General features: G+C 43.6%; 5 protein-coding genes across 38 annotated transcripts in view; 2 read left to right on the top strand and 3 right to left on the bottom strand.

The window, feature by feature from the left end:
* Positions 1-12,636, bottom strand: part of NEU3 (neuraminidase 3) — a 15,741-nt gene extending 3,105 nt beyond the window's left edge. The window contains exons 1-4 of one of the 5 annotated variants that reach the window (XM_082749649.1): positions 12,311-12,624; positions 7,691-7,902; positions 1,787-1,999; positions 1-993 (exon numbers count right to left, since the gene is read on the bottom strand). The exon at positions 1-993 is cut by the window's left edge and continues 3,105 nt beyond it. In XM_082749649.1, the coding sequence (XP_082605775.1) occupies positions 979-993; positions 1,787-1,999; positions 7,691-7,902; positions 12,311-12,335 (465 nt within the window). In that variant the 5' untranslated portion in view covers positions 12,336-12,624 and the 3' untranslated portion in view covers positions 1-978. Of the gene's footprint in view, positions 2,000-7,308; positions 7,903-12,310 lie in introns of all 5 variants that reach the window. The other 4 variants (XM_082749646.1, XM_082749645.1, XM_082749647.1 and 1 more) reach the window with 4 other exon arrangements.
* Positions 12,637-21,809: 9,173 nt separating this feature from the next.
* Positions 21,810-43,523, bottom strand: SPCS2 (signal peptidase complex subunit 2). Its single transcript, XM_082749682.1, has 5 exons — positions 43,330-43,523; positions 30,935-31,018; positions 28,887-29,047; positions 27,161-27,295; positions 21,810-22,689 (listed from the first exon to the last, which is right to left on the bottom strand). The coding sequence occupies exons 1-5, from the start codon at positions 43,441-43,443 to the stop codon at positions 22,503-22,505; spliced, it is 681 nt and encodes a 226-aa protein (XP_082605808.1). The 5' UTR covers positions 43,444-43,523; the 3' UTR covers positions 21,810-22,502.
* Positions 43,524-43,568: 45 nt separating this feature from the next.
* XRRA1 (X-ray radiation resistance associated 1) lies at positions 43,569-113,783 on the top strand. 28 transcript variants are annotated; one of them, XM_082749651.1, is made up of 20 exons: positions 43,610-43,803; positions 46,107-46,162; positions 48,975-49,072; positions 53,843-54,027; positions 57,808-57,879; positions 59,007-59,079; positions 62,323-62,420; positions 66,657-66,731; positions 69,630-69,763; positions 82,383-82,511; positions 83,204-83,421; positions 87,640-87,680; positions 91,204-91,329; positions 99,457-99,550; positions 100,342-100,457; positions 102,096-102,440; positions 105,103-105,301; positions 106,035-106,150; positions 106,320-106,425; positions 106,841-107,324. In XM_082749651.1, exons 3-20 carry the CDS (start codon positions 48,979-48,981, stop codon positions 107,092-107,094), a joined length of 2,475 nt encoding a protein of 824 aa, XP_082605777.1. In that variant the 5' UTR covers positions 43,610-43,803; positions 46,107-46,162; positions 48,975-48,978; the 3' UTR covers positions 107,095-107,324. The 28 variants fall into 28 exon arrangements, with proteins under 28 accessions (XP_082605798.1, XP_082605779.1, XP_082605799.1 ...); XM_082749671.1 differs by lacking the exon at positions 106,841-107,324 and adding an exon at positions 113,534-113,783 and having other exon boundaries at positions 43,644-43,803; XM_082749672.1 differs by lacking the exon at positions 66,657-66,731 and having other exon boundaries at positions 43,569-43,803.
* Positions 111,213-196,888, bottom strand: RNF169 (ring finger protein 169). Of its 2 annotated transcripts, none has more exons than XM_082749679.1 (6): positions 196,357-196,888; positions 164,565-164,638; positions 139,773-139,919; positions 135,516-135,634; positions 117,913-118,012; positions 111,213-117,309 (listed from the first exon to the last, which is right to left on the bottom strand). In XM_082749679.1, the coding sequence occupies exons 1-6, from the start codon at positions 196,856-196,858 to the stop codon at positions 116,140-116,142; spliced, it is 2,112 nt and encodes a 703-aa protein (XP_082605805.1). In that variant the 5' UTR covers positions 196,859-196,888; the 3' UTR covers positions 111,213-116,139. The 2 variants fall into 2 exon arrangements, with proteins under 2 accessions (XP_082605805.1, XP_082605804.1); XM_082749678.1 differs by lacking the exon at positions 196,357-196,888 and adding an exon at positions 195,931-196,249.
* A 13,458-nt stretch (positions 196,889-210,346) lies between these two features.
* Positions 210,347-240,580, top strand: CHRDL2 (chordin like 2). Of its 2 annotated transcripts, none has more exons than XM_082749680.1 (11): positions 210,347-211,295; positions 222,803-223,011; positions 226,667-226,760; positions 228,710-228,852; positions 230,768-230,861; positions 231,816-231,871; positions 233,790-233,958; positions 234,832-235,026; positions 235,369-235,542; positions 239,668-239,760; positions 240,418-240,580. In XM_082749680.1, the coding sequence occupies exons 1-11, from the start codon at positions 211,214-211,216 to the stop codon at positions 240,495-240,497; spliced, it is 1,389 nt and encodes a 462-aa protein (XP_082605806.1). In that variant the 5' UTR covers positions 210,347-211,213; the 3' UTR covers positions 240,498-240,580. The 2 variants fall into 2 exon arrangements, with proteins under 2 accessions (XP_082605806.1, XP_082605807.1); XM_082749681.1 differs by having other exon boundaries at positions 210,349-211,295; positions 222,899-223,011.
* Positions 240,581-288,358: the final 47,778 nt, after the last annotated feature.

Consider the following 288,358-nt stretch of genomic DNA (forward strand, 5'->3'; position numbering starts at 1 on the left):
GCTGACTCTAAGCACAATGAAGATGTGACTAAGACAATGGCGTCAGGAGCTACCATAACCCCAACTTAAGGCCCAACGTCTATAAACCAGCTCCATCGGTTTTCTTGAATTCTCTCCACTTCTAGCCCCGTGAACTGTGAGTTCTTTGAGGGCAGAGACCATGGGAAGTTCTAGCCAATGCTTTAGAGTCCTAATCTACAACCTTTTCTCCTCAGGAACCTTTCTAGTACATAAACTTCGGGTTCATCTTTCATAAGATTAACACCCTCAGAAACAATAAGTACCATTATCAAGGGCCACTGGCCTTGTGCTTCCTATTTTCTCCCCAGGAAATAAAAGTTCTGGAGGAGGAAGGGAAGATTGAGCAGAGCTGCAAAGCTGGAGAAGGCAGGTGACCTCATGATTCTACTGTTCTGCCCAATTCCTCACACCTGCCCAAGCCTCACACCTGGATGAGGGGTAAGTCACTGGAAAAGCTGAGTCCTCTGACTTCTACTTCAAGATTAGAGTCCTAGCAGAGACCCATGCAGCCAGGACCTGTTGATCGTAGAGCCTACTGGCATTTTGCCTTTCCTAAGAATGGAAAGAAGAAAAATCACAGCACCAATCCTCTCATTTTACAGATGGGAACCTGAGGCCCGGAGAGTTCAGGGGACATGTCCAAGGTCCCAAAGCAAGCCAGGGGCACAACCAGGACCACATTATTGTTCCCCAACTCATAGTTCTCCCCACTACAGTAGCTATGGCATAATTTTCCTTTTGCTCTTTGGAGGAGAAGAGAAAAAAAGTGGAGTGCAGAATATGAATTTTAGATTTTTCTGTAGACTTCAACCACCTCTGTTAATCTGGCCTCCATTATCCTGGCTGTGGTTGCCTTCTGTGGTTTCCTTTCTATGGAAATTTGGGTCCTAAGCCAATTTTAGCTTTCAGTTGGCTCAGAGCTCCTACCAGGGCTGCAGCAGTCCTCATACATGTGGCTCAGGATTTCTCGGTCTGTAAACAGGCGGAAGACAATCTGCTCACACTCTCGTTTGGTCCCACACTCAAACAAACATCCAAATAAGCCCTCCTTTTCCAAAGCAGCCAAATCGGAGTAGCCACAGGGCCCACAGTGCAAGATCCAAGGGCGGGACCAGCAGGCAGCCCCCAAGGGGGTCTGGTTGAGGTAAATGCCTAAGTTGACCCTCCGCTTCTTACTGGTTGGGTGTGAGTACAAGAGCCAAGACTCAGAGAGTGGGCCGGCTTCCTGCTCTAGCCTCGGTGAGCTGTCCAGCAGAGGGCTCTGCTGACCGGTAGGAGCATCTTTGCCATTAGGGTCCTGGCACCCTTGAAGGATCTCCATGGGTCGGAAACTCACCACACTGCCTTGGCAGCCATGTGGGGGCTCACAGAGCTGAGGGCTCAGGGCTGGTCTCTGAAAGCATTCACCATGGTTAATGCTGAAAGCCTCTGCCCGGCACCTGTTTGGTGTCCGGGCGCTGCAATACAGCACGGGGTCGCCCGCCCTCCCGGTCACTTCTGCCACTTCACATTCCACGGTTGCCATGGGTTTTATGAGGCTGCCATGGTGCCAGGTGGCCCCCAGGTCATCACTGTAGATCATCAGGGAATGAGGCTTGGCTTTACATGGTAGCCGGAAGCAAAAGAACCAGTAAGGGATGTAGTAGGCATATGCAGGGATGACCAGCCTCCCCGACTGCAGCTGGATCCCATGACCCGGGCCCACAGCAAATGTGGCCCAGCGCTTCACCTCGGTGCCAATAACCTCTTCAGTCAGGTCCCTCACCTCGCTCCACGAACAGCCAGCATCCCGACTGCAGATGAAGCAGAGGCGGGCCGCATTCCTGCCTGACACGACCTGCTGACGCTCAGTGACGTGGCCCCGCACACAGATGAAGAATAGGTACACGCAGCCACTCTTCTGCTCCCACACAGGACAGGGGTTCATGGTCCGATGCCCGGGTAGTGTGGCTTCCATCAACGGCAGCAGGGGTCCCCACTAGACAAGGCGAAGGGAGAGGAGGAGTGAGACTAAGAGGAAGACATGAGGCTCACTGAAAGCATCATTTTTCAGTGATAAAAAGTAACTGGTATTAGAACCTATGAAATCATGTCATATTCGCTAATAGTCACTAATTCTCAAATATTACAGGACAATTTATAAAGCTGGGAAGAGGCAACACCAGATAATGTATATGCTGTCCTCTGTCTAGAACACTCTTCCACACTTTGTCTAGATGCCCAATTCACCCTCCAAACTCAAAAGTCACCACCTTCGTAAAGCAGTCTATGAAACTTCCTCCCCCCGTCCCCTCCCAAAAGCAATTGGTAGCTTCCTCTTTGTACATACAGAAGAGTTATAGTACTTATTATATAATAATCATAATTTTTTATGTGACTGACTGACTTCCTTCCTTCCTTCTTATGAGTCTTTTGAGGACAGAAATCAAATTATTCTAATTTTGTATTTCTTGTACCTAGCACATGATAGGAGCCAAATAAATATTTTTTAAAAGTAAGACAAAAGGAAGGAAGAGGGGGCAAGAATAAAAAGAAAAGAAAATGAAGAAAAGCAAGCAAGGTGGACAAATATAGAATTTAGGCAAATAAAGGGAAATTTAAAACAAAGATTTTTTTCCTTCTACTATCCTGGGAAGGCAATTCATAACACTGTCATTAAAAACTCAAGCAAGGAGTCAGAGATGACTAGGTCGAAGCAGACTTTATCACTTTTTGTGAGACGCTGGGCAATTTACTTAAACTTACTTTACCTCAATTTCTTCCTCAGTTAAATGGAAAATGTAGTAACATGCTCACATAGTAATAACATGCTCACAAAGGAGTTGGTGTAAGGCTAAAATGAGATAATGCCTAACGAGACGTATCACAAAGAAAGGCCTGATTTCCTTAATATATTTTTAAAACTTTATTAGAAATTGGTAAGAGGGGCTCCTGGGTGGCTCAGTCAGTTAAGCCTCTGCCTTCAGCTCAGGTCATGATCCCAGGGTCCTGGGATTGAGCCCCACATTGGGCTCCCCTGCTTCTCGGGAAGCCTGCTCTCCCTCTCCCACTCCCTTGCTTATGTTCCTGCTCTGTCTCTCTCTCTCTGTCAAATAAATAAATAAAAATCTTAAAAAAAAAAAAAGAAATTGGTAAGAAAATTTCCAGAAACCCAACTAAAATGGGCAAAGAGCAAGATCAGGCAACTCACAGAAAGAGGAAAAAACAATGAAAATATGTTTAACCTCACAGATAAAAGAGAAAAGCAAATTAAAATGATGTCATATTTTTCATCTAATAAACTGGCATATCATGAACACATCATGAACGTTGACACGATTCTGTTGGCAAAAATGTGAAGAAACAGGCACTTACATGGACCGAAGTACAAAATGGTTCATTATTTATGTAGGGTATATCAAAATTCCAGACGGATTTATCCTTTTCCAGCATGCCCAATTCTGGGAATTTATTCTAAAATATCTCTGCTCATCTAATTAAGTATATACAAGATTACTCACTGTGGCATTGCTTGGAACATCAAGATATTCTGCATCCAAATAACCATTAACAGGGGACTGGTTAAATGAACATCCAATGCAAGAGATGAAAAAAGAATAAGGAAGGCCTCTACATATTGAGATAGAAAGATCTCCATAATATATTGTTAAATGAACACAGTACAGGCCAATGTATGTAGTATGCTACTTTTTGCATAAGAAATAAGAAGAAAAATCCATTAACAGCAAACTAGGTAATTTGAACCAAGCTTTCCACTGAGACTAGTGAGGAAAGATAAAACCTTAAAGAAAAACATCTGGTTAAAAGCACCAGAGAGGACATAAGACAATGAAAAGTTATAGGCCAAGAACAGAGAGAAGTTCATTCAGACATATTGGCCTGATATTTCAAGTCCCTTTTCCTTTCAGCGTGTCTCTGCTGATTCTCAAAGAGAGAATTGAAAAGCTGAGAAGCTGAACAATTTGTTTGACAGCCATATGGTGCTAGGAGAACAAAAATTTGGGGACCCTGGTAAACCCCCATGCTTTATGACAGAACTTTAAAGAGCTAAATGCACAGAGTAAGGGTGAAACTGATGTAGACCAGTGCTCACGACCACCACTCTAGAAAACTAGATGGCATTATCTACTGAAGTGGAACATACACCTACCCTATGATCCAGTAACATCATTTCTAGACAGAAACCCAAAAAAAATGCACATATGCCATAGCAAAAACACGTACAAGAATATTCAGAGCAGCCTGTACGCAACAGTTCAGATAAATCTCAAAAATACTGAACAAAAGAAGACAACCATAAAGAATATAGATTAAAAACAGGCAAAACTGGGGGACCCGGCTGGCTCAGTCAGTAGAGCAAGTGACTATTGATAGGGTCATGAGTTCAAGCCCCACGTTGAGTGTAACGTCTACTTTAAAAAGCAACAACGACAATCAAAACTAAGCTCTAGAGCTATAAATCAGGATAGTAATTACCTTTGAGAAAGAGAGGGAGGATAAGAAAAGTTTCTGAGGCGCTGGTAATATTCTATGTCTTGAGCTTAAGTGATGAGTCCACAAGTGTTGGCTTTCTCAATTCACAGGGATAACATTCATGTATTGTGCATGGACAATTATGTTTTATGTTTTCTATCTATGTGTTATCACTTCATGTTAAAAAGTTTCAAAGGGGAGCATTAAGAATATATACTCGTATTTATTTGTTTCTGTAAGAAGCAGCACTAGAAGGGTAGATAAGAAACAATCGTTGACAACCTATAGGAAGTAGGGCAGCAAGAATGGGATATATACCTTTTTATAGCATTTTATATCATATATGCCACATGAATGTATGTGAAATAAAACATTTAATTTGTGCATAAGTAAATTAAATCTTAAAAAAAATGAACAGCAAACATAATGGCCAACAAGCATAATGAAAAGATAGATACTCAGTATCACTAATAATTAGGGAAATGGAAATCAAAACCACGATGAGATATCACCTCATATCTACTAGGATGACTACTATCAAAAATAAATAGTGGGGAACCTAGGTAGCTCAGTGGGCTAAGCCTCTGCCTTTGGCTCAGGTCATGATCCCAGAGTCCTGGGTTCGAGCCCTGCATCAGGCTCTCTGCTCAGCACAGGAGCCTGTTTCCTCCTCTCTCTCTGCCTCCTGCTCTGCCTACTTGTGATCCCACTCTCTCTCTGTCAAGTAAATGAATAAAATTTTAAATAGAATAAAAAATAAATAATAATAAGTACTGGCAAGGATATGGAGAAATTGGCACCCTGTACAGCCTTGGTGGGAATATAATGTGGTCAAGTCATTGTGGCAAACAGCATGGAGGGTCCTCAAAATATTAAAAATGGAATCACCACACGACCCAATAATTCCACTTCTAGATATCTACCCAAAAGAATTAAAAGCAGGAGATATGTGTATTCCCACGTTCATAGCAGCATTACTCACAATAACTAAAAGGTGGGGAACACAAATGTCCATCAACAGATGAGTGGGTAAACAAAATTCAGTATACACACACAATGGAATATTATTCGCCTTAAAAAAGAAAAAAATCCTGTCACATGCTACCACACAGATGAACTTTCAGGACATTATGCTAAGTGAAATAAACTGATCACTGGATGAGTCTACTTAAATGTGTTATCTAAAAACTCATAATAGCAAAGAAGAAAGGTGGTCATTAGGGGCTGGGGGAAGGGGAAATGAGGAGTTGTCCAAAGTGTATAAAGTAGCGGTCATGCATGATGGAAAAGCTCTAGAGATCTGGTGCACGACAGCATGCCTCTAGTTAGCAATACTGCAACGAACACTTAAAATGGTTAAGATAGAAAATTTTATGTTAGGTGTATTTTACTATAATTAAAAATTGTTTTTAAAAAACAGCAAATGTGAAAAGGATTCAGAGGTTTTAGCTGACCAACTACTTGATGTTAGTCACCCTGTGTTGACTAAAGCAGATGCTTCTTTATATTAAAATTGCTTTAAAGAAAGGATACAAAATGGGATAGCAGCCTCACTGCTGAGCTGGTCAGGCTATCCTTGGAGCCCTAAATTCAGAGTACCATTCTTTGAAAAAGGACACCGACATCCCAGATCAAATCCCAAAGTCAATAATCATGGCTTTCATGGGACAAGAAACCAAATCAAGACTGTGGCCCAACAAGCCACTAAAATGACTAAAGCTGGTGAGCCCCCAAATCAGAAGACCCAGAGGGTATGAACATCAAAGAGCATTCTCTGGAAAAGAGACCTCAGGTTATATATAGATGAGATGTCCCAGAAGACCAATGGGTGATTTGAGAGAAGTATAGTTTGTCTCTCTCCCAAAACAAAAGTTAACAGTTGCCAAAGGATCAAGTTCCTCACTTGAGGAGTTGTGTAAGCAGATCCTTTATAGAAGATGACTAATATTGAGTTCCAACTATGTAACTGCTATTATTAATTACATTTTACAGATGATGAAACAGAGAAGAGTCAAATCCAAGGTCAAACGGCCATTAAATGGTTAGGTCTTGTCTGACTTCAAAGCCAGGGGCTTAACCCCTAACTAAGCTCTTAGTAGCCATCAAGGGAATACAGAAGATCTCTGCACTGGGCAAGAAGTTAGGCTGATCTTTCTTCTAACTTCAAGATTCTACAATCAGGCAAGTCAGAGAATGAAAGTGATAAAATACAGAGAAGGGAGAAGGAGCTAAAATGTACAGGTCTGTGAATGCGAGACAGCTGGGCAGTGAGGTGATGGGACAGGCATGGTCTGGTAAGAAGTGCTCATATTTCTGTGGGTAGAAAATCAGGGCAGGTTAGGGGGATGAGAGGGCCTATTACAAAGACATCTATGTCTGTTTGTTTGTTTACAAAAGACTCTCAAATTCATTGTCTCATTGATCCACACTTGAGCCAGCTCTGCAGGAGAAAAGACAAATGGGAGTGCTAGAGTCCCAGAGGCAGCAATCACTCTCCTCTAAAAAATTCAGTGAAGATGAGCCCCTTAGAGGTGAGAACTCCAACACCAGCTCTGTTGCTTGGGATGCCTGTGCCTGAGGCAAACCACTTTAATCCCATTTCCGCCTGTACTATGAGGCTGCTGTGAGCCTCACATAGAACACGCAGGAAGATGATCATTTTTTTCCTTACCCCGACCATCTTGCTAGCTGTGGTCTTGAACAAGCTACCTACCTCCTGGAGGACCAGGATCCCTCCCCAGAAAACTGGACTAACAGTGCTTACTTCCCCGGGTGACTTATAAGAACAAAAGAGAATGTGAACGAAAAGCACACCGCGTGTCAGTTGAATCTGAATGAACCCTGGAGGCCTCTGGAATCTGAGATGGAGTTTAAAGCCTGCTTCTGCTGCTTCGTTATAGTTGTGTGACCTTGAACATGTGGGAATGTCTCTGTGCCTCAGTTTCCTTATTTGTAAAATGTGACTGACAACCGTTCCTATGTCACAGAGTAGCTACTGAGGATCCAAAATGCGTCTGGCACACAGATGTACTCAGCAAGTGAGAGCCATTGCTTTTATTGTTTTGGGGGGTTTGTTTTTCCTTCCTTCCACACAGGGCTTTTCCAGAGTGGACAGGAAAGGGCAGAGACCCTCAAGCAGTCTAAGCAATGTGGAGAGAGACTGAGGCTCGGAGCCAGATCTGGGATGAGGAGTCACCTGTACTGAGTGCCCAGTCCTCAACCCTCGCCTCAGCACCAGGTGGAGAGCATCCTCGTCCCTGCTCGTGGAGCGCTTCTCTGCAAAGGCCAGGAAGGTGTGGGTGGGGGGGATGTAGAGCAGGGCTGGGATCCGGTAGGTGACCCCTCTCTTGTCTTCCTGCTGGAACAGAGGGCTGTTGGAGGAGCACGATGTCACTTCTTCCATGACCTCTGTAAGGATAGGAGGCAGCTAAATGTGTGTCCGTCCCCCAAATGCTGCCCTGCATACAAGTTCCGCTCCATCACCCATTTCTGGAGATCACATACAGGGAGGGAGAGACTTACTCAGATGTTTATTTTTGAATCCAAAGTCACATTCATGGTCTCAAAAGCATACAGCATGGAACAAATCTCCATGGAACATGCTCATGGAACAAATCTATCCTCCAGACTCTACGGAAATCCTACACAGCCTGTGCCCAGTATGTTTCTCCAGAGATTCATGCATATACTTCTGCCAGGCATCCAGGGGTAACACGGGCCTTGACCGTTTCTAATGTCAATTTCTTTGGAGTTCTTAGGCCATTTGGGTAATGTAAATATAAATCCAAATCCACATGTGGAAATGGCCGTGGTTAAGGATTCTCTGGGGAAACTTCCTCCCTCTACTAGAGCCTAGGACATGAGGCAATCTTCTTTATCATCTCTCCATGTCAGCAGTAAGAATCCTTTTTGCCTAGTCCACCCCATCAAAGGATGTGGACTTGCAAAGGACCTAGCCTCATGCAGGGATCTCAGTTCCTGAGAGCCTAACCCATGTCGGCTCATCGTAGCAATCACTGCAACAGCAGGTCTGTTCAAGCCCAAACTACTAGGTAGGGGAGACTAGCAAACATCCAGGGCAGCTGAGCTCAGGTTAAAGAGCTAATTACTCTGGTTTTCAGTTCACTCTTGGTTTCTAACCCCTGGGAATTTCTCTTTCCTTGCAATTTCAGCTGTAAGGGACTTTGTTATATTTTATCCACCATTGTACAGGTTAGCTAGCCATTAATGCTGAAATGGAAGTCTCCACACACACTTCTCAAAGAAAATCAGGTACTCTACTTCTCAGAGGCCCAGAACAGGAGTTAAGCCAGACAAAACCAGGCTTAGAATTCTTTTTTCTTTTTCCCCCTCTCTCATCATCTGTCATCCCAGCCTTCTTTTTACAAATCAATTGTAAAAATGGTCAGGCTATAAAAACAAGGCTTTATTCATTTATTTAATAAATATTTTTGGGTGCCCACTCCAAGTCAGGCCATAAGGTAGGTGCTGAGGCGACAGAAAGAAATCAGAAGTCCCTGCTTTCAAGAAATCTGCATCCAAGTGAGGGAAAGAGACATAAATGACAATTACAACGTCATGCGGTGTGTGCCACATGAGAGGTAAACATGAGAGTATGCAAGAAAACGGAAAAAGAGCATCTGTCCATATCAGGGCAGCCAAGTGAGCTCCCGTCTCATATCCTACACTCTGTGCCTTTCTGGTACATTCTCCTTTCAGATAACCTAGAGCTCACTCCCTCAACTCCTTCAGCTTTGTTCAAATGTCATCTAATGGAGGTGGCTTTCCCTGACAACTGCCATGCTCCTCCCTCTCCCCTCTCTCTGCTCTCTTGGCCATGCCACTAAACCTCCAGATCATACCTGTTTAATACAAACTACAGAAGCCCCATGATGGGCAGGGATTGGTCTGTTCTATTCTCCGCTACATCTTTATACCCAGGACCATACCTGGTAATTGAGAGGCACTTGATGAATATCTGTTGAATGACTGAATGAATGGGCAAGCTGGCTCCTAAAGGGTGGTCAGCCAGTTGGAGGGGGTGAAAGGGCAGAGGGAGTGGATGTAAAAAGCCTATAAAGGACAGAAAACAGAGTGAACTGTGGGGACTATCGGTCATGCGGTAGGACTATAGTGGAGTGCAAAGGTGGGACTGATCAGGAGAGGCTGGATATCTTATTAAGGTGTTTATCCCACAGAGAGGGGGTCACTCGAGAGTTTTTGGCAGAGGAATGGCATGATCAATTATGCATTTTAGACCAATCTCCCATATATCCTGTAGGTAATAAACGGAAAGAAAAAGTTGTACTGCTTTTGGCTACAGCTGCCTAGTGTCAATCAAGACAAAACTTACCCACAGCATAGGAATGATTCATGTGTTCACTTGTTCCTAACTTAAAAGAAAGAAGAACCATGGCTCATTATCATGAGGGGGACTGGTCTGGGGGCTGGCCTCCAAGGTCCAGAAGAAAAGCCTTTCCTCACTCCAATTCTAGGCACTCAGTAGCAGAATTGAAAAGCAAGTGAAAACTGTCTTCTTCCCACGGTGCTAGAGCACACCCCTTTCTCCTCAATTCAGGCTCTCCTCCACAGAGGATCCGGCTTTTTCTGAGTAAACATCGATCCTGGAGCCAAGCTGTTTTAATGATTAAGAACACAGGATTTGGGGGCACCTGGGTGGCTCAGTGGGTTGAGCCTCTGCCTTCAGCTTGGGTCATGATCCCATGGGATCCCTGGGATGGAGCCCCGAATTGGGCTCTCTGCTCAGAGGGGATCCTGCCTCCCCCTCCCTCTCTGCCTGCCTCTCTGCCTACTTGTGATCTCTGTCTGTCAAATAAATAAATAAATAATCTTTTTAAAAATCATATTAAGAACACAGGATTTGGGCAACACTAGGGACTACATGACCTTGGATCTGTTATTTAACTTTCCTAAGGCTTCAGGATCTTCATGTATAAAATTCAGTAAAGTTGCTGAGAGAATTAAATTAATAAGTTAAAGTGGCTGTTACAGAGCCCATGACATAGTATGAACTCAATATATGGTGGTTATTATTTTCAGACTGTCAAGCAATACACATTCTACACTTGACCTTTCAACAACACAGCGACCAGGGGTGTTGACCACCCCCACCCTGGCAGTCATAAATTCATGTATAACTTTTGACTCCCCCAAAACTTAACTATGAATATACTACGCTTGACTGGAAGCCTTACCAATAACATAAAGTCAATTAATACATAATTTATATGTTATATGTAATATATACTGTATTCTTATCATGTTAGAGGAAAAAAGTCTTAAAATCACAAGTCAGAGAAAATGCATTTATAGTACTCTACTATATCTATGAAAAGAAATGCTTATATAAGTGAGACCATGAAGTTCAAACCTGTGTTGTTCAAGGGTCAACTGCAGTTTTATTCCTTGAAATCTGTGGGTGATGATGATGATAATAGTTAACAACTCTCCTTCTTAAAATCATTGAAATCCCTCTATGTCTCTGGGAAAGATCATATTTTGAATTCTCATGAGCCAACTCTCTAATTATGAGTTACTACCAACACTGTTAATCGTCAATCAACACATGATTATTAGTTAACATGGAAAGAGAAATTCTCTGGGCGATAAGCATGGAGTGAGGAGATGGGACTAGGATAAAGGAAAGGGAGAGGAAGGGGGAGAGCACCAAAGCAGAAGCACAGCTTGTCAAAGAGGACCTCATTGGCATCCCAGCTACACTTCTGTGTGACCTTGCTTGAGTCACTTAATCTCTCCTGGTCCTGGACTCCTTGTTTGTAAAATGCGGGTAATAGCTACCTAAGATGACCAATATGAAGAACCACTCAAAAGTGCCTTATAAACTTTAAAGCACTACATAAGTAAAAGTATTATAAATTTTGAGGTCTTCACAATTTCACTTATGGCTTTGCTATCCCTATAACAACTGGAATCACTATCATTACTTATTATTTATTAATTTTTATGAATTATGATTATGCTGAACATGATGATAGTGGCTCACACAAACTATATGCTGGAAACGAAGGATAGAGAAGAATCAGATAGAGTTCTGCTTTGGAGTTGGTCATTTTAGCCAAGAACACAAATTATTAATTGCTGCTCCATATGATCACCTATCAATCAAGTCTGCCCTGCTCTCTTAATGGGAAAGAGTACAGTGGGGCCAGGACTTTGAAGTCTGACTTACTTCTGTACCTCTGTTTCCTCACTTGTAAAGGGGACAATGCCACCTATTTCTCGGCACTATAATGAACGATGTAATTCCAAAGACTCCAGTTAATTCAGTGCACCAGGCAGCTTCCAGTGAACCCCAGGAGGAGGACTTCCTAACTCATTTATTTACTCTTCATAGCTCATATTTAAACAGCACCCATCCTTTGTCAGGCCTTTGGAGATCTAGTACTCCAAACCCCTCTCACTGTACACATGGGAAAACTCAGGCCTGCAGTGGGGAACAGCAAACCTGGACCAAGATTCAGGTCCCTTAAGTTCCAGCTGGGGACTCTCCATGATCCCCACACCCCTCTCTAGAAAGAAGGGTTGCCCTCAGTTCCCTTTCATCTCTAAATGGTAACTCTAAGGTTTAGGTCTGGCTTCACTGGAAGGAAAACAAAAATAGACCAACGAAGAATACTCTCTGGCTACGTCTGAGATCCTAGTCGACTGCGTGGCTCTGACTCAATATTCTCCCCCAGACTGGATTTCCTAAGCCCAGACGGTGCTGCCGAACCTGTCCCCACACTCACAGTGCCCCACTTTTGGGGAATCTCTGCAGTGTCGCCGCCCCGCTCACCTTCGCGGGACCCCGGCTCCTCCATCTCTCCGGGCAGAGCTGGGCGCCGGGCAGCCCTCAGGTCTCGGACACCGAAGCACGGGAGAATGACCCAGGCTAGGGAGACGGAGGTGGGGGGTGGGAGAGGAGAGAGCGAGACTGCGGAGGACTCGGAAGCAAGCCACGAAAACTAAAGAAACAGGGCGACAAAACCCACGGGGAGGCGGGGAGACCGACAGACCCCAGACGCCCCGAAGAGCAGGCCGGGAAGCGGGGGCGGGAACGCGCGGAGGCCGCTGACAGCCGGCCGTTGGACCTGCCGTTGGCTCCTCCCCAGACTCAGCCCCGCCCCGTAGGACGGACGCCTCCTCGAGGTCCCGCCCCTTCCCCGCCCCCTCTCTGACCATCCGCGGCCGCGCTTTCCGTCTCTCGCCTCTAGCTGAAGCTAGAGGAACCTGCCCCTATCTCTCCGGCCACCACCCGCTCCGGCATAGCCCTGAGTTGGTCCAGGCCCTGGGCCTATCGCGGGTCCCACAGGCCGCGGAGCTCCCTGGCTCCGCCCCGCACCCTTCTATTTCCTCCCCCTCCTTCCCTCCCTCCCATCAATCCCCTAGCCCCACGCTCTTATCTATTGGGTCGCCTGTCAGTTGATAGGTATCACCGCCTAAAATTTCCCCGGACAGCCTGTGAGCCAAAAAAAGGTTCCGGCCGCCAAGCGAGGACTCCGCAAAAAGGACGGGAGATCTAGAGCAATGGACACCCGCCCTTAAAAAAATAAAAATTATATAATTTTAAATGTGTGTGCATGATTATATATTGAGTGCGAAAAAAGTATTACAAGCCACTGAATAAAAACCCATGAGTTCATATTGATGTAATTGAATAAATGGAGGAGAGAGGACAGCCCTTTCTACACTAGAATTCCAATTAATCAGTGTAGACTGTGCACAGACTGAATACGATTTATTGTCTGTGCACAGACAATACGATTTATTCTGAACACCTGTTTTTCTTCTGGGAGTCTGGAATTTTGGTACATGCTAGGAGAGGGTGTCCACACACCAGCCCTCAATAAATCTGTGAGTACTGAGTCTCTAACAGATTCCCTAGACAAAAACAAGGTACACAAGCTGCATTTTCCTTGCTGGGGGGAAAGTGCGCTTAGTGCAACCCCTCAATAAGAGGGAGAAGCATAAGAAATACTACACATGGATTCTTTCAGACTCCGCTTGTGTATTTTTCTCTTATGATCCCATGTGTCCTTACTACATTGCTGTAATAAATCTTAGCTGTGAGTCCAACAATAATGCTGAGTCCTGTGAGTCCTTCTAGCAGGTCTGTGAACCTAGGGCTACTCCTGGGAATCCTTAACCAAATACCATGTATAGTTTTAAAACATATAAAACAATAACATATATTAATGGATGGGCATGAAGAAATTGCATAGGAATAATAAATAGCAAATTCAGGGTAGTAGTTACTTCTGGGAGTGCAGGGAGTAGGACCTCATGAAGGATAAGGACCTGATAAGGATAAGAAGTCCTGATTAAGGACTTCAATTGTATTGGTAATTTATCTTAAGGTGGTTCGCTTTATTCTTCTTTAAATCTTATTGTTGAAAATATTTAAGTTTTATTTAAAAAAATTTTTTCTAAATATCTTTGTTTTCAAAGATTGGCTCATAGAAAGTCCTAGGGTTCTTCACCCAGACTTCATTTTTTTTTTTTTAAAAGATTTTATTTATTTATTTGACAGAGAGAGAGATCACAAATAGGCAGAGAGACAGACAGAGAGAGAGATGAGGAGAAGCAGGCTCCCTGCTGAGCAGAGAGCCCAATATGGGACTCGATCCCAGGCCCCTGGGATCATGACCTGAGCCGAAGGCAGAGGCTTAACCCACTGAGCCACCCAGGTGCCCCTTCACCCAGACTTCAAACTCACAATCACTAACTCTGTAGATCACTCAACTAGTCAATTTAAGAAAAATAGCTAAAGCTAATGCCAAATTTTTCTCAATTCTTCTTTGACTGGTGGTCTCAGTCTTATGCCAGAAACAGTGAGTAGCAATCGCTATATCTGGAGGGGAAGAGATTTAAACCTTGACTTCCCACTCCTAAACTCAGTAACATTGGCAACTTATTTAACTTCTGTGCCTTAGGTTCCACATCTGTAAAATGGACACATGTGGCACTAGTTCTCATTCATGGCTCAGATCAAACAGGTTTCATTTCCTATATGAGAACCTCTCAGGCTTCCATTTAAGTTAACTCCTCTTCCAGCCCCCACAGCAACTTGTACAGATGACTTCTGATGAAATTTCTACTGGCCGCTGATTAATCTGACAGAAATGGGACCAAATCCCTTCTAATGGTTTCATACAGAATTTATTTAGCATTCTATCAACAGAACTTCAAGCAACAGGATGAGACCAATTCTGCAGAATTGGTCAGAACTCGATCAAGGGCCAGAACTCAAATAGCTAGAAAAACGACATCCAAAAAAACCCCAACCATAAGCCATCAAGGTCTGCCTTAGAAATCCGGTGGCATTCTCTAATTCCTGTATTGGCTCTATACCGAGCCTGAGGGATTAATTCAGGTACAGCAGGATATACTTGTGATGGAGACCTACCTTGGCCCACAGAGAAGTTGAGGCCCATTCTATCATCCATAACCACATTGGCCAATGAGCTGAGGTTCCCCTGAATGTCTTCCAGGGCTGAGATGGTATCATTGATGGCTTCAGCTAAAGTCAGGGGCAAATTTCGTATCAACATTTCAGATAAGATGACTCTCAAGATAGGGATAACTTCTTGCAGAATGTGTATATATATAAGCCACCCATCCAGAAAGCTCTTCCACATAACCAAAGGTAGCCTAATTTTGGCGCAATCTCCACAGTCATCTCAGGGATACGTGATCCAATGGTGGTGCTTCCTTAACATTTAAAAGTTGCTAATGGTCCTCCCTATGGTGCAAGGCACCATGTTTTCAGGGAGGGGGGCAAGCTAATGCCTGGCTTCCACACAGAAGGTATAGTCCTGAGGGCATATGTGCTACCTATTTACAGCTGTTGGGGCCCCCCAAGGAGGACTTATATTATTCAGGGAACAGGTTGACAGTGTCACTAATGAGGCCACCGGGGCACCTGGAAGGCTTCAGAGTTCCCCTTAACTTAGAATAATTGAAACCAGTCCTTATTTTTGGAAAGACTGCCTGATGGCAGTTGGCCCAAACTCTCCCACAGGTCCACAGCACCAGCTGTGTTGGCATTAGTCCACCCCACAGGAAAACAGAGGAACTACCAGAATGGGGATTAGGGAGACATCTACGGGTTGTGACGTGTTTTGCAGGAGAGGTATGGGAGCGGAAACGGCACCTGAAGCTTCTGATAGACTTCTCAGTAGGTTAAATACTAAATTATGGTGAGAGCCATCTAGGAGCAGATGTCAAAGCCAGCAGTCACTCAAGTTTAAGGAGTCTGTGATAGTTTGTGAGAGTTGTACTTGCCCATTTTCCTTTGAGACAAAGGCTCCAAGGGTGACTCTTTTTCCAAATGTCATGATATAGGATCATGTCAAACCAACATGAGAATCCAGGTGCCTGAACCAGAACTGAATGAGAATATTCTAGCCTCCTTTGGCCAGACTGCCACCTGGAAGTCACAGCAACAAGGCAGGCCTGTGAATGTTGTTACGGCAAAGATAACATCACACCTAGCAATAGTCGGGGCAGAATACTGAATTTTCGGAATACATCTACACAATACTCTCCAGCCCTTCTCATTCTGATCACTGCACCATTGGCAGCTATGATAGTTAATTTTACATGTCAATATGACTGGGGCACAAGGTCCCCAGATACTTGGTTAAACATCATTTTGGGTCCATCAGAGGGTGTTCCTTGATGAGATTACTATTTGACTGAGTAGACTAAGTAAACTGTCCAATGTTGGGAGACCCGAATAGAACAAAAGTTGGGTTAAGGGAGAATTCATTCTGTCTGCCTGTCTTCAAGCTAGAACATGAGTCCTTGTTTCTGGACTGGAACTTATACCATCAGTTCCCTTGGTTCTTGGGACTTCGGATTTAGACTGGAATTATACCACTGGCTCTCCTGGGTCTCCACCTTGCAAATGGCAGATTAGGGGACCTTCCAGCCTCCATATTCATGTGAGTCATTTTCTTATAATACATCTGTTTATATACACAGAAACTATTGGTTCTTCTTTTCTGGAGAATTCTAGTATGCAACGAGGAAGTGACTGCTTTCTGGGGACAGCCATATTCAGTGGCCAAACTGTCTCACAAAGGTTTATTGATCAGGATGAGATAGTAGAAATCTTTTAAGTACATTTTTTGAGTAGGCAGTCCCAACATACAACGACAGTCGCTTCTTGTGGATGGAGAAGTATAGGGTCCATCAAATACCTTAATCTGCCCTCTTTTGAGTGATTTTTGCAGTAAAAGATTCACCATTGTCAGGTTGTATGTAGTCAGGAAAAACATAAACATGAGGCAGATTAGGTTCAAAATCAAAACAGTGTGGTTGGAGTTGGCTGATTGACTAGAACAGCAACACTGTAAACTCTAACCTGAAAAAGTGTCAAATAACTCCAAGAGGGAACCAAATGTCTGACAGAGCAGTCAGTCAGGAGTGGGCGAAGGCCATGCCTGTGCTATGTGGTTTCACTCATGGTCAGACAAAGACTTTTAATAGGAGTCGCAAGCCTGATCTGTAGTGGTGACCTCTGCATCAGAAGCATAAATATTTTACTCTGTGCCCAGACTATGATGGTACATGTAAGGGCGTATCTGGTATGATGATGAATCCAGGCACTGATGGTGGCAATCAGGCTCCATCAGCAGCTTGATTCCCAGTTGGTCTCATCAAGAATGAACCCCCATGATGGGTATCTACATGTGACCCACACAGTTCAATGACTGCAATTCATTTTTAGTTTGTGGCCCCCAAGAAGAGTGTCTTGATTTAATCTGACAGTCTTCCAAGTGAGAGACCAGAAGATAGGCCATTGGCAATAGCCCGAGTTAGTAAAAATGTAACATGTCTGGTCCCTAGGGATTGTCTAGGACATGGTAAATTTTCAATTCAGCCCATTGTGCTCATCAGCCTTCACTGCAGTTTCCAGAATGATCACTCGACACCATCAGCTCTTAACTTAGCTGGACCATCAGTGAACTGGGCCCAGGCATTTGATTAGGGAAGTCTCTGTGAATCCAGTGTCCTATTGAGCCAGTGGCTTTGCTTCAGGCAGCTGAGTGGGAAAAGAGTTCTTCCAAAGGAGTGACTATCACTTCTTCATGTGAAATTAAGATGGACAGCTGACTGTATCCCCAGAACACATAATTTCCATTTGACAAGGGAAGGCTCTTGCACTTTTTGTTAGTTTCACATCTAAGTTCACATAACCCCAAATCGGGGTGTAGGCCACTTACCAGGCTTCCATGGGTCGGATATTATTTCAGCAATAGCTCAGTAGTAGTCTTCTCCCGGCTGTCCAACTTTTGTTTTTGTTTTTTGAGAGGGAATCTTAAGCAGGCTTCACGCCCAGTGCAGAGCCTGATGTGAGGCTCAATCTCATGAGCCCGAGATCATGATCTGAGCAGAAACCAAGAGTTGGACGCTCAGCCACCCAGGTGTCCCTGGCTGTCCAACTTTTTAAAGGGGTAATCTATGAAAGGTCCGGAATCTTAGCCTACTTGCAAGTGAGTAAGTCATGGATACTGGCGAAAGACACGAGACTCCAAGATCACAAAAAACTTTATGCTTACAAGAAGCAACGTGAGCATGTTTGTCCCAGTTCTCCATGCTCTCCCAACAAAAGTTGACTTGGGGTAGCCCTACACAGATGCCTACACATGTAGGGGGATATGTCACAGGAAAGGAACCCTGAGTTTGGGGGATTCAACATTTTTATAATGCACAGTAGGGAAACCTGCTCCTTGGGAAGAGACATTATTTCATCTCTCAAGATTGCCCACTGTTAACAGACACTGAGCTATGCCCCTGGAAGGGGTCAGGGTCTTACATCCATACAAAGCAGAACAAGCAGGGGTGCTCAGGGCTCACGGCAGACTGCCTCTTCTAACAGTTTCTTATTTTCCAGTGGGTCACCTTCTAAAGCATTACAAACTAAACCCAGAGAATACTATTCAATACTCATCAATGGTTTCCCATTGTCACAGGGTTTGTTCATCACAGGGAAATCTCCCCTAAAGGGCCAAAGCTCCCACAGAGGAGACAAGACCCATGGCAAAAAGTTTTGAGTTCTTTACTGTGGTCTCTGAACAGATCTAAGGTTGGCCTGATAGACTGTAGGAGAGATCTGGCTGCAAGACAAAAAACAGTTGCCATTCTTCTTTAACAGCATTTTGTACCCAAATCTCTTCTCTCCCAAGCAAACCAGCTTAAGTTCTAACAATTCACCTGGTTTCTGCCCACAAAAATAGGGAATTTACCTCTTTTCATGTTCATGTAGGTGTATGTCTCCATAGCTGCTGTCTGAAATGAGAAACCTGCCGCCCACTCACGATGAGTATTAGTGAATAATATTAGCGTCAGTAGTTACAATAGGGCGGAGACAAGGCTGCCAGATTAGTGAGGAAGTCCTCCCGCCCAGAGGAAAGTAAGCAACAACCAAGGCACCTTCTGAGCAACTGTCCTTGAACCTACTTCCCCAGTACTCCCCAATCCTCATTATAACAGGCAGTAACATATTTATGTATTTAAAACACCACCCTGAGTAGAGGGCCTTAGACAACACCAAACTGTCAAAATATCCAGGGCACAAAAAAAAGGCTGTGAATCCTTGACATCATTCTCATAGTTGTGGATATCAGAAGTCATCTGAGCATGTGTACTTGCAGGCTGAGTTGTTCAGAATATTCTACTTAAGGGGTACCTGGGTGGCTCAGTGGGTTAAAGCCTCTGCCTTCAGCTCAGGTCATGATCTCAGGGTCCTGGGATTGAGTCCCAAGTCAGGATCTTTGCTCAGCAGGGCGCCTGCTTCCTCCTCTGTCTCTGCCTGCCTCTCTGCCTACTTGTGATCTTTCTCTGTGTATCAAATAAATAAATAAATTCTTAAAAAAAAAAAAAGAATATTCTACTAAATAAGAGGCTTCCAGTGGGGACACCGATACATTCTAGAAAATATATTGTGATTTAGCAGTTTTCTCAGATGATTTCCATCGGGGAGACAAAGTTTGGGGTAGGGAGAGGGGTGTCTAGCCAGGGGTGGACAAGAAGTAAACAGAGAGAGGGTTCTCAATGAAGGAGGAACCTAGGAAAAATAAAACTGGTGTGTGTTCAAAGGAACTTTGCATTTTCGGCCATTCCCTTTGGCTGTTTTGAAGCAAAAAGACAGTTTCTAAAAATATATAAAAGCACCAAACATCAATACACATTAGCAACTGAAATTTGCAAATAGTGAACATTAGACATCTTTTCCCAGTTTCCTCTTAGTCTTAACTATTTTGGAAGACCCAAATCCATTCTAGGCAGGTGTGAAGAGCTGAGAGCCAGGAGGAGAATGTGCTGGATGTCAGGGTGTGCTAGTGGAGGGGTGCTGCAGACCTAACAGAGGGAAAGGAGCAGCCCAGGGGCACTAAAAGGGGCTGGAATGACCACTGACCAATGGAGGTGCTGAGACCCAGCAGCGGTGCTCTGCAGCTCCACAAGCCCACAAACCGATGCTGAGGCTTGAGCCTGCTCAAGTGAAAGGAGTCCTAAAATAACACAAATGTGGCAGTGAGGTGGGTGACCAAGTGCAACACATGGCTGGGCTGCTAACCCAATTCTTTATTTAGAATATCATATTGCCTCAAATGGTTTCTGGAGTCACGGAAAAACCTTAAGAGATCCATGCAGCCTAGGAAATCTCGAAGCAGAGTTTATGGGCAGACTAAAGGGATTACAGCACTCTTATCTTTATGCTCCTAAGAAGTATTTTCCATGTGGGCATTTCTGGGAGGTAAAGAGCTTTAATCATCTCAAAACATACATGATCTAAAACCTCTTGACAGGTTCAGACACATTCCTGAGAAGGAATGAGATTTACCAGAGGTCTCTAGAATAAAGATGGAAACAACCCAGGTTTCTTGTCTCTGTCACCCTGAGGAGCTATTTTTTTTTCCCTCTCTCTCCCAAAGCCACACCTCCCTTGGGATAGTGAAAAACTAGAAAGTAAATGTTATCTTTCAATAGGGAAATAGTTAAATTTAAAACGTTTATACTGATATGGTATATTATGCAGCTATTAAAAATGAGTTTGCTATATATACACTGACAGGGAAAGTACCTAAGAATATTAAGTTAGGGGCACCTGGGTGGCTCAGCTATGCCTTCAGCTCAGGGTCCTGGAATTGAGTCCTACACTGGAGTTCCTAGTCGGTAGGGAGCTACTTCTCCTTCCCCCTGCTCTTGTGTTCTCACTCACTCACTCTCTCCCTCTCAAATAAATAAAATCTCACACAAACACACACAAAAGATAGAAACATTAAGTTTAAAATACAAATTACAGATGGCGGAAAGGAGCAAGAAAAAACAAGAACTACAAGACATATTTCAACATACCTGAGTTTTTGTAAACAAAACCAAAACCAAAAAACGGACTTGTATTTGTGATGTAAAGAAAAAGGAACACCTGGTATGACAGAACTCAAAACAATCATCATGGAGAGGGTTAGTCCCTACACCCACAAGCCCTGGGACTCCCCTGCCTAACAGTAAATCCTTCATTATAAAAATAGGATTATCCAACTATATACTTTCGAAAGCTCCAAGCAGCTGACAGAACAGGATTATCACCTTAAAAAAAAAGGAAACCAGGAGCTCAACGAATTACGTGACTTACCCAAGGTTTTTAAGAGTAAAGAGTATATGGACTCCAAGGCTTCGACTCCCCATCCAGAGATGTTTCATAATCCCCCACTGTGTGGTACTAGATAGGGCAACATTCCCACAGGAAAATGTGATAAGCATTTATTTCTTATAAACTGAATATAGTTCTAGGTACTGGGCTCAGCTGGAATTGTACTTCTGTAAGCTAGAGGGCCAATATTTCCGAAGATTAGAGGATTTAGGCAAGTGCCCAGTCCTCCTCTGCTACAGTGGGAAAGTACTAAAAAAGATACCAACTCACAACTCTGGAGCCAGACAAACCAAGGTTAAATCCAAATTCCAACACCAGCTGTGTGACAAATTATTCAATTTTTGTGCCTCTCTTTCCTCATCTATAAAATGGGGATAATAACAGCACCTGCTTCTTGGGCTGTTATGAGCATCAGTGAGTTAAAATACCACAAACACATCAAGCACTCGGCACACTGGCTGGCACCAAGTGCTGAGTGTCATAATTATTATCCCTGGAAAGCTAGCGGTTCCTCACCTACAGGTATGCACAGGTTTCTGACCAGTAAAACAGCCTAAAAACAAAAGGAACCTATCATAGTAAGACTGTTAACACTTGCTGCTCTGTTTCTTCCATCAAGACTATGACTCCATTTTTTCACATCTTCTTTCCTTTTATTGAAAAAAATTTTAGAAAATGGCAGTTAATAAAGGGCACAAACAAATCAACAGGGATATACTAGTGGAAAACATAGACGATATAAAATTAAAAATGCCATTGGCTTCTTTAATTGGTTAAGAGCACAAAATGTAACAGAAGGTCTGTTTTAAACAAATTAAAAAGCTGTGTTTTTTTCCCAATTCCCCCCAAGTCAGATATATACACACCCACAAAAATGGTGTGTGAAGGAAAACTGTCATACACAAGAAGTTGTATCCTGAATTATGGGAAATAGCTGTTGAAATAGGAATTAACACAATAAAGTCAGCAACAGGTTAACAATTTTAAAAACTGAGTCTTTAAATGCTGCATGGCACAAAGCTATACAATATAAAGGACTACTAGGTATGAAGGACAAAGTCTGTATGGCTGCTAGCAAAAGTGCTTTTCCAGAAAAGCAAATCAAAACAATGCAATTAGCAGACCAAGGCTAAAGGCAGATATCAGAGCTACAACTTCTCATATCTGGACTAGAAAATCCCATTTATCCGGAATGGACTAAAATTTCAGGACAAAATAGGGACATTTTAAACATATCTTACTTTATCCATTTTAAGTTCTGTTTCCTTCTCCCTCACCATGAAATTCAGCACGATCCAGCAAAGATGGTTGCTTTTAGACCTGGCTATTTTATTTTTCTTTCTGTTGCAAGGCTGTCATGAAGCCTGGATATTTCCGGCTCGTATGCATCCATGACCAGTGTCCCACTGTGGTCAAAAAACTTAGCAATGGACTTGGTGAACTCGGCCTCTCGCTGCTGCTTTGTTCTTCCACTGATAAAGGTCAACTTCAAAGTGTATTTGTCATCGAACCTAAGCAAAGATAATAAATCAAAAACCAAACATAGAGATTCAACAAGTAACACTAGAGCATCAAGTGTTTTTGAAGAACAGAGCTGAGGTGGCTACTGGTGATAGAGGTAACATGCAGATTGATCCTTTAAAAAAAAAAATCCAGGGTTCCTAATTGCCTTCAAGATATTAGTTCTGGGGGCACCTGGGTGGCTCAGTGGGTTAAAGCCTGTCTTCAGCTCAGCTGCAGCCTAGGACCCTAGGATCGAGCCCCACATTGTGCTCAGGAGGGAGCCTGCTCCCCCCCCCCCACCTGCCTCTCTGCCTACTTGTGATCTCTGTCAAATAAGTAAGTAAAATCTTAAAAAAAAAAAAAAAAAAGACATGAGTTCTGATTCATAGGTATTGCCATGTCTGCCTTACTTACTGTGTACCTCCTTTACCTTGTCATAAACCGTTAAATTATATGGCCCACCTCCTACCTCTGAACCTTAAACTTGTTATGCTAGAAGGGTCTTCCTAGTAGACACTTCTCTCTAATCTCACCTGACTAGTTCCCATTTGTTAATATTAAGGCATAAACTTTTCTGGGATACCTTTCCAAAAATGGGTCAGATGTCTCTCCTTTGTCATACACCATCAATTGTCACCATACCATCAACTGTCAACTCAGATACTGAACACCTAGCATATGCCAGGTCTAATGCTAGGCTCCCATGCTGTCAATCAAATTATCTACTGGAAGATGTTTAAGCATCTGTGTTCTTCATTAAACTCAGAGATTCTTAAGGATAAGAATTCCGTCTTATTTATTTTTCTATTCCTAGCTTGGCACTTGGCACCAAATCTTATGAAAAAATGAAGAACCTTTGTTTTCCAGAGATGTTCACCAATTCCAGGATGCTCAGTCCATGTTCCCTGTAATCAATTGAGTTTCAGGTTCTACCCATATTTCAGGCCGGAAATATCTTTTACTACATGAATTCCCGAGATTCCTTACCTATACCTTAAGGTATTTTCAAAGCCTTCGCTATCTCCACACATTCAAAAGGGTTTATAAAAATCAACCTCTGGCAGGATGACGTTCCTCCCCCTGACTGTGACCTGTTTGTTTCTGTCTCCATTTAATTAGGGCACATTCAGTGGACTGTCAAGCTGTTACTACCTTTAGAGAAAGCAACTGCTGAAGCCTGTTTCTGCATGTTTAAAACAGGAAAACTACCACCCAGTTTTCAGTATCACCGTCAATGTTAAAACAGTGCCCATTATTAACCAGCACTCAAAAAATCATAGCTCAATAAATTATTGTCTAAGAAATAAAAAGTGTTGGTAAGGATGTGGAGAAAAAGAACACTTTGGACTGTTGGTAGGAATGTAAATTGGTGCAGCTAATTATAATGGAAAACAATATGGACGGTCCTCAAAAAATTAAAAATAGAAATATCATATGATCTAATAATTCCACTACTTGGTATTTACCCAAAGAAAATGAAAACACTAATTTGAAGATACATACACCCCTGTATTTACTGCAGCATTATTTACAACAGCCAAGATATGGAAGCGGTGTCAACTCAGATACTGTGTCCATCAATAAATGCATAAAGAAGGTGCGGTGTATATACACAATGGAATATTACACAGTCCCAAAGGACAAGATCTTGTCATTTGTGACAGAGAACATGGATGGACCTAGAAAGTATTATGCTAAATTAAATAAGCCAGAGAAAGAGAAATATAACATCATTTCACTTATATGTGGAATCAAAAAAAAAAAAATGAATTAACAAACAAAAAGCAGAATCAGACCTGTAAATACATAGAACAAACTGACTGTTGCCTGAGGGAGGGTGGCTGGGGAGACGGGCAAAGTGGGTAAAGGGGAGTGGGAGATACAGGCTTCCAGGTATGGAATGAGTAAGTCACTCAGTGATAAAAAGTGATAAAAAGCACTGCATGGGGAGTATAGTCACTGTACTGTAACAGCACTACATTGCATAGTGTAGACAGGAGCTACACTAACGGTGAGCTAACTACAGAGCTGCTAAATCACTATGTTGTACAACTGAAATTACTGTAACATTGTGTGAACCATACTAAAAAACAACAACAACAACAACAAAACTGTTATCTAGCCAGTTATTCCCAACCTGGAAAGCTATGAGTGGAAGTCCTTAAACTATTTTCAACACCTCAAAATTTTTCTCAAACTCCAGCCAGCAGCTATTAATTGATTTTACAGTAATCTCAGAACTTTTAGGCCAAGTTCCACTGGCCATTCCATGGCTTTGATGGTAGGACATGATCTGATGAGTTGTGATCTGATGCACTTTAGTTAGTATTTATTTTATATTATGTAGTACACAACTTACTATACAATTACACAACATATAATTACATCTAAAATATTCTCAGAAAAATCTAACAATATATTATAGAATAATTATAAGAATAATTATATATTCATTCAGTCCTAACTTTACATGTCAGGTAGTTTCATATGCTAAGGCTATACAGCAGTGAACAAAGAGGCAAGACTCTGCCTTTTGGGACTTTTACTTTAGTGTATATGAAAGAATCAGCAATAAAATAAAAAATATGATATTTTAAATATAGTAGGCAGGAAAGGCTTCACTAAGCAGTTATTTGAGCAGAGCCCTAAAGCAGAGAAGAACAAGCTATCTGAAAAAAGAATAATCCAAGTAGAGTTCACAGCAAATGCAATGGCCTAGGGCAAGAACATGCTTGGAACGTCTAAAGAACAGAGTGAAATTAGAGAGGAGGAAGCCACGGAGATAAGGAAGGTATGTGCACTATGTGTGGGGGTTGCAGAAGAAAAGATGAGTATGGACTTCTAAGATAGGCTTAGGATTTAGATTTTTCTGAGTGACATGGTTTGGAGCAGAGGATATGCCTTCCATTCTAAAAAGATCACTCTGGCTGCTGTACTGGAAATAGACTATGAGCAGGGAGAGCAGCTGTGGAGGTCCATGAAGACATTGTTATAGTAACCTAATTGAGAGATGAGGTAGCAGAAGAAATGGAAGTGGTCAGACTGATACATTTAGAAAGCAGAGCTGATGGGATTTGCTGAAAGACTACTGGAAAGACTGAGAGAGAGAGAGCAGTCAAAATGACTGAGTTCTGGCCTGAGTAACTAGATGGATGGAAGTACCATTTATTGAGATGGGGAAACCTGGGGGGAATGCAGGTTTGGATGAGGGATAGCAGAGTTACATTTTTGAATGTGTGGATTTTGAAATGCTTATTAGGATCCGACATCAAACAGGAAACTGGAATGTAGCTGGGAGTTGAGGACAGAGGTCTAGGATGAAAATACAAATTCAGAGATCTTCATCATATAGATGGTATTTTAAAATCTTGAAATTCTTGAACTTCTAGATAAGATTACACCTAGCGAGTGTAATAGAGAAGAGGCACTAGTAACAAGCACTAGTGGCATTTCAAATTTAGAGGCGTCACAAAGAAGACTAAAAAGCAGACATTAAAAAGAAAATTAGAAGATTATGGTATCCTAGAAACCTAGTTTTAAAAAAAGACAAGTATAACAAGGAGAAAGTAATCCACTATCAAATGCTTGTTGAATATGTGCTAGGACCTATCCCATGTGTTTTCAGGATAGGAACGAAGACTATGACGTCTGAACTCAGATGTGGGCTGGGACACCTACTAGATTTCCCTTTTGGGGTCTAGGACCCTGGAAGAATTAAGTAAACCTTTTGGGTCTGTGTTCTTAGCTACAAAATGGGGTGTTCTAACGTTGAATGAGATAATGCACTTGGCATAATACCCAGTATATGGTTAATGCTCCACAGACATTTGCTATTTTTACACTTGGTATATATAAAAAGCTGGCATCTTCCCAAAAACCCTCGGAGTCATTCTTGACCCAGTTTTGACTGAAGCTCAAACAGTTTCCATGATATACAGGAAGTCATACAGCTAGAGATAAGCTGAAAGATAAACCCAGCTCTGGATACCTAAAAAGACCTCAGGTGTCACCTGCATGAAGTTATACTCACAGCTGGTCAGAAACACTGAAATGTGCTCCTCTGAGTTGCCAAGTGCATTGCTGCAAATATTCCTGATTGCAGAGACTGCAGTCAAGATCACAGAAGACATAGAAGCAATAGGGTTCTTCAATGACAACTCACTTCACAACTTTGGCCTTCATAGTTCTGTATTCTAATTGGGTCTGTTTATTGGCCAGAGGGAAAGAGACCTATTCTTCTTCCTTCCACCAAAGTTCTTTCTCCCACAGTTTATCTTGAGGGCACTTCCGTGATAATACAATCTCAGAAGTATAATGCTAGGAAAAACATTCTGGACCATTCATACCCCTTAGTTAGTTTGACATGACTGGCACTATGATCTGCATGGAGTAAGCATAAAATTGTCTGTTGCTGAAAATGACTCGACTCTGAAAGAAAATCCAACAGTAGGATTTAAGGATCTATGAAGATAGTCATACCTCTTGAGACTGGAGGACAGTTGCCAAATATCATCAGGATCCATTCCTGTAGGATCTTTCCTGTGGGCCACAAGAAAGATGCTCTTCTCCTTATATGAGGTATAAATCGTCAGGATCCCCATCATCACAAAATAGGTTCAGATAAAGTTAAGGAGAAAACACATACACACACAAAAGAAATAACACAAACTGACAAGGGCTATGAAAACTTACATAATGATAATCCTGGAGAAGACAGTTTCATCTTGCTATAAAAACACTGAAAATTTAGCTATTTCATTTTTCATCCTTAAGTGTGGGTGTGTATCTTTAGTGTCTAGCACAGAAGAGTCATTACCATTATATGTAAAACTAAGATGATTATAAAAATAGCAAGATCATGCATGTTTTGCTTTAAACACCAAACAAATGAAGTTTCATCATGGTAGTTCTCTTAGAAGCCATATATTTGTAATAATGTTGCCCTCACAGTTTAAACTTTTTGGAACTCCTTTGGTAACTGCCTCTAGAACCTACAGCATAGTCTTTGGAACTGCCTTAATGGTGAAAAAATTCATACTGGGATGATTTATCTGATTATCAAAGGGAGTGAAGGTGCCAATTCTGGGGCTATGATTTGGGATCAATTTGGATAATACCATTTTTAATCAGGACCTGCTTTATTAAATGGCTTGATAGAAGAAAAATCCCCAAAGCACATTTCTTAGAAATATTTCAGGTAGTGGCAGCATTGTTAAGAAAAGTAAACTGCCTACCAAAATGATTTGTTTTAAATTAGTACAGTGCTGGCACATAGCAGACACTCAAAAATACTGTGTGGATATTAGTAAGGCAGCCCTATATATTCAACATGAAAAGACATCCAATATATTTTAAGTTACAAAGAAAAATTCAGTATGTCCAGATTGACTCAGGGAGGAGGTGGTAGGCACCACAAGAAAACTGTTACTATGAACAAGTGGAATTTTTATAATTACGGTGACAGTGTAAGAAGTTCTTTGCATTTAGCTTTTTGAGAAATAATCAAGGTGGATAGGTAACAAACATGATTCTACTAATATTGTAAAAGGAGAGGGGAAAGGAAAGAATCTGACAGATTACAAAACCAAACATTATGAAATGTCTCATTTAATATTTTTAATTCTGAATGTGCATTGCCCCTATTTGTAACAGAGCAGCATTCAGTCTCCAGTAAGTTAAGTTCTTATTATCATAAGATCACAAAAACAGCTTGGATTTCAAACCCAGAGCTCCAGAATAGGATTTAATTCCATGTTACACAAACCACACCTCTATCTCATACTCAGTAATTCTCAGTCTAGCCCTTCAGCTTCAGGGAACCCTGAATCTCCAAAATCTGATCCTTCCCTACTATCCTGCAATGAGTTTCTTGAAGCAGTAGGTCTAATGGGAATGTGGTAGGCTAGAAATGAGAACTGGGTCTCACTATAATGGGTGTTTTGCTCTTAGGCACTCACACTTGGATTATAATCATCTCTACAATAACTAAACAGAATTAAAGATAAAATAACCACATTAAATCTCAAATATCAATGATAATCACTAACTAAAGTTACAGAGGCTCATAGCTCATAATGTTAAATTCTAACACTAGCGGGCCCTAGAATCAAAATTTATTTTTTTTTGTAGGGAGTGGGGAGAATTATCAGTAGAGATTTTAGTAAACAGTCACTAGAAAACAAACCTGAGCATAAATAAAGGATATGATATGACACACAAAGCCAAAACAGGCTTAGATTCTGGAAAGGGGTGCATATAATCCCAAATCAAAGCCACTATGGCAAAGAAACAGGAGATGGTACAGATGGTGAGGCGACCGTCAATCAGACCAAAATTCTCCACATACTTGTACTTTTCCAGAAGTACCTAGTAAAAAGAACAAGGAATCAAGCTCACAGGACTTCTTCCTTCCTAGTATGTGCTTTTATTCTTAACTTCCATGATAAAAGTTGTATTATCATATAATTACCAACAGCTCTCTCCAATCAGGATTTTACCACTTCAAGCAAAAGAAGACTCAAGCTATTCTCAGTGACCCCAGAGAAAAAGTTCATCAACTTCTCATCATTTTTTTAATCCTCAACTTTTTCCCTGGGAGGAAGCTAAAAGATCCCCCTGCATTTTTCTTTTAAAGAGAGAAGGGGGGACGCCTGAGTGGCTCAGTGGTTAAGTGTCTGCCTTCAGCTCAGTTCATGATCCCAGGTCCTAGGATCAAGTCCCGGGCTCCCTGCTTCTCCCTCTCCTTCCGCTTGTGCACTCTTTCTGTGAAATAAATAAAATTTAAAAAATAAATAGGTTATCTCAATGTGGTTTTAATTTGAATCTCCCTGATGGCTACTGATGATGAACATTTTTTTCATGTGTCTAAGAGCCATTTGTATGCCTTCATTGGAGAAGTGTCTGTTCATATCTTCGGCCCATTTTTTTATATGATTGTCTGTTTTGTGTGTGTTGAGTTTGAGGAGTTCATCATCACTAGCCATCAGGGAGATTCAAATTAAAACCACATAGAGATACCACCTTACACAAGTCAGAATGGCCAAAATTAGCAAGACAGGAAACAACATGTGTTGGAGGGGATGTGGAGAAAGGGGAACCCTCTTACACTGTTGGTGGGAATGCAAGTTGGTGCAGCCACTTTGGAGAACAGTGTGGAGATTCCTCAAGAAATTAAAAATAGAGCTTCCCTATGACCCTGCAATTGCACTACTGGGTATTTACCCCAAAGATACAGATGTCGTGAAAAGATGGGCCATCTGTACCCCAATGTTTATAGCAGCAATGGCCACAGTCGCCAAACTGTGGAAAGAACCAAGATGCCCTTCAACGGACGAATGGATAAGGAAGATGTGGTCCATATACACTATGGAGTATTATGCCTCCATCAGAAAGGATGAATACCCAACTTTTGTAGCAACATGGACGGGACTGGAAGAGATTATGCTGAGTGAAATATGTCAAGCAGAGAGAGTCAATTATCATATGGTTTCACTTATTTGTGAAGCATAACAAATAGCATGGAGGACAAGGGGAGATGGAGAGGAGAAAGGAGTTGAGGGAAATTGGAAGGGGAGGTGAACCATGAGAGACTATGGACTCTGATAACAATCTAAGGGTTTTGAAGGGGTAGGGGGTGGGAGGTTGGGGGAACCAGGTGGTGGGTATTGGAGAGGGCGCGGATTGCATGGAGCACTGGGTGTGGTGCAAAAACAATGAATACTGTTACGCTGAAAATAAATTTTAAAAATTTTAAATAAATAAAATAGAGAGAGAAAGGGGATGGGGCGGAGAGAAAGAGAGAATCTTAAGTAGGCTCAATGCCCAGTGTAGAGCCTGACCTGAGGCTCAATCTCACAATCCTGAGATCACAACCTAAGCCAAAATGAAGAGTCAGATGTTTAACAGAGTAGGCCACCCAGGTTCCCCTCTTCCCTTTTTAAATAGAGAGATGTCCAATCATGAATGAATTTCCTATATTCCCTCAACCCTCTTAGCTCTAGGCCAAGTAACCTTAAAAAACAATTTATTACCAGCTTTCTGGAATTCAAAAATTAAATTTGACAGAAGCTTGAGGTAGCTAATATTTTAACACATGTTCCTCACATTTACTGACTGTAAGGATTTCAGAAACTGCTTTATGGCTCAATTCCTTAAACTAACAACTACAGCCATTCCAAGTCTCAGAAAAAAAGATCTTGCAGACATGTCATAAGCTATATATACGCTAACAGACTCCCAACCTCAATAAAATACCTTTTTGGCAGAATCATCCAAAGAATTCTTCACAGCTGATCCATCCCACTTGTCAATTTTTACAGGTTTATCATCAATCTTCCACTGTAAAATAGAAAAGTTGTGAATCAAGAGGCATAGGAGCTTACTGAAAGTAAAACAAACTACTTCCTTAAGAGTGTTTAAATGCTTCCCCCCCATCCCAGGCACAAAATGGTGTCACTTAGGTTAAGACCTCACGTCAGTAAACTACGACCTAGTACCTAACCTAAGGGCAGTTTTAACCCCCAAGAAATATGCCTTTTAACCAGTCAACAGAAGAAATTCCTGGTCAGCACTAAGAAACCAATAGGCTCCTTCACCTTAAAACAATGGCTTCTTCACTAATAATTTCCTTTTTTCCACTCCCTCTCCAGCTTTAAAAATCTTTCCATTTCTGTAGCCTTTTGGAGCATCCCTCTACCTGCTAGATGGGATGCTGCCCGATTCAGGAATCTATTATTAAAGCCAATTAGATTTTTTTTTTTTAGATTTTATTTATTTATTTGACAGAGATCACAAGTAGGCAGAGAGGCAGGCAGAGAGACAGAGGAAGCAGGCTCCCCGCAGAGCAGAGAGCCCGATGCGGGGCTCGATCCCAGGACCCTGGGATCATGACCTGAGCCAAAGGCAGAGGCTTTAACCACTGAGCCACCCAGGCGCCCCAAGCCAATTAGATCTTTAAAAACTACTTAGTTGGGGCACCTGGGTGGCTCAGTGGGTTAAAGCCTTCTGCCTTCAACTCAGGTCATGGTCCCAGGGTCCTGGGATCGAGCCCTGCATGGGGCTCTCTGCTCAGCGGGGGGCCTGCTTCCTCCTCTCTCTGCCTGCCTCTCTGCCTACTTGTGATCTCTTTCTCTGTCAAATAAATAAATAAAATCTTTAAAAAAAACCTACTTGGTTGAATTTTTACTTAACAGAGTATCTTCAAGTATATGTACATTTACTCCTTGTCCTCTGATGCTAGACAGCTAAAAGACAAACACTTAAAAATGAAGTTGAAGGAGACTAAGTCACTAGAATCAGGTGGTACTCATAGGATTTTGCCAGTATCCATGCCGGAAAGTTAAATCTACAAGCTCCAAACCAAACATTTACCTAGGCTACAGAGACGACAGTGTGAACTCACATATTCCATTCTCATCTTACCCAAATGTGGGAACAAGGAAAAAAGCTCCACTTGTTCATCCTTTCATTCTATGACCACAAAACTTAAGACAATTTACATGCATGAACTTTCAGACACTAACAAAATGTCAGCTAACAACTTTTGTATTTCACCAGCATGTCTTAACCATAGGAAAACAGCAAATCCAGTGTAGTCTGTTGGAAAGAATATTCTGAATTAAAAATCAAGCCCCAGTCAGTTATATGACTTTGGACAAATCCCTTTCCAATTTCCATCATCTACAGAGGTACAGAATCAAGTGATTGTCTCACATGTTGTTGGTAGAAATTCAAAATGGTACAACACATACGAAGACAATTCAGCACCTTGGATTCCACTTCTGGGAATTTTTCCGTATCTGCATGCACACTGACTAATATACAAGCCTACTCACTGCAGCAGTGCTTTTAATAGTAAAAAAGTAACTCAAATACTCAACTACAGAGGAATGGTTAAACAAACTGGTGCACCCAGGTATCCTGAGATGGTCCAGGTACATGGGTGGGACTGACTTATCAATGTATGGCTTTTTGGATTTTTATTTTCTTCAAACCACTTTCAAATTTATTTGATTAAAAAGAATGCCTTTTAAATTTTTAAACACGTGAATATTTTATACAGTAAAAATGTTCTCAAATGCAAATTACATGAACATAGTTTAAGTGACAGGGTACTACAAATACTCTAATAAACCTATCTTTTATAGATCATAATGCTCAACTCTTAATTTTTTATATCAAGTAAACAAATACCATATTTGATAAAAATTTCAAACCAGTAGGCAATCCATTTTGGGTGCATGAAAAAACCTTTAGCCTATTTTAGAGGAAACAGCATCTCTGCTGTAGTATAGAGACTTCCGGAAAAGAGCAGGAGGGTGGACATCAGGCACTTATTTTTCTGATTTACTTTCTGTAATTCTTAAAACTGCTCATCAACTAAAATGTATGCTACTCTTCTATTTTCTCTCTACTGCTATTTGGGGCATTTCAGAAACTTTCTTCTCCCACTCTTAACTTCTTCAACCATAAGTGCAAATTGCTTTCCCTTAGTAATAAAAAGGCACAGCCAAGGTTGGCTTCTTTCATGTGGGACCTCACAGGATAAATTACGAAGAAAGGTTCTGTGCAAAAAAGAGGTAATTTAGGCATGAGACTACCATCCCTCCCGAGAGTTAGAAAGGCTGGTGAACAGTCTCCTACGCTGATAAAAAAAAAACTTTCCCTAAGTGATCTAAACCGTTTGTATAAATAAAGTGGTTTATGCTAAACACCAGTTTTTTTTTCTCTCTAGGAGTCTGGCATTTGGGCACAGGTTAGGCAGAAGGTGCGTACTAAACCAGCTCCCAGTAAAAAAATCTGGGCACTGGGTTTCTAATGAGCTTCTTTGGCAGACAACACTCCACATGTACTGTCAGAGCACTGCTGCCAGAGGAATTAAGCACAACTTATGGGACTCCACTGGGAGAAGACTCTTGGAATCTTGCACTTGGTTTCTTCCAGACTTCCATCCTATACATCTTTTTCCTTTGCTGAAATAAACCTTGTCCATGAGTACAACTATGCACTGAGTCCTGTTGAGTCCTTCTAGTGAATCACTGAACATAGTCTTGGGGATCCCTGATACAGGCATATTGCCAATTAAGACAGAGCAGATGCTGTAACTTCACACAGTTCCTCTTTCCCACATTCCCGCCTGCATATTACAGATACGTGTATACTGGGCCTAATTAACAATCACAGATACTAACTTTAAGACCATTGCTATTGTCAATCCCATTCCCCAAAAGAGACACTACTTTTATCTCCTTCTGATTTTTTAAAATATATTCATCTCTATTAAAAAATGTTTACATTGCTATTTCTTAATTTTTCAGTTTTTGACATTAAATCTATGGACTTCTCACCATAAAAAAGGAAATGTATCCATTTCATCCCTGCCACACTCACATTAATTTTTCCTGTTCCTCCTCCACCACATTTTTAATACAGTCATAGCAGATCACTGGTGATTGTGTCTTCTATAATAGCTTAATTTTGGCTAGATCATTATTCAAACGGTACATTGTGATTATAAATGCTATTCACAAGTGAATCATGTAGTATACTTGGATTACTTTTTCTTTCCTGATAGCTTTTGTTTTCCTTGAAGCTACTGTTGTTTTGGTGGTTGTTTTTAATCAATGTATTTGTCACCAGTATAGTTTTGAATTCTCTTGCAATTGTTTAATTGCAATTAATTGAATTCTCTTGCAATTATTTGTTTAATCTCCTCTTAATATGTGCAAAAGTATTCAGCATTCTGTGATTTTCATCTTTTTAGAGAGATTGGTCTTGGAGCCTCCTGACCTGCTCTGACCTGCGTGGACTGCTTTCCAGGCTTGCTATACAGTTGTCACCCTGGAATTTCCCTTTACTATTAACTATTTACTATTTCCCTTTACCTTCTCGTGGGCTGAACCTACTTTTCTTAGACGCCATGTTTTACTCTTTTCTTGGTTTATTATTTCCTTGATCTTGTGAGCACATCCTCTAGGAGGTTCCTTGAAGAATGAACATGGGAAATAAATTTTGGGACTGCACATCTGAGAATGTCTTTTTATTCTACCCTCACACTTAAATAAGAGAAGTAAGTTCTCTTCAAAAATTTTAAAGTTGTATTCCATTGTCTCAACAGTTTGTGGGATTCCTAAAGCCATTCTGATTCCTGATCCTTCATTCAATGCTTTTTCCCTTCTGGAAGAACTCACACGAAGTTCTTTATGTCATGTATCTAAAATTTCAAGATGCTGTCCCTTCTGCAGGTCAATTCTCATTCACTATTAAACTGCCACTATTACTGCTAGGCTGTAAGCAGATCCTCAATCTGGAAACCAATGTCTTTCAAATTAGAAAACTAGCATTCAGGGATATTAAGTGTCACACAGCCAGTTAGAGAAAGCAACAAAATTACTTAGGGCTAAGTTACAAATACAGGGCTCACCATAAAACTGTCCCTTCTTCAATGATAGAAATTTATTTTTAACTTGTCTTCATTTCTGAACTCAATCCCAAAGAAGATGGCTGACCAATTCATAGAACATACACATTTGATAGCTTTGACAGAACATGACAAAGACTCATTTCAGTTAAAGACTCATTTCAGTTACAAGTCTCTGCTGCAGATATGAATAGTAAGTTCTACAAAGACATTTCACTGCAGATGTGGTAGTAAGAACTCTACCTTCTAAGGACTTTGGAAGAATATTAAACACAATTCAGGTCTTGAGCTTATGTAAATAGTGCAGGAAGACATTTTGAGTTAAATGATTTGAAGATTACAGGCTTTTCCTGTTCCCCATGCATCTTCTGACCTTAACGGCAAAAAAGGACAAAATACTTGGTCATTAAAGGCATGTCCAGTAATACAAAACTGCCCTGGGTATGAAATAACAGGATGAACACTTCTATTTTGTTATTTTTTTTAAAGATTTTATTTATTAATTTGACAGAGAGAAATCACAAGTAGACAGAGAGGCAGCCAGAGAGAGAGAGGGAAGCAGGCTCCCTGCTGTGCAGAGAGCCCGATGCGGGACTCGATCCCAGGACCCTGAGATCATGACCTGAGCCGAAGGCAGTGGCTTAACCCACTGAGCCACCCAGGCGCCCCTATTTTGTTATTTTAATGAATGTGAAAACAGAAGTTATGCAGTGATAAAGACTTCAATGAATTGCTTCATAAAGTTTCTTTGCTGACAAAGGGCAGTAAGACTCAAAAGATTCAATTTGAAACTGAAGAGATGAGCAGTGCCACCGGGACCCTGCTCTGACTCAGAAAGAGCCTTAAGTATAGCTCTAAGAAAAACTAACACACTTTCTCTCTCCCTTCTTTGAAAGGTCTCTCCTAGTTTAGAAAGGGGATATAAGCTGCAAAGAGGAAAAGTAATAAGAGATGAGGCACTTGACAGAGGAATATATCCTAGATAATCTTACTATGTTAAGGGGCTTGGACTTTATTCTGAGACAAGCAATAGAGAATATTTTAAGCTGACAGAAAAACAACACAATCAAATTTATGTTTTGTTTTTTAAAGTCATTTTTAGTGGCAACTTGGTAGATGGTCTAGAGGGGAGTAATGATGGAGAGAAATACATCGGATAGGGACCGATTTAGATGCACGGGCTGAATAAGAGCAGCAGCAAAGGGATAAAAAAAAATTCAGGCTTAGACAGCTGAGCCATCATGTCATTTTCCAAGAAAAGCCACATAGATGCACAAAGGAGAAATACACATTTGTATATGCTGAGTCTGAGACGTTTAAACTCTGTAGTTTTGAGATATTTCAGAATTTTCTAAACCAAAATAAGAATATAAAAACTGATGTTAGGGGCGCCTGGGTGGCTCAGTGGGTTAAGCCACTGCCTTCGGCTCAGGTCATGATCTCAGGGTGCTGGGATCGAGTCCCACATCGGGCTCTCTGCTCAGCAGGGAGCCTGCTTCCTCCTCTCTCTCTCTGTCTGCCTCTCTGCCTACTTGTGATCTCTCTCTGTCAAATAAATAAATAAAATCTTTAAAAAAAAATAAAATAAAAAAATAAAAAATAAAAAATAAAAACTGATGTTAGACTCAAAAGGTAAGATTACTATTTGAGTTGGAAATATGGATCCCTAAAGCCATATGCACACATTCAAAATAAGAAAAAAATGTTCGACCTGGGGAGAAAATAGTATCTGTCTTAAGAATGGACACTATCACCAAATTTAGATCCCAACTCAGAAATACCACAATATCTCAAAAAGAGATTATAGCTCTTGGTAACATACTTCATTTTCAATCTTTTTTTAAATTTATTTTTATTTTTTTAAAGATTTTATTTAATTGGGGGAGAGAGAGTGAGAGAGAGCATGAGAGCAGAAAAGGTCAGGAGAAGCAGACTCCCCACAGAGTTGGGAGCCTGATGCAGGACTCGATCCCGGGATTCCGGGATCATGACCTGAGCTAAAGGAAGTCACCCAACCAACTGAGCCACCCAGGTGCCCCTCAACCTATTTTTTTTAATAAAAATGACCAAGAAATACTGCAAAGAAAATTACTTACTAGTGGCTTATTAACAGCTTCATTTATCACTGGAGTTAAGCTGGAGGTTAATAATTACCATGTGTTAATTATAAGCATGAACATTAGTGGCAACACCAGAGAAACGAGGTTGAGTAGACTGGTTCTGGCTATTTAAGTCTAATATACCTACTATTAGATATCCATGTGGACATGGCAAGTAGGTGGTTGGACATATAAGTCTGAGGTTCAAAGGACAGAACCAGGTTGAAAGTTCAAGTATGGAAATCATCAATTTACAGATGATATTTAAGCCAGGACACTGGTATTTCCTAGGGATGAGTATAGAGGAAAGGGGCTTACCAGTATTTACAGGTCGTGAGAAAACAAAATAGTGACAGTAAAGGCAGAGGCCAATGAAGGAGGAAGAAAACCAGAAGCAAATGATCTTCTTAGAAGACACACACACACACAAATTCAAGAAAGAAGTGATCAATGAGTCAAATACTACTGAAAGTTCAAGTAATACAAAAAACTATTACTGAAATTTGACAAAACAGAGATCAGAGCAGAGAAATGGAGCAGGAAACAGCTAAAAAGAGATGTGGCAGATGGAGACTGTTAACATCTGTGATATCACTGTTACATAATTGTGAATGACTGGTTAAGAAAATAGTAATAATAATTTGAAACTTTAGAGGTTACTCCATAAACATAAGGAGTATGTTTAACTCATAAAGGAATGAGTTAAAACTGAGATGTAATTCACACACCATAAAATTTACCATTTAAAAATGTGTAACTCAGTGGTTTTTATTATGCTCACAAGGTTGTAAAACCATCACCATTAATTCTAGAATATTTTCATCACCCTAAAAACAAACCCCATAACCATAAGCAGTCATTCCCAATCCCCCTGGTTGCCCCAGCAACCACTAATTTACTTTGTGGGCACCTGGGCTGCTTCTACCTTTTGGTTATTGTGAATGATGTTGCTATGATCATTTGTGTACAAGTTTTTATGTATAGACATACACTTTCAATTCTCTTATGTTTATATCCAAGAGTGAAATATACTAAGTCATATGGTAATTCTATGTTTAACCTTCCGAGGAACTAATAAACTATTTTTCCAAGGGGGCTGCATCATTTTACATTCCCACCAGAAATGCAGGAGGGTTCCAACTTCTCTACTTCCTCACCAACAATGGTTATTTCTCTTTTCTTTTTAAAATTATTATTATAGCCATCCCAGCGGTATCTCACTGTGGTTTTGATTTACATTTTTCCAATGACAAATGATGCTGATCATCTTTTCATGGGTCTATTGGTCATTTGTTTATCTTCATATGGAAAAATGTCATTCAAATCCTTTATTCTTTTAAAAATTAGTTTGTCTTGGGGTACCTGGGTGACTCAATCGATTAAGCATCTGACTCTTGATCTCAACTCAGGTCTTGATCTTAGGGTTCTGAATTCAAGCCCCTGCACTAAGAGCTTTATGCTAAGCATAAAGCCTATTTAAAAAAAATTTTTTTTTTTAGTTAGTCTTTTTATTATGGTTGTTAAGATTCTCTATATAGTCTAGAAATTAGACATTGATCAGAAATATGTTTTCAAATATTTTCTCAGTCTATGGACTATCTTTTCACTTTCTTAATAGTGTCCTTTGACATAAGAGTTTTTAATTTTGATGTAGCAAAACATGAGTTTTGAGATGTTATTAAAGTTTCATTTGCAAAACAATGTTTAAAAGCAAGCACCTTGTTTCCTTAAACATGTACACACACACAAACCACAGCAATGCCATAAAACTGTTCATCTTTGGTCAAGGGTGGGTAAGGGTTCAGGCATATCATATCAGAAATCTGGCAAGCTAAACTACCACTGAAGAAGCCAAAAGGAGATACATGACTTGTCTAAGGACACATGGTTGATGGGTGATAAACCCAAGACTTGAATCTAGGTTTTCCAACCTCTAAACAGATGGTCTTTCCACTACTGCAGTATTTAGCACAGGGCCTGCTCCAGTATGAGAGGCAAGAGCACTGGATTAAAAACTGGGAAACCAGGTTCTGGAACTGCAACTAACTCAATGTCTCATCTTGAACAAGTTGCTTCGTCTTCCCCTCTTCAACTGTGCCATGTCTATAAAATGAGGAGGCTGGAACAGATCAATTTCAAAATCTCATTATAAACATTTTAGAGAAACCACTATTGATTAAGCAGAACAGTTATAAACCAAGTAAAAATAAACAAAAAACTCTTACTGTATTAGAACCAGAAGGGAGTGCTCGCTTCGGCAGCACATATACTAGAAGCAGAAGGAATTTAAAAAGTAATCTAAGATAATTCTCAACCTGGAAGTAACTGTCAAAATGTAGAGGAAAGAAATAAATAGCTATGTGTAAAAACATACACCTGTCCATGTCCCACCTCCAGAGAATCTGATTCAGGTCTGGGATGAGGTCCAGAAATCTGCATTTTTAACTAAAACCCCAACAGAGTCTGATATCTTTAAATGATGTCAGGAAAAAATATGTATCTAAGGAAGCTGAAGACCAGAGTAACCGGCTAGTTAGTAGTAGCTACATATATTTTTTGTTAAGTGCTTACTATGTGCTACTCATAGTGCTAGACACATTTTAAGGTAAATAATATATTCCCACTTATAGATGAGGAAATCGAGACACAAAAAATTTATTAAATTGTCTAAGAATACATATCTGCTAAGTGGCACAGCCAGGATTCAAAGCCAAGCAGATAGGCTGGCTCCAGAGCCTGTGTCCTCAACTATTAAAATAAAAAACCTGTTTTACCATCAGGATGACAGTCCAGCCAGGAGACAGAAATGAAGTTAAACAGGTATGAAGTTAAAAGGGTCTGAATACAGCTTCTAAAAACACAGTTTAACACTGCATTTTCATAGCCAAACAATTTTAGTAGCCTAAACTAATCCAGCCAGGGGACAGAAATCCATGTACAAGGTTAAAAAGACTTGGATATAGTTCTGGAAAGATGGTTTAATACCACCTGTCAATTATAATAGCTAAAACAATTAAGCAAGCAATTTTCTTTATAGCCTGTTAGGTAAAAGAAAATGCTTTGATGTATTCTGGGCAGAATAACTTACTGCAATGATCTAAGTTATTCTGTGACGGAGGTTGGAAGATTGCATTTGCATACCTATTTTTAAGATCAGGAAACTAAAACTGCTTTGTTCTCAAAGTCAGTTTCATAGGAGCAGAAATTCACATCTGCTTAGGGAAAGCTAGAAGCACAGTGAAGCACATTTACATCTTGTTATTACATTTCTTATGGCAAGTGAAATTACAGCTGCAGGAAACAAAGACCCTCCAAAAAATCAAGACAAATAAAATTAAAGAGATTATAAGGTAACAGGCTCTCAGTCCTGCAAAGCAAAAAAGCTTCTCTATTCATTCAGATCCTGCTCCCCTGAGAATAATATTTTCTCCATCTTCTCTTCCACCGTACCTTCCTTCAGTTTTCAGACAATTAAAAGCATCATTCTCTAAGGCAATTTCTGAAGACTGAGGAGGCAGATCTGAGGGGTTTTTTGTCTGCTAAATTTAATGAAGCAAGTACTTATTCTGTGTTGTTTGTCTCAGAGAACTATAAGGACCTTTCAGGGGAAACTGGACATATACAAATTGGTAGGAAAATATAAGACAGTATGTCATATTAAGTGACAGCTTAATTCCCACGTGCAATAAATGCTAGAGAATTCAGAGGAGGAACAACTTTATGTAAAGCTGAAATGAAATTTCCTGAGAAAAATCACCTAACAAGATCTTATTTTCTATCCTCTATGACCCTCACTTCTTGGTTAACTCTGTCAAGTGCTCTTTTTTAAGGCCTTTTATCTATTGCTGCTACTCAAATTAGGGTTCTCATGGCCTGGCCATTCTATTTTTATAGCAAAGAATGCTTACCCGATACTGTACAATGTTTACAACAAGTCCACAATACATACGGGAACCTACATTATTTACATAAGGAAATTTAAGTTCAGTAGTATCATGTAACCTATCCAAGGCCATGTGGATTTTAACAAGCTATATTAGAATTCAAACTTGTCTTTTTTTTTTATAATAAATGCTACACACTAGTACAGTATAAGGTCTTATTCGAAAGCTTTTAATTTCTAGCTCTCCAAACTAATTTTCTGAAAACCACTTCATATAGCCTCAACAGCTTCCTACTCCAAGCAATCCATGCCCTCTTCAATCTGATTCCACTGTCATGTCACTACAGGTCTCTTACAGAGCAATCCAGTCAACTCACTACCTGAAACATCAAGCACCATCTGCTCAAGGACATTCTCAGCTAGTATACCATCCTTCTCTCCCAAAATAAGGTCCCAGGTGCACCCTCAGATGTGAGGTCTTCCCCTGGGCCCTCACCTCCTTATCAATTAGTTCTGAGGAATCACTCTCTTTCTCCTTTTTGTAAAAAGCACACATCTGAATACACCAAATACTTTTAATATTTGGGGTTCCTCTTCCTAGTCAGCTATACTGAGTACTTTCGAACAGTAGGATTCTTGACTTTTTTCCTCTGCCACTGCGCATGTGTATGCAACATGTGTTACAGAGATCATTCTTGTATATAACCCCATTTGGTTCTCCCCAAAACCATACGATTTCAGATGGAAGGTAAGCTTAACTGACTTGCCAGTCTTCATACAGTTTGAAAGTAGCAAACCCTGCATCTTATGATCCTCAAATCCAAGTTCTTTCAATAATGTAATGATACCATATACTCTTCAGTAAAAAATGCCCCCGATAAATGTTTGCTGGCAATGATCCAAACTGAGAGAACAGCAAGAAGAGCCAATGGGACAGGATGAGCAAAGGCTGTGAGATGCTCACCAGCAGAAAGGCAGGGTTTATGTATGAAAATAAACATCAGTTCCCAAAACTCTCACATGTCTTGGAGCAACTTAACCATTCCAATCCCCAGAACTCGTTCCTCTTAAAAATGGTTAGAGTGTGAGAACCATATGATTCAAAACCAGTGACACCTGAAAACAGAAGCACAAAGACCTGGATCTGAACCCCCTCAATATGATCACATATTTGTTTCTTAGACCCTATCATGCGTTAGGCACAGGGTGTCTGAAAGCTGCTTTCCATTACAGCAAAAAATCCTACTTACTATATTAATGGTCCCATGCTTAACATTTCTCATGAAACTGGCCCAGAACCCTACAATGAGAGAAGTGGAAGGGACTAAGTGTACTTTAGGCTAAGCCCCTCATTGACAGAAGAGCCCATAGACACAGGGAGAACAAGCATATTTCAAGGTCACACAGCTAATTAGAGGAAGAACCAGTACTAGGACCTACATCTCCATGCAACTGTTTCTTCCAAGATCCTCTGCAAAGGACAAGAAGGGCCAACCGAGGAGCACGGTTCCCCTTTTTGCCCTGTTACTAGGGTCACAATTTAAAAAAAAAAAAAAAAAAATGAATGGGCAGAGAGGGAAACAGGGTACCCAGAGCAGGCAGCAAGCTCAGAATCCGAGTCACTTACTGCACTTGGTTGCAGGCAGAGAAGTAAAATGGGGGCGGGGGGGGTGAAGAAGGAGAAAGAAATAAAGAAATCTTAAGAGGGTTCCTGTCAGCTCAGTAAGGTAAGTAAATACTCAGTAAACTTAGTATTCGGACTCTCGTGATAAAACGCCTAGAAACTTCCATAAGCAAAAGGTCAAGGAACACTTAGAATCTGTAGCAGCACCCACTGTGGTGGTCGTGGTGGAGAGTTTGGGGACTTTTTGACTTCGAATAGCTGCGTTCATGGCTTCGGGCTTGGGCTTGTTTTCCCCGTGGGTGAAATGGGCACATTCACTGTGGCCCTAATCACCTCCGAGGAAGTGTCGGCTGCATTGAAATTGGGGATAAATTATCCTAAGTGTGGTGGCTAGCGTTAAGGACCATACACACTACCAAGGAAAAAAGAAGGTCTGAAGAGGAGAGCTGGGTGCGAGGTATGGAGACACCCGCCTACAAGCGCCGGTAGGGTTCCGAGGGTGGGCCAGATGAGGACTACCCGCTGAGAAGCCAAAGAAGAAAAGGGGGGCGGGGATGGGAAGGTGGGCTGGCCGCCTCCCGGGCCTCCCAAGTTCTCGTCCGTACCCAAGAACCGGCTCCTCACCTTGTCCAACAAGCCGCTGCGGCCACTGCCTGTCCCGCAGTTGGGACCACCGCCGGCCCCACTACTGCCTCCGCCACCACCACTCCTCCCGCCCTGTGCAGACGCCGCGGCCATCTTGTCTGCCTCTGTGTCTCCCTCCTTCCTACTTGTCCGAAGCCAATTGGCTGAAGCTGACGGCGTGACGCGCCGCCCGGAGTCCGTCGGGATCCGTAGTCCGGAGCTGGATGACGCGAGGCGGCCAGCGGAAGTGGCCGCGGGGCTTGCCGGGACTTATAGTAGTTAGAAGCTGCGTTCACCGGTTGCCGCCTACACGGTCAGCTGCCGCGTCGCGGTTACCAAGGGGTACAGAAGGTTGTGGTAGGCGCCACCGTGGAGCGGCTCCGAGGTCCCCGGGAGTCTCGCAGGCGTGCCTCCCGCGTTGCCGGGACGCAGCCCCTGCAGACGCCTCGGAGGCGGAAGCGACGACGGAGGCAGGTGAGGCTGGAAACTTAGTTTGCGTGAGGGATTAGAGTCTCCTTTGCCCTAGAAGAGTTTCCAAAGGGGCGACAAGAGCTCGTTCCTCATCCTTTTACAGCACTTACCGGTTATTCTCTCTGGTGACTGTCAACTAAGGTCTTAGTAGTGTTTTCGTGTTCTAGAGAACTCACATTTGCTGAGTGTCTTCCTCTGGAAGCTGTGTACCATGGGCGTTTATAGTCATCCTTTCAGGAGTCCCTTAACACCCCAGTCAGATGAGGAAACTAAGAAACTTACCCAAGGCCGAACAGCATGTCTGGGGACCTCGTTTAGAAGCCAGTGGGGTTTAGCCCCCTGGTATGTTCCCTTTGCCACTCTGCTTTTAATCGTTTTAGAATGTAATAGTATTCTAGATTCTTATTAATTCATTTTTCCACTTTTTTTTTTTTTTTTTTTTTGAGAGAGAGAGAGAGAGTACCCTGGGGAGCGGGGTGAGGGGCAGAGAAGAGGGAAAGGGAGAGAAATCTTGAAAAGGCTCCACACCCAGAGCCGAACCCAACTGGGGCCTCCCTCTCACGCGGGACTTGAACTTGGGGGCGTGATCTCACCACCCTGAGATCATGACCTGAGCTAAAATCAAGAGTCAACTGCTCAACCAACTGAGCCACTCAGGCACCCCTTTTCCATAGTATTTATTGAGCACCAACCAACATTGCTCCGAAGTGTACGTACAAGGGATACTGAAAGATCAAAGCAGACCTGTTCACTACTCTTTTGGAACATCTACTTTCGTGACCTAGAGTTACCACATAACGGGATTATATTATACTATGATTGTATTATACTATGATTTCTTACATTGCATCACTTGTTGGTGGTTTTTTTTTTTTTTTAATCACCTCCTAAGTGTCAAAATGTTGAACAAATACTTATTGAGTGCTACTATGTAGCAGTCGCTGTTCTGGTCACTGGGGATACATTCCTAAATAACGTAAAATATAGGCAAAATACGTCTTGGTGAAGCTACCATTCATGGGATAATAATTATCAGTAACTACTGTTCGTTGGGATTTCTTCACTTCTGTGAAGCAATCCAGTCAGATGCTCCTATAGCTTTTTGCTGTTTATCTTCTGTACTATCCTTCTCATTTTTCAAGACCCAGCTCTAATGTCACCTGCTCTGTGAAACCTTTCCTGATCCTTATTTTTTCCTTCTTTGCAGACAGACTGAAGAACTCCATAGCATTGTGTTTATGGTTCAGTTTAGTTCAGTAAACACTCATTGAACCTCTTCAATGGGCCAGACCCTGTATTGAAGTGCTGGGGATAAAGATATAGGTAGGCCTGGCCTTTGAGGGGCTCACAGCCTGCGATTGGGGGTGTGGGGAGTGGGGAACAGACAGGTAAATAGACCATTGTACTACAGCGTGTGGTGGAGTGTTTCCATTAAGAGGTGGGCTGAGATGGTAGCACAAAGAAAGGTCAACCTGAGGAGGGGAAGATATAGAAAAGCTGTCTGTATAAGCCAGGTAAAGAAATGGAGCAGCACTTATATGCAAATGAGCACCATTACTGTGTGTGTATGTGTGTGTGTGTGTGTGTGGGTGTGTTTTACAGCTGGGAGACATTACAATTAGACTGAGATTAGCTGCTTCAAGTTTGAGACAGAGACCTGAGATAGCTGACGTTAACTAGGCAGGCAGCCTCTGAGTCCGGAACTTGGACTTTCTCTTTTCCACCATCCAGGTAAAGTTCATATTTTCCTTAGGGTTACTTTCTAGACAATGTAACATCAGGATTATGTGCCCTTCCTAGCCCATTAGTTGTATAGCCACACTTTCTCATCTGGTGTTCTTTGGGAACTGGAGGTTACCAGTGGATTAGTTGTGTCCAGATCTGTATGCCCTCCCCAAGTCTGAGTCTGATTGAGCCTTATATATGTATAGCAAATATCTTTTCCCAGATTGTGTCTTATCTTTCAACTCTGTCTTTGCTGTTTTTATTATTACATATTTATTTTGTATTAATGATTATATAAAATATTCTTCCTTCCTGATTTGTGATTTGTACATCATATTTAAGCACTCTAGCCCCAACCCATCATCACAAAATTACCCCCTTGTTTTACCTTCCTCCCATCCATGTTTCTGTCTCTATCTCTACATCTCTAGTTATCTGTTTCTGGGAGCTTTAGTTTTGTGGGGTTTTTTTAGGCCCCAGCTGAGACAAATTTTAGAGGCAAGGGTCACAATAGGATGCAATAAGAAAGTTCAAGAGCTCTGAATGACAGGCTAAGAAGGAGTATAATATCTGTTTTACAGGTGAAGAAACACAAAAAAAAGCAAGTCAAGGGGTCTTTCCCAAGGTCAAAGATCAAGTAAGTACTATGCAGATCAGAAGCAAGGTCCTCATAGTCTGTAAGTTATTTCTCCCAACAGCCACCATCTCTAACATTTCCCAGCCAGCAATTTACTCATTCATTCATTCACCTGTGTAGCAGATAGGTGTGGTTGGTCACAAAGATAGGTTTCCTGAAAGACAGATTAACTGAGTGACTGTTGATCTTTCCCCATCCATCCATCCTTCTGTTCATTCATCTTCTTTACACATTTTTAGTGAATTCTAGGTTCAATGCTAGGCTCTGGAATTACATACATGAACAAGGTATCATAGGACCTATGGCAGGTGAGAAGTTGATGAAGGGGAACAATTACCATAAAGTGATAAGCAACTAGGAGAAGTACACTGTATTGTGGGAACACACCAGAAGGGCATTAACCCTTCTTGGGATGATAACAGATTAGGAAATTCATAGTGCCCTGTGTTGAACCAAAGGAGATACCAACATCACTCATTTATTCCACGGATAATTGTGCATCTGTTATGTGCTAGGTGCTGTGTTAGGTACTGTGAATAAAGAAATGAACACCATAGCGTAGCATAGCATAGCGTAGCATAGGTGCTCTCCCTCCTTTAAAGGAGTTTAGAGTTTCATTAGGGAGATCAGAAATATATCCTTGGGCCCTGGGAATACATCATATCCTTCATTTGGCTCACACATGTTTAAGGGTTATTTCCTGTGAGCATTCCAGAGGTGGGAGAGAGATGGTGAATTGGATATGTTTCCAGACTTGGAGGTTCACAGACCATTGAAAGAGCCCCTTCACGATTATTAGTAATCTTATGAAGTAGAAAGGACTGCAGCCATGAAAGAGAGAAGAAATACTCTGGTATTTAGCCAAAGTAGCACTTATTTCCTTCTGGAAGTTTCAGTGAAAGCATTGAAGAGAGCGTGACATCTGGATTTTTTTTTTAATAGTTTATTTATTTATTGGGGGGGTAGAGCGCAGCGGGGGAGTGCAGCAGGGTGGTGGTGGGACAGGCAGAGGGAGAAGGAGAAGCAGACTCTTGAACCCAGGACTCCAGGATCATGACCTAAGTTGAAGGCAGATACTTAACTGACTGAGCCAACCGGGCACCTCCTGGCTGGATCTCTTTATTTTATTTTTTTAATTTATTTTTATTTATTTGACAGATAAAGATCACAAGTAGGCAGAGACAAGCAGAGAGAGAGGAGGAAGCAGGCTCCTGTTGAGCAGAGAGCCTGATGTGGGGCTCGATTCCAGGATCCTGGGATCATGACCTGAGCTGAAGACAGAGGCTTTAACCCACTGAGACACCCAGGCACCCCTAGCTGGATCTCTTTAAAGAAAAATCTCAAATCCTTAAGAGCTCAAGTTTTAAGAAATTTAGATCTTTGATTTATTCCTAACAACAGTAACATTTGAATTGAAAAAAAAAAAAATTTTTTTTTAAAGAGAGGGAGAAGGTGGGGGGAGGGGCAGAGGGAGAGGGAAAGAAAGAGTCTTAAGTAGGCTCCATGCCCACATGGAGCCCAATGCAGGGCTCTGTCTCACAGCCTGAGATCATGACCTGAGCCAAAATCAAAGAGTTGGTTGCTTAACCAACTGACCTACCCAGATGCCCCTGAACTGAATCTTAAAGCATGAAATTAACCAGGTAGTGGTGGAGAAAACTATTTTAGGCCAAAGGAACAAAGGCAGGGAAGACTGAATATGTTTGGAGACTAGAAAATGATTGTGTGCGACTGATGGGCAGGGCTGACTAGAGCTAGAAAAGTTAGAACATGGGACTCCAAGAGCTTCAAGAGTAATCTCAGGTTTGCTCAGTGGGAAATCTGATCAGAAGGCCGTTGCAGTATTCTAGGTGAGAGATGGTAAAAGATTTAATGAAAACAGAGAGAGACAGAGAAAATTACATTGGAACAGTTTTCCTGAGCAGGAATTTTCTTGACTCAGTGACCAGTTGATGAAATCCCATTTCACCTAGCATTATTTTTGTCAGAGCTCTCTTTATAAAGCACAGCTGGGGTCATGGCTCTCACCAACTCAGATATAGTTCGTGGCTCTCAGTTACCTACAAGGGGAAGACTGAGCTCCTAGCCTGGCACTGAAAGCCTTCAGGAGCAGGCACCATCCTTTCTGTCCCGAATTAATTGTCCCAAACACAGATCCTTCTTCCTGGATCTGGTTGTTTCTTTACTACGCCAGATGTGCCCCCTACTATGCCCTTAGTCCTGTGGCCCTTTTTGTTTAGAATGCTTATCCTTTTCTCTATTAGCAAACTCAGTTCATCTCTCAAATTCTATTTATGCAGTTCTAATATTATTTTCACAACATCTTGCTTAAAATGTGAGCCCCCTCTTCCCTGAAGTCTGTTAAAACAATGAACATTTCTAGTGAGCACTTAATATGTACTAGGCACTACCTTTCTAACTTGATCCTCTCATCTGTCTATTAAGGTAGGTGTTATTAATCCTGATTTGCAGATGAAGAAACTGAGGTTCAGAGGGGTAGAGGAACACTACCAGTCATAGAGTGAGGAGAGACAATCAAAATTCAAATCAGGTCTTTCTGGATCCAAAGGTATTCTGTATAGTGTTCCACTGAGTTAGGGTTGATTTGAACCAAAAAACCCAGGGTCTTGATCTCCCTCTTCATTCAAAGGGCCAGCCCATTTCTGAAACAGGGGAGGGCCTCCTAGGCCCCAGAGACAGGGTGGATTTAGGGTATGGTGGTACTGGTGGGCTCACAAGCCACATTGTGTGAGAGACTATGCTGCCCCTTCTCAGTGCTTCTACTTCCTCACTTTCCTTGCTTGACTCTCAGGGAGATGGCCTCTTCAGGAATATACAAGCTGGATAATGGGAAGTCTTACCTGAACAACTGCTTTCCAGCCAAAAATCTCCTTCGGATGCCAGACGAAGGTCAGCTGACTTCTCAAATTGATACCTTTGCTTCACACTCAGCTCCTACATCCATTTTTTCCCTTTCCAGCCCATTTATTACGGGTCCCTGCACTACCCAACCCCATCCCTTCCCATCCATCTTCCCTCAGCAGTCTCAGGGAGCTTTCAAAAGTGCATGTTGAACCACAGTGTTCCATTCTGTTCTGTGACTTCTCATTGCTGACTTCCTTACATGATATTTTGTGTCCACAGTCTGACCTCCATTTGTCCTTTGCTACACCCCCATTCCTTTACGTATGCCTTGTTCCATTGTACTCTCTTTTCACATAGCTTGTTTTATTTGCCAGAATATTACAGCTGTCATTCCAGTTATCCAAACTCTTTCCATCCCACAAAGCCCAGCTCTTTTTCCAATAAGCCCTGTCTAGCTACTCCAGCCCTTAGTGACCATACTCTTGTGAGCTGTCTTCCTCTCTGTGTTTATTAGTTGTTGAAGAATCATATTCTGCCAGGCTCCTAAATAAAATGACTCTGCTAAGTAGTTTTTCAAACATTCATCTAGTTAAAAGCTCCCATGGGGCAGGGACTCCTCATAACTCTGAGCAGAGCCATACAGATAGAACACTGCTGAGAAGTATGAGTTCACTGGATTGGATTTGTTGATTTGAAAGGGTAGAACAAGAGGGAAGTACCCCTTGTTTACTCTATATGAAAAGGCTTGCTGGTTACTCTGTATGTGGAATATTGAAAGAACTTTCTCTTCCAGTCCATTCTCCCCATTTCTCTAGAGCAATTTCTTTTTTTTTCATGCAGAGACCTCTGGCCACCTACCTATTTTAAACCCTCCCATGGAGCTCTCAGTATGAACTCATGATTTCATCCCTACACCCCATTACACATATACATGGACAATAGAGAAATAAATGCAGCCAGGTGCATCTGCATGTGTTAGTACAGATATGTATCTTTCCTAGTCCACTGAGAGCAATGACACCTCACTCACAAAGAGCATTCTTGGGCCCTAGATCTCGGTTTCTGGATACGATTCTCCAATAAAAAGAGCCAGGACTTCTCAGAGAAAAAGTTGTTTCCAGGGCTGGGGCCAGAAAAATAAAAATTGCACCTAGAATGTCGTATAGTGATAGGAAGTACAAAAGTGCTCAGAAAAATGATGAGTGCATATCAGAAGGACATAAGGGCTAACCTGAAGGAGCTCCCAAAGGTCAAAGCTGGGACCTAAACAACAAAAAAATTAAAGTAGAATTGGGTTGTAAACTATACAGTAAATATCCATGAGCCCATACTGATACAAATAAATATTTGAATATATAAAAAAGTGTAGGCTAAGGAGCAGCTCTTCCTACAGTAGAAGTTCAGTTAATAAATGTAGAAGGAATGAAGGAAATAGAAAATCACTGCTAAAGCATCACAATAATAATTTTTACAGGTAAGAAGTTTCTATAGATGTTGTATCAGGATTCTCCAGCAAAATAAAACCAATAGGATATGTATTTATATTCTACTTGTTCTGTTTCCATAGTCATATGTGTGAATTATCTGTTTTAAGGAATTGGCCTATGGAATGATGGGAGCTGGCAAGACTGAAATCTGTAGGACAAGCAGGCTAAAAATTCAGGAGAGAAGAGCTGATATTGTGGTCTTATAGCAAAATTTTTCCTCCTTTGGGAAGCATCAGTTTTTGCTTTTTTATCAGCTGATTGTGAGGCCCATACACATTATAGGGGATAGTCTCCTTTACCTAAAATCAACTGATTACAGATGTTAGCCACATCCATAAAATACCTGCACAGCAACACCTAGATTAGTATCTGAGTAACTCCTTACCACAGCCTAGCCAAGTTGACACCTAAAATTAACCATCACAGATGCTAGAATTAGTGCGTCAAAGTATGATGAAAATCAGATTGTTAGCATAGTCTCAAGGTATCTTTATCAATTACAAAGAGAAAAATCATGACTTCTCTGTAGGGAAAGTAGGCTGACACCACCTTAACCAGGTGATCAAAGTTAGCCTCACCAGTCATCAGACATACTGACATCACCTACCATCTGATTGGATGCACCGAGAAGGGCACCACAGACTTTTGTGGTAGTTTTGGCAAAGCACAGAGCCTTGTTTTAATTATGGGAAAGCATCAAACAAATTCAAATTGAGGGACTTTCAATAAAGTAATTGACCAGTACTCTTCAAAAGTGCTAAGATCACACAAGAAAAAAGAAAGACTGAAGAGCTGTCACAGATTGGGGGATTCTAAGAAGACATGATAACTAAAATGTGAGATTCCCTTGGAATAGAAAGGAGACATTAGTGAAAAAACTAGCAAAATTTAAAGAAGGGCTATGGATTAGTTACTGATATTGTACCAGTGTTAACCTACTGCCTTCAATCATTCTATTATGATTCCATAAGATATTAATATTAGGAGAGGGAGGTAAGGGGATAAGGTAACTGGGTGATATACTATATGTTAATAAATAGAATTTAAATTTAACAAATTTTATAACAAAAATGTTAGCATTAGGGGAACTGGGTGAAAGCTGTACAGAAATTCAGTATTATTTTCATAACTTTTATGGAAGTCTTAACTTATCTCAAAATGAAAGTTATGGGGGCGGGGGAGAGGATGTTCCCATGGATACTTTTTGTGCTGAAAGCCTCCCCCAATAAACCCAGTACTGTTCTGTGTACTACCCAACCTCATCACTTCCCATCCATCTTCCCTCAGCAGCCTCACGGAGATTTCTTTCTTTTTTAAAGATTTTTTTTATTCATTTGACAGAGATCACAATCAGACAGAGAGGGAGAATCAGGCTTCCCGCTGAGCAGAGAGCCCAACATGGGGCTTGATCCCAGGACCCTGAGATCATGACCTGAGCCGAAAGCAGGGGCTTAACCCACTGAGCCACCCAGGTGCCCCCTCACAGAGCTTTCTAAAGGCCACATTGAACCACAGTGTTTCATTCTGTTCTGTGACTTCTCATTGCTGGCTTCTTTACATGATATTCTGTGTCCACAGTCTGACCTCCCTTTATCCTCTGCTATACCCCCATTCTTTTACCTGTGCCATATTCCATAGTACTCTCTTTTCATATAGCTTGTTTTATTTGCCAGAATATTCCAGCTATCATTCCAGTTACTCAAACTCTCTCCATCACACAAAGCCCAGCTCTTTTCCTTTTCTTGTTCTGGTCCTCTAGACTTTTTTTGATCTGACTCTGCTGACCTCCCCAGGCTCATCTCTTTTGTCTCTTATTCAACTCTGGACACAGTCTGGGCCTTCCTTGCTCACTTTGTTGGGAGTGTGGACACCAACGCACACTGGAATCTCTAGGAGTCAGAGCTTTTGGAATGACAAAGTTCCATGACCCAATTGGGGGCAACCCTGGAAAGTAGAATCCTGGCCACTCAGCCCCAGAGTGGGAATGGGAAATAACTCATGGCAGACATAGGATAGGAGTTGCATTTAGGAGTCAGGATTGGCAGCTGTAGTTAGGTGAGCCAGGGCAAGCCCCCAAAGCAGAGGCTGTGAGGGCAAGGAGCCAGTGATCAGAAGCACTGAGCTGGTTCCTGCAACTCTTTGCTGGTCTGTATTTTTCTGATCTTTTATGCTTCCAGATACTTTTGGGGCCCTTCCTCTGCCCAGGCTGCCTGTTTTCTCCATCTCCATCTAGTCAATCTTAAACTTACTAGATCTAGCTCATGAACCTAGACTGGTAGCTCCCCTTTCTGTGCTTTCATAGCACCTCTTCTACTAGGCTTCTTTGTGTCAGGACCTCCATCTTAATTCATCTCTACAGCCCTAGTTCCTAGCACAATGTAGATGCTTAGAAAAGCTCTGTTTGGGCGATTGTGGCTAGGGGCTGTGGCTCAGCATTCATTCAGCTGTTCATTCAGTCATGCTTACAATATGGTAAGCTCTGTGAATATTCTTGGGAATACTGAGCTGGATCAGTCAGACAAAATCTGTCTGGGGGACAAGGCAGACAATAAACAAGTGAACAACAACAACAACAAAAATTACAGATTGCAATGAATGCCTTGGAGTAAATAAACTGTTGTAAGAGCAAACAGATTCTAGAATGTTGTCATGATTTTTGTTAGGTGAGCTTACTAGTAAACCTCATATTCTTTTTTGCTTACATAAATTTTCAAGTTCTTTCTACAGTGAACATTATTGGATTTTTAAAAAAAGTTTCAACTGTCCTATCATTTTCGTATTGAGCTCCTAATATAATCTTTACACTATAGTGATGGTATCCAGGGTAAGGTTTCTCAAGATGGAGCCCATTGAGTTGATGCCACTCATTTATTTTTACCCAAGAGATGACAAATGGGAGAGTAACAAGCTGGCATAGGAAAGAATAATCAGTTCTGCTTAGGAGAGTCAGAAAAGGCTTTGGAGAATAGGAAATACTTGGTCAAGGGTCTTGAAGGAAAATTAACATTTGGAGACAAAAGCGTTGAGGAGAGAACTGGGCAAGTCATTCCACATCTTTGAGTCTTAGCCTTTTCATCTGTAAAATGGGGACAGTAATGTGTCCTTCATTGGGGTTTGGGACCAGTTAAATGAGATAGCTATGCAGACATCCCCATCACCAGCTACCATCACCATTCCCAGCAGCAGCAACAGCACAACAGTATCTGGTGCATATCAGGTCCTGAGGAGCTAGTTTTGGTTTTGGTATTATATGTAAATATTCTGTAAGCACACTAGTTGTGGCTTTAGAGGAGTTTGCTCCTCCTCACTGTTCTGATCTTCTCAACAGGCCGAGGACACTGGTTAGTGGCTCGGAAATGTAACCTCAAGAAGAAGCCCAAGAGTGTGCTTGAGGCACCCGCTGAAGTTCAGGAAAGCCAGAAGAAATTTTCTTCTGAGGTCAGGGGAAATAAAGGGTTTCAGCAGGAAAACCAAGCGGACATTCTTGGACATGTGCTGGACCGGGCTTTTCTGGTGAGAGTAAATGTATCCTGGAATGACTGGCAGCATTAGCTGACGACAGTCTTGGTGGGAGACAAGGATTTGCTCTGTTCCACTCTGGTACCATGACCCCCAACCCACCCCAAACTATTAAAGTGATCTTGACTAACTGAGCACAGTCAAATTGATGAAGGGACCCAAAGCTTTCTTTACATTCTTTACATGTTTAGCTTTCTTTACATCCACCTTGTGAGATAGGTATTATGGTCCCTATTATGTTGTGCCATTGTGAAGATGGGAGAACTGAGGTCCCAAAGAGGTAATTTGCCTTGGCCATGGTCTCACAGCTAATAATTAGAACTTTGTCTATTCAGGATTAGAACTACTCAGGATGAGAGCTCTGGTCTACTAACTCCAAAGCCTGTGCCTTTTAGTATATTAGGTAAAAAAACTTTCAATTGAGTTGAAGAGACAAAGGAGTATGGGAAGAGGAGTACAGGGAACAGTAAAGTGAAAATTCCATTCCTGCACCTGGTAGGGGTAGAGATTCCTGTTCTCTGGAGAGACTTTTCCAGGAATGGGGGAACTGGAGAGAGTCCACACTCCATAACTTTTGTCCTTTGGTTTTAGTATCTGGCTAAAGTCTGGGGGAGCCAATCAGATAGTACCCACTGTCTGGGGCAGGCTTTATGAAGAAGACTGGGGTGTCTGTATTGGAAACCAGCCAGTTAATTTCACATCTGCTCTTTGCAGTGCCTTAGTGGCTTGGCAAAGAGAGACATATTTTGTAAACCAATATTAATGTCCAGACCAGTTCTCACAGCTCCCTATGATGTATTCTCTGGCATCCTGCGTTGTTCCCAGATTCTGCTTATGGTTTCCAAGAGGTCACTTTCTACACAGGTCAGATGTTGAAAGAGAGCTTTGAGAAGATGGCTTTGAGGTTGCAACTTACCTCAAGTGGGTAGTGTAAGCTTTTTGCAGAGTCCCATGGTGTGTCCTTTGTTGTAATGTCCGCTTCTCACTGGGGATGCAGAGGACTGAAAGAGCAGTATTGAGGAAGGGCAGAAAACACGTACCATAGTAGTCTTCTTTTGTTTTGTTTTCTACAACATACATTCCCACTTTAATGGAGATAGCTATTTACCCATGCTACGGCTTTGTATAGCAGAAGCAATGTTGTTTCTTACAGTAATGGGATACCTACTTACCTGATGGATAGTTCCACTTGAATGTTTCATTGACTCCTCCTATTGAACTACTGCACCAATCCCCTTACTCCAAATCCCAAGACATACCTCTTTTCTAGTGTTTACTATACTGCCTCAGTGATGGTGCTATATCCAGTCACCAAACCAGTAATCTGGGGTTATCCTTAACACTTGCCTCTCCGTTACCACCCCACTACCACCACTAGTAAGTCTGACGCTTTTATTAAATAGTTGTCAAATCTGTATTCTTCTCATCTCAACTGCCTCTATCCTATCTGGACTACCATCACCTTGTATTAGAGTAATTAAATAACTTCCTGACTAGTCTGAACCAATTAGGATGCTTTTATTTCATATAAAAAGAAGCCAGAGGCATTGTTATTCCAGGCTAGGTTAATTTACTATTAAAGGCCCTAATGTGCTTAGCATGTTAACTTGTTCTCTTCGGCTAATTGCCTTCACAATCCCAAGATGGCTGTAGCAAGTCCAGTAATCGTATATAAAGAATAACATCCAGAGGTACAAAAGGGATTGTCATTATTTTATATCTGTATTTAAAATTAAGAAAGAGCTCCTCAGAACTGGCCTCCTACCCCCAGCATCCAGTGTCTGTCTGATTGGCCAGACCTATAACACAAGTCCTTACATTCATTAGTTAGGGGATTGTGACCTCCAAGATTGGTTTAGACAGTCAGGACTTAACACTTGGAGCTGGGGCCCAAGGACACATCTACTCAGAAAAATGGAATAATGTTGGGGTTCTCTTTCTCTCTTTTTTTTAAAGATTTATTTATTACTTGAGAGAGAGAGATTGAGAGAATGAATACGAGGAGGGGCAGAGGGAGAAGCAGACTCCCCTCAGAGCAGGGAGGCCAGCATGGGACTCCATTCCAGGACTCTGGATCATGACCTGAGCTGAAGGCAGACACTTAACCGACTGAGCCACTCAAGCACCCAACATTGGAGTTCTTTAATAAGGAAGTAGAGAGGTTGCCCTAGGGAAGGTAATTAACAATGCCTAGTGTATTGGTCTCATCCTATGAGTATCAGACAAAGCAATTTTTATAAAATTGCTATCAGCTCTTGCAATAAAAAAAAAGTCTGTTAGCTTTCCACTGACTATAGAACAAAATCCACACTTCCTTACATAGCCAGGGACCCAGTTGATTTAGTGGCTGCCTCCCTGGCCTTGTTCCTTTCCTTCCTCTCAGAAGCACCTGGCTTTTACCTGTCTTGATAGCTTTCATTTCCTGCCTCCCACTTTCTTGGGACCAACTCCTACTTAGCTTTTGGTTCTCACTTGAAATAGTACTTCCTCAACTAAATAGTTCCTCTCCTCCAGGCTGAGGTCAGGACCTCCTGTATTGTCTCCCATAGCTTCTTGAATTTCTCCTTTAAAATATTTATCACATTTAGGGGTGACTGGCTGGCTCATTTTGTAGAGCTTTTGACTCTTAATCTCGGGGTCATCAGTTCAAGCTCCACATTAGATGTAGAGATTACTTAAATAAAAAATAAATATGCAAAAAATATTTTTCACATTTATAAATGCTTGCTTGCCACTTGGCTTCCACGTTGTGAGTTCTGTGACTAGAATATTATTATTGGTTTTTTTTTTAGACAGATTGGACTCTGTGACTAGAATATTATAAACATTTAATTCCATGCCTAAACATGATACTATAGATAAATGATTAACAGAAAAAAAAAAAATGAGGTTTGGTTAAACAGAAATAGAAACTCCAACACTGAGATTTTCCTCTAACTTTTAACCTAAGGGGGCAACATATAGTAGTCAGAAAAGCAGAGGTTAGTGATTCCACATTTGGATTCAAATCATTTATCACTTACTAGCTGTGGGACCTTCAGCAAGGCATTTTATCTCTCTTAACCTTATTTTTCTTATTTAAAAAGGAAAATGGTCATACTTATGTTAAAGGGTTTAGTTGGGATTAGAAGAAAACGTATTGATGTGATTAGCACAATATATGGCCTAAAGCAATACTTAGTAAATATTTAGTGAATGAAAGAACGAACAAATGAATGAACAAGCAAATTATTATAAGCATGAAGAGATTGGTAAGGTCCCAGAAACAAATATTTTTTTTTCAAAGATTTTATTTATTTATTTGACAGACAGAGATCACAAGTAGGCAGAGAGGCAGGCAGAGAGAGAGGAAGGGAAGCAGACTCCCTGCTTTGCAGAGAGCCCGATGCAGAGCTGGATCCCAGGATCCTGGGATTATGATCTGAGCCGAAGGCAGAGGCTTTAACCCACTGAGCCACCCAGGTGCCCCGAAAGAAAGATTTTTTTTAAAGAGCCAGGTAGAAGTGGGGCTCAGAAAAGACAAAGAAGAAACAGAGAGGAAGGAATTCTCCTAAGAACCCTGTCAAGTCAGTGTTACTACGATCTCCATCTTGCAGATGGGAAGCTGAGAGGTGGAAGAGCTGAGGTGGCAGCTCTGGTCTAACAAACTCCCAAAGTCCATGTTCTTTGTGCTGTACGAGGCCCCCTTTCTCAACAGGGAGTCATTTGTTTTCTTGGCCAATGATATAAACTTTGTTGAGGCCTTGAGAGCTGACTCTCTGCACTGTGTTCCAGCTGAAGCACCATTGTGTGAGGAAGCCATCAGACCTGATCAACATCAATGTGAGCGGCCTGAAGTTCTCCAAGGTAGGGCCAGCCAGGAGAGATGTGATTAGGATGAGCCAGACCTGAGGTGGCTCCTGGCTGTTTGTCCATTGTACCTCCAGAGTCCGTAGGGACTAAGGGGTTGGGGTAGGGGACATCAGACAAAGCCTCACTGGGTAGAAACAACATTCAGACACAATATTTTGCTGTAAATTTGGTATTACCATTGGCTTATGTGCGGTGAATTAAAGGAAGTAGCATTATGGGAGTTGGTTTGAATTTGTTGTAGACCTCTGTTGGGGTGACACTGAGTTCCCGTTAGAAGAGCCTCTAGGAGAAATTTCTCTCAAGTCTCAGTGCCAGGATGCTGGCTTGTTCTTATATATACTGTGGCTCATGTAATGAGTCATATTTTTCCTATATTGGCTAATTGGCAGCTTGAGCCACATTTGTGCCACCGCCCCATTAGCCAATGTATATGCAGGATATTATGTCATATGTTTTTGGTTTATATGCCTACCATGGCATATGAAGAGAGATAAGTGGTATAAAATATACAGCAATTAAAATAGATATATCAGTACCATAAGTAACATAACCATAGTAAATCTCAAAAGATCTAGGTGTATCAACACAAATAAATCTCAGAAACATAGTGTTGAGTGAAAAAGGCGGGTTGCAGAATGACACAGTATCATTGCATCTAATATAGAGTTTTAGAACTTATAAATAATATTACATATAGTTCATAGATATACATATATAGAATACAAGTATAAAACAAGTATGAGAATGATAGTCACCAGTTCAAGATAGCTGTGAATAGTTGGGAAATGTGGGGATGGGGGGCGTGGTCAGCTCTTTAGTATTTTATTTCTTTAAGGAATTGAAGGGAAGCCAGCAAAATCTTCTTATTTATTAAAGGTGGATAGTGGTTACATGGGTCTTCAGAGTTATCATTCACTAAATTTTTCTGTACATTGGAACTATTTCATAATAGAGAAAAAGAAGCAGAAAAGCTGTTCTGGTCCTCAGCAAGTGGGTGTTCTTTGCTAAGAATATAGCTTATCCCTGTAGGTTGTTGTGCCTTCTGACGGCAGCTCTGGAGCTTTGGCATCGTCCCCTTTGCAGGGGCTAATCTTGTGTTCTTTTGAAATGCTTTCCCACAGGCTAAGGAAAAGGACTTCAAGCATTTTAATTCAGTGATTTACATCAATGCCTCAGAAAACCTGCTTCCTCTAGGTAAGCTTTTCTTCCTGAAAACTACCTTCTGCATCTTAGCGAGCACAATCAGTCACTCCTGTTAGAACTTGCCTAATCAGCCAGTCATTCATGACTGGCAGCTCATCCCTTTTTCGGAGTGCCGTAGGCTAGGTGCTGGAGATCACCCAGACCCGGATTTCAGCCCAGAGCTGGCACTACCTCCTTAGAGTGTTTCTGTCTGGGCTGCTGCTTCACTGTCTGTAAATGGAGACAGTTCCCTTCCTTTCTTCCTCCCCAAGGCAGGATGCCGTGTAGGCTGAGATGAGATAGGTACATCAAATTGTTTTTAAGCCTGTACGAGTTCCTACGGGAGCATAGAGACTTCTCATTTATTCAGCAAGTCTACAGCGACCCCTGCTGGGTGTCAGGACTATGTGAGTGCTTGGCTTTTGAAATGAATGCATCCAGTTTATAAGGTGAGCCTATAGTTTGGTGGGAAAGATGGGTTCAGATACAGATAATTATAGCAGAATATGGTAAGTGCAATGATAGAGGGAATCAGAAAATGCTGTGCAAGCATATAAGCGGAGCACCAATCCAGACCAGAGTGTCAGGAGAAATTTCTGAGGAAAGGGCAGCTAGCTGAGACCTAGAAAATGGACAGGGATGAGAAGGTATTTCAGTTCAGTGGAGCAGGTGTGGAACAGCAGTGCCTGATAAGGACACGGAAGAGGCTCTGTATGTTTGCATGGGATGTGAATAGGGGAAAATGGAGACCAGAAAGGCTGGCAGGGACTGGAGTATCAAGGGCCCTGAGTTGTCACTAATCCTGCAGGCAAAAGAAAGCCTTGGAAGGCTTTTAAATAAAGAATTTCAGTGGGGGCCGTGAGGAAGGTGAATAATGAAAGAAGAAGATGGGGACCAGGACACCTGGGAGGTGATTTCGTTTTTCTCAGGGGTAAGGTAGGGAAGCCTGAGCCAGGCAGTAGGGATAAGGGCAAGTGCAAGAGAGATTCAGCAGGAGGTAGAAATAACAGGATGTGATAGCTAATGGGCACATGGAAAGAAGAAAGAGCCAAGAGGGTTCACTGAGAATGGAGAGCACTAGAGGAGAGGCAAGTTTGGGGAGAAATAGGATGAGTTCGGTTTTTAGTGGTTGAGGTTGAGGGGCGTTTTTAAAGAAGCTTGTGACACAACCCCTGCCCTTAAGGGAACAGTGCAGTCTGTCAGGAAGGTGGGCTTGAAATACAAAGGCCAGTAGGCATATGAAAAGATGCTCAACCCCATTAATAATTAAAACAGCATCAAAATCCCATTTTTTGCCCATCAAATATTGGCTAATGTAAAAAGGACTGATTGATGACAGCCAGCATTGATGGGGAAATGGATACTCTCATTGAACCAGCAGAAGTATAATAAATTGAGGCAACATCTTTAGAAGACAGTTTGGCAATGACTCTTAAAATAGTCATTGCCTTTAATCTAGTAGTTTCCCTTCCAGGAATTTATTCTACAGAAACACACTCATACAAGGACGTTCATTGGAAACATCCTGAAATACCTACTAAGCAGTCTTTTCCATGGGATCTACTGAACATTCTGACTTGACACCAGGGAGCTCTAAGTCATTCCATATAGTATACCTGTAGCACAGCACCTGCAGTTCCCCTTCAGTGGGATCTCACAACAGTGCCTACTGTAGCAGTCCGTGCAGCCATCTGGGCCATTCTCTGCAGCCACCTGCTCAGGTCCAAGGCAGTAAGACTTGCATTTGGTGGATGTAGGAGCCATTCTGGCTTAGAAGCCTCATTACCCAAAGGAGCAAATAGCTATTGTAATGCTCCATAGACATAGCTCCTAGAGTTCCAGCAAAGGATGCGACTAATTATGGGATTCACCACACACAGGGAATCCAAATTTCTGGTGCCCCTTCAGATGTGTATAGTTACTTCTAGTCCAGATGTGAGATACCAGTCTGGCATCATTTTTACCATAATAATATTGTATAACTATGTTACCATATCATCTGTTTAGATTATCAGGGAAAAGGGCTAGAAAGTTAACCCAAAGACCAGTTCTCATGCAGAAGGGAAAAAGGGTTCTTGCTTTTTATCCAGATAACCCAAAGGCTATCAGTAGGTGAGTCGTTCATAGATGTGTACCCCTCAGGCTAATAATACATTATATGTTAATAAAAAATAAAAAATTTTTTAAAAATAGGGGAATGGTTAAGTAAATTAAGATACATCTATAATGTAGAACATAACTCAGACATTTTGCAGATCTATATGTTTTGACATGGAACAAGCTTTTTTTTATTTTTTAAGATATATTTATTAGAGAGAGACAGAAAATGCAGGGCAGAGGTGGGGAAGAACAGAGGGAGACAGAAACTAAAGCAAACTCTGCACTGAGTGTGGAGCCTGATGCAGGGCTTGGCACAGGGCTCAAAGTGGAGCTCAACATGGGTCTCAGTCTCACAACCCTAAGATCACAACCTGAGCTGAAAGCAAGAGTTGGACACTTTAACCAACTGTGCCACCCAGGCACTCTGGCATGGAACAATCTTTAAGTCATACTGTTAAGGGAAAAAGGCAAATCAGAGTACAATGTGTATGGTATGATTCCATTTGTGTAAAAAGGTGTGTGTGTGTGTGTTTCACTGTACACATGAGAAAAATTCTGGAGTATTATAAATGAAACTTTCAATGGTTATCTCTGGGCATTGAGATTAAAGGGAACTTTTTCTGTATTAACTTTTTTTGGTAGACATGTTTTTTATAATAAAAAATAACAGATAATTTTTTTAAATTTTTTTTTTTAATTTACTTATTTGACAGACAGAGATCACAAGTAGGCAGAGAGGCAGGCAGAGAGAAAGGAGGAGGCAGGCTCCCTGCTGAGCAGAGTGCCTGATGTGGGGCTTGATCCCAGAACCCTGGGATCAGGACCTGAGTCGAAGGCAGAGGCTTTAACCCACTGAGCCACTCAGGTGCCCCAAAGATAATTTTTAAATAGGCTTTGGAATTAGACATAGACTCAATTCTTGACCCTTTCACTTCCCAGCAATTCCATTTATAGCAAATCACTTAGCTTAGACAAGCTACAATTTCCTCAGCAGTAGAATGAGAGTAGTAACCCTTATTTCAGGGGTGTTAGAGATTTAGAGGCCGTGTGTATAAGACACCTGACCATAAGCTTAGTCAGTGGGAATCCAGTAAACAACCACTCTTAACAGCTTTCTCTTAAAAGTAGCTAATTCTCTTTCTCCTCTCCCTGTAGAGGCATTTCATACATTTCCAACCTTAAAGGAACTGGAGCTCGCATTTAATGGAATCAAAACAGTCTATGTGAAATACGGAGACTTTAAGTTCTTGGAAGTAAGTTGGAGGTAGGGAGTTTTTGGTGCCCACCTGTTTCTTTATAAAGAATGGGTATAAAGGTCCCTACTGATTATATCTGTTGGGAAGGAGCTCTCTGGGCCTTTATAGTCAGACTATTGCTTCACAGCAGTCTTCTGCAGAGAGTGGTGGGCTTGGTGGTGATCATGAGGGTTGTGGTAGTGGCAGCAGTGGCAAATAGGTGAGATTGTATCATATCTGTGGCCATTGTGTGTGGTCCTGAAAATAAATGCCAAATTTCATGCCAGAGGGGTCTGTGCAGAAAATTGAGTTTAAACAGAATAGGAAGGAGAGTTTGAGGGGATATCTGGATCCAGTGGGGGTTATGGAGCCTTAGAGGTTAAGTGCTTGGCACAGATCAGGCCAGCTGAACTAGAGGCATTATGGACTAATGCCAGAGACCCATCCTGGTCCAAATGAGCCAGAATGGCTCATGTGGGCTCAGATAAAGGAGGCTAAAGGCCTAGTCTGTAGGACAAGAGATGACTATGAGATTGAATGGGACTCCTATAAGTTCCGTAGCGCACACTTTTTTTTTTAATGTATTTATTTTTATTAATTATTTTTATTAACTATAATGTGTTATTTGTCCCAGGGGTACAGGTCTGTGAATCGTCAGGCTTACAGACTTCACAGCACTCACCATATCACATACCCTCCCCAGTGTGCATAACCCAACCACCCTCTCCCTACTCCCCTCCCCCTGGCAGCCCTCAGTCTGTTTTGTGATAATAAGAGTCTCTTATGGTTTGTCTCCCTCCCCATCCCATCTTGTTTCATTTTTTCCTTTCCTACACCCACACCCCCCACTCTGCCTCTCAAATTCCGTATATCAGGGAGATCATATGGTAATTGTCTTTCTCTGATTGACTTATTTCACTCAGCATAATACCCTCTAGTTCCATCCATGTCATTGCAAATGGCAAGATTTCATTTCTTTTGATGGCTGCATAGTATTCCATTGTGTATATATACCACATCTTCTTTATCCATTCATCTGTTGATGGACATCTAAGCTCTTTCTATAGTTTGGACATTGCTGCTATAAACATTCAGGTGCACGTGCCCCTTCAGATCACTACATTTGTATCTTTAGGGTAAACACCTAGTAGTGTGATTGCTGAGTTGTATAGTATCTCTGTTTTCAACTTTTTGAGGAACCGCCATGCTGTTTTCCAGAGTGGCTGCATCAGCTTGTATTCCTGCCAACAGTGTTTCCTGACTTGTTAATTTTAGCCATTTTGACTGGTGTGAGGTGGTATCTCATTATGGTTTTGATTTGTATTTCCCTGATGCCAAGTCATGTGGAGCACTTTTTCATGTGCCTGTTGGCCATCTGTATGTCTTCTTTGCAGAAATGTCTGTTCATGTCCTCTGCCCATTTCTTAATTGGTCTATTTGTTCTTTGGGTGTTGAGTTTGATAAGTTCTTTATAGATTTTGGATACTAGCCCTTTATCTGATATGTCATTTGCAAATATCTTCTCCCATTCTGTCAGTTGTCTTTGGTTTTGTTGTCTGTTTCCTTTGCCATGCAAAAGCTTTTGATCTTGATGAAGTCCTAGTAGTTCATTTTTGCCCTTGCTTCCCTTGCTTTTGGTGCTATTTCTAGGAAGAAGTGGCTGTGGCTAAGGTCAAAGAGGTTGCTGCCTATGTTCTCCTCAAGGATTTTGATGGATTCCTGTCTCACATTGAGGTCTTTCATCCATTTTGAGTTTATTTTTGTGTGTGATGTAAAGAAATGGTCCAGTTTCATTCTTCTGCATGTGGCTATCCAATTTTCCCAACAACATTTGCTGAAGAGACTGTCTTTTTTCCTTTGGGCATTCTTTCCTGCTTTGTCAAAGATTAGTTGGCCATAGAGTTGAGTTTCTATTTCTGGGCACTCTGTTCTGTTCCATTGATCTATGTGTCTGTTTTTGTGCCAGTACCATACTGTCTTGATGACGACAGCTTTGTAATAGAGCTTGAAGTCTAGAATTGTGATGCCACCAACTTTGGCTTTCTTTTTCAACATTCTTCTGGCTATTCGGGGTCTTTTCTGGTTCCATATAAATTTTAGTATTATTTATTCCATTTCTTTGAAAAAAATTGATGGCATTTTGATAGGGATTGCATTAAATGTGTTGATTGCTCTAGGTAGCATGGAACATTTTTCCATTTCTTTGTGTCTTCCTCAATTTCTTTCATGAGTACTCCAAAGTTTTCTGAGTACAGATTCTTTGCCTCTTTGGTTAGGTCTCTTCCTAGGTATCTTGTGGTTTTGGATACAATTGTAAATGGGATTGACTCTTTAATTTCTCTTTCTTCTGTCTTGCTGTTGGTGTATAGAAATGCATGCAACTGATTTCTCTGCATTGATTTTATAACCTGACACTTTACTGAATTCCTGTATGAGTTCCACCATTTTTTGGAGTGGAGTCTTTTGGGCTTTCTACATAAAGAATCATATCATCTGCAAGAGTGAGAGTTTGACTTCTTCTTTGCTGATTCGGATGCCTTTTATTTCTTTTTGTTGTCTGATTGCTGCGGCCAGGACTTCTAGTACTATGTTGAATAGCCATGGTGATAGTGGACATCCCTGCCGTGTTCCTGACCTTACAGAAAAAGCTCTCCGTTTTTCCCCATTGAGAATGATATTTTCTGTGGGTTTTTCATAGGTAGCTTTGATGATATTGAGGTATGTACCCTCTATCCCTATACTTAGAGGAGTTTTGATCAAGAAAGGATACTGTACTTTGTCAAATGCTTTTTCAGCATCTATTGAGAGTATCATATGGTTCTTGTTCTTTCTTTTATTAATGTATTGTATCACACTGATTGGCTTGCGGAAGTTGAACCAACCTTGCAGCCCAGGAATAAATCCCACTTGGTCGAGGTGAATAATCCTTTTAATGTACTGTTGGATCCTATTGGCTAGTATCTTGATGAGAATTTTTGCATCCGTGTTCATCAAGGATACTGGTCTGTAATTCTCCTTTTTGTTGGGATCTTTGTCTGGTTTTGGGATCAAGGTACTGCTGGCCTCATAAAATGAGTTTGGAAGTTTTCCTTCCATTTCTATTTTTTGGAACAGTTTCAGGAGAATAGAGATTAATTGTCCTTTAAATGTTTGGTAGAATTCCCCTGGGAAGCCATCTGGCCCTGGGCTTGTTTGTTGGGAGATTTTTGATGACTGCTTCAATTTCCTTATTGGTTATGGGTCTATTCAGGTTTTCTATTCCTTCCTGGTTCAGTTTAGGTACTTTATATGCTTTTAGGAATGCATCCATTTCTTCCAGATTGTCACATTTGCTGGTGTATAGTTGTGTAGCACACTCTTGACATTTGTACATCCATAGCTGCTCTTTCCTGCATGTTGGCCTTATAGTACAAGTGTTTTATATTCAGATCTCAGTAGAATGTCTGTGCATCATAAGCCTTGGCGTTGACCCCAAAGAGTTGATAACTTTAATTATTTAATCTGCCAGCATCAAGAGTCAACCACTCTTCACAAAAGCCTCACTTAACTTAGTCTTGCCAGAAGGAGAGAGAGAGTTCTTCCACAAGAGTGAATATTTCAGACTTGATGACCTTTGTATGCCAGAGTTTTTAAAAGCTTTAACTGCTTGGGACGGCAGTCTTCTTAAATGGGTTATTTGTCCTTTTGTTCTTAAAACATACTATACTAGATGTAATGGTACCTTTTCTCCATGGTTTCAAGCTATATTGAGGATGGGGTGATTTACTATGATTTGGAACAGGAGTTGTCCTCAGACTTGTCCAGGGAGCAGAGCTCTTGAAAGTCCAATGAAACAGAGAGTGTAAATTGATAACAACTGGTAATTTTTTGCTATGTTAAAAATAAAATTGAATACTAGAATTTAGTATAAACAGTGGGAAACAGATTCCAGATGCTAGAGAGAGAGGTAGCCATTTCCTTTATCGATAGGCTTGGGAGCTTCTTATGAACTTCCATTTTTTTTTTATTTTACTTTTTTAAAAAGTAGTCATTTTGTGTGTCATATATTGTCATGCATTGTGCCAGGCATCTTGTTTTCCTCTCCCCTACTATTTCAAATCCCTAATTCAAGTGCCTATGGGCCCTGGGGAGGGAACATGACTGTAGGCTCTGATCCCACAGCTGACTAGCTTGGATCTACTGATTGATCATGATTGACTTAGATGCCCTATTTCTTAGTTTGATAGCTTCTGATAAAGATTATTTATCTGGCAGATCCAGCCTTACCCAAAGGAATTTATTTACATAAGAGAGCAGACCAAAGTCAAGATGCCGAATGTAAATGAGAAGGTGAAATCTCTTGGCTAATCATTTATTTCTATCTCTGTGATTTATAAGGTCTCTCTAAGAAAAAACATAAAATTGTCAAAAGTCCTGAATTTGCAGTTCACAGTAATGAATACTTTGATGTATAATAAAACTTGATGTGACTCAGCAGGTATAGTAGGTTAGGAATCTTCTGTTCTTGTTTGCCAGAGAGGCTGCCACCCGAGGAGTAGAATTCTTCAGCAGTCAATTTAGAAAAACTTAACTTTGCCATGATTTGATTTTCTGCATACCAGTCTGAAAAAGTCTCAGCTGGAGCCTGGCCCTGAGAGTCAGGAGACTTTGTTTCTTGTTTTGGTTCTGCCACTATTTTGATACAGCTCCTTGGCCAAACCACTTCTTTTCTCTGAGACTTAAGTATCCCCCTCTGCAAATTCTGGGTCAGCTGTGAAGTTCTGTGACCTGTGATTCTAAAACTATTCGTTTCTTTGAGCTGCCCTTGATTCTGTGGAGAGCAGATTTGGCCCCAACATTAAGTAACCAAATCAGCTAGGACAGGGGTCAGTAAACTTATTCTATAAAGTGAATATTTTAAACTTTGTGGTCTATATGGTTATAACTAGTCACAACTGTGATAACTAGACAACTCTGCTGTTAGAGAAGGAAAGGAGCCATAGATACCACATAAAAAATGAGTGTGGCTGTGTTTCAACAAAACTTTATGATGCTGAAATTTGAATTTCACATAATTTTCACACAGTAGTCTTCATTTGATCTTTTTTCAACCATTTAAAGTGTAAAAATTATTCTTAGCCCACAGGCCTTACAAAAGAGGCAGCAGGATGGAAATGGCTGAGAGATGTTAGTTTACCCACTCCAGAGCTAGCACACTGATGAAACAGCTCAGTGTGATTGGAATGGAAAGTGAAACACAGTGGAGTAGTGATAGGTGAGCCTGGAGAGGTAGCAGAAGAGAGACTGTGGGAAGCTTTGGAAGCCTCACTAAGGAGTTTGAAATATCCAGTGGGTGTTAGGTATGGTTGCTGACGTGAAGCATGAGTTGGGGGGAACAGTATGAGAGGTATTGAGACAAAATCCATAGGTCTCATTGACTGCTATGAGAGAGAGGATTTTCCCACCTTTCCTATGATTATCTGAGTCCTCTTTCCAGGTCTTCCTCCTTAAAGGCTTCTATCTTTGCCCCTGCCAAATAGAATCACCCGTTAGTGTGAACTCTCAAAATTTGGAATTTGCTGATGGCAGCATGAACTCATCACTCCATTGGTGCTTGGCACCTTTCATAGTCTGCCCAGTCTTCTCAAACCCTCTTATACCATGGACTCTAGTCATACCCAAACTATTTGCAGTCCTTAGAACAAAGTACACTACCTCCTGTCTCCGGCTACAGTGCTTGTTTTTTTGCCTTTAACAATTTGGTGAATACTGACTAGTCTCTGAGGACAGCTCCAGCGACATGTGCTCTGTGAAGTCTCCTGGATCTTCTGGTAGAGCTGACTGTTCCTTTCTTTGTGCTTCCACTGGTCTGTGTTCAGACCTCTATCCCAGCATCATTTCTACTTAGTAGACATATATGTTTATCTACCTGAGCAGCTAGGTTGTGAGCTAGCAGAGGACAGGCTGGTACAGAGTAAGCCTTCAGCATATGGTCCTTATAATGATGACAGCCAACATTAACTATACTTACTATGTAGCAGAGTCATGCTAAGGGTTTTATCTACACAGTTTTTCATAAGAACTTATTATTATTTCTATTTTATAGAAGCTCAGGTTAGGTAATTTGCCCAAATCCCAAATTTGGCCAGTATTTAAACTCAGGTCTATGGAATCCATCAATTGATTACTACAGTGGAGTCAGACCAAATCCAGTCCTCCTCTGTTAGTGGCCTACAGCCACTTGTTTATATGTCTGTTCGACTGTGCAACACTGATGTGGTCAACCAGCTGGGTAAGAGGCTGAAATGCCTCCATTCAGTAGGCTTCAATGAGTATGTGTGGAGAAAGAGGGAGGAAAGAAAGCAGACTTACACATGAGAGTTTAAGTGAGTGTGTAGAGGCCCAAAAGAGAAAGAACAAAGATTGGGTTGATACCATTTATCACAATTGTCTTTGTCTTTGCAGACAGAAACTCAGTTTCCTCACTGGACCCTGACCTAGTCAACTATTTCATGAATCTAGGTGGCCAGTTAGAAAGTGGTTGATAGTGACAGTTTGGATTATTGCCCTCATAAACCTGTTCATTTCAGATGATTTTTTATATGCACCTACTATGTACCAGGTCCTATCTAAGTTACAAGGATATAGTGATACAGTAACATGGCTATTGACCAGGAAGTTTATGGTCTAGCCTACCATCATGTGCCAAGGTTATGCTAGGCACATCCATGTACCAACATCCCTGTTCCTCAGATGTGTGTCTCCTTATCAGGTACCTGGCTGACCATGAGAAGTATCCCTAGATAAAGCACCCAAATTCAGGGGAGAATTCCCTGAGAGATTCCAATTGGCTGGTAAATTAAGAGAAGTTTTATAAGGAGGCAGCTTTTGAGTTGGCCTTCTGGGGCTTAAATTCAGATACATGGAGAGTGAAAAGCTCTCCAAGTTGAGTGAAAAGCTCAAGCAAACACCTCTAGGTGGGGTGGTGCAGGAAATAGGGAAGGAGTCACTTTGGTCAGCACCACAGGATAAATCAGGATTTGTAGTCAGAGCTAAAGCTAGCAAATAGGCTGGGAACGGACTATAGTAGGCCTTGAATGTTAATCCAGAGAGTCAAGAAGGTTTGAGGCTTATGAGTGATGGGGTTGCCTAGAAGGTTAAAAAAAATGGTGAGCCCCCACCTCATGTATGAGCATCATTGTCATGTGTAGTACTTCTGGTCTCCCATCTTTTATCTTTGTACCATAGTTCCTGGACCTTTCCTTCAACAGCCTGACTGCAGAGGCCATTTGTGATCTGGGGATTCTCCCGCACCTCCGTGTCCTGCTCCTCACAGGCAATGGGCTCACCTCCCTGCCACCCAATTTGGCTGTCAAAGAACAGTAAGTTCTACATCCTAGGGTCCATCCCATGTGTTCCCTCATGAACCTTTGGGTGCAAATATGCAAGGTAATAGCCCAGAGCAGCTCAAAAGTGCTATGAAGACGGCTGTGAGTGCTCAGAGCAGGGAAAAATGCTGCCTACCGAAGCTCCTATGAAAGGAAGTCATGGGAATGGGGCCCCAAAGAATGATTAGGGCTCAGATGGGTGTCTTCACACTCTCCTATGCTGTTAGGAGACCCTCAGGTATCTAGCAAGTCACTTTCCCTGTCTCTGATTGGTCACTGGTAAATTGTGGATATTGCTCTTGCCAGACTTATCCCTTCACAGACCTACTGAGCTTTGTATGTTCCCATTCTGCACCTTGGTTCAGGCTGTGCCTTCTGACTATGATATAATAATGGTCAATGCAATATACATCATAATAATAATGCTAATGCAATATACATGTGCTTACTATGTGCCAGACACTGTTTTCAGCATGTTATACATGTTAACACATTTAATCCTCAAAACAGCCCTATGAAGCAGGTGTCCTGTTATCTGTGTTTTATAGATGAGGAATTTGAGGCCCAGCTATGTTAAGTAACTGCTGATAAGTGACTAAGCCAGAATTTAATGAAGTCTATCTGATCCAAAGACCATGCTTATGACCATTACGTTCTCTTCTCATATGGATTTTGCATATCTTCCAAGGGCCTATTCAGACCCTCCTCTCCCTATCAGAAGCCTTCCCTGATGGCTTTAGACCATACTTCTTCCCTTCTCTAACCATCTGTTGAATTTAATGTTTTCCCTCTTACTTTAGAAGTTTATATATTCTGTTGTGACTTATGTCTCACAAATAGGTATATATATGTAAATAATAGATAAATGGGTGAAATACATAGAGTCTCCCAAAAGTATTGTGAGCACTATGAGGGCAGAGGCTCTGTCTTAGTCATCTTTGATCTGAAGCAGCTGGTTGAGGAGTCAGTACTTTGGCACAAGTACCTATTCAATGGATGTTAACCAGTTTAGAGATGGTGTAGGCAAAAGTCATGGTGATAATATTTGTTGTGATGATGGCAGTTGCGATGGAGTTTATAGTGATGATAGTGGTTGGTTAGTTACCCAAGAAGTTTGGATAATAGTAGTGATCATTGTATTAGGGATTTCATTAGGCTCCTTTTGTTTGCAAGTGACAGAAGTCAACTCAAACTAGCTCAAGCAAAAAGGGAATTTATGGGGCGCCTGGGTGGCTTAGTTGGTTGAGCATCCAACTCTTGGTTTTGGCTCAGGTCATTGTCTTGGGGTCATGGGATCGAACCCACACTGGGGTCTGCACTCTCAGTTGGGAGTCTGCTTGAGGATTCGCTTTCTCTCCCTCTGCCTCTCCCCTGATTTGCATGTGTGCACTCTCTCTAAAATAAATAATTTTTTTCCCCCAAAACCCCAATAAAGCCAAAAGGGAATTTTTGGCACATTTACCTGTAAAGTCCTAAGGTGAATGCTGGATACAGGTGCACAGCATGTTGTCAGGACTTTGCATGCATCTCAGTGTCTTTCTTCATCATGTGCGTAACTTCTCTCTCATCTTTCTCTCACTTACTTTCTCAGGCACATGCACACATCTTTTTTTTTCCTTGGTGTTGGCAGGCTTTCTCTATGACCAGACACATATCAGTCAGGGTCAAGTCAAGAATATGAAAACTACTTGAGATATTGCAAATTGAGGGGACTTAAATGTTTGTCATGGGGAGAGATAATAGTTGGCATTTTATTATGAAAATTTCAGACACACATAGAAGTAGAGTCAATGGCAAAATGAACTTCCATGTACCCATCACCTAATGATTATTGCCTGACAGTTCTGAGGTCACAGACAATCCTGTTTAATCTATACCCCCACCACTTTTTTGAGCTTTTATTTATTTATTTGACACAGTGAGCAAGAGCATACAAGCAGGGGAGCACCCAAGGGAGAGGGAGAAGCAGGCTCCCCCCTGAGCAGGGAGCCCAACATGGGGCTCACTCCCAGGACCCTGGAATCCTGACCTGAGCCAAAGGCAGACGCTTACCCAACTGAGCCATTCAGGCACCCCACCTTAAATTAGTCTTAAGAAAAATCTCAGACGTATCTAGCTATCAATGAATACTGCAGATTCATGTAGTTTGACCTGTAATAATCCAGTGTATACCTCTAAAAGAGAAGGACTCTTGAAAAAAATCATAATCAGAGTACTTTTATTCCACCTAAATATTAGCAACAATAAATAGAGGGAATTGGTTTTATAGGTGGTGAAAGGGCTAGAAGAGCAAGAAGGAAAAAGATTGATGCCCAGAGATCAGATGCCTCCCAACTCCTGGACTTCAGGCCACAAGCCTGTCCCTGCTGCTGGGCTTTTAGAGAGGTTGTTGCCGCAGTTCTAGATCTGCTGCAGATGTGCTGCCCCAGTAAGGGCTAGAACCTCACCAGCAGGGATGCCGGTGCAGCACTGCTGCCGCCAGCAAGCTGTCAGAAACAAATGAGAGAGCTGCTTCTCCCCCTCTTCTGGCCTTCCAGTCTCACCAATCCCTCCCTTGGCAGTATCTCACTGGAAGCCAATTGGAAAGATGGTCTGGGAAGTGTAGGTTAGGGGTGACCGTGGCCCCTTAAAATACATAGCAGAACACAAAGGAAAGGAATAAAGTTCCAGAGCAAATAGGCAGATGACTGGTGCCTCCCAGCCCTTGGAAGCCCAACATCTACTCTCCTTCTCTCCATATTTAATCACAATATGCTTTCATCTTAAGTGAAGGATCTTTTCCTTTTCCATGAAGATACTTTCACCCTCTTCTATAAAGGGATATGAGACCGTTTCATAGGTCACTGTATCCATTTCTGAATGATATCATTTTCTCTTCTAAAGCAGTCACAGTGCCAAATAGATATTTTATAACCTAAAAACTAAGTTGCGAAGTCATTCACCATTAGTAATTTACACACAACAATCGGAGAAGAAAATATATGTATTTGCTACAATAATCTTTTCTTAACTGGTCCAGAGGCCATAGTACACATTTATGAATCCTTCCTTCATCACATATTTAATGTTTCCTTCTCCCTTATCTAGCACCTTGGCAGTTTGGGCTCTTTAACTGGCATGATATCCTAAATGATCATTCCTGAAGAATCAGAGTTATGAATCCTTTTTTAATAGGTTGTGGTAGTTTTCTACTAATGCTTTTTAAAATTGTGGTAACATAACATACAACATAAAATTTACTATCTTAACCATTAAAAAAAATTTTTAAATAATCTCTATACCCAACATGGGGCTCAAAATCATGACCCTGAGATCAGGAGTCAGGTGTTCTACTGACTGAGCCAGCTAGGCACCCCATCTTAACCATTTTTCAATGTACAGTGGCATTCACGTAAGTCCCTTCACATTGTTGTTATACCATCACCACCATCCATCTTCAGAACTCTTTTCATCTTGCAGAAATTCCATTAACTTTGATTAATGGACATGACACTTCTAAGAGGAATACCTTATAATTCCCTGGATTCCAGTCATATTTCTCTTTGTCCTCAAGGTATAACAGCAATCATACCTACTTTAGATAATCAGTATCAATCACCCAGTCAATATAATAAACTCCTTTTTTTTTGTCTAATGGTTTGGTGAATTGAGGAACCCAAGTGGCCAGTAGCAATCTCAGGTTCTAGTTAAGAGAAACTATTCTTTGTGTCCTCTGTAAAAGTATTCCTCCCTAGGCAACTAAGACCTCTACTTGTAGGAATGGAGGCAAAAATTCGTCAAGTGGATGATTGTAAGAGGATCTGTTCTTATTTCCTTTCATTAATTCCTAGATCCTATGTTCTGGTTATGAGGGAGACAGCATCAGTACTGGTTGCTGGTTTATGTGAAACCTTATCTTTTTAGTAGTCAGAGCCCTGTCTTCACAGGGGTTAGTCTCCTAACTGGTATGATAAATAAGTTGTTTAAAAACTGCTCTACCTTTCTATTAGATCAGCTGCTTCTGATGGGGAAAATGTGGTAAAAAAGTGAATTCCATTTTTATGGGCTCATCATTGCACTTATGTGCTATCAGAGGTGTTCCATGGTTAGAAGCAATGTTATGTGAGGTACCAGGATAAAGAATATGATATTCTGTAAGTCCCCTGATGCCGATGCTGGCAGAATATCAGGGAATGTAAATCTCTATCCAAAACACATGTTTATTCTGGTAAGCAACAAAACAAAACACTGTTCCTCTTATGAAGGAAGGTGCTTATTAAAGTCATCCTCCCACGAGGTGGTTGGCTAATCCTTGCAGAAATGGTGCCATGTTAGGGGCTCAACGTTGGCTTCTGCTCTTGGCAGTTTGGGTACTCAGCAGGGGGGTAGCCAGATCTCCTTGGTGACGGGATGTGTGTAGCCTCTATGCCTGTGCTAAAGGCCATTTTTCAAGCACTAGGGTATCTGAGGAGAGAGGCCATCTGACTTCCTGGAATGGGTCATCTTGTCCACCTAATCACTGAGAGTCTCCTCTAAAGTGGATAGCCTTTGGGAAGCATTCACATGGGATGCAAATAATCCTTGTACTCTATCCATTCTGAGAGGTCCACTCACATAATTTCCCCCTTAGACCTTGCTCTCAGCAGTTTTACTTTTTTTTTTTCCCAAGCTTGGACTATTCTGCTAAACTGTTAGCCACTGCCCGTGAATCAGCGAAAACCAAAAAAAATAGATAGACACATTGCTCTAAGTTTTACCTATTGGGAGGATTTTTCTTCCCTTGTCTTTCAGAGTCACCCCTGTATAAAGTTGTAATACTGTAATAGTCTTTTAGTGTCAGCATATCATGAACAATCATTTGTAAACCCAACTAGGGTGTTTTCTCCTACATCAACTGCTCACAGAACCTTAGTTGTGCTTTGATGGAGAGGTAACAGCGGGAGTAGGCATCATAGGAATCTGAGCCATATTCATTCACACATTTTTTCCAGACTTGCTTGAGCTGGATCTCACATACTGCTTTCACTTGCTGAGGGAATTCTGCCCATTTAGTTCATGTTGAGTCACTCAGGTCACATGGTCACTTCATGTTCCTGTGATCAGCTAGCTGTTCAGTCTTCACCAACATAGGGTAGTAAGCCAGAAACTATTTTTCAAAAGGAGAATAGTTATCCATAGAATAGGGCATATATAACTTTGGAGTGCCTGAGTGGCTGAGTTGGTTTAAGCATCTGACTTCAGTCCAAGTCATGATCTTGGGGTCCTGGGATGAAGCCCTGTGTCAGGCTTCCCACTTGGCTGGGGGTCTGCTTGTCCCTCCTCCTCTCTCTTTGCTTCTCCCCCTGCTCGTGCTCTCTCTCTCTCAAATGAAAAAAGAATAGGACATAACTTGGCTCAAAAATTATTCTGCGGGGTGTCTGTCTGGTTCAGTTGGAAGAGTGTTTGACTTTAAATCTTGGGGTCGTGAGTTCAAGTCCCCTGTGGGGTATAGAGATTACTTAGAAAAAGAAAACAACTTAAAAATAATTCTGCAATTGGGACCTATAAAAGGCTCTATTCTTAGAAATGATATAACCTATCCATCTAACCAGGACAAACTTGAGAGGGAAAAGGAACACTGTTAATTATTTTAGGGTAACAGGTGAAAACCCAGAGTGTCCTTGAAAACCAGGACGTTATGGTAACCCCCTACTATACAGCACACCCATTTGCCTTAGACATTTAGAACACTGTTGGACCTATTACAAAACTATCTTGCTCTGGGCCCGACATAAAACTGGCATCCCCTGGGATGCTCAGTAAATGAATTAGAATAGCACAAATGTTTTATGCATTGCTTCCCAAATCTAAAAAGACCAACAAAGCTTTGTGTCTTTTTCTTAAGTAAGAGGTGGTGCGAGGTGAAGGATTATGTCTTTCACATTGGAGGTATATCCCAGCATGCTCCCAGCTACCTGGACATCAAGAAAATCGATCAAGGTGGTAGTTTTTTGAATTTTTGTAGGGTTTCCCTCCATTCTCTGACATGCATGCATCTTACTAAATTGTCTAGAGTATTTGCAACCTCCTGCCCATCAGGTCCAGTCAACATGAGGTTCTGTGGAATACCAAAGTGGATTAGCAATAGATGTGTAATAGATTATGTAGGCTGAAAGAGTTGATGTTGATGTGGCCCTAAGAAAAGAGAGCAAAGATGTACTGTTGTCCCCATCAGGCAAAAGCAAACTGCTCCTGGCAGTTTCTATTCACCAGTAAAGAGAAAGAAACATTTGATGGGTCCTTAGCTGTATTGCAAGTGCCAGGGGCTGTGTTGATGTACTGTAGTAAGAAGAGTCCACATGTGGGGCAGCAAGCAGCTGAAATTGGAGTCACTACTTGATTAAGTCTGTGGTAATCTATAGTCATTCTTCATGACCTGTCTTCTACACAAGCCAAATAAAACAAGTTAAGCAGGAATATCATAAGACCCAGTATCCTTTTACCTTTCTTGTCTTTAGTGATGGCAGTAGTCCCTGTAGTTACCTCAGGGATGCAGAATAACTTTCAGCTTACTGTTCTAGAAACGGATAAACTGAGGCTTCAGTTTGTCCCTTCCTGCTGTAATAGTTCTCACTTTGTTGGTCAGTAAACATATGTGGTTATTCTGTCAGTTGCTTAGTATGTCTGTTCTAACTATCCATTCAGGAACTGGGGAGATAACCAAAAAGTAGGCTGATGACTTCACTGGGTTCATTCACAGGCTAAATTTCCATTCTTCTGTAATCCCCTGCTTTGAGTGATAGACCACCATACCTTTCATATCCCCCGACATTAGCACTGATTTGCAGATATTGTCTAGTAATCCTTGAAAGGCCTGGTTCAGGACTATCTGATAGAATTTTCCACAATGTTGGCAATGTTCTATATCTCCATTGTCCAATATGGTAGCCACTATTATTAAACACTTGAGATATGATCAGGGTGACTGAAGAACTGAATTTTTACTTTGATTTAAGCTTGTTTTTAATTAAATGGAAATAAGAAACTGAATAAGAGGCTGTGACTCTCCCTTTGGGCAACTCAAATCATTTTTATTCTCACCAGCTCTAGATTTTTTTTTTTTTTAATTGTATAGTTCACGCATAATTATTTGAAGCTAGTCTTCAGTCTCTGCAAGGACCACACTATTTCTAATTTACACCTTCCTATAGGATTTAGTCCTGCAAAGCCCTAACTTAAAGCAGGGGCAGTTTATCAGGAATCCCCTTCTCTGGTGCACCCTGGACTCTTGGCCCCTAGACTAGCAAGGTTGTCAGAATCTCTGCTTAGCATCTCAGCTTGTCTGCCACTTCTGGAGTCAGCAGGTGGCCCTAGGGGAAAAGAGACCCCAAATGTTGCAGAATCCCCTTTGATCTTAGCCCCCTAACTTCTCACAGCTTGTTAGTTCCCAGATACCTTAAAGAAAATTGTTTTTAATATATATATTTTATCTGGATTTGTTTATACTCAGAGAGGTGGCCCAATTATTTAGTCTGCAATACCATAAACCTTTCCATTTATTTTGGCCAGGTGCCTAGGGTCACTCAGTATGGAACCATTTTAAACTAAACCAAACTAGCTGGATATTCTCTGAGCCATTCCAATGATACAAATTTGGGCTACAGTTTTGCACAAGGGCAAATCTACTCTCCCCCTTCCCTTCTTTTCATTCCAAGGTAGTTTTACCCTAGCTGTGGGATGAGGAGTGTGGGTTTAGTGCTAGTTCTCGCTCTCCTGAGTGTGTATCTGTTTAGGATCCTACGTTCATGTAGGGGGTCTCCAATTACATGCTATTTCAGCAAGATCAGCAAGTGTCTAAAAAGGCTTCTTGTGCTTGGTTTCTGTCTCTGGATTTTTAGATTTTGGCATATGACTGCTTTATTGTCTTCACATCTCTTACATGTTTTAAAATGATGAATCTTTCTTCTTTTTAGGTTTTATTCATCATTGTAGTTGTTTTCAGTGGGAAGTCTTGTTGCATAATGCAAGGCAAGTCTTCACCACTAGGTATTTCTATTTCCTTATATATAAGATGGGGAGAATAAATGTACTCCTATTTACATCAGAGTATCAATTGAAATAATTGTGCTTTGAAAGCTATGAGGCTCCAAACAAACTGTTATTTTCTTCCTGGTTGTCTGTCCACACAAGAATGTTCTGTGGATTCGCCTTCTTCTGCCAACTTCTTAAATGTTGATGGTCCTCAGTTGTCCATTCTCAACCCACTGTTTTTCTTAATTTTTTTTTAAAGATTTTATTTATTTATTTGACAGAGATTACAAGTAGGCAGAGAGGCAGGCAGAGAGAGGTTCCCTGAGAGGCAGGTTCCCTGCTGATCAGAGAGCCCGATGTGGGGCTTGATCCCAGCAAGCTGGGATCATGATCTGAGCTGAAGGCAGAGGCCAAACCACTGAGCCACCCAGGCGCCCCTGTTTTTCTTAATTTTTATAATCTTTCTTTGTGGTTTCATCCTTTCCCAAGTCTTCTTTATATCTCTACCTCACATCTATCTTCTGAGCTATAAGCCCATATATTTTACTTAATCATACCAAAGTCATCACACACATGCCCGTGCTGAGATCTTCTCCTCCTATGTCCCTGACCTCAGTGATGGGAGCTGCTGTCCATCAGCTGTGCAGTTGTCCAAGTGAGAAACGTAGGCATCAGTCTGCATTCTTCCATCCCTCACCCTGCACATCCATTCAGTCACTGGAGGCAATGAGTTGTGTTTCCTAAATGTTTCTCAAACATGGCCCTTTCTGTAGCCCATCAACACAGCCTCTGCTACTTGGGATACAGCTAACGACCTGTCACATTTTTCTTTCTCCTTATCACCTCCTAACCAACCCTCTTCATCATCAGCTGGAGGGATGTTTCTAAAAGCACCTCTGATTCTATCAGTGCCCTGCTTGAAGTCCTTCGGCAGCTTCTCGGCATTCTAAAGATAAACACCATTAACATTGATCACAAGGCTTTTCGTGACCTGACTCTCTCTGCTTCTGCATTCTCCTTTCTCTTCACTTTTTTCCATTTCACCACATAGCTCATCTACTCTGAATTATTTGTGTCTCCATTTCCGGATCGATCATATGACTATGTCTGGGTAAGTTGGAATTGTATCGTTAGGGTCCGTGATCAAAGGAACGAGACTGATACAAAGTGAAGGTCAAGCAAAACTTTATTTCGTGCCAAGCATCAAGAATCAAACTGACCGGTCAGGGCTATCTCTTATGAAAAGGTGATGACGATGATCCCGACAAGGTCACTCCCAAGAAGGCCGCTCCGGACGAGGCTGCTCTAGATGAGGCTGCTCCGCAGATGAGGCCGCTCCATGATTGGAGCCGCTCCCAAGAAGAGGCCACTCCCAAGATGAGGCCGCTGCTCCATGAGGTTGCTCCCCAGACAAGGCCGCTCCCAAGAAGCCATTCTGGACAAGACCGCTTCCTGGACGAGGCTGCTCCCGACGACGAAGAGGCAACGATGACAGCGACGATGACAAGGAGGACAACCCGGATGACACAGACTCTGCTCCCCACGATGCCACTCTGACAAGGCTGCCACCCAGAGGAAGCCACCGCTGCGGACAAGGCCGCTCGTGGCTGGGGGTGGCGAGGCATTTTGCGGTGAGGCTGCTGGCGGCTAGGGGCCGTTGGCATCTCAGGGCCGCTGGCGTCTCGGGACCGCTGACCGCTGGACTGCTGGACCGCTGGTGTCTCAGCACCGCTGACGTCTGGGAGCTGCAGGCGTCGGGACCGCTGACCACTGGACCACTGGTATCTCAGGACCACTGGCGTCTAGGGGCTGCAGGAGTCGGGACTGCTGGCCTCTAGACACCTGGCATCTCAGGACCGCCATCAGTGCAACTGCCGGAGGCTGCAGCTCTGGGCTGCTGAAAGCAGGGCCGCTGGAAGCTGCAGGTGGCTGGAGGCTGCAGGCGGCTGGAGGCTGCAGGCGGCTGGAGGCTGCAGACGGCTGGAAGCTGCAGGCTGTGGCTCCGGGCCGCCGGAGCCGGGACCGCCAGAGGCTGGAGACTGCCGGCGCAGGGACCGCTGGCAGCGGTTATAGCTCTTACAAGAGCTGTTACAGCTCCTCCACTCCGCCGACTCTTCCGCTCCCGCCGACTCTTCCGCTCCCGTCGACTCTTCCACTCCCACCGACTCTTCCTTCTGCTCCCGTCACAGCTCTCCTCTTCCCCTGCTAGCCTCGCACAGCAACCTTTATGTGGTTGGTTGAGCCCACCTGTATACAGGTGGCCAGTCGGATCTCAATTCACCCTAGTGGATATACACATGCCGCACTGTTTGGACATCTCCACCTGGCCTGCCCCACCCCTACATCCGGGGTCCACAAGCAAGTTCCTCTGGGAGGGGAAGGCCCTTACAGTATTTGACCTACTCCATCATCAGCCTACCCATTACTTGTTTGGATAGGCATCTGAGACTTTGGGTCTCCCTTGTGGCCCATTCCCTCTCTCCCCTTGGACTGTACAAGTCTGCCACCCAGGCTTGACCAGCATGGAGTAGAGGGGGATGGTTACCTTCTGTTTTCTAACCACTGTTTTCCTCAAAATGCCTCCTAAAGGAGCGCCAGCTTTTTTAGCAGCCACATCATAAGTCCTCTTTTACACAAGTGAGTTGGGAAGCTACATCTCCCACATCCTGTGTTTGCATGGTGCATTTTCTATATCTCACCACAGAAGCTGACCTGACATTTTCATGGACATTACCACTTGCTCAGTTTCATCTGTTTTACTGCAGCTCTTTGTCCAGTTTGTTCAGCAATATTTTTAGCCTCATGCAAAGTCTTACAATGTGAAATAAAAGACATCCTCTTTCATCGTTTAGATAGAACTGACTGGGACCAGAGACGCTCAGCACCAGCTTGAAGTTACCCAGCAAGCCAAACAGCAGCAGCGCCAGAATGAGAGGCCAGGGCTGCTGACCCCATTCCTAAGTTTCTTCTAATCCAGCACACCAGTTCCCATTCCTGAATCCAGTCACCAGGGCATACTCTTAGCTTCTAAAAAAAATTAGTCAAATCTATCATATTTTAAATGCTATTAATTCCTTTTGCCAAGAGAAGGTATAATAAAAATAGCATCACTCTGAACAGCCAGAAACCTCAACCTCTCCACACTAATAGACTCCCGCCACTTCAGAGAGCTTTTCTTCCAAAACTGCCATGGGAAGGACCCAGTGGTAGAGCCTGATGCTGTCCTCTGAAGCCTTGCATCTTGTCCTCCTTACCCACTCATTGACTCCCCCCTATTTTAAAACATCTGTCTTGGAGACAAAATGAAGCTTTTATATGTTATAATTAGGGTGAAACTTGTAAAAGGCAAAACACTATAACTTGTCATAAGAGACAGGATAGAGCTTCTCCATTATGGGGTGTAAGGGGAATTTTTTTAAAGGCTTATTTTTTAAAGGCTTATTTTTTTTAGCTCTTTCACATCTGACTGGAATAAAAAAGAGATGGGTCAATTAATTATAAATAACAGAGCTATTACCCTCCTGTAATTGCTCTGTGGTAGAAATTAAAAATTTAGTGCATGAAAGTTGGTTCTTTCAGAAGAGGAAGAGAGTCATCTGTGTCCTTCAAATACCATCAACTAAAGGCTCCTTTCCTTCTTGGTTGAGTGTGTTCAGTGTTCATTTGGGTGTATGGAGGGGAGAGAGTTGGAGGGAGGAATGAAAACATGATTTGAGTCATCTGCTTTTGTATACTTAAAAAGAATTACATAGGGGCACATGACTGGCTCGCTTGGTAGAGCATGACTCTTGATCTTAGGGTTGTAGGTTCAAGCCCCGTGTTGGGTGTAGAGATTACTTAAAAAACCAAAATCTTTAAAAAAAAAAAAAAGTTGAAAAAAATAAAGTATTACCTATGTCTCATCCACATGGGGACATAAGTCAGGCCACATTAATGGTAGTATCTAAAATACCAGAACTTCCTGCCCCACCAGTGTGATTCAGGATCTCAGCCCATGGAATTCCACTCTCAGGTATTTCTGGGACTCCTCAGAGAGTTTGAGTTTTGAGAGACTTTGCAGCTCCTTACTGATGTATGCATTTTATTGGTCACTTTAGAGAAGAGCATCACTGTGGCCAGCCTGCCTTACCCACGTGAACCAAAGCTGTGGTCCATGCCAAGGGCTCTGTCTCCTGATGCTCCCATGGTTGCTGATACTTGGGGTGATGCAGCATACTCAGGAGATCGACCTGACCCAAAAGTGTTCAGTATTCTTTCTGTGGAATGTTTTCCCTCAACTTGGCCATGCCTTAGTCACTCTTACTTTCCATGAGCATTCCTAGTGGCCCCATCCTGCTCCAACCCAGTCTCACTGAGTCCATCTGTGAATAAGTGCAACCTTTCTCCATACAGAAGACTGATGTGTGAGTGGGATTTGGGGAAGAAGGTCAGTTGGAGAAGAAATTACACCTTCTGGTCCCTCTCTGCAGGGATGTCTCAGGGGCACTAGAGAAGTTCCCAACCTGGTTATGCCTCTTGATTGATTCCCTGTCCTCCATCTCTTCCTATCCCCACTCCTGCTTCCTGGGGATGGTAGAGTTTGTCCCCTGCCCTTGCTTATTACCCAGGATCCTTGCACTCACAGGGAAGCATCTGTAACATCACTGACAAGCAGGAGGTACATCCTGAGGTTCCCAGCATTGGAGACGCTGATGCTAGATGACAACAGGCTCACCAGCCCCAACTGCTTTGCCAGCCTGGCCGGGCTCAGAAGGTAAAGCCACAGTCCCCTCTCTGTAGGACCACCTGCACCCCCAGCCTGGCCCACACCCTGAGCTGCTCTGGAATCCGAAAGACCTGGTCTTAAATCCTGGCTCCACCACTTATCTCTCCTGTGTGGCCATGGGTGATTCACTTCTCCCCTCCGAGCTTTAGCTCAGTTATGAAAGTGGGGCATCAGTAGGACATTTCTGATCAAGTGCCTGGATTATAAGTGGCAAAGAGAAAGGAGGGTAAAAGGAGATATTGCCAGGGATAGGCTCCTGACCCTTGAGAGAGGGGACAGAAAAGAAAAGAAAAAAAAAAAGGAATCAGAAAGATAAGGTTACCTGCTGAATTCTATGTATTTGATTAGATTACGGAAAATGCTGACATTTAAATGGTTAAGCTTTAGATTCCTGGAAAATTTACTTTAGATGCAGGTACCCTTTACTGAATACTACTTTGTGCCTAGCCATTTACATTGCTTTATTCACCTTTACAGGAACCTTGAAAGATTAATGAATATTATCCCCATTTTAGAGATAGGGATATTGAGGCCCAGAGAGTGTAAGTCACTGGCTCAAGGTCACAACAGAGGAATAAGTGTCCAAGCCTGAATCCATGTTCTTTCCCTCCAGTTGCTTAGTAAATGCCCCTGAAGTATCATTATTGCTGTGATTCTGTATTCACTTTCCTTAATTGAAGACTGAAGAAATTAAGCCTGGACCAAAACAGGATTTTCCGGATCCCGTACCTACAGCAGTTTCAGCTCCGTGACGGGTCAGGGGACTGGGTTGGAGGCAGGGGGTGTCCCCAGAAAGAGCTCCATTCCATGCGACAATCCAAGTCATGGATGTTTGAGGCCTCTGATGAGCAACCAGATTATACTGTACTGCCCATGAAAAAGGATGTTGACCGGACAGGTGAGTGATGCCCCTTGTTCAGAGATTCAAGCCCTGTAGTGGGAATAATCTTCTAACAGCTTATTCTGAAAGTCTGTGACTCCCTGAGAAGCTGCTGCCTGGGAAGGTGGAGGTCTCCCATGAATTATTCCAATGACTTCCTGACTTATTCTCTGTTAAGATCCTTTTAAAATCCAGGGGCCTGTGGGTGGCTCAGAGGTTTAAGCTCAGGTCAAGATCTCAGGGTCCTGGGATCAAGTCCCAAATGGGCTCTCTGCTCGGCTGGGAGCCTGCTTCCCCCTCTCTCTCTGTCAAATAAATAAATAAAAATCTTTTTAAAAATTTTAAAAGATTCTTAAAAAAAAAAAAAAAAAAGATCCTTTTAAAATCCAGTTAAAAGTAGCTTTTTAAAAATCTCAAATAACCAGAAACTCAGAAGTGAGGCTTTCCAGAGATGGCTAATTCTGAGGTGCACTGATCTTCTCAAGGAATTCAGGTTCTTTCCGTCCTCTTCTGCCATCCTTGCCCTGCTTGCTTGTCTTTGTAGGCTGGTTCCCATTGAGGTCTCAAGATCACTACCATGGTGCCAAAAATTATATCCAAATGGCAACATTAGAGGCAGAAAAGGAAAGGAATGTCACCTTTATTATAAACCAAAATCTCTTTAATACATGAGTATTTCTGGATTATATACTCTGTTTTACTGATCTAGTTATCTGTTACTGTGCCAGTATCGCAGTGGGTTTTCTTAATATTTATTTTAAATTGAGAAATAACCATCTTAAACATATAAAAGTATTGTGTACAGCCTGAATTATTACAAACATGAATCCTTTTAACCACCACCTGTATTACAATATAGAACATTTCCAGCATCCCATGTGATATTCTCCTGATCAGTCCCTCCTCCAAGAATAATCACCATTCTGACTTCTGTCACCAGCGATAGCTTTTGCCTGATTTGAAATTTATGAATATGGAATTATACAGCATGTGCTCTTTTGTGTCTCATTTATTTCACTCAACATTATGTCTGTCCAATTCATTCATGTTGTTGCATATATTGGTAGTTCACTATTTTTCATTTCCCTTTGGTATTCCAAGTTATTTACCATTCTTACAGAGTAAGAAGGATAGACATTTTGGTTATTTTTATTTTTGAGGCTATTATGAATAAAGCTACTATGGATATTCTTTTACATCTTTTGGTGGACATAAGCACTTGTTTCTGTTGGGTATATACCCAGGAATGGAATTGCTGGGTCATAGAGTATAAAGTTATGTTTAACATTAGTAAAAACTGCCAAGTATTTTTCCAGTGCAGTTGTAGAATTTTGATCCCTATATTAATGTAAGAGATTTCATTTCGGGTGCTCCCCAGAGAGGGGGGGGTCCCCTTATGGGTGTCCCCAGATTATGGGATGTCCATAATCTCATTGTGGTTTTAATTTGCATTTCTTAAGTGACTAATGATCTTTTTTTTTTTTTTTTTAAGATTTTATTTATTTGTTTGACAGAGAGATCACAAGTAGGCAGGGAGGCAGGCAGAGAGAGAGGAAGGGAAGCAGGCTCCCTGCTGAGCAGAGAGCCCCATGTAGGGCTCTATGCAGGGCTCCATCCCAGGACCTGGAGAACAGGACCTGAGCCAAAGGCAGGGGCTCAACCCACTGAGCCATCCAGGTATCCCAGGTGACTAATGATCTTAAGTGTCTTTCATATGTTTATTCCTTACTTTGATAGGCTCTTTTGGAAGTACCTATTCAAATCTTTTGCCTCTATCTAAATTGAGTTATATGTCCTTTTCTTGTTGATTCGTTTGAGTTCTTTATATGTGCTAGGTACAAGTCCTTCGTAGATCTATATATTACAAAAATCTTTTCACAGTCTGTAGCTTGTTTTCTCATGTTCTTGATGAATTTTGGTGAATAGAAGTTCAGTTCAATCTTTTATGCTTAGTGCTTTTTATTTCCTGTTCAAGATTTTTTGTCTACTTCAAGCCATGCAGATATCTTCCTATATTTTCTTCTGGAAGCTTGATTATTTTAGTTTTTAAATTTTGATCTATGACCTGTCTAAAAGTTTCATATATGGGGGCGCCTGGGTGGCTCAGTGGGTTAAGCCGCTGCCTTCGGCTCGGGTCATGATCTCAAGGTCCTGGGATCAAGTCCCACATCGGGCTCTCTGCTCAGCAGGGAGCCTGCTTCCTTCTCTCTCTCTCTCTGCCTGCCTCTCAGTGTACTTGTAATTTCTCTCTGTCAAATAAATAAATAAATAAATCTTTAAAAAATAAAAAAAATAAAAGTTTCATATATGATGTGAAGTAGAGTCAAAGCTTACTTTTTTATACGGATATCTAATTGCCTCAGTACCACTTGTTGAAAAGACGATATCCTTTTCCCCACTGAGTTATAAGAGAGGTATTATGATAAGGTAGTGTCTATACGTGTCTACATTATTATAGCTTTAGGGGCTCTTGCGTGGTTCAGTTGTTGAGCATCTGACTTTTGATTTCTACTCAGGTTATGAGATCAGGGCCATGTGGGGCTCTGTGCTGGGCATAAGCCTGCCTGGGATTCTCTCTCTCCCTCTGCCCCTCCCACCACCCTGCTCCTGTGCATATGCTCACTGTCTCTTTAAAAAATAAAAATAAAAAATTAGTGTAGCTTTGTAACACATTTTGAGAACTGATAGTGAAGTTTTCTAGCTGCGTTGTTGTGTAAAAACTGCTATAGCTATTATAAAGCTTTTGCTTTTGTATATAAATTTCAGAATCAGCTTATCAATTTCCACACAAAATCCTGCTAGGATTTTGATTAGAATGGCATTGATCATGGCTCAGTCTGTTAGGCGTCCAATTCTTGATTTTGGCTCAGGTTATGACCTCAGGGTTGTGAGGTTTGGCCCCACACTGACTGTGGAATCTGCTTAAGATTGTCTCCCTTGTCCTCTGCCCCTCCTCCCTTCCTCTGCTCACTCTCACTCTCACAAAAAATAAAAAACAAAAGATAAAAGAATTATATTGATCCTATAGACCAATTTAGAGATAATTGACATCTTTACAATATTGAGTTTTCTAATTCATTAAAATAATATGTCCTACCATGTTTTAGGTCTTTTAAAATTGTTCTCATCAGTGCTTTGTAGTCTTTAGTGGTGAGTTCTTACATGTCTTTCATTAGATTTGTTCTTAAGTATTTGGTCTTTGTCAATGCTATTGTCAATGGGTACTGTTTTTTTTATATTACATTTCCACTTGTTTGTTATTGCTACATAGAAATTTTGTACTTGTATCCAATAACCTTTCTAACCCGAGATTATAGGGAGAAGATATGCATTCAGCAGAGTATCCCATGGCTCATCTTTCTAGATGTGGGGGCTGTCTCCTCAGGGGATCACTCTTTAGCAGCCATACTTCAACCATGGCCTATCCTTTTGCTGACTCCTACTTTGTTTCTTGTACAAACCCGTCTTCCAGTCCGTTACAGGCACTTGTCATAGGAGAAGTTATTTGGGCCATGTGATGTTCCACCCCTATTATTATTTACTTCATTTTCATGTAACTTTTAGCAGTATAATATCATTAACATATGCATGGGGTCCTGTTAGCCAGGGCAGTGGTGAGTAGTGCCTGCACAGGATCCAGTCCAAGAAGATGTTTTCATGTATGGTTTAACTCAGATGTTTATTGGCCCATCTCATTCCGATGATGCCGAGAACAAAAAATCACTCCACAGCCTCTTCCTTACTGCTGTGCTGCTAGTTATTCTTAGTATCTCTACTGAATTCACTGACTTAACATTCTGTTTCTACTAGCAAAACCAAGAGTACTTTCAAATCCTAAGACAGTTGGTCTGCCTTCTCTGATCAGTACTATCTGCCCGCCTAACAGTACTGATGCTAAAAGAGCTTGCATGTTGCAGAGTCAGAAGGAAGATCAGTGTGGCTGAAATGTAGTGAGTGAAGGACAGAGTGGCATGAGATAAGACTGGAGCAGTGGGTGGGAGCCAGATCAGGCAGGACCTCTGCCTGGCCAAGGAGTTTTGATTTTATTCTAAGTCTCACCACCTGACAAGTATCACAGCCAGCTCCTCTTCCCAGTTAGCGTTAGAGATGAGGACCAATGAGAACTCTGCTAGGGGTCACCCTCCTGTACACCAAGGTTGGGTGAGCCAGACCCCAGCCTCTCTGGGGGCAGTCAGTACACTCACCAACCTTCATTCTGTTCCTCTTTTGTTTCAGAGGTTGTATTCTCATCTTACCCTGGATTTTCAACGTCAGAGGTAGGAACTGCCTGTTTTATATTTGTGTCCTTAAGTTAGAACATTAATTTTAAAAAACAAAAGTAAGCTGATGAACCCATCCATGAGCGGCATCTATATATATCACACTGAGGAAGCCCGTTCATTGGTGTTTACCAAGTACCTACCATGTGCCTGGCACTGCTTTGGCCTATGCACATACAGTGGTGAGGTTACCACCAATATGGAGACTTGGGGGCTCCCTAGTAAATGCCCCCAAAAGCTAGACTCATCCTTGCCAAATACACCACCATCTAGGCTCTGATTCTTGGTTTGATTGGCTTAGATGCTTGATTTTTGTTTGGACAGAAAATTGGCTTTTCTCTCAGGGTTAGATGCTTACTAACCAAGCTCACGAGGACTGATCACTATTGATTTATTCATTTACAATAAGAAGTACAGTTTCATGTTCAGCCAACCCACATCCTTGAGAGGCACCTCAGTACACTCCCTCCCCATGGATAAAGCTGGGTGAGAAGTTATATCAATTAACTCTTGCCACATGACAAACCAACCCAATAATTGAGGACTTAAAAGAATAGCAATTTATTATTTCTCACAATCATTTGGGCTGGTTAGATGTTCCATTGGTTTTGCCAGGGCTTATTCATCCAGCTGGCTAGGTCACTGGGGCCTGGTTTCTTGGACAGCTGGTGTGGCTTGGCATCTATACGGAGTCCTTTTATTTAATTAATTTATTTATTTAAAAAAAGGTTTTATTTATTTATTTGACAGAGATCACAAGTAGGTAGAAAGGCAGGCAGAGAGAGAGAGGAGGAAGCAGGCTCCCTGCTGAGCAGAGAGCTCGTCCCAGGACCCCGAGACCATGACCTGAGCTGAAGGCAGAGGTCCAACGCACTGAGCCACCCAGTCGCCCCTATATGCAGTCCCTTTTATTACGGACTTCTTTACAGCATGGTGGCCTTAGGCTTCCAAGAGGGCAAGAGTGAATTGCAAGGCTCTGAAATTCAAATGGTGGCACTTCTGCCACATTCTATTGGTCAAAGAAGTCATAAGTATAATAGGTACAATTCTGCATGTACAATTCTGTATGCTAGCCACCTTGAGATAGCCCAGACCCCACAAGTGCAGGGCACACTGCACAAGACTGCCCTCACTTAAGACACTAGCTGCAAATTTGGGGGTCCCCAAGCTATCCACACTTAAGACAAACTGGCTATAAATTCTGGAGTTCACACAACCTTCTCAGGCTCAGTAATTTACTAGAACAACTCATAGAACTCAGGAAAGCACAGTCCTTATGATCACAGTTTTACTACAAAGGGTACAAATCAGGACCAACCAAATGAATAGATACATAATGTGAGGTCCAGGAGGGTCCCAAATGCAGAGCTTCTGTGCCCTCTCTCTGTGGAATCTGGGTTTGTCACCCTCCCACGTCTGCTGTTCTCCAGTCAGGAAGTTCACTCAAGCCTCAATGTCCAGAGATTTCTTTGGAGCTTCACTACATAAGCATGGATGATTGAACCACTGGCCACAGGACTGAGCTTAATCTCTAGCCCCTCCCCTTGCCAGAGGTGAAGCTGGCTCAAAAACCCCAACTCTTTAATTGAGAGGCTGTCTTTCAGGTACTCCGACCTCCATCCTGAGTCATTCATTAGCATAAGCTTAAGTGTGAACCCAGGGCTTACGAATAACAAAGGTATTCCTATCACTCAGGAAGTTTCAAAAGTTTTGAAAGCTCCCATGCTAAAAACCTGTGACAGAGACCAAGTTCTTTATTATACAATAGCCAGTCTAGTTTCAAGGGCATAGAGATACAGACTCCACCTCTGAATGAGAGGAGCACCAAGGTCACACTGCCCATGGGCATACATATGGCCTAGAGGGACTTGGGGCTGTTAAACAGTCTGCCACAAAAGTCAGAGATAATTGGTGGTTGTTCAGTGCTCAGATCCCAACTCCCTGGCATCTGAGTGTGTAGTCAAGTGTGTTAGATGGTTGAGACTCGTAGTGGCCCTTGTCTGTAAAAGTCAGGTTTGTATCCCTCATGCCCTCAGGTCAGGACACTCACGCCCCTGGATAGTGCAGTCTAACTGCAGGACCCACAGCCTTGCTTCGCATAGGGAATTGCAGGGTGGAGGAGTCTGCCTTACCACAGTGCCACCACTTTCCACTGTGGTGTCTGGCAGATTGCATTTGGATCGCCTGGAGGGGAGAATGCTAGACGTTCCCAAGCACCAACACTGGCTTTTGTTTACTCTCACCCATCACTCACCTGTCCCACTTGTGTGGGTGTACAAGTTGGATCCTAGGAGGGCACAAAATACTTCCTCCAAGTAGGTGCTCTGCTAATGTTCACTGAATGAACAATTGAAATTTAAGTGACTTGCTCAAGATTACACAGCAATTAATGTCGTTTAGAACAGAATCCAGTTCATTTGAACCCAGTGATTAGCCCAACATCTACCCTGTAATTTCCTGTGGTCCCATCTAACTCAAGGAATCAGTGAGTCAACTGAGCCAGGCACGGTTAATCCAGTAAGTTTTATTTTCTGTTTAATGAAACATGTTGATCCTGGCTGGGTTGTGCTGAAAAACCACGACTTGCAAGTGACCCGGGTGCACCAAGTCACATTCAGGCCCAGACTGCTTGAAGTCATCCAGGATTTAGCTATTGATTTATCCTGGAATGAAGAGCCTCCATGGTAGGGTGTGAGCTAACCCATCAGACCAGGTACTCAAGACTCAGATCCCTCATGCTCTCCTTCTCCCAACTAGGAAAAGTCCCCTTTAAAATGTAAGTAGCTGCTGAGTCAGGAAAGTGTGTAGCTCTTGATAAGGTGGTGAGTTCAAGCCCCATTGGGTGTGGAGATGACTTAGAAATAAAAAAATCTTTAAAAAGAGAAGTAAGGGGGTGCCTGGGTGCTCAGTGGGTTAAAGCATCTGCCTTCGGCTCAGGTCATGATTCCAGGGTCCTGGGATCGAGCCCCACATCGGGCTCTCTGCTCGGCAGGAGCCTGCTTCCCCCTCTTTCTCTCTGCCTGCCTCTCTGCCTCCTTGTGATCTCTATCTGTCAAATAAATAAATAAAATATTTTAAAAAATAAAATAAAATAAAATAAAAAGAGAAGTAAGATAAAATGCAAGCACTGTCCTTTTGACTTTTGGAGAAATTTTAGCCCAAATGTAGAGAAGAGCCATTTCATGATAAGCTGCTATAGGGCAGAAAGTGGGAGGTGGGGGCAAGGAACTTCTGATGTCTGCATCACTGCTCTGTTATCATTTGGTCTTAGAGCACTTGAAACCTGAACTTTGGATGCTGGAGAATTAGCTCACCATGTGACCTCAGAGAACTTGGAATCAGAACTCTGGGCCCTTGGTAACATCTCCCATTATGATCCTAGATGTCTCTTTTGGCCAAGACTCTCTAGAATGGTCATTCTTTCCATCACCTTCCATAGGAAGGTGCCACAATGGCCCTTGGCAGCATTCAGCCTCTTATCATCAGGACACTTTGACAATAGACCTTTTTTCCTTCTAAGGCAACCAAGGTATGTGCACTTCCTCCCATATTTGAGATTCTTCCCGTGAAGTCACTGAAGGCCAGGAACCAGACGCTGGCCCCACCCTTTCCAGAGCTGAGGTACCTTAGCCTGGCCTACAACAAGGTGACTCTTCTGCTTCTCTACCTGTTTCCTCAGGGGCACAGATGGGAGGGTGGGATGCAGTCTGCTCTGGCCTGAAGGCCAGCCCTATAATTCCCCATTACAGATATGTGGGCTCGGAATTCTCAGGGTAGGGGAAGTGGAGAAAGTGCAGACCAAGGCAGGAGTCCATCCATTCAGTTATAGATGTTTACTTACTACCAGGAGCCAGGCTCTATGCTGCATACTAGGCCCGCAACTGTGCAAAGAGAGATTGTGCTTCTTGCTTTTTGGAGCTTGTCACCCATAGGGAAGACTGATAGAGGACAAATGGTCTCAATATAATATATTTCTTGCTTAGTGTTAGCAAGAAATTCACGATGCTATGAACTGTATGATGGGGCAGTCTAACCTAATATTTGGGAACAAGGAAGGTTCTCCAGAGAGTGGTTTCATGAGTTTAGGTAAAGTGTGAGGGAAGAGTGAAGTGAGAAATGTTCTAGTATGTGGGAACAGCAGATGTAGTCCATGGGACAGATTTAATATGTTTCTCCTTCATGTTTTATGTTAACATATTTTTCCAGTAGCCATGTACTCTTTGACTTCTATAAACCCCACCAACTGAGCTCTACTCAAGTCTGAAATGTAGGCAACTTTTAATGTAAACTCCGTTTACATTCCTTGTAAGGCAAACAGTTGGAACAGCCACATTCCTCAAGTGTTTTCTTCCTAGGAGTTTTATCATTTTAGCTTTGACATTCAGATCATTGATCCATTGTGAGTTTATCTTTATATATGGTGTGAGATAGGAGTTCAACTTCATTCTTTTATGTGTGAATATGCAGTTTACTCAACACCATTGATCAAAAAGACTACTCTTTTCCCATTGAATGGTCTTATCACCTTGTCAATAATCAGTGGACCCATAGATGTATGATGGATCCCTCTTTGATTCTTGAAATTGGTAACTCGTGTCTTTTGTTTTTTTTTTTAAGATTTTATTTATTTATTTATTAGACAGAGAGAGAGTTATCACAAGTAGGCAGAGAGGCAGTCAGAGAGAGGGGGAAACAGGCTCCTTGCTAAGCAGAGAGCCCAATGTGGGGCTCTGTTCCAGGACCCTGAGATCATGATCTGAGCTGAAGGCAGAGGCTTAACCCACTGAGCCACCCAGGTGTCTCCACTTGGGTCTTATTTAAAAAAACTAAACTGCTGGTTTCACTGGATTTTTCTACTCATCTCTTTTCCCATTTCTTTTTTTTTTTTTTTTTAAGATTTTATTTATTTATTTGACAGAGAGAAATCACAAGTAGATGGAGAGGCAGGCAGAGAGAGAGAGAGAGAGGGAAGCAGGCTCCCTGCTGAGCAGAGAGCCCAATAGGGGACTCAATCCCAGGACCCCAAGATCATGACCTGAGCCAAAGGCAGCGGCTTAACCCACTGAGCCACCCAGGCGCCCCTCTTTTCCCATTTCATTGATTTCTGCTCCTAACTTGATTTCTGTCCTACTCACATGAGTTTAATTTGTTCCTCTCTTTCTAGTTTCCTAAATAATCTAAATAGTGTAGTTTTAGATTATTGATTTAGACCTTTTTCTTCTCTTTAATATAAATATGTAAAGCCATAAACTTTTTCTGTAGGCACTGTTTTAGCTGCATCCTACAAATGATTTGTGTTTTTATTTTCATTCTATTCAACTTTTTAAATTCTTGTTGTGATTTCTTCTTTTACCCATGGATTATTTAGATAAGTGAAATGCTTCATTTCCAAATATATGGAGATCTTCTAGATGTCTTATACTTACTATTTTACTTTAATCCTGTTGTGGTCAGATAACATAACCTGTAAGATTTCATTCTTCTGACATCTATTGAAACTTGTTTTATGTCCCATCCTATATTCTGTCTTGGTGAATGTTCTGTGTGCGCTTAGAAAAAAATGTGTCTTGTGCAGTTTTAAGTAATAGTGTTCTATAAATACCAATTAAGGTGGTTGGTAGTATAACTCAGATCATTTCTGTATTATTGTTTGTCTCTTTGTTCTACCAATTATCAAGAGCAGCATGTTAACATCCCCAATCATGACTGTGGATCTCTTTATTTCTCCCTTTAGTTCTGTCAGTTTTTGCTGCCTTTGTTTTGAAATTTTACCATCAGGCACATAAATATCTAGAATTTTTATATCTATCTGATGTGTTGATTCTTTTATTATTTTGGCTTGTTTCCCTGTGCCTTGAACAAAATTTCTTGTCTTGATATCTGTCTTGTCTGATTTTAATGGATTATTTGTTCTTTGGGTGTTGAGATTGATAAGTTCTTTATAGATTTTGGAAACTAGCCCTTTATCTGATATATCATTTGCAAATATCTTCTCCCATCCTGTCAGAAGTCTTTTGGTTTTGTTGACTGTTTCCTTTGCCATGCAAAAGCTTTTGATCTTGATGAAGTCCCAGTAGTTCATTTTTGCCCTTGCTTCCCTTGCTTTTGGCGATATTTCTAGGAAGAAGTGGCTGTGGCTAAGGTCAAAGAGGTTGCTGCCTGTGTTCTCCTCAGGGATTTTGATGGATTCCTGTCTCACATTGAGGTCTTTCATCCATTTTGAGTCTATTTTTGTGAGTGATGTAAGGAAATGGTCCAGTTTCATTCTCCTGCACGTGGCTATCCAATTTTCCCAACACCGTTTGTTGAAGAGACTGTCTTTTTTCCATTGGACATTCTTTCCTGCTTTGTCAAAGATAGTTGGCCATAGAGTTGAGTGGTGTCCATTTCTGGGCTCTCTATTCTGTTACACTGATCTGTTTGTCTGTTTTTGTGCCAGTACCACACTGTCTTGATGATGACAGCTTTGTAATAGAGCTTGAAGTCTAGAATTGTGATGCCGCCAACTTTGGCTTTCTTTTTCAACATTCTTCTGGCTATTCGGGGTCTTTTCTGGTTCCATATAAATTTTAGTATTATTTATTCCATTTCTTTGAAAAAAATTGATGGCATTTTGATAGGGATTGCATTAAATGTGTTGATTGCTCTAGGTAGCATAGACATTTTCACAGTATTTGTTCTTCACTCCATGAGCATGGAACATTTTTCCATTTCTTTGTGTCTTCCTCAATTTCTTTCATGAGTACTCCAAAGTTTTCTGAGTACAGATTCTTTGCCTCTTTGGTTAGGTCTCTTCCTAGGTATCTTGTGGTTTGGGGTGCAATTGTAAATGGGATTGACTCCTTAATTTCTTTCTTCTATCTTGCTGTTGGTGTATAGAAATGCATGCAACTGATTTCTCTGCATTGATTTTATAACCTGACATTTTACTGAATTCCTGTATGAGTTCCACCATTTTTTGGAGTGGAGTCTTTGGGGTTTTCCACAGAAAGAATCATATCATCTGCAAAAGAGTGAGAGTTTGACTTCTTCTTTGCTGATTCGGATGCCTTTTATTTCTTTTTGTTGTCTGATTGCTGCGGCCAGGACTTCTAGTACTATGTTGAATAGCCATGGTGATAGTGGACATCCCTGCTGTGTTCCTGACCTTACAGGAAAATCTCTCAGTTTTTCCCCATTGAAAATGATTTTCTGTGTGTTTTTCATAGGTAGCTTTGATGATACTGAGGTATGTACCTTCTATCCCTATGCTTTGAGGAGTTTTGATCAAGAAAGGATGCTGTACTTTGTCAAATGTTTTTTCAGCATCTATTGAGAGTATCATATGGTTCTTGTTCTTTGATTAATGTATTGTGTCTCACTGATTGATTTGCGGAAGTTGAACCAAGCTTGCAGCCCAGGAATAAATCCCACTTGGTCGTGGTGAATAATCCTTTTAATGTACTGTTGGATCCTGTTGGCTAGTATCTTGATGAGAATTTTTGCATCTGTGTTCATCAGGGATATTGGTCTGTAATTCTCTTTTTTGGTGGAGTCTTTGTCTGGTTTTGGGATCAAGGCAATGCTGGCTTCATAAAATGGGTTTGGAAGTTTTCCTTCTATTTCTATTTTTTGGAACAGTTTCAGGATAATGGAGATTAATTCTCCTTTAAATGTTTGGTAGAATTGCTCCTGGGAAGCCATCTGGCCCTGAGCTCTTGTTTGTTGGGAGATTTTTGATGACTGCTTCAATTTCCTTATTGGTTATGGGTCTATTCAGGTCTATTTCTTCCTGGTTCAGTTTTGGTAGCTTATACATCTCTAGGAATGCATCCATTTCTTCCAGATTGTCTAATTTGCTCGCATATAGTTGCTCATATATGTTCTTATAATTGTTTGTATTTCTTTGGTGTTGGTTTTTCTTTATGATGGTTATCACCTAACATATATATCTTTTTTCTTTATTATCAGTTGTCTACTGCCAGGATGTAGGTTTGAGAGTAGGATTTTGTTTTACTTATAACTATATCCTCATCGTCTGGAATAGAACCTGGTACATGATAGGTACCCAGTGAGTTTGTTTGATGAATGAATGATGTTTTGATCACATCAAGGAAAACTCATGCTACCTGTGTTGAAATTAACCTTCCATTTATTAAAGTTACAAATTTTAAAACCTATTTTGTGTTCAAACAATTTAAATGTCTAGAATATCCTCTCAAATCTAATAAGTTTTGTGTCAAAAGTAAAGTAAATGAGGTGCCTGGGTGGCTATGTCAGTTGAGGGTCTGACTCTTGATTTTGGCTCAAGTTATGCTCTTATGGTCCTGAGATTGAGCCCATGTCAGGGCATGAAGCCTGCTTAGGATTCTCTATCTCAGGGCACCTGAGTGGCTCAGTCAGTTAGGTGTCTGACTTGTGATTTCAGCTCAGGTCATGCTCTGAGAGTCCTGGGATCAAGCCTTGCATTGGGATCTACACTTGGTGGGAAGTCTGCTTGAGGATTCTTCCTCCCCCGTCTCTCTGTCCCTTCCCCAGCTTGTACACATGCACATGCTCTCTCTTTCTCTCTCTCAAATAAATACATAAATCTCAAAAAGAAAACAAAAAAGAATATCTCCCTCTTCTTCTCCAACCCCCCTTGGCTGATAATGCTCATTCTCCCTCCCTCTCTCTTAAAAAAAAAAAAAAAACAGGCAAAGTAATCACTTTCAGTCAACCTTTAACTAATATTTTCTTAGTTCATAAATTTGGTAGGTTAAATTGTATTTGCCTTAACCCAATGAAATTGGACAGAAATAGTAAATTGACATTGGATCCTGAATTTATTTTCAAGGGCATTCAGTTCACCTTATGGGGATAGGCTAGCCCAATGGCCACATTTTCCTCACTATATCATCCAGAATCCCAAGCCCATATCTTTCAGCTGGGACTTAATTTCACAGAAAATGACATCCATGCCATGGATATCTTTCAACTTTCTATCAGTTTTAATTGTAACTTTCTTCAGCTTTTTAGTCACTTGATTTGGATGGATGGAATTTTGCATCCTGACAATTTTAATTTTCCCTCCCTCATTTTGTTGTCACTGCTTCTTGACCACCAGATTTGCATATGAGAGACTCTGCACTCTCTTTAACCACTCTCTTTAACCTCTCTTTAACCAAATATAGTTATTTACCATATTATACTTCTTTGTAGATTCTTCCTTCTTCCCTAGAGTCTAGATAAGAAGTCAGCAAGTGTTTCTATAATGGGCCGGATAAATCCATTACTCCGTCACAGCTACTCAGCTTTGCCTTGTAGCACAAAGGGGAACATGTAAATGGATGAGCAGGGCAATGTTCTGACGAAGCTTTATTAAACAGATGGAGGGATGGATTTGGCCCACAGACATTAGCAACTGACCTTGGGTTTTGTATAGCCTTCAAGCTAAGGCTTTGATTTGTAAGTGGTTGAAAAAATCAAAAGAAGGATACTACTTCATGACACTTTAAAATTATATGAAATCCAAATTTCAGACTCCATATCTAAAGTTTTGTTGGAAAAGAGCCATCACACTTAACAATATGAATTGTCTTGTGTTACAACACAGACCGTATGGCCAGTAAAGCCTTAAATATTTACTCCCTGGTCCTTGACAGAAAAGGTAGGCCAAGTCGTGGTCTCGATGACCAAATTTAGAGTTGCTCAGAGGCCAAGCCTGGTCCCTCTCCTCTCACTCTGGACTCTCCCAGTAGGGATGGCTTCATATACCCACTGTCCCATGAACTGTGGCTCACAAAGTTATAATTCCAACACAGAACCCTCCTGTGTACTCCAGACCAGTATATGCACTGCCTACCTGAATCTCTACTGGAAAGTACATGTATCCAAAGTGAATTAATGATCTCCCATATCTTAAAGAAGAGCACATGGTTTACTCACACCAAAATCTGGCTGTTGTCCTAAATGTTTTTCTCTCCTTTACATCTTTCCTCGCCATGCATATCTAATCTGTGACCAAATCTTGTCATATTTAGGTCCTCCTACTTCTACAAATTTATGTAATAGGTCCCCAGGGACCAAGATCTTTCTAGCTTTGATCTGCCCTCAACTTACATCTCTAGCCTCATTTTCTCTCTGCTGTTAATCAAAGTGGCCTTCCTTCGTCCTTCCAGCTGGCTTTCCTACTCCTCGCTGTGAGGGCCTTTACGCATGGTTCTCTGTGTCGGGCACTTCCTCTCTGCAGTAGGCGGAGCATGCACCGTTAGCTGCTGCCATACACCTTAAATTCCCCCACGACCTCCTGAGTAGGAGTCTATTTCTTGATTTCATAGAATCTACTATGAGAATTCCAGGTGGGCTGGTGGCCTCACACATGATCTCCCAGAGACCCAGGTCCCTTCTGGCTGTGTCTTTGTCATCCTTCATTCCTGAAGGGGATTTTATTGGCTCCTTTGTGTCTGGCAGACTGATTGCTGAGTAGGGGAGGGGGTAAGAAAGGTAGAGAGTCACACATGAGGTTTCAAATGGGCTGTGCCCAGAAATTATCCCTTCCACCCTGGTTGCATATGACGTGAGTCATACCAGCACATCTAGCTGCGTGGAGGCACGAAGATCATGTCGCTGTGTGCTCAGAAAGTAGAGGGAACGGTTTTGGTTAATATCGAGGTTTCTGTGGTGTATACTCTGTCCCTACCTCCTCCTTAGCATTCAAATCTCAGGGAAGCCTTCCCTCTCTCCCTGCCTGGACCAGATCACCCTGGGACTTGACACGTCCTCTCTTACAGCGCTCATCACAGCTGCTGAGCTCTTGTCCTTCCGGTTACTACTTTGGTGCCTGTTTCCCCACAGGCAGTGCTCCCTGAGGACAGGAGTTCTAGCTGTTTTGCTCATTTCATGTTGGCATTCACTAATACTTATTTATTGAATGAACACAAAGGAATAAGAATGGATAGATTCATTGCCCAGTGGACATCTAGTGCTACCCACTGGGGCTCCAGAGGAAGCCAAACTGAAGGGCCCTCCCTCTCACAGTCCTCAGGTCTTGTTGCCTTCCACGGGTCCAGAGTCTGACCCAGTGACTTTCAGGGTGCATCTGAAAGGCCACTGATCCACTCTTTGCCCCTCTTATTGTGTTCTGTTGCTAAAAGACACCCTTCCCAGGGATGTTCCAACCACTCTGCTCAGCAAGGATTAGGTATTTTTCACCCTTCAGAAGCTGGCCACAAGAGGGTAGAGCAGCCTCTGGGCCCCAGACAGCTGGGAGGTCTTCTTATCATTGGCTCGGCTTTTCCCTTAGATGAATGGTTCCCCCCTGTCCTGCCCTCTGTCTTTCCCCAGCTTAGTGTCCAGGACAGGTCTTAAAAAAAGAGACCACCAGGAATGCTGTTGACAGACTGTTGGGGTGTGTAGAGGTTGCATTGAGGAAGGTGGAGTGTCAGACAAAGAGTATCCCGAAGTCAAAATCAATGCCTGGCCATACTTCCAGACTCCTTGTGCTTATTCTCATTTTGTCACCAACATCTCCATTCCTTGGTCTTTTCCAGTGTGGAGAAGAGAAAAGAATTCTTAACTTTTAAACGTGAAATAGTGATGTGGAATTTCAGACAGGATCCTGATCCTGTGGGTGTGAACAGGTGAAACCACAGGAGCAGACCATGCCCAGCCCTGAGGTCCGGCACAGCAGCCTCACGTCCCCGGCCCCACCCCTGCCCTAGCAAGCACGTAGCCCCACAGTATGGGGCCTGGCAGACCCTTGGGCAGAAGTGGGGCAGCTTTGACCCGAAGCTTTTCCCTGTCTTCCTTATAGATCGCCAAGGAGGATGCCATCCTGCCAGTAGCTCTTTTCCCGTCTCTCTGCGAGCTCATCTTTCATAATAACCCTCTGGTGTCCCATACACGAGGTATGGTGCCTGCAAACCTGCGCCCCCATCCCGGTGCCCAGGGGCAGTCTGGGCACCCTCAACCCCACCTCATTGAGGCTGAGTCCTGGGCTTGTCTGTGCATCATGGGTGGACATGGTTCTTGGTGCATCTGGGGATGGAGAGAATCACAGACGTTGCTAAGCACTTCTGTACCAGCTTACCTGACAGCAACCCTGTGAGGCAGGTGTCATTGTCCCCGTGCCCAGTGAAGGATGCTGAAGTCCAGGAAGGTTCATGATCTACCCAAAGCCTCACAGCAAGAATGAGGCAAAGCTAGATCCTGCATGAGATCTTGGAGTAACACCTGGCTTTGTAGAACAGGTCTATTGTGACCTCATTTCTTACTTCCCATCTGGGGAGGGGCCTGCAGGGGAGGCATGGCTGAGCAGGGGAGGGGGTAAGAAAGTAGAGGGTCATGCAGGAGGTTTCAAGCAGCTGTGTCCAGAAGTAGGTGTTGCATCGTGGGTGCGGTGGGTGCTGCCACTAGCGCTATACCTTGGAGGCACCTTAGAATCCTGGGTCCTAGAGTGACACCAGCAGAGTTCTCACCCTTGCTTTGAACTATCCTTGTTGCCGTGGGCAAATTTCTTAACGTCTCTGTGCCTCGGTTTCCTCACTTATTGAATGGGAATAATACAGGTACCTACCTCCCAGGGTTGGTGTGAGAATGATGTAAGTTAATACAGGTCTGGCAGTTGGAACAGCGCTGGGCGCATAGTAAGCCCCCAGTAAATATCCACTAATAGTAATCTTCCCCGTCATGGCTCCAGGGGTCCCTCCACTGCTGAAAAGCTTCCTCCAGGAGCGGCTGGGGATCCACTTGATTCGCAAGAAGATAGTAAAGGCTAAGCATCATATTTTGATGCCTCGGAAGGTCTCGAGGAAGGTAAGGCCTCCAGGGCAGGACTGCCAAGGCCGGAGGAAGTGGAGCCCATTTTACTGCGTGTGAACTGATCTTTCCCACTCATCATGGATTCCTTCTGTTGGGTCTGTAGTACTGGCTTTGTCTTCTGCTTTGTATGTCTGTTGTCTGTTACACACAGATACACGCAGAAGGAGGACAAGACAGTCAGAGGGACCCAGTTGTCAGAGTAGGGAGAAGCTGTGAAGGTCATGGAATCTTGCTTCCAATTTTGACAGAGAAACTGAGGCCCTGAGAAAGAGCTGTGGAGAAGTAGGGGAGAAATTGGTCTGAAGACCCAGGGATGAGCCTGGCTTCATCACTTTGCACAGCTGCCCAAACTTGGGCAAGAGCTTAACTCTCTGAGCTTCAGCTTCTCAACTACAAGCCTCCCTGAGGTGCTGAGAGGACTGGATGAAGCAGCAGATGCAAAAATATGATATAATCTCCCAAATCCGCCCCTATGCAAGTTCTAACCACCTGTGGGAATCGTGAATGGCTGCACCAGGCCTAGAATACATATCTCTTACACATAAAGAAGCATTTCCCTATGTTGAGAGCACTCTGCTCCCCCAAACCAAACCCAACCAGTGGTCTTAGCCTTCTGGGATGCTGTAAAGTAAGTCACATCTCTCCTTCATTAGAAGGATTGCAGAAATTTCTGTGAAATGCTTTTCCTTCCTGAACTTTAGCCTTTCCATGACTAAAAGCTAGACTGGGCATTGCTGATCACAAAAGTTAAATACAGTTACTTCCTCTTGACTCCCTCTGCAGCCTGTCACTGTCTAGCCAAACTCTAGTTTTGGAGCCCTTAGAGGACCAGAGTAGAATTAAAAGCCGGAAATAGACAGGAGTTCAAAAGGTTTCCATCATCTTCCCCTTGTTTGTTGCCTCCTCTAAGGACTGGACTGTCTCTTTCCCATCAGCCAGCTTGAGAGGGGCACAATCAGAGTGAGGCAGATGCTAAGTACAGAATCCTCTCTCCCAGGATGGTGGGCTTTTGCTAGTTAAAGAAGCTGAGAATTTCAACAGGAAAGAAGTTATCGTCTTGGTTCTGAACCCTGAGAGAGATTTGTCATATGAAACTTCACTTAAGGTGTAGGCACCAGCATCCTGAAAGGGGCCTGGTGCTGCTTCCTTCCAGAAGGGACAGGACCATCTCCTCCAGGTCTTACTAGGAGTCTCTGAGGAAAGTCAAGGGCACCATGTTAAAACTCCAACAAAAGAAGACTGTTGAGAGCCAGAGTAATAGGATCGGGGATGTAGAATGAGGCAGAAATCCGATACCGGCTCTGCTACCAAATAATTCTGTGACCTTGGACAAGTCATCTCTCTGAGCCCTCGCTTCCACTTTGATAAAATAGAATTATTTATAATTATAAATATTTAATATTTTTTATAAAATAAGAATTACTTCCTGGGTAGTTTGAGGTGTAAATCAAGCAACATCTGCCATGTACAGGGCACACTGTAGATGCCCAGTTAGTGGGATTTGGCTCCCTCCCTCTCCTATGAGCCCTCGTCTAGTACCCTGGTCACAGTACCACTGCCTTAGTCTGGTGAGGTCCAGGAAGAGAGATTCTGATTAGGAAGCTAACCAGTCCAACATTTCTCCCGTGACAGGTGAAAACCCAAGTCCCAAAGGTGCCAAAGCAGCCTCTACTTCTCCATCATCTCCCTGTGACCGCAGTCCCATCTCCCTCAAAGGAGATCCCAGAGTCTGAGGCAGGGCTGACTAAAGAGCTGTCTGCGGCCGGCAGTCCTCTGGAGTCACAGATACCTGTTGAGGGCGTGGAGGGCCTCTCCCTGTCCCACCGGACCTTCGTGCCCCTACCTCCCATCTGCTCCGATTCCACCGTGCACAGTGAAGAGACCATGTCCCACCACAGTGACAGACCCGGCCGCCTCAGCCCAGAGCACCTATCAGACGAGGACACCAAGAGCATGGAGTCCATATTCTTGACCCAGGTGCCTGGTTCTCCTTCCTCTGCCTTGCTCCTAGCTCCCGGAGGCTCCTGTATGACCTTGGCATAGCTGGCTTGCCGTAGGCAGCCAGAAGTGAGCCCAAGACAGGTCTGGAAACCAGAAGGAATCACCCATGGCAGGCCTGCAAGCCCCTCTGGGAGCTCCACTGAGCCAAGGCTACTGGTGGGGGGTTACCCCCAGAGAGAGTTCATGATCCTGTGGCACAGACAGCATCTGGGGCCTGATTGGGGCACGGTTCCGACCAGTTTTTCAGAAGAGCTTGACACTGCCTCAACCTGTCTGTATAAGGTCACATCACTTCTCCCATCCAAGTACTAACCAGGCCCAACCCTGCTTAGCTTCCGAGATCAGACGAGATCGCGTTCAGGGTGGTATGGCCGTAGACAGGTCACATCACTTCTGATGCTGCCTCTGAATCCTGGGAATACAGATGGCTGAGATGAAGGTCCTGCCCTTGAGCTATCCTCAGCCTGCTGGGGGAGTGCAGGAACAATGCTTGCAGTCAGGGCTGAGACTAAGGGAAACCCAGGTGCTGGGAACCTGGAGTAAAGCAGGATCCTCTGCCCAGACCAGGAGGGCTCCTGAAAGAGGTTCTGATGAGCTGAGCTTTGCAGGCTGAGTAGACAGTGACAAGGTGAAAAGGTGGGCAGGAGGGCATCCTGGGCAGAGCAAATAGCATGAAGCAGGCTACAGAGGACAGAAAGTGGCAGGTGCAGAAACCACAAATGGTTCAGTGTCTGGGGAGCAGGGTGACACTTAGGAAAAGGGAAATAGGAAGCTGGAGGAGCTGGCAGGATCCCTTGAGTGTTACTATACCACTGCCTTTCCTCAGCTCCCTACCTACCATCTCACCCCTCCAATCTGCCAGATCTTTCCAAGATACACACGCATACATCTACGTCTGACTCCAAACATCCGTTATTCCACAAGTGACTTACAGTGACATACACATTTATATGATATAAAACTATCTTTATGAACTATAGCAGAACCTTTTAGAACAAAGCAGAGTGTAAATAAATATTTTAAAACGAGCTTGAAAAAAATGAGCTTGCTAAAGTTGGATGAAAGGAAAATACGGACAGGAAAGGAAGTAAGGTCTCACTCACTCTGACCTGCTCATCTGCCCTGCTGCTCTGGGAACGGAGGTGTATTGCCAAAATGCAATTCTGGGCTTCCTAGGAGCCAAAGGAATACAGTCAACTGTGAATCACTGTGATGGGAAAAGTCTTCTCCCCTTGCTGAATTGCCAAGGCTATGACCTCCAGCACAGAGTGGAACAGAAGCAGAAAGAGCAGACATGTCTTACTCCTGACCACAGGGAGAAAGCTTTCAGTCTTTCACCATCAATTCTGATGTTAGTTGTGGGTTTTTCATAAATATCCTTTTTTGTGTTGAGGAAGTTTCTATTCCTAGTTTGTTGAGTGGGCTTTTTGTTTTTGTTTTTGTTTTGTTTTGTTTTTTTGGGTTTTGTCACAGAGATGTTAGATTTTGCCAAATGCTTTTTCTGTGTGTACTGAAACAATCATGTAGTTTTTGTCCTTTATCTGTTGAAATAGTATCACATTGATTGATTTCCAGATATTTAATCAAGCTTGTCTACCTACGGTAAGTCCCACTTGATCATGATATATAATCCTTCTTACAGGTTGTTGATTTGGTTTGTTAATATTTTTTTAGGATTTTTGTGCTTACATTCATAGGGATATTGGTCTGTATTGTCCTTTTGTGATGTATTTCCTTAGTTTTGGCTTCAGGATAGTAACTCAGAGAATGAGCTAAGAGTGTTCCCCTTTCTAATTTTTGGAAAAGTTCATGAAGGATTGGTGTTAATTCTATAGATACTTAATAGAATTCACTGGTGAAGCTAACTGGCCCTTGGCTTTTCCTTGGAAGAATTGTTGAAATCTCTACTTGGTACAGATCTGTTCAGACATTCTGTTTATTCTTAGCCACAAGCTTTCGTGTAGGGTATAAACAACATCCCTACATATGAAACCCAGTCTCAGCAGTATGTCTCTTATAAAACTATTAAGGTAAGCTAAAAATATGAGTGCAGACAGTAGTCAATCACCCCCTTAAAACTCCTCTGCTGATTTTGCCATCTCCATGAGAATAAAGAAGATTCAAAAACAACCCAAAACCCTCAGGTTGGCTTTTTAAAGTCCTTACTGATCTGCAGCCTGTTTATTGCTCCAGTGGCCCCTTTCTTCATAGTACACCCCAAAGATACCAATTTGAAGGTCCCCCAGATCCACCTTGCCGGGACTTACATGGGTGGCTTGGTCGCTGCTCTTCATGGCCTGCAGCAGGCCTCTCTCCTCAGCACTTGTTGCCCACCCCTCTCCCCATGCCTGCGTGGGGACGGCCATCCCACTGCTTCAAGACTTCATGCAGGTTAAGGCCTCACTTCCTCCAGGAGGCTTCCAGGCTTCGCAGGAGGGGTGAGGGCTTCCTGGGCCCACCCAGAACCTTTGTGCTCCTTTCTCCTCCAGTGCTTACCAAGGTGCACGATCACTGTCTTTCATGACTGCATCCTCTTACCCCAGTCTTGGTTCTTTCCCTTAACAGGGCCCAGCATGGGAACCTGCACAGAGCTCATGCTCAGACGTGTTAATGGAAGCTGGTTTTCTTTTGGACACAGGTGGGTGAGCTGCCTTCCTCCATCCTCCAGAGGGATGATTCAGCCATGAAGGAGGAAGAGCAAAGACCACCCCACACAGCACCCAGAGAGGTAAAGAGGGCTTGTCGGAAGCCCCCCACTGCCTCTCTCCCCAGCAAGTACCATGGCTACGAGGAGCTGCTGACAGCCAAGCCTGATCCAGCCTTTGTTGAGCCAAAGGGTACGTGAGAAAAATGGTTCCAAGCAGGGTCCCTCTCCACAGCCCAGAGCAAGTCAGGGCAAAGCCTCATTTCTAGACCAGGATGCTGTCCTTTGTCAAAGGGCTCCTGAAGGTATCCTGGTTTGGAGCCTCCCATATCAGGTCCCCTGGCCTGGGCCTGCATTGGATTTTGAGGCACCACAGGTGTTCTGAGATTCTAGCCAGTCTAGCCCCAGCTGCTCGCTCTGGTTGGAAAAGTGTCTCCGGGAGGTTTTTGGGAACAGATACTTAGACTGGTCGGATTCCTGAGCTCCTTCCCAGCCCAGCTAAGGCCCAAATGGGACATCCCCAATCCTCTCTCTGTGGTTTGAGGCAAGGGAGGCAGTGCTTCCTCTGAGCCCTTTATTTTAGACTGATGTGTTACCAGTGTTTGTGCTTTCAAAGAAACTTGCTGGTACTCAGCTGTGGTGTCATGGGAGTCCATCCCTGTAGTGGAACCCACGGTGTTTAGTGGGGTTATACTGGGGTCAGTTCTTTTCCCCTAGTGCACCCAGGGGATGAGTATTCACCGAATGAGTGATGGAGGTTCAGGCACTGCAGCAAATCAGAGAGAGACGGGGCTGTGTGTTCGTCTTGGGGCCTCTGAAATCCTTGCACCCAGGGCTGCTGTGACAGCGGGAAATGATGAAACTGGAGGAGGCATCCAGCAGATGGAGGAGGAGTACCTTGCCCAACCCTTACCTTTTTGCCTTAGGAATCCAGAAGAACACACAGGCCCTGCAGCGCATGCTGAAGTACCCGCTGCTGTGCCACTCCTCCAAGCCCAGGCTGGACACACTTCAGAAACGTTACGTGCCCAAGAAGAAGCGGGTATACGGGTCCCCCCCATGGTGGCTGTAACCTCCCCACCTTCTCAGGGCCATGCTTTCCCAGTTTCCCCAAGTGCTCCCCTGCTTATTGCTGCATCTGTATGAGGAGTGGAGGCTGTTGGAGGCTGAGCACCGACCTGTGGTGACCGGCTCCTCTTACCTTGTGTCAGGCCCAGAGGATCCCTGTTCCACCGCCACGGAAGACTCGAGCCCAGCTGCTGGATGACCTCTTCATTCGCATGCGGGATCCCCGGAACATTACAGAGGCTCCACTAGGTACAGCTCTGCCCGCCCCCCACCCCCATCCTCAGCAGCCAGAACCCGAGATCGAAACATTCGCTCACCTGCTGGGAGGAGGCCCAGGGCCCTTGGCTTCTGCCCCAGCCCTGTCTGGTGTGCAGGTGGAGAAGAAGCTAAGGCCTGCCTGGAGGGAGGCAGGGTGTTGCCTAGACTCATACAGCACGTTACAGACCAGAACTAAGGCTTGAGGTAGCATCAGGAGGGGACACCACTGGCTTCTTACTGCCCTGAGCTGGGGAGGCCATTCTCAGTCCCCATAGCATCCTCTTTTCACTCCATCCCACTTTCACTGGGTTTGGGGAGGGGGGGTGCTCTGGACGCAGACCGCACTGCTTTGGGCTAGGGGGAAACCAGACCAAGTTTGGTGCCCCTCGGGCCTCTCTCCCTGCAGGAGCTGTCCTGCGCCAGCAGACTGAGAGGCGGCTGGTGAACCAGAAACAATACCTGGAGGCCAAGCGGCTGCTGAAGGAGTTCCAGGCCCGCTACAGGCAGCTGGTGCGCTGCTCACTGCGTACAGTGTTCAGGGCTGCAGCGCCACCCCCGGGCCGCCCAGCACTGAGCGAGGGCCAGCCTAGGTTCGGCCGCTTCCTTGAGTTCATGGATGAGTTCTGCCAGGGGCCCACGGCCAGTGACTCGAAAGGCTAAGGGCTGCGCACGGGGCCATGCACACTCCCCGGCCTGTGCCTGACGCCCTTCCAGGGCTCTGTGCCCTGGACCACACCTTGGGGCTGGGTGTGCCAGGTGCAGGCCTCAGATCTTGGCCTGGCCTTGCTTGCTGGCCGCAGAGAGTGGGGAACTGGTCAGGACCTCCCCTCCCCGGGCTGGGCAGGACCCAGCACCTGGCCAAGCAGCAATAAAGAGTAGGTGCATATAGAGCAAGGTAGCCTGTGTGTTTTCTTGTAGTTTGGGCCTGGCTGCCAAGCTAGAGAAGGATCCCGGCTATGCGTATCCTTCGGGAAACCTGAGTCACACCTGCCCAACAGAGCTGTGATGAGCACTGGCATGAAAACAAGTGGGTTGATGGAACAGAAAAGCAGCACAGACTAAAGCTCAGAGAAGTGAACTAATCCATCCACAGCCAACAAAGCATACATGCTGCGGGGGCAGGGGGCAAAACTGAGGTCACCAGGTCCCTGAAAAGCAGCTTTATTTTGTTGGGCAGCTTTGTCCATGATGAGGGCAAATGGAGAGGAGGGAGAAGAGAGCATCAGGAATTCCCTTACCAGATGGCCATGGCCATGGCCAGAGTTGGGACAGGCCGAGGGGAAGGCTTGCATGGTTTCCTAAGGTCCTCTAATCCTGGACACCAGCTGCGGTCCCATATGTGAACGCTGGGGCACGGGAACGGATCCTGGGGCTATGCAAGTCCAGCCTGGGCTCACAGGTAACCTGATTCTGGCCAATGCAGCCTGTGGGGTTGCCCCATTTTTGTGAGTCTCCCAAGAGTCAGCACCTGCTACAGAGCTGGATCTAGAGAAGCCAGTGGGACTGACCACAGCCAACTGTGGTCATAGCAGACACACTCATCTATGTACCTGTGAGTCACACACATAGCCACCTGTGGCACAGGCACCCGGACGGATAGATGTGGTACAGGCTCACCCCACAGTGGCATTCGCAGGCAGGGTGTGTTGCTGACTCGCCACTTGGATCTCCTGGGGCCCCAAACCACCCTTCCCCTATAGCCTTAGGAAGGAGAAACCACCCCAGGGGTGACCCTGCAAGCCCTGCTGGGCTCCAGTGCTAGAGAACTGGATTGCTCCTTTCAGCTAGAAATACGTACCAACCATAGGCTCTCCAGCCTGAAAGTCTCTTGGGAACATCCTATCCCAGCCTCAAGACCTGAAGCTTCCTGCAGTCCCTGGAGTAGATCATTCAGCTACAGCTTGCACCCCTGGACAGGGAACTTACTCCCTCCAAAGGCTGTCCCTTCTTTTGTTGGCAAAGCTACCAGACAGTTCTAGCTACTGGGCTGACCTGTCTGCCTAAGTCCCTCGGGATATCTAGCACTGCTACTGGCTTGGGAGTGTGTCAGCTCCCTCTGCCCAGCCAGGCCAGAGCCCTCACCAATGTGAGAACATCCTGGAGAGGCTACACCTGTCTGGGCTAAACGCTCTTCGACTCAGTTATTCCACATAGGATACCATGTAAGTAAGTTGGTTGCCTCTCCTAGTGCCTGTTTGAAGTATGCGAGGCGGGGTTTCCGTCTACTAGTCACCCTCCCACGCAGGCAAATTGCTGCATCTCTGGAAGCCGTATTATCGTTTACCAATTGTGTCCATTCTTTTGTCTCCAGAGTGATCTTTACTGAATCACATCCCCAGGGTTCCATGTATTAACCCTCTTACTTGCTGTAGGATAAAGGGCAGGTTGCCGTCTCCTTACTACGCATGGGAGAAGAATGAGGCACAAACAAATCAGCTGCAAGGGAGTGGGAGCGGGGGCGCTGGTAGAAAAGCCTATGTCGCTGCTCCCTTCTCTCATAATTGACCTGTGTCTGCCTCATTCTTCTGTGCGTCGTCAGGGGGCGGTCGCAGGTCATTTAACCTTACCTACAGTGACAGTGGGGTTTGCAATCTCTGTGGGTCCTTCTGGTGTTAAAAATGTACTTTGAGGGTTCTTGAGCGAGCAGTGAAATCTGCTTGTTTTCCTGAGTTTTGTCATTTTTGAAGAGACCTGAATTGGTCCACATCTGACTAGAATTGTCAAAGGAGCAGGAATTAATAACTATTTGGGGAAGCCTTTCGGGCGGCATCCGCCCTCCCTGCTGCCAGCAGTTACTTACTCTCACAGAACATCTGCACTAGAAGCTTCGACGCCCTGGGCTGCTTTCACCCAGCACCCCCTTCCTCCTCCATAAGCAGATGGGAAGCTTGCTGCCACATTCTTCTGAGCCTTCCACAGCCCTCTAACAAGGGCAAACCAGAAGAAATAATTTCTCCCACCTCTAATTCTCCAAAACTAGGTAGGGCCATCCTGTTCTCCTAGCCACTCATCCAAGATGCCGGTAACTCCTTGGAAGCTGGATGTGGCCACAGGAGAGGGAACAGAGAACTTAGACGCAGACTGTGTCTCACGATGCTTGATGCTGCAAGATACCTCCCACCCCTACGGTGGGTGCAGAGGGAAGATTCTGGTCTCTCTCCCCTTGGCAGGCCCAACCCAGAAAGCAATGCAACCTTAGAGTTAGTCGAGACCAGAGAGGGAGGGCACCACCCTGAATTGACTCAGTCCAGGCAACAGGAAAAGCAATCGGTGACTTGGAGTTGGAGGACCCAACTTTCAAGCTATGTCAGGGCCAGAGTTTCCCTCCCATCTGTAAATGAACCCCCCCACCCCCGCTCACCACACCAGGCTAGCAGGGAATCCATGAGTGAGCTGTGTAGAACACTTTCTGTTACTTTAGAGGTCAAGGGACAATCCTATTCTGTTCATATACCTCCAAGTAGCTGCCTTATTTCTTGCAAGTCATTTTAAAAACTGTCTTTTGGAAGAGTCTTGGGCCAGATTTCAAAAGTCCCTTAAGTGCTGCTTCACCACATACAGCATGTCCTACATTAGTCCTTCAAACTGGTTTTACACGTTTAGATGGGACAGCAATACATTTGTTCTGTTTGATGAGAAATGGACACCAGGGGATTCTGATGAATTCCTGAGCATTACTTCCAAAGCTGGTATTTTTAAAATCAGACGTTCTGAGTATAATAGCCCCAATATGCAAGGACAGTCTCGCCCTGTATATCTGTTCTTTACTCAAGACTCTTGTGCCTTCATTAGGAGTAAGACTGGTTGAATAGACCATTCTTAACTTAGACCTCAGACACACAGCACACCATGGAAACCCAATCTCGCCTCCTAATTCCTCCCATCATTCTGAATGCCAAAGCAAGGCGTTCCAAAGTGGAGCATCTCCTAGAGGAAAGACAGCTCCAAAAATCAAACACACCTAGTCTAAGCTTAGCCCAGATTTGCCTGTGATTGCGCTCTATAGAGGTTAAGACTTTTGACGAGAAAGAGAATATTCGCTTTCATGAGTTTCCTTTACTGTGTTCTCAACGTGGGCTTCTCCTTGAGCAGGCAAACATACACTGAAGTATGCACTTTGGTACTGTTTAAATAACCACATCATCCTGTTTGATTCTGTGCCATTTCTTTGTTGGCAGCAGCATCCCTGACAGGGCCTGCCCTGTTCTGGGTCTTTCTTTGTCAAGATGCTATTTGTGATAAGTCCACAAGGGTCCAGGCTCCGTGTCCAATTCTAATGTACACAGTAGGTTGGAAACCACATACATCCCATTTTCTGTTCCTAGGTGGGAAGAAAGGCCCTACAACTGTGTGTGTACAGACTGAGAGTAAAACAGCACATGGGGAGAAACAACAAAAACAAAACCATTAGGTGGCATTGAAGATAATTTCCCCTGGGTAGTTCTCCATTCTCTCCTTAGGAATTTAAGGCAAAGGACTAGACCTACTGACAGAGGGGCCCTGCTCCCACTGGTGGCATAGTTGGAGGGTGGACAGGGCCACCCAGGGAGACTCAGCTGCCCTCCAGACCCAGGACCCCAAAACTACTCTTGAGCTCTAACAGCTTCATCTTTGAGGAATGCATTGCCTGTTTTTACCACTTATTAAATGAGAAAAAAAATGAACAAGCCTGGCCTTCACTCGGTTTTGTCCAACTAGTTGATAGAAGACCCCAGAAAGGATAGAGAGGAAGCCTGCCACTCTTATTAACAAGAATTAAGGAAGCATTTACTCACAAATCAAAGTGTGTAAATATTTTTCTTAGGAAGAATAAAAATACTGATAATACATCGAACAATGTGCACATTCAGTCTTGGCACCTTTTTTTTTTTTTCAATTTAACCAATCTCTAAGCTGATCATGACCTCTGCTTATGTCTCTTTTCTCTGTAGAACAATCTTTTTCTGAAAATTACAGTGGATAACAATCATGTGTACAGATGCAACTTCTGTATCTTTGGTGGAAAAGCTATTCAGCAACAGCTTTCCCTAGAATCCTGACCCCCCCCCCCCATACCTGCTTTGTCACTGATTCACAAGAATTTATAAGCAACTATGCTTGCTTCTAAAAACCAGGCCAAAAGACCACTCTATGGGAAAAGGCTGGTTGAGGAAGGTAAGTTCCTAAGGAGTTCTTGATTTTTCAAAGAAAAATGAAGGGCTGGCTGGGTTTTAACCCTTGGTTAAAATGATGACTAGTCCAATCAAAATATATAACTTCCCAAGATTCCATATTCACATTAGTCACCTCGTGGGGTTTTCTCTATCTGGGTGTGTGTTCAGGAGATATAGGTATATTTTAATTCTAACTGAAAAATTTTAGAAGCAAAAGCTATTAAAAAGCCTGTATCATTTGGGTGTCCTCCTCATTAGCAAATTGTGTGTGTAATTTAAACGGACTATTTACTTAGATCCTAGAAAACTAAAATATAAAATAGGGCATAGCACAGTGGGCCTCATCTTCCTTATTTCTTAGGGAAAAGGGGCAGCAGGTGGGCAAGCTTGATCTGAATGACTTCCATGCCCTTTCCAGCCATAGCATTTTAGGATTATAATCCAGCTTTCAATTTTTCTTTCCTTCCTCCCCCACTGGTTTTCCATCTCAATGAAAAGTCAGGCAGGAAAAAGGAAAACGAATCCAAAGTTGCTGCCAGCTGTGGTGAGAGGTCTGGTTGGGAAAGAGGTGAGCAGGTCGGTGAGTTGGGATCTGGGCCTCCTCTGACCCTGTCAGTGATCCCTGCCCTGCCTCACTTCCTGGCACTTGTGCAAGAGATTACTGTCCTGTGTCACTGGAGAAGAAAATTCATTCTCCTCTGGTAAAATTACTTAGGAAATGGAAAGCAATGTTGCAATTAAATTCAGAAATATTGTTAGGGGCTGGGGGCAGGTCTAAAATGTTCAAGGCAGTCTGCTGGATACTGGACAGCATCTTAAATGGGGCCATCCAAGATGGTCACTATGAAGAAGTGCTCTTTCAATGACCATGAACATTCAAATACATTCCATTAGAGACTGAGCTCAAGAGCAGGACTGTCCCTTCCATCCTGTATCTCCACGACCCAGTATAGGGTTGGCACAAGTTCGAAACTCAGGAACGTCTGTCAAACGGAATAGAAAGGGCGAACAGCACAGCCTTTGGTCATCAGCTTCACCAGTCAAGCGCAGTGGCAGCTTCCCATCTTAGTTTGTCACTTTATACTCGGACAGCAATTAATTAAGCAGCTTTAATCTCTTAAGGGCATTTTTCTTTTAGGGAAAATGAGCAAAAACAAAAACAAAACCCTAAAAAACAATAAAATCAGAAGGCATTCATCACCAGTTCTTCCTCCAAACAAAAATCTAAAACTTAAATTTAAAAAATAAGAAATGGAACCACTCACAAAAGGTTTTCCTGGGAAGCTTCAGCCAAGACGAATTAACCTTTTAAAAAGAGGCAATTATATGAAAGGGTCCAAGGGCTGGATGCTTAATCCTCTGTTTGACACGGATCCAGCAGACCCAGATGACTCCTTCCAGTAGATACAATCAACACGTCACGAATATGCTGCCCACGGTCTTCCCCACTCTATGGGAAAGGGCTGAGAGCCCCCTTCTCAGGGCACCGCATTTCTTGGATTTCCCATCAGAATGACCTTCATCCTCCAACCTCTCCTAACTTCCCTTTTAATAAAAACCAAACCACACCAAACAACACAGAATGCCTAAACACAAGGAGCAGAGCTTGTAGGACGTGGGAGATTTGTATGATGAATCCGATTCCAATGATTCGTGAGACATGTTTGGTTTGTGAAATAGTGTCTTTCTCGTTCTCCCTCACCAACCCTCCTCATCACTCTGTTTTCCCTTCTTGTCTTTCTACAAATAATTCATATCAACAAGCAAACAAGCAAGCAACAGGACACAGACATTTTTCATAAGGAGAAAGTGTTCAGGTTTTAGTTAAGTAGGGGAAGCATCTTAAAATACAGATAATACCTTAGTGGTTTTTTCCTCCTCCAAAGCCGAGCAGATGAGAGGTTAAGCCCTGTAACTCCTTAACCTAAACTGCTTTCCCTCCACAGCAAGGACTCCAGCTCAGCCGGAAGTCTGGACAACGGTCAGGCCCCCTCTGGACACAGCAGAAGGTGCAAGGGGCAAAGTCAGGAAGCTGGATCTAGCATTTGGAATACTCACTTCACAGGAGGGAGCTTTGCACTCAGCACCTGAACCTAAAATTCCTTGCTACTGCTATGTTACTTCTTAAAACAAAAGTATGACTTTGGGAAAATATTTAAAATATATATATCTTTTTCTATTAAAAATATTTATCTTTTTTTCCAGAACCAAAAATCAGTTCCAACTGAAACGTGTTTTTCAAATGAGTGGAGACATAGAAAAAAGGTGGTAAGTGGAAAAAGAAGTGTCTTTGCTACCACCGAGTGGACGAGCCCCCCAGGGGATGTTCGCTCAGGCCAATGAGCAGTTCTAGGAAATAGCAGGAGCTGAGGCTTTTTCTCTAAGGGCCTTTAGTGAGTCACCTCCCCCTTCCTCCGCAGACCAGCACCGGCTCTGCTATCCTGGGGACCGACCGTCCAGCAGCCTGTGGAGGCCTATGTTGCTGGCAGGGCCTGGAACCAAAGTGGTGCACATATAGAGAAAGGCGGTGGACGCATGTTTTTTAAACACACATCTGCACGTGTGCACGCACACAGACACACACAGAACACATACATTCAAGTGAGGGACACTCCCACCTAAGTAGTCACCAAGGAGGTTCCACATATCTCAATGATGACCAAAACGCTCACATCATCTCTGGAACTTCTCTCTGGAAACTATTCATGAGCCGCAGGAGGAAATGGCTCCAACTGCTTGATGGCTAGACCTCGTCTGTAACTCCGAACACTCCTGACCAACCTTCTCTTCTAGAGGCTTCAAACAGCTTCTGACTAGTTTCAGACTTAAAATTCTCCCTCCTGTCACCACATAGCTGCCCTGAGAAGAGGGGGCAAAAATCTCCTGAGAGGAATCAAATGAAGGTGATACAGGAAATCTCTAGTCACCAGGGGAGTCACCATTCTGGATCTCAGTTTCTGCCTTAGTAAGAGGAAGAGGGTGGAAAAGGTGACCATTAAGGTCCCTTCCAATTCTAACATCTTAGAAGTCTGTATTTCTAGATGTTTCTAGATGCTGAGGACGGTTCCAGAAATGTTTTTGCCAATGGCAACATCATTGGAAATCTGTGCAGTATCCTGCTGGAGCCACTCAAGGGGGACAACACATACTGGGATACAGAAGCTCTAAAACCTTCGTTAAATTGCCAGTCACATGACTTTATAGGAACAGCTCGTACATGCACAGGGAATGCCAGCCCGAGATTCCCTAAAATCATCTCTTAATAATCCCTATTCTCAATGAGCCCAGACGGGCAGAAGCACCAAGCACCACCAGGGATGCAAAAGACACATGGTGTCAGCTCCTAAGGAAAGTAAACCCCAAAGGTCCATGGGACTGAATTTACCAGCTGCATCCAGCCAGATACCTTGTTTCCACAGTATGGAGTTTCAGCATCACTCTTGCCTGACTTCTGGGCAAATTTGGGGGGATTTTAGATCAACATTGCAGATAACCCTTGGACATGTGGAGAGTAGTAATGAAGTTTAACTGTAGTTTGTCTCACAAGGTGGAATCCCCTCTACCCCCCCACACCCCTCCACCCCCGCCCAGAAAACAGAAAGCTGTAAAGTGGGGGGCTGGGCGGGCAGAGAAGGGTGGATATCTGCACAGTACTTTATAGCTCCCATCGATCTCAATTCTCTGCCTGTAGATCTTGCACAATCAGTACTCAAATGCTCGGTCAGTTTTCCCTAGGCTCCCCTGGCAGGTCCCTGGGTTGCTGTCCATTATGGCAACCTATCGAACGTGTTAGTGTGAAAAAATCTCTGGGATCTGCTGACAGGAGCCCCAGCAGTCAGCTGGGCTATGCCACTGAGTGAAGGACAGGACCTGAACGTCCGCCCTGCAGTTCCAGCCTCAAAAATGGCACTGATCCCACTTACAGGTGAGGCTCCCAGGAAGACCAGACTGAATGATAACCGTGAATGTGGTCTGTCAACTACAGAGCATTAATCCAATGTTAGTTTTTACACGGGAAAGGTAAACTTTTGTAGTAGGGTAAACTCAACTGATTTCATTAGGTGTATTTACTTGCAGCACAGGTAAGGAAAAGGGGGAACATGATCTTTTGGGATCTGCCAAACAGTGACACTGCTCCACTTCTCTAAGAGGGAGGGAACTTTTTATCTGCAAGGCTGATTTAAAATAACACCCTGTTGGAAGAAGTCAGGAGATCTGTCCGTTTCAGAAGGTATCCCCTGCCTCCTCTACCATCTCTAACTCTGGCCCCTGTGCTCCCGCATCTCGTTGCAAGTGGGTGCTGCCAGACCTGGCCCAGAAGTCCTCAGGGCTGGGGGTCTCTTAGGGGTGAGGCGTGCTTCTGGCTTCCGTCACCGAGAGGCAGAGACACAGCATCCTTGGACAGAGACCACAAAGGCCCTGGGACCTCTCCAAACTGTAGCAGACAGCGTTTTGCCGTGAAAAGAAACCCAAAGTGAGAACGCCCAGCTCTTCAGGATAAAATGATCAGGCCCAGAGACCTCGTGAAAACAGTTCACATGTTCCTGGGGCACTACTTGGCCCCGGCCACGTGGCTGGACCTCAGGAGATACTGATCCACGCTCCCTTTCCGCCGGCTCACAGTCCGCCTCTCGCTGTCGAATATGCGTTGCAGCTGCAGGGCCAGCCGCCGGTCCTCCTCCTCCTGCCGCAGCTTCTGTTCCATCTCCCGCAGGGCTGGGCCTGCCTCCCCACCGCTTGGCCGCAGTTTCTTCAGGGAGCCATTCTGTTCCAAGTGCTTGGTCTTACAATGTCTTTTCCGGCCCCGGCGCAAGGAAGGAAGGGGCTCCTCGCCGAGGTTGTCTGCCAGCACACCATTGGGCAGGTCAAAATGATTCGCAGTCTTCAGCTGCTTCTTTGTTTTGAGGACCGCCCCCAGAACGCTATTTTTGGGTAGCGCGGAATGAACCACCGGGTTTTTCACGGTTGTGCTCTGACAGGTGGTGTCTAACTTGGCCTCTGGGGTGGGCCCCGGCCCTTCCTCCTGCTCTCTCTCTGAGGAAGTCCCACTGGCGCCCACACGCGGTTCTGAAGAGCAGCGGGTATCGGATGCAACCTCGGGGCTCCTTTTACTCTCGCTGCCGGCTTCCACTTTTGTTTGGCTCACAGAGGGGAAAGAATCGAGGCCAGTGGGGGTGGGTCCGGCACACGCAGAGAGGGCCTGCCCACCCGCCAGTCTCATCTGGAAAGTCAGAGGTGGCTTTTCCTTGCTAGAATGGGTAACTTCGGACACTACTAAGTCTTCCCCTGTTTCTGGAGCCAGGGATGTGAGGGTGGCTTTTGAAAGGGTCTTTTTGATCTGCCGCTCCTGAAAGATCTGTTCCCACTTTTTGAGGATCCTTGGGCTAGCCTCATAAGAAGTCTGCTTCTGCAGGCTTCTGTTGAGGTTGCGGGGTGTTGATTTGATGATGAGGGGACTGAGCACCCGGCCATCGGGGAGTCTCTTGGGAGGAGTACAGGGTGAGCAGACAATGGGCTTGAAATGGTTTAGCTCCTCAGAGATGCTGTCGTTGCTCTCAGGACTGATGGAGCGCTCTGGCTTATGCAGAGAAGCCAAGGATGAGAGGGAACTGAAGGGGAGACGTTTTTCCACCGTTAAGTCCGGGGCGGAGAGGCAGCGGTTGTTCTGAGTGGACAGGAGGACACCAATGATGGGGTTGGAGCCTGGGGCCATAGCTGTGACCTAAAAGAGGTTAAAAAGATTTTATAGACATGCATATAGACATACTGTCTCTCTTCACAGTTCCTTCATGATGGTAGAAAGAGGACATCAGGGGAAGGCTAAGAAAAGGGATAAAGGGTGAGATGAGAGTAAGAAAGGGGGAAAATCCCTACCCAGAACACACACCATTTGCAGAAATTCCTACACAACTGAAACAATTAATAAAATTGAAAACCTACGGGGAATAAGACTGATGAATCACTGAACTCTACTTCTGAAACTAGTAATACACTATGCATTAATTCATTGAATTTAAGTTTAAAAGAAAGAAAAAAAAAAGGGTAAGAGAAGGAAAGGAAAGGAAAAGAAAAGAAAAGAAAACCTACGGGGAAAAAAACTCAACCAGAACTTTCAAAAAATTCTTCTACTGGCCTTCAATTCCACCCATCTGGCTACTAATTCAAACTCTCGTCCTTCACATTTATTTGCAAACTTCTTCAACATAATCAGTATGCCTGGGACCCACTGTGCCTCTGCTCATCTGGAATAGTGTCTTCTGTGGCCACGTGCAGGAAGCCACCATATGGGAGCGGAGAACTCCAGAAGCCCGTGTCGGCGGTGTACCTTGGTTTTGCTGGTTGGGGCTGCTCGTAGTCGGCTCTTTGCTCTGTCTTGAGCAGTGTCACTGCAACTCTGACTCCTTTCCACCTTGGAATTTAAATTCCTAAATAAATAAACACAAGACAGTCAAAAGGAGCCCATATGCTATAACTAAGGAAAAAAAATGACAATCTCTTCTGTGCTTTAAAAGCCAAGTGCCAAGAAAGACATTCCCTTGGGAAGCTACAACAGGAAATCAGTTAGTTTACTAAAAAACATGCTGTAAGAACAAATCCTGTCAAAAGTACTTTTGGTTTAAGCCGTTGTTTCCAAACTAGACCTGGCTTAAATGATAAAAGGCTGTTCCAGGCTGTTCTCCTGCTTAGAGAGATGCAGGGATACTCTGCCTTCTTTAATAGGGTGGATCCAGTGTTAAAACCACCGATACAAACAAATTTTTTTTAGGCCCAAACATCTCCTCAAGCAATCTGTTAGCCACAAAACAAATATTTAAGTACTTACAAAATACACAGCAGTGCACTAAACTTTTAAGTAAGGAGTCAAAATTAAATGCAGTCTCTTCCTTAACTCATTGCCTTGGAGCTTCCCAAGGCCTAAATCCTGGTGATTTAAGGCATTTCAAGGACACATGGTTTTTTGGTCTTAGTCATGCAACATTATAACCCAATCCAACCCCACAGTACCCGTATGGTAACATTAATCTTACTGTGTAAGAATTATATGCAGATGACTGTTACCTACCCTGCTGAGAAGGGGGGACTGTAGGAATTTTTTTTTTTTTAAAGTCAGGATTATCTTATTATTCACCTTTTTTTCCTACCCTCCAATCTGTGCCTCATATACGGCCTGTGAGAAAAATGCTTTTACCACCAATGTGTCCAGCTGTTACTTTACCTGTGCTGCAACTCTATGCAACAAGCATTTATCATACACTTCCTATATGCCAGTCCCTGAAAAGCACCATGTGGGCGCTGGGAATACTGAGAAAAATGACATAGTTTAAGGTCTTCACGGAACCAGAGTCCAGTGGGGCAGACAAATAAATAATTCAGTATACTACAGTGAAATGGTACAAAATTAAAAGTATGTCTAGGAGACAGAATGGCATGAAAGAGTCATGAAGTACCTGGGATGGAGTGAAAGCCGGGCTGGAAAAGCCCCCCTGTGGCACATGTATTTTGAAGGATCAATAAGAATTTGCCAGAAGTCAAGGTGGATGCGGATGATCCCAAGCAGAAATGATTTCCTTGAATGATTTTATTTAGCTTTAGAATTAACTACATCATCATAGCTACTCTTTTGTAGCAAAAGATTTACTTTTTTAAAGTTTCAGTATGCTAGGATTAGCTCAGAAAACTTACAAAGGAGGAAATAAGGTACATTTCTAGGTGTCTCTCCTCTCCCCATATCTCTAGCAAAGGCCTGTCCTACCTGCCCTCAGTGGCTTCTATTCTAGCATTTCTGTGCTATTCCTCCCCTTCAAAAACCTCTCATCTTCTGTCTCATCACCTTGCTATATGGTTCCATCTGCTATACTCATCTAGGCCACGTTATCAATAAGAAAATATGGTGGCCAACCTGCATATGTCTAAACTTTGTCAAGAAAATTCAACACTGAACCTAAGCGAATAATGTGAGCATCATACTGTCTAGTAGGAAATGTGTTCTGGAACAGGGAGGAAATTTCAACATCACCCTACAAAGGCAGCTGCTTAAAAATCAGCTTGGTTCATATTTTACCTAGAACAGTATTGAAATTCTTTTGCATTCCCACCACTCACAGAAATTGTCAGTGGTGTAAGCTGCCTGGAAGTTAAGTAGATGACAGATTACAATGTTGGAGTGAACAACATAGACTTTGGGTCAGGTGGAATCAACATAGGGCTGAAAGAGAATGCATTACTATTTCAAATATGTGACTTGTTTGACATCATTCCACTGGAGTAATAGTAGACATTTAGACAAAAAGGACTTTCTGACCAACATAAGAAAGAACAGAGTAACTTTTATTGGAACGGTTCACCAATAGCTGCCTTGGGAGATACTGAGCTCCATATCATTACAGGTGCTCAAACTGAGGCTGGACCCATACTTTAAGGTCCAAATATTCCATAATTAAAAATTAGCTTAGGGGCTCCTGGGTGGCTCAGTTGGTTAAGCATCTGCCTTTGGCTCAGGTCATGATCCCAGGGTCCTAGGATCGAGACCCGCATCAGGCTCCCTGCCCAGCGGGAAGCCTACTTCTCCCTCCACCTGCTGCTCCCCCTGCTTGTGCTCTCTCTCTCTCAACCTCTTTCTCTGACAAATAAATAAATAAAATCTTTAAAATAAATAAATAAAAATTAGATTAATATGATTTTTAAAACGGGCCATGTATCCGTATTTTCAGCAGTAGCAGTCGAATTTGAAGACTCTTGGCTACATGCCCAAATTATCAGATGTACAAATCACAGCCACCTATCTGGGGAGAACCTCTTCACATGCCCCCTAACCTCCATTCTGGTGAAAGAAAAGGCCCAGAGAGGAAACCTGTAGTTGCAGAGTTGAGCACACAACAAGGACACCCAACATAGTTTCTGACGATTTAAAATCTATTTCGTAAACCTCGGTATGGCTGACACTGCCATTGTCTCTCCCATTCGCCTGGTCAGCTGACTTTACTGAGCAACAGCTCTGTGCAAAGCAAGAGAGACAGACTGATGAGAGAGAATCTTGACCCACGGGAGCAGCCAGTCAGTTAAGTCCACCATAAATGTCACAGAAGTGCTATAAGAGAGCAGTAATTGTACAGCTAAACTCTTCAAGCATTTCCTTCTGAGAGTTTCATAGTTTCTGCCCTTACATTTAGGTATCTGATGCAATCTGACTTCTCTCTTGTATTTGGTGTCACCTCACATAATTACCATTTTTTTGTGGTGAGATCATTTAACTTCCAACTTCATTCCTTATTTAGCATGTGGCTATCCGGTTGTGGTCCCAGCACCTAAATGAAGACTATTCTTCCCCCCATAGAACAGTCTTGGTACCCTTACGGAAAATCAGCTGACATATGGGTTTATTTCTGGACTCCCAATTCTGTTCCACTGATTGATATATCTACCCTTATTTCAGTACTACCCTCTTAATTACTGTAGTATGCCATAAATTCTGAAATCAGGCAGTGTGAGTCCTCTGCCCTTGATCTTTTTCAAGATTGTTTTGGCTGTTTGGGATCCTCTGCAATTCCTTATGTGAATTTTCATTACAGCTTGTTCGTTGCTGCAAAAGAGGAGACTAATTTTAATAGGTATTACAATGAATCTATAAAACAGGTTGGGGGGTATTGCCATCTTAACAATGTTAAATCTAATCCATGAACATAGAAGGTCTTTCCCTTCATTTAAGTCTTCTTCAACTATTTCAACAATGTTTTGTAGTTTTCACTTTATAAGCCTTGTACCTCCTTGGTTAAATTTACTCATGACTATTCTATTCTTTTTGATGCTATTGTAAATGGAATTGCTTTCCTAATTACATTTTCAGATTGTTCATTGCTAATAGTATAGAAATGCAACTGATTTTTATGTGGTGATTTCTACCCTGCTACTGGTTAAATTTATTAGTGTTAATAGTTTTTCCAAAATTCTAATATTTTTTAGGATTTCCTAGGAATAATATCATGTCATCTGTGAACTGAGATAATTTTACTTCTCGCTCTGTAATCTGGATGCTTTTTCTTTTTTCCAGCTTTATGAGGTATCATTGACATATAATACTGTATACATGTAAAATATACAATGGGTTGATCTGATACACTTATATATTGTGAGATGATTACCATAGTAGAGTTAACATCTCCATCACCTCACATAATTACCATTTTTTGTGGTGAGATCATTTAACTTCCAAGTATATTTGAAGGCAGCTTTCTTTCAAGTATAATACAGTATTGTTAACTCTAATTACCATGTTGCATATATGATGCCCAGAACTCACTATGGAGTGTACCCTTGACCAAGATTTCCCCATTTCCTCTATTCTCTGACAACCATGTTTCTGCCTTCTGTTTTTATGATTTGACTTTTTTAAGATTCCACATATAAGTGATATCATAGAGGCAGCATCTTTCTCTCTTATTTTACTTAGCATATTATCCCCAAGGTCCACCCATGTTGTTGCAAATGGCAGAATTTCCTTCTTTCTCATAGCTGAATAATATTCCACTGTGTGTACGTGTGTGTGTGTGTGCGTGTGTATACAGATACCACATTTTCTTTATCTATTCATCCATGGATGGACACTTCAAGAGTTTCCATAGCTTAGCTATTGTGCATAATGTTGCAATTAACATGGGAGTGCATATACCTCTTGGAGATCCTCATTTCATTCCTTTGGATGTATATCCAGAAGTGGGATTACTGGATCATATGGTAGCTCTGTTTTCATTTTTTGAGGAAACTCCAAACTGTTTCCACACTAGCTGTACCAGTTTGCATTCCCACCAGCAGTGCACAAGGGTTCCCTTTTCTCCACATCCTCACCAACACTCATCTCTTATTCTCTTGAGGAAAATGGCCTTTGACAGGTGTGAGGTAATAGCTCACTGCGGTTTTGATTTGCATTTCCCTGATGAATAATGATACTGAACATCTTTTCAAGTACCTGATGGCCATTTTTTTTTTTTAAGATTTTATTTATTTGAGAGAGAAACAGAGAACAGGGGAGCAAAAGCAGGAGGAGTGGCAAAGGGAGAGGAAGAACCAGGCTCCCTTCTGAGCAGGGAGCCTGATGCAGGGCTCTAGCCTAGGACCCTGGGATCATGACCTGAGCTGAAGTCAGAGGCTTTAACCCACCGAGCCACCCAGGCACACCCCTGTTGGCCATATGTATATGTCTTTGAAAAAAATGCCTGTTTAGTTCCTCTGCTGATTTTTCATTTGGGTTGTTTGGGGGGTTTTGTTACTGTTGTTGTTGGGGTGTGTGTGTGTGTGTGTGTGTGTGTGCAGGTGTGTGCGATGTGCTATTGAATTGTATGAGTTCCTTAAATACTTTGGATATTAACTCCTTATCTGACAGATGATCGATAAATATTTTTTCCCATCCCTCAGGTTGCCTTTTCATTCTGTTGACTGTTTCTTTTGCTGTAAAGAAGACTTAGCTTTAATAAGACTAATAAGACTTTAGCCACTTATTTCCCTTTTTGCTTTTATTGCTTGTGGTTTGGGTGTCATATCCAAAAAAATTATTGCCAAGACCAATATCAAATAATTCTTCTCCTATATTTTCTTCTAGGAGTTTTACACTTTCAGGTCTCATGTTTAAGTCTTTAATCTATTACAAATTAGTTCTTGTGAGTGGTGTAAAAATAGGCATCCGTTTCATTCTTCTGCATGTGATTATGCAGGTTTCCCACTACCATTTGTTGAAGAGACTGTCCTTTCTCCACTGACTATTTCTGGCTCCCCTGTCTAACATTAGCTGACCATGCATGCACTGGTTTATTTCAGGGCTCTCGCTTCTATTTCTTTGGACTATTTTTTATGGCAGTACCACACTGTTTTGATTAATATAGCTTTGTAATACAGTCTGAAGTCAGGAAGTGTGATACCTTCAACTTTATTCTTTCTCAAGAACAAAGGCTATTTTGGGTCTTTCATGGGTGCATACAAATTTTAGGGTTGTTTCTGCTATTTCTATGAAAAAGGTCATCAGAATATTGATATAGGTGGTTTGGTTGGTATAGAGTTTTTATTATTAATTCCTCTGATCCATAAACAGGGATAGCTCTCCATTTATTTGTGTCTTCAATTTCTTCCATCAATGTCTTCCAGTTTTCAATGTACAGATATTTCACCTTCTTGGTTAAATTTATTCCCAAGTTTTTTGTTTTTTGATGCTATTGGTGAATAGGGCTGTTTGTTTTTTTTTTTTTTTTTAAGATTTTTAAAAAATTTATTCATTGGAGAGAGAGAGCAGCACAAAGTAGAGGGAGGGGCAGAGTGTGTGTGAGAGAGAGAGAGAGAAAGAGAGAGAAGCAGACTCCCTGCTGAGCAGGAAGCCTGACACAGGCCTCAATCCCAGGACCTGGAGATCATGACCCAAGCTAAAGGCAGATGTCTGAGCCACCTATTTCTTTTTTCTTTTCTTTTCTTTTTTTTTTTTTTTTTTTTAAGACTTATTCATTAGAGAGAGAGTGTGTGTGTTGGGAGAGGGAGAAAGGGAGAGATTCTCAGGCAGACTCCGGGCTGAGTGCAAAAGCCCAATGCGGAGCTTGATCTCACAACCCTGAGATCATGACCTGAGCTAAAATCAAGAGTCAGATATCTAACTGACTGAGCCACCCAGGTGTCCCGGGGCTGTTTTCTTTCTTTTTCAGATATTCCATTGTTAAGTGTTAGAAACGTAAGTGACTGCTGTATGCTAATTTTGTAGCCAGCAACATTACTGAATTCATTGACTAGCTCTAACAGTTTTTTGGTGGTCTTTAGGATTTTCTGTATATAAGAACATATCATCTACAAACAAAGACAACTGTACTTCTTGCTTTCTAATTTGGTGAAGACTCTCCAAGTTTGTTTGGTGACCTGTGAGCTTCCCCAAAATAGACAGCCAAACCTCTCCCCAAATTTAGTTCTTACTTCTTCAAATAACTTTTCTACTCCCTCCTCCTGCTCTTCTCCTTCTGGAACTCTAATAATTTGCAAATTGTTTCTTTTGATGCTATCCCACAGGTCATACTGGCTTTCTTCACTTGTTTCTCATTCTCTTTTCTTCTGCTTGATCCACTCTGATGTTGATGTTCTCCGCTGTGTTTTTCTTTTCATTCACTGTATTCTCCAGCTCCAGAATTTTTGTTTGGTTCTTCCCTAAGATTTCTCTTTGTGAGATTTCTCTTTCTTTTTTTTATTGTACTGTTGTCCTGATTTAGTTGAACTGTCTTTCTGTATTTCTTGTAGCTAACTAAGCTTCCCAAAATAGCTATTTTGAAGTCTTTATTGGGTATATCACAGATCTTCATGTCTTTGGGATTCATTACTGGAAAATTATTATGATCTTTTAATGGTGTCATATTTCCTTGGTTTTTCATGCTTCTTGAAATGTTGCAGTACTGTCTTCACATCTGAAGTAGCAGTCACTTCCTCCATTCCTCTTCATTAACTGCCTTTGGGAGAGAAGTATCTTCCATCAGCCTTGGTAGGGATTCTGAGGCTTTCTTAGACCTTCTATGGGTACAGCTGCTCCTTGCTTCTTGCTTCCTCTTGTGGCAGAATTCTTAAGCTTGTATGACTTCTCTTGATCCTGGAACATACCAGGTCAAAGCATCCCTTCTGCTTTTCCAAGGGTGGCACTAAAGATCAAGTTTGTGGTCTCTCCCTCCTCCAGAGAGTCTGACTGGCTTTCTACAGTAGTCATCTACCAATACTCATTCTCACTACCACTGGGAGTATGTACTGGAAGCAGGCGACAGGGTGGAGGTGTGAATAACGTGTACAATGTGCTGGTAGTGCCTGTGAGTCAGGTGGGAGGATCCACAGATGAAGATCTGGTTATTTATTTGAGATTTTTCTTCATTTTAAATCTAGGCCTTTAAAGCTATAAATTTACCTCTAAGCACTACTCTTAGTGCATTCCAACAGTTTTAGTATGGTGGGTTTCATTTTCATTCCTCTGAAGGTATTTTCTAATTTCTCTTGTGATTTCTCTTTTGATCCATTGCTTTTTTGAATGTATTGTTTTAATATCCATATATTGGTGAATTTTCCAATTTTTCTTCTGTTACTGACTTATAGCTTCATTCTGTTGTGGTCAAAAATGGTATTTTGTATTATTCCGATCTCTTAAAATTTATTGAGATTTGCTTTAGGCTGTAACATATGGTCTATTCTAGAGATTGTTCCACATGCACTATAGTAAAATGTGTGTTCTGCTGTTGTGTAGGAAAGTGCCTTATATATGATAAGTCTATCTGTTATATAGTGTTGTGAAAATCTTCTATATCCGTGTTTACCTTTCATCTGTATATTATATCTATTACTGAAAGTGGGTATTAAAGTCTCCAAGTATTATCATTAAAATTCCTACTGGCCCCTTCAATTCTGTCAATTTTTGCTTTACATATTTTGTGCCTTTATTATTACGTGTATATGTGTTTACAATGATTATATCTTCCTTTTTTTTTTTTTTAAAGTAATCTCTACACCAAACATGGGGCTCAAATTCACGATCCAGAGATCAAGAGTCACATGTTCTACTGAAGGAGTCAGTCAGGTGCCCCATATAATGGTTATATTTTATTAACAGATAGACATTTGTATCATTATACAATGCCTGTCCTGTCTCTTGTAGTAATTTTTGTCCTAAAGTCTACATTGTCTAATATTAGTTAAGCTACTCCAGCCAGTTCTCTTTTGGTCACTATTTACATAGAATATCTTCTTTTATCCTATTGTTTTCAACTTATTTCTGTCTTTGGATCTAAAGGGGTCTCAGCATATAGTTGGATTTTTTTTGGGGGGGGGAGGCAGAGGGAGAGAGAGAATCTTAAGCAGACTTCACGCTCAGTGCAGAGCCCAACACAGGGTTCAATCTCACAACCCTGAGGTCACGACCTGAACTGAAACCAAGTCAGACACTTAACCAACTGAGCCACCAGGCACACCTATTAGGATCATATTATATATTTTAAAGATTTTATTTATTTATTTGACAGAGATCACAAGTAGGCCGGGGTGAGGGGAGCAGGCTCCCCACTGAGCAGAGAGCCCGATGCGGGGCTCGATCTCAGCACCCTGGGATCATGACCTGAGCTGAAGGCAGAGGCTTTAACCCACTGAGCCACCCAGGCACCCCTAGGATCATATTGTTTTAAAAACCATTCTACCATCTCTTTTATTTGGAGAGTTTAAGTCATTTACATTTAATGTAATTACCAATAAGGAAGGACTTACTTCCGCCATTTTGCTATTTGTTTTCCCTATGTCCTATACCTTTTTTGTTTCTAAATTCTCCATTAATGCCTTCTTTTCTATTAGATATTTTCTGTGTACTACTTTGAGTCTTTTCTTATTACTTTACTAAATATGTTGTAGTTATTTCCTAGTGATTGCTATGGGGACTACAATTAACATCTTAATTTACAAAATCTATTTCAAAATTCATAGCATAGCAGAATCTATTTTAAAATTAATAGCAATTCAATAGCATACAAAAACTTTGTTCTATATAACTCTATTCTTCCCCTTTTACATTGTTGTTACATGAAGAGCCACAAAAATCATGATGGTAAAAGCATCTTATAGCCATAAATGTATTATTATTGTAGTATTTGGTCACAGCAACAGGATTCAAGACTAAGAATAGTCAGGACTAGTGAACTTGATAATATTCTTAGGGTTGGAAGAACTCAAAAATAAAAGAAGTAACTACTCTTACTACTTTGTGCACATCCATTTTTGTACCCCCAAACCCTAACACAGTGGATATAATTAAAAAATTTTCTTATAAATGAACAAAAATTATGTACAGAAACACCTCTCTCCTCCTTATGAAAACAAAACAAAACCAGAGAACTTCAACATTCATTAGGAATGTAGTATCTGTCAGGCACTGAGCTGCTTTAAATATATTTTATCACTTTTAATACATAGAGAAACCCTACAAGACAAGCATCATCATCCTCATTTTACAGACAAAGAACTGAGGGAAATGATCTTCCAAGGTCACACAGCTGAAGCCAAGGTTTAAACCCATTTCTCTATAGATACTAAGCCTGTGCTCTTTCTACCACAGCATATTGATCTTTCATTCTACTCTGCCACAGAACAGACCCAGCACATCTAGGGAAGCTCTCTTTTCCAAAAACATAATGGAGCCATAAACAAGAGAAAGCAGCATTGTCTGAAAGGCAACTGGCTTAAAATTTCCATTGCCAAGAGACCAGATGGTTTCTGGGATATAGAGTTAGGCTAAAAATACCAACAACCACAATGAATCTGACTTACAAAGAAAAGGAGGGGCAGCCAGTATAAACATGCAGCTGGAAAGCTAGAAGATTTAATGCTTATAAAACATTGCTTAAAGGGTATAAAACATTAGACAGCTCATGCTCTCAACTGTTCAATCATCACTCTCACATATCCAAACCACATTAATTTTTTAATTAAACTCTCAAATCTGACAGAGCTGAGTTCAACCAAGAAGCTAAAGGCTGGAGAGGAGACTCCTTTGAGCCCCTAACCTGCATGTATGAGCCCTCCCAACTACCACCACATACACACATACTTGAATGAAAGCAGCAGCTTCCTTAGGCTCAGAAATGGGTGAGATTTTGTTATAATCCTTCCTTTATATATTTATGATCTGGGTTATCTGCCTGGTATACACTAGTATTCTTTTTTTTAAGTGTACAGTTTAATAGTTTTTAATTCACAGTTATTTAACCATTACCACAATCAATTTTAGAATATTTCTATCACTTCAGACCCCTCAAATGGCAGGATAACTGGACAGGTTCTGTTTACCTCTGATAGAACTAGACAGAGTATAAATTAAACCAACAGAAAGCAGGCAGCTTTCCTTTGCAAAGGTAGATCATTTCAAAACCAGGTTCCAAGTGCAGAGTCTTTGGTCACAAGGGTTCTGACAATGGTTTGATGCGAATGTGCATAAGTTTGATATAAAGAGAGACCTGAGTTCAGTTCCACCTCTGTCACTCTAATGAGGTGAGAAGCTCTTGGGTGATTTACTTAACGTCTTTGAGCGGCATGTTTCTTAGCTATAAATTGGAAACAGTACTATAAAACTTGTAGAATGATGTGAGAACTAAATGAAATGAGGAATGTAAAGTACTCAACGTGACAGGAAGCACAAAAAAAAACTAGCTCCCCTGATAGAGACCCCGACCACTCCCCATCCTGCCCTCTGAAAACTACCAAGTATTTCTGTGCTGGTGCGGCAGAGATTACTGACACCTATAATCCTGCCTCTCTCCCTAAATTCCACATCACTTCTCCTTAAGCTAGCTTCCCTTTTCAACCAGATTCCACTACTTTTAACAAGATTTGTCCTCTTAATAACCAGCCCATCTGCTTGATTTGTTTCAATTCCTTTATCCCTCCCAAACACACACACACACACACACACACACACACACACACACACGGGCACAGGACATGACCCATGCCATCACCAAGTCTGTGGCTTCTTGTAACTCACTATGTCATCTTTTCTCCCAGTCTCCACTCCCCCATGGCTATTGTTGGGACTACTCCCCACATACAACTTGCTATGTCTAATCCTTAGATTTTTACAGAACTTTCCAACTACCATCACCCCCTTTATTTTCATGCCACAGCCTCATTCTCTCCACTCTTTAAAATTCTGCTTTAAGCCACTTCTAGATGCTTCTATTTTAGAGGTCGAAAGAATCTTAAACTATTCAGTAAAATCCCTGCCCAGCAGTAGGTCACCAAAACAACCTGAATTTTATATATATGACACAGAAGGGGGTCAATTGAGTTTACTAGGGGTCAATTGAGTTTACTAGGGCTCACACTCCTACTTCCCTACCATCTTCCTAGACCAGCCTCCCCATCCCCACCTCTCTGGCTTTGCCTTCTTTCATCCGTTCTAGAGCTATTCCTCCAATATCATAACACTCATATATGTATGGTATCTGTTACCGGAAATCATCTATATTTTCATTGTTCATTTTAAGGAAGAGGGACAAGTCTGCTTATTTTAATTTACTCCAACACTGACTGGGCACATTTAATACTGCTGAGTCTGTCAATCACTAACTATTTCTCCACCAACACACCTTATAGTAAGCACTTAAGGTCTCTTGATATGTCCCACTCTGAACCACAGACTCAGGCTTAAAGTATTTGGACATTAGAAAACAAAATAATGTGGTTCGTTTCTACTTAATTAAGGCTTAATTACTACTCAATGAGAAACAGATTTTTCTTTTATACAATCTATAAAAAGTATCACCATACACTGCTGTTAATGCATTAGAAGGCTAAAAGCAACTTTATACTCTATAAGCCTTATCAATGTGGTCACTAGACTCCTCAAATCCCATATTAATCCTATGGAATCTAGTCTATAAAATAGCCACCAGCCCGTCTGTTCCTCAACAGCTCCCAGAACCCTCCCTCCAATGCCACAAGTCTGGCAGTTGATTCTGACAAAATTCCGGTTTAACTAGCCGCAGGTACAAGACCTATCTTATTTGATTACTCCCCAAGTATTTCTTGAGCTTCCACTATAGGCCAGGCACTGTACTAAGCACTGCAACTATAAGATGTTGTCCCTGTTCACAAAAGATTTAAAGTCCAGTGTGAAGACGGGCAGAGGTGCAGAGGGGTCCATACGAAGGAATGGTGGACAATGGGGTAGAGTAGGAAGAGCCAAGAAACCTCAGTTCTCAGATCCCTACTGTTCTAGCTATCTACAATTTAGCAAACCATGTTGTCTCTCCAGGCTTTAGTTTTCTCATCAGTAAAACAAAAGAATTAGATAATATTTAAAATATTTTCCAGCTCTAAGAGTCCACATTCTAAAGATTTTATTTATTAATTTGACAGGGAGAAATCACAAGTAGATGGAGAGGCAGCCAGAGAGAGAGAGAGAGAGATAGGGAAGCAGGCTCCCTGTGAGCAGAGAGCCCGATGCGGGACTCGATCCCAGGACCCTGAGATCATGACCTGAGCCGAAGGCAGAGGCTTACTTAACCCACTGAGCCACCCAGGTGCCCCCAAGAGTCCACATTCTAAAAGAATTTAACAGGCGCACCTGGATGGCTCAGGGGGTTAAGCCGCTGCCTTCGGCTCGAGTCATGATCCCAGGGTCCTGGGACTGAGCCCCGCATTGGGCTCTCTGCTCAGCAGGGAGCCTGCTTCCCCCCCCTTCTCTGCCTCTCTGCCTACTTGTGATCTCTGTCTGTCAATTAAATAAAAAATATATATATTTAAAAGGATGTAACAAAAGAGTGGCAGTAATAGTCACTGAACTTATCATGTACCAGAAATCCTGCTAGGCGCTGTATACTTAAGATACAATTTTATATGGAATGGCAATACTGGCAATGCTGGATTACTATCTTCTTTGTTGTTGTTCATTTTTTAAACTGGAAAGAGGATAGATGGTTGAATTATATTCCTTTTTATGATTATGCCTATTTCCAAGAAGAATCCAAAGTAACCTACTGCAAAAATACCTAAGACTGAGCCTTAACGGAGGACAGAGATCACATCAAGTAATAAATACAGAAAAAGTATTATACCGAAAGTTTTTTTGTTTTTTTTTTTTTAATAGGCCATGTTGGAAAGTCAGGATGACTGAATTAAAAACCCTGTCCTAATTCTAAACCTCCTGATAGCCAAAGCAAAGAGGAGAATGCAAGTAGATATGTAGCCTTTTGAAAAGATACTACCGCAACACAGAAAGTTTTTTCAGCCTGAGCTTTTGGAAGAATTTGCAATCAGGTTTTTTGTTTGATTCTAGTGAGGAAGAAGGGAATGAGGACTGAAGGGAAATAAGTATAAACAAACAAAAAAGTTTCTCAATATTTAAAACAAAAGTTTAACTTTACAATGATATATCTTACGCTTCAAGTTCATTTTTTTCAATTAACATATATTTTGTGATTAACTTAGAAATGATCTTGGATTAAGTATTACTCTATCTGCCTCCCATCAAGAAGTTTCATTTTCAATAGGACTGCAAAAGTTTACAAACAGTGCTTTAAAGCTCTCTTTGCTTTGAATTTTTCACATAGAAAGAGACTGAGCTGTTGGCAAGACTTATAACCAGAACCAATTAATGGATTCCTTCCAAAATAACCATCCTATTAGGCCTACTCACTCCTACCTCCATGCCTTTGGGCTTAAGAAACATTTATGAAGTAGATAAGTAAAACAAATGCAGATTGATTTGATTTAAATACAGTTTTAAAAACTTCCAAACCTTTTATATATGACCTCTCTTTAGGATAAGAACTTAACAGAGAAAACCTATTTTTTTTTAAGATTTTATTTATTTATTTGACAGTGATCACAAGTAGGCAGAGAGGCAGGCAAAGAAAGAGGGGGAAGCAGGCTCCCTACTGAGCAGAGAACCCGATGCGGGGCTCGATCCCAGGACCCTGGGATCATGACCTGAGCCGAAGGTAGAGGCTTAACCCACTGAGCCACTCAGGCGCTCCAAAAACCCATTCTTTTGTTGTTGCTTAACACATGGAAAAAACGTCACATGAAATATCCAAAAACTATTAAAAATGCTAATACTTTTTTTAACACTTTTTTTACAGTGGTAATATATATATAACATAAAAGTTACCATTTTAACCATTTAAGTTTACAGTCACACTGTTGTGCAACCATCGCCATGCTAATTATTTTTTAATATATCCAAAAGCTACATCCCATTTTGTTAGAGTAGGCAGTTAGTTAGGCTTTAACAGGATGCCTGGAGGCCAGCCAAGAGGGGGAGGCACATCATGGCTCACTACTGCTATCAGGGAAAGTTAGAGACCCATCCTGGCTGTGTTCCAAAAACAAAGCCACAGAAGCCAAATCAAACCAGATAGATCCAAGACAAAGAAGGCCAGAGACCTAGACCAAGTAGGGAGGAAAGGTGTGAAACCCTGCTCCCAGAGATAAATATCCCACACCTTAGTGAACAACTGTCAATAAGAGACAGACACCCAACCCCAGGGCACTCTCCCAGAGCTTGCCCATCCTCACATCTCAACAGTGGACTCTCGCTTTCATAAATTCTCCTACTTGCACCGCTCAACTGTTCTGTCTGATCAATCCTTGAATTCTTTCTTGCAAGGAGACCCCGAGCCTTCAGCAACATCTTTGGGATGGGATGGGCTGGGTCCAGGCCTCAGGGCCGAGGATCTCACCAGCTCACCTGGCAACAATTTCAGCACTAACAAGTCCATATCATTTTTCTAAGTATCCTTTGGAACTGAAATTTAAATATTTTCTTATCTAAGGAAGAAAAGCATGTTGACTACATAAAGAGGCAATTCACAGTATTACCATAATTGATCTTCCAACCTAAATTTTCCATGACATCAGCGAACTATATCCTAAAAAGATAATATGCCTACCAACCAAAACCAATGAATTGTTTTAATCATTGTACTAATAACTGAACTCACTCCACAACCTTGGATATTTGGAAATGAATGCTGAAATGTATAAGACAAATTGCAAATACTCCTTAATAGTAAAATGTTAAGTGACTCTTTTCCTATAAAGTAGTCCCATTGTGGCTCAACAGAGTAAGGGCAAGCGTGGGCCAAGGAGAAGGAAAAGAAGATATGTTACAGAGATTCCAGAGCCACACATAATCAAAAGCAAACCCTGGGCATGTGGGTGGTACACTAGGTTGGGCATCTGCCTCTTGGTTTTGGCTTAGGTCGTGATATCAGGATCATGGAATTGAGCCCCGATTCAGGCTCTGTGCTCAGTACAGAGACTGCTTGAGATTCTCCCCCTCTCCCTGTGTCCCTCCCACTGGTGCGCTCTCTCTCTCTCTCCCCCAAATAAATAATAAATCTTTTTAAACATTTAAATTTAAATTTAAAAAAAGCAAACCCCTTCATAAGAGCTTTACATTTTATCCCTTAGAAAGAATTTTCTAAGTTCCTTGCAAGGCAGTTCTAAGTAATGACATATTAATCTGCCACCCCCTTTACAAGAATGAATTATAAGAGTACAGACTGGAATTGGTGATAACCAATTGGGGCAATTTGGCCTTGGCATCATACTTGGATTTTAATAAAGAGTTCTCTTTTTTCTCAGTCATTTCAAATTATGAGATTATTAATTAGCTAGTCATAACTGCCTAAAAGCAATATTTACTTGTTTTCAGGAGTATTTATAATGACTTAACTGGAATGAATGATACAATCTTTTTCTCTTTTCAGTAGATCTCTCTTATAATCATTAAAATATGCCTGCTGTAAACGAGGAACTCCATATATACAATCAGCAGCTGAAAAATTCTTAGGTAATCTTGAATTTTTTAACTTTAGAGGGCATCTGCAGTTCAAGCTCATATGCACAATGTAAGAGTTTCATCTTTACCATAAATGGAAAATATGCTGGCTTACATTTTTCCTTTTTTTTTCTTTTAAGATTTTATATGTTTATTTGACAGACAGTGATCACAAGCAGGCAGAGAGGCAGGTAGAGAGAGGAGAAAGCAGGCTCCCCACCAAGCAGAGAGCCTGACACGGGACTCGATCCCAGGACTCTGGGATCATGACCCAAGCCGAAGGCAGAGGCTTTAGCCCACTGAGCCACCCAGGCGCCCCTGGCTTACATCTTTCTTATTGGGTTCTGATTACATCAATCAGACCTAAGTGGCTACAATATAGTGACCATTAAACAAATGTCAAATGAATTGAATACTCTAGGAAAGTGCCTTCCTGGAAAAAGGAGTTACCATTACCTAGCGAAGGGAAGGCATTTAAGGGAGCGGGGCGGGGGTGGGGTGGGGTAGTGAATTTTACTCTCAGAAATAACAGGAAAATCAGACTGCTCCAAAAGAACACATACAAAAAAGATTCAGAGATTCAGATATAAAAACTACATCAAGGGTCACAATAGTTTGTAATTTATAAAATTTGTAAACTTGGAAGCTTTTTGGGGTCCCATTTATTAGTGATTAGAAATAAAAAGCCTCAGAATAAAAGAATAAATAGTTGCATCTCCACAGGGACAGCAAGAAGGAGAGATCTACCTTATGGGGCTGCTGGGAAGGAGGAGAGGAACCCCAGACATAAGGGTGCGCAATGCCAGTCTTAACTAGAAACAGACAACAAAATGGCATAAGATGATGTCTTTTCATTTTATTTATTTATTTATTTATTTATTTATTTATTTAGTCTTTTCATTTTAAACTAAAACAGAGAGCATGGCACATAGTTGCTGTTCACAAAATGCTTCCTGAGTGAATGATTCTTTTCTGCCATCCCTTCTTCCCTTTGTCCTATTTATGTATCCCGCCCCCCCAACCTCCCTTCCTGCTCTTTTTCCTTCCATCCTTCCTCCTTCTTTCCTTTTTCCTTCCATCTAGTCCTTCATTATTCCTCCATCATCAACATCCATCTGTTTCCTCCTCCTTTTCCTCCCCACAGCCTGCAAAGTCTAAAGGATCAAGAGATTCCTTGAGGAAGGCCTTAGAAACTTTTCAGTTTGCCCTCTTGAAATCTATTCAAGATATATTTTAGTTCTAGGCATTGAAAATAAAATGAACTCTGGCTTCACTTCCTACGAAGAGAAAAAAGTCCACTGAGAGAATGGTTGGATATTGTTAAAAAAAGCTATCTTTGTGGTTCCCTCCTAGGATAGAAAGGCCACACTTCACAGCACAGAAATTAGCATAATCCTACCCTGAGGATCCCAGAAATATGTTAAACTTCCTTTTAGATCAGCTCCATGTTCCAAATGGATATCCGAAAACCAATTCCCACATCATTCCCCCCTTCCCATCTCCCACAAAGTGGCTGCAACAAATACTTTTGCTCCCTCCTGCCCCGGTCCCCTTCAGTCTCATACTGTAAAACGAAAGAACCGCAACTGAATTCAGTAACAGTCTCTTACCCTGCCAGGAAAGCTAAGGAGTAGGAGTTGTTCTTGGAAACAAATGCGGAACGATGGGTCTGTGTCATCTTGCCTCGGGAAGGTTCTTCGTTCTCCGAATCTGAGAGGCGTGCAGGACACTGGCAAGAGACAAGGGAGATAACACAATTTGGTGGGTCCACGGACTCCCCCAAAGCTACTGTTTCTCAGCTGGTATAGGTCATGTCTCTCTGAGCACCTGTGTTTCCAACTGCCTGTTAAAGATCCCAATCTGGATATCCCAAATGTGGCTCAAACTTAATACAGCCAAAATTCAGTTCACTCTTTTCTTCTCTAAGCCCCACTATCAACTCAGCTAGAAGCCTCAATGCCATCTCTTACTCTCTCCTTTCCCTTTCTTCAAAGTCATAATAACAGAGTATGGAGGTTCTGAATACACCCAGTACTTCTTGATAGTTTATTTCATTTGTGTTTAATATCAGCCCCATTAAGAAGAGATGATCCGCCTTCTCTAGGTGGCAAACTGAGGCTTAGAACAGTTAATGTAGAGGACTGTAGAGTTAGTAAGTAGCTAACACAAGGACTTCAGAATGTCCGTTTCCAAGCTGCTTCCATGCCGGTTCCACTCTACTCCACTCCACTCCTAAAAATGCCGGTCAGATCTAACTCTTCCCAGGTATAGTCACTGTCACTGTCTTTCTTTAGATTCTCATCCTCTTCTGCCTGGACTGTTGCAAAAATCTCGTTACTGGTCTTGTTCGTCTGGCCTCTCTTCCCTCTGATCCTACCATACCATCAAGCACGCGGATAGAATCCCATCACTCTACTCTCCGTGTACCATCATAGCATTTCAAAGCCTCCCTTCTGGGCATGCTATTATTCCCTTTGCTTAAAACTCTTTGTGCCACATTACCTGCCTAAAAAATATTCATTAGCTCTTCAGGGCTATCTCAAATGCCACTCTCTCCGCAAGGGCTTCTAAATACCCCTAGAGTCAGCTTTTTCCATTTTCTTGATACTCATTCAGTTACCTTCATTTTATTTTAGACTCCTTTTTTGAGTTTTTCAATTTACATTTGAAGTTTCTTTATATGCACTTAGAAAAGAAGTCTGGAAGGATGGTTACCAAAAATGTTCATAAGGATTATCTCTAAGTTGCTGGGTGATGAGCAAGTTTTCACTTTTTCTTTGCTGTAACTAAAATTGTTATACCACATTGTTTTCCAACAATTCACAGTTATTGGTATTAACTGTACCATAACAAATCATAAATTGCCATGTCCATTGTATTTCCACTCCAAACTGATAACAACAGATGGTAAATCTTCTAGGAAAAGCACTTTCCTCCATTTCAATTCAACTTGACAAACATGAATCAAACACTTCGTGATGTATAAGACACTGTAGGAGATTTTCAAATAGCGAGGATACATTTCTCTTACTCAACAAACTTATAAACCTAGTAGAGAAACACAGATACAAAAGCATAATGTAAAGGAGAATGAAACTGGTCCTGTAAATTTACGAAGTTGGGAGGGGCGAGAGTAAATAATAGGAGGGAGAAACAAATGAGGAATCCCTCGAAGTTCCAGGAGGGTGACAGGTTTTGCACTGGGTATGGGCAGATGAATAGTCTTTCAACAGGTAAGCAGGGAAGCATTTCAATTAGAAGAAAATGTAAGAGCAAAGACTAAGGAGGAAAAGAAAAAGTTATATATTTGGGGGCACTCAAACAGCTCTGTTTTCTAGTACTTGGGGGTATGAACAACAATGGGAAGAGCAGTTCAAACCATACTAAGGACCTGAACACTGGGGTAAAGAATTCTTGTTTAATTCCAGAGGAGGGGCGCCTGGGTGGCTCAGTGAGTTAAGCCTCTGCCTTCAGCTCGGGTCATGATCTCAGGGTCCTAGGATCGAACCCCGCATTGGGCTCTCTGCTCAGCAGGGAGCCTGCTTCCTCCTCTCTCTCTCTGCCTGTCTCTCTGCCTACCCGTGATCTCTGTCAAGTAAATAAATAATTCCAGAGGAAATGGGGTGTCTTTTGGTGCAGAAAAGTAAAACAATCAGTTCAGCTCTAATCATACTATTCTTTATATAAAATACAATCCCTTCAGCTGGCTTTCCACTGAGCCTCTCTTGGAGCCTCTCTTCGGTCCCAATTTTAATGCAGTCTTGGCAGACAAAATTATTTTTCCAATACTGAAGACTCTTAAGAGACATTTAAAGCAAAATCAGAGCTATTTAAAAATCAAAAAGACAAAAGCAAACAGAAAAAGAGGTAAAATCACAGAAGTCTAAAATTTCAAGTGTTCATAAGTCAGTTTTTATTCCATGTGTTTTTGCATATAAAATTTTGTGAAACTGGCTATTACCAACAAAAACAAAAACAAAAACAAACAAACAAATAAAAAACCACCAAGTCTGAGGATTTATATACTTCCTGATTACTTTTAAGATCACAATTGGGTTACAATTTTTTTTAAGATTACAAAATGCAGTTGATTTCTATTTCAAAGCCAGTAGTGGCAAAAGAAAAATTAATTAGAGCCATTTCCTTGCCTTCACATGAATTAATACTAGAGATCATTTCCTGGAGGAAACTTGGATCTGGCAAGGCCAAAAACAGCAGGTTCTTTATATCAAAGGACTGCAGTGGAGGGTAAGCTCTCTTTGTCAAGATCCGTTTGTCCTAAAGATAAAGGTCCTTCTGGGTCATTTTGCTTAAGGGATCTAAAGGATGGCCCTGTTGGGGTGAGGAGGCAGAGCTGTAGTCTAGAGATCACAGACCGCAGTTGGGGCTGGCTGGGCTATTAGTCAGAAAACACACTGTATGCACAAGGCTATCATATTTCATTCTCACCTTCCTAGCTAAATTGCATCCTCTCCAGTCTTTTTCCTTTTGTAGCTCCCAATGAACAGAGGATTAAGAGAATGCAAACATTTCAGGTTTGTTAAACTGAATCTTTTAGAAGGGTGAAACCCTCCAAAATCTAAGTGACTACTTTTAGTAAGTAAGTAAGTAATAATTATTATTGTTATAACTGGGATAAAAGATGCACAGTTAACAGCAAATACCACTGATTCAAGAAAGCTTAAATAATTTCATTTCCTAAAGTTCAGGAAAAATGCCTTTGCAAAGAGTAAAGCAAAAGCACAGTGAAATTAAGCTGGCCAAAGTTGTACAGTCTGTTACAATGCTGGGACATGTTTAAAAGGCTAACTTCTGGTGCAGAGATTTTTTCCTCTATTCTCTCTTATCTATCTTATATACAATAAAGCTTTATTAATCCCAGCTAATTAGAAAGTTAACCTGAAATACTAACAAGTTTAAATGACAAACTATTTTAATCTTTTTTTTTTTTTTTAAGATTTTACCCATCTATTTGACAGAGAGAGATCACAAGTAGACAGAGAGGCAGGCAGAGAGAGAGAGAGAGAGAGAAAAGCAGGCTCCCCGCTGAGCAGAGAGCCCAATGCGGGACTCGATCCCAGGACCCTGAGATCATGACCTGAGCCGAAGGCAGCAGCTTAACCCACTGAGCCACCCAGGTGCCCCAATGAAAAACTATTTTAAAAGATTACAACTCTAAGTCTATCTTAAGTACACACAGCAAGCCACAGAAAATGTCTGATGCAGTATGATATACTAAAGAAAAAAACTCAATTATAATTATCCATTTGAGCATCCAGTGAGCCTTCCAAAAATGCTTTCTTACATACATTAAATATACCACCTACAACCTTTTCCAGGAATTTGCTTGGTAAATAAGTAACGAAAAAAATTCAGGCAAGATTTGGCAAGATTAGAGGTCTAATTAGGGTTAGTTTAAACTAAGTAATCTAATATTGAAGACCTACCTTATATCTAGCACTATGTTGCTTAAGGCATTAAAAAGAATAGCAGGAAATCAAATCCAAGTTTTATGGAAACCTAGCTTAGGATGTAAGATGTACAAAACTCAAACATCAAATAACAACACGTAGGTCAAAATGACAACATACGTATAAAATTTGCACAAGTAATATTCTATACTATGTCCCTCCCCTCACTCATTTTTTTTCTCTGACTATTCCCTTACTCTTTCTACCCAAGTCTGTTGTTCCACTCATGAATTATTCTCTCTAGCTCTCATCTGGACACTAAGTTCTCCACTACTTGTATACTACACGGTCAGCAACTGTTACCACCCTCATAGCTCAACAACCCAGGTTTTCAGACCCAAGTGACCTGGGCTAACGACTGATTTTGAGACAAAATCAAGATGGTGATCTACTTACATGTTCCAGATCTGTCTTCAGTGCTAATGGCTCATCTCTCTTCTTCTGGTCATCCATTTTCCTTTTCCCCGTTTCCATATCCTCTGATAACAGCTTGTGGATTTGATCTTCAGAGGTTTTCTCCTCTTGTAACTTTTCCTCTCTCAGCTAAAAATACAAATCACACCGTGAAGGAGAGTTTTAGGCAACGGCAGACTTCAAAACATCTACTCAGTAGTATTTCAGAACGAACAGAACAGATCACATGGCAGTCTGGGACTATTTTTCTTACTAGATGTAAAGCCCTCTTAATTTTTAAGTAAGTCTGCTTTTATTTGATTCTTGTCGAACATACACTGCATGGCTTAAGATTTAAATGCTCTGCATTCTTGAGCAATCTGAAATGATAAAAGCCAAGATAATACATCATCAAAAAATAAGATTGATTCACTTAGCCAAAAAAGGTTGAACCTAAAAACGTTCCTTATTCCCATAAACCTGATTTAACTGCGTTAAGTGTAAAGAGCCCAGATAGAAGCTACAGAAGGCCAGAGAAGCGGGCGAGGCAAGGCAGTTCTTCAGTCCTAGAGGCAACAGAAAAAATTATCACAGTTTCAATGTTCTGCAATTTATGCTATTATCTTGTGGTCCACAGGGTAGGTCAAACTACATGGTTTACAAAGAAACTTAAGGTAGAGGCCTATGCTCCTAATATAGAGGAGACAGCAAGGCATTATGAAAATAAGATGAGCTTTGGAATAAAAACCTGGGTTCTGGTGGTTCTGTCACTTAGTTACCAGCTATATGATCTTGGGCAGATGAAGCATCAGAAAGGATCATATTCTCACCTACAGAATAGGGATAATGCTACTTACTTTGCAGATACTGTTGTAAGAAATAAATGAGATAATATGAAGTACTTAATGTAGTGTCTTGCTGTGTCCTTATAGTACATTAAAAGTTTCCTTTCCAGGGACGCCTGGGTGGCTCAGTTGGTTAAGCAGCTGCCTTCGGCTCAGGTCATGAACCCAGCGTCCTGGGATCGAGTCCCACATCGGGCTCCTTGCTCAGCAGGGAGCCTGCTTCTCCCTCTGCCTCTGCCTGCCATTCTGACTGCCTGTGCTCACTCTCTCCCTCTCTCTCTCTGATAAATAAATAAAATCTTAAAAATAAAATAAAATAAAAGTTTCCTTTCCAAATCTCCTTTTATTTTCTTCACTGCCTGGGGTTTTAATAAAACTTAAATGCCATAATGAATAGCAAAGCAATTCTAGGCTACTAATATTTTCAATCATATTTATAAAAAATAAATAAACCTAAAGAACAAATATTTTTCATTGGCTGTTGCCTCAGGGTTATAAAGCAAAATCAACAATAACAATAAACAACAATAAGACTTAGTCTTATCTTTCCAATTTCTATAGGTCTGATTCCTACAGGCCTGAACTAGTCTTTAACACACTGAGTCTAATTCAAGAGATTACCAATATACAAAGAACACCATACACAATGTTAGGTCAGGAAGGGGCTCAAAAGAAACAACGTGCTCCCAACTTGCCCCAAGTCAAACAAGAACACAAAGAGGAAAAAAGCAAATCCACAACCAGGGAGAAAGTAAGCCTAACATCAATGCTAACTGCCCACATGAAAGCTCAATGCCTTTTGATGATATTAGATGAGAAATTCTCGTTCAACAAATTGGCCAACAGCTACACAAACGGGTATTTCATTTTCACAATATGAACAGGCAGTGTGGCAAAAAATAGAACTAGTTTTAGCATTGCAAGAACTGCTATCATTTACCCAAGTCCTAGGTATAAGGTGTCATACATACGTACATTATCTCATGTGAGAAAACGAAGTTCTAGGAATTAGGTAATATGTTCAAATTCACAGAGCCATAGTCCTGGAGCTAGAATTCTAATCTAGGCTTATCTCAGTGGTTCTCATCTGAAGATGATTTTACTTCCCAGGGTACATCTAACAATGCCTCGTTGTCACCACTAAGGGTGTGGGGTGTGCATACTACTGCTAGACAGTGGGTGGAAGCCAGGGATTGCTACTAAAACTCTTAAATGCACTGGAGAGCCCCCAATAACATACACAAACATTGTCATTTTCTTGAAACTATTAAATTTCCTATTTTATATATTTTAGCGTTTTGTTTAGTGGTTATCAGAGTTTGCATACTATGTCCTCTGGTTTTACCAGTGTTTTAAAGTATATCCTTTTGCTTCCTAATAATGTTTACTGTTGCTTTCAAAGTTTTTGCCAATGAACTTTGACAACCACTATGGCTGGTGAAACCACCTTTCCATTGCAATGTTGAGTCTCTAACACTGTCATGTTAACACAGCTAAAAATTTAAAACTTGAAAAACCCACATATGGATTTAAATCTTCACTCGAATCGTGTTTGTGTCTTCTCCATACTGGGTTCTTTTTGTTTTGTTTTGTTTTTGTTTTTATTTCTTTTCAGTGTAACAGTATTCATTGTTTTTGCACCATACCCAGTGCTCCATGCAATACGTGCCCTCCCCAATACCCACCACCTGGTTCCCCCAACCTCCCACCCCGCACCCCTTCAAAACCCTTAGGTTGTTTTTCAGGGTCAATAGTCTCTCATGGTTCACCTCCCCTTCCAATTTCCCTCAGCTCCCTTCTCCTCTCCATCTCCCGATGTCCTCCATGTTATTTGTTATGCTCCACAAATAAGTGCTCCACAAATAATGTGCTCCACAAATAAGCTCCAATAATATGGAGCATACTGGGTTCTGTAGAAGTTATTTTCTTGTCCCTTCTGATAGTTTTTCATAAGGACTTAAGAACTTGGGTCTCTAGGAAAGAGTTTTCATATTCTGGGAAAATGCCTCAGGGACTGTCAGAAAGTAGCATATACACTTGAGAAAGAATTATCAATAGCTGCCCTGTACTGAACTTTTTTTTGTCCAGGCATTAGATTTATAGAGCTATCCTCATTCAAACATTAAGGGCTCTGTGTGTATCCATCATTATCATTTTACAGACCCAAATATTAACACTCAGCAGTTAAAATTTGCAGAGACTGAATACTGCAGAGCTTGGATTTTAAAGCAAACCACTGGCTTCAGAGATCAGGGTTTCCCAACCTCAGTACTTGAGGCCACATAGGTACTTTTTTGGGGGAGCTATACAGAGTCTGAGAAGAAGGCTCATGCATAATAAATACCTTATTTGGGAGCAGGAGTTAAGGACAGAGTAACATAACACGGAAAGAAAGCCAATAAAAGTGGTGTGACAGTTGGTCCAGTAACTGGCTACAAAGGACAATATGAGAAACCACATGAAACACATCTCAAGACTATCAGTGTGAAGTGAGAAAAAGGGAAACAGATCAATTGACTCCAACCTCCCACGGACCGAAGTTCGCTCCGCAGTGTGTTAAACCCCCCTGACAACTTGAGCAAGTTCCCATGGTGGGCACTGCCACAGCCATAACAGAGAAGCCCAATGCTAACAGCAAGAGGCAGGCAGTAGGAGCTAACTGAGATCTCAAGCTGCGCCAAAGTGAAGCTGCCTACAACTGTAAAAGCAATGATTTTTACTGCCACTTTTAGATGCTAATTTTTAGAGAAAAACTACTGACTTCGGTACATTCATCTCATACTCAGTCTCATTACCACGAAATACCATGTAATTTTTTCCTGAAAATATCTTTACTTGGCCTTCACTAGTTTTTTTTAAGATTTCATTTATTGATTTGAAAGAGATAAAGAGAGCATGCACAAGCAGGGGGAGGAACACAGGAATGAAGACACTCCCCGATGAGCAGAGAGCCCGGCGCCTGCCTGGCTTTATCCCAGGACCCTGAGATCATGACCTGAGCCCAAGGCAGACATTTAACTGACTGAACCACTAAGGTGCCCCTTTCATGTGTCTAAACTGGTATACCTGAGAGCACCAAAATTCGTTTATCCATTCAAGTGCTGGACATTCGGGTTGTATTTAGTTTGGGGGTATTATAAATAAAGCTGCTAAAAAAACAAGTCTTTTTGTGGACAGATGTTTTATTTTGCCTGGCTACATAGCTACAAGTGGAACTGCTGGGTTACATAGTAAGTATATGGATTTTTTAATTTTTGTTTTTTAAAGATTTATTTATTTATTTGTCAGAGAGAGAGCACAAGCAGAGGGAGCAGCAGGCAGAGGCAGAAGCAAACTCCCCGCTGACCAAGGAGTCTGACGTGGGACTCAATCCCAGGACCCCCAAATCATGACCCCAAATCAAAGTCAGCACTTAACTGACCGAGCCACCCAGGCGTCCCTAGTAAGTATATGTTTAAAATTAAAACATAATTGTCAAAATGTTTCCCATCGTGGTCATACTATTTTATACTCCCACTAGCAATGCATGAGAGTTTCAGATGATTCATAGTTTCATATTCATTCTCACTCTTGGAATGGTTAGCCTTTTAATTTTAGCCATTTTAAAGGATGTAAGGGGACATTCCACTGTGGCTTTAATAACTATTTCCCTGTAGGCTAATTCCACTGAGCATCTTTCCATGTGTATAGAAGCATATTTTCTTTTGTAAAGTATCTGGTCAAATCTTTCACTATTATTATTATTATTATTACTATTAACCTTATTGTTTGCTAGGTGCAAGAGTTCTTTACAAATTCTGAATACAAATCACACATTTTGAGAATATTTTCTCCTGGTATTTGCTTTGCCTTTTTATTTCCTTAACAAGTAAAAAAAAAAAAAAAAAAATTTTTTTTAAGATTTTCTTTATTTATTTGACAGAGAGAGATCACAAGTAGGCAGAGAGGCAGGCAGAGAAGCAGGCTCCCTGCTGAGCAGAGAGCCTGATGTGGGGCTCGATCCCAGGACCTGAGATCATGACCTGAGCCAAAGGCAGAGGCTTAACCCACTGAGCCATCCAGGTTCCCCAACAAGTAAAAATTTTTACTTTGATAAAGTCCAGTATGTCAATTTTTTTCTTTTGTGATTAGGATTTTTTGTGTTCCTGTCTAGAAAATCTTTGCCTATCCCAAGGTCAACGTTTTTTTCTTCTGTGTTTTCTTCTGCATAATTTTAGCTTGTAAGTTTAGTCTATGACCATTTCGAACCAACTTTTGTATATTGTATAGAGATCAAGATTCACTTTTACATATTCATAGGATATTCAGTTTGTTCCAGCACGACTGTGGACAAGACTATTCTTTTGCCACTGAATTACTTTTGTGCTTTGATGAACATTAGTTGACTATATATGAGTGGGTCTATTCCAGCACTATATTCCATTCTATTCCATTTATCTTTATGTCTTTTCCTTATGCCAATACCATACTGTCTCAGTGACGAGCATCATAGCAATTCTTGAAACCTGGTAGTAAAGTCCCCCAGAACAACATTCATTATTCACAGACAAATAATGCTCCATCTAGAACATCCACTAGAACCTACAAAAAGGCTACTAGAAATATTGAAGAAATTTTAGCAAGGTAATAGGATAGAATAGCAAAATATAAAAATCAATTGTGTTTTCATTGACTCACATGAACAACTAGAAAATGAAAATTCAAAAATACCACTTACAGTAACATCAAAAATATCAAATACTTAAGATAAATCTGACAAAAGATGTGGAAACTGAAAGCCACAAACACTGCTGACGTATTTAAAAAAAACAAAACAGGATATATCATGTTGATGGGTCTGAAGACTCAATATTATTGAGATGCCAATTCTGCCTCAATTGATCTACAGGTTCAATGCAATCCCAGTCAAAATCCTAGAAGATGGTGGTGTTGTGTTGGAGGAGGAACTGGCAGGCTGATACTAAAATATATAGAGAAGGAAGAACAAAGATAACTTTGAAAAAGAACAATCTGGATAATTAACACTATGAGATTTCAATAATTGTTGTAAAGCTACAACATTCAATCAAAACAGCATGATAATGGTATAAAAATAAATAGGTCAATGGTACAGATAGAATATACAGTTTAGAACCTAACCCACAAATATATAGATAACTCATTTTTGACAAAGGTATGAAAGCAATCCAGTGGAGAAGGGATAGTCTTTTCAACACAGTACTGGAACAATCGAATATCCATATGCACAAAAAGGACCTTGGATCTATACTCACATCAGGTATAAAAATTAACTCGAAATGGATCATAGACCTAAATGTAAAGCCTAAAACTATAAAGCTCCTGGAGAAAATCTCTGTGAACTTAGGCTGTGCAAAGAATTCTTAAATATAACCCCAAAAGTACAATCTACAAAGAAAAAAAAAAGCTATAAACTATCTTTCATGAAAGCTAAAGTTTCTGCTCTTCAAAAGACTCTAGGAGAATGAAAACACTGACACGGACTGAGAGGAAAACATCTGCAAAGCACATACCTGATAAAAGATTTGTATCCAGAACATACAAAGATCACTCAAAATTCAAAAGCAAGAAAGCATGTGACCAACTTTAGAAATAAGGCAAAAGATGTGAACAGACATTAAGCCAAAGAAAATATATGGAAAGCAACTAAACACACGAAAAGATGTTCAAGATCATTAGTCGTTAGGGAAATGCAATTTTTTTTTTAAGATTTTATTCATTTATTTGACAGAGAGAAATCACAAGTAGACGGAGAGGCAGGCAGAGAGAGAGAGAGGGAAGCAGGCTCCCTGCTGAGCAGAGAACCCGATGCGGGACTCCATCCTAGGACTCTGAGATCATGACCTGAGCCTTAACCCACTAAGCCACTGAGGCGCCCCGGGAAATGCAAATTTTAAAACCAAAATAAGATACCATTACATAACAACTGAAACTGCTAAAATAAAAAAGACTAACCATACCAAATGTTGGCGAACATCGAGAGAAACCAGAACTTTCATACACTATTGGTAGGAATTAAAATAGTAAAATCACTTTGGAAAAGTTTGGCAGTTTCCTAAAAAACAAAACACACATCTACCATATGATCCAGCCATTTCAGACCTACACATTCACCCTTCTAAGAAAAAAAAGACTTGTCTATACAAAGACATACATGAATGTTCATAGCAGCTTTCTTCATAACAGCCAAGAACTAGAAATAACCCAAATGTCTATCAATGGGCATATAAGGTAAACAGATTGTGCATATGCATACAATGAAATACTACTCAGCAATAAAAAAATAAAATACTGATACAGGCAACACAGTGAATGAATCTCAATATAATTTTGCTGAGTTTTTTGAAAAAGCCAAACAAAAAGAAAAAAGAGACACACTAGACCTCATCCAAATTAAAAACGTTGTGCATAGGACACATTATCAATAAAGTAAAAAGATGACCTAAGAGTTATCTACACTAAGAGTGTGGGAGAAGATATTTGCACATCATATAACTTATAAGGATTTCATACTCAACATACTAAAGAGCTCTTACGACACAACCCAGTTCAAAATTAAGCAAAGGACTTGAATAGATATTTCTCCAAAGAAGAGACACAGGTGGTCAATAAGGTACTCAACATCATTATTCATAAGGGAAATGCAAATCAAAATCATTATGAGATAACCATTAAAATGACTATCACAAAAACATTTTTTTTAAAGATTTTATTTATTTATTTGACAGACAGAGATCACAAGTAGGCAGAGAGGTAGGCAGAGGGCAGTGGCGGGCGGTGGGGTAGGGGTGCGTGTCGCAGGCTCCCCGCTGAGCAGAGAGCCCGATGTGGGGCTTGATCCCAGGACTCTTGGATCATGACCTGAGCTGAAGGCAGAGGCTTTAACCCACTGAGCCACCCAGGTGCCCCTACCACAAAAACATTTTTTTAAAGATTTATTTATTTGACAGAGATCACAAGTAGGCAGAGAGGCAGGCAGAGAGAGAAGGAAGCAGGCTCCCTGCCAAGCAGAGAGCCTGAAGTGGGCTCAATCTCAGGATCCTGAGATCATGACCTGAGCCGAAGGCAGAGGCTTTAACCCACTAAGCCACCCAGGCGCCCCTCACAAGAACATTTTTTTAAAAAGTAACAAGTACCAACGGGAATGTGGAGAAACTGGAGCCCTCAGACATGGTTGGTAGGAATGTAAAATGGTGCAGCTGTTGTGGAAAAGTTTGACAATTTCTCCAAAAACTGAACATACCATCACCCATATGACCCAGTAATTCTACTCCTAGGTATATACCCAAAAAACCTGAAAACCAAAACTCAAAACAAATACTGGTACACCAGGGTGTATTGCAGCATTAATCACAACTGCTGAAAAGTGGGAATAACCCAAGTGTTCAAGAGATGAATGGATAAACAAGATATGATCTGTCCATACAATGGTATGTTATTCAGCCACAAGAAGAAATGAAATACTAAGACATGCAATAGTGTAGACAAACCTCCAAAACATTGTGCTACGTGAAATAAGCAGACCAAAAGTAGAAATACTGTATGATTCCATTAATATACCTAGAATAGGCAAATCTGTAGAAATAGGAAGTTAGGTTAGAGGTTACCGGGGGCTAGGGGAATGGAGAAATGGGGAGATATTGATTAATGGGTACAGGGTTTCTGTTTGGAGTGATGAAAAAAAGAGAGCAGTGACAACTGCACAACACTGTGAATGTACTTAAGGACACTGAACTATACAACTTAAAATGGCTAAAACGGCAAATTTTACATTATATATATTTAATAGCACTTAAAAAAAATGTTAAGTGTTGGGGTGCCTGGGTGGCTCAGTGGGTTAAAGCCTCTGCCTTCAGCTCAGGTCATGATCCCAGGGTCCTGGGACTGAGCCCTGCATTGGGCTCTCTGCTCAGCAGGCAGCCTGCTTCCCTTCCTCCCTCTCTCTGCCTGCCTCTCTGTCTACCTGTGATTTCTGTCTGTCAAATAAATAAACAAAATCTTTAAAAAAAATGTTAAGTGGCATATAACCTATTCTGTAAGTATCATTAAGTTCCAGCTAGCTTTCTATCCTCTTAGATACTACAATAAATACCTTACATGACAGGTTCACTCTAGGCAATATTTTAGAGACACGATTCAACTAATCTCCTGGTCAGAACCAGGTAAGTGAATTTTCCACTAACAGCTAAACACAAAGCCAAACAAAATTCCTAGCCACAGAGATAGAACAGGCTACTGAGCTCACTGGATTCTTAAATCCTACTCATGGGAGTTCAGAAATGCCTGTACAGTATTTGTAGCTAATTCATCTGTCTTGAACAGCTAATACTCGTTTCACCATGAAAAATTATCTTCAAAATTGTAGAATCTAGCTATCAATATCCAGGCATTCATTTTATTGTTCTCTCCACTTTTATATTTGTTTGAATATTACAAAAATTTGAAATTTTGAAATCATTTCTAACATCTGTTATGCTAGTTAACAAACCTCAGGCACTAGATGACTATAGAAATAAAAGGGCTTATCAGAGCCTATAAAGTGAAGGTTCTGATCATAGTATTTCGAGGGCTATATAACTACTCCAAAGCGTGTATTATCTAGGAGTACTTTGAATGTTAACTAGCCATGCTTAGAGATTAAAATAAAACAGATACATATACCACACTATTTCATATGAAATATTTTCAAGTGTCTTATAACATCCAGAAAGTACTTCTATTGTGGATTTTCTAAAATAAATTACCGGCATCTAGCTACTTGTTTTCAAATCTCTTGGCCCCCAGACACTATGAGCTTCTTTTGAAGGGGAACATAGAACTGTGTCCTATTGATTCTTTTTTTTTTTTAAGATTTTTTAAAAATTTATTTATTTGACAGATCACAAGGCAGAAAGAGAGAAGGAAGCAGGCTCCCCGCTGAGCAGAGAGCCAGATGCTGCAGGATCCTGGGATCATGACCTGAGCTGAAGGCAGAGGCTTTAACCCACGGAGCCACCCAGGCGCCCCCGTGTCCTACTGATTCTTGATTTCCTCTCTCCTGCTTGGAGTTCTAGACTAGTATCTGTGTTCAGAAAGTTCAGTTACACAAATAATTACAGAGTACTAGAGGCTACGTGTCAGGCATATTTTTAGTGCTGAGGATATAGCTCTGATCAACAATGACAAAGTGGTTCGCACTGAGCTTACATTCTGGTAGAATGCAAGTGAAGTGAATAGTAAGGTTGGACCAAACAATTTTGAAAGGTCCTTCCAACAAATACTCTCTGTGATACAAATTGTACTGCTGTGGTGACCAACTAGTCCCCATGCTTTGGGGGAGCTTCTCTCAATTGCACAACAAAAGGTAACCAACCAACCTGCGGAGCAAACACAGAGCTGGTGGGAGGAGGGGTGCCCGACACTTTTTAAAGACAAGCGGCTCATTCATCTGTAATTTCCTCATTTTCTTATCTGAATTAGTATAATGGTCTACTGTCCAATGACAGACTACAGAAATAGTTTGTGACAACTGTAGGACCATACAGCTTCCTTCACGGTGTTTCATTTATCTGCCTCCTACCAACAAGTGATAACAAATTTTTCCTATAAATGAAGATGATGATATAAGAAAACATTCAGCAAATTATAAGAGTTACACACATGTAACTCATTTCCTACATTTTCTAGTTATCTCCAGGCCAAAGGGTCTCAAACTGGGATCCTAGACCCCTAAGATATCCACAAAGGTGGTAATGGGAATCTTTAAGTTAATTTTCAACAAAAAGATTAACAATCTTACAGATCATACACTTATAGCCCATAAAGTTGTACCCACTAAATACCACCATCTCAATAAATGGGTCGAATACATTTTTGTTGATGTCTAGGGCTTATTCTTTAATCGATGGTATTGAAAAAATTTTCAATTCTTAGGGAGCTTATGAAAGGAATATAAGCTGATAAAGTAGTATAGTACCACTGCTTCAGAACCATTACTTCAAGCATAATGAACCTGTTAATCAAATTAGTGTCAGAACATTTTAATTTACTTTGGTATCTAGAGAAGTCAGTGCTTTACATCTTCTATCTGGTTCCTAGAGTCTCATTTGATACTAATGGCTACCACTTCTATAGGGTCTAACCGGTGATTATTGCTGATGCTGCCACCAAAAAAAAAAGCATTTGGGGTAAACTAGAACTATGTGCAGTTTCCATTTCAAAGCATCCTATATCATAACAAATGATCTCTTGCATACAAGGCTAAAGCCTTGATTTCTACTTGAGCAATCACATAAATAGCACCAAAGCAACTGACTTGCTCTTATGATTCTTCCCTAATTTTAAAGGTATCATATGGATGACACTACGCTCCCTTCACTTTAAATTCTCAAACACCTTTCAATTTAAATGTTATGTTTAGAATTAAGCACCTATAAATATTTATGCCTAGATAACATTTTACAAATTTTCTCCTTTATGTAATAAGGTATTTAAAATTACTCCGAATAGATTTTAAATTACATGCATTATGCAGAAATGCATATAAAAGTAACTGCAGGCATTCAAGTTTACATGTAAATTCAGCCAGCAGATACTGTAGAAGGTAGATGTTTAGTTGCCAAGCTAAAAGGCCGAATGAATTACAGGGAACTCACCTTTGAGAAGTAGAAAGAAAAGTCACTAAGTAATCAATTATGAAAAGGCAAAGACAGACTTCTTCATTGTCCAAAGTTCAAGAAAATTTGAATTCATTTGATTCATACCACTAACTTTCCAGCCTCCAACTATGACTTTTCCATGGTCAGTCACTGCTTACTCAAATGAACAAATGGTAGCAATGGAGGGGGTTACTTGTGCTAGATATTTCAGAATTCCAAATTTTGAAGAATAATGATAATCCTTATATATGGATTACTACGTGCCAGGCATTATTTCACAATAACCCTATAAGCTAAGTACTATGGTGTACATTTTACAGCTTAAGAACTAAGACACAGAGAGACAAACTAACCTGCCCAAATTCACACACAGAGCCAGTATCTGAACTCAGTTGGCTCTTACTCATTTTAATATAATGTCGCTCGGCGTAGTATAAATTATCCACACTGCATCTGTATTGTTACCTGTAGAATACATGCATTTTTTTTTTCAGTTTAAGATAAACAGAAATGTTGAGTCTCAGATATAAGAAGCAGCAAAGGAGATTTTATTTTTTTTTTTTTAAGATTTTATTTATTTATTTGACAGAGATCTCAGAAAAGGCAGAGAGGGAGGCAGAGAGAAAGGATGAAGCAGGCTTCCTGCTGAGCAGAGATTTCCCGATGCGATGCGGGGCTCGATCCCAAGACCCTGGGACCTAGACCTGAGCCGAAGGCAGAGGCCTTAACCCACTGAGCCACCCAGGTGCCCCGCAAAGGAGATTTTAAACTCTCACTTGTATCCAGAAAAATATAACAATGCTTGCAATTCCATTGAAAGCAAATTACTTGTGAATTTTCACACAAATCTGGCTAGAGATGAAGAAATTTTTTTAAATTATCTTGTGAAATCTTTTTGAAATATCATTTTTAAAAGTTATTTCTCATTCTTGAATGGTTTTTGGCTTTAAGGAAAATGTTAGTATATATGTGATATATTACGGTAATATTTTCTGTTATTCAATATAATCATAAAAATGTTGGCATGTTTCTAAATTTATTGATACGGAAAGTTTCACATGATATGCAGAATAAAAATATCAGTAAAAATGACTTGTACAGGGGCGCCTGGGTGGCTCAGTGGGTTAAAGCCTCTGCCTTCAGCTCAGGTCATGATCCCAGGGTCCTGGGATTGGGAGCCTGCTTCCTCCTCTCTCTCTCTTCCTGCCTCTCTGCCTACTTGTGATCTCTGTCTGTCAAATAAATAAATAAAATCTTTAAAAAAAAAAATGACTTGTACAGGTTGCCTGGGTCGCTCAGTTGGTTAAGCATCTGCCTTTGTCTCAGGTCATGATCCCAGGGTCCTGGGATCGAGTCCCACACAGTCTCCCTGCTCAGCAGAGAGTCTGCTTCTCCCTCTGCCCTTCCCCCTGCTCATTCTCTCTCTCTCTCTCTCTCTCACAAAAATAAATGAGTGAAACTACTTTAAGAAAATGGCTTGTATAATATGATTCCAAATCTATTTTGTGAAAAGTCTTAGGCTTTATGATAAACATTTAAATGTCATTATTAAAGGTGGCAAGATTACTGGTAATATTTCCTTTCTTCTTTAAATCTTTTCATTACCTGAACTTCTTCCCTTTTTGTAATTCTGTTTACTTTTATAAGCAGGAAAAAAATTTAATTTATTAAAATCTTCATTCATCCATATTTTTTATTTTGTAAGAGTTTTATAAACAAGAGTTGCAACTGCTCTACAAAATTCCCTAGTTTGGCTTTCATAGGTGGTATTGAAATGACTTTATAAAAACTATTATACTAATACAGTAATCTTATAACTACTGATCCTCTCCTCTCACAAAGATAAGGAAAGATAGCACATCACAGAAATCACTTGAATAGCCTGTTAGTATAATTACATTTGATCAGGCTTTGCATTTCCTGAATGTTATTTTCTTTGAAAAGCTATTAGGTGATAAAGTTGCTCCTGTTCTTGTCTGAATAGTTGCAAATAGCAAAAAAAAAAGAAAGAAAGAAAAGAAAAGAAAACAACCAGGTTTAACATTTTTAGATTTTTCAGCAACAGCTATTCTTCCCTCAGGCAGTCAAAATACAATTTATTGTTTTGAGTTTTTCCTTCTTAATACCACCTAGCTTACCTTCCCTTAAGGAACTATGTACTATGAGATGTACTATGAGATACTGTACCTATTTTCTGGTTCTAGAAGTACTATGAGATGTACTATGAGATACTGTACCTATTTTCTGGTTCTAGAAATAGGCACATCAGCACCTGCCAAAAGCAGGCACTTCCTCAAAGATTACACAATAATATTTCAGAGGAATAAGAATAACAAATATTGCAGCAAAAAGAATTCTAGAAATTTTAAAAACATATCTAGTTCTATTGTGAGCCAGCTCTACATCCCTACACAAGCCATTTATTTATTTATTTATTTATTTTAGATTTTTTTATTTATTTGACAGGGAGAGAGAGATCACAAGTAGGCAGAGAGGCAGGCAGGGGGCGGGGGGAGGAAGCAGGCTCCCTGCAGAGCAGAGAGACATGGAGCTTGATCCTAGAACCCTGGGATCCTGACCTGAGGCGAAGGCAGAGTCTTTAGCCCATTGAGCCACCCAGGTGGCCCACACAAGCCATTTATCTTAAAAGAAGCAGCTTTGAAACTAGATGATCGACCAATGGATTCAATCATCGTTCAGTGAATACCTCTGTGCAAGATCCTACAGTAAACTGCTCCCACTGCCTTCTCACCCATGATTTCACTGCCGGCAGTTTCAGTCAACCATGGTCTGGAAGCAAACGATCCTCCTTCTGACATACCATCAGGTCAACAGTAGCCTAACTCTACCTCACAGTCAGTGCCTACTCACTTCACTTCATCTCATCACACGGGTATTTCATCACCCACATTACCAGGAGAAGGGTAAATACAGTACATGAAGATATTCTGAGAGAGAGAGGGAGAGACCACATTCACAGAACTTTTATTACAATATACTGTTATAATAACTATTTTATTATTAGTTATCATTGTTAACCACTTTACTATGCCTAATTTATAAGTTAAGCTTTATCCTAAGTATGTATATGCAGGAAAAACCACAGTATATACAGCGTTTGGTACCATCCACAATTTCAGGCACCCACTGGGAGTCATGGACCGTATGCCCCATGGATCAGTGGGATGACTTTATCTTACACGCAGTGGAGAGTTAAAGAGACTAAACAGATCCACCTTGAAAAATTTTACAATCTAATAGGAAAGAAAAATTTAAATGAGCATTTTGCTGCTTCGACAGTATGCCAGAATATATTTTAAACTTTCTAGGTAAATACAAACTCCTTTTAAAATAAATGGAATTTTTAAAAAGGCGTGGGGGGGTGGGGCTGCTGAAGGCCAGCTCAACATTCAGCTCGTGATGCACTGAATAGCCAAATAAACTTAAATGTTCTAGAGAGAGGAAAAAGAGAGACAGAGAGCATGAGCAGGGGGAGGGACAGAGGGAGAACCAGGCTCCTCGATGAGCGCGAAGCCTGATCAGGACTCTGGGATTATGACCTGAGGGGAAGGTAGAAGCTTAACCTACTGAGCCACCCAGGTGCGCATGAAATGTGCTAGTTTTAATAGAGTGCATTATATTTTAAGTTCATGGCATAAAAATAATAAAAGAGACTTTAAAGATACATAATTTCAAAATCAATTAGCTTCTACAAGTTTACTTACCTTGAAAAAATTCTTTCACAAAAGTTAGGATCTGCCTTATAGAGACAGTATTCACTTTGGTAACCCATTGACCATATCTGATTACCCTGTGCTCTGGCTGAGGACTAAGAACTGCATACTTACTACTTGAATAATTCAGCCAGCAATGGGGAGAAAATACTCCTCAAAAATGAAACCAGTAGGGAGGGAGAAAAAAGAAAATGGATAGGTCAGTAAACCAATTCAGAGAAAGCCTAAACCACTCATGTGACCCACAGAATTACCGAGAGCAGTTCATCTTTCCCACTACAAAAACCAGGGAGATAAGCAGTCTAGAAGCAGAGGCTGTTTTTTTCCCCTACTTTCAACCTTTCAGAGTCCAATGATTCAAAGAAGACAAACAAGAGCATGTGGATTATAGGTTTCCTAACTCTAACAAAAAGCAACTATTTAAACATGTGGTCTAAAAACTATATGGACAGAAGAAATAATGGTGTAAAAATAAGCTTAATCCAATCAATAAATAGAACTTACAGAGAGGAATCAATTATTTCAAAAGACAAAAATCATTAACAGTCTTACATAGAATAGAAACATGAAGATATCAATATTGAAATAATTTGCTAAAATTTATTTTTTGATTTCAACATTATAGACAAGAATATAACAAGAATATATATATATATACACACACACACTATAAACACACACACACAAAACACACACCTATATATACACATGTACATACACATACGTATTCAAGAATGAATACAACAAAACTATTAAAAAAAAAAAAACTATTTCCTTAAGCAATGTAACAAGACAGAGGACTGAGCACATGTTAATTTTCTCTTTCCACTTAAAAACCCCATAAAATGTCAAGGAAAAAAGGAAGCCAGGAACTTTTTTCAATCAATATAATACATCTATAAAAGCATAGGGGGTGGGGGGGGGAGGAAGCATGCCATTAGTAGTCAAGTTTACAAATGCTCAAAAGATAGAACTGATTTTCACGTTCAAAGACTGTGAACAAGTGATGTGCAGAAAACGTATAAATGACCAGCAAATATACGATGCTCCTCCTAGCTAGTAATCAGGGAAATGTAAATTAAAACAATGAGATATCATTTTTATCTAGCAGATTAACAAAATACTAAAAATAATGATAAAAGTGGGGTGCTTGGGTGGCTCAGTGGGTTAAAGCCTCTGCCTTTGGCTCAGGTCATGATCATAGGGTCCTGGGATCGAGTCCCACATGGGGCTGGGGGTGTCACTGCTCAGCAGGGAGCCTGCTTCCTTTTCTCTCTCTCTCTCTCTCTCCGTCTGCCTCTCTGCCTACTTGTGAGCTCCATCTGTCAAATAAATAAATAAAATCTTTCTTAAAAAATGATAAAAGTTTGGCAAAGATTTAAAGAAAGGGGAATCTCTTTTACTGATGGTGAGAGCATTAGTTGAAAAAACGTCTTTCTAAAAGGCAATTTTTTAGGGGCGCCTGGGTGGCTCAGTGGGTTAATCCTCTGCCTTTGGCTCAGGTCATGATCCCAGGGTCCTGGGATAGAGGCCTGCATCGGGCTCTCTGCTCAGCAGGGAGCCTGCTTCCACCTCTCTCTCTCTGCTTGCCTCTCTGCCTGCTTGTGATCTTACTCTCTCTGTCAAATAAATAAAATCCTTAAATAAATAAATAAATAAATAAATGGCGATTTGTTGGAGCCCTTGGGTGGCTCAATTGGTTGAGCAGCTTCCCAGGGTCCTGGGATCAAGAGCTGAATGTCAGACTCCCAGCTCAGTGGGGAGTCTGCTTCTCCCTCTCCCTCTGTCCCTCCTCCCCCGACTTGTGATGGCTCTCTCTCTAATAAATAAAATCTTTTTTTTTTTAATTTTTTAACTTTTTTATAAACATATAATGTATTATTAGCCCCAGGGGTACAGGTCTGTGAATCACCAGGTTTACACACTTCACAGCACTCATCATAGCACATACCCTCCCCAATGTCCATAACCCTACCACCCTCTCCCAATGCCCCTCCCCCCAGCAACCCTCAGTTTGTTTTGTGAGATTAAGAGTCTCTTATGGTTTGTCTCCCTCCCGATCCCATCTTGCTTCATTTATTCTTTTCCGACCCCCCAAACTCCCCACGTCGCATCTCCACTTCCTCATATCAGGGAGGTCTATGATAGTTGTCTTTCTCCAATTGACTTATTTCGCTAATCATAATACCCTCTAGTTACATCCATGTTGTCGCAAATAGCAAGATTTCATTTCTTTTGATGGCTGCATAGTATTCCATTGTGTATATATACCACATCTTCTTTATCCATTCATTTGTTGATGGACATCCAGGTTCTTTCCATAGTTTGGCTATTGTGGACATTGCTGCTATGAACATTCAGGTGCATATGCCCCTTCGGATCACTACGTTTGTATCTTTAGGGTAAATACCCAGTAGTGCAATTGCTGGGTCATAGGGTAGCTCTATTTTCAACTTTTTGAGGAACCTCCATGCTGTTTTCCAGAGTGGTTGCACCAGCTTGCATTCCCACCAACAGTGTAGGAGGGTTCCCCTTTCTCCGCATCCTCGCCAGCATCTGTCATTTCCTGACTTGTTAATTTTAGCCATTCTGACTGGTGTGAGGTGGTACCTCATTGTGGTTTTGATTTGTATCTAATAAATAAAATCTTAATTAAAAAAATAAAAGGCAATTTGTTAATATCCACCAAAATACAAATTGCACATCCCATTTGCCCTGGAACTTTCACTTCTAGGAATCTAAACTAAAGGAAGTACTAGCTTGCATATGCTCCTGTGTATTCAGCATAACATCTCTTTAAAACTGGGAGAAATTGGGGGTGCCTGGGTGGCTCAGTGGGTTAAAGCCTCTGCCTTGGGCTCAGGTCATGATCCCAGAGTCCTGGGATCAAGCCCCACATTGGGCTCTCTGCTCAGCAGGGAGCCTGCTTGCTCCTCTCTCTCTGCCTGCCTCTCTGCCTACTTGTGATCTCTGTCAAATAAATAAATAAAATCTTTAAAAAAAAAAAAAAAAGAGACAAATTGAAAAGAATTTAAATGACTAACGAATGGAATAGTTAAGTGAATTGTACCTCATCCATACTATGAAATACCGTTCAGGATGAAAAAAGTGTCTATATGAAAGCATTCCTCCCACAAAAAAAACATATACTGGGGTGCCTCAGTGCGTTAAAGCCTCAGTGGGTTAAAGCCTCTGCCTTCAGCTCAGGTCATGATCTCAGGGTCCTGGGATCGGATCGAGCCCTGCATTGGGCTCTCTGCTCAGCATGGAACTGCTTCTTGCTCCTCTCTCTCTGCCTGCCTTTCTGCCTACTTGTGATCTCTCTCTCTCTGTCAAATAAATAAATAAAATCTTTAAAAAAATAGTAATAAAAGCTTAAAGATTTGAGAATCCCTATGTTCCCCTTATGCTACGGAGCTAATCATTAAGTTTGTTAAATCCCGGGACTTAAGGAGTCTTGCCTTCTCAAGTACTATTCTAACATAGCACTTTGTGAAAGGATATTTCTACCATCTCACCAGCATTTTTAGCTGTAATGATTTTTCTCATGTCTCTACTTTTGTGGAAAAAGAAATTTTGACCTGTATCCCTGGAGTTAATAATACATTATATGTTAATGAAAAATAAAAATTTTTTTTAAAAAGAGAAGCAGAGAGCCTGCTTCCCTTCCTCTCTCTGCCTGCCTCTCTGCCTACTTGTGATCTCTGTCAAATAAATAAATAAATATTTTTTAAAAAACACATTATAGTGGAAAAAAGAGCAAGTTACAGAAAAGATCATACTATTCCTCAAAAAACCTAGCTTCTCTGAAATATTTACCATCAGACTATAACACCCACAACCGCTCTTTGTGGTAGACACCCACCAATCTTTGTCAATCCCCTTATTCACAGAAAAACTTAGCACCTACATTTCTCTCCAACTACTCTAATGATCATTCCTAAAGAATTCAGCCTTAGTATACTCTCAGTTCCTTTACTTCCTCCTAAATAAGTCTTTTCTTCCATCCTACTTCAGTGTCTACTCTCTGATCATACTCTGAACATTCTCCTGTCTAGTAACTAAACTACCTCCCAGTCTCAGTTTTGAGACTCTCACATTTAGACCACAACTTCCTAGCTTTCCAGCTTGACTGGTATGCTAGTGACCCTATTTTTACAATTCTCTATTGCCATCAAAACCTCGATCCATTGACCCTACTGCGCAACCACTGTCCATCACGTAGTCATCTCAATTCCCTCCTTAAATAACCTCCTCAAAAACCATGGTTCAAAACGAAACAACCTCCTTGTATACACTTTCCTATCCATTGCATCTCTCCTTCCATCATCTTCTAAGCAAAACCCTAACTCTGCTTAAACCCAACATACTGCTGAATCCAAAAGTGCCCTAATTGGTCTTATTTCCATTCTTGTCCCATGAGTCATAGACTGCTAGCCACCTAACCCATTATCTGTTCTTTACTTCCTTTCCAAGAAAACCCAGATTTTATGTGGAAAGTTAATGTACCCAGCTAAAACACTGCCTCCCAGATTCCCTGGCAGCTAGCGACAGTCTATGACACTGGACTATGAAGTCACTTGGTTGGGTTCTGGAGAAAACTCTTTTTAAAAAAAAGGAAACCAGGAAAAAAAATAAAAAAATAAAAAAAGAACTCAAGGACATCAGGTGCCTCAGTTGGTTAGGCATCTACCTTTGGCTCAGATCATGATCCCAGGGTCCTGGGACTGAGTCCCACATTAGGCTCCTTGCCCATTTGGGAGCCTGCTTCTCCCCCTGCCTCTGCCTGCTGCTTCCCCTGCTTGTGCTCTCTCTCTTTCTGACAAATAAATAAGATCCTAAAAAATAAAGATTTTAAAATTATTTTTTAATTAAAAAAAATTTCAGCTGACATGTGCCTTTCTTCCCCTACCTTCTGTCTAGATGTGATTCTAGAGAAGGATCAGCCATCCCACAGTACAAGGAAACAGGCACACTTGAAGATGTCTAAACAGAAAAACAAAAGGAACCTGACTTCCTGATGTCATGAAGCTGCTGTATCAGCTCTGGGCTGCCTACATCTGGTTTTTGTTAATTGAGAAAAATAAAACTCCTAATTTGCTTGGGTTGTTATTTTTGGGTCTCTACTATTCACAGTAAATACATTTCCTAACTCCTAGGTGCATTACTGTTTATTCCCTACAGCACAACCAGAGACCTTTAAAAGTATGAGTTGGATCATATTACTGGTTTCACATCACACTTAAAATAAATTTAGGTTCCTTAAAAGGTCAACTAGGCCTTCTTTGATGTGGCCCTTCTATTTCTCCCAACTCATCTCCTACCAAATCCCCATACCACCCTGCCCACCACTTGCACACCCACACTGTTCCTTGAACAAGCCAAACTTGTTTCTGTCTCAGGATCTTTGCATTTGCTGCTCCTTTGCCTAAAATCCTCTCTCCTCATACTTTTACTTGGTTTGCTACCTCATTTCTTCGAGGCAGCAACTCAAACGTTGCCTTCTCTGAGAGACCTTCCTGATTACTCTATTTAAAACAGTCTTTTTGTGTCTCCTCACGTTTCCTCTCCATTCTCCCATAACTCTTCTGATCCTATCTGATCCTACCTTATTAATATATAGTAATTATTTGTTTGCTTATTTACTGTCTTTTGCACTAGAATGGAATCTCCCTGGGCAAGGGCCTTGGGTGTCTTCTTCAGCACTATTTCCTCAGTGCCTGGCACAGAGGACACAAAAAATATCTAATGTATAAGTCAATATACATCATGATTTCATTAGTACTGAAAAAGACTAAAGCGTGTGTGTGTGTTTAAGTATATAAAGGACCCAAGATAATACACTAACTGCTGATACTCGTTAACCATGGTGAAGAGAATGAGAAATGAGGAACTTTCACATTTTGCTCTACATATTCCTCTATTTTTAAAAAATTTTTTAGAAGATTTTATTTATTTATTTGACAGAGAGAGAGAGATCACAAGTAGGCAGAGAAGCAGGCAGAGATAGAGGGGGAAGCAGGCTCCCCACTGAGCAGAGAGCCCAATGCGGGGCTTGATCCCAGGACCCTGAGATCAAGACCTGAGCAGAAGGCAGAGGCTTAACCCACTGAGCCACCCAGGCGCCCCTCTTGTTTTTCTTATTACGAAAACAAAATTACCTATGATATATGGCAAGAAGAAAGCTTTAAACATATTCAGAAATATAAATCCACTCATAGAATCATACAACTTAGAAACTCAGTAACCGGGGCGCCTGGGTGGCTCAGTGGGTTAAGCCGCTGCCTTCGGCTCAGGTCATGATCCCAGGGTCCTGGGATCGGGTCCCACATCGGGCTCTCTGCTCAGCAGGGGGCCTGCTTCCTTTCCTCTCTCTCTGCCTGCCTCTCTGCCTGCTTGTGATCTCTCTCTGTCAAATAAATAAATAAAATCTTTAAAAAAAAAAAAAAAAAGAAAAAGAAACTCAGTAACCTTAGTAAGTGTAACAGTACCTACAGGTAGGAGGATCTATGATTACTAAGGAAATATCTTTTAAAAGAGCTAGAATTAGGGGGCGCCTGGGTGGCTCAGTGGATTAAAGCCTCTGCCTTCAGCTCAGGTCATGGTTCCAGGGTCCTGGGATCGAGCCCCACATCGGGCTCTCTGCTCAGTGGGGAGCCTGCTTCCTCCTCTCTCTCTGCCTGCTTCTCTGCCTACTTGTGATCTCTGTCGTCAAATAAATAAATAAAATCTTAAAAAAAAAATAACTAGAATTAGAAGAATAAAAATTTCTTATTAACTTTTTGTAGCCCTTATAAAAGTTTTTACTCTCACTTAAACAAAATAAAATATACCAAACAAAAAGTATGTCAGTAGCATGTTATACATCAAAATAGTAATGATAAGTTGCATAAAACTAATTTCCACTCACCATCCCTTGCTTGTAGCAACTTTTTTTTAAAGATTTTATTCATTTATTTGACAGAGAGAGAGAGAGAAACACCATGAGTAGAGGGGAGGAGGCAGAGGAAGAGGGAGACCTGAGCAGAGCACTACTGTATGGCTCCAATCCCAGGACCCTGGGATCATGACCTGAGCCAAAGGCACCCAAGGATCCCACTTATAGAAACATTTAAGGATTTTCCTTCCCTAGATATTCATCCAATAATCTAGATATTTACTTTGTTTTGTTTTAGAAAATATGTACTCTACGAGAAACCTTTTCTCTATCAAGTTCTCCATCTGAATGTCTAGTGCTTTTTAATTCTTCTTTACAACTTTATTGAGACACATTTTACATGTTATATATATAATCTATCCACCTCAAATGTACAGTTCAATGACTTTTAGGAAATTTACCAAGTTGTGGAACACACCAGAAATCAGTTTTAAAAATCTTCACCACTGCAATTAAATCACTCATGCCCTTTTATTGTTAATCCCCATTCCCACCAATTCAACGAGCCACTGGTCTCCTGTCTCCATGACATCTGTCTATTCTGTACAGTTCCTACAAATGGAATCATAGAATATGTGGTCCCTTGTATCCAGTTCTTTTCACTTAGCATCTTTTTGAGGTTCATCCAAGAGGCAGCATGTACTAATAGTTCATTCTATTTTACTGCTGAATATTATTTCACTGTATAGATATGACACATTAGGGTCTTTCGATTCTCTGACTTGAATTTCCATTTTCCAGGTTGTACCATGGGTGCCAGCAACTTGGGAATTGTGGGCAAGGAGCTATATATGTCATTTATTTAACCCAAATGACACAGGTGAATGTTTTTCAAACCCAATCCAGTTTATATAGGATAAGATTGTCCTAGCTTCACTTAACATCATTTCTGCCATTTAAAATGCTTTTAAAACCATTTTTCTGTCCTCCCTTTTGAAATGAGTAAAAGTACAATTCCCCAAGGTTTCTTTCTCTCTCCCAAAGCTTATAAAAACCTCTACTCTTACTATGCAATCTGTTTTAATCATTTTTCTACCTTCAATTCCTTGTTTTCTCTTTATCTTCAAGCTGATAGCTTTCCATATTCTCCAAGTTTGTAAAAAGGTATATCAGAATTAAGTATCTGCAGATTCTGGAATTTTATTTAAGAGAAATCTGTGGTTTTTTTGAAGTGGTCCCTATAAAGAATTTCTTCCTATGTAGAAAAAAGCTTTGTAAGTGATTTAAAAACCAAAAACCCTCACAATACCATTATGAAAGAAGCATGAGGACCCAAGTTAACATATGACACTCTGATCTAAAAGACAAAGTCAAAGAATGTATAGTAATTAAACAAAGTTCTCTATTTTCTCTTTAATATGGCCTTTTTAAACATTTTTTTCATTCACTGTAAAATGCCACAATAATGTTACTATCTCACCTGTTTTATGATGATGTCTGATTCAGATTAAATGGATTATTTACCTTTATAAAATATTAAATATCCATATGTAGAATCATTTACAAAGGTAGATAACAGGGAAAGTGCTAGGGAATGATGACACAAATCTTATAACATACCTATCACCAGCCTTTTTGACACCTTAATTCTCTAAGTGATTTTGCAGACAATTAGCTTGAAAACCTTGCAAATAAGATGATGGGGACATAGCTAAAAGCTTTCCTAGAGGTAAACATTCTCTACCTAGGAAATTATTTTACTACCCCCCTTACTATCCTAAGTTATAGTTCTTCTGCAGTATATAACAGAGTAAAGGCAACAAAAGATAACACCAGTTTCATGTAATTAGAGGAACCTTGCAAGATAAGGAAAAATAATACAATCTATTATTTTTAGAGCTTAAACGTTGGCTTTTTACCAAGATTTAAATGCCAAGAATAAAGGCACTTGGGTTGCTCACTGGGTTAAAAATTTGACTCTTGGTTTGGGCTCAGGTCAGGTCATGATCTCACAGACTGTGGGACTGGAGCCCCACATAAAGCCCCATCCCCCCAACCCTGTGGCAGGCTCCAGGCTCAGCAGGGAGTCTGCTTGAGTTCTCTCCCTCTGCCCCTCCCTACACTGTAGCCTGTGCTTGCGCGCTCGCTCTCTCTCTCTCTCTTTCTCTCTCTCTAATAAATTGAAATAAGTAAGTAACTAACTAAATGCCAAGACTACTCCTGTTGGTGGTCAGTTACTGTGTTAGGTGTAAGACAGGCCAGGTGAGCTACAGTTTCATCTGTGAAAGGACAGCCAAAAAGGGGTTCTTAGTTAAGGTATACTCTACGTCTATTATAGCTACAGTATAAGGTGATATGGAGAAAGACAGGCTCTACATTGTAAACTTGAAAAAACTCTAAGTATTCTTTAATGTCATCATTTTTTTTTTTTTTTTTTTAAAGATTTTATTTATTTATTTGACAGAGAGAGATCACAAGTAGGCAGAGAGGCAGAGAGAGAGAGGAGGAGGAAGCAGGCTTCCTGCTAAGCAGAGAGCCCGATGCGGGACTCGATCCCAGGACCCTGAGATCATGACCTGAGCCGAAGGCAGCGGCTTAACCCACTGAGCCACCCAGGCGCCCCTAATGTCATCATTTTAATTTACTTTAAGAAAACAAGTGGTGTGATCATGCATACACTGTACCTTTCTCAGGCTTTCATATTCCTCACGAAGTTCCCCAGGCTTGCTTAATTTGATTGGTGCTCTGAATATAAACTCTGGAGGAAAGAGAAAAGAAAACACTTTTTAACAGGAGTTTCTAAGAAAGAACCCAAAACCCCACCCACTGCTGTCCCACCTTATGAACCACATAAAAAAAATTACGGTCATCTTAGTTTAAATATTCATTCACTCATTAACGAATATTTATTAAAGGGTATAAACAAGGCACAATTCTAAGTACTGGGAAGAAGCATTGAACAAATAAAGCCCTTGTTCTCAGGGAGTTTACAATCTTACAAACAATAAGTAAACAAGTGTGTGCATATAATAGAACTGGTAGGACAAAGTATTATGGAGAAAAATAAATGTAGGATGAAAGAAAAAGATTATTTTATAAAGAATGGAGCCTCACTGATAAAGTCACATGTTAAAGGACCTTAAGGAAAAAACATATTTAATGTTACCAAGTAACATTTTAAATGAGTTAAAGTTTTATTCATAACACTGTATTTTTCTATCTCTTTTTCAATATCGCCAGCAGAGTATTTTCCTGCATATAACCTGTAGATATTTTTGGTATATAACCTGATTTTTTTTTTTAAGATTTTTATTTATTTAACACACACAGAGAGAGGTCACAAGTAGGCAGAGAAGCAGGCAGAGAGGGGGAAGCAGGCTCCCTGCTGAGCAGAGAGCCTGAGCGGGATGTGGGGCTCCATCTCAGGACCCAGAGACCATGACCCAAGCTGAAGGCAGAGGCTTAACCCTCTGAGCCATCCAGGCACCCAAACCTGATTTTTTTTTTTAATCCTTAAAGCCTTTGTGGTTTTTATTGGCCTAGAGAATAAAGTCAAAACTCTTCAACCTGTCATTCAATGCTCTCCAAAGATGGATCACAACTTCATCACAATTTCTTCTTTCTCCAGCATTAGATCTCTTAAACCTTGACTATCAAATTACAATAGATACATGCCATATATTTTTAAACCTTCTGCTCTGTTTTCTTAGCTGACATTGTTTTTTCACCTTATCTCTACATATTTTTAAATCCAAGATATTCAGGACTGCAGGAGGCACACAACACAGGTTAGTAATATAAATAGACGATTAAAACCCAAATTAAGAACAGGAATAAGAGAGAAGTTCTAAATGCTATCAAAAAGGAGGGGGGAAGTACACACTTCTGCCTCCTTAAATGTACATGACACTTCTATAAAACTCTATGTACCTGCAGTGATCAAAATATAGTATTAATTTTAGGACTTATTAAGAACTCTATACCCCATTGAAGATGATAAATATTTGTTGTAGAAAAGCAGGCTCCTTAGAAAGTTGACTTTTGTCCCTTTTCAGTTGTCTCAACTATTTTGAAAGACTCTTATTTAATACACCTGAGAAATGTGGAAGAGACTTAGAAACACTGGATCTAATGCAAAGGCAGGGAACAGCAACTTAAAGGCCTACAAGTACAAGGGAATTGTCAGACTGTTGGTGTGGGAGGCAAACATTCCACCACTTTCACTCACTTATTAAAAAAAAGTCCTGACGACTATTTTAATCACATCCCTTAAGCACATTTCCAATTATAGGCAAATAGTATTTAAAATCTGATACTTTAATAGAGAAGGAGAAGGAGAGAGGGAAAAGAATCCTTAAGGCAAAAAAGTACTTTCAATCCATTTATGGAGAAACTATCAGATGTAAAATACTTCATATATATTTCCTTAGTAAATCTTCACAGAAACTTTATAAGGTAGGTCTCAAACCCATTTTACAATAAGGAAAAGGAGAGGATAATGACTTGCCTAAGGCCAAAAAACCAGTACATGGCAAAACCAAAAGCATTAATAGGAATAAAGAGGGAAATTACATAATGATTAGAAAGGCAACCCAAAAAGGAGATATAATAATCATGAACTTGTATGAACATATACCACAGCAAAAACTAATTAAGATTATAAGGAGGTATTACGAAATCCAAAATAATGCAAGAAATTTTAATACACCCCAATTAAAAACAGATCAGGCAGACCAAAAGGTAGTAAAAATGTAGAAAAACTGAACAAAATTAACAAATTTGATCCTAATGTATTTATATATTTATATATGTATGTATAGAGTGTGTGTGTGTGTATAATAAACAGAATATATATTCCTTAAAGTAAACAAGGAACAATTAAAAACACATCAGGTCACAAAGAACCTTTAAAGAATTCATATTATACAGACTTTGCTCTTGGATCCTAGCTACTATTTTCCAAGCCAAGTTTTCTGGCTACCTGGCTGATAATTCTGGATTACCCAATATTCTTTCTCAATAAATTCTTCTTCTGCTTAAATTTGCGAGTAGATTTCTGCTGATTAAAATGAATAACCTGGCTGATTCCATCTTTTATACAGAACTATGAAATGACCATAAACCAACCTCTAAGAAAAAAAAGACAGACAACAAAGTAATACTAAGAATAAAGGGGACCAAAATACAGATATCAAGGGGAGTTCAAATCTCCAAAGACTACTCAAACAATGCTCTCATGAATAATCTTACAGGTATAATATTTTACAAGTATATTCACAGATTAAATTGCTGGAATCAGAATTACTGTGTCAAAGAATATGTGCATACATGCTTTTGTAATTCTGATAGACAATACCAAGCCGCCCTTCCTTCCTATAGCCTATGCAGACTTAGGTCCCACCAGCAATGCAAGAGAGTGTCATCTCCTTGTATCCTGTTGTATCACACAATGAGTGTGATTTTTTTTTTTTAAGCTTTGTCAATCTAACAGGTGAAACTCTGTATCTTATATACATACTTTGAGTAAAACTGAGTACTTTTCATGTTTGAGTAATTTGCGTTTACTTTGATATGAAACGTCTATGCATTTCCTTTACTCTTTACATTAACTTTTTCTTCTTGATTTGTTAAAGCTCTCTATAAGGCAAATTAGCCTTATGTCATATGACTAGCAATACTTTTCCTAGTTTATCATTTGTCTTGACTTTGCTTGTGGTGGTTATTTTTATGTAGTTACATTAATCAAACTTCTTTTTCACAGCTTTAGTATTTTATATATTTGGAAAGACCTTCCCCAGGCCAACATATCATAGTTTATTCTGGTACAAAGTATAAGGTACTTCTCCTACCTACTTCAAAAAATTCTATACCTGGAGCACCCACGTGGCTCAGTTGTTAGGCGTGTGCCTTCAGCTCAGGTCACGATCCCAGGGTCCTGGGATTGAGCCCCATATCAGGCTCCCTGCTCGGTGAGAAGCCTGCTTCTCCCTCTCCCACTGCCCCTGCTAGTCTTCCCTCTTTCGCTGTCTCTGTCAAGTAAATAAAATATTTTTTTAAAAATTCTGTATCTTTATTTTTATTTGGGGAGCAACATAAGGAGCATAATCTTATAAATTTACTATCCAACACAAGGGACCAAAATCTTTTAGTGATGGCCTGATGGAAATTATGAAAAAAATTTTCTAAAAGATTTATGTATTTATTTGAGAGAGAAAGGGGGAGGTCAGGGCAGAGGGAAAGAATCTTCAAGCAGACTCCCCATTGAGTGTGGAGCGTGACATGGGGGCTTGATTGTACAACCCATGAGATAATGACCTGAACCAAAACCAAGAGTCAGCTTCTTAACTGATTGAGTTTCCCAAGCACCCCATGAAAATTTTTACTTACTGTTGGGTAACTGGCTTTCTCCATAATGGTTCTTGCTAACATTTAGAACAAAAATGTCCAAATAACTTAACATCTTCATTATATCATGTAAAACAATGCAAAAAGCCTGATCCTCAACTTAGAAGTTTCCAGAGCCTTGGATAAGTCAGTCTTAACTTCCTCTCCTATAAAACTAGAATAATACCCGTCATGACAGGCCATTATGGCCAATAAATGAGTGTATTGAGAGTGAATATACTATAAACTATTTTAGTCAATAGAGTGGCATACAACAGAATCTAAGAACTACAAAACTGTCTCTGGTGTTGGAGAGAGAAAGAAACTGTGGTTTGGTCTGATTTACTTGCAAGTATAATTTCCAAGAAACAGAGATAAATGATCCAATTGCTTTGACACATGTATTACATGAAAAGTTAAAGTCACTTTAGGATACCTATTAAGAAATCTCAAAGTTCATATATAAGGCCAAGTAGAACTCAGTATAGTGACTGAAATCTTACTATGCCTTGACTTATTTGAGAGTAAAAGGTAACAGCAGGGTAGAGGTAAAGGAGCAATTTACATTCAACAAGATCAGTACTGATACAGATTAGTTTAATCGTGGATTAAGATTAATAAAGTTTAATTCATTAAGAATATAAAATGTTAAATAGTCAAGATCATTTTTTACCTCAACAGAGCTGTGCTACATTAAATGACAATGTATCCAAAAATTCAAAAATTACACATAGCTAAATACAAAACATGAACTGGTCTAACATGGCATTAACTTAAATATTTAATCCTATTCCTATTTTACAAATGTCCTTCAGAAATGTCAACAAGGCAAAAAAAAAAAAAAATCCCATCTTTTTCCTATGGATTTACAAAAAGAACATATTAGATTCTGATACCTGCTCTGTCAATTAAGTGCCAAGGCTTCTCTTTGCCTTGGTCTCCTCATCGATCAAATGAAGTTCAAAATACTGGCCAACCTACCTCCTAGGAATGCAGAAGATCACAATTAATAGAAATTGTAGTAATCAATGAAGAATCCCTATAATAAGAACATTTAATAAAAGCACACTACATGCTAAGTGTGGCACACACACAAACACACACACACACACCATACACTAAAATTAAAATATCTTTAGATCTCAGTTTCTACCCAAGACACAAAGCCAACACACTGGATAACTTCTGAAATTAATGATTCAGTAATAATATTTTTATTTTAATTTACCATTCAATAGCTTTCTCTAAATTCTTAAATACTCTATAATAAAGTCTAAAATGATGGGTAAAAATGTTATTAGGATTTTAAACTTACATAGAGTAGCTATAATATCAAAATAATTTCTTTGAAGCTTTATGAAACATGGTGTTTCATTCCACTTGGATGACTGACAAATGGAACAGAAAAAGGCTAGAAAAATGAAAATTCCCCATTTATTTATTTATTTATTTATTTATTTAAAGCATGAGCTGGGGTGGGGGATACAGAAGGAGAGGGAGAGAGAAAATCTTAAGCAGGCTCCATGTCCAGCACAGAGCCTGAGGCAGGGATCAATCTCACAACCCTGTGGTCATGACCTGAGCCAAAATCAAGAGGCAGACACTTAACCGACTGAGCCACTGAGATACTCCAAAATCTCCCCTTTTAAATCAGAGTCTTCTATGGGGTTTCTTAAAACTGATTGGAGAACATGTATATAACCAACATTATTAATTTTATATTTATCAAACATTATTAACCTTTCAGTTTCCCTGGTTTTTTTTTTTTAATTAAAAAAAAAAAGCAATCATTTGTAATAAAATAGTTGGTGTCTGCTGATGTAGGACTCTCTTTATTTTCTTCTGCCTTTCTAGGGTCATATGTCAGATTCCTCCTCTCCAAAAGATGAAATTGTGGTTGAAACACATGCAATACTACTGCTAAAGCAGAGAAACAGGAAAAAACCCAGATGACCTTGGTATGGAGATGCCTTTTTAGATACACTTTCTTACTTTCTTTTTTTTTTTTTTTAAGATTTTATTTATCTATTTGACAGAGATCACAAGCAGGCAGAGAAGCAGGCAGAGAGAGTTGGGGGGAAGCAGGCTCCCCGCTGAGCAGAGAGCCCGATGCGGGGCTCGATCCCAGGACGCTGGGATCACGACCAGAGCTGAAGGCAGAGGCTTTAACCCACTGAGCCACCCAGGCGCCCCCTAGATACACTTTCAAAAACATAATCTGTGTACATCATTAAAATTAAAAATTTCTGCTCAGCAAAAGACAATGTCAAGAGAATGAGAAAATAAACTACAGACTGGAGAAAATACATGCAATAGATATAGCTGATTTAAGATTGTTATCTCAAATATATAAAGAACTAGTGGTGCCTGGCTGGCTCACTTGGTAGAGCATGCAACTCTTAATAGGGTGGAGAGTTTGAGCCCCTCGTTGGGTGTAGAGATTACAAAAAAAAAAAAAAAAACAAAAGAAAGAGAGAGAGAAAGAAAGAAAAGGTAAAAAAATAATAATAATAAAATATGCCAATAACTATTAAAATTCAAAAGTAAGAAAACAACCAGATTTTTTTTTAATGGGCAAAAGACGTTAAGAGACACCTCACCAAAAATATTCACATGGCAAATAAGCACATAAAAAGACACTCCATATTGTATGTCATTAAAGAATTACAGATTGAAACAAGATACTACTGCTCCACACCTCTTAGAATTGTCAAAATCCAAAACACTGACAACACCAAATGCTGGGGAGGATGTGGAGCAAAAGGAACTCATTCATTGCTGGTGGGAATGCAAAATGGTACAGCCACTTTGGAAGACATATCTGGCAGTTTCTTAGAAAACTAAAAATAGTCCTACATATGATCCAGCAACTGCACTCCTTAATATTTACCCAAGTGAGATAAAAACTTATGTCCATACAAAACCCTGCACAAAGATATTTTTATCTGCTTTATTCATAATTGCCAAAACTTGGACGCAACCAAAATATCCTTTAGTAGGTAAATGGATAAATTGTGGTACAGACAGAAAATGGAATATTATTTAGTGTTACAAAGAAATAAGCTATTAAAGATATGAGATGAGGGGCGCCTGGGTGGCTCAGTGGGTTAAGCCTCTGCCTTCGGCTCAGGTCATGGTCTCAGCGTCCTGGGATCGAGCCCCACATCGGGCTTTCTGCTCAGCAGGGAGCCTGCTTCCTCCTTTCTCTCTGCCTGCCTCTCTGCCTACTCATGATCTCTCTCTCTCTCTGTCAAATAAATAAATAAAAAATCTTAAAAAAAAAAAAAAAGGATATGAGATGACATGGAGGAAACTTAAATGCGTATTACTTAGTCAAAGAAGCCCTTCTGAAAAAGCTACATACTGAATGATTCCAACCATAGGACATTCTAGAAAAGACAAAATTATGGAAACAATAAAAAGATCAGTGGTTGCCAGGAATGGAGGGTAGTGGGGATGAAGTGGCAGAATTCAGAGAATTCTTAGAGCAATAAAAAAAAAACTCTGTATGATATTACAGATAGATATATGTCATTATGTGTTTTTTCTCCCAAACCCATAGCATGTACAACAAGAGTGAAACCTAAAAGTAAACTATAGACTTTGGGTGGTTATAATGTGTCATTTTAAGTTCATCCTTAGTAACAAATCTATCTGGTGAATGTTATCAATAATGTGGAGACTAAAAACACCATCACCCTCCTTAGTCCAGAGGAGTTAGTCCCAAACCCAATTCCTCCACCACCTTCTACAGGGATTTTCAAATTTTATCAGTACAGAAACAACTACTCACACTTCCTTCACTGCACAGAAAGACATGCTAGAAACTACTTCAGGTGTCACCGAGGTGCTATATATCTTGGTATTTGTAAATGAATCCAATGGTTGTAGGAATTCTTAATGCCTTTCCTCCAACAATGACTATTTAACAGGAAGAGAAACTCTCTAAGGATATGATGCTTAAGAATGACACCACCTATGGCTGGTGACGTAAGCTGAGCACTGCACTCAGTCTAATGTGAACTGTAGGAGCACCTGTACTTCCTTGAAGGTCCTCCCTGAAAAGGATTTTCTCTGGGGTAGGGTGACTGGTTACTAATAAAAAGGCAAACAAACAAAACTAAATATAAAACAGGCATTTTTCTAATTGGACCAAACCTCAGGAATGAAGTATCATTGTCAAACCATACTCAATACAAAATTAGAAAGAGAAACTCACTCAACTGTACTGGAAAGAAGTTAACCCTAACAACTCCAAAGCCAAAGTTAATCATGTCTTGGTACCTGACGGTGCTTGAGTTTTCACCCCCATAGGTTCAGTATCTTATCAGTACATCAGGATGAATAAGAACTTTGGAGTCAGATCCCAAGACCTAGATCCTAATCTGAATACTCCTACTTACTAGCTACTTGTCCTTGGACAAATTTTTAAAAAAAAAATCTCTTTGGATGTAGTGTCTGGTGGACTCAGTTGGTAGAGCACACAACTCTTGATCTCAGGGTTCTGAGTTCAAGCCCCACATTGGGTGTGGAGCCTACTTAAAAAAAGAGAGAGAGAGAGAGAGAGAAGAAAAGAAAGGGAAAGAAAAAAGAAAAAATAATCTCTTTGGGTAATTTCCATCTCAGTCAAGCACCACAGCATGGCTATGATGGCTGGCAGTTATGTAGCACTTAAATTATATGCCAGGCTCATTTCTAAGCACTTTGCATTTATTAACTTATCTAATTTTCATAATGATCCAAAGGGAAGGCACTATGATCCTCATTTTAGGTAAGGAAACTGAAGTACAGAGCATTTATTTTGCCCAAGGTTATACTGCTATCAATGAAGGAGCTATGACTTGAACCCAAGCAATCTGACTCCAGAATCTGTGCTCTTACCTACTATGCCTTATTACTTAATAATTTTTTTTAAAGATTTTATTTATTTATTTGACAGACAGAGATCATAAGCAGGCAGAGGGGCAGGCAGGGAAAGAAAAGGAAGCAGGCTCCCCACCAAGCAGAGAGCCTGATACGGACCTCGATCCCAGAACCCTGGGATCATGACCTGAGCCGAAGGCAGAGGCTTTAACTCACTGAGATACCCAGGTGCCCCTAATTTTTTTTTTTTTTTTTTTTTTTAAAGATTTTATTTATTTATTTGACAGAGAGAGATCACAAGTAGACAGAGAGAGAGGCAGGCAGAGAGAGAGAGAGGGAAGCAGGCTCCCTGCTGAGCAGAGAGCCCGATGCGGGACTCGATCCCAGGACCCCGAGACCATGACCTGAGCCGAAGGCAGCGGCTTAACCCACTGAGCCACCCAGGCGCCCGCCCCTAATTTTTTAAAAAGGAAAAAAAAGCCTAAGAACCCTATAAAACAATAGGCAAATGCCATGAACAGGCAATTTTGGGAAAAAGTAAGCTCAGATGACTTACAAATCTATTAAAATGTGTTCAATGTCACTCATATTTTAAGATACTAAAAACTTAAAACAAAATACTTCTTTATATCAGATTATTAAAGACCAAAGAATTTGATAAACACAAGAGTTAGCAAGGGTATCCTTTATCTTAAAGATAAATCATACACAGATGTAGTACAAAAACGTAGTACAAAGACATAGTATAAAAATATTCACTATGGATCATCACAATACTAAAGACTGGAAACAACTTAAATATCCTTCAGTCAGAAACTGACTGAATAAATTTTCAGATGACTGGAATACCACGAATCTTTTTCTATACTGTCTGTTTTTATTCCTGGTCTGGTGTCTGGGTTTACCCAGTAACTTTTGTTAGAATGTCATTCATTGTGTATGAAAAGCTGTAGAGGCTCTGGATGCTATTATATTCCCACAGAGCATTCATCATTTTCCACAAGCAGACAGAATGTGGGCAGATCACCTCACAATCCAATCAGGACATGAGCTGATTCAAGGCTGGCAGTGATCTTTGTTAACACTAGTGAAGCCTAGCCTAGTTTATAGTCCAAATACCAAACCTTAAGGCTACTTACTTAAGTACCATAACACCACATATTATTCCTGCAAGAACTTACCCTGCTTTTATTTTAAAACTATCCTTCAAAAAAAAACTAATCTAATCAAAATGTCATAGCCCACATACTAAGAACATATACAATGCTTATAATTTTTGACCTAATAATTAATTTCCAGGAATCTATCAAATAAAATAACCTAAAATACAGAAGAACTTTTATATAAAAAGATTTTCATTGTGGGGCTTCTAGGTGGTTCAGTCAGCTAAGTGTTTGACTCTGGCTCAGGTCATGATCTCAGGGTCCTAGGACTGGGCCCAGCATTGGCCTCCACATTCAGTGGGGAGTCTCTTTGTCCCCCTCTCTCTGCCCACCCACCCCCCTTGTGCATGCACCTTTTCTCTCTCTTGTTTTCAAATAAATAAATAAATGATCTTTTAAAAAAAGATCTTCATTGCAACTCTACTCATAAGTGTAAAACAAAAACTGAGAATAACCTAAAAATCCAATTTTGAGGGAATGGTTAGGCCAATTATGGGTAGTCTATATAATGTCTGATCATCTTACCATGAAAATTATATAGAAAGACTTTTTAATAATGAGAGCTATTGCATTAATAAGACAGGAAACCATTTAGGTATGAGAGATGCAAGTTGCCAGACTGAATGCCTTATAATTTCAAACATAAAAAACAAAACAAAACAAAAAAACTATTAAACAGGGGTGCCTATCTAGCTCAGTCAGTAGGGTATATGACTCTCAATCTTGGGGTGGTAAGTTAGAGCCCCACAATGGGCATAGAGCCTGCTTAAAAAAAAAAAATTAAACACAGAAATGGCAATAACAAAGGGACAAAGAACAGCAATATAATTGTAGAAATCACAAAAGAAAAAAAATAGTGATTAGATATCAAGTTATCCTGCAAAATTATGTAAGAATAAGGAAAAAGGTTTCCAGAAATTAAGAAATTAAAGCAGGAATGATCATTAAAGAAAAAGGGAGTTGCTGTGGGAAAAGAAAATACACACAAAATAAGGCACAAGACCCTTTTGCCAAGCTTATAAGTGAAGATGGGCTTATAGTTTTTCAAAATATTTAAATAACAGAGACAATGACAGAATATCACAAGTAAACAATTGCTAAATGAAGTTTACAAGCAAACACTGCAATCAACAGCCACCACATCCCCATTCCACAGGAGGAAGAGAACCAGGAAAGAGAGGCAGGCTTTTAAAGATGGGACCAAGCAGAAACTAACTGGTAAAACTTAGGTAAGTCCAGAGATGGAGAAAGAGCAATGCATGTGAATAACAAAGCACAAAGTATGAAGGCTGGACAGGGAATGAATATGATTTGCTAGAGCAGAAAGGTTGTTTGGAAGAGATGTACAGGTCAGATAGGTAGGTTGGGGAATAGGGTTTTCTTTACTTTTATGTGAAAACAATGCCAAATTTGGGGAGAATCTCCCCTGCATAGAATATGCAGGGTCTACTTTTGGGACTCTATCGTAATGTCTACCTGTGTCGGTCACTCAGTTAAATATCTGTTTGTCTGTCTGCTTTTTTAATATAGCATATTACCAGCCACATGAATATGCCTGATTCCACAAGTACAAACATCCTGGGCTGAGGAGAACACTTAGACACTATCACTTACCAGTGTGACACTGGGCACACTACAACTTCTCTGGCCCTCAATTTCCCTATTCCCAAAAGGATAATAGTGCTTCCCTCAACAGAACCATTATGAATGGTTAAACATGATTTAATGTAATGTGTCTGGTACAGTGTTGGCTATATAACTAATACTCATTAAATGTCAAAAACTTCCCCATAAGGAGAAAGAAATATTGTACTTAACATTTTTCAGGGACAGAAATTTCTTAGAATTGTAGGGAAGTATAAGGAATTCAGTGGGGGAAAAAAGATTTTTTTTCTATATATTAGTGGGGCAACTCAAAAGTACTTACTAAATTAATTGCTTAAAAAATGAATGATAATACTCAAATTTCAAGTTATATCTTGCTCCCTTTGCTTAAAAAATTAATCTGGTTTGTACCTTGATCTAGAAAGAATAATGAACAGCCTGGGGCTATAGACTCACAGCCAGAAATTAAATGTTTTTGGTTTTGCAGACCATAAGGTCTCTGTCACAACTGTCTACTCTGCTATTGTAGCATGAAAGCAGTCATAGACAATATGAATGAGTATGGCTATGTTCCAAAAAAACTTTAATTACAAAAATGAGCAGCAGTCTGGATCTGACCTGCTGACTCTAGTTACCAACCCCTGGAACTAAATGTTTGCATCCCCCCAAAATGCTTATGCTGAAACTTAATCCCCAGTGTGATGGAATTTCAAGGTGTGGCCCTGGAAAGGCGATTAGGTAATGAGAGCAAAAGCCCTCATCAGGGGCACCTGGGTGGCTCAGTGGGTTAAGCCGCTGCCTTCGGCTCAGGTCATGATCTCAGGGTCCTGAGATCGAGTCCCGCATCGGGCTCTCTGCTCAGCAGGGAGCCTGCTTCCTCCTCTCTCTCTGCCTGCCTCTCTGCCTACTTGTGATCTCTCTCTGTCAAATAAATAAATAAAATCTTTAAAAAAAAAAAAAAAGCCCTCATCACTGGGATTAGTGTTCTTATCAAAGAGACCCTAGAGAGCTCCCACTTCCCTCTATCAAATGAGAACATAGCAAGATGAACTAGGAGGTGGACTCCAGTGTGACGCTAAACTATATGCACCTTATCTTTCACTTTCCAGCCTCTGGGAACATGAAAAACCAATTTCTGCTGTTTCGGTGGTTTTTTTTTTTTTTTTAAGATTTTATTTATTTGAGGGGCAAGTGGGTAGCTCAGTAGTTAAGTATCTGCCCTAGGCTTGGTCATGATCCCAGGACTCTGGGATCCAGTTCCACATCCTGTTTGTGTTCCTCTCTTGCTGTGTCTCTATCGAATAAATAAATAAATTCTCTAAAAGAAAAAGATTTTATTTATTTGAGAGAGAGAGACAGAGACAGAGATAGCAAGAGAGATAGCACAAGTAGGGAGGAGAAGCAGGCTCCCCACTGAGCAGGGAACCCAATGAGGGGCTCAATCCCAGGACCCTGAGATCAAAACCTAAGCCAAAGGCAGACACTTAACCGACTGAGCCACCAAGGCACCCAAATTTCTGTTGTTTGTAAGTCCCTCAGTCCATGATATTCTGTTATAGTAGCCCAAATTGACTAAGACACATGGATGGGAGAAAGACAGAGTAAGAGTAGAGACCCACAGGATTTGCAAAAGCAGGTATTAAATAAGAGCAAAGTGAAAGCAGTAAGTTTCCTTGTTGAATCCAGAAAAGGCCCAAATAATAAGACACAGTTAGGGAGCACCTGGGTTGCTCAATGGGTTAAGCCTCTGCCATTGGCTCAGGTCATGATCCCAGGGTCCTGGGACAGAGCCCTGCATCAGGCTCTCTGCTCACCCGGGAGCCTGCTTCCCTCTGTCTCTTGGCCTGCCTCTCTGCCTACTTGTGATCTTGATATCTCTCTCTCTCTCTCAAATAAATAAATAAAATCTTTAAAAAAAAAAAAAAAAGACAGGCAGCCTGCACTGGATCAGCCCAGTCAAAGCAACATGACACACACAATAAAAGAGGTTACAGAAGCAAACACAGGTATAGGAACGCTGCAGAGATGAAGGCCCTGTAGATCTAAGCCATATGATTGCCCCCACCATATCCTTTGGATTTACTTTCTGCTCTGTTGGAAGCGAAGACTCATTCACACTACTCCCTAAGGTGAAATGATACCAAAATTAGAAAGAGTATAGGATTTGGAACCATACCACATACATTCAAATCTACCACCCACCAGATAAATACTGTCTTTACGAAGTCTATGTTTCTTCATCTGTAAAATGGGAGTCATATCTAGCTTAACAGGGTTGTTCTTCTCATCTAATCTTCCAATATCTACTCTACAAATTCTGTGTGTATTAAATGGTAGCCTAACTGGCCTGTTGACTCTTTTTGTCTTAACATCTATCATCAACACTCCTTCCTTGGTTCTTCATAATATAAACAGACTCCTGACCCTATCATTCTCCTGCATACTTTTATTGGCTTCACTCTGCCTCCAAGATTTATAACCAGGACCCAATCTACCATTCCAGCCACATTCTTCCATTCCTGCAATACTGATCCCCTCTCCAGCCTTAACACATCTCACTATAACGAGATATGCCATACCTGTCTCCTCTATGAAAGGATGATGATTACTTCAAAACCCTGCCTACTGCCCTCTCCTTTGTGAAGCTTTTCTCACTAACCCAGAGAGAATGACATTAGCTTCCTGTAGGCTCTCATAACATTCTGGACTTAACTCAATGGTAGTAGCATTTATTACCTGTGTTATAATTACTTATCTCTGCCTCTGCCTCCCCAAACTAGAAGATTTCCTTGAAAACAGGGATGATCTTGAAAACAGGTATCTGTCCTAGTGTAAGATAGTGGCTTAAGTCTACGGCCATACCACCCTGAACGCGCCCGATCTCGTCTGATCTCGGAAGCTAAGCAGGGTCGGGCCTGGTTAGTACTTGGATGGGAGATAGTGGCTTAAAAATTTTTTGTTGAATGAACCAATGAGAACAATCTTTAATACTGTTAGCACTATTGGGGCACCAGGGTGGCTCAGTCAGTTAACCGTCTGCCTTTGGCTCAGATCATGATCCCAGGGTCCTGTGATCAAGCCCCACATCAAGCAGCTCCCTGCTCAGCAGGGAGCCTGCTTCTTCCTCTCCTTCTGCCTGCCGCTCCCCTGCTTGCGCTCTCTCCCTCTCTCACTGTCAAATAAATAAATAAAATCTTCAGAAATAATACTATTAGCACCATTTCGTACTAAAGTCTTTCAAAGAATGTACTGTCTGAAGGGAATTGTAGTAAAGCTTTTCTTTACAGTTAAGGCAAAGGTAAACTTTAATAGATTCCAATCTTTTGAGGTTTTTATTTTAATAGTTCTACAGAACCAAACACTGGACAAAACACAAGAGAAATAGCAAAATAGAAGTAAAGGGAAAATAAGCCCACTGCTACTCAGAAAATAAAAACCAAACCAAAACTGGAAATAAGTTATCTTCAAGCCTAAAAATCTTGTGGTAAATACATGTGACAAGGAAGACGGTCTGATAGCAGCTCATGCCAATAACAAGCCAGCCAGTTTTGTTGCTGATAAATTCAGTTGAGTAAGGCTAATGCTACCTTTAGCAGTATTAGGAATCTAGCATCCAGATGGAGAGACAGTCCACCCCATTACACTCTGCACTAGTCGGGCATTATTTAAAGTATAAGGGTATACTTTCCTCTGAAAGGGTAAAGGAAACATCACATATAATCAAAAACTTTTAGGGATTTTTTTTCTAAGGAATCATTTTCCTTCATTAAGCATTGTCTATGTATCCAATACATTCCAAGTACTATACTAAGTGTTGAAAACAAAGAAACATCTTCTCTGACTTCAAGAGTTCACTGTAGTGCCAGACACACAAATGAGGAACTGAAGTCCCGTGACATGAGTGACAGGCATGCTTATGTGGTGGCACAAAGGAAGGTAGCTGACTCCTATGTGGGTGAGAAAAAATTTCACAAAGCACTTGTGCTTCACCTGGGCCTTAAAAGATGAGTATAATTTAGCAGGAAGACAGTGTCTTCTAAGGCAGAGTAAGCATAGGTGACAAAAGGTCAAAAAGGATCCAAAAAGCATATCCATTAACTAGATCACTAAGTAATGTCTTATGGCCAGAAACTTTGGAAAGGGAGGAAGAGAACCAAAGAGATTAATTTAAGAAGTTCAACCTAAAAATTCAGATAGAAATAATCATTTTCTTTAAATACCTGAATATTAGAACTAGGCAAGCAGATTTTACTTCACTAGAAAACTTAACTTTCAAACCATTAAAACTCTCCAAATATAGACAGCAATGAGTAGAGTCACCAGAATGGTAGAAGTATCCCTATTCACGTGTAAGATCAATCTCCCCCTGGTGTTCCAAATCACATCTTCTCTTCCTTCTTCATGACCTGAGCTCATCAGTTAACTCTTTCCAGCACCATCAATTTCTCCCTAATATGAAAATACACAAATCTAATACACAAACATGACTTAATATCATCTTAACAAGAAAAACACTCCTGAGCTCTTGTCCCAGATACTGGCCTTTTTCCTGCCCCCACCTATACAGCAAAGCCCTCCAAAGAGTAGAGAGTATATTCAGTTTCTCCTTTCACACTTTAACCCATGCTAATAGGACCTTTTTGTTTGTTTGTTTCATCACTCTCTAAACTGTTTTTAATAAAGTCACCAAGAAGGACCTCCAAGGTTCCCCAGGGTCAGTTTATAATATAGGCATATTATAAAAGAGTTCAATCAATGAGTATAATCTGATAAAAAGAACTAAGGATCTTTCCAATCAAAACAGCTAATACCAGCCTCACGGAAAGTATAAATCTGGGATAAACCAGCTCAGAGTCTGCACACAACTATCTTCATAGTAATACTATCCATTTCCTTTGGAAAGCCAGAAAGGATAATGAGGTGTTGAAATTAGAGTCTTGCATCATCTTTATCAGTATGAATATCAGCAAACACTCTTCTTCCCTTACATAGCTTCATTACAATTGTCTAACACTTATTTTAATCTAATCTTCTAAATTAGACTGAGGCACAGTTACTAAGTATGAAAGATAATCCCTCTTCCTTCAGTGTTCCTTCTCTAGACATTCTTGTTCTCTTCAAGTCCATCCCTTCTAAGTATCTAGTTCAATGACTTACACAGATGAGGTACTCTGTAAATGTCTAGTAAATAAACTGTAAAACCTAACATATGGGACCTAGTACAAAGTAAATTCCATAAATGCTAACTCCCTCTCCAAAATCATCCTAATTTGAAGAATGCAGAAGTCTGATAAAAACCTCCCTACGGTACATGAACAAGTTGATCTATTTCTCTCTCAGAAGTACCTGCATTGTTAAAGAACCACAAGAATAAGGGACCTAAAGAGAACTTCCGATACCACAGGATATATGAGTGATATCCTGAGGCAACAGAATCTTCCCTCATCACCATAAGTGATTAATCATCAACATGACCCTATATATCAAAAGAAAGTTAAACCATTTCTTTTACTAATTCTTATCATTAAAAAGCCATATACACTTGGCAATCACTGGAAACAAGCTAGTAAAGTCTGGCAGGAAATGTATAATTATTAACATTGGATTTCTCTGGAAAGACAGACAATAATTGTCTTAACTGTTATTCATCCCCTTCTCTTTTCCCACCAAGGACAGCTATTATTATTTTTTCCAGTACTATACTTAGTATCATTTTTTAAAATCTTGTCATGTGTATAGGTATATATATATATGAATATATATGTCATACACATATTTCTGTATAGGGCAGACACCTATTGATGGAATTACCACACGGTAAGAAATGTAGCTCTTCAACCTTACTAAGTGTGGCCAAACTGCTCTCCAAAATGGTTGTACCAGCTTATATCTTCCAGCAGCATATAGTTCTCCATTATTAATTATCAATAACTGATCATAAATCATGCCAAACTGACGGCCTCTCATCATTGGTTTAATTTGTATTTCCCAAATTACCAACGATAGTGAGCATCGTTCCAGATGTTTGTGGCCTTTCAGTTTTCCTCCTCTATGAAATGTCTATATCCCCTCACCATTTTTCTAGTGAGGTGTCTGTCATAGCGATTTGTGGTTCCTCATATATTTTGCCAAATTCATTTTCAAGGAAATAACTGGCAAAATATTGTCAGTTATTTCATTGAAAATATTTTCTTCCACCCCATGGTGTATCTTCTTACTTTATAATATCTTTTATCATACAAAAGTGTTTTACCAAAAAAAAAAAAAAAAAGTGTTTCACCTTTATGTGTCAAATTATCAATCTTTCCTTTATGCTGTTTGTTTGTATGAAGAATACTTCTCTACCCCATTTTCACAGAAATACTTCTAGTATTTCTTAAGCTTTATAGTCTGACCTTTAGTTCATCTGGAATTAATTTTTTGTATATGCTATAAGGTAAAGATCTATTTTTTTCCCCCTGCTTTCTCTAAGGTTGGCTACCTAACCACAACACCTGAATATGGTGTCTTTGCCTCACTGATCTATAATGCCACCTGTCATCTACCAAATTCAAATATATGAGAGCATGTTACTGGACTCTTTATTTTTTGGGGGGGAATTTTTAATTATTTAACATTGGTTATCCAACTATCCTGACACCAATACCTCACTGTTTTAATTAATATAGCTTTATAATAGCTTAATTAATTTGATAAAGTAATGTGCTCCAAAACGGTCTTGACTGTTCTTGGCCACTAAACATCCTTATTGACAAGTTCCACCTTAAAAAGTTTCCTCCTGGGGCATCTGGGTGGCTCAGTCATTGGGTGTCTGCCTTCAACTCAGGTCATGAGCCGGGGTCCTGGGATTGAGCCCCACATCAGGCTCCCTACTCTGCGGGAAGCCTGCTTCTCCCTCTCCCAACCCCCACCCCCCGATTGTGTTCCCTCTCTCACTGTCAAATAAATAAATAAACATATATATTTTTTAAAGTTTCCTTCTGTTCCAAGTGTTCTTGCTTTGTAAATAATGAGTGGCAAATTTCATCAAATACTCTTTTAAGAATCTGTTGAGATGATCTAGGATTTTATTTTCCTTGAGTTCATTAATATAGTGAGTAACATTTTTTTTAAAAGATTTTATTTATATGAAAGATAGAGCATGAGCAAGGGGGAGGAGGCAGAGGGAGAGGGAGAAGCAGACTCCCCACTGAGCAGGGAGTCCAATGCGGGGCTTGATCCCAGGACCCACGGATCATGACCTGAAGGCAGAAACTTAAATGAGCCACCAGGCGCCCCACATTAGATTCTTAATGTTACACTGAACTTGCATTCCTAGAATAAATGCTACTTGTTTATTATTTTTTTTAAATGTACTAACTTAGCATGTATCTCACTTGGGATTTTTTAAATATACATTTAAGAGACTGGCCAGTATTTTTCCTTTCTTATCCTGTCCTAGTATGATTTTGATATCAAGTTGTAAAAGCCCTCCAAAATGAATCTGGGAACACTTTTATTCCCCGGAATAGTTTGCATAAGGATCACCCATCCTGCAATATTTAGATAACCTGTAAAACTCTGTGCCTGGTGCTTCTTTAATGGACAGAATTTTTCTTCCACTTTTTATTTTTATTTATTTATTTTTTTTTTAAAGATTTTATTTATTTATTTGACAGAGAGAGATCACAAGTAGGCAGATAGGCAGGCAGAGAGAGAGAGAGAGGGGGAAGCAGGCTCCCTGCTGAGCAGAGAGCCCGATGCGGGGCTCGATCCCAGGACCCTGAGATCATGACCTGAGCTGTAGGCAGTGGCCTAACCCACTGAGCCACCCAGGCGCCCCTCTTCCACTTTTTATTACGGAAAAGTCTCAAATATTTTTCAGAGACTTGCATATAATGAACCCCAACCTATCCATTCCCCCAGCTTCAACAATTCATTGCCAATCATATTTCATATAATCCCCATCATTACCTTCCCCCACCCCCCCCTTGAAGGAATGATTTCTGAAACAAATCCCACAGATCATATCATCCTAGTATTTCTCCTAAAGGACTCTTTCAAAACATGGAACTAGAAAACTACTGTCACATTAAAAATTCCATAATCTTTAATATCAACAAACATCTACTCAGTATTTAATTTCCTGTCAAATGTTTTTGTAGTTTTTCAAGCCAGGATCCAAATAAGTTCATACACTTAAATTTGTTGTATCTTTTAATCTACAGGTTTCCTTTCTATTGCTCTTCTTCTTCTTCCTCTTCCTTCCCACCTCTCCTCTTTTTCTTCTTCACTTTATTTGCAGGAAAAAAATGGGCCGTGTATCCTGCAGCTCCCAACATTCTGGATTTTGCTTATTACATCCCCATATTACTTATAATATTTATACTATAAACATAAATATAATATTAATATTACCCATATTACAAATAGATTTTACTATTTAAGTTCTTTTTTAGTTATACTTTTATTCATATTTTCTATTTATTCTTGAGTAAGCTCTGACAGTTTGCATTTTCCAGGAAGTTGACTATTTATACTTTTCAAACTCATGGCATAAAATTCCATATTCTATATTTATGGCATTTTTTTTTTAAAGATTTTATTTATTTATTTGACAGAGAGAAATCACAAGTAGATGGAGAGGCAGGCAGAGAGAGAGAGAGGGAAGCAGGTTCCCTTCTGAGCAGAGAGCCCGATGCGGGACTCGATCCCAGGACTCTGAGATCATGACCTGAGCCAAAGGCAGCGGCTTAACCCACTGAGCCACCCAGGTGCCCATTTATGGCATTTTTATATATTTATCATATCTATAGCTGTGTTCCCTATTTCATTCCTAACATTTATGACTTCTTGTTTTTTTCTTTAGCCAATCTTGCCAGAGATCTGTCTATAATATAAATCTTATATTAGTACCTTCTGTGAAATTCCCATTTTGGCTTTATTAATCCTCTTCACTGTTTGTTTTCTATTCCATTAATTCCTGTTATCTTTATTCTTTCTGATCTTTACTTCCTTTGGATTTAATCTGCTGTTACTTTCCTACCTTCTTCAGCTGGCCACTTAACTCAATAATTTCCAGTCTTGGGGCGCCTGGGTGGCACAGTCTTGGTTTCGGCTCAAGTAGTGATCTCCAAAACCATGAGATCAAGCCCACATTGGGCTCTGTGCGCAGTGCAGTCTGAGACTTTCTCTCCCTCTGCCTCACCCCCTGCAGTCTCTCTCTCTCTAATATATACATAAATCTTTAAAAGATAATTTTCAGGGGTACCTGGGTGGCTCAGTCGCTAAGCAGCTGCCTTCAGCTCAGGTCATAATCCCAGGGTCCTGGGATTGGGCCTGCACTGGGCTCCCTGCTCAGCAGGAAGCCTGCTCCCTCTGTTTGTGTTCCCTCTCTCGCTGTGTCTCTGTCAAATCAATAAATAAAATCCTCAAAAAATAATAATTAATAATAATTTTCAGTCTTTCAATTCAAATACCTTGAAGATTCGGGCTCTGGCTCAGGTCATGATCCCAGGGTCCTGGGATCAAGCCCCCCATCGGGCTCCTTGCTCAGCAGGAAGCCTGCTTCTCCCTCTGCCTCTACCTGCTACTCCGTCTGCTTATACTCTCTCTCTGACAAATAAATAAATAAAATCTTTAAAAAAAAGAAATACCTTCAGATTCTAGGACTTATATTTCTTCACGTTAACAGCTCTGAAATTGGGATGTTTCTTACAACTTAAGTCCTATTATTCAGGCAGCAGTGACAATCCCCCTGTCCTTGCTTATGCATAAATGTAGATAATTACAGAATAAGCTTGCAAAAAAAATGTAGTGATTTGGTAGCTATGCCTGGTGGCATGATTGGACAACTGTAATCTCTCAATATTAGCCAACAAACCTATTTAGACCATCTGACAAAGAACTATGAGTCTCATCTGAAAAGCTTTTGTTGAAGCCATTTGGCAAGCTCAAGAAAGCATCAGCATCAAAACTTGCTGGGTGCCAGCAGCGTCAAAGAAAATGATAAGGATAGCTATAGGGCACTCTTTTAAGAAATGCTGTATCACCAATGATCTCTCTGACACAGTAAGCAATACTAGGTAGAAAAACACAAACCTCTATGATTCAATTGAAACCTGATTTAGAAGAATCATGAACAGGAATATCCTAATCTATTACTTCACTTCCTTTTATAAATACATGCTCTAGTCATATGTTAAATCTATAAATAAATTTATAAGAGCTCTTGCAGGAAGCATAAAGTTAAAAGGTCTAAGTGATAGGAAAGCATTGTTTGGTAAATGATAGTGCATCTTACAAAAGATGGCAACCTAAGATTCAATGAAATATAATATAGGCACTTAAATTTTCCTTAGTTTTGCTTTAGCTGTATTCTACAGATTCTGAATGAGTTGTTTCCACTGTTACTCAATTCCAATTATATTCCAATTTCCATGATTTTGTTTTTTACCATACATATATAAGTCTGTTTTTGCACTTTTAATTTCCAAACAGACTAGGAGGGATATTGGTTATATTTGTCAGTAATTTCTAATTTTACTGTATTGGGGTCAGATAACATGGTTTATATAGCAATCTTTGGTATTTGTTGAAACTTTATGAGCCTAATTATGTGCACATTCTATATTCGTTTAAAAGGAATGCATATTCTCTAATTTGGGAAAGGTATGTTTCTCTATAAATGCAGCAGATCAAGTTATTCATAGTATTTCTTTTAGCGGTTACCCTTAAATTTTTAATATATGCATCCAAGAGCCTAAAGTTAATCAATATCTCTATCTCCCTGAACTATATATGGAAACTTAGAACTTTTTAATACTGACCACTTTCCCTCCCAGTTTACATTTTATCCTTGTCCAATATTTTAGTTCCGCTTTGGTTTTGGCCCCCACAAAATAATGATCATTATTTTTGTTTTATATAGTCAATCTTGGCTTAGTTTACACACCAATTTCTCTCTTCACCATGATTTCTTGTATCCTACTTTCTCCTGTTACGTTTCTTTCTTCCTGAAATACATTCTTTAGCATAAGAGTTCTTTCAGAAATAGCATGGTAAATACTCCGTATTTTTGTTTATCTGAAAATATTTTTATTTTTCCCTCACTCTTGAATGATAATTTAGCTGAATACAAAATTCAGATCTCTGTCAACACTTAGAAGACATTATTCTATTTTCTTCTGGCCTCTCTTGTTGATTACAAGATGTCTGATCTCGGTCTGTTGCTCCTCTTTCTGGTTGCTTTTTATTTTTTTTTTTTTTTTAAGATTTTGTTTATTTATTTGACAGAGAGAGAGCACAAGTAGACAGAGAGACAGGCAGAGAGAGAGAGGAAAGCAGGCTCTCCACTCAGCAGAGAGCCCGATGCGGGACTCGATCCCAGGACCCTGACATCATGACCTGAGCCAAAGGCAGCGGCTTAACCCACTGAGCCACCCAGGCGCCCCTCTTTCTGGTTGCTTTTTAAAGTGCCTTTGTTGTTCTACAGTTTCACTGAAATGTGTGTGGTTGTGGGGGTTTTTTGTTGTGGTTGTTCATTTAATTATTTCTAGAGCCTCTTAAGTCTAAAACCTAAGGATTCACATCTTTCTATTAATTCTGAAATATTCTCAAGTCATCATCTCTTTCAATTCCATGTCTCCTCATTCTATTCTTCTCCTTCTGTAATTATTATTACATGTTGGGTCTTCTTGATCTTTCATTTTTCTTCCCCACTTTCAGATTTTCCTTCATTGTTTACTGTTTTGTTCTTAGGATTTCCATATATGTAATTCCCAGTTTACTGATTTTCTCTTCATCTGTGTAAGCTATTGCTTATTTACTGAGCTTTTTTTTTTAACCTAAGGGACTATATTTTTCATTATGTTTAGCTCTTTTTCAAATGTACCTGTTTCATAACATCTTACTCATTTTCTGGGATGTCAATTAATTCTTTAATGTCTTTAGTCACTTAAAATATGTTAATTTAAATTATCATTCAAGCTGCTATTCTACTATGCTGGTTCCCAGAGATATAATCCTCTTGCTTGTTGTATCTACTAACTCTCATTTATGTTAGAAAATGGTTTCCACATGTGTCACATTTAATTATAAGTTCATCTTCAGCTGGGATTCTTTCTTAGAGAATCTCTTCTGGCCCAAGCTGGGAGTACCCCTTGGAGTCTTGTTTTTCCTTTCTCCAGGTGACCCAGGGGTATTACTAGTTTGGAGCCAGCTTTTATATTAATTTCTCAGCCTGGTGATACTTAAACCATATAATATAAACTCAGATCCCAAATATAAGCAAGGCATGTATCTTGCGCTTCAATTCCTCAGAGAAGCCTTTTTGCCCATTTCCTCTCTGCATCGAACCCAGGCAAATCAAGACAAGATTTCTTATTACCGGCTTGTGTCAGTGGGAAGATTTTTCTCTACCCACCCTTGCACTTTGAATGCACATCAAGAATCCCAGTTTTGGGGACGCCTGGGTGGCTCAGTGGGTTAAACCGCTGCCTTCAGTTCAGGTCATGATCCCAGGATCCTGGGATCGAGCCCCGCATCGGGCTCCTTGCTCAGCGGGGAGCCTGCCTCTCTCTCTGCCTCCGCCTGCCTCTCTGCCTGCTTGTATGCTTTCTCCCTCTCTCCTTCTGACAAATAAATAAATAAAATCTTAAAAAAAAAAAAAAAGAATCCCAGTTTTGTGCAGAAGTTTTAGTTTTGGTTCCTTTTTCTACATGGTTAAAACTTAGTCCATTAGGAATAGAAACCAGAAATAACCCCTCACCCCGCCCCATCACCCTACTCCAGGACAGCACAGCATGAGCTCAAGGCTTACTAAAGTTCTGGTTTTTAGTTTCATTTGTATTTCTAGAACCCGGAGATTTTCCTCTATTTCCTGCAAGCTCAGGAATGCACTTTAAAAAAATGTTAGTTCAGGGGCTCCTGGGTGGCTCAGCGGTTAGGTGTCTGCCTTCAGCTCAGGTCATGATCCCAGGGTCCTGGAATCAAGCCCCACATCAAGCTCCCTGCTTGGGAGGAAGCCTGCTTCTCCTTCTCCCGCTCCCCCTGCTTGTGTTCCTGCTCTTGCTGTCAAATAAATAAATAAAATCTTAAAAAAAAAAAAAAAAACTGTTAGTTCTCTATCATCCAGCTTTTCTGGATATTTGTAGCAGAGGAGTCTTCTTAACTCAGTTATCCATCTTGCTAAAAGAGCATCTGGGTTCTCCAACCCAGCACAGCATTCAAAGTCCACTATTATCCAGTAACTGCTTATTTCTGGAATTCCATCTCCTTCCACTCTCCCACACACACTTTTTGCTCCAACAACTCCTACTTACAATCCCTAGAGGTCTCCTTGTTACTTCATACTCCTGTGCTTCTAAATATACTGATTTCCCTCATCTTTATCCTGTCCTCATCCACCTACTAAATACTCGGGGTCAAGTGTCTAACTTTTACTGCAGCCATTCCTGACCCATCCAAGTTTGATCCTCTTCATTGTGAAATGGCTAACATTCCTTGAGCTCTTTATATGCCATGCATTCTAATAATTCACTTAGTCTTAACAACAACCTTCTGATTTTGCTATTACTATCCCCATTTTCTAAATGAGGAAACTAAGGCAAGGTCAAGCAATGTACCCAAGGACACACAGCTATAAATGGCAGAGCTGGAATTCAAATACAGGCAATCTGTCTCCAGATCCTGCTCTGTTAACTGGCTCTCATAATATATACCTTATTGCCTTCTACAATTATATCTTGGATTATGGTTATAAGTGCATTTATTACACATTTCAGTGGCATGTTTATATACTAATCTTCCCAACTATACCACCTTGAAGAGAAAGAAGCATGTTTTTATTCTTTTTGTAGTTCCAGTGCCCAGCATATAGAAGACCCTCAAATGGTTACTAAATTAATGCATGACTGAGGGAAACATCCTCATAGTCACTGCTTTAGTCCGCCTCTCTTCATCTCTTGCCTGAACTACTAAAATAGCCCTCTGGCTGGACTCCCTTCCTTGTTTTTATTCACCTCTTCCCTCCATACTCCAACCAAGCACATTATGATGATGTCATTCCACTTAACTTAAAAATCTTTAAGGGCAGGAATGCCTGAGTGTCTCAGTCAGTTAAGCTTCTGTCTCTTGGGGCACCTGGGTAGCTCAGTCGTTAAGTGTTTGCCTTCAGCTCAGGTCATGATCCCAAGGTCCTGGTTTAGAGCCCCGCATCAGGCTCCCTGCTTAGTGGGGACCCTGCTTCTCCCTCTCCCACTCCCTCTGCTGTGTTCCCTCTCTCAGTGTGTCTGTCAAATAAGTGAATAAAATCTTTAAAATTTAAAAAAAAAAAAAAAAAGCATCTGCCTCGATTTCAGCTCAGGTCATGGTCTCAGGGTGGTGAGACTGAGCCCTGTGTTGGGCTCCATACTGGGCATGGAGCCTGCTTAAGATTCTCTCCCCCTCTCCCTCAAAAAAATCTTTAAGGGCTCTGCATTATCTACGGGATAAAGTTCCAAATTCTTTAAAGATTTTATTGATTGACTGATTGATTGATTTGTCAGAGAGAGAAAGAGAGAAAGAACACAAGTAGGCAGAGTGGCAGGCAGAGGCAGAGAGAGAAGCAGGCTCCCCACCGAGGAGGGAGCCCGATGTGGGACTCGATCCCAGGACCCTGGGATCATGACCTGAGCTGAAGGCAGTGGCTTAACCGACTGAGCCACCCAGGCATCCCAAGTTCCAAATTCTTTAATCACAACTTTGTGATCTAACTTCCACAGTCCCTTCTCTTCTCCCTCCCACTCCAGTCCAAATTTCCATCAATATTTAACCCCTGTGAGTCCCTGAATATGCCAAGAGTCTTCATGCTTTTGTACATACAGGTTCTTCTTCCTGAATGGCCATTCCCTCCTCCCTCATCTGATGAATTCCTATTCTTTTCAACATATAGTTCAAATGCCTCAGCTCTCCTCACTTTCACCTCACTTACCACTTTGTAATGTTATTTGGTGAGGTGTTTGTCCAACCAGGTTATGGAATCTCAGAGACATAAGACAGGGACCATGTCTTATCCATCTTTTTTATTGTATTATCTTACAGAGCACATGCTCCAAAAATGCTCATTGAATTAGTGGAATGCTATTTGACAAACATATCCTATATCCTACACTCAAAAAAACTCAGCTATAAATGAATTCAAGGGTAATAAGCAACTCATCCAGATTAACTGGAATTTAGGCAGGAGTGGAAATATGAATGGACAAAAACAAATACCTCCTAAATTCCTGCTGCTCAATCCTGAATTCTATAGAATAGAGATGGTCCTCCAATGGCAATTAATGTTTAGTTGGTGAGGTTATCTCATTCTGAGTTGTTTCCTGCATTAGTATAACACATAAAGACACTCTCAAACTCTGGACTATATCTCATTAAGGATAAAAAGTTGACTCATTTTACACATTTTAAAACAAATCCTTAAAGATGAGGGGAATTCTTGTCCTTTTACACTACAATCACATGATTTCATTATTCGTTAGTCCTAAATGCAATTTAGGCTGCACACATAGCAAACATTGTCTGACAACTGAGTAATAAACCAGAACTACTTGTCTGTCACAGAAAGAGGAAATTTTTAAAATGTATAATGTTAACCCTAAGTGAACAGGAAGGTTGGGTAGGATTACAATGAAGGGATAAATGAGGTACTATTCAAATTCTGCAATGCACTTTTTTTTTTTTTAAGATTTTATTTATTTGACAGAGGGAGAGATCACAAGTAGGCAGAGAAGCAGGCAGAGAAAGGGGGGGAAGCAGGCTCCCTGTGACCCGGGGCTCAATCACAGGATCCTGAGATCATGACCTGAGCTGAAAGCAGAGGCTTAATCCACTGAGCCACCCAGACGCCCCTCTGCAATGCACTTTTAACACTAAAAATTTTTTGAAAGTTCTACTGCCAGTTTAAAACATTCATTGGCCTTTGTCTAACTTTTCAATTGTTACCCATGGTAGAAGAAAAAGAACTGTCCTAACAGGTCTTGGCTCCTCTTTCTTTCTTTCTTACTAATATTTTATTTATTTATTTATTTATTTGAGAGATTGAGAACACAAGCAGTGGGGAGGGGCAGTGGGAGAGGGAGAAGCAGACTCCCTGCGGAGCAGGGAGCCCACCATGGGGCTTGATCCCAGAACTCTGGGATCATGACCCAAGCAGAAGGCAGACACTTAATCCACTGTGCCACCCACAGGCACCCCAAGGTCTTGGTTTCAAGTTCAAAGGCAGTGTAATTTAGAATGATCACTCTTGATTTCAAATCAAAACTAAATGAATTCTTAAAATTCATTATTATGTAATATATATACTTAAGTCTCATTGGTAATAATTATATTTTATAATATTTAATATGATATATTACACATTATATAAAATATTGTGTATACTATTTTACATATTATATAAATATATATTACATATTATATATATTATAAAAATATAATTATTACCAATGAGACTTAAGTATTGCTGTTGTATATACAACTGACCATTGAACAATACAGGGGTGAGGGGCACTGACCCCTGGTACAGTCAAAAATCCACAGTAACTTCTGATTCCCCAAAACATTACTCATAGCCCACCGCTGACCGGATGCCTTACTAATAACATAAACTGCTGATTAGCATATATTTTGTATGTTATGTGCATTATATACTATATTCCTACAATAAAGCTAAAGAAAAGAAAATGTTACGAAAATCCTAAGAAAGAGAAAATACATTTACGGCACTGTAATGTCTTTGAAAAAAAATCCACTTATAGGTGGAACACAGAATTCAAACTCCTGTTATTCAAGGATCTACGGCAGCTGCAAAGGTAGCTATCTATGTCTGTGTGTTCCTTTATTTTTTTTTTTTAATCAATGGACCAAGACTGTCTCTACATTTAGAATAAAAGCTCCACAAGAAAGAAATCTTTGAATATTTCATTCACTAATGTCTCCCAAGGTCCTAGAACAGTGCCTGGCTGGCAGAGCAAAGGCATTCATTACATACTTGTGAATATTGCTCAAAATGGTCCAAATACTGTAACAGTATATACAACGAGCTACAGCTCCTTGAGAAACATGAAGTAGCCTTCACACAATGTTGCACAAATCAACTGATACTGCATCCAAAAGCAAACTGACAATGCATATAATAAAACAAAACATTTTACACAAGAGTCCTTAAGGTCCTGAAATTTAAAGCTTGCCAAGAAGCTGACAAAAGGGCGCCTGGGTGGCTCAGTGGGTTAGGCCACTGCCTTCGGCTCAGGTCATGATCTCAGGATCCTGGGATCGAGTCCCATATCGGGCTCTCTGCTCAGCAGGGGGCCTGCTTCCCTTCCTCTCTATCTGCCTGCCTCTGTCTACTTGTGTTCTCTGTCAAATAAATAAATAAAATCTTAAAAAAAAAAAAACCACAATTTCTTTCCTTAAAAAAAAAAAAAAAAAAAGCTGACAAAAAACAAAAATGTCACCAACACAACCAAAATTTTCAACAAGCACAAACTCTTACACTCATTTCATAGACAATTCAATTCTAAAAGAGCCATGAGGCTTCAACAACTAAATTTTAAGAATTTCACTTAAAAACCAGTGCATTTACTACAAAATTTAATTTCCAGTATTATAAAGCAGGCTTGACCTTTCTTTTATCAATTGGCCTAACTAGGCCAAAAGAATATTGCTAAGCAATATACCTCTGAATATACCTAAAATTGCTAATTCTATTGCTGTTTCCCACTCAAAAACACAATGTAAATACTTATAAAACTGGTCTTTAGTTTTCCCTATTAAAAGCCATCATGAGCATTTAACTGGGAATCAGACTATGTTTATTGGGTTATTTAGGGGGTACCCTTTTGGTACTTGATTATCTGCTATTCACTCATGATGACGACTAGCTGGTTACATTTTTTTTTTTTTTTTTTTTTTTTTTTTTGGGAGCGAGAGAGCACAAGCCGGGGGGGCAGTAGAGGGAAGGTAGAGACAGGCATGATCCGAGGACCCTGGGATCATAACCTGAGCCTACCCAACTGAGCCACCCAGGTGCCTGTGGTCACTTTCTACTCTGTTTTGGGCCTCAGTTCTCCCTTCTGTAGAATGAGGGACCTGTGTTAAAACAATGGTTCCTCGCTTTCTTTTTCAACCCTTTGAGAATCTGGTGAAAGCTATAGGTGACCTCTCCTTAACAGTGCACATACATGTGTATATAACAATTTTATGAACAGCTATTTACAATAGTAAAAGATTGGAAACAACCTTAATGTCTACCAACTGATGGTTAAGTAAATCGTTACAGCCATTCAACAAACTCCTTGCAGCTGTAAGTAGGATAAAGAAACCTTTCATATACTGATATGAAAAGATTTCCATCATGTATTGTTACATGAACAAAAGCAAGTTACAGTGTATACAATATGCAAACTTTTGTGTAAAAAGATCAAAAACTATACCTGAATTTTTATATATAAACACAAACTGGAAAAAACGAGAATTTTGATGTTCGTGGAAAATGAGTAAAGGGATAGGAGGAAACTTTCCATTGCATACTTTGTTATATTTTTGTTTGCATTATGTCAATACACTGCATACTAAAATTTTAAAGTAAAAAAATTGTATATAACTTCAAGAAGTCCAGGCGACCCACTGAAGCTAGAAGATAAATCCCAAACCCTGCTCAGCAATATTCTTCTATAATGACTTGACTTAATAAGCCTGTAATTATATACACTCACACAAGAACATTTAAGGAAAAACATTTTTCATCACAGTCCTCATAAACATATAAAGTAATTGGTGAATACTCAGTGATTCAATAGATCCTAATTTGGAATCTCATTTTATATAATTTTCCTTAATTATGATACACTTTATGACAAATTTCTTCAAGGGAAAAAGTTTGCACATATTCCCTCTCATGGATCAAATTTCAGACTATTTCACTGAGAAGTCCAGACTTTAGAAATAAGAATACAAATTTCTATCCTATTTGACCATAAAATCAATAGTACTAATAGGGAAACATGAGAAATGCTTTTCTTTCCCATAATCTCAGAATGTGAAGCAAATTAAAGAGCATATGAGAACATCATACAGCACCCATAAATTAGATGACATCTGAGGAGACCTTCTTGCCTGATTTGAGCAGCAATCAGATGGAACTGGGTTTTCATCCTTAAGGCAAATTATTTAACCTCTCTGGGTCTCAGTTTCATCTGTAAAATGGAAATAAAAGTACCTATCTCATAAGGATGTTGTGGAGCTTAAAAGGAGTAACAAGGAACACAGAAAATAAGACTTAGAAATAAAAAGTAAAGTATCCTGGACAGTGGCAGGTGTCCGCTCAAATCACAACAGACTGCATTCTGGAACCTGTAGTTTCTGGGGACTGCACTTTCATACACAAGCAACGCCTTCTTTTCCCTACTGAATTCCCCACACAGAATTCCCATCACAGAAAGTGCAAATATCTGGCCTTTCCTAATTATGCTTCTTGAAAATCTCCTCCTAGGCAAACATTTCTTATCAAATAGCTGTAGATGTTGTATCAATTGGATGTGTCAGAGAGAGTCTGAAGTTACAAGAGTTTTGTTTTGTGGTTTTTACAGGACACTTCCCATGTCAAGTTCAGCACCAAAGAGTGGCAAGCTATGCAATGTAAAGAAAGGCAAGAAGTTTAAAGCAACAGTCCTGCAACAGACTTTTAACTCCCGGGATGATAGCAGGAAACCTACACTGCCATAGAGGTAGAAGCAGCCCCTGCCAACCAATCTCCATTTACGAAACTTTTATACCCCATCCAGTTTTGTTTTGTTTTGTCTCCAGCACTACTGGAGCTTATTAACTTCTGGAATTATTATAAATATAATTAACCCTGATTTACTGCTTCCTCACTCTGTTCTACGCATGCATTTTTCAAGACTGTGAAAACTGCACATCTGAGTTCAAGCTCTCAACCTACTTTACACTCAAGTCTGAAAAGCTCCCTTCACATCCTCAAGTGCAACCCGTCCCCTTAATTCCAGATACTCCATACCTCTCACTGATCCATTCAGGCCCAGGAGCCACTTCTTTACACGCAGTTCGCGCCCCAACTCCTCACCCAACACTACACCAAGCACTTCTCCGATCCTCCAGGGCCCCTGCAAAGTTCGGAACCCTTCTCCCACACACCATTCCAACCTGGCCCTAACTTGTTCCAAGAATGCTGTTTCCCTCCAAACTTCTGACTTCCGTAAGGCGCGGGATCCCCTCACCGCCGTTCCAAAACCATTCCACCCGTACTTCATTCTGAAGTTCAAAATTCACAAACAGATGCACCTGGACAGAGCCCAGTTCCAACCCCACGAGAACTCTATACGGCCGCTCGAGTACGGCCTGGAACCCCCCCACCCCCTAACCAGGCCAGGCCGGGCGCGCTCGGCCTCGCTCCGGACCCCAAGGGGAGGAGGGGAAGCTCCACCTGGCTCTGCGGCCCCGGCGCGCGGCTCCTGCTCCGGCCTGGGCCCCGCGGCGGCCGCGCCCCCGTCCCGGCGCGGGCGGCAGCGCTCCGGCTGGCCGCGGCGGGCGCGCTCGCCCTGCACCTCCGCGTCGGCCTGGCCGTCGTCGCGGGCCCGACGGCGGGCCCAAGTAGGGCCGCGGGCTCTGCAGCGGGGGCAACCCGGGCCCGCCGCGTCGGCGGCGCGCTGAGCGCAGCCTCGGCACAGCGAGTGGCCGCACGGCAGGGCCGCCGCTTCCCCCGGGGTCTCCAAGCACCCGGCGCAGCCCGACTCCTCCGGCCGCGGCGGTGGCGGCGGCTGCAGCAGCGGTGATGGCAACATCAGCAGCGCGGGGCCAGAGACTGCGCCCGGGGCCCCAGTCTTGACTGCCGCCATCTCGTCACAGCGGCCCCGTCGGCCCCGCCGACTGAGAGCCGCCGCTGCCGCCGCGGAAGAGGCCCGCGTACTCGGACCTGCCGCCGCCATCTTGTTTCCCGTTTGAAGGGAGAGTCCGTTGCGAGGGAGAAGAGTAGAGGGCGGGGCAGCGCGGCGGGCGGTGCTGGCTACATATTTATGAGGGGGCGGGGCTCCAGGGACACACGGGGCTGGTTTTCTCCCGGTCTGATTGGCGAAAAGCGGAGGCTCATTGATATTTATGAGTTACCCTATATGCAGTCTTCAGCCTCGCCCTCCAGTCTGCAATTTCCTCTTATTGAACCAGATGAAGTTGAGGACTGAGGGGATTTGGAAATTCTGAGCGATATTAAACTTTATGAAGTAATTACACGTATTTATCCTGCAATACCCTGATAACTAAAGCTAAAGTGAGTGGGAAATATGTGACTTATCCAGAACCTTACCTCAGTGCTTCATTTGATGTGAAGGTAGATGTTGTGACCAGGCCTACTGTGACCAGCAACTACCAAAAATAACAGCTTCTTGTCAGTCCTCATCTCCATATCCTCCCTCTCCACATCCTTCCCGGAACTCCCTTCCCTTGTCTGGCAAAACCATACTTTCCTGGTTTTTTCTCAATGCCTCAGCTCTTTCTTACTCTTTTGAGCCCTCCACCTTAAGTGTGGGTATTCCTCTAGGCTCAGGCCTCAGTTCCTCTTCTCTCTTTGGATGCCACCTCACCCTCACCTCACACTTTCTTCCAGCTGAAACCCCCAAATTGATATCTGCAGTCCAGACCTCTTGACTCCAGCACCATATATTCAACTACTTGATGGAAACATAATCTTGGATGTCTGGATTCCTCGTGTAAGAAACTGAAGTCACTGTCTTCCACCCTACTTCCAAAACAGCTTATTTCTTGCTCCCCATATCCTATTAAAGGTACTATCCTCCCAGTTCCTCAAGCTCTAGACCTAGTGTTCTTTACTTTTCCCTCATCTCCCACATCTGTCCAGTTTCTTATTCTCCCAACAAAATGACTATTTTCCCACCTATCTTCTCCTCTTCATCCCACTCCCACTGCCCAGTTCATGTCTCATCATCTCTCACCTACATTAGTGCAGTAGCTCCTATAGGTTGTCTCCCTGCTCACAGCCTCTCTTCCTCCAATCCATCCTCTACAGCTTCCTAAATGACAGCTGTGACCGTGCCATTCCTGCTGGGGCTAGTTACCAAAAGAGGTGCTCAGACTTTGATGCCAGCCCCCTTTCTAGATGCAGAAGGGATGGAGGGGGAAAAAATGGCTCCCCTCTGACAGACGGTTCTACTGTAGTAATTCTCCTGCCCTTTGCTTTCTTTGCACAAGGTAGATCCAGAACAGTAGGACATTAAGCAAATGGCATTTCCTGTTGGGAATCTTTATAGGAAAGCATATATTCTATAAGGAGAGTAAAATCCAAAAAGCAAGATGATGGAATGGAAAGCCTCAGAGGCCCTGGCTTTTCATGAGACAGCCTGGAAACAGTGTCAGAACTGGTGGTAAGCCAAAGTGATTGGTGGAAGTCAGAGAGCAGGAAAAAGAAAGTCAACTCCCAGGATGAGAACCAGATGGCTAAAGCACATTCAAGAATTGAAGAAGAGTCTTTGGGTAATTGAAACAAGGTCTTGTGTGCACAGAGGGCCAGTCTTGCCAGAATTCTGGCAAGCACAGGAAGTATGGCTTCAGCCGGACTGTCCTTTATCTAGGGATCCTCCTCATTTCACTCCCCAGTTGAGATCCTTGAATATGCTTTGCCCACATTCTGACAAGGAGGCCTGTGATCCAGAGATCAAGCCAACTACAGTTAGAAATGGGGCCCTTTGTGGGGGGGGCGGGGTGCATGGGTGACTCAGTTGGTCAAGCAGCCAACTCTTAATTTTAGCTTGGGGCATGATCTCCACATCCTGGGATCAAGCCCTGCTCAGGCTCTGTGCTCACTAGGGAGTCTACTTCAGGATACTCTCTCTCCTTGTGCCCCTCCCCAGCTTGCTTGAGCATGCGCATGTGCACAAATGCTCTCGTTCTCTCTCTAATAAATAAGGAAAGGGGGCGCCTGGGTGGCTCAGTGGGTTAAAGCCTCTGCCTTGGGCTCAGGTCATGATCTCAGGATCCTGGGATCGAGCCCCGCGTTGGGCTCTCTGCTCAGCAGGGAGCCTGCTTCCTCCTCTCTCTGCCTGCCTCTCTGCCTACTTGTAATTTCTGTCTGTCAAATAAATAAAATCTTAAAAAAAAAATAAGGAAAGATAGGGTTATGGACATTGGGGAGGGTATGTGCTATGGTGAGTGCTGTAAAGTGTGTAAACCTGGTGACTCACATACCTGTACTCCTGGGGCTAGTAATATATGTTTATTAAAAAATAAAAAATAAAAAAGGAAAGAAAGAAATAGGGCTCTTGGTCTGGGCTCAGTCTTGACATCTTGGGGCTCTTAATCTGAAGCCTATTTACTGTTGGAAGAACTGAACCATAGGCATGCACTATGCTTTCTTGGATACAAATAAAGACAGGAAATTTCCTTTTACAGAAGGAAAAAATAAGCGATCTGAGTAGCACTGGACCAACAGCCAGGAGATCAAGGATCAGTCCTGGCCCGTTACGCCTCCCATTAACTCATTATGTGATTTCAAACAGGTAACTTCTTTGTAGGCCTCAGTCTCCTCATTTATTGGAATTCAACAGTTCTCAACCCAGGATGCACCTCAGAAAGGCACACACACACACACAACAACAACAAAGTCCCACCTCAGATCTACTGAACCCCCAAACTGAAGATGGAATACCAGCAAGTATATTTCCTTAATGCCATAGGAATTCTTATGAACACTCCCAGATAAAACCACTACAACAGATCAATTCAAAGGTCTCTTTTAGCTCTTCCATTCTAGAAGTCTGACTCCCAATTTCTCCCAGTCTGTTCTTTCCTCTATGCCGTTGCCAGAGTAATCTTACTAAAGCAGTAGCAGGCACAGAAGGCAAAGCAAACCTAAGAAATCTGGAGAGTTGTTCACTGTGTGGGAATATAAGAGCGATACAGATGATTCTAATGTTCTAAGTCTAGGAGCCTGAGATTATGATCACAATTGACAACTGACAAAAACAGAGTAAGTGGAAAGGAATAGGAAAGATGAGGGCATGGTAGACATTTTGCTTTATTTTCATTTACCACCAGTGTTTCAAGTCCTTACTTCGAGGAGTGCCCCATTGTATACAGTATCTACAATATAGCTAAGACGAAGGAAGCTGAAGCAGGGAGATAGTCTCCCTGCCCTCCCCCCCCTCCCCCAGTGGCTAGAACCGGATATATGACCCAGGCTCGGCCACCTAGCCACACCTCTCTAAACTTTGAATCTTCAGGGAATGACACGAGACCTACTGGCAAGTTTAGAATTATTCAGAGCAACAGAGACAGTAGGTGTCTAACCACAGTGGGCCCCTCATAGAGGTTGGGAGTGTGGGGGTCCCTACTGTAGTGATGATGGCCATTATGGAATGGAATGTTTGTTCCATTCCAATGGAAAGTTTGTTCCTGAGGCACAAACTTGGTTGTGGTGCCTGCTGCCTGGCCTTCCTAGGTTACAACCCATTTTCCATATCCAACTCTCCAGCCTTCCTGTCAACTCTGTATCCTTCCAGTAAATTCTCTTTTTTCTTAAACTTCTCACAATTTCAGGGGTTTGCATCCAAGTACTCTGACAGAGATACTGGTCTGTTGTTTTTTAAGTGTCACCGAAAATGGTTGACAAGGGTGCTTTCTAAGTTACAGAACCATGTAAAAGCTTAGGCTGACAGCCTAGAGTAGAATGCGCCAGAGCTGCCTGTGTTCTTGTTTCTAAGCTCCCACCTGTACCACGGAGCACCAAGGGAAGAGGAACTCACAGACTCAATCTGGTGCAGTCATCAAAGATGCCAATTGGAACAGTAGCAGTGCAACCTCCATACCAAGGCTCTCCAGTTGCTTTTGCTCTACCACTCCTACCATATTTTCTGGGGATTGCATTGCTGCCCAAATTCCCTGCTTTCCTTCTCATAATGCGCCCACAGTTTCACCTCCCCTCTAACCCTCCAGCACTCCTCATACACATCACTGTCCCAGCAACCAGAGGCTCCAGCTTCCTCCAGCTGGACTGAAAGACTCAGATGTGAAGCAAGGCCATTCAGCCTCCTTCGGGGGGGACAGGCTCTTTCTCCCTGCAGGCCCAAGAACCCCTTCTTGCCAGCCCAGGTGCTGAGCCCATCCTGAGACCTCACACATCTAGGGATGAAGAAGGATCAGACCATGCCAATGTCACCTCCCCCCTACCCTCCTCATCTCTTGGGATGACATCTTCTTCCTGTTTTTCTTCCTCCCTCAAACCAGATTTCCCCTTGAGATGTGGAATCTTCCCCTTCCCTTTAAAGATTCTTGCTACATTCTTACTATTATTCATCTTCTGTTAGTTCCCTTTTGTTTTGGAGAAAGAAGTGGTTCTTTTTTTGTAAAGCTAGCTCTCCTGTTATCTTTCCCGCCTCCTCCAGACTCTTCGTAAACACTCTACAAATACAAACAAGCCTTGGTCCCTGTACTCCTGAGGTCACAGCCTAACAGAGAAGCAAAAGTATAAGTAAATAATTACAACGGAAAAAAAATTGTAACAGAATTGCATGCTCTGTAACTGAAACACATATAGGGTAATGAAGAAGCAGAAAGCAAGAGGGGGTGGGAGGAAGGTTTCACAAAAGAGGGGGACATTCGAGCTCTGTTCTGGAGGATGAGAAGTTCACCAGGTAGACAGAGAGGGTGGCCTTCCTGGCATTCCTGTGTGGGACTCATAACGAATTCAATGTGTCTAGAACACTGGATTGGACATTAGGCTAGAAAATTAGAGAATAATAGGAACTAGAATTTACTGAACAACTACACACTAGGAACATGCTAGGCAATGATATTCTATCTCATTGAGACCTAAAATAACCCTGTGAGGTGTGTATGACAGTCTCTCCATTTTACAGAGAAACTCAGGCTATTGGGGGACTGTTGAAAGATTTAACATTTGGACCAAAGGAGTAATGTGGATGTATATTTTATAAGAATAATTCTCAACCCCATCCTTATCGGTGAGGGATAAAAATAATCTAAGCAGCCTTTCTTCTACCCCCACGGAGTTGGGACATCACTGGACAAATTACAGGGCAGGTACCATTCATTTATTCAACAAATCTCTTTTGAGCACCTGTTATGTAGCAGATAATACAGATGCTGAGAATTCAACAGTGAACAAGGCAGGCGAGGTATGGATGCTGAGCCCGTTTGGCTGGGCCAGCTTTAAGCACAGTATTTGGCACGTTCCAGATAACGTGGAAGGAATGAATGTTATCCCCTTAGTCACACCTTTAATGTTTAGCAAGGTTCAAGACACAGTGCATTGTCAGAAAAAATTCTCTTTGACAAACAAGCACATTTGTGGAAAACAAAAATAAAAACCTATAAATCCACCTGGAATCAGCAACTGCTTTTACTCTGCCTCTCTCTGCCCCTCCCTCCCCTCTTCCTCTCTTCCCTACCCTCGGAGTCCCTCTTCTTTTTCCTCTAGGCTCTGGCCCAAGAGTCCAAGCAACCAACATCAACTTTGATTTAGTTATGAGGTTTGTTTTTTTGGTTTTTTTGGTTTTTGGTTTTTGGAGGTGGGGAATAGAGGTGGCTTTAAGAAGTCCTTTTAGGGGGCGCCTGGGTGGCTCAGTGGGTTGGGCCGCTGCCTTCGGCTCAGGTCATGATCTCAGGGTCCTGGGATCGAGCCCTGCATAGGGCTCTCTGCTCAGCAGGGAGCCTGCTTCCTCCTCTCTCTCTGCCTGCCTCTCTGCCTGTTTGTCATCTCTCTCTGTCAAATAAAGAAAGAAAGAAAGGAAGAAAGAAAGAAAAAAAAAAGAAAAAAGAAAAAAGAAGTCCTTTTAGGTTCAACATGTAGAGAATAGGAAATAGGCAAATGGCCCTCCCCACCCTCACTTTGAATGAAACACCTAAAAGACAGCCCTTTCTCTGCTAGTGCGGATCACCTATCACAGTGTAAATCACATGTCTTATTCTAGCACAGTCTGTCTCTTCCACTCATCCCACCAAAGAAATTCTTCTATTACCTTCACTTTGGCTCATGGCTCTACTCCAGGAAAAGAGTGAGAGGGAGAAAACAAACAAATAAACAAACAAACAAAACCATTTTGTCATAAATAAATGGATAGGTAGTTATACTGACCAGAATGAAGAATTTGCCTCAGAAAAGAGCACTGTGATGGGAGCAGAAGAAGTCAGGGGACTACAAAGCAGCCTCCCAAAGATTGGCTGGTTTGTAAAGAAACAGATAATGAAGTGGGTTCAGCTGGAGGCTGAGATCAGAGAGCATGATCTCCCTTGTTCCCCTATATTGAAGAAGAATAGGATTCTATACCAATCTACTAGTGACCAGTGAGAAACCTGACTGGCTCTCTTCTAGAATGATCATTGTTCCACAGTTCTTTGTTTACTAGGCTCTGAGCTCGGCCATATCTTTCCCTCGGAAAAGCCTACTGCTGTCTCCCCAACTGTGATGTTGCTGAGTGACCACCAGGGGGCAAACCGAGACTACTTGAGCTCTGGCCACATCGCTTCATCTAGTTTCCATGGAGCCAAATTCAGAATGTCAGAGCTAGAATCTGGCTTTAGATATCATCCAAGGCTTCTGATCAAATAAATTCGTTTACAGAGAAGAAAACCAAGGCCTAAAGAAGAGAAATAATGTGTCAAGGCCACATGATGAGTTCACAGTAGAGTCGGAACCAGAAAAGAAGTCCAGTCCTATTACTGCTCCACCACACAAAGCTTTCTCCTGTCTCATATTTAATTCTAGAATACACTGGTTTTTAATATTTTTTCCTATGAGAAGGACTTGTATCTCCAATGAGACTGTAAGCTTTCGGGGCCAGGGACTTTGTTTTGGACCAGTCTGAACATCTCCTCCAGCACCTAGCAGGTGGCTGTGCGGGTAGCCTACACCCACGGAAGGATTTCAACAAATACTGTGAAACTGCTGTGTGATAGGCCAGGCCCAGCAATGATGCCTGAGAATACAGAGAGGAAAATTTACTGTCCCTGCCCTCAAGGAGCTCTCTACGTAAGGGAGAAGGCAGCTATGTCAATACACAACTGTAACTCAGGGGATGAGTTTTTAACAGTGGTGCAGGCAAAGCAACAGGGAAGCACAGAAGAGAGAGCAATTATCTGAATGGGATGCAAAATTGGGTCCTAAAGAAGAATGAGAACTCATCAAAAAGGAATGGGAGTTCCAAATAGAAGGAACAGCAGAATACGCCAACACGGAATGTGAAGACATGGTGTGCTAAGTGAAAATGATTGATTCTGAGTAGCAGGAGGAGTGTAAGAAGTTAGAACAGGGGGAGTGGAAATAGTAAATAAGACTAGAAAGTTAGTTTAAGACTAGCTATAGCATTGATGTCTACTCATTCATTCATTCGATAAACGGTAAGAACCCACATGTGCCACGCAGCACTGTTGTAGATAATGATGGTGGTGGGATGATGATAATAAATGAAGTAATAATAATAATGACAAAAATATTTATGTGGTTAAATTCCAAGGACTTGGAGTCTTAAGTCTAGGACATGAATCAGATAATCTAGGCTAGTATTCTATCTTCCATTTATTTTCATTTATTTAAAAAAAAAACATTCAGCAGGGGGTGCCTGGGTGGCTCAGTCATTAAGCATTTGCCTTCTGCTAGGGTCATGATCCCAGGGTCCTGGGTTCGAGCCCTGCATCGGGCTCCCTGCTCAGTGAGAAGCCTGCTTCTCCCTCTCCCACTTTCCCTGCCTGTGTTACCTCTCTTACTATGTCTCTCTCTGTCAAATAAATAAATAAAATTTTTTTAAAACAAACAATTTAAAAAACCATTCAGGGGCACCTCACCTGGCTGGCTTAGTGGGTGGAGCATGCTGACTCTTGATCTTGGGGTCATGAGTTTAAGCCCCACGTTGAGTGTAGAGCTTACTTTTAATTAATTAATTAATTAATTAATTAATTTTAAATTCAGTAAGACTCTACTATGTGTGGGCACTATCCTGAGGAGCTAGGAATTATAGCAGTGGCCAAGAATTAAAGCCTTGACTGTCGCAGAGCTTTCATGCTCGTGGAGGAGGCAGACACAGACAAGTGAAGAAATACATCTTAGGGGCACTTAGGTGGCTCAGTTGTTAAGCGTCTGCCTTTGGCTCTAGTCATGATCCCAGAGGTCCTGGGATCGAGCGCTACACTGGGCCCCCCACTCTGTGGGAAGCCTGCTCTCCCTCTCCCACTGCCCATGCTTGTGTTCCCTCTCTTGCTGTGTCTCTCTGTCAAATACATACATAAAATCTTTTAAAGAAAGAAAGAAATACATTTCAGATAATGATAAGCGACACAAAGGAAATAAAACCAGGCTGTAGAATAGAAAATGACTGACTGGTAGGAGCCAGCCGTAGATAGGGCAGACCAGGGAAACCTCACTGATTTTTGAGCTGAATGAAGTGTCAGAGAAAAAGCTGAGGGAAAAGCATTTGGAGCAGGAGAAACTTCAAGCCGAAAGTTCAAGCAGACCCCCTTCAGGTGTCCAGGCAGCCCAGTGTATCCCAGGAAGCAAAAGAAGTCCAGCGTGCTTGAGCATAGCTCACACATTCCGGTCTTGGGGTGGACACAAGGCCTGCCACCATCTGGCTGTAAGAGCCAGTTAGATGGCACTGTCCTCGGGCACCCTAGTCACATCATCACAGACCCACGGGGAGAAGTCTCTGAGGACAAACTGCTTTGCAAATGTCTACCTGTGCATGGAGAAGGCAGTAGCATAAGTCCCATAGTCCTCCATGCTAGGTTAGTGAGGGTGCCTACCAGATAGGAGACTTCCGTTCGGTATCAGAGTTTAGGATCTGGACGAAGGTTGATCCCGCTTGTGGCTTCCAAAGACACTTGTCCACACTATTTCCCTCATGAGAGCCCTGTGAAATTAAAGGCTATGTCTTCCCCCCATCCTGGTTTCCCAGCGCTCCCCTCCATCAGAATCTCTGTTTGCAGGCTGTTCTGGGAAGAGAAGAGCCACTGAGATGGAAAAAAAGACTTAGAAATGTTCACAAAGCCACACTAAAAGCCCATACAAATAAATACAGGTGAACCTCACATTCATTCCGCAAACATTTATTTAGGCCAACTGTATGCACAATATCTGGAGATCCAAAGGAATGTGTCCTAAAGTAATAGCAGGTTTTAAGTAAATATTTGTTATATGGATAAGTAACTCCAACCTGGCTGAAAAGTGGGAGCACAATGGGGATTGTTCAGTTCATAAGAAAATTAACTTTGGCAGCTTCTTTAAACAAGACTTTCTTCCCAGTGTCCGCAAACTGGACCAGGCTTCAAAGACTCAAATCTGTTCACACCGTTCAGGGCATCATCAAGTAAAAGCTGTGTCCTCCAGCTGGCTCCAAGGGCTCGGGGGAGCTGAGTGTTAAGTTCTCGGGAATTTTGCAAGCTGGTTGTTAAACATGATCATTCTGAACATTAAATTACATAAACGCGCCAATAAGTTATATTCAAAACATTCAAACTCTTCAACTCTTAGCTGAATCTGCTTTTAGAATCTTACCTACAGAATTAAGTGGACTGGGTTAATAAGTCTTTCCTTGACACTAATCTCTCTAATCTTTATCACTACACTAATTTTACATAATCAAGCAGACTGGGCCCAAAAGGAGGCCTGAGCCACAAATAACCTGTGGCAAGAGGACTATTTGAAGGAAGAAGGATCTTCTTCAACAAACCTTTATTTAGCAGGTAGTGTGGGCAAAGCTGGGTGAAGGCTACGGAAGACAGGAACTCCCTTTAGAGGAGGTGACCGGAAAACGTTGATGATGCAGTGTGGTAAGTGGTTACTGCTCTAATGGAGATACAGAAGCATGGAGGAGACAGCTAACTCAGACACCACAAAAGAGACTTCAGTAAGAACTTGGCCCACAAGCACCAGTGTCTGTCTTGTTCTCTACTGTGTCCCTCGCACCTAGCACAGTGCCTGGCACAGGGCTGGATGAATGAAGGAGGTAACGATTTTGATCCTGGGAAAAAAAAGCTGCCAGATAAGAGTGGGTCGAGGGGGGGCATTAGTGAAGTACATGCGGAAGTATGGGGGCAAGAGGGCCAAAGAGCTCAGTGCATTTGAAGAAAGACAAAGTTTAATGTGGTGCGAGGAGTCCAGGGGCTGGAACAGGTAAGGATGCGAGTATGGAAGAGGGTTTCTCTGTCTCAAGTCTCTGCAGAGCTCTGAAGAGACAAAAAGAGTTGGCTCGTTCTGCCCAGTCCTGGGGGGGTGGGGGGAGATGGGTGCGATGTGGGGAGTCACAGAGAATCAGATAATCAGTTAAAGAACTTTGTAAAAGAGATGTCCAATAATGCAATTGGCTGGCTGCCTTGGCAGGCAACGAGCAAGTTCCTAAGAGGGAAATAACAGGTACCAAACTTGGTGCAACAAATTATTATGGGTAGATACCTTTTTTTTTTATTAGATTTTGGAAGAATCTATCAAGTCTCCTTTCTAAAAGGACAACCATCTTGGAGTATTTGTGTGGCTCAGTGGGTTAAATCCTCTCTGCCTTTGGCTCAGGTCATGGTCCCAGGGTCGTGGGATCAAGCCCCTCGTCGGGCTCTCTGCTCAGTGAGGAGCCTGCCTCCCCCCACCTCTGTCTGCCTCTCTGCCTACTTGTGATCTCTGTCTGTCAAATATATAGATACAAATCTTCAAAAAAATAAAATAAAATAAAAGGACAACCATCTTAATGAACAACCATTTCAACAACAATTCCACAGAAGATGCAGAGATTTCCCTCAAGGGCTTGTTTCTTATGTCAATCATTGATTAAAACCGACAGCAGTAGGCACTTGGAAGGCTCCCCCATTGAAGAATAATATCTTTTCAAACCACTGAGGTCTCTACTCATTCATGAAGCAATTATTTCTTTGTGTGTCAGGGACCTTGCTAAGTGCTAGAAGTACAGATATGAAGGGAAAAAAGACCCTGCTCCCCACAGTACTGAGTAGAAACACAAAAGAAATATTTACTCCAAAATGCAAATACATATTTACACCCCAGTAGTTGCTATACAAAGTGCTCTGGGAAACACAAAGACAAAAAATCTGTTTTGATTCGAGGGACTCTGGGAAGGCCTCAGAGAGAAAATCACTCAGAGCTGACTTTTGAAGAGTTAAAAGGAATTCACTAGCTAGAGGAGGAAGGAGATGGTGCAGGCAGAAGGAAAACACATACAAACATATGAAGGTGCAAAAATGCACAGACGGTTTGGGAAAGTGAGCGAGTGGAGTGCAGGGAGGATGGGACTGAGAAGTAGGAAGCAAAATGTGCAGCCTTGAATCCAATGCTACCAATTTGGGATTTTAGTTTGTAAATGATAGGAAGCCTATCTTTTTTTCTGTTATTTATTCAATAAACTTTTTGGGTTTTTTTTTTTCCATTTTGGAAATCTTTTAGATTGATAGAAAAGTGACAGAGTACTGAGTTCTTATCTAAGAAGCCTGTATCCTCCACCCTGCTTTCCCCAATGCTAACATCTTACATAACCAAGGAACCTCTTCCCAGACGAAGAAACCAAGATTGGTACATAACTATCAACTAAACTATAGACTTGGTTCACCAGTTTTTCCGCTAATGTCCTTTTTGTCCCAGAATCTGGTCTAGGATACCACATCGCATTTAATGTGATTTATGTATTTATTTGCTTCCAATAATGGATTTTTTAAAAGATATTTATTTATTTGAGAGAGTGCTTATGCTTGCACACACAAGAGCAAGAATGGGGGCAGAGGGAGAGGAAGAGAAGCCGACTCCCTACTGAGCACGGAGCCGGACACTACACGGGGCTAGATCTCAAGACCCCGAGATCATGACCTGAACCGAAACCAAAAGTCTATTGCTTAACCAACTGAGCCTCCCAGGGGCCCCTCCAATGATGGATTTTAAGGAGAAAGTGATGTGATCAGATTTGTCAGTAGAAACATTCAGCAGAATTCTTAGGGCACATGTGAGGAAAATACATTGGAGGGATTCAGTTTAGTGGAAGCCTCGCTTAGAAGCTGCTGGCAAAGCCCAGGTAAGGGATGACAATGGCCCCAACTATGACAGCAGTGAGGATGGAGAGAAGGACTGAGGTGTGTCTGGGTTTCAGGGTAGACATATTTCCTTATGTAGAACGGCCAGGACATAGGACAGGCCAATCTTAATTCACCTCGCCCATCTAAGACATGAATATATGTGAACAGAAGACTTAAACCAAAGATGGAGAAAGGAAAGATCTCTGTCCCAGATCCTTGGGATAAGATTATCTCTGCAATGAAGCCTTACACTCAAGTCAGAGCTCCCTGAAATCCAAGGCAAAAAAGGGAAGCATGATGACATGCTTCCTTATAGCTGTCATTATTGGTTAGAATCAAGTATACTCAGGAAAGACAAAGAGACTGGCCAGATTGAAGTGGGAGAAATTAAGTCTGGAGGGCCCCTGGGGGTAGATCATGGTTGTCCCTGATTCTGAGAGCCCTGGGGAAGCTCCATCTCTGGGGACCCCTGGTTCTTCCCAGTGCCCTTTGTTCTGGGGGGGCTAGCCTGGCAGCACAGGGGAGTGGCAAGCCCAGCCTTATTGTAAGAAGATATCTTTACAACCAGCCAGCCAGAAGTGTGAGAAGCTGGAAAGGATGGGGGGAGGGCATGTGGCTCAGTATCCCATCGTACCTCTTCTTCTCATCCTCTCCCCTCCCCTGCAAGAGAAGCTGGGCAGGAAGGTGAGGTCCAAAGCCAGATGGATGAACTTAATCAAAATGGCCCAGCAAGTTAGGGAGAGAGCTGAGAGAAGGACCCTGCCGTTTTGACTTCAGAGCCTGGGTGTTTCTTATCAGGAAGGCTCAGGAGTCCTACTAATTCATGCACTCATTCAACACAAGGAATAGAGCACTAATCATGGGGTTGTGGGGCTGTACCACAGGGAGCTCACCTGGTGATGACACTTTGACAAGCAACTCTCAGGGGAGAGGACTGAACTTGGCCATCGCTCTCAGGGAGGTGCAGACCTTACATGCAGAGACCAAGGAGAGATCATATCCTGCTTCAGGAGTGAGAGGGGGAATAGCAGAGGAAGACTTCCAGAGGAAGGGCCAAGAATCCCGCTGGACTGGATTTCATCGTAGGCACGGAGCGCATTAAAGGGTATCAAGGGGAACTGGTAAGGTCATTCCAGCTGCCTGAAATTATGACCCCCTCTTTCTTGAGATGCGAGTACTTTGACGTTCATTATCTCATTTCATCTTCGGAAAAAATGTGGAACGTATTAAGATCCCCATTTTAGATTCCAAGGTGGCATGTCCAAGACCACAGAGTTAAGAATGGCAAGTGTCCTGATTTCATCCCCAGTTATGTGCACGCACCGCCCAGCCCTGAGCGCCTTGCGGTTCCCGCAGCCCGATTCCCCTCTCCCACCACGACACCTCATCCTTCCCCACCCGAAAGTTCCACCTGAAGCCTAACTGGGTTGCGCCCTCCTGCGCCCTGGGCGCCGCGGAGAGTCAGGGGTTAAAGCCCGTGGTCCGGGTGTCCCCTTCCCCCTCCCCAGCCCTCTCGCCTCCTCTCGGCGCCGCGCCTGGAGCGTGCGTCCCGGAGACCCGCACGAGAGAGGAGGGGAAAAGTGGGCCTGATTCTCGGGTGGCCAATCCACCGAGCCCGCGGTGCCCCAGAGGAGGCGCCAGTGCTAGGCCAGCGCCAGGCCGGGGCTGCCTGCTTCCCGCGGCAAAGTACAAATGCGCCCGAGCGCGGCGCCTGGCGCCCTTGGCGTGCACAGCCGGCCCGTGCTCAGCCAGCCCCCGCGGCCGCCGCGCCGTCGCCGCCGCCGGTACCGCCGCCCAGCCGGGCCCCAGAACCCCGCAGCCTTACCCCGAGCCCACCGAGCAGAGGGCGCCGGGCGCTTGTAGCCGGCGCGCCCGGATCCGCCCGCTGGTCCCGCGCGCCTCGCCCAAAGCTGCGCGCTCTGCAGACCCCTGTCCTCCCCGTCTTTCTCCACCTCCCCTCCATCTCACCTTCTTTGCTTTTATTGTTTTCCCTTCTTGCCGCACCTTCCTCCATCTCTCCATCTCTCTCTCTCCTCTTCCCTTGTTCTCTTTCCACCTTCCTCTTATTCCCACCTTGGACCTCCCTTTCTGTCCTCACCACCTACTCCACCCTTCTCTGACTCTCCAGTATAGAGGCAGCCCTCCCTGGGTCTGCGGGCTGCTTTGTGCCCCAGTGCCTCAGTGTCTTCATCTCACTTTCTCCCAACGCCCCTCCTGGCTCAGTGCCTGGCGGCCTGGCCCTGGGAGAAGGAAGGATGGTTCCCGAAATAAGGGTCCTCTCCTCCTTGCTGGGACTCGCGCTACTCTGGTTCCCCTTGGACTCCCACGCTCGAGCTCGTAAGTAGGGGTGGTGGTGGGGCTGGGTAGGCAGAGGAGGGATTTGAGCCCCTGGGATGTGCGGGGAAAGTGCCAGGACTGGAGACCCGAAACTGTTCTGATAGCCATGCGGGCAGCACCTGTGTGGGGAGAGTGGCGACTCCTCTGCCGACCAGTATGGGCTGATGAGTGTGGGATACTGGGGGGACTGGGGGGGGGGGCTTGGCAAAACTCAGAGTGGGGGACTGCTGCCCTGGACCTGAGCATGGGGGTACTGAGGGCGGTGGGAGAGAGGACAGGACACTGGGTGTGTGTGTGTGTTGGCTGCTGGTGGTGCTTCACATTCTCAAGAGAGAGCTGGGCATGTCTGCCTACACGGGTGTGATGGAAGTGATGGAGATGTAGACTACTGCTTTCAAAAGAAGCCCATGGAAAGACAGAAGAGTTAACTAGATAACCTCATTCTGTTACCCCCTGTGATCCTTGAAACACTCCCATGAGGTGGGTACTGTCATTTGCATTTTACAGATGAGAAAACAGGTTGATAGAAGAAACTTGCTGAAGTTTTCAGAGCCAGTAAGCCATCCAAAGCCTGAGCTCTCCAATTCCAAATCTTCTGCTTTTTCCCCCTGCCCCTCAGCATCCGGAAGGAACCCTGATTTGGAGTTGTAAGACTCCGGGAGGCAACAAAGGCACAGGGAGATAGACCAGTCTTCACAATCCCTGATCTTTTAAATTTTTTTTTTTAAGATCTTATTTATGTATTTGACAGAGAGGGAGCACAAGTAGGCAGAGGCAGGCAGAGAGGAGGGGGGAATGCAGGCTCCCTGCTGAGCAGAGAGCCTGATGCAGGGCTCCATCCCAGGACCCTGAGATCATGACCTGAGCCGAAAGCAGATGCTTAACCCACTGAGCCACCCAGTCGCCCTATCCCTCATCTTTGTAATACCACCAGCAAGTGCAGGGTACCTCTCTAAGCCTCAGTTTCCTAATCTTTAAAATGGGAGTTAAAATCCCAGGACTGTTGTAAGAATTAAATTGGAGAAAATAAGTCAAGCAACTAGCACCAGCAACTAGCTGGTTCATGGTAGTGTCATTACAAATACCAGTCTCCTAATTCACACTCCTCCACTTAGATGCCCTGTAACCTCAAACAGTTTAAATCATCTCTCTGAACCTCAGTTTCCCCCGCCCCTGCAAAAGGCTGGTGGATGCCCTCCCCATCCCCAGTCTCTTGGAATGCTGTGAGGATGGAAAACAAAACCAAAAACTCACTTAATGAGAAGGAAGGAGCTAAGTTCAAATCTTAAAATACCTGATAAAGAAACGGAGGACAAGGAGGGGTAGGGGTCTGCTCTAGGTTACACAGCACGGGGCCTGGGATGAAGACCCTGGTTTCCCAAGTTCCAGCCTAGCGCTCTGTCCTCTCCACAGCCCACCTCCCCCTTTCTTTTGCTGCCTTTCTTTTGCACGTGACTTTCTGGAGCTGGCGGGGCTGGATTCTGTTTCATTCCTGTCTCTGCTTGTGAGGGCAGGCTGCGTGTCTGGTCGTCTCTGGGCTGCCAGCAGCATGAGACTCATAGAAGTCCTTAGTAACGAGTAATGGAAAGAACTCAGTGTTGGGTTCAAGTCCTGCCTCTGGCCCTCAGCAGCTGTGTGACTTTTCATACATCACAACTTCTCTGAGCCTCAATTTCTTCATCTGAGACACAGATGCACCTGGAACCCAAAGGGTTCTTGGGAGGATTCAAGGAGGTGACTGTGTTAAATTAGCCAGCACAATGCCTAGTACTCAGTAAATGTCTCCTCCCCTTCCTTGGGCCCTGAAGGTTTCCTTCTAACACTTACCCGTTGTTTCTTGAAAGGGACTTACCACAGAATGCCCTCCACACCTGCCTCCCTTCCTCTTGGCACAGCCTTCTTAGCCCCCAAGGCTTTTCTCCAGGCATTGTTGCCCTGGCTGCATCTGTGAAAGATGTCCCAGAATCAGATCATTGTGCATGATTGCTGATGTCCTACCTACACCCGTCTTGTCAACCTCCCACATCTTGCCAGCCCTTCATCACCCTGCTGGGTCACACTTCTTCCAGCTAACTCTCCCTGACCACTCACGCCCCTTCCATCTCCTTCCTCCGCGCCTCCACTGGCCTTCAGGCCACCTTTCACCAGGTGCTGCCAGAATTCTATCTCCCCTCCAGCCTGGAGCTTAGCTCCACACACGTGAGAAAACAACTCAGAGCAGACTTGGATTAAGGGGAGGTGGACTGGCATTCAGAGGGGCGTGTTCAGATTCTGGGATGTCCGTGCTGAAAGAGCCTTTGAAAATCATCTGCTTCTACCTGCAATTTTGCTATCCTTAGAGTTAAACTCAAGCCCAGGAAGTGGGAGAGACTTGCCCAAGTTCATACTGCAGATTTATTAATGAAAAGAATCAAGAGATATGTCACTTACTGGTTGTGCCCACTGGGACAAATCACTTCCCTCTCTGAGCTTCACTTTGTCTAGTGCTAACTCTCCATGAATCTAGGAACAACCCTATTCTAGCATCACTTGCCAGGGTCCTATTTGGGGGTCTCTTAGGAAGGTCCTTGTCTTAGTTCAAGTAAGATCCCAGGCCTGTCTTGCCTAAGAAATCTCCTGGTGAAACCTCAGGTGCTTTCAGAAGTGGTGCCCCCAGATGGGAGTTCGCAGGTCTATATCTTGTCAGACTCCCGAGGGCTCAGCCCTGCAGGATTTGAAGGCCTGCGAGCACACAGAGCCGTCTGCTCCTCGGTTACAGCGAGAAGCTGTTCCAGCAAAGGTTATTCTGTCCTTGTCTCCGTTTCCAGCCACAGACTGAGTTCAACCTGGACGGAGTCTCAACTCTGGCCATAGACTGAGTCCCGATCCTCAAAACTCTGACCATAGATCCAACCCTGATTCCAGGTCCATGACCTGGTCACTGACTGATACTGATCCCAGCCCCAGGCGGAGCCACGGACATGCGTGATGTTCATCAGTCTGGGCACCCATCCCTCTGGAATGAGAACCTGCGGAGTATCTTGACTCCCTCTCCAGTGCTCTGCCCCTATGTCAGTGCCTCTCTATTGCGCGCTTCCCTTACTAATTGGTCCCTCCCACCCCCATCCTTAAAGTGTCCGACATGCTTCAGCTTTCTCTTCCCTCTGGTTGTCCGTTCCTGCTTTCAGGAGACAGTTATCAAGTAAAAACATCAATCTCTCTGTTCTCTCCAAGGATCATGTGTATGGTAGGAATCGAAGATTCTGTCCTCAGGTGACAGGATGCCAGACTGCAGAAGTAGAGATGGGGCAGGAAGGGAACTCCCATTGTGTGAGGTGGCACAGATGGTGGACAAACTGGAATCAGAAGGTCCGGGCTTCAGTCTGGCTCTGCTACTCATTCCAACTGTGACACCAGACAAGTTGTCATGCTCTGCCTCTCAGTTTTCCCAGCTGTTAATAGAGCTGGTTGACCCAAACAGATCACTGTTGAGGACTGGTCTGGCTTTAACATCTTGTGCTTCTAAGACTCTAAGATCCAGAGATGCTGTTGCCTTGATTCTGAGTCTGCTATGGACTTTGGAAAAGGAATTTGGGGGCGTTTTGATCTAGAGCCTTGTCCTCCTCTCCTCAGACACCAGAGAGCATACCTAGAAGGCCTAGAATAGTGAGTGTGGAGGGAGACCCACCAGTAGGGACCCTTGCACTCATTAGTCAAGCACCCAACGCTGTGTGGGGTCTATACAGAGCCCTCAGAGATAACACAGATTCATGAGATACAATCCCTGTTCTCAAGATGTTCACAGTTTAGTAAGAAAGAAGAATGCAGTTGATCAGTACTTCTAATCCAGTGGCAAGAGCTGTCAGAGAGGGTTGAACTCAGTTCTGTGGGACCCCCGAGGAAGGACTGGCTGCTGGCCTGGCAGGGTGGGGCGGCTTCCCAGAGAAGGGTGGTATCTGGACAGGCATTTATAGAACGAGACTGAGCGGCCCAACACAGAGATGGAGAATCACATTCCAAGTGGAGGAAACAGCCTGGGAAGGCACGGGAGTGCGAAAGAGCCCAGTGGGGTTCAGCTTAGTTGCGTCCGCATCTACCTGTCCAGATGTACATGGTGGGTAGGGGGGCACCTGGGTAAAGTCTTGGCATCTGGCTCCAGGCAGGCCCCTCCCTGGGTGGGTCTAGGTGGTTCTGCACCTCCTCTCTCCCACCAGTAGAGGTCTCTGTCTCACTCACTCGCCGAGCTGGAGCCCGGCAACAGCTGCACAGTTGTTCCAGCCGTTGCACCTGTTCCAGGACTGCCCTCTCAAGTTCCCCCAGCCACTAGCCACGGCGCCGGCCTCTGGGAGAGAGATCCTGAATCCTTTGGACTCCCAAAGAGAAGGACTGGCGTGAGCGCAGTGCCCCTGGGAGGTGCAGTGCCGAGATCATTTCAGACAAGCCCCTAGACAGGATCCTATCTCATACCAGGGAAGGCCGTTCCAGTCTCTTCTGATACCCATTCTTATAGTCAGGATTCTTCCTTAGGGCTCACCTGGATCCTTCCGTTTGCAATTTAAAGGCTTTTCTTCCAGTCCTGCCCCTTTAGGGAAAAGATAATCCCATAAGCAGCCCCCCAAAGATCCAAAGACTGCCATTGGAGTTTGTGCTGGCATAAATCAATGTCTTAGGCGACTCCTGACCCTTTTCTAGGACTGTTTCCACATCTGTAAAATAAAGGATTGGACATCATCTCTCAGTCCCTAACTTTCTAAGATACTCTGAATCTAAATGCATGTGTCCAAGGCATAAAAGAATGTAAATAGTCTCGTCTCTGTCCTCCCCCCACCCCCCGACCCTTGCCAGTAACAGAGCTGCCTTTCCTGGTTTGAAAGTGCTCTCCTTTGAGGTACTGCTGTGCTCCTGAACATCTGTCATGTGCCAGAGAAGAGGAGTCAGGTTCAGAGAAGTGAAGGCTTTTTCCCTTGGTCGCCCAGCTTCGCCGCTGAAGACCTGAGGTTTCACTTCTGATTCCCTTCCCCACTGAGTGCCAGAGCCCAGAGCAAAGCTTATGTCTGAGAGGGAAGCAAGTTTGTTTGTGTGAGAGGGAACTATAAATAAATAAAGTATGGTTGTGTGGATGCAAGGGAAAGATGGGAACGTTCTCAAGTTCCTGCATAGCTGGCTCGCTCCGGTCCTTGCTGGCTGGGGACAAGCCAGCCACAGTCCCGGGGCTCTTTTCTCACACCCCACACCCCCTGGTCCCCTCCAGCTTCCCCTGTATCCCAGTTTCTTTCTGGGTGTCTTTTCTGCTTCCGGTTGGAAGAATTCTCAATCACGTTACCCACTCCTAACTATCCCCTCAGAGCCCTTTAGCATAAATGAGGGTTTCAAGGCAGAACATGGGATGGCCTTGGATGGGACAGATTGGAACTTTTTACTTACATATGAAGATCATGGAATTGTTCATCCCCTTACCTGCCCAGGCACCTGACCTTTTTGTACATGGTGTATGGTTTGTGAGTTCAGAGGGCAGATGGTGAGACCTGGAAAGGGAAGGTCAAAGGTTAATTCCTGGTAGGTAGCAAGGTCGTAGTGCTAAGAGGGATTTGGCTATCTTATCAGAGGATGAAGTGTTCTTTTTGTGAAAAAGAGGTTTCCAGGATTAAGGACCATCAATCACCTCTTTTTCCAGAACCTTCCCTCTCCATCGACTCCATGCTTTCATGATGCACTCATTAGTAGAGCACCCAACGCAGTGTGGGGTCTGTACAGAGCCCTCAGAGATAACACAGATTCATGAGATACAATCCCTGTTCTCAAGACGTTCACAGTTTAGTAAGAAAGAAGAATGCAGTTGATCAGTACTTCTAATCCAGTGGCAAGAGCTGTCAGAGAGGGCTGAACTCAGTTCTGTGGGACCCCCGAGGAAGGACTGGCTGCTGGCCTGGCAGGGTGGGGCGGCTTCCCAGAGAAGGATGGTATCTGGACAGGCGTTTATAGAACAAGACTGAGCAGCCCAACACAGAGATGTAGAATCACATTCCAAGTGGAGGAAACAGCCTGGGAAGGCACGGGGGAGTGTGAAAGAGCCCAGTGGGGTGGTGGAGGAGTGAGAAATTCAGCAAGAGAAATTCAGCATGAGGCCACCGCTGTGAACACTGTCGGAAAAGCAGACAAGAACCAGCTCACGATGGGCTAGAGGGACCCAAGAACATGGAGAGTACGCCTAGTAAACACTGCTGCCCTCTCAGATTAGATCAGCTAAATCCAACCACTTTCAGTCCAACCAGTATAAAGCTAGGGAAGAGCTTTGGCTGCAGCCTATCCAAGTGGATGCTTTAGGCAAGAAGGGAAGCTAGCCCCCAGCCCATGTCAGCCACCTGTAGTGGGTGGGCTCCTCGCATGAATCACGGTCACTCCACCTGTGGGCTGACAGCCCTTCCCCTGTGTCTGGTCCGCACCTTGTTAACTCCTGCAACAGCCAGCTCCGGCATCTTCTCAGGGATGCCTTCCCTAAAAGCCTCTGGGCTTCCACTGTCATAGAACTTGTCCCACTGTAGGCACAGCTCACCCCTGAACAAGGTGGGGGTTGGGGCAGTCAAACATCTGCATAGAACTTTTGGCTCCCCCAACACTTTACAGATAGCAGATAGCCCACTCTAACTTGAAGCCTTAGTAGTAACATAAACAGTCGACGAATCCATCTCTTGTATGTTATATGTATTCTACAGCGTAAACTTACAATCAAAGAAGCTAGAGAAAACGTTACTAAGAAAATCATAAGGAAGAGAAAATACACATACTGTACTGTAAAAAATCCACTAGTAAGAGGACCTGGACAGTTCAGACCCACGTTGTTTGGGGTCAAATGTATTTCCTCTATCCATCTTCTGCATTAGGCTGGGAGCTCCTCGAGGACAGGGATTGTGTCTTGCCTACTCATGCCCCCGGCCCACTGGGCAGAAGACCTGATACACTGAAGCTCACTAACTGAGTGGAGAGCAGGCAGTGACATCGCTATTCCAAATAATAATAAGAAGTCATAATGAATGATAATAACAGTCCCTACTTCGTGGGTCAGGTGCCCCACGTCCACCTGTTGTTCAGGCCTGAAGCCGCAATCCTGCCATGGACTACTCCTTTTCCCTCCCCACCCATATCCATCCTGCCCTACAGCCCACCCACTGTATTCCCCAGATATTCCCCAAATCTGCCCTTGTGCCCATGGGCACTGCTTCTGTCTTGGTCCAGGCCAGCATGCTCTCAAAACCAGCAACTGCAACAGCTTCTCCTGGCCTCTACCTCCAGTTTTGCCCTCCAACCCCTCTGACCCATTCTCTACTCCCATGGCCACAGTGATAATGGTAAAGAGCAAACCTGACCACAGGCATGCCCCGGTTTAAAGGTTTAAAACTTTTCCAGGGCTTTTTTTTTTTTTGCCCTCTGGGCTCTCAAGGACCCTCGTGAGCCTCTCCCTCCCTCTGGGGACTGATCTCCAGGCTCTTGCCTGTCCTGACCAGTTTGATCTCTGTACCCCAGCCTTGAGGTCTGTGTAAGCAGAGTAGGTATTGGGGAGTCTGGCTTGTGAGTGGCTAGAAGAGGGTGGGGAACCATAGGGAACAGGGTTGGTAAGGTTGGAAATGATACCTGGGAGGTTTGACCTCGGTGGCAGGTACCATGACGTTCATGCCCTAATGGGTGCCTGAGGGCTACCCACAGAGTTGTGGGAGTAAAAGGAATACTGTGAGAAAGAGACTGCTAGGGAGGTATGGGGTCAGCATCTAGATCTGCTTTTTGTTTATGACCTACCATGTAATTGAGCATCTAATATGTGTCAAGCACCAGGCATACTACATATATTGTCTGATCTAATTCTACAATAACCCTGAGCGGTAAGATCCCATTTAACAGCTATGGAAACTGGGGCCTAGAGTGATTAAGTCACTTGTCTAAACTCAGGCTGCAGATAAAAGCCAAATCCAGGGCATCTGGGTGGCTCAGTTGGTTAAGTGTCTCACTCTTGATTTCAGGACTCCAGTCATGAGCTCGGGGTCATGATCTCAGGGTCACGATCTCAGGGTTGTGAGACAGAGCCCTTGTTGGGCTCCCCACTGGGTGTGGACCCTGCTTAAGAGACTCTCTCTCCCTTTCCTCGGCCCCTCCCCCCCAAAAAGGCCAAATCTAATTTGAACCCCCACTTATCTGATTCCAAAGCCAGGGTCTTTGGACGATACACACACTGTCACTGAGGGAGGGGTTTTGAAGGGTATGAGACCCGTCCAACTTTAATTTTTCTCTATCTCAAGCCTGGTTGAGGGCCAATTGTTCTTTTCAAATGAAAACTTCCTCCACTCCTGTCTTTTTTTCCTGGATTAAACATCACTGCTGGGGGCCATTAACTCCTAAAGATTCCTGAGAGAAGGCCTAGTGCCCCCTTGAGTTGGGCAGAGGGAGGCTGGGATGACGCGTGGTGGTGGATGGAGAGGGAAACATGTCAGGATCAAGGCTAAGGTAGGTATGGGAAGGTCACAGAAGACCAAAAGGAATAGATAGGAAAGGAGTGGATGTGAGAAGCAAACTTTGGCCCCTGCATTGTGCTATCCAGGATCAGCCCCACTAGCTCCCTGAATATTATTCTAGCCCATGTCAGAACCCCTGAGCACCTGGGTGTATGAGACCATCAATACATCCTACACCATGGAAGCTTCAAATGATCAGATCTTAGAGCCACAAAATTTTACAATTCTAGAAGCTTCATGTTCTCATGAAACGCAGACTCTTGGAAGCACAGAACTCTCAAATCTTGAATCTTTGACACCTAGAGCCTTGGGGTCTTTAACTGTGAAATCATGCATTCATAAGCAGTACCTGGGCAGAAATCTTTGCAGATCAAAGTTCACCTTCCCCCTTATTTGCAGAGGAGAAACTGAGGCTCAGAGAAGGAAGAATCTTCCTCATTGTCACACAGTGAATCTGTGGCATAAGGAGCTACAGCTCCTTCCACCAGCCATTAGCAAGGATCAGAGCTAATGCCAGGACTGCCGGGATGGAGGTGGCTGTGGCCTGGCCATTCTTCCCTCTGCCTGGCTTTGGCATGGACTTGGTCACTCACCTCACTAGTATAAGGGGGAGCTCCAGGCAATGCCTCTCACCTTGGAGGGTGTGGTGGGGTGGGGTTGTGGCCACAGGAAGCCTCCTGGGGTGCAGGACAGGCCTGCCAGGTCCCCCATGTTCTCAGCCGCTGCCAGGTCTGTTGGTGGGGCGGCCTGGGCACAGGCTGAGACATTTTCTCTGTCTCCATGCTCTGAGCAGGCAGTGAGGGGGTGGGGTGCCAACTGGCACAGGAGCCAGGCTGCAGGGCTGCCCCAAGGAAGGTGGGAGAGGGTTTCTTCAGCAACAAGGCTGAGACCTAAAGCTGCGCAGTAGTGTCGCAATCGGCCCCTCCCTGGTGGGGGGAGGGGACTGAGGAAGAAAGACATTATTCAGTCCTTGGAGAGTTGGGCTGGCTCTGACAAGCACCCCAGCCGGGGCTGTGTCCCGCCCTCTCTGCCAGCGGAGGCCCGAGAGATAAACACAGCTCATTTGATACGGGCCAGCCGGCCAGCCCCACTCGGGGCCTTGCTGGGGCCTTGCTGGGAAAGGGATCTGCTGTCTGATTCCCCCCTCTACTTTGGGGAGCTGGGAAGGGGGCAGGGAGGAAGCTAAGCCATGCACTCTTAGGGTCCCCAGCGGCCACAGAAGCACAGACTCTGGAGGTATCATGACTGTGGCCTCAAATCTTTGTTCTGGGAGTCCAAGAGGCTGAGCAGGAGGAGCCGTGCAAGGAGCCAGGGGCAGGCCAGTTCCAGCTTCTTACAAGGGAAGCTTTCTAAAGGTTAGGACTAGCCCTGGAGCTCCTCTCCTTGAGAGGGAATTCCTGCCCAGCTGTCCAGCTAGTGTGCTGCTTTCAGCCCTCTGCGACTCTATGAGTTCAAACTTAGAGAAAAGATCTAAGAGAAAGATCTAGAAAGTGGGCAGGAGGAGGTGAGAAAGGCAAACTGTAGATTCTAGACTGCTAGGGGATGAGGAAAGAAAATAGGGAATAGGGTATGGTGGTCTCTGAGGCAGACAGAGGAGCCTCCGGGCCCTGGGATGAGGAGCAAAGCCAAGAAGGGAGGTAAACTGCAGGAGTTCTGCCTGGGGGTGGAGTTCTGGGTTCCAATCGCTAGCTGGTTGGCCCAGGCAAGTCACTCAGGCTCTGCATCCTCAGTTTTCCATCTGGTTTTCTCATAAGGATGGTAATAATCCCAATAACCCAGCTGAGAGGGACTGGCTCATCTATTCAAGATGACCCATCTAGCCAGGTCATTGAAACCACAATTGTCATAACAATAACATTCAACAAGTGTCAGGAACTGGGCTAAGTAGGCACTTGACAAGCATTATCCAATTTAATGCTCAAAACAATAATGTCAATGGAGTAATTAAGTAATTTATATAAAGGGAAGAGAGTCAGTAAATGTTGGCTCCTTTTTCCATACCTTGATCTCATTTAATTCCACAAAACTCTCGGCCAGCTGGGCAGCCCACTTCCACCCTAAAAGAGCTCAGATTATCCTTTAGGTAATGGAGAGTTTTCCTGTAGCACTGGTAGCATCCCTTCCAGCTTGTAAAAGTCACCCTACCTGTGAGGAGGAGGGGTGGCAGGGTGGGGCGTGGGGCTGGAAGCCCGACCTGGAGCCAGGCTGGGTGTTGATGGGTAAGGGGGGGTGCTGGACGGCAGATGGGCTGTGAGAAGTTAGAGAGAGGTGGTTTCTGGAAAGCAGCCTTGCAGGAGAGGTATCTAACCTAATGAGACAATCTTTCCTCAATCGTCCTTGGAAGCAATCCCAGACTAACAACTGAGATGCAGATCACAAAAATAACCAATTGACATGCAGTCATAGAAGTAACAATGACTATTTTTTAAGGATATTTAAAAGTCGGCTTTCTAAGAACCTTGCCCTAGGCAGCCCTTGTTTTCCCAATTCAAACCCTTTCATCACAGTCAATAAGGACACAGTAGACTGTAAAAACAGGAAAGCTGCTGTGAGGGGCTTTATTGAAAAGGTGGGTCACAGGACCCAGAGAGAAGGGGTGCGTGTGCGCACACACACACACACACACACACACACACGTAGAGATGTAGTAAATAAATAAGCAACATGGGACCAAGGGAGAGGAAGCCAAAGTGATTATGAGGGCAGAAGGAGCACTGAGCTGAGATTCAGGAGGCGTGGGCTACCATCCTGCTCAGTGACGGACTTCCTTTGTGACCTTAAAGGTGTAATTTACCCTCTCTGGGCCTTAGATCATTCATCTAATAACATTTATACCACAATTTAAATCTGTAAGTACAGTTTGACCTTCCTAACTGCCCTATGAGAGAAGTGTTAAGGTTCAGAAAGGGGCAGTGACATACCCAAAGTCACACAGCAAGTGTGTAATCAAGTTGATGGACTCAGCTATTCTGGGCCCCTGACTGGGAGAGCATGTCTGGTGGGTTCTCTTTTGCCTATCTGGTCCAGATGACAGCCTTTCCAGAGCCAGAGACAAGGAGGCACGAAGCGGGGTCTTTGGGCTGGAGCCTCCCGGGACTGACAAAGCACGGGTTGGTCTGCCAGGTCCAGACATGTTCTGCCTTTTCCATGGGAAAAGATACGCCCCTGGTGAGAGCTGGCACCCCTACCTGGAGCCACAGGGCCTGATGTACTGCCTGCGCTGTACCTGTTCTGAGGTAAGTTCCTCTGGCCCCTCGGCCCCCTGTGACGGGTATGCCGGCCCAGAGGGAGGGGGGCCATGCCGCTTCACCAGCAAGTACTCAATACATGGGAGCTTCTGTGCACCTGCCAGAGGTAAGTCACACTGCGTGTCAGTGGCGGGACCTGGCTGGGGAGCTGGGGCCCTACACCTTTCAGCCAGCCTTCCTTCCCCTTTGCGGCTGCCGGCCTCACCTGTGTCCCAGGACAAGAGCCTCTCTGCCCTGACCTCTCTTTCCTTGTGCCCTTTTCTCCAGCCACCTCTCTTGCGCCCGGCCTTAGGATGTGTCCTCCCAAGGCCACTAGCTCGAATATTGGTCCTTCAAGGCTTCACCTGCAAGTCACCCCCACCAACAGCCTTATTTGATGCCTCACCCGCAAGGGTGTCTTCTTCTGGGATGCCACAGAAGTTTCTCAGTCCCTTCCTCCTGATCACTATTGGCCGAGGATGACAGTTATCCGTGCCTGTCAGTCACCGACCCTCCTACATGGAGTCCCTGAGGGCAGACCTTCCTTGGTGCTCACTCAGGCCCAGTTTGCTGCCAGAGGCTGAATGAACTGGGACAGAGACCAGATCCTCTAGCTCACCTCCCCTCAGCCCCCCCACCCCCCATGATCCCATCCCAGCACCCTCCATAGAGCCTTGTACTACCAACTAGGCAGAATAACTAAGACCCCCATGTGGTCCAGAATTCTCAGGCCAGGTATGAGGGTGGAGGAGTAAGGATGGAGGGGGAGTGATTTGGGGGGCTTGCAACACCCATAGCTCTAGTCCAGCTGCCCGGGGCCCAACCTGGCTGGTGTGAGATCCTCAGCTCTCTCTGTCTGGATGCTGGTACTGGGGGTGGGGAGGGAGGGACAGGGTACCTACCTGGAGCCAGCCCCTTGGTGCCTGTCTTTCCCTGCACAAAGCCAAGAGAGGACTGCAGGAGATCTCTTAAGATTGTTAAGACAACCCTCAAAGTGAGAGCAGAGAAGAGCTTCTGAGAAGACACTAGGAAATGGAGGTGGGCGGACCAGCCCCTCTCCTGCTTCTGATCACTGGGGTCGCATTCCTCCTGGGATCTGTCCCACAGATTCTCCACTCCTTCTCCTGTGTTGGCCCGAGGCAGAACACTGGTTCCAGCGTGGACACAACCCCCCCACAACTGCCTCCCCTTGGTTCTCCTTAGCACATATGAGGCCAATCAGCCTTTACAAAAAGAACTTTATGAAATATAGCCAGAGAGCAGAAAGAAAACCATAACAGAAAATTCCAGACATATCATGCGGTCCAGTTGACAAAGTCCAAGTTCTGTGATCCACTGGCGTTAATTCATTTCTCCCTCTGCGGAATTCATACACACACCATTTCTCCAACCCAAGGGGCTCTGTGGGTATCTCCAAGATATACCCTGAGTCCCTCCACTTCTCTCCACCATCACTGCTCCCCTAATGAAAGCCACCTTCATCTCTCCTTGGGCTGCTACACCAGCCTCCCAAGGGCTCTCCCTGTTCCCTCTCTAAGTCTGTCCTCCACACAGCAGCTAGGATGATTTTTTTCTGCACATAAAACTGACCACGTTCTTCTACTCTTAAAACCCTCTAATAGCTTCTCATTGCTCCTAGAATAAAATTTTAAATTTCCTGCTTTGGGCACTGCAGGAGCTACCTTCTGCCCTTTTCTCAGACCACGTCTCCCACCTGCACCAACACTTCAACCTCAGTCCTACCTGGTTGATCCTCCCCCTCGATGTTTCTCCCATGAGGTCTTCTCAGGAATGGTCCCTTCCACTTGCCATCCGTCACATACACGTGACCCCTTATGAGGCTTTCTTTGATAGCTGTTATTGAAAGAGTCTAACTTTGTTAACTCAATCCCACCACCCTGTTTTTATTATTACCATAAATTTGACATCTGAAATGATCTTGTTCCTACTTGTTTATTTTTTTAGAGACTGTCTCCTACTCCTAGGAATGCAAGTTCTGGGAGAGCAGAAACTGTGTTGGTCTCATTGCTATGTCCCCAGAGCTTAGAAGAGGGCCTGGCACCCAGCAGTCACACTGTAGATACTGAGCCAACAAGTGCCACTCCCCACCCCTCGCCCCACCCAGCCATCAGAGGTAGCTCAGCATCATGGAAAGGACCCAGATCCTGGAGAGAGTGCTCATCAGTTGTGGGGGTCTTAGGCAACTTAACCTCTAGGGCAGAGGCTCTTCTCTCATTGTGGAAGTGTGGAGAGCTGTTCCTACCCTGAGGATTGCTGAGAAGATAAAGAGAGGTCATATATTTATATATAAGACAAAGCCTCTACTTAGTGCCCACTCAGTACATGGTAGTTATGACTTCTCTGAGAGTTGATCTAGCTGCAAGGCCTCCTGGCTGGTCCCCTGCCCGTTCAACCTTTTGCCTGTCTCTGCCTTATTTCCGGCTGTACATTCCTGATTGTCTCTACCCCTTGGCTCCTCTAAGACCATAATCAAGAGAGAGATTCTAACTCTTCAGGTCACACAGTTCCTTGAATTCCACTCTAGTTACTCAATTGAGGGGCTCAGACTCTAGAAGGCCCCTTTTGGGGCTCAGACTAATTCTACAAACTCTGAGATGCCCCTTAGTGCTGATGAGTCCTTGCGATCTGGCCATCTTGAGTAGCAGTGACTCCAGAGGGCCTGGCGACTGGTCCAGGGTTTTCCATGGGGCAAGAGGTGCTGGGGGGAAACTCGGTGGGCAGGGGGCCTGGAAGCAAACCTGTCAACTTCACAGTTGGACAAAGCTGGTGCCCTCCATCTAACAAAGAGGCCCTCTACCACTCCTCTCCTGGCTCTCATTTATTTACTCCCTCCTTCATCCAGACTGTAACAGGCACTGGTTTGGAACAAGGCCCTGAGCTGACGATTCAGAGATGAACAGACCAGGACTGACCCTTGTTCTTGGGAATCCGCAGTTGAATAGACAAGACTGATGAAAATGATTCATTGCAACACAAAGGGGAGAGTCAGGTGGTTGGGCTGACAGACCTGGCTATCAGGGGCAGTAGCCTCTCTCTCTTCAGCTCTTCTCTTTCTGCTCATCCCTCTCTCTCTCTAGCTCTCTGTTTCTCTGCCCCAGTCTCTTCTGTTTGTTGTATGTGAAAAATCATAATAACTTTGGGCCCCTCCTTCGCTGGTGCCAGCTCTGAAGCTTCGCATAAAGTTACCCAAACTTCCCAGAGATTCAGGGAGATTCTTCAGAGATTCACGAAGCCCTGAGTCTTCTCCACATCAGGTTTCTAGTCATGTCCCCATCCCTGTCACCTGCCCTCTCTTAACCATGAAGCTCAGGCCAGAGGGAAGAGAATGAAGTCCCCGAGCTAAAACAACAACAGTCAAGATCAAAGTCAAACTAACTCCAGCCTTTTACTCATACTTCTCAAACACCAGGAAGGGGACACAGATTCTGTGCAAATCCATGCACACTGAAGTCCCCTCCATGGTGGGGCATGTGAGTAGGGGAAGGGGAGGGACTGGACAAATCGAGTTGATTGCTTTTCTCCTGTCACAGGTTTAAAATGAGCATAGTGTTCCACAGCTGGGATGGGGTTTCGGGAGAGGATGGGTTCATGTGGGAGGCCACGGTTCTTTGGAATCAGGACCACCCCCCTGTGTCCCCTTCAGAGTGCCCATGTGAGCTGTTACCGCCTCCACTGCCCACCTGTCCACTGTCCCCAGCCTGTGACCGAGCCACAGCAGTGCTGTCCCCGGTGTGTGGGTAAGTAGCCTCCTTCCTCCCCCTTGCTCACTGACCCTTATCTCTATCCCAGTGTGGGCTTCTGGCTGAGGGGGGCTCCTGGAATGAGCGGGGGCAGACTGTAGCCATCAGGGGTCTGGAGGCTACAAAGGTACTCCGGGGAAGAAACATCCTGGATCCCCAAGGAGGGCTGGGGTAGCAGCAAACTTCTCATTCCTAAGTAACTGGGCTTAGCAGGAGGAGGGAGAAAATGTAGAAAGTGACTGAAGGCAACAGGGGTGTGGTTGGCCCAAGGATGGCACGCTTGGGCCCCAACCCTCTCTGGCTGACCAGAGCTAGAGGGAGTGGACGTGTCCTGTGTCAGTGCACGAGGGAGCCGGGGCTGGCAGGCCCTGTAGGGAGATGCCAGGATTTCCACCCTGGGGCTGGGAATGACCCAAGGAGTTTGGAGCGCATGTCCCCGGACAACCCCCGCAGTGCTGAGGTTCAGGTACTCTACATGTCTTCATGCTAAATGTCTATGATTTTAAGATTCTAAGAGCATCTGAGACTGGAATTCTAGGAAACAGAGGTAAAAGAGAGGAGAAGAGAGGCAGTCTGAGAAGGAATTGGCATAACCAAGTGTATATGTAACCAAATGGCCAACGAGGGGCACCCAGTGGGGACCATGTCAAGAGGAAAATCAGTGCTTAGAAGCATCAGGAAGGTGATCAAACATGGCTCCAGACTATGGTCTCCAGGCTCTGCAACCAGGGCTCTCCTGGTGAGCTAGGGACCTGCGTGGATTATGTGTGTAAAGGGACTCATTTTCCATGCGGGAGCCCAGTAGGGATCTCACCATGGCTCTGACTTGGGTCATAGATGTCCTTGGGTCCTGCTTCCCTCAGGGAGCAGGGGCTCTGAGCTTCATCCTGGCTGGTGAGGGGGGTATCATGTTTCCTCTCTGGAAGAGGCTCACTCCAGGAATCCTTACCTCCCCTTGCTTACTTTGTGCCTTGGCCCCTTTCCTCTTCCATGCTCCTCTCTCCTTCTCCCTGTCCCTACCCTGTCCCTTCGCCTGCCTGGCTCAATGCTTCTTCAGGACTCAGCTCAGCCATCGGCTCCTTCAGGAAGCCTTCCCTGACCAGCCCCCAGCCCCTGCTCCCAGCTCCTGAGTTAAGAGCTCCTTGTCTGTGCTGACAACTGATGCTTCCATCTGCCCTAGCCCTTACCATACCAGTGTCACTGCCTGTAGAGCGTCTCTCTACCCAATTACATTGTGAGTTTCTGGGTGGGAGGGCCTGGGTCTTACTCTGCACTCCATTCCCAATGCCTAGCCTTGTGTCTGGTACACAGAAGGCACTTAGTAAAGGTGTCTCGAGAGAATGAGTGGGTTCTCTCAAGACTGGAAACTTAAACCCCACAACCTGGCAGGATGAGTACAGGCTAAATGGCAGGTGCTGAGGAGTGGGGCTGTGGCAGCCAGTGAATGATGGAGCTTACACCAAGCACAGGGCCAGTCCAGATCATTCCAGCTGAATCCACTAGGCTCTAACTCAGCATGGGACCTTATTTTGCTCACTGCTGTATCTCCACCACCTAGAACAGTGCCTGGAACTACAGGGGATTCCTGGATATGCTCCCTGAAAAGGCAATGAACTAACAACAAAGGTCCCCACCAAGTTGGGCTCGGTGGAGCTGAGGCTTCTGGCTTTGCCTTCTTGCTCTTGTCAGGGCCAGCTCAGACACTGAGGGGCTGAAAGGCCATGATGGGGACCCATGAGAGGGAGTGACATGGTCAGATGTAGGTATCAGCGAGACCTCTAGATTGGTTAATATGAAGACTGGCTGGGAAGGCTGAGGCCAGAACTTGGTTGAAGTGCCAAGACAGAATAAGATGCTAAATCTTCAGGGAAGTGGCCCGGTGAATTTTGACAAAGCGTTTGGAGCAATGTGAAACTTCATTTTCTTCTCCCCTCTCCTAACTGCAGAACCTCACACCCCATCTGGGCTCCGGGCCCCCCCAAAGTCCTGCCAGCACAATGGGACCCTGTACCAACACGGAGAGATCTTCAGTGCCCACGAGCTGCTCCCGTCCCGCCTGCCCAACCAGTGTGTCCTCTGCAGCTGTACCGTAAGTCCTTCTGCGTTCTCTTAAGCATAGGCCGGCACAGAGAGGCCTGAAAGACACGGTATGGGGACAATAGCGTTCCTCCTGGTCAAAGCCAAGTGAGAGTAGATGGGCTCCGGGGGAAGGGAACATCTGGGCTTCAGAATGTCCTGCCCGTCTCTGGCTTTCTGCATCCCCATGAGCTGCCTGATACCGCACACTTACCTTGTATACTCACATTTGCCCATCTCTGTGTTCCCTGCTAGACTCTGCACTCCTCGAATGGAGGGACCATGCCCGGTTCATTTTTGTATCTTCTGCTGCTACCGGCTCAGGGCCTGGCACACAGATGTCTATAATGACTGCTGAATGAATAAGTGAATGAGTGAATGATCAGTGTTAGGGTATAGAGACAGGTTCAGACTGCTCGTTGCAAATGGATTTAATCTGAACTCGCTTAAGCTCCTCCTTCTGTGGTCAGAGTTGGGCCTAGGCACAGGAAGAACGGACCCTGCAGTGTTCCCAGGGGACAGAGACTGAAACCAAGCAGGGCCTGATCTGGAAATTCTCCACCCTCTTCCTTGGTGGGCTCAAGTGTGGCCCTGCTTTAGGCTGACAGGTGGCTTTCAGCCATCCTATTCGTCTGAGATTCTGAATCTTCAGGTATCTATGCAGCAGAGCAAACAACTTCCAAATACTAAAAAGTGGCCACTTACAAATCAACGTAGAGAGCAATTATTTTTTATAGGGCTTGAGCCTCTTCCAGCAGTCTAATATATCGTACCTGCTGGTTCGTGGAGATGCCTTGTACTTCCATACAGCACCCCAAGGCCCTAGGAGCAGGCAATCACCTTTCTTATTTTTCAGATGTGGAAACTGAGGTACAGATCAGTTAAGTAACTTGCCTAAGGTCACACAGTTAAGTGGCAGAGCCAGAGTTCAGAGGTGGGCCGCAAGACTCCAAAATTCACGTTCCCTTCTTCCCTGTATTGTGCTGCTTCCTGTAAAGGACAAGGGCCTGGATGAGGAGGAGTCTGTGGGAGGAGACAGAATGATGGCATGGCGGTGGGGTAGTGAGAACATTCTTAGGATTCCTTGTCCCTTCTCCTTGGACACTGGGGTCTCCCCCTTCTTTCTTCTCTTCCTTGTTTAAATGGAACTGGCTTGACTCCTGGCCTACTTCTGAGCCTCACTGCAAAAGGCATAGGGAAAGGACTCGAGGTGATATCACTTCCTGCCAGGGACATCATGCCTTCCGGTTTGAAAAGGGTTTTCACAACTACCCTCCCAGCTGCTCTTTACAAACCAGATGGGAGGGCTCCCGTTCCATTGAGCAGGAAAGTGAGGCCCAGAGAAGAGAAGTGACTCACCAAAGGATTCCCAGAAGGCCTTTTCCTCACTCAGCAGTGTTGCCTCTCCAGGCTGGGTCCTGAAGCTGGGAACCTAGGGTTTTCAGTAAGAGCAAGATCAGCTCGACGGGTGTCCCATGGATCTCCCTCCTCTCTCTGGATCCCCTGTCCCAGGTCGGAGGAGGAGGGTGTTGACTTCAGCAGAAAGTCAACAGGCTGGGCTCCAGTCGGCTCCTCTGGGCTGCGTCTCTGATTTCTGGTTTCAGGCAGTTCGGGCCCCTCTTCGGGCCCTCCTTATCTGTAGGATGGAAGAATCCCACCTCACCAGGTTGCTGTAAGAGCTGTGGGAGAGACAGGATCTGAAAACCCTTTAGAAGCTTAAGGATGAATGTTACCTCAGGGCCGGGGACCATCTGGGGAGGGTACAGGGGACCCTCCTCTGAGCTGGCTGGGCCTTGCCCAGGAGGCTCTGCTGCTCCTTTCTTCACCCACTTCAAAGGACACCTCAAGGCCATTTGCCCCCAGGGTAGGGTCTCTCCTAACCCTGAGGCTATTCCTCATTGGAGCTCATCTCCCCTTTGCTCTGTCAGGAAGGCCAGATCTACTGCGGTCTCATGACCTGCCCAGAACCAGGCTGCCCTGCACCTCTACCACTGCCCGCCTCCTGTTGCCAGGCCTGCAAAGGTGAGTCTGTCCCTAGATCTGAGTGTCCACCCAGCCCACCCCAGGGCCCTAGCCATGGACTGTCAGAGGCGGAGGAACCTCAGCTAGTGAAGGGCAAATGGCTTGCGCAGAAACAAGTGCACAGATGGTCACACTGTACCCTGTGGGTTGAGGTAGTTCAGGAAATCTTCCTGGAGGAGGCAGCACTGGGGGAAGGGAGGGCTTCATAGTAGAACGCTTCTCCAGATGTTGGCATTGTGGAAGGGCACTGGACCAGGAATTAGGTGACTCCAGTTTAGTCCTGGTTCCTCCAGCTAATTCCTGCCAATTCTTTCCCCTCTTTGGGCCTCAGCAGTGTCACATATGCACTGAGAGGCTGACCTCGGTGATTCCTAATGGACTGTCTGATTCCAGTGTTCTTGGTCTTTGAACCAAGAATACCAGACTGTATGTGAGGCTGGGGCTGGATAGAGAGAATCCCTCTCAGGGCCCTGTGTGTTGAGACCCCACAGAGTGGAAGATAAAGTCCTAGGGTGTTCCAACTGAAAGGACAGAGGGGCTGGAGGCCAGTGCCTGAGAGTGGATAGTATACCAAGGCCTGGTGACTTCAAGCATGGCTGGATAGGGTGGCTTCCCAGGGGGCTGCACAAAGCTGTGATGCTGGGCCTGTGGGCCATCCACGATGGACACTGAATAAGAAGCGCCGGCCCAGCCAACAAGTTCAGTCCTAATGGTGACCAGGAGGTCAGTGTGGGGAAACTGAGGCAGTAACCCAGTTGTGGGGAATGGGTCAACCCGAGGGTGAGGAGAGGTTGTAATGGGAAGTGGGAATGAGGCCCCAGAGGAACAGAGGGACCTGCTGGTGTGCAGGGACTGCAGAAGTGGCGTGAGGCCTGGGGGGCTGAAGGCCTGCAGGGCTCTGGTCTGCAAGGCTGAGAAGGTAGAGGCTGACCCAACTTCCCTTTGGGTTTCCAGATGGGTCAGGTGAGAGATCAGCTGAAGAGGACACTACGCAGTCGCAGCCTGGGGTGGTGAGTGCACAAGGTGGGGAGAGGGGGTGAGGGCAGCTGGTAGCCACGGCCTAAAGCCCAGGACTCTGGGGCAGGTGGTACCATTACTGTCCTCATTTTACTTTTTTTTTTTTTTTTTAAGATTTTATTTATTTATTTGACAGAGAGAGAGATCACAAGTAGGCAGAGAGGCAAGCAGAGAGAGAGAGGAGGAAGCAGGCTCCCTGCTGAGCAGAGAGCCCAATGCGGGACTCGATCCCAGGATCCCGAGATCATGACCTGAGCCGAAGGCAGTGGCTTAACCCACTGAGCCACCCAGGCGCCCTACTGTCCTCATTTTTCATTTGTCCCCTAGGTCAGCAACATGAGGTCCACCATGTTCCAGCCCCTCTCCCCAGTCTCCCATCATGGCTGCTGGGAGAAAGTACATGGGAGGGGCCTGGGAGAAAGTACCATGCCGTACAAGAGCAGGCCCCAAACTGCCCGATTTCCCTCCTGAGAAACACTGTGTCACTGTTCTTTCGGAGGCTAGATAACCTTGTGTCTGTCCTTAGTTCAGGCTGCCTCTAGGCAGCACATTCCCCCAAGGAAATGGCCTCTCCAGCCTTCCTCACCCAGCCCCTGAGGTACTGGTTCTTTGTTTGGTGGCTACCTCTCTGTCCTCCCTTCTGTCTTGGCCCCTCTCCATCTCTGTCTGGAGTTAAGATGAGCTAAACTGGCCCGCTTTCTCTGGTCAGAGAGGAAAGGGGTAGGAGGATGGGCTTCTCCACTGACTGAAGTCCCCAGCCGCCCTCTGCGCTGTGTCTACAAGGGGAACAACTCCACCTCCTCTCTCAGCCTGGGTCACCTGGACCCTGGGGGACTGGAGGCTGGCCTTCCATGCTCGGGGACTCCCCAGGGGTCTGAACTAACGAGCTCCCCCTTTACCTCTGCCATTCCATCCTCTCCCTAGGAGGCAGCATGCTAAGAGAAGCCTACCTAGGCTTGGTTCCAGGCCCTGATTAGCTACTTACTACATGACGTTGAGCAAGTCCCATTAGAGGGCTGGGCTCCTCGATTCTGTCTTGCCACTATTCCACTTGACAAGCATTTCCTGGGAGCCTCCTATGTACCTGTGCCTGTTCTGGGGCCTGAGACAGTTTCCTGGGAACTCCTGTAGGCTGTCTGGCCAGTCTCTGACTCAGAGATCATGTGGGCAGAAAGGGGCTGTAGAAGGAGGAATATGAATGACTCGGTATCAGTGAGGGGGGGTAGTAAGCCCACTTGGTCCTCTGCCTTGGCCTGGAGCTGCCCAGTCCTCTAACCATGAGCTGTGCTGCTCCTGCCTCATTACACGGCCCTCACCACAGACCCTTTGCTATCACTGCCAGTCTGCCCAAGACCTGGTCTGGAGGGGCAGGGTCTCAGGATCTTAGGTTCCAGGGGCTCAAGAAATCAGGCTCTGGGGACCAAGGGTCTCCAGGTGGGGCCTGCTTTAAGTCTTCCACCCTGTGGGATTCTGGGGCCTGGTGAGATCTTCAGAGGTCCATCCTTTCCCCAATCAACAAAATCTCCTCAAAGAATTCCCCGACTCTTGACTCACCACAGCCTCACCTTCCATTTCTTAAATATGAAGCTTCCAGGTCCCTGATCGAGGTGTCTCCCAGATCAAGACCTCAGCACACGTGTTCACTCCAGCCCCAAGGCCCTGGCTCTGATAGGCCTGAGAAGGGCTTGGTGGAGGCTGGATTTCCAAAGCACCGTCCTCTGAGAGTTTTCAAAGATTCACCGTCTGAGAACATCTTGGGCCACATCCAGATCTTTTCATCCCTAGTGTGTGCCTTTCTTTACTAGGAAGTGATGGTGGTGTCCACTGTAGTAGGCCTCACCACAGCCTGTCTTGCTGCTCCTCTGCGGGCACGGGCCCGGCAGTGATCCTTATCCCTCCTGCCATTTGCAGAGACATTCCCAGGATCCGTGTTCAGGGGACAGTGGGAGAAAGAGAGGCCTGGGCACCCCAGCCCCCACTGGTCTCAGCTCTCCTCTGGGCTTCATCTCTCGCCACTTCCGACCGAAGGGGGCAGGCAGCACGACAGTCAAGATTGTCCTGAAGGAGAAACATAAGAAAGGTGGGGATGGGAACTTCCTCTGATCCCTAAGGTGGGAAAAGGAGGCCCCGACTGTTCCTGCCTTCCATCCCTGCAACCCCCCGACCCTAGCTCAGTGCTTCCCTGATCTCAACTTGGCGAGGAGCTTGTAGATTCCTAAAATATCAAAACTGGAGTGTCCTGAAAGGGCACTGAGGTTCAGAGTACTGAGTGAGACACAGAACCATCCCTAGAACCAAGACCATGGGGGCAGCACAACAGTATTTTCTGAGCCTCTGCCATGTCTTTGCTGGGAATCGAGGGCATAGAAGAGAGAAATGAAAAGTGGTCCTTGTCCTGGAGGGGCTTCAGACATGGAAATAAATATAGTAGAAGGAAGCTGTGAGAGAAAGACATAGGGAGCGGAGGGAAGCTGCAGGCAGATGGGCAGAATGGTGTAGAGAAGGAGCAGCAGAAGGGGAGGAAAGCAGGCTCGGTGCAGGGCTCCCACTGGGGCAGCGGGCACAGCTGTGGAGCTACCTGTCACAGCCCCGGACTCATGGGACACTGAGGCTAAGAAATGAAAAGGGACCTGCCTGAGCTCACACTGCCAGGTAGTGACAGAACTGGGTCTAAGAACTCCCCCTGCCAGAGGTGCCTGGGAAGGGCAGGGGGAGAACTCTCCTTCTTCAGCAAGAACACACTGGGCCCATACTGGGCTGGGGTCAGCCCTGAGTGCTGCAACAGGGGAGAAGGCAGGGACTGGGGACCAGTTTTATACCCGGCCTCCAGCAGTGTGGCTGGGACAGTCCGGTAGAGCAGGGGCTCCCCAAGTTCCTGGCCCCATCCATTCCTGGGACTCTGGCCCAGGTCCGTGGCACTGACCCTCCTCCCTTCCCACCCTCCTTGGCCCAGCCTGTGTGCACAGTGGGAAGACATACTCCCATGGGGAGGTGTGGCACCCAGCTTTCCGCTCCTTTGGACCCCTGCCCTGCATCTTGTGCACCTGTCAGGATGGCCGCCAGGACTGCCAACGGGTGACCTGTCCCACGGAGTACCCCTGCCATCGCCCTGAGAAAGTGGCCGGGAAGTGTTGCAAGATTTGCCCAGGTACAAAGAGATGCTGGGGACAGGGAAGGCAGTGGGCGCAGAGTCCCTCTCCCCGGGGCACAGGTACTTGGAATATCTCCAACACGGGGGGTCAGGCTGCAGGGGCTTTAGACATACAGGAGTGGAAAATGCCTGGCTCACAAAATACTGGCCTTAGAGAACCAATTCAGAGACTCTAGCACGTATACACAGAATCAGTCAATCTGGTGCCAGAGATACCAGAACTTTCCCAGGGACTTTAAAGACCTGAAGGGGAAATGAGACCAGTGGCCTGGCTTCCTGGACTCACCAGGCAGGGGTGGGGAGGGGGCAGAGTGTTCATGATCTCCTTGTCTTCCCCAGAGGACAAGGCAGACCCTGGCCCCAGTGACATCAGTGCCACCAGGTGTCCGAAGGTGCCAGGCCATGTCCTCGTCCACACATCAATAGCTCCAAGTCCAGACAACCTATATCGCTTTGCCCTTGAGCATGAGGCCTCTGAGCAGGTGGAGATCTACCTCTGGAAGCTGGTAAAAGGTGAGCATTGGCCCCCTCCCAGCTGGGCTTACCTCTGGCCTGTCCCCCTTACCAGGCACCTTAGGAGCATTTTGTGGATCAAGGGCCCTCCAGCCCAGGAAGACCCGCCTCTGGCTACCCTTCTAGATTTAAGTCTCCAATTCCAAGAGAGAGAGAGACAGAGATTGGGCCTGGGATTCTCTGACAGTTCTGATAAGCTCATCCACTTGCCAAGGCCAGGGACTTGAAGTGCTCCCTCTCCTGGGTGGAAGGGGTTGTTGCACTTGCAAGGAAGCCAGGAAAAGGATGATGCCTATGGCGGGGTGGGGGAGCAAAGAGGCACATTTCCTGGTAGAGGGTTAGCACACAGTGAGGGGAGAGCTTTTCAGGCAGAAAGGCCTTCACACTGTCCGCAAGGCAAGAGGGCCTGCCTGAAGGCTAGTCTCATTCAGCCTTTTCCGTATGGGGGATTCTAGCCTTCCAATAAGTTGACGTCAAAACATAGTTCTCGTTCTGTGAGAAACTCACCGGCAGGGATGCTCAGATCAGCAGCTGGAGGTCAAGAGGCGTTGTCATTGAGAAGAAAATTGCTGAGAGTTGGGCTTTTAGGTTCCTCTTGCCAAACAGATTCCCTGGGTGGGGTAAAACAAATCAAACTCTTTAAGTGTGAGTTAGCTGTAAGGTCACCTTTCTCTCCCGCTGGGTCTGGCTGGAGTGGGTGGGGGTGGGCGAGGGGATGGTCATACTGATGGTCAGGAGGATAACCGATGTGTGGAACACTTCAGAGTTTACAAAGTGCTTCACATTCATGATCTCATTTGATCCTCAACGATCCTGAGAGTTAGGTATTATTATCCCCATTTTACAGATGAGGAAACTGAGGCTCAGAGAGGTGAAGTACCTGGCCCAAGGCCACACAGCCAGTAAGTGGAGGACGGGAGCTAGAGCCCGTGTCTTGTGGCGTCAGATGCGGCTCTTTCCCTGCTCTACTCTGCCTCCTGTCCTAGGAGGAATGGACGAAGAAAGAGGAGCCGTTCAGCCTGGAGAAGAGAAGACTCAGGGGGACAGGACCATTGGCTTCCAGGCTCTGAAGGACTGACCCAGGCAGGGGGAGCAGTTGGGTTCTGAGTGACTGCAAGGGTCAGAACAACAAGCAGGGGCTTTGAGAATCAGACAGTCTTGAGTTTGAATCCCGGCTCTGCTCTTTCTTAGCTGTGTGGCCTTGGGTAATCACTTGACCTCCCTGGGCCTCAATTTTTCTTCTGTTAATTGGGAAGGAGGGTTTTTGGAGGATTAAATGAAATAACATGGGTACAGCCCTGACCAATAGTAGGTGCTAACAACATTAGTACCTTCATCCCACCTACTCAGAATTACAAAGAAGCATATTTCTACCGATGAGGGGAAGCACTTTCTCATACTTAGACCCTTTCTGTCAAAGAAGGGAGGGAGCAAGCTCAATTCACAGGGGTGTGCAAGCAGCAGCTGGTGGGGGCTTTTCCACAGCCGAGGAGTTAGATTCAGGAACACTTATCATTGTTTTGTGCCTTGAGGTCCCCTCAATCCCTGGATAGGTGCAGGTTTACTTCAGACCTTCCCCCAACCCCACAAGGTACTGGGACCACAAAGAGCAACAGACCCCAGTCTCTGTCCGTAGGAACCCAGGACTTAGTGATTTGGATGCAGCAGGAACTCCCCGGGAGCTGGGCTGGTCAGGCTGGAAGGCTTCGTGGAGAAGGAGGCATTAGGAAGGCAAGAGGAGCACAATGCAGGCAAGGGTGGCAGCGAGAGCCTCAGGCCCCAGAGCCTCGGGTTCCATGCGCTCTGCTCTCCCCTGCAGTGTAGTAGGGTGTAGTAGGCCCTTTGCTAATGTGTTTCATTTTCATCCATCTAAGAAACCTGAGGGATATGTATGAATGTACCACCCTGCAGATAAAACTGAGTCTGAAAGGTAAAACCACTTGCTCAAAGTCACACAGTTTAAGCGGTCAAGCAAAGATTCAAACCCAGGTCTGACTCTCCACAGAGGTGACCTAATGCTTTCAGAGAGGTTCCTAAGGAAGGTCAAGATGTGCCCAGGATGGTGCAGACTAGAGCGTTGTAGCTCAAGGCCAATCTCACTACCACCAGACCCAGCAGAAAAGGAGTAGGGGGCAGGAACTCCTGAGCTTCACCGTGCCAGGCTCTACCCTCCTGTCACTGGCAAACACGCCCAACCCCCATCTCCTGGGGGCCTAAGTGCCTCACCAGTCACCTCTCTACCCCACACTGTGGGGGTCAAAGCAAACACTCCTGAGGCCCGTCAGTGGGAAACCCTGTTTCTTCACCCAGAGGTGAACTGGCCTGGAGATGTCGACACCCAGACTTAGGGAGGCCAGGCCACCGTGGGGCCAGCCTCAGGCCCCAGAAACTGGCTTATTGTGAAGAGCCTTTTGATTCTGGAGTTTCAGAGTAGAGGGACCTCAGGGATCCTGATTCCAACCCCTGTCTAGGAAGGAAGCCCCCTACGGCCTCCCGGATGGTCTCCAGCCCCTGTCCCCACCTATAAAGGGTTTGTCTTCACATTGAGCTGAGCCTCGCCTGCCGGTACCATCTCTGCCCTGGGCGTTCAGAGTCCAGCTGCCCTCAGACCTGGCCCACCCTCCAATGGCATGGCCATGCTCCTCAGGCCAGCTCTCGATTCCAGATCCAAGAGCTCAGTTCTTACGCTCATGCTTTATAGGCTACAGTGTGAAGACTTCCCCTCATCCCAATCACCTCCTCTCCAATCTGTGTTCCGGGGTGTGTGCAGCAGCAGGCCTGGGCAGAAGGACCTATTGCCATCTCGGGCTTGTGATGTAGCCTGGGCCTCCGGAGCAAGTCTCTCCCATAGCCTGGTCCTTGGCATCTGAACTAGGGGTCCTGAGAATGACACTAGACATTCCCAGCCTCCTGGACCTTAGTGCTGAACGTTCTCCTCAGTGGCATCCTACTCAGATTTCCATAAGCAAGGCCAGTTCTTAGTTTTCTTGAGAGCTGTGCTGGCCTAGCAGAGGCCTTGCTGTCACATCTGTTCTTTCTGGCCACAGACCCTGGCAGTCACAGCTGGTGCAACTTCATAGCCCATGTGCTCGGGACCTCAGGGCCAGGTGTGGTGCCTGTGGTCAGCTTCCCATGGGACACAAACATCAGGAGATCCAGCTAATGCCTCGTTCCCTTTAGGGCCCGGGCTAGACAGGGTACTCCTATGTTTCCTTACCCATCCATTCATTGAGGGATCATTCACTCATTTGTTCATTCACTCACTTGTCCCATATGACTAATGTGGGTCAGGCTCAGGGGAGCCAGAGAGGAAAACCCTGCAGGAGTAACCAGAAGAGGCAAGGACAGACACGATGAGAGCACACTGGAAATAGGTCTAATCACCAACAGAAGCTAAGAACTGTGGGTGCCCCATGGAGGGGAGATCAAGGAAGACTTCCCAGCCAAAGCTTAGAGGATGCATAGGAGTTCATCTGGTGGCAGCAGGAGAAACAGAAGTCAACGGGAAAAGGAGTTGGAGCAGCGGGGGTGGCCTATGTAAAGGCTGGGGACCTCAGGGTACTTTAAGTAATCCGTTAGGGCTGGAGCACAGGAAAGCCACTAGGGGCTGGGAGAAGAGCCTCGTTCTGAAACGGGTCCTACCACTCTGACACTTGACGTTCCTTGGGAGTCTGATAAGCACACCTACCGATTTTTATCATATACTCTATAACCAGAAAAAAAGCACAACCAGTCCATATGGGCTTCCTCCCCCACCCCCACACTGTGGACAGGTGAGTAGTGTGAGAGGGTCAGCAGAGAGGGGATGAGAGATCAGGGAAAGAGAGTGACAGGTCATGTATGGTTTCAAATGACTGCAGTTAGGATCACAGACTGCAGGGGGCATAAGAGGGGTCAGAAGTCTAGTGTAGTGACCCTGGCAAGATGTGACCAGGCAAGAATGGAGAAAGTGGCAGTGGAGATGGGAGGGTAGGTTCAAAATACTGAGGAAATTTAGTCCACAGGGTTTGGTGTCTGGTTGGAACAGGGGAGGGGAGGGGTGACTAGGTCGCATCTCTAAGTTATCCTGTTCCGTTGACTGCATGGCCCCACCTTTCCTGCTCATGCCCTTGCCTCTGCCTTCAGGAATCTTCCACTTGATTCAGATCAAGAAAGTCAGGAAGCAAGACTTCCAGAAAGAGGCACAGAACTTCCGGCTCCTCACTGGCACCCATGAAGGTGGGACATTAGGCTGAGGACTGGGGCCTGGGAAGAAAGCCGGGCCAGAGGCCAGGCCCTCTCGGGGAGCTCCCGGCTGCTGGTGCTGGGAGGGGGGCAGGGTGGCTGTCGGCCACAGACGTCAGTTCCCGGCACAGGAATCCAGTGGGCGTCTGGGCCAGAGATTTCTCAATTTAGGGCACTTGGGAGTGGGAAGGTGAAGCAGAACCATCTGGATTTGGTCCTGGGAGTGGGGGAGACAGGGCTGTGGAGGAGGGAAGCCTGAGCCCCCAAACCCTCATGCTGCCTACCCCCTCTCTATTGGAACATTTCCTACTGAAACCCTCCTAACCACTTTCCTTCGGATGCCCCTTATTTGAGGAAGATGGACCCAGGTGGGGTTTCAGATGGGGAAGGAAGTCACAGATGGGAGTGTCATCAACAGGTGTTAGGAAACCAGCCTAGGCCCAAATGCTGGTTGGTTGAAGGTGGGGTCATGTGCCAAGAAGTGACTGGGATGGGGGTATGATGGAAATACCCATCTCCTACCTCCTGTGGACTCCAAACCCAGGCTCTCACCATCTTTCTTAAGTTTTTCCTACCCCAGTCACTGCCTCACTGTGCACACGCATGCACACACGCACACCCCACACCCCTCTTTTGCTTTCCTCTATGCAGGTCACTGGAATGTTTTCCTAGCCCAGACCCCGGAGCTGAAGGTCACAGCCAGTCCAGACAAAGCAACCAAGACCTTATAACAAAGACCTAAACAGTTGCAGATATGAGCTTTATAATTTTTGTTGTTATATATTAATAAATGATAAGTTGCATTACCCCTCAACCCTGTCTGCTGAGTTCCTGTCCAGTCTCCGCGTGTTCCCACAGGGACTGCAAGGCAGGCCTGGTTATGCCCATTTTACAGGGCTAGAGACTGAGGTGCAGCAGAGGTAGAGACTGGCCCCTGTTCTTGAGAGTAATTGTTACCAGAGTCAGGGCTAGTTCTCCCAGCCTCCCTGCCCAGCTCCTTGTCTGCCTCGGGGGCCTCTCCCCTGCACTGCACTGCTTTTGTCCCTGCCCCGCCCCACTGCTATGGCTCCTCTTGCTTTTATGCGCCCCCCACCTCCTGGAGCTCACTGGCACTGAGCCTAGGAAAGGGACTGACTCCAGTTAGCCAGTGGAGGGGTAAAGAGAGCCTCAAGGCACTTCCCCCAGCAAATCTTCCAGGGATCCTTACAAATGTCAGGCAAGCTCTACAATAAGGACAATGAATTTTGTGAGGAGCGGTAATTTGCTGGGAGCTGGGGGGCAGGGCAGGAGCGGAGGCTGAGCTGGGGGCAGGTCTCCTGTTCCAGGCTAGCACTCCTCCCCCTGGTCTGCCCAGACCCGTGACCCATGGCACAAGCCCAAAGAGTCTCACCTCTGAGGATTTCCAAGACTTGGCAGTCACATTGCCAACCCCAGCACCACAATCTGGGAAGAGAGCCTAACAGTTACAATTAAAGACAACATTAATAATTTGTCCTGCCCTACATGTACAATTACGTGCAATTTCAAAGATGTTTTAATGCTCACGATTCCATGTAAGATGAATAGTGTAGGAATTACCCAAACTTTAGAGAAGATGAAACAGAAGATCAGGATGGGCCACTGTCTTCCCCAAAGCCTCACAGTGACAGTGAGGGAGGCCCGGGCTAGAACTCAGGCCCACCACCTCCCAGACCAATGGTTCCCCTCCAGTGCAGCACTGCCCTCCTCCCCAAGCTGGAGCGGAAGCTGTGGAAAGGTGGTGTAAGATGGCCTAAGGGCTCTAGTTCTGCCACCTCCAGCCACTTAAGGGCTCTGATGACTGTCCCCTGAGCCTTGGTCTCTTGTACCTGGGTGTCTGAGGTCTGGGAAGTCTGTGAAGCTGCCTACCAGTGCCACCCTCCCTGAGCAGGGATGAGTGCCACTCTCCCCAAACGCCCCCCACCCCACGCCCCCACCAACTCCCAGGGGCCTGGTATGAGAGGCTGGGATTTGAGGAATGTGGCTAGAATCTCCCCTTCCTCCCCTGAGGCAGAAGACATCAGCTCTTCACAGCTTCTACCTGTGGCTGTGAGAGAAGACACAACACTCTGGTCTGGCTTGCTCACCACGTAGGGTTAAGCACGAGTTAACCCTACTAACTGGATGAGTTCTGAGCATCTCACATTCAAAGCACAGGAATCTGAACACTCGCCATTCACTTGGGGAACTCCGGTCATCGTCCAACTTAGCTCTGATGTCCCTTCTCAGTAAAGCTTTCCTGGACACCCCCAGCCCTGTCCCTGCCTGACAGCTCCTCCCCCCTGCTGGAGAACGGGGTCGGAGGCAGGACTAGGTAATCAGAAATGGCGTTGAGGCCTCAGGATGGGAGTGGACTTCCCTGTGTCCTTCTCCTGGTGTCGAGGGCCAGCTGCCTTCCTTGTCTTATAGATGGACTTATCTGAAGCCGTGATGTTCACCCCGAACTTCTCCATCATGGGAGGCACCTCTGGTGTATCAGCACCCCCTCCTTTTGATCTGGACATTTCTGAGGATGTACACATAAGGCTTGCCTTGGGAACCTCTCAGCAGCTTTCCCATGGGCTTATACTACTTAGACTCGTCTTCCCCTTTCATGTATTCACTAATAAAACACTTTCTCAGCTGCTCTGGGACAGGCCTTATGCTAGATGACCAACACAGTGTAAGCACCCAATACAGCTCTGCCTGTCCTCAAGGAGCCAAAGTCTGGAGGGGGAGAAAGGGCATCACAACGCCATGAGTGCCAGGGGCTGTGACAGCAGGGCTATGCGGAGCACGGGCCTGCCCAGATGGAGGACAACTTCAGCAGGATCTGAAGGGTGAGAAGGATCACAAGAAAAGGGGGGGACAGAGATGGCACAGGAAGAGACGGTACATGGGAGATGAAACAGAGCATGTTCTAGGGGGAATCACAAATACCTCACTGTTGCCGGCTGGTATAATCCGAGGCAAAGAGCAAAGGGAGGTGAGGCAAAACGCGCAGCTGAGAAGCTCTGGCCTTATCCCGACGGCAGCCTCGAGCCCTGGAAGGGTTTCAGTGCTTTGGTCAGATCTGTGGGTCAGGGAGCTAGCCCTGCTTGCTGAGTGAAGAATGGCCTGGTAGCTTGTGACAATGGCTGGGGCAGGAGAGAGGCAATGGGGCCCGGAGGGAAGGCAGCACAGATGACGGACGGCATACAGGGCTGAGGGAAAGCGAGAGGGAAAGTGTGTAGTGTCTCACTTGGTGACTACAGAGAGAACCCAGAAGTTTCAGTTGAGTACATGTTGAGTCTCAGGAGATACCCCTGGCTCTTGGGGTTACATTATGGGTCTGGGGAGAAGGCCGGGCTGGAGGTAGGGGTTTGGAGGCTGTTGGCCTACAGATGGTTACTGAAGCCAGGAGATGGGTGACACTGCCTGGGAGAGACTGTACAGCGAACCCCAGAGCCTCAGCAAATGACTCCCTGTGGAGGCAAGAGATAAGCCAGGAGGGTGTGGCGGCTGAGGGTCCTGTAACACACAGCCTGGGAAGGGTCCTCCCCAGGGACCAGGGGGCTTCCGTTGCCTGTGGCAATGGGCAATGTCAGGGAAGCGGGGAGGCAGGAAGAGGTTTGGGGGGGCTGAGGTGGTATCAAAGACGTGAGGAAACAGACAAGTCTTTGAAGAACTTTGTTGGTCAAGGAGAGGGGAGAGACAGGATAGTGACTGGTGGCGGAGCTGGATGGAAGAAGAGGGCTTTTCAGATGGGAGAGATGTAAGCAAGTCCTAGTGATGAGGATGAGGAGACCTCACAGGCCAAGGAAAGTAGAACAGGAGTGTGGGTGGAAGAGGGGAAGTTTAAGGACAAGTTGAAATCCATTCTTCCTCAGCCACTAACTCCCTGTGTATGCCTGCTGTTCTCCCCATGAGTGCGATGAGGGAGAAGGAAGGGGGGGTCTCCCAAGGCTGCCCTGTTCTTCCACTCACAGGGCTCCCCAAGACTCCAGCAGGGAGTCCTACGTGGTGGCCAGGAAGCACAGGCTGGAGTAGGAGTGGCGGCATCCCCTCACACAGGCTGGCCATTAGCTAACAAGGCACATCCAAGTCTTTTGTCTTGTCTGATCCAATAGGATAATATGTGAGATGGGGATTGTCCACCACATTAAGAAATGAGGAAACTGAGGCACAGAAAGAGATCAAGATCAAGTACTGGTAACTGGAGGGGTTGGATTCCACTTAAGGTTGGCGATTCCGTACCCTGATGGGTCCTAGAACACTGAAGGTGCCAGGTCCCGGGCTGGGGCAGGTGCAACCAACCTGGGCTCATAGCCTCCCCCTCCCCAGGTAGCTTCCTGGCCCCCAAACATGAGATTCCTATTATGATGCCAAGCCTGCCCTCCGGGTTTCCTGGGGAGGCTTCTTCCTCCTCCTTCAGCAGCTAAGAAGCCACCTCCCCCTGTCCCTCCACGAACCCTGGGCTCTGGGAAATGTCAGTATTTCTGAGAAACAGGACGTGGCCTGTGGTTTGGGGCTGTCCTGGGGGTAAGGGAAGGCCTGGGGCCCCATCAGGCACACTGGCATCTCTCTGCAAGGCAGGCCCACCCCCTTCCCCTCACCCTGGTCCCTGGAAGACACCCTGCCTGCCTTCCCCTGCCACAAGGCCATCGTGGAAGGTGAACAGGAGGTGCTGCACGACGCTAACTGAGGTTGGAAGGGGGTGGGGTGGCCTGCATTTCTGCAGACAGGGAGTTATCTCCGACCTTCTAGAGTGGGAATTAGGACCTGGATCTCTGCTCCAGCTCAGGGCTGCTTGAAGGACCATATGACATCTGATGTCTCTCCCCAGTCCTACCTGTTCACCTCCAGCACAAAACAGAGCCACAAGATTTGCCCAAGGTCCAACATGATCTAGAGTTGAGCCCTTACAGAGCCTGCAGAGTCTGACTTCCACGTCCATGCCCTCTCTGTGCCCTAAGATGTCTGGGCTAGGGATGAGATCAGCCTTCTCACCGCTCCTCTAATGTCACCCCTGCCCCCTGCCCCTCCACTTCCCAGCAAGTCTTGTCTGTCAACTCAGAGTGATCTTTCAGAAATACAAATCTTACCCTGCTTCCCCTCATCAAGCCCTTTCCTCGATGCTTTCCCTCCTGGCCTCTCAGGATCTGGCTCCTCCTGCCTCTTTGGTCCAACTCCCCCATCGTCTTTCCCAGCAGCACTCTGGGATCCAGTTTGCTGCTCTGCCTCACCAAGTGGGATGGACCAGGCTCTGGGAAGACCTTGATCATGGGATCCGACTCCATCAAGACATTCTCTGTTGTACCCTGCATACCAGTCTGTTCTTCCCAACCAACTCTTCCAGGTCCCAACTGCTCGGGCTCTAGTCAGACAGGGCACAAAGGAGCTGCCCTTCTGGCCCTTCTAATTCCCATGGAAAGATTCTGGGGCATGACACTGGTTGGTCCATCTTGGGTACATAATGCATCCTAGGCGGTCAGGAACAAGGTATTAGAACCAAGATTGAAGTGGGAGGAGCAGATTCCTCAAATAAGGAGGCAGACAGCACACACATGGTCAGTAACGGGACCCCCCCCCCCTTCCCAGCTACCATCGCTACAACTTCAGACAGCTTCTGAAACCAGTGTCCTCCCTTCCACACCCTAAACATGCTGCTCCCTCTTTTTGGAATGTCTTTCCCTCACCTCTTCCTGTAGTACTCTGGTTTATGCTCCAAGTCCTCCTCAGAAAAATCCCTCCCCGAGCCTCTCTGCTGCCCCAGCGTTATTTGCTTTTCTGTAACCAAACACATGCTTTTGGATTTCAATGATCTTTCTCCCACTGGACAGTAAGCTTCTTGGGCCAGAGACCAAATGGTGGTCATCTTCGCATTCCCAGCCCCTCGCCCACAGGCAGTATTCACTGCATGCTTATTGAAGAAGGACATGACGGAAGGAGGTACGATGTGGATGGTGAAGACAACAGTGGTGAAATGTGGTTGGTTGCTGACACAGAGTAGATGCTCAGTAAGTAGTTACTGAGCCTTGAATGATCACTGCTACTCCCCTCCCCACCATTGCCACTACCATCCTCCACTACCAGGACCACCCCTCACACTGCAGGGCCCAGGCTAGAAAACCAATGGAGCCTGCACATCATAACCTAAATATTTAAAAGTTATGAATCAAACTAACAAACTATTAAATAAACATGTTCTATCTTCCTACCTTGACAGATGTACCTTCTTAATGACTCAGAAGGCCAAGTTCAAACTTAAAATTTTCTGACTTCTTCTTTGCCAGAACATGGAAACATACAGACAGCTAAACCGGTGGCTCCTGACTTCCTGTTCTCGGTCCACCTCTCTTCTCATTTCAGCTATGTCCTAGAATGTGAAAGGCCTCAGTACACACACAAGTAGACACCCCAATCTGCATGTCTTTGGTGGTTTTTAAAACATGTCCAAAATAGGGATGCCCAGTTAAGTGTCTGCCTTTGGCTTAGGTCATGATCCCAGGGTCCTGGGATGGAGCCCTGCATCAGGTTCCTTGCTCGGTAGGAAACCTGCTTCTCCCTCTGCCTGCCACCCACCCTGCTTGGGGTCTCTCTCTTTCTGACAAATAAATAAATAAAATATTTTTTTTACATGTCCAGGATGCTTTTATACTCCTCACATTGAAAACTCTGGCCCCTATCCTCTCTCCCTAAATCTGGGTGGGCTGTGATTCATTTTAGCCAGTAGAATGAAGCAGAAATTACACTGGGTGATTTCCAAGGCTAGAACACAAAGGGTAATAAAGCTACTGTTCTGCTTAATCAGCTACTTGCCCTTGGCATCTAAACCAGTATGTAAGAGGGCTAAGGAACTCTGTGGTGGCCATGCCGTGAGGAAGCCCATGCACCCAGAGAGGCCACGGAGAGATATGCCAGTGGACAGCCACAGAGTTGAGCTCCCAGCCAGCTACTGGCATCATCCATCTGATCACCCTTCCAGATGATTCCAGCCCCCGACACTGAGTCTTCCCAGTGGAGGCCCAGACACGGTGGAGCAGAGATGGACCATTCCCATTGTGCCCTGCTCCAGTTCCTGACCCACACAACTCATGAGCATTAAAAAACAGCTGTCATAAGCTGCTCGACTTGGAGGTAATTTGTTACCTAGTGATACCAGCTGAAACAACGTCCAAGCTGCATCCAAGCCCACCTCACTCCTCCCCCCTGGATAAACTATCCCTTCTGGCTTAATGGACAGACCTAGAGAAGAGGACTATGCTGTCCCGGACACAGACTTGGGCTGGTGGGGCAGAGAATTCCAGGATCCTGGGTTTACAGAATGTGGGGAAAGAGGGTGGGGGCACACATCTCCTTGAAGCCCATGGACTCCTTGTGCTGTGGGTCAGGGAGCAGCTGAAAGAAGGTCAGAGTGGGGTGTGGGTCTGAGAGTGGTCCCGCCCTCCACTGTCACTACCATCACTCCCACCACCTACTACTACCAGCACAGGGGATGCAGCTGTCCTGTGCATCCCACTGGGCCCTCAGGAAGATCCCCTTCCGGTGAGGGAGAAAGAGAGATCCACAATGTCAACGGACTGACAAGCGCTCTGCCAGAAGAAAGCACAGTGGTCATGAGGCCACGCGAGAGGAGAGTCAGAGAAAGCCTCCTGGAAGAGTGGGCATCCAAATAGAGGCTTGAAAGAAGTATCCAGGAGATGCGGAGAAGTCATGTTCTGGTCCTGGAAAACAGCACGTTCAGAAGCCTGGAGACAAGTGGTACATTTGGGGAAGGGCAAGCAGATGAGGCCAGCAGGAGGGCTGTGCTGGCCCAGTGCAGGCAGGGAGGTGGGGGGTGGGAAAGACAGTCTCCAGAGAAGCCAAGAGAAGTAGGCAGAGGCCAGCTCTCCTAAGGCCCTTCAAACAGGACTGATGCTCAGGGTGGATGTGCCGACATGGCTGTCAATGCTGGTGCCTATTCTGACTGCCCAGGGCCTGTTCCAAGTCAGTATTTACAAAGAGTTATCACTACCGGCCCATATCCGCCCTTTTTCTTGAGCCTGGAAGGATTTTCAGCAGGAATATAACTCAGTCGGATTTGTGTTTTACAAAGATCTGTCAGGCTTCTGTGGGAGAAAGCCCTTAGAGGGAGCCAAGAACGGAAGCTGAGCGGTCCATGAGTAAGCCGTCCCAGCTACCCGTGAGAGAGGTGGTGGCAGTCCATACCAGGGTGTGGCAACACAGGGAGAGAAACAGATAGGGTTACTATTTAGAGGGTAGAATCAACAGAAGCAAGGGCGAGCCAGAGATGGCCCCTGCCTTCAGCGAGCTCAGTGCAACAGAGAAAAAACAGTGTGGACAAATACAGCAATTAAAATCCGTTCATTTCATCCTCACCCTGAATCTCAGAGGCAGGTACCAATATTTCCCTTTTGCAAAAGAGGAAAAGTGATGACCTGTGGCAGATACTCTTGGTGCCCTTCCAGCAGCCATTTTCCTACCTTCTTCTTACTCACAGGACCCCATCTGGATGGGGGCTCAGCAGCCAGGGTGAACCACTGACCAATCTAAACCAGCCTTAGCAACCCAACTCTCCTCTGCTGATGACTGGTCTAGGACTGGGCATGTAATCCAGTTCTGATGTGGTGTTGAAGGGAGGATTTTCCTCCTCAAAAGAGAAAGTCACATGAGGAGAAAGCCTTTAAGCTTGCCCTCTTTTGCTTCCTAGTTCAGATGCTATCAGCTAAGGATATGAGATATGGGGCTGCTGCAGCCATACTGTGACCATGAGGCTGAGGGTATGAAAGCCAGCAGTGCTGAGGAAGACTGTAAGGAGCTGAGTCCTCCATGACATCAATGACTCACACTGAGCCAAGCTGGGGACCACCTACGTTTCTTGTTAAGCAAACAACAGATGTCCTTATAGCTTATGCCACCGCAGCAGTTCTGCCAATGACCCTCTCATCCCTTCAACATTTTCATACACACCGGCTCCCACTGTGCTTTCCCTCCCAACATCCAGCACCTGCTACTCCTTGTCACAGGATGGCCTTCAAGCTGCTGGAGCCCACTTTATGAGCATGGAAAGGCAGAAGAGCCTGGGAATTTACACCCCTGCCCTACCCGAAGAGAGGCCCTTAACCAATGACAAATGGGTATGGAGGTGTTAGTCCTCCAGCTGCCTTGCACTCACTCATCTGGCCAGCTCTGAGGAGCTCTGCATTGTCCCCAGAGCTCCTCAGTAGGATGGAATCAAAGTTCCTCTTTGCGGGACTTGGCCTGATACCACGTTCCCCCTCCAGTCCCACTTCTCTACTTCCCTACTACTGGTTTGTCTTGGAAACACTTCCTAATACATTATTTTCACATGATTCCTTGCCTTAAGTTCTGCTTCTAAGAATCCCAAGCCAAGACCGCCACTATTAGTCAGGTCTGGTACTTGCAGCCAGAGCATCCTAACAGACTTAACCCAGCAAGGGGAAGATCTCCTAGAAAGTTTGCTCAAATGTAGTTTTCTGGCTTGCAAATCCTATGGTTTTTTGGGTTTTTTTTGTTTTTGTTTTTTGTTTTTTGTAAACACACTAATTAAAATTAGTATGATTAAAATTTGTTATTATTGTAATTTATTATTGTAAAGTGCTGTATTGTAAATATAACAATGGCACCTAATTACCACTGAGTCTCTCCCATGACCCAGAACCAAGCCCTTAGCTTTGCCTCAGTGAACTCATTTAATCTTTACCAGAACCCTATTAGGGGGGTACTATTTGTATTTGTTTTCTAAGCTGGGTAACAAACTAGCACAAATGTATCTGCTTAAAACACATTTATTATCTCAGTTTTTACAGGTCAGAAGTCTGGGCACAACTTAGCTGGGTTCTCTGCTAGGGTCTCAACAGTCCATGATCTAGGTATCCATAGGGGTGTGGTCTCATCTGAGACCCAACTGGGGAAAAGACCCACTTCCGAGCTTCCTCGGGTTTTTGGTAAAATCATCTCCTTGTGGTTATGGGACTAAAGTCCCTGTTTTCTCACTGGCTGCCAGCCAGGGGCCACTTTCAGTTCCTAGACCCCACCAGCTGGTCTTACAAGAGCAGTTTACTTCTTCAAAGTAAGGGCTAGAGTCTCTGACTCCAGGGAGGGTCCAGTTCCTCTTTTAAGGGTTGTACTTGATTAAATCAGGCCACCCAAGATCATCTCCCTTTTCAGTGACTCAAAATCAACTGATTTGGGACCCTGATTCTGCAAAAACCCTTTACCTTTGTCCTATTCTACGGCCAGAAGCAAGTAACGGGTTCCACCCACACTCAAAGAGAAGGATTATACAAGGTGTGAACATCACGGGGGCGGGGGGGTGGTGGTGGTGGCTAGGGACTGTCTGCCACACTATTATTCCAAATTACATAGCTGGGGAAACTGAGGCAAAGAGTTTCACAATCCTACCTAGTCATACTGCCAATGACTAGACGTAGAATGTGGTTTCAAGGAGCACCTGGGTGGCTCAGTGGGTTAAAGCCTCTGCCTTCAGCTCAGGCCATGATCCTAGGGTCCTGGTATTGAGCCCCGCATCAGGCTCTCTGCTCAGCGGGGAGCCTGTTTCCCCCCTCCCTCTCTCTGCCTGCCTCTCTGCCTACTTGTGATCTGTCAAATAAATAAATAAAATCTTTAAAAGAAAAAAAAAAAGAATGTGGTTTCAAACCTGTGCACTCCAGTTCAGAGCCTGTACTCTTCACCATGACCTTGCACTGATCAGCCTCTTCCCCAAGTACCTTCCCTATCCTTATGTCCCCGAATCCCCTCAATTATTGCTAGAAGGAAAAAGAGGCTCAGAGAGATTAAGAGACCCACGCAAAGTCACACAGTGGTGGAGTCGGAGTAACAAACCAGGTACATCAAACTTCCAAGCCCAAGCTTATCGGAGGAGTAGGGTGCTGAAAAAGTTCGTGGGAGATGAAGAACACTCTGCTGGGGCAGGAATAGAAGAGGTAGCTTTGCAACAGGGTCATAAGGAAATGACAAAATTTGGCTATTTGAAATGGCGGGGTAGTAGGGAGGAGGTATATTTCCAAGGACGGGACAGCTTGGGCAAACTCAAGGAAGCAAGAAAGTGCAGGTGTCTGAGATGAGGTGGGAATGGGGGGCAGCTTCAGACCAAGACAGGTACCCTTGAGAAAGCAGGCAGGAGGTGTGGCCAGGACCCACTTTGCAACACAACCGAGTCCTTATCGAACTTGGATAAGGAGTCCAAGTGTTAGTTTGAAGGCAACTGGGAACCACAGCAGGGTGTTCAGCAGCAGCAGTCCTGCACCAAAATGCCTTGAGAGGTATTAATGGTAGAGTGTGGGACAGGGGGCTGTTAGGAGTTTTCCTGCTTCTAATGGCCTTTTTCACTCAAGGACATCTTTGATTCTCCCAAACCCCAAGGAAGGAGGGTGGATGAGTGAGATTATACCCATTTTGGGAGCAAGGACACTGAGGTTCTGGAGGACTCTCTGTGAGCAGAATGAGGCTAAGTGGTGGGCTCAAATGTCCCACTTCAGTTGTGTTGCTGAGGAGATGGGAAGGATTTTTTTTCTTACAGGAGATGGCTCCTTCATCCTTTGCACATCCCACATTAATGTACCAGAAGCAACACAGGGATTATTCAAATTGTGGGCTTTGAGGCTTCAAGCCCAAAAATTCTGATTCTGTGGAGTGTGGCCGAGTTTTGGCATTTTAAATAGGCACCTTATTTAAATAAGGCAGAACGGAAGGTCTGACCGGACTACCCCTTTAAGAAGCCCTGAAGAGCATATGGGTCAAAAAATCGGACTTGGAGCGCTGTCCACGTGCAGCCTTCCCTCTCAAGGCCTTCTTCTCCCCATGCCTCCGGTGGCTGCTCCGCAGAGTCAGACCTTATCAACCTCCCAACAACATTCTAGGTGCCGGCTGCCGGAGACAAGGGCTATGATTACGGGGGAAACTGAGGGCGCCCACAAAGTGCCCCACGCGCGTGCGCTGTAGAAGGCGCGATTCGAACTCGAGGCGGTGGCTCCGGGAGGGCTCCACTTCCCGCGGCTGCCAGCAGGGGTACGCGGAGTCTGGGAATCCGCTGGCAGGAGGCGGGGGTCGGGGCTGGGGCGCTGGAAGAACGGGGGCTTTGATTTCCATCTCCCGGCGCAGACCCAGACACTAATTAAAATCGCCTGGGCCGCGGGGGCGGCGGGGCGGGCACAAAGCCGGCTTTGACCGGGCGGCGGCGGCGCTGGCGGGCGCGGGGCCGCGCCGCACAGGGGCCGCTTGTGGGACGTGTTTGTTTTTGCTCGTAAAGCGCGGCAGCCGAACGGTGCCCGGACGGCGAGGGGGGCCGGAGCCGGGAGAGGGCCCCTGAGGCCACGGCCGTTCGCCACCGCTCGGCCCGGCTGCGCGCTGCTCCCCTCTCGGCTGCCCTCGCCCCCGTGGGGCCACCCCTGCCCACGGGTCCCGCCCCGTACCGGGCCTCAGTGTCCCCGTGGATCACGTGGTCATGATGCTACCCTAGTAATTCCTGAGAATTAAGGTTTATTGAGAGCTTACTGTGTCCCAAGCCCCCAGCTGAGCCCCCCCCCACTTCGTTGTATTTAGTCCTCCCAACTTAATTAATATCCCCATTTTACAGATGAAGCCTGGGGAGGTTAAGCGCCTTGCCCACAGTCACACAGCTCTAAATGTGCAAGCAAATGATCCAAGCCTGTGACTCCAGAAGTTATAGGAGGCTGTCTCCCAGCAGAGCAAGGCTAGGGCCAGCTGGGAACTCACAGGTAAGGAGGAATTTTCCTAATCGGAGCTTGCTCACCCTCTTATGAAGTCTATGAGAATGAGATCTCCAGCACGGGGGTATTCAAGCAGAGTGCTAACACAACCACTGGTGGCTCTCTCAGGTCCATTCCAGTCCTGGTCCTAAAGGCTAGCCACAGTGGCCCCTTCCATACTGGGCTGTCTGGGGCACTGGGGATGGGGTGGGGTTCAGGTCTATGTGGATGGGAGAGGACCAGGAAAAGAGGGGAGCCTCCTTCTTGGAAGTACTATGTGGTTGAAGGGATGCCCTGCCTCCATGGTCACAGAATCACTGAACCTGAGGTTCCGGCTCTGGGCGGGTACACTCCAGCCTCCTGTGAAAAGAGTCTGCTCTGGCCACAGGGATCTCTCTTCCACCCACTTTTCACCTGACTGCTGCTCATACTTCCGCTGTCAGTTCAGAGCAAGTTCTACTCTCTCAGTGCCCACCCAATTAGTCCTTCAGAATACCCATCACAGGGGTAATAATGGGCTCGATGTCCTTGCCATCTTGGTCAGATCATGGCCTCTTGGGGGGGGGGTGCTCTATGGGCCTCCCTTCCCTCTTTGCCACCTGCCAGTCCCCTTCCTTGATGGAGTGGGCCAGGAAGATGCACTGGGATCAGAGCTCAGCCTAGGTCAGAACAGGCTCAGTTTAGTCCTGTCTGGAGAACATGGGGTGATGGTGGGTGTCGTCAGAGAGATACAGAACCCTGGTGGGGGCTCAAGTTCACTTCTTTTTTTTTTTTTTTTTAAGATTTTGTTCATTTATTTGACAGAGAGAAATCACAAGTAGATGGAGAGGCAGGCAGAGAGAGAGAGAAGGAAGCAGGCTCCCTGCTGAGCAGAGAGCCCGATGCGGGACTCGATCCCAGGACCCTGAGATCATGACCTGAGCCGAAGGCAGCGGCCTAACCCACTGAGCCACCCAGGCGCCCTCAAGTTCACTTCTTAACAGTGAACTGACAGACCAGGCAATTGACAGTGCCCATCTAGGGACGTGGGCACTGACAGAGGTGACCTGTGGCCGGATATCCTGCCACCCCTCTAAGACTGGACCCTAGCAACCTGCGTTCTAAGCCTGCGTCTTCTTTCACCCCTACCCCAGCCCTCCCACCATGTGCACGGGTCTACACACAGATGGCTATCCCCTCCTAATCCCAGCCACCTGTGAGGAGGAGAGCACGAACGGCGGGGGGGGGGGGGGACAGGGAGGGAAGGTTTCTCTAATACTCTCTCCCTCTCTAAGTCCTGGGAGCCAGAGCTTGGACAGAGACACTATTAACACAAAATTTGCAAACATGTCTTCTAAAAATAGCTCTGGCTGGCAAGGCCCACCTGGCACTGGCTGCACCTTTGCGGCTTTTGGCCTGCTCTCCTCAGAGCACCGCCTCAGTCTGTCAGCAAGCATGTCACTCTGCCCTCCCCAACCCATCGTGAGGGTGGCTGCGGCTCTGGGTCCAGTCCTAGGGAGAGAGACCCAGAGAGAAGATGAGGCCCGTCCCAATCTAAATGGGGTGGGACATGCAGGCAGAGGAGGAAGACAGTCTTACCTAAGGTGGGTGGGGGAGACAGTACTGCCCATAGTTAGATTCCCCCAACTGGGGATGGAGGTGGTAGGGTACATACACACAAAAGGCCAAAGAAGCATTTAAACTCTTATGAGTAAAGATAGCCCCATCAGAGTAAAAAATACCAAGAAGAAGAAAGGAAACACAAGGGGAGAAGGGCGGGGCCAGGGGAGTGGTCCTATGGTCACCTTGAATCCAGACTGGTGAGTACGTGGTTACCCCCAGCAAATCCTCAGGACTAGAGCACCAAGAACCTACCTGAGAACTCCTCTTATCCAACCCTTTCACTGAGCAAATGAGGAGGCTGAGGCCTGGCCTGGTGACATGACTTGTTCTGGATTCCTCAGCAAGTCAGTGGCAAGACTGGGCTGAAACTTGGGTCTACTGACCTCCTGCCCTTTTCAGAGGCCTGCCTTTCTGCTGGCTGATGGAATGACTGTCATTAATAATGAGGCTCAAAATGCTCCTTTTCCATTGCTGGTTTATTTAGAAAAGATTTTCTGAGTACTTCTTTTGTGCCAGACACTGGGTATGCAATGGTAAACTGGACAGGCAGGCCCTGATTTTTGGTAACCTCTATTCCAGTCTAATGGCAAGAACTGCTCAGGTATGCACAGAACTCTGCTGCATTCAGGGTGCTTTCACGTAAACTCACAAAACAACACATATTGTGTTCTCCAGGCTGTAGCTGAGGAAACTGAGGCTCAGGCGGTAATAACTTTCCTGAGGTCACCCAGTAGATTTGGGACTGGAGCTTCCCTATGTTGCCTCAGGAGGCCTTGGATTCTTTCTAAATCAGTGGGGATGGCTTGAAGGAGGCCAGTCACTCACTCCTGGAAACCTTCTCTTCTGGATGCCCCCATGGATGAGAGCTAAGAGGGCACCAGGAGGCCCCATGACCAGAATCACCACATTACCCTGCTGTGTTTTGTTTCTGAAGAGACTCAGTGGCATCCCCTGGAACACATGACATAGGTAGATCCTGGAGGTTATGGGAAGGCTGGCTACTCCCTACTGGGTAGCTTCTACCCTGTTCTCCATAGCTCTCCCCATGGATGCATCAAGCTGCATACAAATGCTTATTCCTGGAATGGGAAGGTAAGGCCAGAGCTGTCATCTTCCTGGCCTTCACACAGGCCCCATTCAGGTTTCATAGCAGGGAGGGGTCATGGTGCTCAGCAGATGTGAAGACACGTGACCTCCTTCCGAGGAGTCTGGCTGTGCTGAGTCACTCACAACAGCCCCTGGGCATTGTCCCCCTACGATCTAGATCCCCAAGCTCACCCTGGGTATGGACCTGGCTACCATTTCTTCCTCTTGATGCCCCAGTGACTTCTACTCTGCAGTGGGCTCATTCCAGATGAGTTTATCTGGGGCCTGCCCATTCACTCCAGCCATTTCCCCCACACCCACAGTGCTGCCTCACCACATCTACATCTTTCCACTTGCTGCCCAGAACTTTCCATGATGCAATGCTTGCCTGAGTCCCCATTTATCACACACCTTGTGCCCTGACAGGGCTCTGACTGTGGGCCCAGGGAAAAACTGGCTGTTCCATTCTGCCCACAGACTCTGAGATCCATCTGCAAAAGAGAGACATCCCCTGCCTCAGAGAGCTGCTACCTGCACAGTGCCTTCTGATGAAAATGGCCACTTTGGACCCATAACTTGCCAGTCTTGAATTATATGCCCCTTCCATCCTAGCCACACTTAAGACAAAGGCACCCAACTCTAGGCTAGACCTAAGGGAGACTAATTGCCCTAAGAGGTGGCCTGGCTCAGGAATACTGCCCCCAAGGGGGACTCCATGGTCAGTAGAGGCAAACCCAATCTGAAGGCACTAAGGATATTCACAGCCCTACCTTCTCTGCCCAATATTTCCTTCTGGTGAAACAATTATGTTGCCCCACCCCCCTTCAAAGACTCACTGCTGGGCAAATGTTTGCACAGGGGAGGCCACCGATGAGACTAGAGGTAGGAAGAGCACCAGCTCACGGCTTCCCTGGAGCCCTGAGGTGGCCTCTGGAAAGAGTCTGTCTATGAGGTGATCAGCTCACCAGTGGTGAATAGCTCAGTCTGTCTGAATGCTCCCTCCAGGGGTCTGGCTTGGGCCCCATCATGGTAATGAATGGATGAAAGTGGAGGAGGACAGGCCGTGTGGAGTGACCTTGGTGTCTGAGCCCTTCCCAGTTCCAGGCCATGCATTTCTCCTCTGGCCCACCCCCGCACCCCAGAGAAGGACTCCTAAGATGGCCTGAGAGAGAGCCCGTGGTCCCTGCAACCAAAATGCTTGTTGATGTAATTGATTTTGTTTTGTGGGGGCTTACGTGGGAGGCCCAGAGGGTGGGCAGAAAAGAGTACAGATGAGCAGAAGGCTGAGTCATGGGACTAGGAGGGCCTGAGCTGGGAGCTGGGGATGCGCCTGGAGAGGGCTCCAGAGGGCCTGCCAGGCCAGCAGACGTGCAGTTTAGACCCTGACATCAAAATCCTCTTGCCGTCTCCCATCTCCCCACAGTACCTCAGTGGATCGCTATTCCTTGCAACCCAAGCAGCCCAGACTTAACCACCAGACTGCAGCAGAAACCCTGGGGCTGGAAGTGAAAAGCCCAACCCTGCCATTAACGGCCAGGTGACCCAGATAAGTCACTCGCTCTCTCCCAAACTCAGTTTTCCCATCTGGAAATTGGGGAGACCAATCCCAGTTTCTCCAAATCCTCCCACAAGACATGAGGTTGGCAGGGGGCAGGCGTTGTGTGAATACAATGAGATCACAAATTGGAAACCACACCGAGACGTGGCATCCAATTACACGTGATTCATCATTTATGACCTCACCCGCGTGAAAACACCAAATGGCAAATCCTCGCCTTCTTCCCTCACTCAGGTTAGCAGATGATTCAATCATTTGGTCAATAGATACAGAAAAAGCCCCACTTGGGTGCCTGGTACCATTCGGGTCTTTAGAGGCGTGTGCGCCCGCGCGCATACACACACGACCCTGGCGTAGCCCTCCGAGGGCTCACAGTCTGTCTAGAACGTGAGGTCCACACAAAACCTAATCACCATTTTGGGGAGCCCTCTCTGCCCACACTGGGAAGTTTGTTCCATACATGATGTCTCATTGAAAAGTTCACCCCATCAAGTGGGTGGTATGAACCTCTGTCCACAAAAGGGGAACCTGAGATTCAGGGCCGCTGCAGGGGAGGCTGGTCCAACTCCAAATCATCAGGGGAGGGGAGGCATTGGCACTGCGGTCCTGACAGTCTCCCTGGCTGCCTGGGGGCTGCTGCTGAGAGGGGTCTGTGAGCAGGGGGAGGTGTTGCCTATGGTCACTCCCTGAAGCCTGCTCTGGCCTGGCCCAGGGCTGGGTCCTGGCATCTGTGACAGAATTTTGAGCTTTTACTGAAAAACACATGGTCTGGCCAGAACTGTGTGTCAACCTCCCAGGGTACCCACCCCTACCCTGGCACATGTGACTCCCTCACCAGTAAGAACTGCAGCAGCTCCTGGGTGTGTGTGCGGCTAGCTCCCCAGAAAGACTGGGAGCTCTTTGGCCCGTTACAGAGAACGAATCCCCCTCACCTTTGACCCTCTGTGGGGTCAAGCTCCCAGGTCCAAGGGATGGGGTGCAGCTCAGGGTCTTGCCTAGTATATCTGCAGGAGTCACACAGCTGCCATTTACTGTGGTTAAATGTGTGTGCCAAACGCTGTGCTGGGTCCTTGCCCCCCACTGTCTTCAATCTGCACGTGAAATGCTCTTACAGTCCAGTTGTACAGATGAGGAAATGGAAGCTTACAGAAGTTTAGGGACTTGCCCAAGATCACACTACTAACTAGTAAATGACAGAGCCAGGCCTCGATCTTGTCACCTGACTCTGTAATTACAACAGCAGCCTTTTGGGTAAAGATCAAATTTTCCCTCTGGCATTTAAAACTTTGAGCAGGATGACCTCAAAACCATCAACAAGAAGGGTCCCCCCCTCACTGTCCCCATGCAGGCCTGCTCCTTCCCCCTCAACACCTGTTTATACCCGTCACCCCCCAGAGCCCTCCTCCCCTTCCCAAGGACATAAAGATGGGGGGGGGGGGTGGAGACTGAGGAGAGTTAGGAGGGGAGGGAAGGGAGGGAAGGGACCAAAACCAAGAAAGATGGGACACACAGACACAGGAAAAGAGGCCAGCATCTCCTCAGGACCCAGTGGGTTTCTTTCTCCCCTTCTGCATGCCACTTGGGCAGACAGACAGTCAGTACCATCAGTTGACCGAGTGCCACAGACTAAATGTCATACCCTGGGCAAAGAGCACAGTCCCTCGGAACCACTCCCCGCCTCACCCCTCACTAGAAGGAGTGGGCTCAGGAGGCCTCGCCAGTTCCCACGCTCTGCCCCCTGAATGGCTGTTGCGGGGCCGTCACCCATCCTGCTCATGCTCCTGCCAGGGACGCTCTCTCGCAGTGGCACTGACCACCACTCCCGTCACCCACACAACACACAGTTCTCTGGAATCGGGAAGGGGTCCAGCCTAGTGGGTGCGCTGCTGTGGGAAGGGTCTCAAGAGCAGTGGAATGCGAGGCGGGCCCCCCGGTTCTGGTTCCACTCTGTCGTCCACTCTGCCTGGTGATGTCGGGCAGACCAGCTCTCTTCTCCGCCTGTCTCCTCAGGTGGGGGTGGGGGTGCCTAGTCTCTAAGCACGCTTCCAGTCCTGACAATGAAAGAGGTAGCGGCTGCAGAGGAATTCCAGGCATGGACAGGGGATGCTGGGGGGCAGGCCTTACAGTCCTTGGGCAGCAGGGCCTCTGGCACTGGCTGCTCTCTTCCCCGGGGCAGCTGCTGGGCCTGGCTGAGTAACACAGAGACGAGGGCCAGGGGCCTCGATGAGGAGAAGTGCCCCACAGGGGAGATGGGGGTGACAAGGGAAGAGACGGACAGGAGAAGACTGAGTGGGAGAAAAGGGAGAGGTGGAGGCAGAGAGGGAGGTTGGAGAACACGCTGGTCCTACCGGTGGGGAAGGCTGTGGGAGAAGGGCCAAGTCAGGTCCCCAGCTGCACATCCAGGGCAGGAAGCACCAAGGGTGGAGTGCAGGTGGGGCCGGGGCAAAGGTCGTTGCTATTTTTCATAAGAAAAAACTGGGGAAGCTCCAAGTATGGGAGCGTTAGGAGCCCCTTGATGTCTCTCCTGAACTCTTCTGGTACAAGACTGTAAAAGCACACTGACATCTACAAGTTCAAGCGATATGCACCCAGGAAAGTCTGGAAGGACCTCTTGTCAGGGAGGGAGGGAACAATGGGGAAAAGGTATGCCAGGCACCAGTTACATAGGCAACCACATATTAAGCCAGAGAGTAGGTACACAGGTGTTGATAATATTATTCCTATTCTGTTCCTTATTTGACATAGTTTATTAAGAAAAAAAACCCCAGGGGCACGTGGGTGGCTCAATGGGTTAAGGCCTCTGCCTTCAGCTCGGGTCATGGTCTCAGGGTCCTGGGATGGAGGATCGGGCTCCCTGCTCAGCACAGAGCCTGCTGCCACCTCTCTGCGCATCTCTCTGCCTACTTGTGATCTCTGTCTCTGTCAAATAAATAAATAAAATCTTTAAAGAAAAAAATCCCTGAGGGGCGCCTGGGTGGCTCAGTGGGTTAAGGCCTCTGCCTTTGGCTCGGGTCATGATAACAGGGTCCTGGGATGGAGCCCTGCAACGGGCTCTCTGCTCAGGAGGGAGCCTGCTTCCCCCTCTCTCTCTGCCTGCTTGTGATCTCTGTCAAATAAATAAATAAAATCTTAAAAAAAAAAAATCCCTGAGATGCCTGGGTGGTTAAACATCTGCCTTTGGCTCGGGTCATGATCCCAGGGTCCTGGGATCAAGCCTCGAACCGGGCTCCCTGCTCTGCAGGAAGCCTGTTTCTCACTCTTCCACTCCTCCTGTTTGTGTTCCCTCTCTCACTGTGTCTTTCTCTCTGACCAATAGATAAATAAAATCTTTAAAAAAAAAAAAGAAAGAAAGAAAAGAAAAAACTCGCTATAGAGGAACTTGCCAAAAGTCTCCAAGGTGGTTCTTTGGGAAAATGGAATTATCTCAATCGTTACTATCTTCTTTTCAGTTCTGGTACTTTCCAAATGTTCTACATGGAGCAGATATGTAAAAAAAATACTAAACCCTCTAAAATGAACTCTTCCTGCTATGACCATAGTTTTAGTCTTTTTTTTTAATATTTTATTTATTTATTTGACAGAAATCAGAAGTAGGCAGAGAGAGGGTGGGGGGGGAAGCAGGCTCCCTGCTGAGTAGAGAGCCCGATGCGGGGCTCGATCCCAGGACCCTGGGATCATCACCTGAGCCGAAGGCAGAGGCTTTAACCCACTGAGCCACCCAGGTGCCCCAACCATAGTTTTAGTCTTGAATGGAAATTAAATACAACTGTTTCAGCCACCTCAGCCTCAAATCCTTTCTTTCATCAGTGCAAAGCCTCTATAAGCCAGCAGCCCCTCCATATTCTCCCTCCCCACCCTGCAACCCATGCCTCTCCAAGGCATGGCTTCCAGCCCTCTTAGTTCCTCAAGCCCAGTAACACTCTAGGGAGAGAGGAACGATTATCAGGTTTATAATAGGAAAAGGGCTTGAGACTTTACTGGTTTGGGCTCCTGATCACTCTAAATCTTAGTTTCGCTATTTGTGAAATGACCCAAGATTTTTGTGAGGACCCAAAGAGATAGTACATATAAAGCATCAGCATTAATTAACAGTGCCTTGGAGCATAGGAAGTATTTAATAAATTCATTTTCATCATCATAGATGACTGTCTACTGCTTCCTCTAGGAAGCCTTCTTGGCTTGATGAAAGAAATATTTCAGTTTGACCTGAGCACCAAGCTGACCTCCTCTTCCTGGCAAAAAATCTCGATCCTGGGGCACCTGGGTGGCTCAGTTGGTTAAGCCACTGCCTTTGGCTCCAGTCACGATCCTGGAGTCCTGGGATAGAGCTCCACATTGGGCTTTCCCTGCTTTGCAGCGAGCCTGCTTCTCCCTTTCCTTCTGCCTCTCCCCCTGCTGTGCTCTTTCTCTTTCTCTGTCAAATAAATAAATAAAATCTTTAAAAAAATTTTTTTTAAAAATCTGGATCCTAGTCTCAGCTCTGTCAGTAGCTATGTGACACTGTGCAAGTTCCTCCCCTTCACGATGCCTCAGTTTCCTCATCTGCAAAATGGTAAGCTTGGATTTCCTATTCCAATAGTCTATGACTAGGGTAACCATAAAAACCAGAATGTTTGGGGGAGAGAAAAGGGCACTATCAGTAATCATTTTAGGATGACAGCCTTAAGGCAGGACAATCCCTGGCACACTGGGAAGTCTGGTCACTCCACCCTTAACAGATCCACTATCTCCTTGCCCATCAGTAGGGTAGGCAAAACAATGCTCCCCCTCCCAAAGATGGCCACTTCCTAACCCCTGGGAACCCAAGGATATGTTAGTTCACATAGCAAAAGGAATTAAGGTTGTAGATCAACTGACCTTGAAATGGGTCATCTGGATGGTCTGGGTGAGCCCTCTAATAAAGAGGGAAGGGAAAGAGGAAGTGCCAGGATGATACAATGTAAGAACTGCTTGACCAGCCATTGCTCGCTCTGAAGAAGGATGCAAGCAATCCGGACAGCCTCGATGCTCGAAACAGTAAGAAAATGGATTTTCCCCTAGAGCCTCCAGAAAGGGATACAGACATGCTGATACCTTGATTTTAGCCCAGTGAGACCTATTTTGAACTTTTGATATCCAGAACTGTGAGACAATAAGTGAGTCGCTCTTAGCCACCAAGTTCATGGTGATCTGTTACAGCAGCAATAGGAAACTAATACACCTAGTATGGCTCAGTGGGTCCCTCTGCTGGCTGTTCCTCGAATGCTGTCCTTGAATGCTAATTGAAGCCCAGGGAGAGCTGGATTCTAGTCCCTGCTCTGTTATTAACTCATCCTGGGCCCTTTAACAGGTCAGAAAACTCCTCTGGGGCCTCGGTTTTCTCTGTATAAAGTGGGAGATCCCAATCCCCGTGTCATCTATCTTTGTGGCGGCAGGTGGGGTGGGGGAGGCCATCCCACATTCAGTGACTTATTCTATGCTCTGCCCTGTGTTGCGGCACCAAGATGAACCAGACCTAGTCCCAACCCCATCCCTGCTCTCGAGATGGGTAAAGAGACAGACGTGACAGTGTGACGAACGTTGAGAATAATGTAATAAAGAGAGATTATTAGGAGTGAACACTGAGAACCACATCGGCCCAGCTGCTGGGAGTGGGGGTGGGAGGACAGTGAGGGCAGGCTTCCTAAAAAAGATGATGCCAGAGCTGTTCTTAAAGGATGAGGAGGAGAAGCTAGGCAAAGCTGCAGAGGGTAGGGAAAAAGGAAGAAAGAACAATCTGGACAGAGAAAACAACAGAGAAGCAAGCGCCTGGAGATGTGAGTCAGCACGGCATGGGGGAACAGAGGTATGAGCAACTTGTTGGTGTTGACCTGGAAAGCCTAAGTGTAAATACGATGCTACGAGGGATGGTTAAGTGGAATGACGGGGGAAGGCATGACGTGAGCACAAGGTTGCGTTATCAGTCTGTGTGTCCCCCAGACCGGTGCTGGGTCAGGAGACGATCTGTAACGTATAATTCCTCTTGACCTGGCTTGAGTGATCTCTTCTGGTTCTCATCCTCACATTCCCCCCAGGCATGGGCCAAAGGCCTGGCAGCTGCCCCAGACTACTGGGTCAGAGGGGAGGGGTGGGGGGAAGAATGGGGCCGTGCAAAATTACAGCCACTGAAAGAGGCCGGCGTGACCTCAGGAGCTGGGTTTCATCATTCTGAAATCATGCTCCAGGCCTTAGTCAGAGGCAAAGAGGTGGGGAGGAGAGGGTGGGAAAGTAGAGCAGGCAGCAGCAGGTTTGGGCAAGGTGCCAGGGCTGAAGGAGAAAGCAGCTGGAACCATTGAGGGCCGGGGGGGCAGGGGGGGGGGCAGGACGGTGAGACTCCATCTTGGCTTGTATCCACCATGCTGTGTGACCTCAGGTCAGATTCTTGCCCATGCTGGGTCTCTCTGGGCAGGATAGATCTTTGGTGCTATTCCCAAGGCCTGGCCCCATTGGAGCCTCCTTGTGGAGGTAAGCAGGATGGGTAGGAAGGAGCCTGTACCAGGCCTGTCGGGGTTTGGGGGAAGGCTCAATGAAATCAGGGAGTGGGTCTAATCCAATATGCCTAGTGTTCTTATACGAGGGGATCAGGACACAGACATAGAGGAGAGACCATGTAAAGCCACACCAAGAAGGTGGCCATGTACAAGCCAAAGAGATGCCTCAAAAGAAACCAACTCTGCCAATACTTTGATCCTGGAGTTCTACCCCCCAGATTTGTGAGAAAACACATTTCTGTTGTTGGAGCTATTCAGTCTGGCATACTTAGAAATGGTAGCCCTTAGCAAACTCAGATAGTCAGCTTCGCCCAGGAACTACAGCTTAAAGCACTGGACAAGGATACAGAAGGCAAACGAGAGGCACATCTGGGTAGTGTGAGCTAGGTAACCCAAAGCTCAGAGACATCTCTATAGGTTTGGCCCTGATGGAAGTGGGTTAGCTCCCTCTGTTTCACGAAGGCATGGCTCTGAGGGAAATGTGGGTGCTACTCACCTCTTTAAAGACCCTATCTCCAAACACAATCACATTCTGAGGTACTGAGGGGTAGGACTTCAACACATGAATTTTGAGGGGGACACAATTCAGCCTCTAACGCTAGGCTTTGGAATTGCTAGTGGAGCTTTTCTAAATACAGATGTCTGGGCCTGTCTCCAGAGATTCTGAGTGGAAACTCCATGAAGGTGGCCCAGGGTCTTTGCCCCTTGCTGTACACCTACTGCCTAGAACCGTGTCCAGCACGTTGTATATGCACAAAAATATTTGTGGAATGAAAGGATGATTTAATAAACTTGGGATGGGGCCCACGTGTTTGTCTTGTACAAAGTTCCATAGCTGCTTCTGATTCATCTAGGAGTGAAAGCCCCTGAGAGATGACTGGGCTTCATCTGTCCTGTTGCTGATGGGGAGACTAAGGTTCCGTCAGGGAGTGATCGCTTTGGCAGCACAAATTTTAAGATTGGAATGATACAGAGAAGATTAGCGTGGGCCCTGCCCAAGGATGACATGCTAAGGTTCAGTAAGGAAAAGAAATACCAGGCCTGGCACTCCATAAAGAATATGGGCTCACTGGTGGGCTGCCCCAGCACCTCTCCAGAATGCCCAGGACATGAGGGAAAAGGGACGGCTGGACCTGATACTGCCTTTTGTACCTGTTTATCTAGCTATTCATATATATTCTTTATAGTATCCTTTATAATAAACTCATCAACAGAAATCTTCCTCCGAGTTCTGTGAGCTGCTCTACCCAAAGTAATTGAACCCAAGGAAGAGGCTGTGGGAACCTCCAATTTAGAAGCAACTGGCCAGAAGCACAGGTGAGGGCAGTCTTGTGGGATGGAACCCTTCACCCATGGGATCTGATGCTATCTCCAGATAGGCAGCATCAGAACTGACCTAATGGCTTGTTGGTGTTGGAAAATATACACTGGACCTGCCTTCAGCCCCCTTCACATACAGCCCCTGGCAACCCCCAGCCTCACCCACACTCACCCCTGCCCAGCCTATGGCTTAAACCACATGAAATCCAGCACCGTTCCCCAGTGCTGTCACGCTGCTTACCTTCTGGTCTTAGTGTGACCTTTCTCCACCTACTTGCCTAGGAAAAGTCTCCCAGAGCTGCATTGGAATTCGAGGCCTTCTCTGACTGCCCAGGCTGGGAGTAGAGGGGGCATCTCCTGGGTTTCTAGAGTCTTCCATGCTGCACTCATATCCTATGCTGATCATCCTGGGGGCAAATGCCACCGCCACCAGACTGGGGGCACCTGAGGGCAGGGGTGAGTTGGTAAGTAGTAGCTGTGTCCTGATGCCTTTCACAAGGCAGCGCTCTGAGTTCAAGTCCTCAGCAAGGTTTCAGGGACTGAAGAGTGAATGCAGAGGGGAAGAACAAAGGTAGCCGAAGGAGGGTTATGAGAAGCTCCAAAGCAGGGTCTCAGCGCCCCCATATAACCATTAGTAGCTGCCCTGGACCGGCTTTTGCAGCTCCTGACCTTACCTCTCCCCCGCCCATGCCCCAGGCCCACCACCAGAGACCATCTCTGAGCTGGCAAGTGCACAGCAGAGGCGGGGAAGCAGAATCTTAACCTCAGGTGGACACCTCGGACTGGTAGGCCTGGCCAGGAAGTTCAGAGAGGTGAGAGGGCAGCAGCCCCAAGGAGAAGAGACTGGAAAATACCGGTAATGGGAAAAGGAGGAGGGGAGAGGGGAGGTGGACAGCTGGGAGGCCAGAGACTTGATTTCTGTTCTCAGCACTGTTGTTCGGCCTCAGAGAAGCTCCCCTGATCTGACCTTTCAGCAAGTTCCCGCCTCTCTGGGCCTCAGGTTCTTCAGCTGAAAACGGGGGCAGGCAGGCTGGACTAGATGGTCATTAATGTCTTCTCTCGCCCTGGCTAAGGAGATTTGAGAAAAGCGTGGCTGCCTTAAAGGTACTAGTTGAGAGGACTGTCTCTGGGCCAGCACACAAACTTCAGGGGCTCGCCTCTAGCCAGGCATTGGGGGAACGTGTCTCTGGGCCTGAAAAGAACTGAAAGCAGCCTCCCCACGCCTCCTGCGCTGGGCTTGGCCCGCAGTTCTGGCAGGCCCAATGCGGCCCTGAGCTCTAATGAGGCTGGCCACCTGGGGAGCTATAGCAACTCAGCCTGGCCTATTTTGTGGTGAAGCCATGGTCACTTCTCTGCCTAACCCTGAGGTGATGCTCCCGAATGTGGCCTGGGATCTGGCAGTCCCTTCATGGGCCACCTGGGACTCTAAGGAATACATATGGTTGGGCGGGGACCGAAGGAAGCTCCAAGCCACAGGGGCCCAGGGCCCGGGTCTCCGGCCATGTGGACAACCTTTGTTGGCCCCACACCCCCTGGGTCCCGCCCCGCCAGGACAGGGCCTGCTGTCCTGGGCCCTTGCCTGCAACTATTCCCTGAGCCGTGATTTCTGATTCAATTGGTGAAGACAGGCCTCCTGGGATGAGCCAGTTGGCCCCTCTCTGTTATTTGCTTCTCAAAGTTGGAAAAACTACGTTGTGCACCTGGCAGTACTTGCTGCTGCTGGTTTTTCTTTCCTTTTTTCTTTTTTTTAAGAAACAGAAAGTAACCCCTGTGCTTACTGCAACCCAATCCATTTTATTGGCCTTCTGCATCTCCCACTGCAGCAATAGTAACTCCTTACATCTGATGAGTCTTTTACGGTTTACAAAGCACTTTCTTATGCATTCTCCCTTTTGGTCCATGCAATAGTGTTGGGAAAGAGGGCTGGGATTATTATCCCTGATTACAGGTGAAGAAAGAGCCTCAGACAGGAGGATCAGCTACTCAAGGTCATACAGCAAGGCAGAGCTAAAGAACCTGGATCCTCTGACTCAAGTCCTCAGTTCTTTCCCCAGCACCACACACCCCTCATGCTACTTGAATGCCCAGGATCTCAGACATCTTCTTCCAGAAACAAGGGCAGAGGGCTCAGCTGTCCCCACTCTGCTCTTATTTCTGAACTTCTTTCCTTGTGAATTTAAACATCGTCCCCGCTTAACCTATCACCTCTAAGCCAAGGACTCTCACAACTGTGCTCTCCTCTGGGATCTGAGTTTCAGATCCTACCCTGCCTCTCCTGATCTCTTTAATGTTCCTGCCCCTCACTCGGGCAGCTTAGCAAACTCATCTTTACCGCAGTTTCATGTCTCTTTCACCTTCTAAATCCAGTTGGCATGGGTATTTTACTTAATTATTAATTCATTTATGCATCCAGGAAGTACTAAGATATGCAGCTACTCTGTATTCCATTGTTACATTATATTTAGCCTGTGCGTCTGGCTTCTATCTCTTAGTATAATGTTTATAAGGTCCATCCATGTTGTAGTGTGTATTGGTGCTTTGTCCTTTTTAATGGCTGAATAGTATTCCATTGGGCAGATATACCACTTTTACCTAACTGTTCATCAGTTGATGGATATTTGAGCTGTTTATACTCTTTATCTATGATGAATAATGTTGCCATGAACATTTGTATACAACTTTTTATGTGGATGTATGCTTTATTTCCTTGGGGTATATACCTAAGAGTAGAATTTCTGGGTCATATGGTGACTATAAACTGCCAAATAGCCTTCCAAAATGGCTGTGCCATTTTACATTCCCACCAGCAAGGTATGAGGGTTGCAATGTATCCATGTCCTCACTGACACATGCTATTGTCAATCTTTATTATAGACATCCCAGCAAGCATAAAGTGGTTTCTCATAATTTTCATTTGCATTTCTCTGATGACTGAGGATCCTGAACATTTTTTGTGAGTTTTTTGGACATTTGTATGTTTTCTCTGGAGAACTGTTCGTTCAGATCCTTTGCCTGTTTTTCAGTTGGATTACTGTCTTTCTACTGTCGAGTTGTAGTAGTTTTTTATGTATTCTGGATACAACTCCCTTATCAGATAAATCATTTGCAAATATTTTCTCCTATTCGGTAGGAGGTCTTTTCATTTCCTGAAGGTATCCTTTATTTATTTATTTTTAAAGATTTTATTTATTCATTTGACACAGAGAGATCACAAGTAGGCAGAGAGGCAGGCAGAGAGAGAGAGAGAGGAGGAAGCAGGCTCCCCGCGGAGCAGAGAACCTGAAGCGGGACTCGATCCCAGGACCCTGAGATCATGACCCGAGCCAAAGGCAGTGGCTTAACCCACTGAGCCACCCAGGCGCCCCTCCTGAAGGTATCCTTTAAATTCCAATTTACCTACTTTTTCTTTTGTCACTTACAGTTTTGGTGTTTAAGAAGGCCTGATCTAACCCATGATCACAAAGCTTTATTCCTGTCTTCTTGAAAGAGTTTTATAGCTTTTAGTTATTATATTTAAGTCTGTGGTCCATTTTGAGTTAAATGTTTTTATTTTTTTAAGATTATTCATTTATTTATTTGACAGACAGAGATGACAAGTAGGCAGAGTGGCAGGTAGGGTGGGGGTGGGGGGTGGGGAAAGCAGGCTCCCTGCTGAGCAGAGAGCCTGAAGCCGGGCTCTATTCCAGGACCCTGAGTTCATGACCTGAGCTGAAGGCAGAGGCTTAAGCCACTGAGCCACCCAGGTGTCCCGAGTTAAACATTTTTATTGAAAATTTTTTTTTGATTGTGCTAAAGTATCCATAACATAAAATGTACCATCCTAACCATTTTAAAGCGTACAGTTCAATAGTGTTAAGTACATTCATGTTGTGCAGCCAACCTCCAGAACTCTTCATCTTGTGAAACTGAAAGTCTATGGTCACTAAAGAATTCCCCTTTCTCCCTACCTTTAGCCCCTGTGGTGTTGAGTTGTTTTTTTTTTTTTTTTTTTTTAAGATTTTATTTATTTATTTGACAGACAGAGATCACAAATAGGCAGAGAGGCAGGCATAGAGAGAGGGGGAAGCAGGCTCCCCACTGAGCAGAGACCCCCAATGCAGGGCTCGATCCCAGGACCCTGGGATCATGACCTGAGCTGAAGGCAGAGACTTAACCCACTGAGCCACCCAGGTGCCCCCTTTTAGTTTTTTAAACCAAGAAACAGTACTGGACTTTCTCAAATGCTTTTTCTGACTCTGTTGAAATGATCATGTAGTTTATGTCTCTTCTTGATAAGGTATGTTACAGTAACTGATTTTCAGATGTTAAATGAATCTTACATTTCTAGGCTGAATCTTGCTTGGTCAGAGTGAATAATTCTATATGTTGCTGGATTCAGTCTGGTAATATTCTGTTGAGGATTTTTACATCTATATTCATGAGAGATATTTGTCATCTTCTTGTAATGCCTTTGTCTGGTTTCTAGTATCAGAGTAACAATGACCTCATAGAATGGGTTGAGAAGTGTTTTCTCCGATTTTTGAAAGAGTGTGAAGAATTGGTATTAAATTTTCTTTAAATGTTCAGTAGAGTTTGTTCCTTTTCATTGCTGAATTGTATTCTATTATATGGATATCAATTTGCTTATCCCATTTCCTGTTGGTAGATATCTGGGTTGTTTCCAGTTTTGAAATGAAGCTCCTATGGATATTACTGTACAAATCTTTCTACATTTGTTTTCATTTTCTTGGGTAAATATTGACAAGTGGAATCGCTGGGTCATTTGGTAGGTGCATGTTAACTTTATGAAAAAGTTCCAGACTAATTTTCAAAGTGGTTGCATCACTACACTTTATACTCCCACCAGCAATGTATTTTGCTTACTTCACTACCCTTAGTGCACTAGACGTGACCTGTCCTTTTGATTTTAGCCATTCTAGTGGGCATGTTGTGCATCTCAACATTTTGCTGATGAATAATATTAAACACACGTTCATATCTTTTGCCCATTTTTTAAAAAATGCATTTTTTTTTCGCTTTTTTTTTTTTTAAAGATTTTATTTATTTACTTGAGAGAGAGACAGTGAGAGAGAGCATGAATGAGGAGAAGGTCAGAGAGAGAAGCAGACTCCCCATAGAGCTGGGAGTCCGATGCGGGACTCGATCCCGGGACTCCAGGATCATGACCCGAGCCGAAGGCAGTCGTCCAACCAACTGAGCCACCCAGGCGTCCCTAAAAAATGCATTTTAATTGTGTCGTACTATTGAGCTATAGGCGTTATTTACATATTCTAGATAGAAGTCCTTTGTCAAACATACCGACACAGATAAGGAAATTTACTTTCCTACTCATTTTCTTAATGATGCCTTTTGAGATGCAGAAGCTTCAAATTTTAAGTTTTGATGAATTCCATTTTATTGATTTTTCTTTCACGGTTCTGGGTTCTAAGAAATCTTTCGCTATCCAAAGATCATGAAAATAATCTTCTAGAAAAAATTTCATAGCAATTTTTTTAGCACTGTGTGTTAACATACTTTTCTTTCTACATTGAATTGCTTTTGCTTTTTGGATGAAATCAATTCAATACCATTTCTAGACTTAGCATTCTGTCCCAATGATCTATATTTCCTATCTTTATGCCAGCACCACAATGTCTTAACTAGTGTAGCGTTTCTGTAAGGCCAGACAGAAATCAGGTAATGTAAATTCTTCACCTCTGTCTTATTTCAAGACTGCTTATTCTAGAGCTTTTATATTTCCGTATAAATATTTGTACCAACCTGTCAGTTTCTAAAAAAAAAGTATGACTAGAAATTGCTTTGAATGTATTGATCAATTAGAGGAAAATTGACAAATTAACAGTATTGTGGGGTGCCTGGGTGCTCAGTCATTAAGGGTCTGACTTCAGCTCAGGTCATGATCCGAGAGTCCTGGGATCAAGCCCCATATCAGGCTCCCTGATCACAGGGAAACCTGCTTCTCCCTCTCCCACTCCCCCTGTTTGTGTTCCCTCTCTTGCTGTGTCTCTGTCAAACAAACAAATAAAATCTTTAAAAAAAATTTAACAGTATTGTGTTCTTCCAACCCATGAGCATGGTATATTTTTCCATTAATTCTGAATTTCTTTGATTTCTCTATTCAGTATTTGTAGGTTCTATTTATCCCTAAATACTTTGTTTTCTTTTTTTAAAAAATATTTTATTTATTCATTTGAGAGAGAGACAGAGAGAGAGACCATGAGAGGAGAGATGTTAGCAGGAGAAGTAGACTCCTGCGAGCAGGAAGCCTGGTAAGGGACTCAATCCCAGGACTCCAGGATCATGACCTGAGCCAAAGGTAGTCACTTAACAAACTGAGCCATCCAGGTGCCCCTACTTTATGTTTTCAATGCTATTATAGATAGTATTTTTAAAATTTTCCAATTGTTTATTGTTAGTATATATAAATACAATTGATTCTTTTTTTTTTTTTTAAGATTTTATTTATTTGACAGATCACAAGTAGGCAGAGCAGCAGGCAGAGAGAGAGGAAGAAGCAGGCTCCCTGCCCAGGAGAGCGCCTGATCCGGGACTAGATCCCAGGACCCTGAGATCATGACCTGAGCCGAAGGCATAGGCTTAACCCACTGAGACACCCAGGCGCCCTGCAAGTGATCTTATATGTTGACCTGATATTCTGTCACTTTACTAAATTCACTATTGCTTCAAGTCGGGTTTTTTTGGTTACATTTCTTAGATTTTTCTATTTATTTGATCATGCTCTTTGAAAATAAAAGTTTACTTCCTTTTTAATTTTAATGTCTTTTAGCTACTTTTCTCATCCTATTACATTGGCCAGAACCTCCAAGAATATAGTATTGAGTGAATTGATGATAGCTGATATCATTGCCTTGCTCCTAAACTTAGTGGGAAAGTGTTCAATATTTCACTATAAAGTATCACTTAGCCATAGAATTCTTATAGATCCAGCTTTACAGATTATGTTTTGTTCTGTTTCAGTTTTGGGAAAGTTTCTTTCTTCTCATCAACAACAATAGGTGTTAAGGGGTGCCTGGTGACTTGGGTGGAAGAGGGTGCAGCTCTTGATCTTGGGGCTGAGTCTGAGCCCCACCTTAGGTGTAGAGATTACTTAAATAAACTATTTAAGAAAACAATAGGTGTTAAATTTTGTAAAAATACAAATGATTATCTTCCACGTGCACTTCAAAAGAATAAGCCTTCTGCAGTTGAGTGTCCTGTTTTGCAAATGTCAGTGAAGTCAAATTAGTCAAGTTTTTTTTAAAGTCTTATATATTATTGTTCTGAGTGCATTTTTCCCCAAGTATGGGCCATAGTTTCCCATTTCTTTGTGTATCTCATTTTTTGGTTTGTTTGATAATATGTTCTGGCCATTCTGAAATCTGATATTTTCTCCCTACAGACTGTTGTTGCTTTTGGTTGCTTAGTAACTGGCCACGACTAGATCTGTGAAAGCTGCATTGTGCAGTCATTGTTGTCTTTCTAATTTTTTTTTTTTAAAGATTTTATTTATTTATTTGACAGACAGAGATCACAAGCAGGCAGAGAGAGAGAGAGAGAGGTGGAAGCAGGCTCCCCGCTGAGCAGAGAGCCCGATGCGGGACTCGATCCCAGGACCCTGAGATCATGACCTGAGCCGAAGGCAGCGGCTTAACCCACTGAGCCACCCAGGTGCCCCTGTCTTTCTAATTTTTAAAAAAAATTCCTGTTATGGGGGTGCCTGGATGGCTCAATGGGTTAAAGCCTCTGCCTTTGGCTCAGGTCATGATCCCAGAGTCCTGGGATTGAGCCTTACATCGGGCTCTCTGCTCAGCAGGGGGCCTGCTTCTCCCTTTCCCTCAGCCTGTCTCTCTGCCTACTTGTGATCTCTGTCAAATTAATAAATAAAACCTTTAAAAATAAGTAAATAAATAAAATTCCTGTTATATTTACATCTTGCTTCCTTGCCTCTGTATCTGCATTGCTAAGTAGTCAGCCAATGACTGGTCAGAGGATGTGCTCAAATACTTTGAGCCCATAAGACTTACACCTTCTTCAATGGCTCTGTGATAAATCTAATGTGTGTGTGTGAGAGTACATTCAAAATTCAGGGAGTTTATAAGTCTGCGACAGCTTTTACTTTCTGTTAGGAACTACTGTATTCCTTTGCCTGTCTATGTGGTCTCAAGCTCCACCAGGAATATGTGGACAGCCACAGCACTCTGCCCTCCTGTTCATGTATGTGCTTTGTCAGAAATACGTGGGAACTTATCAAGACCCAGTATGACTGTATCATTCCATGTATAACTCTGCTAAATTTCTGTCCTCTTGCCCTAACCAGGACCTGAACCTCAAGCTAGCTGAATTGTTGTCCTTCCTTGTTTTTTGTTTTGCCATTGAGATTGCTCTGTTTCTTGCAATGCCCCCGGGCATAGGGTTTTTCAAATCAAGGGAGCACCTTGCCAAAGCAAAGACGCAGTTTTCCATGACTTGCCTCTCTCTGTAGAACACTTACAGAGGTAGGTGAGCTAGGGTGGAAGTGTGGGGGCAGGGGGAAAGGGTTAGGAACAGCCACAGGCTAAGACGTCATAGATGGCCACTGTTTTTACCAAAGGTTCAGTAGTTTTTCATGAATAAGTGCTTCTCAATTTGTTGTAAGCCCTTGATCCCTTTTGTTTTTGACAATTTTGTTCAGTTTTAATGTTCTGGGTTTTTTATATGTTTTATAGGATTTTTTGAGCTCCTTACTCTGCCACTCCAGAGGTCGTGCCTTCATTTTTCTGTATCCACCTAAACTGTGAATTTATCTACTTTTTTCGGTTCTGATAGTTTTTAATTTATGTATGAATAATGCTGCCCTAAGCATCCAGGTACAGGTTTTTGTGTAGACATAAAATTTTTGTGTGGACATAAGTTTCACTTCATTTGGGTAAATATCAAAGAGCACAATTGCTGGATCATACGGTAAGACTGTTTTGTAAGAAACTTCCTATTTTCCAAGTGACTGTACCATTGTGCATTTCTACTAGCAACGAATGAAAGTTCCTAATGCTCCACATCCTTGCCAACATTTGGTGTTGTCAGTGTTGTGGATTTTGGCCTAATACGTGTATAGTGGGATCTCATTATTATTTTTTTCATTATTATTTTAATCTATAATTCCCTAATGACAAATGATGTAGAACATCTTTTCATATGTTTATTTGTCATGAGTATTTTCTTCTTTGGTCATATGTCTGTTTAAGTATTTTTCCTATTTTTAAAAAAATTTGGTTGTTTCCTTGGTGAGTTTTAGGAGTTCTTTATATATTTTGAATAATAGTCTTATATCAGATTTATCTGTTGCAAATATTTTCTCTAAGTCTGTGACTTATTTTCTCTTTCTCTTAAGAGTAACCTTCACAGAGCAAAAGCTTTTCTTTTTTTTTTAAAGGCTTTAATTTTTAATGAAGTCTATCTTATCAATTCTTTCTTTGATTGTGTTTTTGATATTTTGACGTTAAAAAGTAATTACCATACTCAAGGTCATCTAGGTTTTCTCCTATGTTATCTTCTAGGAGTTTTAAGGTTTTGTGTTTCATATTTAGGTCTATGATCCATCTTGAGTTAATTTTTGTGAAGGGTAGAATTTCTGTGTCTAGGGCGCCTGGGTGGCTCAGTGGGTTAAGCTGCTGCCTTCGGCTCAGGTCATGATCTCAGAGTCCTGGGATCGAGTCCTGCATCGGGCAGAGAGCCTGCTTCCCTCTCTCTCTCTCTGCCTGCCTCTCCATCTACTTGTGATTTCTCTCTGTCAAATAAATAAATAAAATCTTTAAAAAAAAAAAAGAAGAATTTCTGTGTCTAGATCTTTTCTCCCATGTGAATGTCCAGCTGTGTCAGGGTCACGCCCCCAAGATGGCGCCGGAGCAGTACAGACAGCCTAAAAAACATCCGCCCTGGCCACACGTGACCTCGTGCTCGTCACATGAACACCACATGCCACCACTGCCTAGGAGCTCCAGATACCTCCTGTTCACGTAAACACCTCTGTGATTGGCTGTATACCTTCTGTTCATGTGAACACCTCTGTAATTGGCTGTTATGCCCTATATAAGGCAAGGGAACTTCCCCGCAGAGGAAGGAGAAAGAGAGGAGAAAGATCGACCAGGGAATAAACAAGAGCTTGTGCATCGACCTGTGTGTGTGTTGGTGTTGCGTCATCTCTGCAGGCAGGGAGAGCGCGACACAGTTGTTTCATCACCATTTGTTGAAAAGACTATCTTTGCTCCATATATTGCCTGTGCTCCTGTATCAATAATCAATGGACTATATAGTTATATGGGTCTACTTTGGGACTCTCTATGCTGTTTCATTGATCTGTCTATTCTTTTACCAACATCACACTGTCTTGATTACTACAGCTTTATAATAAGTCTTCAAGTCAGGGAGTGACTCTGAACTTTGTTCTTCTCCTTCAATATTGTGTTAGCTATTCTGGAGATCTTCTACCTCTCCATATAAACTTTAGAATTGGTTTATCCATGTTCACAAAATAACTTGCTGGGATTGTGATTGTGATTGCAGATCAGGCAGTGAATTTTTTAAAAATATGTATTTTAGATAGAGATTGGGTGTGAGTGTGGGGAATGGGCAAAGGGAGAGGGAGACAAGCAGATTCCCTACTGAGTGGTGAGCCCAATGCGGGGCTCTATCCAGGACTTTGAGATCATGACCTGAGCTGAAATCAAGAGTAGGAGGCTTAACCAACTGAGCCACCTAGGTGCCTCACGCACTGAATTTTTCAAAAATTATTTTCCAGTTCTATTTCTATTTAACTCTTTTTGGATAATTTTTGGTTCCCTGTTGAGATTCCTTATTCTCCTTCATTATGTTTATACTTTTCTCTAATGCCCCGAACATGTTTATAACTAATTTAAGCTGTTTGTTAATGGCAAACATTAATGTTACATATGGCTGTATTTCTACTAAATTATTTTTCAGATTATGAGTCACATTTTTCTGCTTCTTTGCATGTTTATTAGTAGATTTTGTGCTAGACACTATGGATGCTACATTGTTGGGTGGGGATTTTGTTGTCTTCCTTAATGGGATGCTGAGTTTTGCTCTGGCAGGCAGATCATTTAGTTGTGGATGAACCTGATCCTTTTGAGGACAGTTTTAAAGCCTGTTAGGGTATTCCTAGAGTAGCCTTTACTCCAGGGCTAGATTAGACCTGCCTTTAAGGCTTGGAATTTCTGAGAGCTCTACTGGATGCTTGGAATACTCAAAGAGATCTCCACACTCCAGCTAGTTATAACTCAAACATACCCCAGTTTTCTGCATATAGTAGTAGTTGTTTAGCTCATGGTTCTCCAGTAGTTGTTCTCTGTTTGGCCTTGTGGATTATCTACCTATCTATGTATAGGGGGCACCTATGCATATTTCAGAGCTCCTTTTCTATACCAGCTTTTGAAACCCTGCCCTGCAAATTTCACCTGCCTCAATAATCCTGAACTCTGATTTGTTTCCTCATCCTAGCAAATCCCTGCATCAGGACCTAGAAAATGCTTCCAAATTCGTTGATAATGAGGTACATCACTTGTTTTATTTCTATTAGGGATGATATTCCTACTCTGTCTGTTGTCCAACATCTGAAGACAATTATTTCATACACTGTATCCAATTTTACAGTTGTTTGTGGCATAAGAGCTAATTTAGTATCATTTACTCTGCATGACCCTCTCATCATTTTTTAACTGTGTGATCTTGGACAAGTCACTTAACCTCTTTTGGCCTCAATTTTTTTCATGTCAAAATCATGTTAATTATAGCTACCTTCAAAATATTGTTTTTAAGATGAAAATATATATATATATATATGAATTCCTGATAGTGCCTACACTTTGCAGAAGCTCCACAAATGACTGCTGTGTTAATACTATGGTTATGGTATAATGTGCTAAAATCTGTATGGGGCAGATATGATTGAACACAGACAGGTGAAGAATCATACTTGAAGCCACAAGTTCTCACCATCGCATAAATTCAGCAGCAGTGGCATAATGTGTAGGCTTTGGATTGTCCTAACCAGCTACTCACATGCCTAGCTAAAGGTTGGTGTTCTTGGAGTCAAGGACCAGGGGAAGGCATTTTCACAAGAAATGAAAGTGAGACTATCAAGCAGTAGGGAGGCAGTGGGATCTAGTGGAAAGAATACACAAGCCTTGATTTCAATCCCAGATGTGCTATTCGACTTTAGGTAGGCCACATTATCTCATCTATAGAATAGGGGATTACATATACCTTGCAGGGTTGTTCTGAAATAAGAGATATTATATATAAAGTCTCTAGCATATGGCTGACATGTAATAACTAACTACTGTTAGCTCTGTCATCTGTTTATATCACTTCCTTGCTCAATAACTTACCTTGGTTTCTTGTTTCTTACAAAAAAATCCAAAGTCCCTTACAGACCTTAGATGATCCTCCTTAGCTTGACTTCCTTTGACCTCTTCACCCTTGAATCTTGTTTCTCTGTGTTCCCTTGACTTTGCTTCAGCTGCATCAACCTACTTTCTTAATCTATCCAGTCCTTTACCTTGCCTTTATCTCTGTATGAAACATTATTCCCATCCTCCACTGGGCTTACCAATTTAGACAGCACATCATTCATTCATTCCTTTGTTGATTCATTCATCAAATGTTTATGGGGCACCCCTCATATAGCAGGTACTGGGATACAACAATGAATAAGGTATATACAGCCCTGTCTTCATTGAAATTACCCTATATCCTACTATATCCACTAAGACTAGACATGGGGGGCCCCTGTTATATACTTTCATGGTACCCTGTACTTCTCCTCTCCTATCCCTCCTCTTAGTATTTTGTAATTGCTTATAACTTTTGGTTAACCATCACTAGATTGGAAGATCTGTGGGGACATGAACCATGCCTTAATCTTCATTTCCATTGCTTTGCATATCAAATATATGAATTAATAGCAAATTACTGTTAACTAAGCTTGGCTCTGAAACACTCCCAGAGCCCCTACTCTGTGCAAGGCACTGTAGGGAGATAAAGTTCCAGGCTCATCATGCCACCAAGATCTCTGATTCTTAGGTCTGCATCCCCACTTGCAGAGCTAACAAAGCCCATGCTGATACTCTCTTGATTCTGCTGGTAGTCGTAACTCATTGTTGCTCTTTCCACCAACTCAGCTTATGCTGGAAAAGAGCTTCTTCTTTCTCGGTGTTTTTAAGAGATCTTTCAGCTTTAGAGTCCCTACTTATGTCCCCAGGAACCACACCAAGTTGTGAACAGCACCAACTGTACATACAAAAGAGTGCCTCCCGTCAGTGAATGACCAGACTTCACAGGAGGTACTTTCTGGCTCCTAGGCCTCTGGGAGTTTCCTGCTTCCCTTGGGTGCTATCTCTCTAGCTTAACTTTCTTCCCCCAATTAATACTGTGAAAGCCTAGTTGAATTTCCTGTCTCCAAATGAACAAAACAACTGGAAACTCAGCTTTATTTAGCTTTGCTTAAGAAATTAAGATTGGCTTAAAGCAGTGAGAGTCATAATTTGAAGCACTGAGAAAGTCATTTTTATATACTGATGATGAGCATCAAAATTGGTACAACCTTGGCGGGGGGGTGGGGTGGGGCAACCAGGCAGTATGTGTCAAGAGTTCTTTAAGAACATACGTCCTTTGACACAATAACCCTTTGACACAATTCCTAGAAATCCTTCCTAAGGACAACTAAAAATGCATCAAAAATTTGGTTTTAGTTCCCCAAAATGTAAGCAGGAGAAATTGCTCAGGAGAAATTTGTCTCTATCAGACTTGCTTAAAAGTTGTTTACAATTTTCAGATGAGAGTTATTATTACAAGATATTTAGGTCTAAAATTTAGCCATTTGGAGGATTTGAGAGGGGGGAAAAAGCTCTCAATTCTCTAAACATGGAAGAGTATTGAGAGATGTGGACAAAAATTTTAAAGACTAAGCTCTACCTGTGACTTGCAAAATCACTTAATTTCCCTTTCTTCATCTATAAAATGGAGTACTATCTATCTGCCCTATCACACTGGACATACACATAAGGAGGAGATCCAACTTTCCTTTTTGTCTGTACTAGTGAGCGCTCCATACTGATAGGAATTATTTTTACTGGCTTCCCTTTGCCTTTAGAATGACAAAATCCTTACCACCTCCACAAAGGTCCCAATAGTCTAGCCCAGCCTACCTCTCTAGCCTCATCTTGGGCACAACCTCCTTATTGGTCATTGTTCCAGCAACACTTTTCCCCAGGGTTTTCACATAAGCCCTTCCTTCTGGCTGAAATCCCATACTCCTTTTTCCTATTGAGCTGTAGAACCAGAGCTTAAATGTCACTTTCATCAGGTCATCTTCCCAGACTACCCCCCAGCATGAATAGGTTCTCCCTATTAATTAAATCCTCTTGCAGCCCTCTGCAGATCCTTTGTAAGTCTTATCACAATGGTCCTTAAATACATGTTTACCCCATTGCTTACTTGGTAGCCAGCCTCTCCCTTTCAAAACCCCATGAGTGCAGTTCTGTTTCTGACTTGTTCGTGACTATATTTTCAGGGCTTAGCAGAGTGCCCAGAATAGAGGCCCGAAATAATTTGTTAAATGAGCAAATCCTTATTATCTTAGAGCACGAGGAACAGAGATCTGATGCCTTCATTTTACAGCTGACAAAACTAAGGCCCAGAGAAGATAAGACTTTTCAAGGATCATAGTAGGGAGACAAGGTAGTTTCAGAGTTCACCAATAAATATTATTATTTATATTCAGAGTTCATTCAATAAATATTATTATTATTATTTAAAGATTTTATTTATTTATTTGACAAGGAGAGAAAGAGAGCAAGAGAGTGCACAAGTAGAAGAGGCAGGCAGAGGGAGAAGGAGAAGAAGACTCCCCACTGAGCAGGGAGCCCCATGTGGGGCTTGATCCCAGGATCCCGGGATCGCTTAACCAACTGAGCCATCCGGGCACCCCAATAAATATTATTTTTCAAGATTTATTTACTTATTTGAGAGAGAGAGTGCACATACACAAGGGGTCAGGCAAAGGGAAGGAGAGAAAAAAAAAATACTCAAGCTGACCCCCTGCTGAGCATGGAGACAGAGCAGGGCTTGATCCCACCACCAAGATCACCACTCCAAGATCACAATCTGAGCCAAAACCAAGAGTTGAATGCTTAACCAACTGCGCCACCCTGGTGCCCCTCAATAAATATTTTCTAAGAACCTACTTGTTCTACGCACTGTCCTAGGTGCTGGAGTTAGAATGATGGCCAAGACTGCCCGACTCACTGAAATTTACATCGTGGTAGAAGAGATGGCCAATAAGCAGATAAACAAATAGCACTTATCACCATCTCAGACACTATAAATCTACAGAGAAAGAGGTGCTCTGAAGACAAAATCACATAACCAGTGAGGACTCAAACCCATGTTTTCTGCTTCAAAGTGCAGGGCTCTTTCCACTACACCACGCTGCTTGCCCTGAGTAAACAAACAAAACCATAATTTATGAGGCTCCCTCAGCTGCCTGTGTGTGTGCTTGGTGGGGTGAAACCCTGATGCTGTCCATGAAAAAGGGCCAACAATATCAGAAGCAGCAGCTGACTGGCTTGCCTGCTAAAGCAGGTGTCACAGCATTAGCCAGCCTGGCCTCTGCTGCCTTGAAACTTAACATCTGGCACCCAAAGAGAAGGAGTGTGTTTAAATAAGACGGCTATTGACCAAGTGGCTAGAGGAGGGTTGGAGTTGGCTGGTCTCTGGGAATGATGCAAACCACAAGGGGACAGTACTCAGGAGGTGAACAGAGAAAACAGATGGGCTCAAACTTCAGGCGTGACTACTGCCTGAGCACCCCATACATCACTGGCAGAGGCAGAGGGAGGCCTCTTTCCTGCTGGAGATCTGTTTATTTTTTCATTTATAAAGGCGCCCCCTGATGTCTGTACTTGGGGAAATAGAATACACACTCAGACCACTGGCTTTCCTCTAAACTGTCTCAAGTAGAAATGTGGTTGAAATGAAGAGTCCAGGATGTACAGCATGATGCAGCAGCCCACCTGAAAGGTAGGGGTACTGGAGATCACAAAGGAACTTGGGACAGGTGAGCAGAATCATGGGGAAGCCCACTAAAACACTGGGTTCATTAGCACCTCCTCCTTGCTTTGTCATTAGTTTTGATAGTTTAAATGTGTTGACTAGAACATAAAGTGGACACGCTGATAAAAGACAACTGAAAATAAATGACAACTTATTTTTCCCATGTAGGTTAAAGCCCAAAGCACTGCTTTGAAAAAAATAATCATTATCATTTATTTACTGACCAAACACTATAAACTGGGTACTTCATTACAATCTCTACTCCTCACAACAATCTTGAGGTAGCGATTACCTTCATCTTCTAGACGAGCAAAGCGAGGCCAGAGAAGTTAAGTGACTTTGTAGAGGTCACACAAGTCGTCAACAGGAACTGAGCTCCAGTCTGTTCAACTTTATTTTTATGTATGTATGTACGTATGTATGTATGTATCCATGCTCGCTCACTCTATGCCCAGCATGGAGCCCAGTGAGGGGCCTGAACTCACAATCCTGAAATCAAGACCTAAGCTGAGATCAACAGTCGGATGCTTAATAGACTGAGCCACGCGGGTGCCCCTAGTATGTCCAATTTTAAAGTCAAGTACTTCCTACAAAACCAGTAAGTGATAACCACTTGCCTGATAGCAAAAAAGCAAATGTCTCCAGTTACCCCGCTGCTTCTATAAGCTGGGAAACCATATAACTCATATTGTGAGCTAGCACAATTCTAAATAAGGGTAAGGGGGCTTCATGTAGCTTCATTCAGGATAGCTGTTCCCTTACTTTAGGGTTGAGCTTTGGAGTTTGCAGCAAAAAAACTCACCACTAGAAGTAAAAGCATATTACTGACCAGTCCCAAGTATAATGGCTGTTCAGTGAATGACTGATATGCACTATAATTGTGATACATATGTAATACTGCTTACTGTGCTCTAAACCACTGGAAAAGAACTCAGGTCAAGAATGGACATTGATAGGCCACCAGTCTGACCCTGGGGTAGACCCAGCTCTACCATGCACTAGGTGGGCAGCCTCTCTGCCACTCAAATTTCCTAATTCACAAAATTGGGCTGCTATCTACATCTCACAAAATTATCAGCATTAAATAACATAAAGTATTAGAAGCACTTGAAATGGAATAAATGTATAATAAATATGACTTGGGATGAATTTAGTTGACCATTCTGGAACTTTGGGTCATTTTTGCCCAAAGAATTCCAGGGAGATGCAGTAAGTTCCAGGTCTAAATCAGAGTTTGTGTTTGTGCGTCAGAGAATGGCCTACATGTATCCTTAGTATAACCGTGGAACCAATCCCATCTCCATGGTTTAACTAGGACCATGGCTCAGGCAAGAGCCAGAGGATTTCCAAGCATGAGATGACCCAGCAAAAGGCTAATCATTCCAAATATGAAGCTACTCCCGATTCCTGTCCTGAGTTTCCGTGGAAATCAAGAAGTCATTTGCCTAGGGGCACTTGGGTGGCTCAGTGGGTTAAAGCCTCTGCCTTCGGCTCAGGTCATGATCCCAGGATCCTGGGATTGAGCCCCGCATCGGGCTTTCTGCTCAGCGGGGAGCCTGCTTCCTCCTCTCTCTCTGACTGCCTCTCTGCCTACTCGTGATCTGGGTCTGCCAAATCAATCAATCAATCAATCTTAAAAAAAAAAAAAAAGTCATTTGCCTAAAACTGAACTAAATCCAACTCCCTATTATTTTCTTCTGCTTGCTTTATTTCAAGATGCAGGTGCAACTTCGCTCTGACTAATGACCTCCTTCATACAGGTAATTCTCTCTTCAAGCTACAAAAGGTGATTTTTCTAATGTACAATTCAGAAAAGTTAAAATTCTTCAGTGGCTTCCTATTGTCTATAGAGTGACCCTAAACTATTTAGCAAGGACCTCTGTGATCTGGCTTCCACTCACTTATTTGACCTCATAGCCTACTATACCACCTCTCCTTAAGCCACTTATAATTTCTAAACACTCCATGCTTTCCTTATGCCTGTGTGCCTAAATATCCTGTTCCTTCTGCCTGGGATGTGCTTCACTTTCCCATCTGGCAAACTCCTATTCTCAAAAACCTCAGATAAAGCACTTTGTCCTCTGAATCCTTAATCCCTAAGGCAGTCACAAACAGCCCACACCAAGTTGTGGGCACATACCCCCTTTACAAGGAGGATGGACAGGCTGCAAGTCAAAAAGTCTAAGCATTCAAATTCTGGCTCTCCAGGCCAACCAGAGGAGAGAGAACCTGTCTCTAGCCTAGTGTATAGTCCACAGGCATGGTATTCCTAATATAAAGATAGAACCAGGATATCGTAGCCAAGAGTCAGTGTGGCAAAATCATCCCTATCTGGGATCAATGATTTTCAAGGTGCAATTCATTTTATTCCTTTTGCTCACTCCCACACCTATATGACCGGGAGTCAGCTTCCCAGATAGGTTTGCTAATCACAGTCATTCAAGTATTTCAGTTCCTCCAATTTTTCGTTATAAATTTATTACTAACAGCCCATCATGGGATACCTGGCTGGTTTAGTTGGTGGAGCATTCAACTCCTGATCTGAGGGTTGTAAGCTTGAGCCCCATGTTAGGTATAGAGATTACTTTAAAATAAAATCTTTAAAAGAAGAAAAAAGAGGGGCACCTCAGCTCAGCTGGCTAAGCGTCTGACTCAGTTTCATCTCAGGTCATGATCTCAGGGTTGTGGGACTGAGTCTCCCACTGGGCTCCATGCTCAACGCAGTCTACTGGAAATTGTCTCTCCCTCTGCCCATTTCCAGGCTCATGGGCATAGTCTCTCTCCCTAAATGAATACATAAAATGTTTGAAAAAGAAGACACATCTCACCTCTGCCACTTAATGGGCAAATCATGTAACTCTCTAAGACTCCCTAACTTCATTTGTAAATGAAAGTGTTGTAAGGATTAGAGAAAGTGGATTTAGATGCCTTGCACAAATTTTGCCCCCTGGTAAGCACTCTTGAAAGTATTATATTAGCATTATTCTTATTATATTAGTATCATTAGTAGTATTAATAAAGTATTATATTAGTATCATAGCACATTTTAATTACTTGTCTACATCTCTCCCTCCACTACACAGTAAATTCCTCGAGGGCAAAAAATTTACCTTTGGGGGCGCCTGGGTGGCTCAGTGGGTTAAGCCGCTGCCTTCGGCTCAGGTCATGATCTCAGGGTCCTGGGATCGAGTCCCGCATCGGGCTCTCTGCTCAGCAGGGAGCCTGCTTCCTCCTCTCTCTCTCTCTGCCTGCCTCTCTGCCTACTTGTGATCTCTCTCTGTCAAATAAATAAATAAAATCTTAAAAAAAAAAAATTTACCTTTGTATCCCCAGCATCTAGCACAACAGTGCTGGGAACATAGTAAACTTTTAACAAAAGTCTATGAAATGCACAAACATGCACATGTCTGCCTTTCCAATGATGGTCTGTCCCAGGAAGGCAAAGAACTTGTCATGGGCTTCTCTTCTTTCACAGCAGCCACCATGGTTGTTGCGCAAATCCGTAGCATTTTCAAAGTACACTTATGAGTGGACCAATACATTCTTCTTATTGGGGTGGAAAAGTCACACAATGTGAAGTCTGAAGACCTAGGTTCTAGCCCCCCTTCACTCTCTTACTGAGAGATGCTGGGCATACTACCTAAGCAAACTAGGCTTGTTTTCTGCAAAATGAGGAAGAAAAAAACTCTGCAGGTTATCATAAGGATGAAACAAGATAGAGCCCCCATATATGGGTAGAATATAACTAAGAGATATAATGGAAACACACTCATATCAGATTTTATGGTTTGCAGGAAAATGGTTCAGCTTCCTGTACATCCCACTCCCGGATAGAATAAAACAATAGCATGATTATGCTGTCTTTATATGTACTTCACAAATCTTTTGGAAAAACCTGTTTGTTTGTTTGTTTTTAAGTAATCTCTACACTCAATGCGGGGCTTGAACTGACGATTCCAAGATCAAGAGTTCCATGCTCTTCCAATTGAGCCAGCCAGGGGCCCCAAACCTGGTTTTGATATTCAAAATGGAAAACACTGCCTTCTCCTACCTCAGTGCAACCAGTGAGTAGCCAGTGAGGGGCTACTTCTCTACCTGTGAACCCGCAGCATGGCTTCACTGGGATAAAAAGTGCCATATTATCTTGATTTTCTTACAAGGTTAAGTCAAAGACGAGGCCACAAATTGGACAATATTTTTTCAAAGGAAAACAGTGTTCTTAATTTAAACCAAGACCAACTAAATGCATTGCTTAGAGAACTATGTTCTATTTAGAAGAGTTTCCTGGTGATCTTAAATTAATCAGAAAACTTTATTCCAGTCTCTCTTTAAATTCTTCAACATTTATTAGTATACTTATCTAACTTGGTAATTTACTAAGCATGGTATACTGAGCATAATGGAATCTTTGTTTATAGATTCAAGACCACTTGGCAGCGATACTAGAGAGAGGACTCGAGCAGCAGATGAGTGGTTGAGTTAGATAAACATTAAGATCGCCTTCACATCTCACAATCTGGGAACTGAACAACTAGTTGTACTTTCATTTATGAAAGCGAACATCAATCATCACTGGCCAGTATCTCAGTGTGAACTAATATAGAGCCAAGAGCAAGAAAGAATATTGTTTAAGACTAGAGGCACTGAAGCCAAATTGTCAAGATTTATAGCTTATCTGTGTCATGTGCTAACTCTGTGACTTTGAACAAGTTACTTAACTTTTCTGCCTCAGTTTTCTCATGTATAAAAGTGGAATAAAAGTACCTATTTCATAGGGTTGTATGAGCATTAAGAGTTAAAACTTCTTGAGGTGCCTGGGTGGCTCAATGGGTTAAGTCTCTGCCTTCAGCTCAGGTCATGATCTCAGGATCCTGAGATCGAGTCCCATACCGGGCTCTCTGCTGAGCGGGGAGCCTGCTTCCCCCCTTCTCTCTTCGCCTGCCTCTCTGCCTACTTGTGGTCTCTATCAAATAAATAAATAAAATCTTTTAAAAAAATGAGTCAGTACTAGTACTTCTTACACTTGAACAGTGCCTGACACATAGTAGGTACTCAAAAGTGTGAGTTATTCTGTATGTTTAATATATGTCCAAATACTGGGAGCTGCCTGTGGAGTACTGCATTAAAGACTTAAAACCTTTTAAGGTAGGTCGTAGCTCACTGTAAAGGAGTAGGGGCATGTGGGTGGTTCAGTCAGTTGAATGTCCAACTCTTGATTTCAGTTCAGGTCATGATCTCAGGGTCATGAGATCAAGTCCCACATTGGGATCCATACCCAATATGGAGTCCATTTGAGAGTCTTTCTCTCCCTCTTCCCCTGGCCCCACTTCCTACCCCTTAAGTGCTCCCTCTAAAATAAGTAATAAAATCTTCCTAAAAATAAATAAAGATGAGGGGCACCTGGGTGGCTCAGAGGGTTATGTCTCTGCCTTCAGCTCAGGTCATGGTCTTGGGGTCCTGAGATCAAGCCCCACATCAGGCTCTCTGCTCAGCAGGGAGCCTGCTTCCCCCTCTCTCTGCCTGCTTCTCTGCCTACTTGTGATCTCTCTCTGTGTGTTAAATAAATGAAAATCTTAAAAAAAAAAAAAAGTAAAAAATGAAGACGAGGAAACAAGTTCTTGGAGGATGAGTACCTTACCTAAAGTCAGTGCCTTACGGAGTTTGAATCCAGACCCCTCTGCCTCCCAACTTGTTTGGCTTTCATCAAAGAACCCTGCTTCCTCCATATGCCAAAATTGAGCATATACAAAACTGAGTTGAATTTACACTAATCCAAAATATATCCCATAAACTGCCTTTGGGAACAATTCTTGATACCTGTTCCTTTCTCATTCTTGGGGCATCTGGGTAGCTCAGTCAGTGAAGCATCTACCGTCAGCTCAGGTCATGATCCCAGAGTCCCAGGATCGAGTCCCATGTTGGGCTCCCTGCTCAGCAAGGAGTCTGCTTCTCCCTCTCCTTCTGCCCCTACCCCTGGCTCCTTCTCTCTCTTGCTCCTTCTCTCTGCCAAATAAATAAATAAAATCTTAAAAAAAAAATCTTCATTTTTTTAAAAACTTATTTATTTGGCAGACAGATCACAAGTAGGCAAGCAGACAGGCAGGCAGAGAGAAAGGAGGAAGCAGGCTCCCTGCTGAGCAGAGAGTCCAATGCGGGGCTCGATCCCAGGACCCCAGGATCATGACTTGAGCCAAAGGCAGAGGCTTTAACCCACTGAGCCACCCAGGCACTCCAAAAATCCTCATTCTTAAGATAGGACAGAAATAACTCCACTAAATGTTCATTTAATTATGGATTACTTGTACCATGACCATGCAAATGATGAGTGACATTCAAACAGCTAAATAAAATCCTCTAAAATGGTGAAACTTCCTTAGCCTGTGTCTTGAGTTAAATCCTGCTGTTCTTACAAAGGACTATGAAATGTTGCCCATTATGATTACCCTGGTTCTTTTCTGAGTTATTAAGCTCCTTGTCTACTAATCCTCTAAGTGTCATCTTTACTGCTACACAATGCTACTTAGTGTGCATGTCTTGCCATTCCAAAACAGTAACCTCTGAGCTCCTGCAATCTCAAAAGTATCTTACCCAGGAGTAAACATAACTAGCATTCAACAGCTGTTTAACACTTTGGGTTTGAATGATCCAAAGCAGCTATTAAACAACGTGGTTTTTCCATTCTTCAAGAGCAGTCCAGTAAAAGATGTGAAAGAACCTGAGGAGGCCTGAAAGACCAAAAGAAGGAAGTCAAAGAAGGACTAACTATGAGGAACTGTTGAGTATTTAAGGAAAAAAAAAAGAGGGGGAGAAGCCAAAGTGAAGCCTAAGAAACAAGGAGTCTGGCAAGAGCAAATCAGAATTAAGAGAGGGAATGGTGTGGAGGAGCCAGACAATATTTAGAGTTTGAAATGAAAGGGCAATTCTAGAATTAAGGTGGGTTTGGATCCAAAGTCTTACCAAGTTTCTCTGGCTAAAGAGCCTGGGTGGCAATTTGTGGGTGGCCCACACTTAAGAACACACACACACACAAAACTGGACACAGATACAAGTGGTGAGAAGTGTCATGCAGCAGGGAGTGGCAAGAGTCAATCCTAAATGCAGTCATTTGGGTACAATGTGCCCTTCAGAGAGGGCATGGTGACAGCATGGGCTAATTTACAGAGCCGCCAGGGCAATAACTCAGAAAGCAATACTGTCTTCTCACAACAAAACGAGGCAGCCCCAGAATGTTTCATGGTGGTAAAAAGCTGCATTACAGCACACTGAGATCCCGGAACCAATGAAAGGAGACCAGTTTACCAAAACGAGTCTTGACAGAGTACGTTTCTGGCAAATACATTATTATGCACTCATTCTACTCTTGTCCTGGAGAAACTATTTAGTTTCCTTATATGGCCCTTCTCTTCAGCACTCTCCTGTAAAATAACTAATGTCTTCTTAGAGAAACAAAGATAGAAAAGAAATAGAACTGTTCCACTCGCCCCCTCCCACCCCGCCCCTCCCTTTTCAGGGAGCTGCGTAGAGGCAGAGATCCTTGAGAGTGTCAGAAAACTACCCTGTTTTTTAAATCAGTTTTTAAAAAACTGAAATTATTTCTTGCCAGAGAAATCTATGTTGATGGAGGAAGAGAAGGGAAACTCTGCAATTGTCTACACTGGCTGCCAGAATGAAGCAGCCTC

Source organism: Mustela nivalis, assembly GCF_964662115.1.
Source record: "Mustela nivalis genome assembly, chromosome: 9".
Taxonomy (NCBI): Eukaryota; Metazoa; Chordata; class Mammalia; order Carnivora; family Mustelidae; genus Mustela; species Mustela nivalis.

Bases quoted from the DNA above. Each gene is read 5' to 3' on its own strand.
- SPCS2 (XM_082749682.1), bottom strand. From the start codon at position 43,443: ATGGCCGCGGCGTCTGCACAGGGCGGGAGGAGTGGTGGTGGCGGAGGC. The intron at 29,048-30,934 runs GTATTTTATTGA...TCTTTTTACTAG, and splicing joins TGGATGATTCTGCCAAAAAG to GTACTTCTGGAAAAGTACAA. The intron at 22,690-27,160 runs GTATGACTATCT...ATCTTTGCTTAG, and splicing joins CTGTCCTCCAGTCTCAAGAG to GTTCGATGACAAATACACTT.
- XRRA1 (XM_082749651.1), top strand. From the start codon at position 48,979: ATGGCCTCTTCAGGAATATACAAGCTGGATAATGGGAAGTCTTACCTG. The intron at 54,028-57,807 runs GTGAGAGTAAAT...ACTGTGTTCCAG, and splicing joins TGCTGGACCGGGCTTTTCTG to CTGAAGCACCATTGTGTGAG. The intron at 82,512-83,203 runs GTAAAGCCACAG...CCTTAATTGAAG, and splicing joins AGCCTGGCCGGGCTCAGAAG to ACTGAAGAAATTAAGCCTGG.
- RNF169 (XM_082749679.1), bottom strand. From the start codon at position 196,858: ATGGCGGCGGCAGGTCCGAGTACGCGGGCCTCTTCCGCGGCGGCAGCG. The intron at 139,920-164,564 runs GTACAGTGTATG...TTGTATTTTTAG, and splicing joins AATATGAAAGCCTGAGAAAG to CTGAGAGAGGAAAAGTTACA. The intron at 117,310-117,912 runs GTACACCGCCGA...AACCTCTTTTAG, and splicing joins CCCCAACCAGCAAAACCAAG to GTCACAGCTATGGCCCCAGG.
- CHRDL2 (XM_082749680.1), top strand. From the start codon at position 211,214: ATGGTTCCCGAAATAAGGGTCCTCTCCTCCTTGCTGGGACTCGCGCTA. The intron at 223,012-226,666 runs GTAAGTTCCTCT...TGTCCCCTTCAG, and splicing joins TGCGCTGTACCTGTTCTGAG to AGTGCCCATGTGAGCTGTTA. The intron at 239,761-240,417 runs GTGGGACATTAG...TCCTCTATGCAG, and splicing joins CCTCACTGGCACCCATGAAG to GTCACTGGAATGTTTTCCTA.